The 233,886-nt window shown below is 41.5% G+C and overlaps 4 protein-coding genes and 1 long non-coding RNA gene across 11 annotated transcripts; 3 read left to right on the forward strand and 2 right to left on the reverse strand.

The window, feature by feature from the left end:
• The first annotated feature begins 55,757 nt into the window (after positions 1 to 55,757).
• On the forward strand, positions 55,758 to 65,662 carry msantd2 (Myb/SANT DNA binding domain containing 2). Its single transcript, XM_028595298.1, has 4 exons — positions 55,758 to 56,226; positions 63,008 to 63,263; positions 63,357 to 63,420; positions 64,675 to 65,662. The coding sequence occupies exons 1-4, from the start codon at positions 55,795 to 55,797 to the stop codon at positions 65,597 to 65,599; spliced, it is 1,677 nt and encodes a 558-aa protein (XP_028451099.1). The 5' UTR covers positions 55,758 to 55,794; the 3' UTR covers positions 65,600 to 65,662.
• Positions 65,663 to 76,411: 10,749 nt separating this feature from the next.
• Positions 76,412 to 147,612, forward strand: esama (endothelial cell adhesion molecule a). The gene is made up of 7 exons (XM_028596381.1): positions 76,412 to 76,916; positions 138,979 to 139,130; positions 141,255 to 141,456; positions 142,132 to 142,287; positions 143,451 to 143,573; positions 144,242 to 144,374; positions 145,157 to 147,612. The coding sequence occupies exons 1-7, from the start codon at positions 76,850 to 76,852 to the stop codon at positions 145,698 to 145,700; spliced, it is 1,377 nt and encodes a 458-aa protein (XP_028452182.1). The 5' UTR covers positions 76,412 to 76,849; the 3' UTR covers positions 145,701 to 147,612.
• Positions 147,613 to 149,125: 1,513 nt separating this feature from the next.
• Positions 149,126 to 172,666, forward strand: LOC114566431 (uncharacterized). 4 transcript variants are annotated; one of them, XR_003694060.1, is made up of 4 exons: positions 149,126 to 149,371; positions 153,954 to 154,287; positions 163,359 to 163,486; positions 172,399 to 172,666. It is a non-coding gene; the product is annotated as an uncharacterized LOC114566431 (long non-coding RNA). The 4 variants fall into 4 exon arrangements; XR_003694061.1 differs by lacking the exon at positions 149,126 to 149,371 and adding an exon at positions 149,869 to 150,116; XR_003694062.1 differs by lacking the exon at positions 149,126 to 149,371 and adding an exon at positions 151,950 to 151,987.
• On the reverse strand, positions 164,699 to 203,812 carry fez1 (fasciculation and elongation protein zeta 1 (zygin I)). Of its 4 annotated transcripts, none has more exons than XM_028594897.1 (11): positions 203,567 to 203,812; positions 203,377 to 203,459; positions 183,755 to 184,081; positions 178,864 to 178,951; positions 177,243 to 177,329; positions 175,631 to 175,796; positions 173,358 to 173,671; positions 171,999 to 172,079; positions 167,486 to 167,561; positions 167,318 to 167,383; positions 164,699 to 164,797 (listed from the first exon to the last, which is right to left on the reverse strand). In XM_028594897.1, exons 2-11 carry the CDS (start codon positions 203,436 to 203,438, stop codon positions 164,781 to 164,783), a joined length of 1,284 nt encoding a protein of 427 aa, XP_028450698.1. In that variant the 5' UTR covers positions 203,439 to 203,459; positions 203,567 to 203,812; the 3' UTR covers positions 164,699 to 164,780. The 4 variants fall into 4 exon arrangements, with proteins under 4 accessions (XP_028450698.1, XP_028450701.1, XP_028450700.1 ...); XM_028594900.1 differs by lacking the exon at positions 203,567 to 203,812 and adding an exon at positions 189,907 to 190,029; XM_028594899.1 differs by lacking the exons at positions 203,377 to 203,459; positions 203,567 to 203,812 and adding an exon at positions 189,907 to 190,962.
• A 2,263-nt stretch (positions 203,813 to 206,075) lies between these two features.
• Positions 206,076 to 230,629, reverse strand: cfap58 (cilia and flagella associated protein 58). Its single transcript, XM_028596486.1, has 18 exons — positions 230,548 to 230,629; positions 229,238 to 229,507; positions 228,341 to 228,489; positions 228,092 to 228,242; positions 227,079 to 227,273; positions 221,800 to 221,937; positions 220,851 to 221,010; positions 219,048 to 219,130; positions 218,672 to 218,863; positions 216,895 to 217,056; positions 213,560 to 213,706; positions 213,100 to 213,240; positions 211,824 to 212,047; positions 211,129 to 211,237; positions 210,826 to 210,930; positions 209,544 to 209,663; positions 208,880 to 209,004; positions 206,076 to 207,426 (listed from the first exon to the last, which is right to left on the reverse strand). Exons 1-18 carry the CDS (start codon positions 230,551 to 230,553, stop codon positions 207,315 to 207,317), a joined length of 2,589 nt encoding a protein of 862 aa, XP_028452287.1. The 5' UTR covers positions 230,554 to 230,629; the 3' UTR covers positions 206,076 to 207,314.
• Between the last annotated feature and the right edge of the window lie 3,257 nt (positions 230,630 to 233,886).

Genomic DNA, 233,886 nt, shown 5'->3' on the forward strand with positions numbered 1-233,886 from the left:
GGGGCACAGGACGCATCATTTAGAGAATAGGGAAAGAAAAATGTTCTAGGAGAATAAAAAGACAAAGAGAAGAAAAATGGCGAGAAAATTGAATGTTGATTTTCCAGCTTTTGTGAAATGGCAAGTACAAAATGAGTTGAAGACACCCCAGTCAGCTTCTTTGTCAGGTGGAACGGTTCCATCTCTGAAGTGAAAAGGACACAATTCTCATTCCCTCCAATAACTCTGTCAACTGCATTCCCCCCAACTCCAGGAACAAAGCTGCATTATCATACTCTCATCTCCGTGGCTTATCACAACTCTTCCTCCCACAAACAGTCTGGAAATTCACCAGCCACACTGACAATTATAATTCCAGGGAGTTATTGTCCCCCCTGATCCACGCTTCTTTTGCAAATACAAGACACTAATCCCTGCCCCCTTACTGCACCTTATGAGTAAATCTATCCACTGTCTAATATCTTCATCACCATCCAATCTGCCCGTGCTCCACACCTGGAAAAGTCCCCGCCGTGGTGGAGGAAGTTATCCGAGCCGCTATTAGCATATGCAGAACTCTCTCCTGCTTACAAAGTAGCATCTTTTGCCCTTCTCTTTCTGTCCTCCCTCTCGTCAGTGTTCATCTTCACCACAGATGCTGCCTAATTTCCATTCCTGCTCTGTTATGTACATAATTCTGCATATTATCTCAGACACAGCGGGCTAAGCATGGAACACACTGCAAAAGAATGTCCATCTCAACAGGTCTGAAATTATTTTTTTTTAGCTTGGAATGACAGCAGAATAACGTTTGTCTTTTTAATGCTGAAGCTTTGTTGTCATGACAAATGAGTGCTTTTGGCAATGAAACAATCCAAATGTATCTACATATAATTTGTAGAAAAAAATTTCATATCCAAATTTAATCTTATATTTATAATGAAACTAAAATTAATGATTACAAAAATCAGGTGATACTTATATTTGGATGGAAATGAAATGGGCTGAAAACACGCCGAGATGATCTGACAATAATTGGGCTCCTAGCTGGACTGCTGAGCCGCCTGATGTTATTCATCCGCTACTGGAAGAGACTGAGGAGGTTTCTTAATGGGAAAGATGGGTGGCACAGATGGAGGGATAAGGTGAAGGAGCACAGAATGGGTGGAGAAGGTGAAGAGGCGAATACGCAGTGACTCAGATCCATCATTAACAAGATGCTGTCATACACAAATACACACGCACACACACACATAGAACTTTAAAAGGCATTCACTAGCTTTTTCTGTTTCACACAGTGTGGCAATGCTGTCTCAGCTAGGCGATAAATCAAAGTGAATTGGAACAAAATTGAGAGTGAGATAGAGGGGGTGGGCAAATATAGAGTGAGATAGAGGGAGGACAACAGCATCCAGGATGAATGACAGAAAGATAAAAACAGATGAGGTTTGGCACAGGAGATGAAAAAGAGAGGAGAGAGCAACAGACACAGGAGAGGATTTCTGAAAGTGTCCAATAAGAACAGCAGGATTTAACTGAGAATCTGAGTGAGGGTTTACTTCCTGCTTCAATTTTACTTTGATTTATTTATTTTACTGTTGGTTGTTTTCCTGATGATGATGATGATGATGATGATGATGATGATGATGACCAGGTTAGAGTGGAGCCATCTTTTTACCTAGCACGCAATTCATCCCTTCATTTAGCTTGGCATAATTGCTCCTTCTGCTGTGAGGAGCAACAGGTCAGACTGCAGACTATAATATAAAAATGATTAGTCTCTATGTTTTGGTGAAAGACATCGAGGCCAACAGGGACTAGGGGTGTAATGCAAAGCTAAGCTACTATCTGTATCTGTTTCTGTCACAGACATATCTGAACTCAGATTCATGCAGAAAATAAAGCTGTCTATATGACAAGACTGTCTAAATCTAATCTGAGGCTTCAATAAAGCTGTCCAACTGTTACTGGCTGGGCTGGAAAAGAGTGAAAAAGAAAGGGTGGTTTAAACAGCGGGGGGGGGGGGGACATGTAATTAAGAAATGTAGCGAATAGCAATAAACCCACTATTAATTACATTATCTTAATGCAGTGTAACTACTTCATCATGTAAATAATGCACCTCAAATACAAATGCGAGCTAGCAGGTGAAGAATACAAACAATGAAAATCACCAGTTAACTTAATTTAAACGTACAAGACCAGGCTTAAATGAACTGACAACAGAAATTATACCACTTACAGTTCTCAAGGACGTACACACACACCATCTCAACTGGCTTATCATCCGGACGGCGTCTATTTTTCCTTTCTCCCTTTTTCTGCCGAGTGACCGCGCTTTTCTCCGACATGCACTCTAACAATGCAGCCCTATTTCTGATACCGTGGGGGGCAGAAATGTTGCTGTGGGGGGCCACCACGGTCAAATCAACATAGAGGAAACAATGGTAATGTGTGTGCAATGGGAGGAGGTTCAGACGTACAGTAAATAAGGTTGGTGTGAAATGTCTTTATTGTCTGATGGAAGTATAAATAACAGCTGTGCAACATCAGTAAAGCTGCATCCTGCACCGCACAACACATCTGGTGAAAAGTGATGAGGACGAGTATTGCTGAATGTCTTATTATTGAACATAAAGTACACCTCTGTGTTTTTTCAGCCATTTACAATAAATCTAATGTACAGTACAAGCTTCACTGTTACAGATTCAATTTGTATGCTGCAAATAACCTGCCATACTGTATAACTACAGTGTGAAAGTTAACCTTTCCACAATGTTCATTCAGTAGCTGTGCCAACAGGATTGCATTTGACTGAGAGAAGCGTTTGTAGCCACATGTTGACTGATAACCAGTTTGAGTATTCTGGACCATGTCATGCTGATAGTTTACATCAGGTAGTTCCCATTCATATCAGGCATTAAAAACAGAAATATAAGTTATTTATTCATTCCCTCTTTTTGTCTGTCACCATCAGGTTTATTTTACATTCAACAGCAACAACATTGGTAAATGTGTTAAAGGTCCTATGACATGCTGCTTTTTGGATGCTTTTATATAGGCCTTAGTGGTCCCCTAATACTGTATCTGAATTCTCTTTTATATAGACCTTAGTGGTCCCCTAATACTGTATCTGAAGTCTCTTTTATATAGACCTTAGTGGTCCCCTAATACTGTATCTGAAGTCTCTTTTATATAGACCTTAGTGGTCCTCTAATACTGTATCTGAAGTCTCTTTTATATAGACCTTAGTGGTCCCCTAATACTGTATCTGAAGTCTCTTTTATATAGACCTTAGTGGTCCCCTAATACTGTATCTGAAGTCTCTTTTATATAGACCTTAGTGGTCCCCTAATACTGTATCTGTATGTGGCCTTGACCAGCTTGCGGCCACGGTTGTAGCTCTATTTCCTCATGGGCGGGCCAAATTCACTGGGCAGCTGTGGGCGGCGGGCAAAGCAGAGAAAGGGGAGGTAACCTTGCTCCTTATGACCTCATAAGGAAAATATTCCAGATCGGTCCATCTGAGCTTTCATTTTCTCAAAGGCAGAGCAGGATACCCAGGGCTCGGTTTACACCTATCACCATTTCTAGCCACTGGGGGGACAGGCTGGGGGAACTCATATTAATGTTAAAAAACCTCATAAAGTGACATTTTTATGCCATGGGACCTTTAAATGTGAACTTCATTCAACAATGTTTGCAACAAAAAAAGGTTCATTTTTTAGTGTCACAGACGAGTGCATTGCCAGGCTTGTGTGTGAACAGTCCTGCCCCTCCCCTAGCAGAATAATGGCTTGGATTTGGCTGGGTGCCATCATTGCGGGCGGTTCAAATCCCTCCACCTCCTGCTCTTCCACCATAGTTTGTCTATGGCCGCTGCTGAGGCCTCCCCGGTCATCAGACATTCTCTTTCTAGCCGACTACAAAGTCCCAGGCGCGGCCACACCGCCAGCATCAGCAGCAGCGCTCCAAAAAGGTCACATCTAATGATCCAGACGTCACGCTGGAGCTGGAACCAGCTTTGACAGGAAGTACGGGGTCCAGAGGTGAAAACAGGGTTTGTGTCTGCATTCCTAGTGACTTTGAATTAGTGTGCATCTCAGAGCATGTGTGCATCCACACTTTACGTGTTGGATAATGGTTGGCTTTCGGCAATGGCAGAGTCAAGCTGGGTTGAGTAGGAAGGGAGACAACTGGTGGTTTCCTAGCACTTGGCTCAGGCTATGAATAAAGATGTCCCAAATGCTGCCTAGAAATGTATTAATAATGTATCTCTACCAGCCGGCTATTCCCAGTGAATACAGCAGCAGGGATGTAATGGATCTAGTGGGAAGCAATGCAAACTGTGGTTCCCATTTTTTCCTGTCCTGTCTCTTGATTCTCCATCTATACATTTTGTGCTGTAGGTCCAGAGCCCTCTGCAGGTACTGGCTGGTAATGGTGGAATGTAACTGAGTACATTTAACCCTAACCCCACTTAACTACAAATTTGTACTTAAGTATTGTACTTAAGTACAAATGTTGAGGTACTTGTACTTTGGTTGAGTCTTTTCTTTTCATGCCACTTTCTACTTTTTACTCCACTACATTACTCTGACAGCTTTAATTAGGGCCCGAGCGCCGACAGCGGTGAAGGCCCTATTGAAACTGAAGGAATTATTATTATTTTCCCGTCAAATGAATTGGCTTTTTGAGGGGCTTAATATATTCAAAAACTCACCAAATTTGGTGGTCGCATCAAGTCTGGTGAAAATGTACGTATTTTAAGGGTTTCGGGAATAGGCGCACAAAAATGGCTCGCTAGCGCCCCCTAGAAAGTTAAGAAAATTGAGCCCCTGCAGTGCGTTTAACGTAGACTCACGAAACTTGGTACACATATGTATCATGTCAAGATGTACAAAAAACTTAATTAGAGCCATACCCTAAACCCAACAGGAAGTCCGCCATTTTTAATTAAATGTTCGAAATTAGTGCTATTTTGGCCATTTCCACATGTCGTACTTTAACGAACTCCTCCTAGAGATTTCATCCGATCAACTTCAAACTCGGTCTGTACCATCTTAAGATGTTAAAGATGAAAATTTGTTAAAAGAAAAACTTTTCGTCATAGGGCGTGGCCGTGGCAGGGCGGCCATTTTGTGCGTTTCACCGCCGAAACAGGAAGTGGGTGTAACTCGAGTGTACATTGTCCGATTACCTCGAAACTTTTCAGGATTCATAAGAGTCCAACCCTGAGGACAAATAAAGGCCGATATTTACTTAAAGTCATAGCGCCCCCTAGAGGCAACAGGAAGTAGGCCTAAAAGTCAAGGTGCTATACTTTAACGAACTCCTCCTAGAGATTTCATCCGATGGACTTCAAACTTGGTCTGTACCATCCCAACACCTTAACGATGAAAAGTTATTAAAAGAAAAACTTTTCGTCAGACGGTGTGGGCGTGGCGTGGCGGCCATTTTGAGTGTTTAGCGATGAACAAAGAAGTTGTTGTAACTTGAGTGTACTTTGTCGTATCTGCCCGAAATTTCTCAATTGACAAGGGTCCAGGCCTGAGGACACCTACAGGCCAAAATTGACTTTTGGTCATAGCGCCCCCCGCTGGCAACAGGAAATCTGCCTTATATGACAAACATCATCCGATTTGCATGAAACTCAGAATGTGTTGTCTACGTGTGATACTGAGCCGCCCCCTATAATATGACCACGCCCACTTACTCAGGCCACGCCCCCCTTTCATACCATTTGAACCGTTTAATGTATACCCTTGTGTGAGGTATCATTGAACTCAGCAGAGACTTCCTCTTTCATTGGTGATGGTTTGGCCCGCCTCCTATGTTTAAGCCACGCCCCATTTCATACATGCTGACCCATTTAAGGTAGAGTCTTGTGTGAGGTTTTCATCTCAGCAGAGGCTTCTTTTTTAATTGGTGATGGTTGGACCCGCCCCCTATGCTTTAGCCACGCCCCCTTTCACAGCTAATGAACCGTATGACGTAGAGTCTTGTGTGAGGTATCGTTGAACTCGGCCGCGCAAATGCACGGTCGCAAGGAGCGGCGTCTGCTGGTAACCCCGACACGCACAGAGGCGTGAGGGCCCGGCCATTGCTGCTCGCAGCTTTAATTACTAGTTACTTTTTACAAATTAAGATTTTTGTACACAAAACACATTAGTAGTTTATAAAATATGATTTATTATTTTTGAAACTACCCAACAATATACAGACCTACAACTCCAGATGAAATGATTAGACCATTAAACGTTGTTTTTTTGCATTATTGAGTACTTTTAATACTTTAACTATATTCCTGATGATACTTACATTCTTTTACTTAAGTCCTGCATTGAAAATGTTACTTAACAGACAGTAACAGATTATGTTTACAGTGTGGGACTTCTTCCACCGCTGCTGGCTGGATACACACAGCTCCAGATTGACAGCACCATCAGCACCAAACAGGAAACACACTTAACAAACCACCACAGGGTGTTAAGGAAGTTTAACCCTCCTATCAGAGCTCCTGGTGGGCATCAGGGCACCATGGTGGTTGCCTTCCGTCTGTAGTTCCAAGAGTCTCTTTTTGAATTCTGTGTGTGTGTGTCTCCGGCAGTGTGCAAATTGAACAGGCTTGATTGTACCAAATGCTGATTTGCACTGATAGAAATTCTGCAGGCAGCTCTGCCTTTGCACAAATAAATAAAATGGAGTCATGGATGTTGTGTGTGTGTGTTGTGTGTGTGTGTGGGGGGGGGGGGGACTTTCATGGGATTTGCATATTGAAATATTTAGAAGTTATTAGTGAGGAAATATGTACACACACACATAGACACACACACAGACAGCGTTAATGACTCCCTGGCAGATTTATGGTGAATAGAGCAAAGGGGAGCCTACTTGACCTCCATGAAGGGACAAATGGCTGCATTAGCAACCATAAATTACAATATACTCACTCACTCACACACACACACACACACACACACACACACACACACACACACACACACACACACACACACACACACACAGCACAGCAGCAGACATCCCGATCTCAAGCTGCCTCAATGCAAAGATGCCTATATGTATGTGTACACAACACACACACACACATACACATACCACAACTTGGGTTTATAGCATCAGAACCACAAGTTAATCCGAAAATCCCCTCACACACACTTCATATGCAACACTATGGAATGGTGACAACAGCTTTTAATAGTTGTCTCTCTCCTTGATTCCATCCTGAGAATCATAAAGGCGGACTTGACCTGAAGTGTTGTTGATTACACAGTAGCCACTCTAATGAGGGCTTTTACATCGTTATAGCAACTCGGAAAAAGGAGCTTGTTCCATGCTTCTGTTTGTGGCATGACTCCTGAGTGCTTCTATTAAAGTGTTTGATATATCTATTCCCAAGCCAAATATCTGGCTGCATATTCTGGCGAGCACACCTGTTCCCATGGGGCGCATGTCTCACAGTAACATGTATTGATTCTGCAGTCTCTTATGGATTATGAATGTATCTCAACAGTAAGAAGTTGCATCCAGAGCACAAATGAGTGTGTGAGAGGAGGATGTGTGTGGGGAGATAGAGAAGCTAATTAAGCTGTAATTTCTGCTGCTGTATTCAAAGTGCTTTTCAAATCACACAACAGAAATTTAAGTCGAAGCATTTCACTTACTAAATTGCATCATTTTTTATAATGCTATTAAATAATTATTATATTAAAGCTATTGTTTTTTGTCTTCTTTCTAGGAAGTAATGATGTCAACTAACAGACAGTCAGTGTCTATAACTGGGGAAATGAAAGCTGTGAAGAAGTTCAGTCCATAGACAGAAATGATACAAATGTAATAGATAGTGAATAGAAGCACACACCATACAGCATACTTACACTTCATTTCTTTAAATTTGAAGAATTAAAAAGAAATCACTTCATTGTATCTTTCCATGATTCAGGCCCCATAAATAAACATTCATTTGTGACTGACTTGACTGTCATTCAGGTAATAGTCAGCACCCGGTGCATCAGTCTCAGCACACGGATCCTCAAAGAAACTGTCACTAGAGAAAACAGAGATGGTGCGATAAAGGAAAAAGAAGAGGTTGAACAACTGAGAGTACTAATAGATAAAGTTGCCAGGCTCCCAACAGTCCACTATAGTGCTGTGTTTGAGTGAATTGTCCATTATTTCCCAAATTGGTTATTGGGCCGCATTGATTTTCCCATTGAGCCTCCCTGTGAGCTCCAGGTCGACCCACACTAGCTGTCCGCCCACTGCCTCGCTATTGAGCTCCTCGCCTGGATACCCCCCCCCGATGAATCAGCACATAATGGCCGGCCAAATGCATCTCTATTACAGAGAAAAAAATATATATATGTTGGGTATTATTTCAATCCAAATCTGTGCAAAGATGACAAAGGACCTTTGTGTATAAGTAAAATAGCTGCATATACCTTTTTGTCAAGAAAAAGAAAAAGTGATATTGATTTGTGTAGCAGGTGGACATTTAGATACCAGTGTTCTCTCCATGTGGTCGATTTGTTTCCTTCCACACAGTTTAAAATGCAGAAAGCTTATATTCTTTATCTCATTGATCACTGATTAGCAGCACTATTACATCTGTCTTCATTTCAACTCCTGGAATATATCGATGCCACCTAAAGATTGTAGGGAGGAGATTGAGTTTGTGGGAGCTCTAGGGAAAGATCTCACACAATATGAAGCCAGATGCACACGAGGCACGTCTGCCTATCAGCCTATCGCTCTATGTTGCTCTGCAGCAGATAGATTCCTCTCAATAGATTCATTGTTCCTCCCTGCCTCTCATGCTTACTTTCTCATCGGGCTGCTATAGAACTTCAGAGTGAACCGCACGCTCAATCTACACTCCATTAGAGCTTGTGAATGGGAGGGGGGGATGAAAAAGAGAAAGAAATAGAAGTGTGAGGGCAATAAAAGAGAAGCTATAAACTCCTAATTGTTGATACAGGCAACATCGCCGCTGCTGGAAGGTACGCGGAGGGATGGGGCTCAGAAGCAAATCTACCCTTCACACCCATGTCCACTCATCAAAAGGCAAAGCTCACTCCCCTCTGGGACCACATTATACACGGCCACACAATAACCCTCTCACTGGCTCTTAACCAGCAGTCCATGCACACAAGCTGGGAAGCAGCTGGATATTTTAGAAACCAGCTCGCAATTCAAAAGGAAAAGAAAGAAAGAAAGAAGAGATTGAGAAAGGAAAAAAGAACGAAAGAAATTAGGTGCCATTATAAACCAAGTATGTCAAGAATATGTTACATATTCTATACATTCGACACAAACATTCTTCTGTGTGTGTGTGTGTGTGTGTGTGTGTGTGTGTGTGTGTGTGTGTGTGTGTGTGTGTGTGTGTGTGTGTGTCTGAATGCAGCTTTCATTGGTATGCACTGACATGGAGACAAAGCTTGGGTGCTCATTATAGCAGACATCAAGGTGATCTGTTGACTTAACTCTACCCTATACACACACACACACACACACACACACACACACACACACTTATATGTACACTAATATACAGCCCTGCCATTAGAGCAGAGCACTGCAGGGACATCTCATTACACCATGTTAATAAACCTGTGCAGACACACAGTAAAAAACAAATTCCCTCCACAACCATAAAAACAAGGCTTGTATGAATTCCTTAAAGCAAAACAGAGACAAGCACTGTGAAATTGAGCTCCATCGTTGACAGAGAGCCCAGTGGCAAAAGTTAAGACGATGTGACAGCTCGGGTCCATTGTGGCTGACAGCAGACAGCTTCATTTAACAGAGTGAGCAGGATGCCGCTCATGCGTCTGCAAAGTAGACCGCGTTGTTTGGGTAACACGGTCTCTCTGGCACTTTTACTCACAGCCCTCAAAGCACTCTGACAGGCGTGTGATCCCAGCGAGCAACGATCATCCATTCACCCCCTTTTTTTGGGACTATTTTCTGACTGAAATCTTCAGAAATACTTAGTCTGAGGCAAGTATTGATTCAGTATTTTGCCCGAGGACACAAGTCGTGGCTGTACATGGATATGAGGATCTGATTCAGTTCATCCAATGGTTAGATTGCCCTGCCCAATTAAAAAGTGCTCGTCTTAGTCTCAGTTGAAGGTTTGTTTTCAAAAGAGATTTGAGGAATTTCAAAAAGCCACCATCAACGTTTCAGCCTTAGCACCATATGATCTCTTCACACGTTGCTCTAGAAACAACATGGGCGTCACTATACAGAAAGTACCTTAAAAAGGTCAATTTAAGAAGATATTTGAAAATGCCCTTAGACCTCACAGGGTGAATTCAACTAAACTTACTCATCCTTTTTTGTAAATTGTGAAATCAGGAAGCATGGGACTTTCCTTATGATGACTTTTGTCATCATAAGTTCTTGGATACTCGTGATGCATGTCATATCTGGTCTGAGAGCAGCAGATCGGTATACATTTCAAATGATAATCTATCACATCATCAGGTCTCAAACACCCGTTCGTCTCCAATCCCCGCACATGAGATTTACTCTCATTACAACTCCTTCCTGCTTTCCCTTTTCGACTCCCTCTCTCCGGCACAACTCTGCATTACCATCACAAAAGACACCCCCTTGTAAGTGTTTTTCAGCCTTTTCTCAAGGAGCCCCTAATGTGTGCTCTTGCATCAGGCTGTCAGGAAAGAGAGGGCGAAGATGAACCAAAGAGAGGTTAAACAGGGGAGAGCGGAGGAGGAGGAGGAGGAGGAAAGCGAATTCCCTGCGCTTACCGTTGAAGCCGGTGAAGTTCCCCCAGTCAAGCAGGGAGCCGTTGAAGGAGGGCAGGGAGCCGTTGAAGAACAGATCGCTGCCGTTGGACGGGTTCCGGATGTTGTCGGTGAACAAGTTCATCTGCAGCAGGGTCTTGATCAGATAGCGCAGCATCTTGCCACGGAGAGAGGGACCCCCACTTGCCTGTCACTCTGTCTATCTGTCCTTTTCAAAGTGGGAGTCTGTCCACTGCTTAATCTCCTTTTGCCTCCTTACTTGGCGTTAAGAAGAGTTAAAGAGATGTCCTTTGGATTGGTTGATTCAAAATTAAAAATAAAAAGGATAAATCTTGATGAAAAAGTGGATTAAAGGAAATCAAGTTGAGTTGTTTAGTGTGCTGTGGATGTCAGAGTGGGTTTCGAGGGGGGCCCCCTCGCTCTGATTCCCTCCAGTTCCTTCCCAGCATCGGATTGTTCCTTCCTCCTTGTTTCTTTTGTTCTGGGATCACATAACTTCACACGCTGTCTGCCACCACACACAAAAACAGCCTCTCGCCGGTGTAAAAGAATCCAGCAATGTGATGATGACCCCTTCGGATTTGCTGCTCTCCGCTCTCCAACCCCTCCCTCTGGCTCCTCCTGTGTCCCTCCCTCCCTCCCTCTCTCCCTCCCTCTCCTGCTCTCCTCTCTCCCTCTCTGTGATGGGGTCCCGGGGGATCCACAGGAGAGAGAAAGAGCAGGTGCTGTTGGCAATAAATGTTTAATTATTAGATTAATAATCATCCCAGGAGGCTCTGAATTGGGACGGTGGGGAAAAGGGGAGAATAGACTTACTGTCACTGTCTTACCCATAAACTACACACACTCATATACATAAATGCAGTGTTAGGTAAACAAACATGGGGCAAGCCAAACTCCTGCTGTGTGATTTGTACGGTCACACTTCCTGAAAACACATTGCATTTCAGCATCTGCATGGAAAAAGGGTTCCAGATTCTCCTCCATCAGTCCTCAAAACAGACCTGAGTCGATTTGTCTATAGAAAAAGCGACATGTACTGTAGCGTAGTGCGTGCAAGTATAAGTCGGGTCCGTAGCTTTGTGCCAGAAAATAGTTTGATAATGCTGCATTCTGCAAAAAGAAATCTTAACCTTTCTCTCCTGGCTTTCCCAGCAAAAAAAGTTGGTTTTAGACTAAGCAAAAACATGGAATGACTTCAAAAAGGTCAAAAAAATGGTTGCTTTATAAAGCCATGGTACTAATTTCACACAAGCAAAATAGCAGACACATACAAGAACACAGTAGATCTGCAGTAAGCATTCATTTGCTGTATGGTTCGGTCCACTCATCATTATGAGCTTATTAAACTACCAGGACTGCTGGGCTGCTGTGTTGTAACGTGTTAGTCAACTTTCACATGTGTGTGTGTGTGTGTGTGTGTGTGTGTGTGTGTGTGTGTGTGTGTGCATATGGACGGAACACATTTACCGCATACCTTCAATCATGCTCAAGCATGCTACAGCCATAATGCCTAGTCTACATATCATCATTGACATGCACGTGCGGTCATAGCAGTATGGGCGCATGTGGCGCCCGGACGCCCCGCTGACAGCCTCAGTGTGACTCTTATTAACGATTCCCGTCCCCCATCAGGACCCTGTCCTCCCGCTTCATCACTGTGACAATGGGAGCCAGCCCGCCGACAAAGTTGCCGTGACGACCCCTGTCCCGTGCCCTATTCCCGGAGTCCTTTCCGGTCCCCCCTCATTTCAGAGGGTCTTCCATTCATGGGGCATCTGTGCCAGCTACCCCCCCCACACACACACACATACACAGCGCTAATGGGCGTACAATATAGGCATGGTATGGAAGGAGGGCGTAGTTGTATATGATCAATATCTGCTCACGGACTAGATTGTGTGTGGTAGTCTTTTTTTTATCTTGTCTGATCCAGCCATTCCTAGGGCTGGGTATCATTCAAAAATGTTTGATACCGGTACCGATACCAGTACCTTGACTTCAATACCGGTTCCTGAACGATACTTTTTTCGATACCAATTTCATGAAATAAAAAGAAATTACAACATTACACATTAGGGCCCAAATATTTGTATTGATTGATTATTGTCTAACGTAAAGTTTTTCCCACATGCCTCTACGATGTGTAACGCTAGACAGCCAATCACAAACATTATTAGATCTTGGTAGAAGCATGCTGCGTGCTTATTGGCTCACTGACGCTAATGAGATTAACGCTTTAGGTATTAAAATGTTTTATTGCAGACTGATCTCATGAAGTGGACAGAATCCCAATGAAAATTGACACGGCAATTTGTATGCCATTATTTTGGCGTAGAAAAGCCATTATCACAGATGTCAAGCGGTTTTTATAGTTGGTGACAATACATTTCGGCAGGGATGTTGGCCCTCTCCTCCTGCAGACAGCCTTTTCAGGTTCGAGGTGGTGGTGCAAGTGTTTATCGACGAACCTTGATGTGCTTCTTCTTCAGCCACTCTTTTGTTGTTTGGCCTCCATTGACGTCCATCCTCCCGTCAATACGATGGAGTTGTCCCGTCCCCTTGTGAAAAGTATGAAATGGTTGCCACCAAATCCGCCTGGGGGGAGTTTGCTCGGGTTGGAGGATTTTGGGTCAAACACAGGACTTTCACCCAGGAGACTGGGGATTGTGTCCAGGGGACCTTTGCGTGTGTGATGATTTTCCATTTTGTGTCCGTTTCTTTTGTAACTGTGGTGATGTTTGATTTTCCCCGTTTGTTCTTTTCAGAGGTGTCAAAAGTATTCACATTCATTACCCAAGTAGGAGGTATAGATACTGTGGGTTTCTTCCAGAAAAGTTGATCTTTTCTTTTTTAGATTCTCTTGTTGAAGTATCAACTCAAGCTTTTGGTCTTAATGTTGGAAAAGTGTAAAAAGGTGTACTGGTTTCAAAATTACTTAAAGTAAATAAAAGTAAAAGTAATGTAAGGCAGAGATCTGTTTGTCAGGGGGTCTTCTTGTTTTTCCTCATCAGATGCATTTTAATCCAAATTATTGTACATTTTTTTGAGTCTTTAAAAAATAAAAAAAATAAAATGATTCAACATAGATTTTCCAACATATTATTAGCAAATATAAATTCCCAACTGATGAAAGGCTTATTTCCCCCCTGTATAGGTAAGGTAGTCACTAAAATATCAGCCCACAAATACAGTTAATCCTAGATTAATTGTGCCACATATGTAATATTAAAATATGATTTATAAAATCACGCCAACAATTAATATTTTAATAGCTTATGAAAAAAGGGTATGTAAGAAGGCTTTAGGTTGCCCTAACAGTTATTGTAGGCCCAGTTTAATATGCAACTTAATTTCATACAATATGTTGTAGGGGGTCCCCGCTACATCTCACTTTAAGTAAAGGGGTCCTTGGTTTAAAAAACATTGAAGACCCCTGATGTAAGGGGGAAACAATGCCATTAAGGACAAAAACGTAACCCCAAAACGTGGGGACAAAACCATATGACTATTATAATGTTATATTAAAATCGTACCTGCAAACTCAGGGCTGAAAAAAGTGACACTTCTCTTCTGTGTTTTTCAGACAACGGCAGCTGCAGGCTGGTGTTACAATCCTCTCCAGTGAAATACAAACACACTTTACACCGTTTAGCTCTCAGTATTTTCAGTATTTTCCAGCTGCCAGCTGCTAATGTTACCTGCTGCCAACTGTAGTGTTAAGGCTAACGCTAACGTTACCTGCTGCCAACTGTAGTGTTAACTAGCATCCCGTGCGGCGATGTTTCAGTTCCCTCTAACGTCCGTTTTCGGAGCATCAGAGAGAAGCGCAGTCATTTAAGTGTCACCTAAATAAGGCAACGAAATCTGTGTTGCGCTTCGGTGCGGTAGATAACGGTCGTTAAATCACCGGTCGCGTATTAGCACCGGGTCTGTACAGGTGTTATGGATCGCGTACAAACCAATAGGGTGTCGGAATAGCTACGTTTATACTTCTCATCCAACCACAATCAAAGTCACTCTCTCCGGATGGAGCGATCTGGATAGGTTTTTTTGTGTGTGTTTTTGAACGATGACGAGCCGGAATGAAAATAAGCCAAACTGAAATATGAGTAACGAGGCTATTTTTAAAATGTAAAGAATAGAAAGTACAGATAATTGCGTGAAAATGTAAGGAGTAGAAGTAAAAACTCTGCTGTAAAATAATGACTCCAGTAAAGTATAGATACCCAAAATTTCTACTTAAGTAAGGTAACGAAGTATTTGTACTTTGTTACTTGACACCTCTGTTCTTTTCCTAAACCCAACCCGGTTCTTCTTTTCCTAAACCCAACCCGCGTGTGACATTTCCTAAACCCAACCGTAGCCACATGGCTTTAGAAAGTGGCGTGTACGTTAACGCTGTGACGTTGCAGACTGCCGTCCGCTGTAACAGCGTAGACATATGTACGCGGATAGGTCAAACTGCGTACAGATAACACGTCACTTGGCTTTAGGAAAGTGGCATGTATGTTTACACGAAGTCATGATGTCATGTTTTTAGGTACTTGATACTTTAGAGGCAATATGGTCGGTGTCTAGAAAGTATTGAATTCGGTACCCAGCCCTGGTCATTTCACACAAATGTGCTTGAGTGTTGATATGTCCCATATAGACGGAAAGTTGTTTAAAACGGCATGACTGCAGCACTTCTGGTGAGCCGTACTTCTTCAGTGACTCAAAGACTCTCACACACACATGCACACTCACACTTGCAGTAATTCCTCATGCAATCTTGTCAAGAGCAGACTCTCCACCTCCACAGCCAGGTCTTCAGCAGGGTGATGAACAGTGTAAGAGAGGAACGCCTAGCTCCTCAATCTCCCCATTTAAAGTCAGCCTTCATTGTGTGGGAAGGGTTTATGTGTATTACAGGTTAGACACAATAAGGTACAGCTAGACAACCCCTGTGTTTTGCACTTTACTTCCCTTTGTTTTCAGTTTTTCTGCACAGACCAAGACCTGAAACAGGAAAGTGCATGAAAGAAAATCATGAATATTCACAGCAATATGTTGGAAGGAAGCACAGAAACAGGAAAGAGCAAATCAGAACTTGCACAGGATGATAATGTAGTTGCAGTTACCTTCAACACCAAATTGTCTTTTTTTATTTCAGTCATAAACTAGCCATAATGAGGCAGCTCTGAAGGGCCACTACAATATGTGTATGATTGCATGCTCCCTGGTTCCTCTGCTCAGCCACTCAATCCTCAGTAAAGACTCTCCTCGGCCATGTAATGTGCCATCATGACCATTGTGTTCTTGGAGAAAACACGGTCAAATCTGCTGAGTAAACATGGTACATTTGAAAAGATCTATTTCAAATAGATAAATAAATAGATTTTAAAAGTCCTGGCTTTTTGGCTTCTTTTTTCTGATTTAGTTTTTCTTTGAAGTTGTTTGTACTATCACTATGAAGTTGTTTGTACTAGCACGTGTTCTCTAGTCACATTATACCTACACCTGTGCACAGAACCATTTCCAACACCAAGTTGGTATGGTGCAGCATAGTCTCCCAACTCCCATGTGCGACTCCCAACAAAGATAGAACAGAAGTGAGATGTCTCACTCTGTAGCTAAAACGGAAAGCTCAACACAGGGTGAAAAGAGGAGCTGCAGCAATGTGCAGTACAACAGAAATATGTTTTTTTGAAAATTAAACCACATAAACCTCTAAATACAATTATGAATCTGAAAATGAGCATAATATGAGCATTTTAAGATCAGAGGATGTTGAGTGGATCACAGACTGGTATTTGTCAAAGTTTAGTCAGGATACTGTTTTGAAACCATTTAAACAATTATTTTTTTTAATTCTCCCCAAGACTAAGCTCAGCACCATGGGTGATCGGGCTTTCTGTTCTGCTGCTACTCGGATCTGGAATGCCCTCCCCGACCATCTGAGGGCACCTCAAACTACTAAAAACATGCTAATTACTGCCACCTCCTTTCCTGATGGCAGTTGTGTATCAGTGTATCAGATGTATCAGTGCAGGAGGCAAAGGAGGAGAACTTATGAGTTTTAACTAACCCTGCAAGTCGTTGAACTGTCTATTTGTATTTTATATTGATGTTTTTACCATGCTTTTATGATCATAACTGTAGCACTTTGAGATTTGCTCCAAATGTAAAGTGCATTACAAATAAAATCCATTATTATTATTATTATTACACTCGCTTTTTTTCCATGTGTAACTTTATAGCTCGAAAGTTGTTGTTGTTTCCCGAAAAGAACAGAGTTTTGCAAGGCGGGGGATATCCGGCAGGCTGGCGATTATCCGGTAAATTAATTGATGGGATCTAGTTGCAGTATAACAGTGAGTATAATAGTATTAGTTAGTAAAAATCAATGTTGAATATTAATTATTTTAATAAGTAGTCATTTCCTAATTGAGTGTGTGTCCATGTAGAATAGCGGGTAGCTGCATGGTGACCTTTTTGTTTGGTAAGAGGTGCTTTTGTCAGTGACATTAGGATCGCTGTTTGAAGCATGAAACCAAATTTCATGCAGATCCATCAAACAGAGGGATGAATAGAGGCACACTGAGTGGCCTTTTATACAAATGTTAATGCAGAGATGGATGCAGATGGGTCACTAATGTCAACATCCTGTTGGAGACATTTCTTTGTGTCGCTATGACAATCATTACGAGTTCAAATCCTTTTAACATTCCCACACAGGTCAAAAACTGAAATTCTTCCATATTAGTGTGATTAATGGAATCGCTACTTGTACCTATTTTTTTTTTGTGGCTGGGGTGGATGAGGGAAACTTGGTACAAAAGTAACACTTTTCAGATGAACGTCATTTAAAAAGATAACGTTACAGACAGGAACTCATTTTTGTTGTGATCACTCACACTGTGAACAGTTTTTACTTTTGACCCTGTTGGTTGGGACGAAAGTAGTCTATATCCACGACGTTCCACTTCCGGGATTGCTCCGTTGCCGCTGGATATTCCGCCGGATGCCCCTCATTTCGGCAAGGTATCCGTCCCCTTCCTCTTTCTTTGTGTTGGCGTTCTAACCTCCGGTGGATTTGTGAGGACTATGGTTAACTGCTCCTCAGATCTCTGCAGGGTAAATCCAGACAGCTAGCTAGACTATCTGTCCAATCATAGTTTTCTGTTGCACGACTAAAACTACTTTTGTGTTGTGGTTTCTGAGTTTACGCCTTGCAGGCTATTATGGTTTCTGTATTTTGCCTTGTGTTTTGTGCAGTTTCCTGTTTTTGTTATTCTCACTTGTGTGTATTTTGGTAATTCCGGTGTTCTCTGTTCTCCCTTGTGTTTAGTGTTGTGTCAAGCTTCTGTGTTTCCCTGTTTATGTTCTGCTTCCTGTTTTATTTTGATCGTCGGTTTTCTGTCTTGTCTTGTCCATTTTACTTCCTGTGTTTTCCCTCCTTTGTGATTGTCCTGCCCCGCCCTGATGTGCTTCACCTGTTGTCTCACCTGTTTCTGATTTGCCTGTCACCTTATGTATTTAGCCTCTGTGTTCCCTTTGTCTCTTGTTGGTTCGTCTTGTGTCCTTCTCCATGTTTGGTGTTTGTTCCTTCGTGTGTTCTGTTTGCTCCTGCCATCAGTTTTTGATTTCATGTGTTTCCAGTCCTTGTACTGCTGCCTTTTGTTATATTAAATATCTCAGTTTGACCACTTTCTGCCTGCCTGCCTCCTCTCTGCGTTTGGGTCCAAATTCCCTGCTCCCTCGTCACACTTTTGTACACGTTCGTACACGTTCCACCAAAACAAGTTCCTTCCTGAGGCTATTTTGCAGAGGCGCCGTCCAATGCTTAGCACCGCCCAAGACGATTGTAATTGGTTTAAAGAAATGCCAAAAAAACAGACCACGGAATGCTGCGTGGACTAATCCCACCCTCCTCCGGAGCGCTGTGGAGGAAGATCTGGTGATGGGAGGCTAACTGTTCCCTAAATGATTTGGATGCAGTGTTAGAAGGTAAAACTAGCTGATCAGAAACAACAGAAAGGTACTGACCCTCCTTTGGGTCAATACATCCCAACATCCTGAGCTGGGAAACAGCTCATGCAGGGTGGATATGAGGCCATCTGTTTCTCATAGGTGAGAAACCGTTTTGAGAACATTGTAATAATTCAACTCTCATTATCCACTTTCCTTTCCCACAGGCTTCTGGCAATAAGTCATTCTCCATTAAATGAGAAGCACACAGCCCAAATCTAGCTGCAAGACAAGAGTATAGATTATCTTTTCTTTTCTGTGCAAGCTGAACAATTTTACAGTTTCCAGGAAGCGCCATGGCTTACAGAGATGGATCTGCTCTACAACAACGAGGGAGCTGAGCAGCCCCATGTATTTTCTGTCTGCAGCAATTGCTTACATTTTTCTAGAACAGTTTCATCACACATGCATAAGTATAAATATATTGATACCTCGAAGCTGCCCAGTTCAACCATAGCTTTCTGTGAACAACTGGACATTTTTGCAGTTTCAAGGTTATTAACTTCTTTGCCTGGAGGCACCCCAACATAACTGCTAGTTAACGAAGCCCCATTTGATTATGAACTTTAGGAAAATGTGTTAAATTTACTGTTCACACAGGGACAACATTGCAGGGATAAAAGTGATTATTTTTGAAACTTTTAATTAATTAATTAATTTTAATTAAACTTGTATTACAACAAACTCCCCGGCCCATGCATGTTTTATGAATGTCACTGTTTTCTGCTCATTTTGAACAAAAAAAAACTTTTTTCTAAGAAACCACAAACATGCATTGGTTTAAAAGGGAATATTTTTTTGCTACTTTTACATTTCCGAGCCCCTAAAATGGAGTCATTTGGAAACACTGCTACCCCGTTTTGGTTTAAAAACTCTGGGGTTGTTTTGTAGTCTGGACAGACACAAACAGAGACTTTTGGAAAGGTTGATGCACGTCCGTCAGTCTCATCGGTTAGGTAGCTTACAAACCTTTCAGTAACAGTTCCACCTCGTCCTCGCTCCAAGATAATAAATCCCTGCTCTTACTTTTCACCGTTGTGGCTCTTTCTCCAAAGTATTTTCTGTCTTTTAAACCTCTACATCCATGATTTTCAACCGCAAAGTAATGTCAGATAATCTGTTTCCTGTTTCCACCGGCACGCACATGCCCAGTGTGTGTGAATGGTCGTGTGATGCGTGTTGTCAGGCGTGTTAATATGGACACAGATTAGTTCTGCTGCTGGAGCTAAAGCTCTTTTGTGGACGGAGATAATCTTTGTCTCAAAACGACGCTTAAAAATGTAAACGTAGTAGTGTAGATGTAGCCTAAGGGGGTCCTGATTCTGAAGGTAATGTTCAAAGAAAACTCTGGCCTCACTGCAGCAGCTCATTGTCATGTGAGCTGCTTTGTCTGTCAGAGTAATGACAGGCTGTGAGTCCTATTCCCCTGGATGAGTGTCAGCTGAGATGAAGTATGGTTAATGTCTGACTTGTCCTGAGCAGCGAGACGTGCTTTGTGCCAGCACCTGCAGTCAGACGGGCATCAGAAAGGTAGCGGTGTGCCACTAGACGCCACACAGCACCAGGGTGGAACATCTGTGCCCGGGTCTGGTGCTGTGCACTTCTGGGGTCTGCTGCTGCAGTTTGGCCCCTCGGGAACCTCTGAGCTGGGGTAAAAGACAGCCGGATGCATCCCCCACCCCTCTCTCCCAGCTGGATATCGGAGGTCTAAGAGCAGGCAAGCAGCCAGATCCAGCATCCCATCCAGGCTGCAGGTGTATGATACCACCCCCCGAAGTCTTTGCCTCCTGCACTGATACATCTGATACACTGATACACAACTGACATCAGGAAAGGAGGTGGCAGTAATTAGGATTTTTTTTTTTGGCAATAACCATCATGTGTCACTAACCTGGAGCAGTTGGCACAGTCCATCAACAGAGCTGGGTGCTCGCCACTGCCCATATGCCAAAGTGCCATAATTGGTGCTTCTGTCCTATACATTTAGTGTGCAGGCCAGAAGGACAGGCCCCATGAGCAAAATGGCCACTGTCTCCCTCTGGGGCGCTGTGTCCAATCATGCCTCTCACAAACTGGCTCTCCAGGAAGCCCTGTGGCCCATTTCCTCATTTCCTCCAATTGCCTCATAACTTCAAAGCCCACTTCAAAGCGCTCGGACTGCTCGCTATCGTGGCTGAAACCTAGACAACCCTGGCTTTTAAACAGCAAGAGGAATCTTTGTGCATCATCTATATTTATTTCTTCTTATGGGCAGTCACATAGCAGGCAGCCTAACTGCGAGTGACAGAGCCAATATGCTTTAGTCAAGGGATTATCCAATCTCCAGAGGCCTAAGTTACATGCGGCGCCACGAGGGGAGGAAGTTAAACAAAGCACTGGCCGCACCCCACAGCCCGACTATCTAAACCCTGAGCAAACTCTGGGTAATTGCACAACAAAAGCACAATTAGCCGCGACCCCACGGATATTAAGTAGGAAAAGATGGACCTGTCATTTATCCTATCACACATTTGCATCTCATGAATTCCCCTCCACACACCTTTACATATCAATGTTATTCAATTCTTACTTTCATACTATTTTATTTTCAGATGAATGCAGATAAATGCAAAGTAGTCATTTAAATATGCATTAGTATTATAGCCGGCCCCACCTTCCCAAATCTAAGGTGGTAATTTTAGCGAGGCCCAGACCATTAGGCAGCACAGTGGCTCAGTGGTTAGCACTTCTGCCTCACAGCAAGAAGGTTCTGGGTTTGAGTCCAGGTTGTTCTGGCCCTTTCTGTGTGGAGTTTGTATGTTCTCCCCGTGTTTGCGTGGGTTTGCTATACTAGGACTACAGGTCGTTGTTGCAAATGAGAATTTGTTTTCAATCAACTTACCTGGATAAATAAAGGTTTATTATTATTATTATTATTCTGCTCCCTCGGGTTGGACTCCACCAGTCCGACGGCGGAGCGCTCCCATTTTCAAGTGCTTCTCTGAGACTGACCCTGTGCACCGCGCTGCAGCAAGACTTGGATGTGACTTGCTTGGGGAAAAAAAGACCTTAAAGCCATTTAACAAGATTGGTTCACATTCTCACAATCAGTGTAGTGGACCTTGGAAACACTGGAGTTCATTCCAATCAGAGTCGGAGAGAGAAAATATTACGGTGCGAGAGTGAAGAGGTCTGCGTCTTATTGATTGGAGCTAAAACAGATGAGTTATTTGTCAGCCTCAGAATTTTTAAGGAGGAGAAAACTTTTGAGCTTGATTGCTTTCCCACAATGCTGTGCGCAGAGGACAGCCAGCTTCAAAGCTTTGAAAAACGCTTTCCAGGGGAAAATCAATGGCATGCTGCAGTCACAGCTTAATAAGTGCTTTGACCAGGACTCACCTGGACAGATTTAGCCACCTTTGTTGTCATTCTCGACAGCATGTTATCTGATCCATCTGACATCTTATTCCATGCATTAAAAACCATAAAAATGATACAGTACTCAAAAAATCTAAACAAATTCTCCATTCTCTCACACTGACCATTCATCTTGCCAATCAGAATAAAGTGAAGCTAGAATAGATTAGACAGTGTTTGCAAATAATATTAGATACATATAGTGTACTATGATTTAAAGGTCCCATGGCATGAAAATGTCACTTTATGAGTTTTTTTTCCTTCCTCTGCTTTGCCCGCCCAGAGAATTTGGCCCACCCATGAGAGAGAGAGAAACATCATGGCTTTCAAACGAGCAAAGTGGCAGTTGGTCAAGGCCTATATAAAAGAGACTTCAGATACAGTATTATGGGACCACTAAGGTCTATATAAAAGAGACTTCAGATACAGTATTAGGGGACCACTAAGGTCTATATAAAAGAGACTTCAGATACAGTATTATGGGACCACTAAGGTCTATATAAAAGAGACTTCAGATACAGTATTAGGGGACCACTAAGGTCTATATAAAAGAGACTTCAGATACAGTATTAGGGGACCACTAAGGTCTATATAAAAGAGACTTCAGATACAGAATTAGGGGACCACTAAGGCCTATATAAAAGAGACTTCAGATACAGTATTAGGGGACCACTAAGTTCTATATAAAAGAGACTTCAGATACAATATTAGGGGACCACTAAGGTCTATATAAAAGAGACTTCAGATACAGTATTAGGGACCACTAAGGTCTATATAAAAGAGACTTCAGATACAGTATTAGGGGACCACTAAGGTCTATATAAAAGAGACTTCAGATACAGTATTAGGGGACCACTAAGGTCTATATAAAGAGACTTCAGATAAAGTATTAGGGGACCACTAAGGTCTATATAAAAGAGACTTCAGATACAGTATTAGGGGACCACTAAGGTCTATATAAAAGATACTTCAGATACAGTATTAGGGGACCACTAAGGCCTATATAAAAGAGACTTCAGATACAATATTAAGGGACCACTAAGGTCTATATAAAAGACACTTCAGATACAGTATTAAGGGACCACTAAGGTCTATATAAAAGAGACTTCAGATACAGTATTAGGGGACCACTAAGGTCTATATAAAAGAGACTTCAGATACAGTATTAAGGGACCACTAAGGCCTATATAAAAGCATCCAAAGAGCACCATGTCATGGGACCTTTAATGATTTCAGCCTTCCTGAGAGGGGCATTTTAGCAAGTTAAACAAATGTGGGCACACTAGAGATTGAAAACCTAAGTACTTTTACATGCATTACCTATTGAGGTGTGTCTTGCCTAAAATGCCCTCGAGGCTTCTAAAACAACTGCATCACACACCAATGGCTGCCGCCCTGCCTCTTCTCTAAGTGCCAGTGCAGACCAGCCAGCTGGGCCCCCCCCGCCTCTCCCTGTCTGTGAGGCTGATGAGCCAGGCACTGTAACAGGTAGACTCCCCAGGTGCTGGGACGTCCTCCCAGCTCGCTAAGCAATTGAGCCCAGGCTCGACAAAGCTGAGCTTAATTAACCACGGGGGTGGGCTACTACTGGCCAATAATGAGCCATGGTGAGAGTAATGTCTTAGCATGAAAGGATGTCGAAGTGGGGGTCCAATGGTCTTTTTTATTTATTTATTTTTTTGGCAGTGAATTATGGATTTGAACCATCTGGCCATGCAGGAGGGGCGAGGAGAGGAAAATGATATGCCTGACAGACGACTTTAACAAAGACGTGGCAAGAGAGAGGGGCGTGGCTGAGATCACAAGCTGAATTATAGCAAGCGTGACTGGGCTATTGTTTGGTGTGATGGGTTGGTTATTCACAGCTGGGGCAGCCCAAATTGTTCTTTTATATTCTTTTATTCTCCTTTATTGAAGCCAGAGGGGCTGGGAAATGATTAACAGACAGCACAACAAGACAGACCCTTTGTCAACCTTTCCCTCTCAATTTAGTCCCCGTCCATTTATTTTCACCACTGTCTCTGTGATGCAAATGCAAAGGCTTGCTTGGTTAACTGTGCCATCACTGGTCAGGCCCGGGAAAATTGGTTGTAATAACACAGCGGGTGCAGCGGGTGTGCCAAAATCAAGGTTTGTTTATGCTTCTGTTTTCATACCAAACTTCATAATGTGGCTGGAAACTTTTTGGGAAGAAAAGTTTTGCCTGGATTTTTACAAAACTCTCTCAGCGGGGGGTTTACAAAGCAGACTTCTTTATATCCGCATTCATCTCAGATAATACTTTGACATATGCCAATACAACACAGAACAACAAGGCTCATGCAGCCAGCCAAGTGGCCCACCATGGTCCATGCTGAACCCCCCTCCTGCTCTGCTTCTCTGTTATGCTTCTTCCATCTGGTGTCCATTTTGGACCACTTCTGGCCCTTGGGGGGGGGGTCGGGAGCAAGAGGAAACAAGGCCAGCTTAACAAAACCTCTCTCAGTTCACCCGTCCCTCCTGCCACTCCATAAACACAACTAGATTGAGTTTTCATGGCAATTAGAGTGGAGGGATGAGTGGCTCTTTTCCAGGCACCCACTGGTCTTCCTCTGCCACTGGTACCAACACTCTCACATCTTTCACACTGAGGCCATTAGCACGGCTGGCCCGCTGGCAAGGACTAATTGTTGGCCTCTCAGGAAATGACAGTGGCTCTAATGGCCATGTCGTCATTTAGAGGCTCCTGAGATCAGAGACACTTAGTTTACAATGACCGCAGGCGTTTAAGTCACAGCGGACATTCTTTTTTACTGGACAAGTTTCAGATGCCATCACTGGATATTTGTGTCTGTAAGAGCCAATTAGTGCCCTTGGTCAATCTTTGGTTCCTCGGGTGCAAACCGGAAGCACATACAGTTTTTGACCACACGCACAGACCAATACCACAACACTACATAGGCATACAAGCAGTGATTTGTCTGGAAACCAAACTAAGGGAACTCATGGAAAACGGTTTTAAGTTTTAAGTTTAAGTCGAGTTTGACTGGCGTTGTCCTCTCATGGACAGAACAGAAATTCTGTCACGGAACGAAAATTTCAAAAGGAGAAAATACTGGCATTAGCATTGTTGTCAGGAAAAAACAGTATTTCAACTTAGCATGTTTTTTTAATATCCGATGAACCATTGGGGTCATTTTTGGATTTATTACAGTAAATATATTACATATTGGACCTTTAAGGGCTTTTCAGACTGTATGTGATACTTTGCGTACTCCCTTGGATCCACGGGTTCTCACTGCACTCCTCATCCACATAGACTGGCGAGCAAGACTGGGATGTTTTCGCGGGCTGGAGTCCATTTGCCTGCTCACCTCTCATTGAAAATGAATTACTAGGCGCGTCAACCACTCAAATAGTTTAACAAGTTTTCAAAGTTTACGAAAAGCCCAAATCTTTCATTTTAAAAATACAAAATACAAAGAAATATAGATATAAATATAAGCAAAATTGTTTTCGCCTTAATAACATTCCAGATTTGCAAAATCCTGTGACTGAGAACTATATTTCCTTTAAATTCACAGATCCGTTACTTAAACTGGACTTGTCTCGTCAGTAACTGAATCAACACGTCCGCTAAGGAGTGTACAGTATACAGTAGGGCTCTCAGGATGGCAATGTCATCACCATGTGTGCACCACGAGGGGTCTGTTTACCTCGTAAAGATCCGACAGCTCGCCGACATTATGTCTTTCAGAGGCTGTAGGCTCAGTTTCAGAGTGATATGAGATGACGTAAGGACTCCATAGGTACCGAGAAGGACATGCTAGCATGTCGGGAAGGTAAGCTGAATTTTATTTTATAAAAAAAGTTGGCCCCTTGCAAATATTTCACAGCAACCAACAGAACTACAACGTCAACTGAATGGCCTCTAGGGGCCGCTAAGTAGGGTTTTTAGTTTATTGAAGATACAGCGCTAAGCAACAAGCTCACACCACAGAACATGATGGATTGGCCAGTTGACGAAAAAGTGAAAAAGCAACTTACTTTAACCACAGTCTTCCTTATATCACTTTAGATCATCTAAATCATAACACCTTCAGTCTTTTATTTGATCTCATGTTCAAGAGTTCAAGACACACACTAAAGGCATTTGCTAAATGTATTAGAATACAAATAAAATCCAGATTTGATCTCTATGGAGACCCTGCCCCCAAGTGACGCCCCACAACCCAACCCCCAGCCCTCAGTTCCCCCACGCACACACACACACACACATGCCAACTCTCTCTGGCACAATGCACAGCACATCATCTAATTAAGTCACTGAGCGTTTCATTGAGATCATTAGGAGAGTCTTGTTAAGATTTGATGCTTGATCAGCTCTAAAGCTACAGCCTGGTGCTGTCAGCCTCCGTGTAAACGTACAATATGGCAAATATGTTTCAGTATACTGTATACTAGCACTGCACAGCAAGAACTATACATATTGTATGCATGTGTTTGGGCAAAAAAAGGCTGCTTTCTGGTTGAATTCTGGTGTAGAACTCTTGGTTGACCATGACTCTGTCTCAGTGTGTATTAAATCACATGGCACATCTGAGCTTCAAGCACAAAAATATGATTGTGAAAAAGTATGAATTAGTCATTAGTGGCAAAGTATGTGCTAGCTTTTGTTCCTCATCAGGCACTGACTGAAGTGCTATTAAATGCCATTGGGATGTCTGCTCCCTTCTGCCTTTTTTATTCCATTGTTCATTCTTTTTAACATGCAAATGGCCGCACAATGACAGCAGCACAAACATCACTGTATGAGTAAAGCCTATTTTATTCATAAATCACAGCAGGTCCTACCCAAACAGACAAAACTCACACATTCATTTAGGATGACTCATCAGTGAGACTCACACATTAAAATACAAAGTTTGTTTTCTTGAGGAAATTGATAGATTATTTGCATTGCACTGTTAGCAATGTCGGCATTTGAACCAGATAACAAGGCAGACCTCAGTTCACTGCTGAACCAGCAGCGTGGCACTGGCACGATATTGGCCCAGTTATGTCCACAATGCTCCAGACATTGTTAGAATCTTAATTCTTACAGATGAATAATTTGCTCCATCTGATATTTGATACAACTGAATCTGTAAAGCTCTTAAATTGTTCATGTTCATGTTTTTCTTAGCAGCAGAGAGGATGACACTGTCAATGAACACGCTCCTTTGTTTTTTTAAATAAGCCTATATAAAAGCTAAATGTTCAATGCTGATTGACTCATAAGACTGCTTTCAGTTTGGGGTATAAAAAAAACATTTATTATGTAATCGAAATTCACTTTGAAAGAAAGCTAAGAGGCACAGTCACAACATGTGCACTGAATGCATGAACTATTATTTCTCGAGGTTTTAGACTGTCCCATATCAGGCTGTTCTCATGAACAATTTGTACATATCGCTACGAAAAGTAATGAACTGTAATTCGTATGTATTCCACGTAGTTATTAGTGTATGCACCACATTGACTGCTGCTGTATAAGACCGTGAAGATCTTTCTTGGGAGGAGGTCGGGGGGGGGGTGTTTAGGTCCTAAACCACAGGGCTTTAAAGCCGGGGGAGCAGAGTTCATGTCCTGGAAGAAGTTAAGAGGAAAACACAAGACTTTCACCCAGGAAACAGGTGTTAGTGTCCCGGGAGTACTACTTAAGGGGGCTGGTGTTCCAACCTAAACCACGATCTTTTTTCTAATCCTAACTAGTGGTTTTGGTGTCTGAATGTAACTGTTGTCGCCGGTCATCTTTTGCCGGCTAAACTCAACTGCAACCGCTGAACCAACAGTAATGCCACGGTGCTCTGTACCTTGTGTGGGCTAAATTTAACCGTAATTTTGTGTGATATTAAGCAAATTGTTGTGCATACATTTTTGTAGAAAATCATACGAACCCGTTTATGAGAATGCGTTGCAGCCCATTTTTACCGTAAACACTTGTGTTGTGTTCCATTTGACCGTGTACTTGTCGTCCTGAAAATCAACCCTTTTTCTGACATTTTCGTCTTTTTTTTACGTTTAACGCTTCTTTTCACTACCATGTATAAACACCACTAACACCAACTTATTACCAGTTTTACACTCATTTTTGGAATTCATGATCAATAAAAAAACTAATTTAAAGGAAATTATAAAAACTAAATTGAGTTAAAAAAGCAGAAATTGGTCGCCCAGATAGCTCAGTTGGTAGAGCGGGCGCGGGTTTGACTCCGACCTGCGGCCCTTTGCTGCACGTCATTCCCCCCCTCTCTCCTTTCATGTCCTCAACTGTCCTGTCGAATAAAGGCCCAAAAATATAAATATAATGCCCCAAAAGATAATCTTCAAAAAAAGATTTTGAAACTTTTTCAAAACCAGCAAATTCTTTTTTTATAAAACACCCAAAAGTCAGTGACAGTAGAGATCCAATCTTTTGTTGTACTTGCGAAGAGCGATGTATGTAATCATCCAAATTAGGTAGTTAAAAAGAAACCCATATTTCTGATATAGACATTTTGAAAAACGGGTCAAATTTGACCCGAAGACAACACAAGGGTTAAAGTTAAAAGTCTTTAAGTCTCAAAGCCACTTCTCTTTATCTACATTGTCTTCTTTGTGATACATATAGCTGAGAGCAGTATAGTAAGAACAATGGATGTTACCTAAATTCACATAATCAGGGTACTTCATTCTCAGCGTGCAGAGCCCCTGTAATTGTCCCCCCACACAGATGTAAGAAACTTTTTCATACCAAAAGAAAGCTTTGGTCAACCTCTTGTCAACCTAACACTAATGCGTGTGTGTTAGCTCTTTAAACTCTCTTCCCCCGTTTGTTCAGCCACAGAAAGCTCATGTGTTTGTCTACCCAAAGCTGTGAGTGATGACTGTTCATTGGAAGGGGCAGCGCTTTAATTAGTCAGGGGTCTCTGGGGAGCCATTACCACGGGGGAATCTTGCCCCTCTTTATTAGCCCATTTTAATATTGACTAAAAAGAGATACACAGGGTGGGGCAATTTGGTTTCCTCAGACGGGACACCAGCTCATGTGAATATGCATGCTGGGATGTGGGCTGCGGAGTAGTTGGGGGGGGGTGTGGTGACAGGGGTGACGGATGACCCGGGTCGGGCATCATCTGGGGTCCCTCACACCGTTACAAAAGGGTTTGCAAGTTCCATTGGACTTAATAAAGAGACTGTGGAAATGTAGGGGGAAATGAGAGGTGTAGGAACCATTTCTGATGAAAGGGAGGTAAAGGGTTAGGAAACATCTGGAGCTTGAGGCTCAAAGTGAGATAGAAGAGCCTCCCTGATACAAAATTACCTCAGCAAACTCTTATCCGCGGAATTACAACCAAATGACGGCATTAGAGTAAACTGTGATAGTCAGAATCATTTCTTCCGAAAATGAAGTAATTCCTGTCAAAGTCACCCTTTTCTCTGGTACCAAAGTTACAGAAGGGTGAACCATCAATGTGCAGACACTAATTCCTGCCAAGGACAGACTTGATCTCTTCCAATTTCATCGCTACACCTCCTTGAAAGCTGCTTTAATTAAAAGTCAGAGTGGAAAATGAACACATTTCACTCCACAACTCTCTCTGTCTCTTTTCTCTCTCTCTCTCTCTCTCTCTCTCTCTCTCCTTGACTCAGTTTTCATACGTCTACCATTGTCGCCTGCCTCAGCTGCTCTTTTCCAATGCTATCAAACCAAGTGGTGCATCAAAGGGGCTGACTAATTACCAGCCCTGATGCGTGTATTTTAGCCATCTTGTTTGGGAATAAAGAGATTAAGGAATTGAGAGACATATGTTGTCAAGCACCAACCTTGGAGGGACCTGAGATCATCTTTGCATCTTTCACTGCTAAAGTGGCTTCAGTGTTGCATCAAGCCAGAAACCTCCCGTATGCAATTACAGCGTGGGGGATTATGTCCCTTATTCCACACTGGGATAAACTCAAATTGGCCACAGTGTGTGTTTAAGTGTGTGTTGTTTTTTTTGCGCATGTGGAAGTAGAAGGGTTTTTTATTGGCAGCTGATCCCCCCTCAAGGCCTCTGTTTCATCATGCAGGACTGGCATTGTGTTTCGGGCTGGAGCAGCCCAGTAAACAGACCATAAGGAGTCAAAAAGACTTCCATATTCTGTTTTGAGTGATCAGTCAGGGTGTGTCTGATGTTTATGAGAAAAATAAAAGTATTCAGGTACCTGCTGCATGGCAGAACAGCACACCCTCTTCCCACTTTGGTGGTGTCAGAGAATGAAAGGATTATTTAAAAAACACAACTGGATGTCACTGAGGAGATGTCTGCAGAGTCTATAAACTTAGAGAAAAACATTTGAAATATGTCATTGTAATCCAGAAATACAGATCTGAAAATGCATTATTTTATATCAAGAAAACAACTTGAAAAGAGTTGACTTGATCTGGATCAGATTCAATATAAAAACAACGATGTGGGGTGAACCAACAGTGCAGTCGTCATGTATAGATCATTTGGAGACATGCAATGTGGAGACTTCATCCAGCTAAAAAAAGCATCATACAACTTTTTCACATTTTCAGTAGTACTGCACTTCACAACACCTTTACACACACTCACACAGTAGTGTTCCCTTTTAAGCTCAGATGTCCTCAGGCTCATCTCCTCCGTCTCTCTGTGTGTTGGCTGTTCACAACCTTCGAGCTAGCGAGCTACACGCTGAAAATGGCATGTTTTGAAGAAAATGTGGATGGTGCAACAAGGCAGGCCTGCTTGGTTCTTTAAGGGAATGATTGTAAAGATTTACAAAGAATATGTTCAGGGCATTTCCTCTCTAACTGGGAGGTTTTGGGACCGATTGGTGGGATTGCTGTGGACGAAGTACACACGGAGATACACTGGTAAGAGGTAATGAGGTTTAACCATGTATCAGCTAATTTAAATAGCTCACGCTACTGTATTGTGTCAACAGTTAACTTCATGTAATATTGTATGTGGTGATTTCTTTTGCGGTGTGAAAATATTCCACTGAAACAAGTTCCTTCCTGAGACTTTTTAGCAGAGCCACCGTCGCTGAGTCCGGAGCATAGACGATTGTGATTGGTTTAAAGAAATGCAAACAACCCAGAGAGGTTTTTTCTCCTTTCCCAGAATGCATCTGTGGTGTAGCCAGACCTTGCTCCACGGCACTGTGGAGATAGAGCTGGCAGTGAGAGACTAGTTTCCATGTGGTCTGTAAAGTAGTCACAAGCTCTCTTTGGGTTGAGTACAAATAATCTGACAGATCTGCATATCATTTTTTGGAGAGCAAATAAAAAAAGAGTGAGAATGAGCTATGGTCAGTCAGCTGGCGGTTGTTTTTCTCTGTTAGTTTCCTCTCCTCCTCTTAGCCACAGAGGGGTCCCATGTGCGGCAGAGATTGAGGGGCATTAGTGCTCCGTGGTAATCAAAGGCAGAGGATAGAGAGGGAGGGTAGCAGGGATATAAAGGGACTCGGTTGGGCGCCAAAGCAGCCCCTCTGCACCCAGTGCCTTTTAATTAGGCTCACAGCAGGGGCCATGCGCAGACACACACACACACACACACACACACACACACACACACACACACATAGCTCATCACTCACAGATGCATGCACGTAGGCTACTCATATAAACTGACAGTCACATACCTTTTTCTGCTTCATTATTCAGTATGTGTCATCTCCATTTTCTGTTAAATTGGGGGTTTGCTGTCCTGGAGTTGTCAGTGGAGCAACGAGGGTGTTCTGATGTTCTGTGACCCTTTTCTTTCAGGTAATCCTGCTATGTCACGGGCTTTTTGTCTAACAAAGGGATTATAGGTGTCGGGTATGTTCAGCAGCATTGATTCATAACCTCTAAAACCCCTGTCTCTAATGTCTTCCTCCAAAATATACAAATCCACGTTTTAATGAAATTGCACAGAAGTGACATGATTCATATATTTCTATGTCTAAGGTTCGATCAGTTACACCGTTTTCAACTGGACATGTTGTTTGGTTTAATATCTAAATTAATTTTTGGAAAGGTATGCTTTACAATATGCCTTTTCATTAAAAAATAACAGATCGGGGCGGCCTCTAGCTCCCCCAGTAAGAGCGTGTGCCCCATGTAGGCTGAGTCCTTTGCAGCGGCCCGGGTTTGAATCCGACCCGCAGCCCTTTGCTGCGTGTCATCCCCTCTCTCTCCCCCCTATCCTGTCTATCTGCTGTCAATATCTAATCAAGTGAAAAGCCCCTTTCCTCCCCCTCCCCTCCAAAAAATGACAGATCAAATCTTGACTCACTTCAGCAATAATTCCTAATTTTTTCCAATACTTTTCTAAAATCCACAACAACTGAAGCTGTAATCCTACATCTGGGAATTGACCCATACATGTTCCTCGGCCTTAATTAAACTATCACAGCTGCATAGTTTCAAGCATAAACTTTAGTATCCCAAGGCATGAGATTTATTGACAAGATAAATCTAATTTGAAGCCGAGGCACTGAAACACAGTTCGCCATCTGTCTGTACTCCTCTGTTTGCTGACATTTGGTCAGCGACCTTTAACCTGACAGGAAATGTCATGACACCAAAAGTCACCCTAATATACTGACCCTTAAAAAAACCATTCAAACTGGCAGGGTAGTGTTGAATCCTAATGTGTTACACAAAAACAGCCATCTTCAAATCATTCCTACCTCAGAGAAAAGTAATTTAATGACCAAGAACAGGCATAGTCGGATCTTGGATGGTTTTTAACTGGGACTAGTAAATTAGGGCGGTGCTATGGTTTTTACACGCCAGGTGCACACTTCATTTGAGTTCATATCAATAGAGGAGCGCTGACAGCGCAGGAGGGAGGGAGGAGGGTCTCTGATACATGAAGGTCAAAAGCGATACACTCTTATCCGTTTCATTTTAGTCACATTAAAGAGGGCTTTAGAATGGATGTTCAGGATATAATCAAACTTTTTCATCCAGTGCTGTGTCTAAAAATAGTCCTTATAGGGGGAATATCAATTTTGAAAGTGTAAAACAATATTAGCTTATCTGTGCAATTCTTCAGCAAGGCTAATTAAAGGCCATGCCAGTTACTCAGTGATTGCATCTCTTTGTACTTGCAAGTGTAGAGCCAGTGTGTGGTGCACAACTAGTCTCTGAACTGTTAAAGAATGCTAATATTTGGACTTTTTAGAATTCACTTAATCAACCAGAGATGTTCTTGTCCTTCCTCTGTACTTTGACAGCTTTAAACAAAAGCTTAGTTCAATGATATATAAAACAAGGGCAAAGATATGGCCAAAGGGGGGAGTTATCACTTATTATCAGTGATGTATAGCAACCGGTAATTGTCCTCACAAGTAGCCCTTTATACAGGTTTTGCTTTGACATGTTGCACTGGAGACATTTTATGTCACATTTAAGTTTAAACAGTGCCTGAATAGCGGAACACTTCATGCAGTGAATGCCGGAAAATCGTGTCTGTGTCTACACTAATAAATTTTTTTTTATTTGATTTGATTTATTTTGGATTTGACAAACAACATAATCCAAAGGATAGCATGTTAAAGTGTGAACACTTATTTCCAACATGGTCCTTGGTGTTAAAACATGCAACACATAACGAAGACCTATTTCAGGTCAAAGACAATAACATGTAATACAGATCATACAAGGTTTCAAAGCGTTCTAAAATAAAAAAAAATCATAAATCACATAAAATAATCAATCTACTATAATTAAAAAATATTGGCTACTCTATTCCATAAAAATGCCTTAACCTTGTGTCTAAAAGCCCCTCTGGTATTTATTATTCCATAAAGTTATACCTGTATAAAAAAAAGAACTTCTAGCTACATTATTGACTCTGGGCACTTTACAAGAACAGACACTGGCCCTAGTATTGTGATTATGCTGTGTATGAACCATTTTTATATGGGAATGTAGATATTATATATAGATAACATATATATATATATATATATATATATATATATATATATATCATATATAGATAACATTTTGTGATTATTTCACAAACTGCCATGAGACTGGGTTGAAATATACGCTAATTGCAACAAAATTTCAGCTATAAACAATTTAAATACAAAATGTGTGATATTAGTGTAAAAGACACAGAGGCAAAGTTGCAGTTGCTTGATTTTTCCTGATTCCATTTCAACTGATTTCAGGGCTTAAATTCGACAGGATCTTTAAGCAGCAAGCACAGATGAACTCAGAACATTTAGGCTACGCTCAGACTGCAGGCAAATCCAGTTTGTTTCTCAAATCAGATTTTTAGACTGTGTTATTTGCAAGTGATCATATCAGATTTCTGTGTCCAGACACCGCCAACCTATCCGCAGGAGTTGCCGTGGTAACGATGTAGGCGTCAGGAACTACATAGCTATGCTGGTGATGCGTCTTTCCAACAGCTAGGTAACTAGCCAGCTAGCTGTCCGGCCGCTAAATGAGTAAAATGAAACAACTCAATGCTTCATGCACACACTCTTGTCACAGTGTAGGAAAGCACATTGCTACGTCAGTTGAGTGACAACTTTGTTTGCTCATTTTTCTGTAACGTTAACCAGTGTAGCATAACAGCATGGCGGAATTAGCAAGTTAGTTAACTAGCAAGCTGTCCGCTAGTTAGCTAGCCAGGTTGCTAATTCCACCATCCTTTTACGCTACACTGGTTACAGAACATCAGCCCAGCGGCTCCTTCCCAGCCGGTAGGAGAATACAGACTACTAGCTGCCGTGCGCTCTCCTCCCAGCGAAGTAATCCGCCAGCAGATAGAGAGTGATGCGGAGCGATCATGGGCTGCGCTAGCTAGCTAATTCTTGTCTCATTTGTGGTCAATTAAACAGTGAATGGCAGGCTCTGTAGCCGGCATCAAATCTGATATGAGCAGCCAGAGCACCCGGACTAAGGCAAATCTGTAGAAATACGATTTGAATCGCATTTCAAATCACCTTCAAATGTGCTTTGGATCCGATTTGCAATAAACACATGGCAAGCGTTTTTTTTTTTGCTGTCCAGACTTTCTAAAAATCAATCTGGATTAAATCTGGATACCCCAAAAAATTTGGGCTGGCAGTCTGAACAAGGTCTTAGTCTCAACACCTATGAATTGTACGCTTAGCCTACCTGTAGACAAATTAGACAAAAGTAATTAGTTAATAAATCTGAAGTGAACTGATTGAACTCCCCTTCCGCTTTGATTATTTACTTGATGAAGGTCTGAGACTGAAACATTGTATTTTTCTTCTAAATAAATTATTGCTTGCGTAATGGTCAGTGTGCAGGACTTTCTCCAAACTTTTTGATCTGCCACTCTTGATCATATCCTACACACCTGCCCAACAAAAGAGGTGTGCAAAAAAGCTTTCCTACGTTGCTTTAATTAGTACCAAATTGTATAGTTCTTTCCAGGAAACTTCATGGAAATTATTAGGCAATCATTCAGAAATGACAGACCTCTAAAATAAAGTCTAAACCATTAACACAATTGAACAACTGATACAATACTCTATTGTCAAATATAGTGGGGACCAATTATTGTATCTTCCAGAGTGGACAGCAGATCAGGTCAGCTGCAGAGGCTAATGCTGTATTGAGCTTTGGACAGGCCGCGGGTCAAGAGGCCCGGCTGGCTCAGCTGCTCCACACCTGGGGTCCTGCAACGGTGGGCTCGGGGGGAAAGTGGGTGGGTGGGTGGCGGATCTCAGCACTCCTCTCCACTATGAAGAGGTACCATCATCCCTCATCGAGACCATCTATCCAACCTCCAACACCTCATGAATCAGCCCCCCCCCAAACCACCCTCTCTGAGGAGTCTGATGATCAACTGACAACGATGACCATTAGCAGTCCTTCGTTCATTCCTGTCAACTGTTTTCCTTTGTCTTTTCACTGATGTCTGACATTTGGGGAATTGCAAACCAACACAGTCCATCTCATATTGCTGACCGCAGGAACACCTAATAGCCCCCCTATTATGTCTGATTTGAGATAATATCAAAAGCTCTTTCTGTAATCAGGTACATCTGTTTGCCATGTTAACTCTCATAAAATCTCACAATGTGCTGTCTTACAATTAAAAAAAAACCCTGAATAACTAAAACAAAAGCACCACATTTAAGATTTTGATTGAATGAATATCATTTGTGATGACATTGCAAACTATATCATCACCGAGCAATTATTTGCTTCTTGATTTAACATTCATGAGATGTTAATGAGCTGAGAAATGTCCCTAATATCAAAAGCTGTCTCTGATATTTAGATTTAATTGGCTAATGGTACCCAGCTGCTGACCATTTTGTGTGGCATACAAAAAACGTACAGATGCACTGCTTGGTACATCATTTTCTTTTTTCCCTCCCGTCATGTAGAACTGCTTCACAAACAAGGCAACATTTGCAGACAAGGCTGATTTTCAAAGAGGCTGTGCGGATTATTTCTGGTACGCTTTGATTAACACAAATTCAAGAAGCTTAAATCGTGCAGTAAATCACAAACTAGGAGGCAAAAACCATTTGTTTAAACCCAAGTCACATAGGACTCACTCAAAAAGTATATATGGATTAGTCTGACTCATCCAAAGACAAATAACAGCTCTTCACTGTAAGTAAAGCAAGTACTGGATGATGCATTGTCACTCCCTATTCTTCTTCTTAAGTGCTTGAACTTAAGGATTCCCTCACTCCGCCCCCCCTCCCTTCAGATGCAGGGAGGCGTGACATGACTTTGGCCCTGACCCTGGGACCTACCTGGATGTTTTGTTTGGAGCGGGTGGAGATCAGATGTTTTTGGCCATTACACCGCCTCTCATTATGTCTCACGTCTCTTCCAAATAAACCTAATGAGACAGTCTTTAATGTCCAGAGTCCCTCTCTGCCCTGATGTAAGGAGGGTGGGTGCGTGTGTGTGTGTGTGTGTTAGGGTGCGTCGAGCCAAATTACCCGGACGTCTCGTTCAGTGATGGCACCTGGGCCCTTGTCGCTCGGGGGAGGTTAGCTCAGGGTAGGGGAATCCACTGGGGGGTTAGGCTGGACCCAGCTGGAGGAAGTTAAAGAGCTAAATGCTGATTGGGGCTGGCTTGGATAAGAGAGGCGTTTGAGTTTCGGCATTAGGAGGACGGGGCACTCATGGGGTTTCTTTTGTTTGAGGACATGTGGAAGAATCCAAAATAACTGTCCTATGGAAAATTCCAGAGTTGAAGTGAACTCTTGAGAGGTCAATACTGTATTAGTGACCTGGTTGGTGGACATGCATTGAGGCTCAAACTGATCAGCATCTTGCTGTGTGTGTGTGTGTGTGTGTGGTAATGTGCCAATAAAAAGAGACATCAAACACATATATGCTTGTACCCACTTCACATGTGCTAAAGATAACAGCACTGATAATAGAAACTACAGCATTTGGATTATCAATTCATATATTGATATAAATGATATGCAACAACATAATGCCAGAAGGTTTGAGTGTTGCAGTATGTTGCTTCAGTTTGCCTATAGGTCCAGACTTATACATGGCTAGCTTTCAAGTTTTTGAGTATTCCATTTCTTCCAGGCCATAAGCGTGCAGCGCACACTAACAGGACTTTCAGGTATCGAGTGGAAGTGCAATTTTGCCTCATTATCCCTTCACACATAAAGCGGATAACTTATGAAATCAATTATCACTTACTGTTATAAGTGGTAATACTATGCATGTGATTTTACAGTAGCCCTAGACTAAAACAAAAATCCACCAACTTATATATATATATATGTTATATCATGAAATAAAATCCAAGCAGTTGTTGTTTTATTAAAGCCCAGTAGGTGGGACTGGGAAAGGGCACAGTTAAAACGGGCTTTACAGTAAGCGCAGCCGAGCTGGCGCGTGCATATGTGATGTCATGAAATCTCCGTGACTATTTATACCTGCGTGTGGTGGTCGTGACACTAGTTGCAGTTTTCTCCTGAACAGCGGTGGCGCTATTGAGCAAAGGCTCCCGACGCGGCTCTTTCTACGGACTAGAAGAAGAAGAAAAAGATAAACAACGGCAGAGCTGGCAGCAGCATTGCCGTCAATGAGCTTGCGATTTGATTCAATGACCTACTTTGTTGGATCGAGCCTTTCATTCGCCATAAAAGAGCTCATCTTAACCCGGTAAGTTTACCAGACGGACTTGCAGTCACTCTGAGAGTCCTGGCATCCGCTTTGTCGCGTGCCGCTGAAAAAAAAAGAGCCGTGCGCGACCTGGGCTCGCGCGCCATAAATCGGACGCGCCAGCCGGATATTACATCATTTTGACATCACGATGTCGCGCGCCACCTTGGATGCGTCTAGTCTAAAAAACCCTTTAGTGTGCAAGCGTACGGCTATTTTCTGAAGCCAGTAGCCTATAGTAGCCTACCAGTTCAGAACCGGCACAAACTCGCTAAAGATTGAATTACTTCATAAAATGAGTGGTACGTTTGCTAGCACTACAAGAAAGATCCCTGCCCATAACTGCATCTGGAGATGTATGAGTCTAGTTTAGTTGAGTTTGTTGAGATAGGGTTTATTGTATTAAACCTCACGGCCACCAGGGTATGTGCTGGTTTTTTTAGTCTAAAGCTGCTTACACATATAGCCGACGGCCGACCATTGACAGAAAAGCCAGTCAAAATGATCAGTCTCCCCGTGTTGGTCCAAAAAACTGCCACAGAACACACCAAAAAGACGAGACGAGACGAGACGATTTATAGAGTTATCTCTATAACAGCAGGCGGCGCTAATCTGTATCGTTGCCCAAGAAATGAAAACCGGCAACTGATTGGACGAACGTGGGTTTGTTTTCTCCCGAAATTCAAAGCCAGACTGTCATGGCGGCCGTTCAGAATACGATCTCATATTGTACTAAAATAGTTCACTGAAACGTGTTTCTGAAAACATTTTAAGTGAGAAATAGGCCGTGCAGTTCCTGAATCTGTCTTCATTTCAGATCAACAAAGGTCAGTTTAAAAGATTTTGGTCAGATTTTGAGAGACTCTAGTCACGCTCATTCCGCTCGCCATTTCCGGGTGAGTGCCGACTGCCCTGCCGGCACATGAACATGTCAGGTCGGCCAAAATGAACGCCGACAGCCCCCAAGACTGACAACGGCGTGGGACACGCCGAACAGATTCGAGTCACCGACCTCGCCAGACTGTCCAACGGCCGATAATTACCTTGGTGTGTCAGCACCTTTAGTAGGACATTACATGTTAAAGCAAAACTGTAAAGTTCAAAACCACAAAGTGCTCACTCTTCAACTGCTTTCTTTCCAATGGATAGACTTCTCAGACCTTTCTCTGTGTGATTTTCTCGCCTGCTGCTGTAAAAATGCAGGGTGGAGGGAGGGGGGCGCAAAGACATGATTTCCACCATGACTGCTCTTTTTCAGCCTGGTGTACTTAAGATGACACGTCTAGTGCAATCAGTATCAAGGAAGCAGCCAAGGTAATGGTCATTTCACACCTATCTGGTAATGATCCAATAAGGAGCACCGTGATGATCGGAATGAGAGGACATCGGAACTGATGGAAGATGTGAAAAGCCTTCTCTAAAACACATGGCTCATTGTCAAAGACTTGATGAAAAGAGTGAGGGGGGGGAAAGTCTAAAAGACTGAATATGGATTAGCAATTATATTATTTTACTGCATAATCAATGACCATTTTTGATGCTGGATGATTGTTTGAATGTGAATGTGATGATACAAGAGCACATTGGGCTTTAAGGCCAATCGACAGATGACGCTGGGAGTTAGCTGAATGGATCAGTCAATTGATCAGTTAATCAATAAATCAAAGTGCACAATCTGTCCTCTTTACTAACAATTAGGTAGGTCGTTATTTTATGTAATGTCCATAGCATGTTGCATTCAAGATACAGGATCCATTATGGATCAGTGTGCCTGACACAACTCCTTAAATGCAGTAAAAAACAGTCAGTCCTAGCTACCTTGAAGCTATTTGATATCTGAGAACTTTTAATAATTTAGTCAGGCATGCACAGTATTTCATGTTGCATCAATTCATTGCCAAGTGCAGTCTGAGCTGAATCCTTATAGAGACACATTGAAATGCAAAAAGGCTCATATGATGAGTGAAGCTGTTTAGCCATTACATGAATATTACATTCCTGTAGAGTGCTAAAAGGGCCATGTTGGACCGCTGCAGTTTTACAAATCATTCCATATTGAATCTTTTGAGTATGTATGAGAACTGGCTGCTGCATCAAATTTTATTTTAATGTGTCTGTTAGGCCTGCAACAATTATTACATAATTGTCTAATCACAATTGTTTTACATAATCTGCGTTTACTTTGTTTAACCCCAATGAATTGCTAACGTTAGCTAAGGTCTTAAAGGGGATGACTGTTGATGGTAATTGTCAGTTTTATGTTCATTTAAGAAAAAAATACAATGTTTTATGATAATAAAGAGACGTGGTGTACTTCATAGGCTGTGTTACTACATTATCTGGCACATAACAGCAAGGGCGTTAACTTTGGTTTCAACATTGTGGAGGGGGGGTTTGAGATTTTCACTTTTGGGAAAAATTTGAATTTTGAACGTCAAACACTTCATTTTCAGCATTCTGGTGAATATCTCTGCAACAATTTGTGCCTTTTCTGCATCAATGTATGGTGCAAATGTCTTTATTTATGTAAAGGAAATTAAAATAAGGGGGGGGGGGGTTTGCACTGGCCAGTTTTTATTATTATTGGGGGGGTTGTAACTCCCCTATCCCCCTGTAAATTACAGCTATGCATAACAGTGATATAGACAAGATGTATCCTGGGATTCATTCAAAACTTTAATTTGTTTGAAAAAATGAAAGAGACAATTATATTGTTCATCGCAATTATTTCTTTGACAGTTAATTGCACAGCAACATTTGGAATTGTTGCAGCTCTAGTGTAACTTTTGCCACTTTGAACCAACAAAAGACCTGCAGGTGCTTACCTTATCACCTCAATGGGTGAACACACCACATCACATTTAAGCTGACAGGCCGCACTTTACTTCATAATCATCGTGTCACTTCATGCGTGTAAAGTAATGAGTTTGGAGCCATAAGTAGGACTTCACTCCGATACGCTTAACAAAAACACTTGAGGGCATTTCTGGCACTGTCATTAATACTGAGGCTCATGGGTAACAGATGTGGCCCAATCAAAGATGAGCATGGAGACAAAAATAAATCCATCACCCGACTGAAAGGGAAAATTAATCTTGCAGCCTTCAGCAATACAAAGGTTGATTTTTAGACCTTCTTTTGCAAAAACCTTTTTGGAAGATTGTTTTTTCTTCATCTGCAAGCCAATAGCCATTATTTTATGACAATTGTAGCCAGCTGTTTCAGGTCAATGCCATTGCATTGGTGAGGTAAATTGCAATTTCAAATGTTCAGGTGCAGAAAATGAAAAGCATCCTTCACATATGAAAGTAGGCAACACAACAACACTATTAAATATACACTCCACCAAGAGAAAATCAGCATTCAGCCAAACAGAACTTTCACACTGACATCCTCCCTCCCTCTCTGTCAAATTCAATCTCACCAATCAATTACAGATTGAAAAAGCCATTCATCCCATCGATGATAAGGCCAGGGTTTTGATCATAACCATTCTCTAATTTAGAAAAGAAGCTATTCTCAAACTTCAAATTCATGAGGCGTCAGCAAAGCTGGTGGAACTAAAAGGTGAAGCCAGTGTCCACAGTGTGAACATGCAAATAAAGTCCCATCTCATTAACTTTAAGTTATGTCTCTACATGTCCCCAGAATATAATAGCCGTCTCTTGATGGTACATAGATTAACACAGATCCTCACTATTTTGTTCAGATGTGCTCCCAGGAATATTAAAACACAAATGAGGCCACAGAAGACTTGACCTTACTGATTCTGAATGTGCCAGTGGCAAATCCAGGCAAGGCCCACTTTTCTAACATGTTCAGCGTTTCTCATCGAGATCTCAGCCAATTTTGCAGACCAATAAGCCATTTTAAAGAGGTGATTGGATGGATCAAATGAAATTATTTTTACTTGACAGGAGAGCGCACAGGGCCACCAGTGATCTTCAGACGAGTTATAAGCAGTCCACAGTTAAATTGATCTCCATTGCTTATTTGGTAGTTAAGTAAACTTTCTTTGACTTACTTTACAACTCACTTTGATGTGAAAAACAAACTGTTAACTAACATTTGCTTGATAAGAACTACCTTAAATGACAGAAACGATCTTTGGGAAAAAAAAATTATTCAATGTGTACTTTGATTTTTTTTTATTTGGCCCCTGTCCCATATGCTAACACAGAGGGGGCGGGGTTTAGGACCGATACTGCAGTAACTACTGCTAGTGTGTAGACTGGGTAAACCAGGCTGGAAACCTGTCCGTTTATCTATCCTAGAGAAGCGAAGGCAAGCAGCTTTTTCTTTACATTCAACATGGCGGCCACCGAAGCGCAGCAACCCGTTGATGCCGCTGTCGCTGCTGTTTTAAAAGATTCCAAAGGCAAGTTTTCTCTGAAAACAGAACAGAAAGTTGCCCTGGAACAATTCCTACAAAAGAAGGATGTGTTTGCCTTACTACTGACCGGCTTTTATTTATTTATTTTTTTTACTACCGACCGGCTTTCGCTCTACCTCGCTCTGCAAAGTACGTCACCCTGATCGTTGGTCTGATTGGTTGAAGGACTATCCAGTTGTGTACAGAGTCATTTGAACTATGCCCGCTGACCACGCCTCTTGTGCAGTAGAAAATAGAGAGCAGACTCCCCAGACTAATGCCGGTTACACACTGCCGCGTGGCGTGTCCGTTTATATTTCGGCTCCCATGTTAACAGGTTAGAGCTTACACACTACCGGCGTGAGATGCGCGTGCCTGCTAGAAATAGAACTGACGCCTATTTTTCACGCGTTTCCAGGCAAAATAGAATAGGAAAATACGTGTATATGTCATTTAGACACAAATGCACATTAATAAATGACATCTTGATGTTTGAAAGTCTAGGTTTTGACATCAATGTAGATATAAATGTAATACTTTACAGCTACACAAAGTTGTTATAAACAGACAGCCCACTTACCCATTTTTCAGAGTTTGAATCTGTCGGCATTATCTCCCGAGATCAGCCCTCCCTGTATCTAGCAGCAGGAGCAGCGCCGTGTCAGACACGCTTCTGGTGTGTAGGACTCAGAAAAATCCACACAGCTGACACGCAGCTGAGATGCAGCTGAGACGCAACAGAAATGCCACGCTCGCGCGACGCGTGCAGTGTGCAACCGGCCTAATGTTCAATCTTAAAAGATTGAGCTTGGTCTGCTGATAGCCAGACTAGTTAGTGTGGCTAGTAAAGGCTAAATAATTGAAATAACAGCTGAACATTGTAGTGGATTTGTTAGGGACTCAGTGGCAGAGTAATAGACATTTGGTACACTGGCGAGCATTTACAGCAGCAGGAGGTTGTATGTGGGATTGACTGAAAATAAACTACAATGTTTGTGTTCATGGTAATGAAGGAACACGTCACCCAGTGAACAGTGTGACTCATTGACAATGGAGCTCTATAGCACAGAGGAAGAATATATATCAGGCTTTGATACACACACACACACACACACACACACACACACACACACACACACAATACTAGTTAATAGATACATTCATTGCTGGTTTGGGACTTGTTAGTGCACTCTGACATTAATGAAAATATAGGATATTACCAGAATTATCATTTCATTTCAATCCAAATATGCACCGCACACTCCAGAAAAGTTTATTAAGTCCGAAAACGTAATTGTAAATTGTACAAGGTATTTCAGGGCATTTCCTGACAGAAGACATGACAGCTCATTGACAGCTGCAGTTTTGACATGTAAAGGTTAGACTGTCCACTGTTTCCTGTCTCTGACCTATATTGGACAGCTAGTGTGTACACCTCATCCACAAAGGATCTAACTGTCCCTTTGGCCAGGTCAGGACCTCTCTGACCACACACACACACACACACACACACACTGGACAGATGGCAGAGCCGGCTGGAATGACTTGTAGTCCCTGAGGGAAGCCAATCAAACATTGTCATGGAAAAGATTAAGTAAACAATGACACAATCCATCAATCGGGCCATCAAATGACCAATTATACACTCCAAAATCAATAAGAGGTCTCTCATTCACTGCCCAGTGAAGAAGGTGACTTGTTGGACAACATATCACTGAGTGTTACAGATTATACTCTTTTAAAGAAATACTGTCAATGGGTATGGAGTTATATTCCTATCTTTATTCAAGAGCGCATTCTTTCAATTTGAGAGCATTTCTCACAGATATTACGTTCAGATTTTGTAATAATTTCCCTCAAAACCTTGCTCTCACACTCAAATGGTCATGCTCGCGCTTGGATTTGCTCTGCTTGTGCTCAAACTTTGTGCTCGGACTCAGATATGTTGTTCTGTGGACAGATTTCCTGCTCTCAGCTTTGAATCTTCTCCTCGCACTCAGCCTGATTCTGCGCGCTTGCAAATCTGCTGCTCTCGGATCTCTCCTGCGCGCTTGGATTTTTCTGTGTTACAACACTATCAAAATTCCACAACCAATAGAATGCCAGGTGTAGTGTTGACCAATGAAATGATCCCTGCCCCGTTGAGGGTGCGTTCGTTTTATGTGAGAACATCCGTTGCGGCCGGCTCCTCTGTAACCATGGGTCTGTAACCCAAGTTTATTTAACCACGCCGTCCATCGCTTTATTATTAGTATATGTCAATAATGTGCACAGAATGGTCGACGGTCTTTCACCTGCACCCATCAGGAAACGGGAGAAAGCTTTGAAGTGGGACATATCAAGTTACGTAGCTACACAACTATGAGGGTGAGTAACATAAATTAAGCACATAGCATATGGCGCTAGCCTAGCTTGATGTCTGTAAACAAATAGCTTTTCTTTAAATCAGTAGTTTAGCTAGCTAGATTGAACGACATATGACGGACAGTATGTGTGTATTTACAACTGGTATTTAATGACCCCACTTTGTAATTTGTCCTCGTTTGGTTAACCATGTTCCTGAGGATTTGGCTAATTTCAGACATGTTAGAGGCAATTGTAAAACCTAAACTGTAATATAACTGAAAAACAAAAGAAACTGGATTGTTTGTATCAGTTTTTACATCACTGTTGCATGTTTTTCAGATGTTCTAAATTCTTATAACATTATTTTAACAATAACATTCATATATATATCTGTATAGAAAGTTGTAAGTACAATTCCACTCCTATAATAAAACAAATAGCAGTTATTTATTTTTACCCTTATCAAATCAATACAAAGCAAATTGAACAGAAAAAAGTATAGTAGATATATATATATATATATATATATAGTAGAAACAAGTATTTTGTTTCAGTTTCCTTTCTTCCAGGTGGGGCTGAAGTACCCCTGTTGAGCTGCACCGTGTGCATGGACCAGTGTTGTACAACCACACTACTGTGTTGCTCCAGTCAGTACATTACTCCAAAGGCAAAATCCCATTGGTTCCCCCTGTACTCACCTGTGTGCAGAGGGCAGGCATTAGAGGCACAAACCAAGTACGTTGGCAAGTCTGATAATAATTTAATTGTAAAATCATGTTACATACACTTATCATTTCTTTCTTGCTTAAATTCACAGGTTGACAACAAGGCCCAAGAGAGACAATTACTGTGATGTCCACAAATCCAAAGCAGAGAAGAGAAGGTAAGGTAAGATAGTAATGATGTTAAAGAAAGCTATGTACACCTAATACCTTATGTGTTGATGTCTATGAATTTGTTTTAAATAGGAGCACACTATACAAAGACAACAGTGGAGAGTTGCTGGATCGGTCTGTCCTCAAAGTGCCAGAGATCTACAAGGACTTCACCCGTTTCTGCACCATCACCTGCATAATCCAAGTGATAAAAGAGAGAACAAACTATTTTGTTCTCTGCTTACATGAATAGGTGCCTGTAATGTCTGCACACATAAACAATCAATTAATAAATGTTAAGTATCACTGATATTTCTTAAATCATTGTGGTTTTTCAGAGCAATAAGATTATTAAAGCCATATTCATACTTGCAACAAACTAAAACCCTTATCAAGGCAAATAGGTTTTTCATTTTCTGTAATCTAAATCTAAAAACAGTATAATTAAATTTACCAGAGTGGACACTTGCAGGTTGTTAAACAGCTTTAATTTACCTTGTCAAAACAATAAGTAATTCATAACCAACTGCACAATATTTGACACAAAACCTAAAAAGCGTATGGTTCATACTCCTGTGAAGCAGTACACTGCCTGTAGGATTTACTGTAGCAGGAACATTGATATTGGCAAACTGATGACCCAGGTACAGGTGAGTTTGTGAGCAGGGTTATGATATGAACTAAAATAAAGATAAGATAAGCTTAGTGTTCACAAGAGGGATAATTCAGGTATTGCAACACAAGTTATAGAATAATCACAAGCCCCCGGCTGAGCGCCGCTACGTTGGAGTTTACCCCGGTGGACGAGAGGGTCGCCTCCCTACGCCTGCGGGTTGTGGGAGGGAAAACTCTGACTGTTGTTTGTGCATATGCACCAAACAGGAGTTCGGAGTATTCGGCCTTCTTGGAGACCTTGAGTGGAGTCCTGCATGGGGCTCCAGTGGGGGACTCCATTGTTCTGCTGGGGGACTTCAACGCACACGTGGGCAATGATGGAGACACCTGGAGAGGTGTGATTGGGAGGAACGGCCTCCCTGATCTAAACCAGAGTGGTTGTTTGTTGTTGGACTTCTGTGCTAGTCATGGATTGTCTATAACGAACACCATGTTCGAACATAGGGATGCTCATAAGTGTACTTGGTACCAGAGCGCCCTAGGCCGAAGGTCAATGATCGATTTCATAATCGTTTCATCTGATCTGAGTCCGTATGTTTTGGACACTCGGGTGAAGAGAGGGGCAGAGCTGTCAACCGATTACCATCTGGTGGTGAGTTGGGTCCGGGGGTGGGGGAAGACTCTGGACAGACCTGGTAAGCCCAAACGTGTAGTGCGGGTAAATTGGGAACGTCTGGAGGAGGCCCCTTTCCGACAGACTTTCAACTCACACCTCCGGCGGAGCTTTTCGTGCATCCCTGTGGAGGCTGGGGGCATTGAACCCTAGTGGACAATGTTCAAAGTTTCCATTGCTGAAGCTGCGGCGAGGAGCTGTGGTCTTAGGGTCTTAGGTGCCTCAAGGGGCGGTAACCCACGAACACTGTGGTGGACACCGGTGGTCAGGGAAGCCGTCCGACTGAAGAAGGAGTCTTTCCGGGATATGTTATCCCGGAGGTCTCCGGAGGCAGTTGCAGGGTACCGAAGGGCCCGAAGGGCTGCAGCCTCTGCCGTGAAAGAGGCAAAGCAGCGGGTGTGGGAGAAGTTTGGAGAAGACATGGAGAAGGACTTTCGGTCGGCACCAAAGTGCTTCTGGAAAACTGTTCGCCACCTCAGGAGGGGGAAGCGGGGAACCATCCAAGCTGTGTACAGTAAGGATGGGACACTGTTGACCTCAACTGAGGAGGTAATAGGGCGGTGGAAGGAGCACTTTGAGGAACTCCTGAATCCGACTAATACGCCCTCTATGGTAGAGGCAGAGCTGGAGGATAAAGGGGGATTGTCGTCGATTTCCCAGGCGGAAGTCACTGATGTAGTCAAACAACTCCACAGTGGCAAAGCCCCGGGGATTGATGAGATCCGTCCAGAAATGCTCAAGGCTCTGGGTGTGGAGGGGCTGTCCTGGTTGACACGCCTCTTCAGCATTGCGAGTCTGGGACGGTGCCAAAGGAGTGGCAGACTGGGGTGGTGGTTCCCCTTTTTAAAAAGGGGGACCAGAGGGTGTGTGCCAATTACAGGGGTATCACACTTCTCAGCCTCCCTGGTAAAGTCTACTCCAAGGTGCTGGAAAGGAGGGTTTGGCCGATAGTCGAACCTCGGGTTGAGGAGGAACAATGCGGATTCCGTCCTGGTCGTGGAACAACGGACCAGCTCTTCACTCTCGCAAGGATCCTGGAGGGAGCCTGGGAGTATGCCCAACCGGTCTACATGTGTTTTGTGGATTTGGAGAAGGCGTATGACCGGGTCCCCCGGGAGATACTGTGGGAGGTGCTGTGGGAGTATGGGGTGAGGGGGTCTCTACTCAGGGCCATCCAATCTCTGTACGACCAAAGTGAGAGCTGTGTCCGGGTTCTCGGCAGAAAGTCGGACTCGTTTCAGGTGAGGGTTGGCCTCCGCCAGGGCTGCGCTTTGTCACCAATCCTGTTTGTAATATTTATGGACAGGATATCGAGGCGTAGTCGGGGTGGGGAGGGGTTGCAGTTTGGTGGGCTGGGGATCTCATCGCTGCTCTTTGCAGATGATGTGGTCCTGATGGCATCATCGGCCTGTGACCTTCAGCACTCACTGGATCGGTTCGCAACCGAGTGTGAAGCGGTTGGGATGAGGATTAGCACCTCTGAATCGGAGGCCATGGTTCTCAGCAGGAAACCGATGGAGTGCCTACTCCAGGTAGGGAATGAGTCCTTACCCCAAGTGAAGGAGTTCAAGTACCTTGGGGTTTTGTTCGCGAGTGAGGGGACAATGGAGCGGGAGATTGGTCGGAGAATCGGCGCAGCGGGTGCGGTATTACATTCAATCTATCGCACCGTTGTGACGAAAAGAGAGCTGAGCCAGAAGGCAAAGCTCTCGATCTACCGGTCAGTTTTCGTTCCTACCCTCACCTATGGTCATGAAGGCTGGGTCATGACCGAAAGAACGAGATCCAGGGTACAAGCGGCCGAAATGGGTTTCTTCAGGAGGGTGGCTGGCGTCTCCCTTAGAGATAGGGTGAGAAGCTCAGTCATCCGTGAGGAGCTCGGAGTAGAGACGCTGCTCCTTTGCGTCAAAAGGAGCCAGTTGAGGTGGTTCGGGCATCTGGTAAGGATGGCCCCTGGGCGCCTCCCTAGGGAGGTGTTCCAGGCACGTCCAGCTGGGAGGAGGCCTCGGGGAAGACCCAGGACTAGGTGGAGGGATTATATCTCCAACCTGGCCTGGGAACGCCTGGGATCCCCCAGTCGGAGCTGGTTAATGTTGCTCGGGAAAGGGAAGTTTGGGGTCCCCTGCTGGAGCTGCTGCCCCCGCGACCTGACACCGGATAAGCGGACGAAGATGGATGGATGGATGGCAAAAAAAAAGATCCTAATTGGCCCATAAGAAAAATTTATTTTTTAATTGGCCCATTGTTTTTTCAATTGACTCTGGGCTGGCCAAAAAACACTTTAGTCAAAAATATCACATAGACAATTTTTTTCCATACACCCCTTACTTTCAAATTGAAATGGACTATTCCATAACGGTGCGAAAGATGAACACAGTGACAGGAGAGCGTGGAGAGACGAAGCAAGATGAGTCTAAAAAAAGAAAAAAGACGCCGATAAGTATTTGGCAACGCTGCCAAAGATGACAAACTTTTTTTACGATTACTGTTGGGGATACAGACATGAAGAACAACAGTCCAAAGCGATGAATATGCCGCTACAGCAGCAGCTAGCTATGAAGTGGCGCTAGGTGAGGATAACGTTAACCAAGACAATGAAGAGGACGTCATATCTTTAAACAGCACCCTCTTTGGGATTTCTGCCTGCATGCAGTTTCGGGTGTGCATCTGCCAGGCTACAACAGTAATAGAGATCATGGAGAAGAAACGTAAAGGAGGTGCTGAGAAGCTGCGTGAGAAAAAAAATGCTGCCAAATGGAGAGACATGTTTTGGCCAGTAGCAGGACCTTCATCAGCTCCCGTGGCTGATGATAGTGGTGCTGGTGTCGGCTACAGTGACATGCACAGTGAGGAGGAGACTCAGGAGGAGAGGGACAGAGATGAGGGAGTGAGCTACAACCGGCTGCGGTAAACACAACTCCCCTTAAAACACTTTGCCCCTTGATAAAACTGAGTGGTGGACAAACTGTTGATGATAACACTACAACAATAAAAGAAATAGGCATGCTATACTGTATCATTGCATTAGTTTGACTACGTGGGCGGGTATCTGAGTCTTGACTGATCATTTTCTCACCGTTTTATTATTATTAGGCTATATTAGCCTACCTTTCATTCAACAAAGTAGCCTACATCTTAATAATGAGCAAAACACCACCTTAAGGTTCATCAAACCTTAAGCTTGTGCTTGTGCATTTGTGTCCTTAAAGTAGCCAAGATAAACGTTGCACATCATGCAAGCTTTCTTAATGAGAATTGTAGCTTTTCTATCTGCATTGGCAGACAAAAACTCATGCTAGACCTCTTGAAATTAAAGCACAGGGCCTCTTCAGTCGTGAAATGATAATAAAAAATATATATATATATATATATATATATATATTGTGATGCCGTGAGAGGTGTGTCTTTGCAGCAGGTGGGGTGTAGGGCAGAGACCAGCCAAAAAGTAGTTGCAGACAAACAGAGGTTTTATTGTACCTCTGTTTGTATTGCAGTCGTTTCAGAAAAATTGTCCAACGAAAAACAGTAATTTAACTCAAAATAGTACTGAGAGTAACACCACTAGGTTTAGCAGAGACCCAGTAGCTTCAGTTCTTTCCCCAAGAACTCTGTTCCTCTTTCCTTTGCCTCTGCTCTCTTTGGCCCTCATTTATGAAACGTGCGTACAACCTAAAACAGGCGTACGACGGGCGTACGCCGATTCCTACGCAAAGCTCGGCATTTATCAATTTGGACGTGAGCGTAGGCTGCGATCAAATCTCACGTCTGGTCTGAACTCGTGTACGCAAGTTCTCGAGTCAGTGTGGACTTGAGGTGCAGCATATAATCAGTTTAACAGGAGAAGGAGAAGTCATCAGTTGATCACTTATCAGTAATGGCAGATCTGGCTCTTTTAGAAGACCTCTATGCGCCGGTCTGCAACATTGTTTTAGCCTGTGGGGTTCTGCACAACATCGCACAGGAAGACACGGTGCCATAAATGTAGCGATGGAGCCAGATGACCCGATGCCCAGAGAGCAGTGTCCAGAACAGCCACCAACTGAGGGCTATATGAAGGAGACAGGATATTATTCCTCACTTTTAAAAGGTAGCCTATAGTGGTATGTTTGGCAATGATATTCAATACAGGAAACATGACGATGCACAACATTTTTATTTATTCTTCAGGTTTTTGTTTCTCTTTCAAGTGAATGATTTATTTCTGCCATTGACCAAGTTATTTTGGCTTGTTTTTCCAGCCCCTCTGCTGTCAGGAGACAGGGTCCAGCACGGGGGGGCGGAGGACACGCGCTCTCCCTCAGCTGTTGCCTCGTTCCGACGAACACGGGTAAAATAAAAGACACTGCTTAAACTCCGCTACCGTGTGTTTATTTAATTATAGGTACACCTACATGTAGGCCTAATAGATTGCAATAGAAGCCTGTATATTACTATTAGGACTATAGAAAATGTGTCAAGGATGTATAAATTTAATAGGCTAAACTTCAGCTGGAGTCCGATTTACTACGGCAACACTGTTGACCGCATCAGTGATCTCTTTTCATCCCGCATTCTTTCTACAGCCTTTAATACCAGTTTTCAGGCTGCCAAATAGTACACACGTTAGTGCAAATGAACCTGAGAAATCAGGGTTTCAATCTCCACCTCTGAAAAGTGTTGCTTCTCAGCCGGATTACGTCTCGCCATGTCGTAAATTGTAGGGGCGAGGCCTCAAAATCCAGAATATATTGGGGCGTGATATTTAAATGACGATCGTTTCCAGCCGCCGCATTTATCAATGTACGACCATTCTTACGCTCGGATTGGTGTGATACGAACTTTTCATGAATCCCACGTGAAGCCTGTCGTAAGATGATTTCTGCGCTCATATCTGCGCTGGTTTCTACGTTAGGTTGATAAATGAGGGCCTTTGTCTTTTTCAGTGCATGAGCACCTGCAGTAATCAACAGGCTGGGCATTTGCACCTCCCTGTGCAGTGCATGCTGGGACTTGTAGTGTGGGTGGTGGCCATTTTGCCCTTGGGTAGCCACTGCTGCAGAGGAAAATAGCGTCCCTCTACCACACGTCCCCTTGTGATGCCACAATATATATATATTGTTTTTTGATTCACGAGGAGTATACCGTTTTATTATATTAATAAATGGCACTTTTTTGTATTTAATGTGTCAACTCTCAATGATTCTTGCTTACCCCTTACATTGCGTTAATATTTTTAAGGAGTAGGAGTTGCTATACACATTCAGGGGAGAGCAAGGACGGGGGGTATTTGTGATCTTATGTGGTGTGGTCTGGGCCAAAATGCCAGGGCCAATTTTTGGTCCCAGTCCGTCCCTGCTGCTACCTATAACTCGGATCCTGCATCTGAATTCTAAAAAAAAATTCTAAAGGCGTGATGATTATGCAACAATATGTAGCCTACATGTTGTGCTGCTGTTTCATTATTGTTGTTAATAACAGTGTTATGTGCTGCTGCTGCTGTTTTTTTATTTTTATTTTATTCACAGTTTAGTGTATTGCACAGTGGTTTGTGTCTCAGGAATGATCAGTGGTGGAATGTAACTAAGTACATGTACTCTAGTACTGTACTTGAGTCCAAATGTTGAGGTACTTGAGTCTTTTCTTTTCATGCCGCTTTCTACTTCTACTCCGCTACATTTCAGAGAGAAATATTGTACTTTTTACTCCACTACATTCATCTGGTACAGCTTTAGTTACTAGTTACGTTAGTTACTCCACTACATTGATCTGTTACAGCTTTAGTTACTAGTTACTTTAGTTACTCCACTACATTCATCTGTTACAGCTTTAGTTACTAGTTACTTTAGTTACTCCACTACATTCATCTGTTACAGCTTTAGTTACTAGTTACTTTACACGTTAAGATTTCTGCACACAAAACACATGTAATTTATAAAATGTGATGTTTGATTCTAAACTAAACTAGCCAACAATATAACGGCCTACAAGTCAGCTGAGATGAATAGACCATTAAACACTAGTTGATTGACAGTACTGTTTGGTTTGTTTAAAAAATATGAGGATTTTTCGACATTCATGGCTTTCACTTTTAATATTTCAAGTACATTTTCCTGATGATACTTACATACTTTTACTTAAGTAACATTTTCAATGCAGGACAGTATGGTATTAGTACTTTTACTGAAGTAAAAGATCTGAATACTTCTTCCACCACTGGTAATGATGTTGTGATTTTGCCTGAGTAAAGCTGGGTATTCTGCACTGCTGCAGATGCTGTAGCCTACCTGTTGGTTTAGAAAGCTAAAAGTGATTACCAGCTTGCTGTTGAACTGTGAATCCATGGAATTCTGCTGCTTTGCTGTTTAGTTACATTTTCATTGTAATTGTTTTGGTGCTGTGGTGGCAGAGGATAATATCTGGTATTCTTTCCACTTACATCTCTGTTGATGTTAGTTTTATGATGTAGTTTTCTCATTTTACCTATGTGGTGTGGTGGGTTGTGTGTGTGTGTGTGTGTGTGTGTGTGTGTGTGTGTGTGTGTGTGTGTGTGTGTGTGTGTGTGTGTGTGTGTGTGTGTGTGTCAGTTAAAATTATTATTATTATTATTATTTGCATGTGGACCATGTATGGCACTAAATACATTTTCCCAGTAAAGCACAATGATTAAGGGGGGGCCTCACACAAAGAGCAGCCTAGGGGCCCCTGACCACCTTAATCCGCCCCTGGATGCAGCATTGGTCGAGCCCTTCATTCTCAACTTGAAGGAAAGAAAAGAAAAGAAAAGAAAATGCTTGTTTTTTCTGTTCAGTTTGCTTTGTATTCATTAAAAAAAACTGCTATTTAAGGAGCAAATTATTCTAGATCTGTTTTTATTATAGTGATAACACTGTACTTAACATTACAACGTTTTATACAGACTGATATGAATCCATCATTTTCAAACTAATGTTATATGAAGAAATGAAGACTAAATTCTGATGAACAACACACAACAGTGATGCAAAAACGAACACAAACAATCCAGTTTCTGGTGTTCTTTCAGTTATATTACAGTTTAGGTTTTACTATTGGCTCTAACATTAAATTAGCAAAATCTCCAGGAACAAGGTTAACCAAACGAGGAAAAATACGTTATAATATATAATATATAAAATATGTTGTTCAATCTAGCTAATGCATGCATCTAATAAATCATTCAGCAAACCACAGCTACACAGTCTGTGTATTAACATTATGGCCTAGTCCCCAGCTACATGGGTATTTTTGTAAGTGTTGCTTTATTTATTGTGGCCTTTCAGCCACACATAGACGGAGTTTCAGGTGCCTGAAAACTGATCTTTTGAAAAAAATACTGGCCAGGGTGAAGATTTTCAGAAACTGTATTTTCCGTGTTGTCGTGTATATATAGGGAAAACTGAGTATTGGGCTTGTAACATCAGAGTGTGTGCCGTTATCTCCTTTATGAGGCCTACCAAATGACATTTCATGCAATGGTGGACGTGGCCAAAATAGTGCTGGTTCTAACCTTGCTACAAGGACTTTTTACATAGATGTATAGTTAGTCCACTATATTGAGGTACTGAGGCTTCCAAGTGTGCTACGGAGCAATCGATGCGCCATTGCCAGGTAGCGATATTACAAATCCCACTATGGCCACGCCAAGACCCGCCCTTCAACAGCATTTTTTGGCCAGGCGTCCATGAGAACGCAAGATAACTGTAACCACATTTGTTCAGGTCCTATCCCCTGACCAATCGGCAACCCTAACCTTAACCACTCAAGGTTAAATGCCTAACCCCAACCAATCAAGCTGCTTCGTAGGGCGGGTCTTGGCGTGGCCATAGTGGGATTCGTAATTTTGCTGCCAGGTAGCCTTCCAGTTGTTGCTATTTTTCCAACATCTTCTTCGTCAACATGGCTTTTCATACTAACTGTGTCAGCAGCGTCATTGTGAGCATGCTACTGTAGCATTTTGACGTTAGCATTTAGCTCAAAGCACCACCGTGCAGAATGTTCAGATACGGAAGAGGATTAGGGCCACTAGGGAAAAATCTATTTGAGTTCTGACGTAATTCTCAGAATTCTGAGTTTAAAGTCAGAATTCTGAGAATAAAGTAAGAATTCTGAGTGAGAATTAAGTCAGAACTCAAATACATTTTTCACTAGTGGCCCTATTCAGAACGGTATAAGGCTAATGTTTTATTATAAAAAAAGAAGTCCATTCTTCCATGGTTGTCTGTCACCCTGACAACCTATTCTGCATAACATCTGACTTTTATATGGGTTCATGTCTGTAGCACTAGCAGGTCTTCATTTCATTAGGATTAACGTTTATCTTTTATTTTATTTTATAAAGGAGGCGGAGGAGACATTCTCTGAGGCGCCCCCGTGTCACAGTTAGGGCCATAGACTATGGTTAGGGCGCAAAAAGGACTGGTCGAGAGGCGTTTGCTGTTAGTTTTCTTACCTGAGAGCCAAAGTCTTCCAGGACGCCCGTACCTTTGCGCCTCCCCTCGGATCCGCGCCGTGTTTTCCGTCATGCCTTCTAGCGTAAAGCCCTGAACGTCACCCTCCCTCTCCCCCCTCCCCTTAGCAACAGAGGCAACATGGCGGCGTCCAGTACCGCGGAGCATTCTCCAGAGATATCGACGCCGTTAAAGATACCCAAAACCGAGGTGCCATCCCCCGAGTCGGAAGACCTGAGTGACAGTAATCAATACCACTCCAATCCCTCGACACCTAACCGCTTCTCGCCTTTGAACGTGGGCTCAGGGACCGCGGGCCGGACGGCGGCCTCATCCTCCTCCAACAGCTTCACGGCTTGCCGAGGGATGTCGTGGACCCCGTCCGAAACAAACGCCCTCATCGCGGTCTGGGGCAACGAGAGGCTGACGGAGGCGAGGATGCAGCAGCTGGAGGTCGCAGGCACCGTCTTCTCCGGTAAGGCCCCCGGCCCTGCCATGTACGAGCGGGTGTCCAGAGCCTTGTCGGAGCTGGGATACGAGAGGACCCCGTCCCAGTGCAGGGAGAGGATGAAGGTAAATATAAGGTTATTATGAGAACACACAGACACATAACGTTCCATGGCCATATCCTCCATCACCAGGAGCTCTGCTGCAGCTGTAGCTTGGAGACCGAGCTGGATCTGGGGCTTGCAATGTTCCACATGTAGGGCCAGGAGAGAGAATCAGTCAGTCAGTCACAGGTTGTTGACCTGACATACAGCTAGAACCAGGGATGGACATTAGCACCAGGCATCAGCTAAATGCTGGTAAAATATTATAGGGTTGCACAATATTGACAAAATGTGATATTGCGATATTGATTATGAATATTGCGATATCAATATTAATTTAGATATTTTTAAACATATGAAAAATTACAAAAGTTATGGGAAAATAGATTCATAACAAATACAACCCAAGGTTTATTTCAACTGACTGTCATATTGGACTCGTACAACATGAATAAATAAATAAATAAAAAAGGACCATGTCTACAGAACAGGACATGTTCTACTGGTTGGACAGTATAAAATATATAAAAAAGGACCATGTCTACAGAACAGGACATGTTCTACTGGTTGGACAGTGTAAAATATATAAATAAGGACCATGTCTACAGGACAGGACATGTTCTACTGGTTGGACAGTGTAAAATAAATAAACCGAACAGGACACAACTTTTCTTTTGCTTCTCTGATTCATTCCATTTGGTTGTCTCTTTCTATTTCTCTGTTGAAATATGCCCACACGTGGTACACTCCATAGGGTTTGTCACATAGTGGACCCGTGCGCTGACGTGCACTAACATGTGCACGTGGCACGGTAACTGGCCAATGGAAACATGATCATTACAGCGTTTCTAGCTCTAAATCAAACACAACTCAGCCACGCAGCCAACTGACGGGACGCAGCGCTCCACAATATAAACTAATTATTGCATACTTACCGTGACACTTTCGATATAGTATTGCACATCGTGATACTGCGATAACGATGATGAGTTGATAATCATGCACCCCTATAAAATATGCAAGTGGCTGCTAGATGTGCTTCACTCACTAGCCCAAAAAAAACAATCGTAATCTATTGTGTACTATTCAGTACACAGTACAATACATGGCCCCTATTTAATATATAGGGGTCATGCATTGTAATGGATACTAAGTACAATGGATACTACATGTACACTTAATTTACAGTGGAAAACTGCACCAGTTCTGATACTCCGATCCAATACCATTGCGCTCATTTTCCCAATCTATGTTTCCTCGCTGCATGGAACTCATTCTTATGCAAGTTAACATGAGGCTGTAGCTGGAAAAAACATGCCCTCTGAATTGTTAGTGGACAAACCATCAAGTTCAACTTGTCCATATGTTTTACATGTAGGGCGCCTGGTGCTGTGAACAGATACAGAGCTGACAAATGGTACTGAGGTGCCGGGATAAACCGCTGTCCTCTATGTCCTCAGGACAGCTGAGGAAGAGTCCTCCCCCACTCAAACTTCTGTTTTGCTTCTTGTTCCTTGACTGTTTTACATACAGTATCTGTTGTAGAGAGTATGGTAACTTTAACACCACTATGGAACTATGGAATGGTATGAAGTCTATTACTGGATATGGGTCCAGTAAACCCAGTTTATGTAATTTGGGTGTACAGGCTAACGATGCCAATACTTTTTTTGCAAGGTTTGATGAATCCGACTTCTCTACACTTCATGAGAATGTTCTTTTTAATCTTAGGCAGAGCAGCTCTGAGGACTGTAGCCCTGCTATTATTCTAAACACTGAGGGGGTTCGTCAGCAGTTAAGGCGTATTAAATCAAATAAGGCAGCAGGCCCTGATGGTGTGCACCCACGTACCCTAAAAGTGTGTGCTGACCAGCTGTGCTCCGTTCTCCACTCACTGTTTTCTTTGTCTTTGTCTTCTGCTAAAATCCCGGTTATGTGGAAAACCTCCTGTCTGGTCCCTATTCTCAAAAAAGCTAAGGTGTCTAACAGTCTTTCAAATCTGAGGCCTATAGCTCTGACCTCGCACATTATGAAGTGTTTCGAGAGGGTTGTACTAGATCATCTGACTATGCAGGTGTCTGCCTTTCAGGATCCTTTGCAGTTCGCATATAGGAAAGGTGTGGGGGTAGATGATGCACTATTATATATGGTTCACAATATTTACAGTCATCTGGAAACTACTGCAAGTTCCGTTAGGATAATGTTTTTTGACTTTTCGAGTGCTTTTAATACTATACAGCCACATATTTTAGCTAGTAAATTAATCGATTTTAAATTGCATAATACCACTATTGCCTGGATTTTAGATTACCTTTTAGCACGACCACAGTTTGTTAGGATTGGTAACAAACATTCTGATACCATTCTAACTAATACTGGAGCACATCAGGGCACAGTTTTATCTCCCTTTTTATTTTCACTTTATACTGCTGACTACAGGCATAGTCCGCCATCTTGTTGGGTACAAAAATTCTCGGATGACACTGCTTTAGTGGGTCTACTTAATCAGGGTGATGATCTTGCCTACAGAAGAGAGGTGCAGTCTTTTTATACCTGGTGTGAGTCTAACTTTATGAAACTGAACGTAGGAAAGACCAAAGAACTTCTTATTGATTTTAGGAAGAAAAAAGAGAAGGTCCTTCCAGTTATAATTAATGGGCAGTTAATTGAAATTGTGCAGTCATATAAATTCTTAGGTACAGTATATACCTGGACGAAAAATTAAACTGGAAGGAGAATACGAATGTCCTAATGAAGAAGGCTCAGTCGAGGTTGTTCTTTTTGAGAAAACTTAGATAATTCAACATCAGCACAAAGCTCTTAAATGTTTTTTATCAAGGGATTTTGGCTAGTGTTCTTTTTTATGCTGTACTGTGCTGGGAAGGCAGTATATCTGTTGAGGACAACATAGGATAAACAAGTTAATCAAGAGAGCTGGTTCAGTTATTGGTCTTAACCCGGATGTACTGGAGGTTATTGTAGAGAAGAGGATTAGTTCAAAACTAAAAATTGTCCTGCTTTTTGAAGGCCATCCATTACACCCACTGTTCAAAGGACTCCGAAGCTCTTTCAGTGAGCGATTGGTAATGCCTCGGTGCTCTAGTGAGCGCATGAGAAGGTCTTTTGTTCCCGCTGCGGTTAGATATTTTAACCTACACTGTTAACCGTTGGATATTATTCTTGTGTGAAATTGTGTCTCCTTATTAGGGTCTATTGGTCTACTAGTCCAGAATTATTTGTTTGTTTATTTGTCTGTTAGTTGTGTATTGTGTTCGATTGCTGTATGGTTGGTGGCAAACCAGTTTCCCTATCGGGATTAATAAAGTTTTTTCAATTCAATTCAAATATCGTATCCACATTGTCATCACACTTTGGTTTGGTAGTCTGACTACTGCTGAAACTAATACATAGAAAATAGTAAAGACCACATCTAAAATTGCACATCATCATTTAACAGTAGTTGAAAAAAATAGTTTATGATTGTCTTTGTAATAGTTTTTTTAAGCCAAGGACCCCTTAGCTGAAAGAGAGATGGAGCAGGGACCCCCTACTACATATTTTATAAATTTAAGTTGCATACAATTTGGCCTACGATAACCTTTAGGGCGACATATACCTTTTTAATGCATAGAATACTAAGCTAATAAGCTATAATATGTTGGATTCATGTTAAGACATTTTACATTTTGAAAAACCTTATAATTACCATAATTTGGTGGCCCCCGTGCAGTAACTCTGAGGACTCCCTAGGGGTCTTAGACCCCCTATTGAAGATCTCTGATTTATAGTATTTAGCTATTTTTCTCAATTTTTAGATTATTTGCCTTCTCAATTGCAAACCTTGCATTTAAATGTATATTGTTTTTAGCTTACAGTATAGGCCAAAAGTTTGGACACACCTTCTCATTCAATGTGTTTCTTTATTTTCATGACTATTTACATTGTAGATTCTCACTGAAGGCATCACAACTATGAATGAACACATATGGAATTATGTACTTAACAAAAAAGTGTGAAATAACTGAAAACATGTCTTATATTTTAGATTCCTCAAAGTAGCCACCCTTTGCTTTTTTGATAACTCTGCAAACCCTTGGTGTTCTCTCAATGAGCTTCATGAGGTAGTCACCTGAAATGGTTTTACCTTCACAGGTGTGCTTTGTCAGGGTTCATTAGTGGAATTTGTTCCCTTATTAATAAAAAAAGCAAAGGGTGGCTACTTTGAGGAATCTAAAATATAAGACATGTTTTCAGTTATTTCACACTTTTTTGTTAAGTACATAATTCCATATGTGTTTATTCATAGTTTTGATGCCTTCAGTGAGAATCTACAATGTAAATAGTCATGAAAATAAAAAGGAAACGCATTGAATGAGGTGTGTCCAAACTTTTGTACTGTACTGTATCTTTCTGATACTTTGTGTATTTAAATATGTCCTTATGTAGCCTATATGATGGTGTATTATTAGTATGTTGTGTTGATGAAGTAGTTCACCAAGGCAAATTCCTAACAATGTTTGTTGTAATAGCAGGACCGTTAATTCCACTCAAAGTATTTGTAAAGTATGTCTATTGGGGATTTTTGAAAGTCAGTCCTTGTTTTCCGAGCCTCTCTCCTTTTTATGAGCTTTGTTAAACACGTCATAGACCTTGATGCAACTTCGACCTTGCATTTTTTTCCAATCAAATTCCTGTGTGTGAAGTGCAGAAAATCCGAGCAGAGCTGGGCGATATGGAGAAAATCAAACATGATATTTTTAACCAGATACATCATTATCGATATTGCAGTAATATTGTAGGGTTGACGTCTGGTGCTGTCACAAAATATTTACACAATGAGAGTTTTAATAATCAGTAATGTGGATATAATGATTAAGTGGGTAACGGCAAATAATATAACAGCTAGAACAGTCTGGTGAGTTCAGAAAAAAAAACACCATATTTTTGTTGTTCTGCACATTGCTGCAGCTCCTCTTTTCACCCTGTGTGTTGAGCTCTCCTTTTTAGCTACAGAGTGAGACATCTCACTTCTGTTCCATCTTTGTTGGGAGTCGCACATGCGCAGTAGCTAGGTAAGGACTACTAGCCAGTCAGAAGCAGAGTATGAGGGCGTGCCCTGACAGTACCTAGGTAAGGACTACTAGCCAGTCAGAAGCAGAGTATGAGGGCGTGCCCTGACAGTACCTAGGTAAGGACTACTAGCCAGTCAGAAGCAGAGTATGAGGGCGTGCCCTGACAGTACCTAGGTAAGGACTACTAGCCAGTCAGAAGCAGAGTATGAGGGCGTGCCCTGACAGTACCTAGGTAAGGACTACTAGCCAGTCAGAAGCAGAGTATGAGGGCGTGCCCTGACAGTACCTAGGTAAGGACTACTAGCCAGTCAGAAGCAGAGTATGAGGGCGTGCCCTGACAGTAGCTATGTAAGGACTACTAGCCAGTCAGAAGCAGAGTATGAGGGCGTGCCATGCTAGCAGCTAGGCTAGCATTATAACGTGTGTTACAAAGTGACCACGTTTGTCTCTGAGGTAAAGGCTGGACTACAATAGAGCTGTTTGGAGCAGTTGGTGAACAGTGTTTTCTGTGTTAGATGGTAAGTCCCTTTGGGGGGGACTTTGGGCTTTTTCACTTTGTAAACCTATAACGTGCACAAAAAAGATATATAACACAATAATGGAAAGGGGAAAAGCCAAAAAGCATAATATGAGCACTTTAATAAGGTCCGTCTCGGGGCCGATGCCTATACCTCTCCATGGGATCAGAACGTTGCATCCCGACTGAAAAACATACTGCAGTCCACAGCCAGACAAATGTAATTCCTGTTAAACCTGTAGGTATCCTGCTTACGTTACTATTGGAGTGTGAGGGGAGAGCTCAGATATCGTCAGACTGGCTGACAAAATCTCCCTGGAGTACCAGCTCCTGCCCTCCAGGGGGGGCTATAAGATCAAATTTAAACATTAATTTGTACCCTGAATCAGCACAGGAGGGCAAATAAGTGACAGTTTTCCTGCATATATTTATATATTTATGACTATTTATGACCACTCTTGCAAGGCTTGGCCCCGTTTATAATCAGGGTTTTCGCTGCAATTTTAAGTCTCAGATGTAGCACCCGAGCCGTTTTTGGCAGCGCCGAAGCCCAATGAATGTGAAATGTGGCAAAAAAGGCACCCAAAACAGCGAAAACTTAGACTTCTAGAGATCTAAATAGTGTAGTTGGAATTCTTTAGCAAGTTTTGACTTTAAGTTTTTAGAGTGTTATCTATTATCTGCTCTAGCTTTTCCAACATTCTAGACACAGACATGGTGATTATAATGTGTTTTTTTAAATTGTAAAACATCAAATTCTTTTTAACCCCCACCAAATATGCGCACCTAAGTCTTTCACAAAGCTAGGAAAGACACTGATACTAATGACTTATGTTTTTAATGATTCCTGCTATGTTTTTAACTTTTTTTCTTCATGTTGTTGTCTTCTTAATTGTTGGAGCTTGTATTGCAAGACAGATTTCCATGCCTACGGACAATAAAGTGTTATCATATCTTGTTATCTTATCTCTCCTCTGTGAGTCACTGTACTGTAGAGCTGTCCCAACAAAGTTCAATTCAATTTTATTTATAGTATCAAATCCTAACAAGAATCCTCTCAAGACACTTTACAGATAGAGTAGGTCTAGATCACACTCTGTAATTTACAAAGACCCAACAATTCCAGTAATTCTTGTTGAAATGGAAAAAAAGCTGACCGTTAGCGGGAACCACCAGCTGAGTGAATGCTTGATTTCTCCTCTCACCACATCCAGACGCTGCGGCGCTGCTACAGCCGCGTGAAGGAGCACGGCATCGGCAAACGGAAGAGCAGCTACACTATAGAGCAGCTGGAGAAGGTGTTTGGTCAGGGAGGCTGGGACTCCCAGAGTTGTGCCCCGGTGCTGATCAACAGCAGCGGGCTGTATCAGGAGATGGAGTCTGATGGCAGCACCCTGGAAGACTTTTCCCAGGAGGACTGGTGCAACCAGGTGCTGGACTCGGCCTTCCAGGAGGGAGACATGGAGACTGGTGAGTGTCTTGGCAAGGAGTGGACAGATGGCAATAAAAGACACGGAAATTATGAGGTTTGTTTTTAACTAAATACCTTTGTCTTCTCTCTAGAAGAAACCCAGGTGCCTAAAAACCGAGCTCTGCAGATTCAAATAGAGCTGACCGAACAAATCCAGTAAGTGAACTAGAACAAGGGCTGACTTCACTTGTCAATTGAATATGTTTGATATAAAGCGTTGTGTTGTAAGTTGTGAATTAGCCTAATCTTTACAAATGGCTATTGAAAAGCCACCACTGTAATTTGTCTGACATTACCCCCCACTCCCCCCCCTCCCAAAGCATCTTAAGGTTAAGATGATCTTAGTCCATAAACAAACAATGGAACAAAGATGATCTTAGCTTTAAAATGTTTATAGGAAATGGGTTAGACTTTTTTTTTTTTTCTCAACTATTTATTTTAAATTTTCACACCAAATGACATACAACAGAGGCCATGGCGAACGAAACATTGTCAACACAGTATGTCAATTGGAAATGGATTTGACTTAAGTCATTTTCAAATCTGTATTCATGTGCAGTGCTGTCTGCCAAAATGTCTTTTTTTGATTTTTCAAACCCTATACATATGTTTTTATGGGTTTTAAGGAATCTCCACATCACATGTTCTTTTTTCTTTTTTTAAATGGTACTTTAGGCCCTATATTCTGAATCCAAGGAATCACAAGAGACCAAGAGACTATTTGAACGTTCCCCTTTTTTTTTTTTACATAAGCGAATATGACTTCTGTGGAGATATTGATGCATAACATAGACTGTTATAAAGATGACTTCCTCCCACTGTACAAAGTGAAGCCAAAATATCCTGGATACGGGTGCTGCCATCTTGTAATGTTGGAGCCAGAGTCTGCGCAGTAGTGATCGGGCGGTGGAGCCGCAGTATCAAAGTCCCGCCCATAGACCCCGCCCGACCAATCGCAAGTCTCTCTCATGATCGCTCTCAATCATGATGTTTCACTAGCCAATAAAAAGAACCCAAACTTATTCTTAGACAAACATCATCATCATAAGAACTACCTAAAATGAGAGAAACCATCTTTGGGAAATAATTATTTGACCTGTACTCTGATCTTTTTAGTTTGGCTCATGTCCCATCCGCTTACATTAAGGGGGTGGGGTTTATGATCTATATCGCAGCCAGCCACCATGGGCCGATCCAGATGTTTTAGCTTCACTTATACATTCCATGCATCATCCCCTGATGCATAAAGGCAAAGGTAACAGACATATCTTAAGCTACAGTAGCTACCGTAACCAGGCTAACAAGGTGGTATTTATTTTGTCTGACAGGTCACTGCTTGTTTAGCACTTTATAAAATGGAAAACGTGTTTCATTACTGCGTCATCATTATGTATCTTGGCTTCTCTGCAGAAAAAGGGACACGATGCAGACTGTGACGCGTATCCTTGAGTCGGTGCAGCTGCAATGGGAGCCCTTCCAGACATGGACCGAGTTCTCCCGGCTGCACCTCTCCAACAAACTGGCCATCTTTGGCGTGGGCTACAACACGCGCTGGCGCGAGGACGTGCGCTACCACTACGCCGAAATCAGCTCGCAGGTGCCGCTGGGCAAGAGGCTCCGCGAGTACTTCAACCCAGAGAAGCCAGAAGGCCGCATCATCATGACCAAAGTTCAGAAGATGAACTGGAAGAACGTCTACTACAAGTTCCTGGACATTACCATCAGTGAGGCGCGCTGCCTGGAGCTGCACATGGAGGTGGACTGGATCCCGGTGTCCCAGTCCAGGGCAGCCGGCTGCAGCAAGGGCACATCCCACTACCTCCTCCCTGGGGACCTTCCCAAGGCGTATGGACTCTACGCTATTGGCTACGAGGCAGTGGCATCCCCTAACAACACGGCTCACGTCTTTCCCCAGGGGGATGGTGAAGACCACAGTTCACCTCAGTGCTCTGAGAACGGGGAACAAAGTCAGGCTGATGGAGAAGGGGCAGAGAGATGTGACAGGACCGGGGCTAAAGTCACGTACTGCTACCTAGGCATAGCGGAGGACAGGACCATACAGCAGAGTCTCTTCCAGCACTTCCAGGGCTACGGCAAACACTATGTCCACCACGGGGTACCCTCCGCCATCACGCGTTTCCTGCAGGAGAACTGCCACGGCGACGTCACACATGTCCAGAATGGGGAGGGAGGCGAGGACTCATCTCAACGTTTTGCTATTTTCATAAAATACATTGAGGTGGAGCTGGACTTCCTTTCAGCAGGCTCCCTGGTGGAGTGCCTCGAAACTGCTGCAGGTTATTCCTTGAAATACAACAACAAAGAAACGTCGTAACTACACTCCCAGCGTTTTCAGATTTGTGTTTACTAAAGATATAATTAACAAGTCTTACAGCCCGCAAGGCAACATGAAAGGTGACCAATTCTGTCTGTTATAAAGCATGGATGTGTGCAAGAGTCTGGCATATTTGTGCAGCCTTTTCAGCTCTATTGAACTGACTTTTCATTTGACTGTTAAGTCTTAAAAGATTGACGGTGCACAATATGGTAAATTGTGTAAAAATATGGGAGCATAGCTTAAGTATTACAAAGCTGCAACATACAAGAAGTAAACTTATTTATTATTTTAGGCTAATGTGCACTACAAAGGTTTCTGCTGCTTGTTTAGTGTAGATAAATATTGCCTCATCAGGGAACGTGGGTTGGCAAGGTGACTACTGCAGTATGCATCTGTCTACCTCAGTAGGATGTAGCGAACAAGGCAGCGACGGGACCATGGCGTGTATTTATTTTAAAACTGCCTGTCAAACAGTGTTTGACTGTTGCGGCCTGGACCTGAATTCAGAAAGCATTAAAGAGTAACGGCTGATTCATGCCTTATGTTTTGAAAGTGTAACTCTGCTGCAGCTAGGGATGCTTCCATGCAAATTAGGGAGAAAAAAAGCAAGGGATTGGTATTGACCAAGTTTATCCAGCAGTGTAAACACTCAGCCGGCCGGTTGGGGCGTGGCTTCCACTCCCATTTCAATTCAGACCAATGAACGACAACATTCCCCATTATGTCAACCTGTAACGCAGGTAAACCTAATACAACATGTATTTACATTGATGTAAATAATACAGACACCGCTTACCATGGCTGAATCCAAATGGGATAGGTTGTGTACCGTGTCTGCAACACTTAGAAGCTGTAAAAATCATTGCATATCACAGCACCTCTGCCACCGGCCGCTGTCTTGCTGTCAGCGGAGAGAGATTCAGTGTCATACCTGCTGCCTGCAGGTCATGGCCATTGCCGTTAGCGACCAAATGGAGCACATATTTTAAGTCTTATTATCTGTTCAGTCTTCTTGCTGACTTTGTTGGATGGTGTCTTATAGCTCTAATGCACATTCAGATGTAGGGCTGGGTATCGCCCATGATTTTCCCAATCGATTCGATTCCGATTCACAAGGTCCCGCTGTCATTATATTTCAGATTGGATTCGATATCAGTTAGGTCAGGGACGTTACAGTTACAGTACCAGTTTTGCTTGGATATAAAAGAGATTCACAGAGAACTTCTGCTGTAAATTGGAAGAGCATAAAGTAACCCTCAAATATTATTTATAATGCACCAGGTAAATTGACCCCAAAAAGGGGGTTAATTCAGCACATGCATGGTGAAAAGGCATACATTAAAGGATGGATTTGGGGATTTTGTTTAGCGATATTGGATCACTCAAAAGAAATTATCAAAATTGATTGGAGAATGGACTATTTTAACCCCACCCTATTCAAATGCTTGACCTGGTCGGTGAAGCAACATCTGTTACACAACATTAAATGTTGTCTTTGCTATAGATATTCAGAAACACTGCCAGATCAGTACAGGCATTGTCCATTTACTCCTTGTGTGTGTGTGTGTTGTGCCATGGTATGAGCTGAAATGACAAATCCCTGATATCACACAGGAGTGTGTAGAAGTATACAGTAAGCCTGTAAGTCTGTATTGGTAGGCTGGTACTTTGGAGCATCTCTAGCTGCAGCTGTGGGGGTAATGGGAATCAGTAGAGCAACTTGACAGAAGCTGTGTCGATGAGTTACTAGCACCTCCCACATACTGGTATTTGAAATCCACCAGTCTTTCAGATAACACACAATCGTGCTTATGGCTAGGGTTGGGCATCGCTTTGATTTGAACACTTTTGATTCCAATCCCGATTCTTCCTTTCGATTCCGGTTCTTACTGATTCTCAATTCCGATTCTTTGAGGGGTGGAGCTGAAGGGGCTCACATGCTTATATCACAAATAAGAAAAATAACATTTTATTTTGATTCTATGGTGGTTTACAATTTTACCAGGCTTTTTTTCAACATCAAATAAAGCCACACTTTAAGGGCCTGACACACCAACCCGATTATTGGACAGTCTGGCGAGGTCGGTGACTGGAGTCTGTTCGGTGTGTTCCGTGCTGTCGTCAGTCTGAAGAACCGTCGGCCTTCATTTGGGCCGATTTGACTTGTTGAATCAGAAGGCGGGCAGTCTGACTCAATGACCCATCTGATTGGTGGAGCGCTAACCCGGAAATGACGAGCGGGATGAGTGTGACAAACGCCTCCTCAAAATCTGACGAAAATCTTTCAAAGTGACCTTTGTTGATCTGAAATGAAGACCGATTCAGCAACTGCACGGCCTATTTTGCTCTTAAAATGTTTTCAGAAACGCGTTTCGGTGAACTATTTTTGGAATAATACAAGATCGTATTCCAAACTAGCCGCCATTATGGTCGGGGAGAAGCCAGAACCACATGACGCATTTGTCCAATCAGCTGCCGGTTTTCATTTTTTGGGCGACAATACAGATTAGCGCCGCCTGCTGTTATGGAGACGTATTACATCTTGTGCACGCGCAGAACGTACGCTCAAGTCGGCGTCTCTTCGGCGTCTTCAGAGGAACTTTTTGGACCGACGGGGAGGCAGTCAGTCCGACTGGCTTTCCTGCCGACGGCCGGCCGTCTTTTTGGTGTGTCAGAGCTTACCGTGCTCCATGGCTGCAACACAACAAGGCCATACTGGAAGTACGGTGGTGGTCGCCACTGAAACCAAAACTTGCGCATGTTAAATTTGGAACCGATGATCAGATTCAAAACCCAAATTCTTCCAAACGATTCTAATAAAAAAAGATTTCCATTGGAATGGTAATTTTTGAAACCATTCCAAGTTGGAAGCGGTTCTCGATGCCCAATCGTACTCCTGAGTGCCGAGCGCTGACCTACGACTTCTAGTCAGGTTTGGACTATAAGCTGCAGGGGTTAACTCATCCTCGACCAAGAATTCAGTTCTTTATGAACATGATTCCTGAGGTTATGTGCAATGTGCCAGGAAAGAACTGTAGACGGGTCAAATGGCGGAGAAGTCCATATTGAATCTATGTATATGAAATCTACCTTATATATATCTATAATATATATTTAAAAAAAAAGAATTGATGTTTTTGAGCATTCCAGCTTTTGCAATCTTGCAATGTTCATTTGTTTGGGGTATACAGTATATAAAGATGAATATGATATTTTCTATTTTATTGGTTGACACCATGTCTTGTATGTGATTGTTTTCGAGTCACCGTCTTGTATGTTTACATGTTTGAAAAACCAATAAATGGGGCACTCACTGTCATTTGCCACACAGTGAAAGCGGGCTTGTGCGTGTCTGTTGGAGCTCACATGTGCGCTTTAGAATCGGCTTTATTTACAGATCAATCATGTCGTCCTCAATCCTCTATTTTTTATTTTTATTTCATGTTTATTTTAAAATGGACAGATGCCAAGGCATAGATATTTGTGCAACAAATCTCCAATGTACAGCATTTATAGCTATTGCTAATTTCCAATTCCCGTCGGCTTTGCCTTTAAAAAATTTATTTTATTTTATTTACACATGAATCATGCCGTCCTCAATAATCTAATACAAATAAAATGTATACATTCAACTAAAAAACTGTAGTGGCACAAAACCAACGTCCAGTTAACCGAGTTGACAGACTGTGTAGAGATAATGTCTGTCGGAAGAAGAACAGCCAAATAATCCCCTCTTTTGGGTTCATTTTATCTACAATATATACTGTAGGCTGACAAACCTGCTGATGTGTCGACTCCCCTGTGATCAACGCTTGAGGTGATAGTTTTTTTTTCTTTCAAGCTTGGCCTTTGGGATGGCCGTGTCGGTCCCCTGACCCTTCTCTAGCGCCAGCTGCACGGTGAAATGTGTGGCTTTCAGTCAAATGGACGGATTGGCCATGAAATTGGGTGCAGATGTTCAGGATGAACTGTAATGACTTTGGTGATCCTCTGATATTTCATCTAGCGCCTTCATCAGGTCAGCTTGTCAGTGGTTTATGGGCGAATACCTGCAAAACTTATGTCCCATCAGCCTCAGCTGGACTCTGTGTTTAGTGCTAATTCTCAAATGTTAGCATGCTGACACGCTAAACCAAAGATGGTAAAAACTAAACATGGTCAATCATCAGGACTGTGCCTATATAGCCTTGGCACAGAATAAATTAGTCTATATATAGAGATCAGGTTGGCTCTTCTGAATTTAAGAAATTTAAATGGCTGACAGTTGAAAACAGGGTGAGACAGTTGAAACTAAGATTAACAAGAAAGATTTTGTATAAGAATGAGCCAAGGTATTTTAAAGATTATTTTAAGTTTATTAGAAACTCTCATCGTTGTTTTAATCGAGCATGTGGTGAATGGTTGTTAAATGCTAATTAGATTTGATTTTTATGTAGTCTTAAATGACTATTTATTATTCCGATGTATAGATTTGTATTTATTTGTATGGTTGAGTGTACACAAGGTACCTTTTAGTCAGCTGTAGCTTGCCTGGACATCTTTATCAGACTACAACGAGGAAATAATGGAAATAAGTTGTAAATTTCTTGTGTTATCCTCGACAGTTCTGTTAAATGTGAATGTCACTGTTATGGCATCTTGTTATGCATTTATTTCTGTTACTGTCTAATAAATCAAATAAAAAAAAAAAAAAAAGCCTTAGAGCTATAGAGAGCCTTAGAGAGACTTTTTTTTGGGGGGGGGGGTGGAGGTTATTTTATTATGTTATATTATGTTATTTTTATTTGTTTTATTTATTATTTTTTGTTTGCTTTGAGGCAGAGTGATGCCTAACTGCAGGAACACAGGGTGCACAGGCTAGATTTCAGGGTGTGTGTGTGTGTGTGTGTGTGTGTGTGTGTGTGTGTGTGTGTGTGTGTGTGTGTGTGTGTGTGTGTGTGTGTGTGTGTGTGTGTGTGTGTGTGTGTGTGTGTGTGTGTGTGTGTGTGTGTGTGTGTGTGTGTGTGTGTGTGTGTGTGTGTGTGTGTGTGTGTGTGTGTGTGTGTGTGTGTGTGTGTGTGTTTAACTGTATTCGTGGGGTCCAAAAGCCAGGAGTCTAGTATACTTCTGGGGTCCCGACAGCTTTGTGGGGCCAAAATGCTGGATCCCACAAGTTTAAAGGGCTGTTTGAGGGTTAAGACTTGGTTTTAGGATTAGAGTTAGAATTAGGTTATGGTTAGGGTGAGGGTAAGGGTTAAGGTTAGGCATTTAGTTGTGATGGTTAAGGATAGGATAAGGGGCTAGGGAATGCATTATGTCAATGACTGGTCCCCACAAAGATAGTGCCACAAACTTGTGCGTGTGCGTGTGCATGTGTGTGTCCCACAATATTTGAAAGAGGTAGATTTGTCCCCTTTAAAATAATATGAAAAACAACCCACTCCACAAAAGAGGTAAAAAAAAGGGTTAAAGAACACAACAGGAAGTGAAAAATAAAGAGATTTAGCTGGTACTGGGATCCACGTTGCCTTGCCTTGCCTATGTGGGATCCCAGCACCCTCAGGCTTGGACCCCTAATTAATAATAATAAAAATAATAATAATTTCCTTAATGTAGATGAAGACATTTGCACCATATATGGATTCAGAAAAGGCACAAATTGTTGCATGACAATTCACCAGAATGCAGGAAATACAAGTGTTTTGACGCTCAAAATGTTATGCAGGACGACCCCCAGACCCCCCCAGTTATGATGTGTTTAAGTTAAGTTTATTTATTTCAAAAAGGGACCGTGTATATTAGTGAACATTTCGTAGGATGTAAATATACAGGATTATAGCCAAAGACTAATTTCCATCCTTAGTCCCTGACAGGTTGATGGTTAAATAAATAAAACAAATTGTAAATAGTAAAATATCACAATAAAAAAATTATATAAATTACAGATCAACAACAGAGGACAAATTACAGATTATCCCAGCTAATCACAACAGGTTTGATTTTGCAGTAGCCACTACTGTTTGGAAAACAATATTGAAGAAAAAAAACAACCTACCCCCTCAACAGGATGAGCTCTTTGTAGAAATAATAACTTATTTTGACCGGGTGGACCATTAATCATTGTGTGATTGTGTGATTTTGAGTGGCTGTAGTTGCATTAGCTGAATGAATGTGTGGAGACCTGGAAGATGTAATTCAGCCATGTGGCCAGGAGATGGCCATAGATAGCTATTGCTAAAACTCCCCACATGGTCGAGTGGAAATGACTTGAATTCCTTGTCACTGTGAAATCCAATCTTTGGCTTTGAAAGGCATTGATACCTCATTTAAAAAGAAAAGGAGACAGGGTGACAGATGTGGAGGGCTGACTCATAATGCAAAGGTGAGACAATGTGTGGCTGCCACTGAGCTTTTAGGAACTAGCCTTTGGAACTGGAACACATATCTTTTAGACATCCAAAAACTAACTTGCCACGTATTTTAACGAATATGTGGCATTTTAACGAGAGAACCCAATGAACGAAACTATTTCTAGATGTTACACAGTTCATTTACTCAGACACCTAAACTAAGAGAAAGGTGTTTGTTACACTGCCCTTTTGTTATGAATCAAATGTCTGGCTCGGTCAGTTAGTTAATAATTAATGTTGCATTGTGCCATTCCCTGTTTTAATTAGATTTTAGGTGCTGAAAATTTCTGACTCAGTGACAGAAATTACACAACATAATGTAAATAAATATTACATTACACCTTGCTGTTGTATATTTGATAGGCCTGTTTGTTCTTGGTCACAATGAATGTGTTCCATTCATGCAGAATACTATACAGGAGTCTTCGCCAAATGCACATTTTAACATCATTAGTGTGTCATCATCAAACTTATGCTGTGCTGCTATATGAGAGTTATATGAATGACTGGTTTTCTAGTGCAGACTGTAGAGGTGAACCCCCTGAAATATGAAAACATGAAGCCAAATCAAAGAAAGACTAGTCTCGCATTACCGGACATTCCTCCACAGCGCTGCGGAGGAAGGTCTGGCGAGTCTGGCATTTCTTTAAACCAATCACAATTGGGTTGGGCTGACAGAGCAACGGTGCCTCTGCAAAATAGCCTCAGGAAGAAACTTGTTTTGGTGGAACATGTGTACGTTCAAAAGTAGTTTTAGTCGTGCGAGAGAAACCTCAGATTGGACAGATAGTCTAGCTAGCTGTCTGGATTTACCCTGCAGAGATCTGAGGAGCAGTTAACCATAGTCCTCACAAATCCACCGGAGGTTAGAACTCCCAACACAAAGGAAGAGGAAGGGGACGGACATCCAGTGTCGGAACAAACCGGGAAATGAAACGTGGTGGATATGGACGAATAATGCCTGACCTGATCAAAGTGTCCTCTGTATCTATACAGTTTGTCCAGACGGAGGACAGGCCTTTGATCAGTAAGCCCGTCTCTGCTCTTTAAACCAGTATCTAGGCCAGTGATGATAACTTCCGTATAAGCCAGTGATGTGTAGATTTAACACTGACATTATTGAGTAATCTGAGATAATCTGATCATAAAAAAACAAGATTAGATTAGATTCATACATTGTAGGTTTTTTTATCATCTGCTTTATTCTTATATTTCAAACCTCCGCCAACTGCTCAGGTGTCCAGCAGTCACAGCCCCCTCACTCTGACATCTCTCCATTAGTGTGTGTGTGTGTGTGTGTATTTTCAGGCCTGTGTATAGTGTGTTCTAACAACAGAGTGAAAATAAATTGTAATTTCCCCCCTGGGGGATCAATAAAGTATAAATTATTATTAAAAAACGAAAAGAAAAGAAGAGAAAACGACAAAGAGGGGCTTTACACAAGTTTCTCTTAGGCCCTTCAAATAAGCCTCAATCAGATGCATTAAAATACCTAAATAAATAAATTAGCATAATAATCATGTGGCAGTTAAAAGTAATCTTTTTTATTCACCAAATAACAAAGTATCCATTTGGAGGGGTCCCGAAAAACGCAGTATGCCTCGTGTTACCTTTCCATTTAATCAGGCTCTGCATGGATGTAATAAACCAGCTCCAAAGATGATTCTATGGTGCGCTGCAGACACTTTTAGAAAATATTTGTAATGTTTAATGTTAAATATTAGGGTACTGTTCCCAAGGTGTATAATGAATGTTAATGCTCACAATGTGTTTGTGTGTGTATGCGTGTAGATATCTGTGTGTGTATGTAATGCACTACAGTATGTGAGTGTAAATCCATAAACTTATTTTAACATTATAATTATATGACATTGGCTTGATTTATTTTCAAATCTATGTTTTATGATGATGACAGTGATGGCAACAGTAATAACCCCTTTTTGTAGAATTTTGTTTCTTCATTATATAATGTATGATTATTATTTCATTTGGTGTATTTTTGGGGGGTTGGGCATGTATTTGATAGTTGGGAATTTTGCCAAGACAAAGCATAACACGTGTGAGACAATATGGAGTTACACAATATATACGCAAAATATAAACACACAAAATACAGTAAAGAATCTAACAAAACACAGATCAAATCAAGAGTCAATATACTTTCTTTTGCGCAAGGTAATGTCTAAGTGGTATGGCAATAACACAAAACTAATACAATAGTCCAAGTAAAACTACTGAATGTAGTACAGAGTCTATATACAGTTTGTGCAAATGGAATAGTGCAAAAGAGCATTGTAAGATGTTCCTGTACATACTGTAGAGCAGGGGTCTTCAACCTTTTTTAAGCCAAGGACCCCTTAACTGAGAGAGAGACGGATCAGGGACCACCTACTACATATATTGTATAAAATTAAGTGGAATATTAAACTGGGCCTACAATAACGTGTAGGGCAGCCTAAAGCCTTTATACCTTATGGCATATGATACTAAGTTATTAAAGCTATTCAAATAGCCCAATAATTGTTGGCATGATTTTATAAATCATGTTTTAATGTTAAACATACATATAGCACAGTGAATCCTTAGTATTACCTGTATCTGTGGATGGCCTTAGTGACTACCTTACCTATAGGCCAGTAGGCAGTGGGGATTTATGTTTTCTAATAATATGTTGGATTCATGTTAAGATTTTTTAATTTTTGAAAAAACTTTCAGAAATTAACAATAATTTATCCGTCTATCACCAACATAGGTGGTTTATCTAATCAACTAACCAGTATTTCCGCCCCTTCCCAAAAGTTCTCCAACGGAAAGTTCCCAGATGGATATGCCGAGCAAATGCGAAGCGATCCATCTGGCGGAGTCAGGTTAGGGCCCCAGACCCCCTGTTGAAGATCCCTGCTGTAGATGATTAATTGGGACAAGCGCTATGTTTGGCCTCCAGGTGTCAGGTTTGCTCATCATTTGACCGGACTAGTCTGTTTGGATTAGCAGTCTATAGTCCAGGACCCAGTGTTAGCCTCTCTGCCCTATACTAAAAGGATTTTTTGCAGCAAAATAAAAACCGGTCTGTTTTGACAGCTTTCCACCTGAATGCCGTTGTAGATTTCAGCCGGAGGCCAAGATGCAATTTACAACAACACAACGACATCTAATCCCCATGAGGCTTGGACCCTGCTTCTTTGGATTTAATCACATGCATAACCCTTGGTCACCTCTCATAATTGAGCAGTCCTCCTGCATTAGCATCCCCCTTGTTGCTGAGGCACGTGGGCAACCTTAGAAAAATGTAATAAAGAGGTCTGACCAACTCGGAAAGCACAGGTCAGTCCATATTTTTTACGTCAGGGGTTGAGCTCACCTCGAGAATTCACGTCAAGCTGAGTCCAGTGTGTTTCTGTGCTTTCAGACCCACACCTCTTCACACATGATAGGACAGGAGTTGAGGATCTTCACGGGGAGACTGGGGGGGGTGAAGGATGGAGCTTTGGGAGGATTGGGAAATAGGGTTATTGCTGAAAAAGCTTGAACCAGAGTAGGCCTATTTGATATTGGCACATTACCTGGAATTACTGAAACGCCGTGTTTGCCCTTTATCTTTTTTAGAGACAAATTCAGCTCATAACATTTGAGTGGTGAGACATTTTCACTAACTTTTTTTATAGAACTTGAGGTTATTATGTCATAATCAATTTATCTTTTTTGTATCTCATGACAAGTATTTTCGAGAAAACAATGGGCTTGACTGAGACCTTCACAATGACTTTACTCACACATCTTTTCACAAAGAAACGTAATTATTGGTTTAATACTCCCGCTGCCACTATGTTTTACATTGTTTTTCCATTCATGTTAATGTTTTTGAGGAATATTGCATAATAGCCTACACCAGAATCTTTTTTCAACCATGTAATAATATTTCTTATTTTACAGTTTTGTGCTCGTGACATTTTGAAAAATTTATTTAGAATTAGGCTACATATTTATTCATATTTCAAATATTACAGAAAATTCAAAGTTTCAAAGTTTTTTCATTGTCATATGCACAGTAAGGAAACATTGTACAGTTTCCCTGTACAATGAAATTCTTCCTTGGCTGTCCACAGAATGCCAAACAATGTAATAATAAAATTGTGCATAGAAATATATAATCACAAAATGGTCATTATACCATCTTGTAATTGAACATGAAAAGTAGCTTTTGCACCTGCACATACTGTAGGCTTACAGTAACGCTGCGAAAGAGGACAGGTGTACCTGCGTCAAAGTGGCGCGAAATAACCGGATGTCAGTTAACTTTGTTTTCAAAATAAGAGCGGACTGTCACGCAAAGCATTCACCAAAACCGTGTACGTAAATAGTAGGTTTTATTTTGAAGCTCAAAGCCGGAACTTGTCACTATTACTCAGGACAACTTGATGCCAGCAAGGTGGTAGGCTCTCCCCCCCCTGTCTCTGGGTGATAGAGGACGATAACTTGCGGAGTTGTAGCCACTCGCTGCCGCCTCGTTGGAGGGAACAGCAGGTCAGAGAGAGTCGCGAAGGGCTTCAGTGTCGGGGGCGCTGATCCAGTTTACGCTTCACTTTCTTACCAGCTCACCGCGAAGTCAGAGCAGAGGATCCGCGGGTCTGTGGGATAAGACGGCTTCCACCTTTCCTCTCCCCGCCCCCACCCCCACCCCCACCCCAAGAAGTGTCCCTCACCTTCCCCGGCTCGCTGCGTCTGCGCCGCCGGGAGACTGAAGGGAAAGCCCTTGACAGGCTGGAAGAGTTTCGCCTGAGGCGAGACTCAGCTCCCATATAAAGCCGGGTGAAGGACATTAACACACCGACCAGCGGGAACTGTGGCCGCAGCAGCCATGGAGCTCCATACTACATCCAGGAAACTTACTTTGCTCTTATTCACCTTTCTGTGGGGGCTCTCAGGTCAGTAAAGAGCTTATTTTCCTAATTTATTTAAGTGTGTATTTATGTTTTTGCTTTTTTTCATACACTTCACATACTACCACATATATCAGATTTGTGATATAATGCCAATAGTGGACCTATACACTTGGACTAATGATGGTTCCAAAGGTGACATCCATTCAACACACATTTTGGCATTTTCATCCACTGTGCCAGCAAATCAAAGCAGAAGCATATCTTGAGTCATGTGTCAGCACACCTAAAAAAAAAAATATATAATCTCCACATTCCATTCTGAAATATGTGAAGTGTATTTCTCAGATGAATGGTATTGAAACATGATTCACCCTCGCCTAACAACTAATAAGGACATAACAGAAGATGCTCTGTTCCTGCATGGGGCTTCTCTCCTGGATGTGTGTCAGAGGATGGACGGGCTGGGTTTAAAAAGCCGAAAACACCTGTTTGTTTCTGACAGGATTTGAAACAAGTGTGTTACACATGATTATGTCTTCCAGGGGGAAAATAATCCCTTTATAGCTGCTGCTACATTGGCTCAGACGTCACTCTCTCTAGCAATGTATTAAACTCCTACTTCCACTAGCTGTACAGTGCAAAGCAGCCTACTTTCCCCCTGCCGCCTCTTGGATTTACAAATTGGGACATGGTGCAGCCGAACGGGTATTTTGCAAATATTTTAAAGGAGTGAGAAGTTCTAAATGATTCATCAGGTAAAAATATGAACAGCGAGAGGAGCATAATTTGACACTTTTACAGGAGACCATTATTGCCGTTTGTCATGATTTTTCAAAAGATATAGGTTAGTGAGATAGTTGTTCTCTTGCGAGAAGTGTGTGGCAGAAACCAAGCTCAGTAAAGGCCCATGCTTCTGATTTGACAGAATAACATCCTTAAATAGCAACAAGACATTGCTGTGTAGATAGATAGATAGATAGATAGATAGATAGATAGAGATACTTTATTAATCCCAAAGGAAATTAAGGTGTCCAATAGTACACACACATAGGCACACATATGACATCCACGTACACATACATAGTACAAAAATACAAAGGAAGATATCAATAGTGTGCCCTTACAGTAAAATTAGATTGTAGCAAAAAAATGCAGAAAGGTGCAATGGTAACGTAGTGTAAGAGAGTTTCAGTGCAAGTACATTGTCAGTGAAAGTTCTCTATCTACTCAAGTACAACAGGCTACACAATAGAATAATCATTACTTAACTGGTCATGCATTTTCATATCCTCATTTTATCATTCCTCTTGTCTTAACTTTGAGCATCAATAGAAACTACTGTTTTAATGGCAGTTTCGATACTCTAAATAGTTCAGAGTATCTGTTGATATTGTGTAGTGTTTTTTTTCAATAACTAGTTCATAAACCTTGGTTTGACTGGTTTATTGCTGAACCCAGCCATCACGCGCCATGCCGTCACATCCTGCGCCACACACCACCACGAGTCAATTCTCAACCTGTGGGAAAGACCGTGAGAATGCGTCGAACACTCAGTTTGAACTCAGACTTCTCCCACTGAGCATCCTGCTCTCATATGTGAAAACCAGGAGATATCCATTTAAGATAGGGAAAGTCTGTGCTTCAGGTGAGTGCCTATTAACTCCAACAGACAGGCCCGTGGTGACAGTCATTTGGCCTGTGAGACATGAAAGCGAGCAGGAGCTTCGCATTTTGCCTGAATTTGATCTCAGCTGCCCAAAGCCTGGGTGTGCTTTTCGGCGCTGTTGCCAAAACAATTCCGTGCGCTGACACTGGCAATCCCAGGCTTACTTGTTACACCCAGAGGGAGCCGTGTTACCTGAAAAATGCTACCGTTCTACCACACAGACCTCTGTGATGACATTTCGAGCTGCAAAGATGGATTGATTAGTTGTCAACTATTAAATTAATTGCCAACTGTTTTGATAAGATCCAGCTTGTTAAAGCCTCTGAAAAACACACACACACACACACACACACACACACACACACACACATACAGCTGATTTCAGGCTGACTAGACCTCTGCTTAAGTTGAAGTGGGCCAGAGCTTAGATGGGAACTTATTAAGTCACAAATCTTTTCTACCAATAAGAATGGTAAAGCTGCCATTTGTCCCACCCTAACTGGTGCAACAAAGCTAACAAGTGACTCAGGAAGATGTCAGTAAATCAGTGTATACGCACCCACACAGTCCTGGGAAGAGGTCTAATCAGCCAGGTTAACTCAAAACACCTGTGTGGTTGTTCAGGGCCTTTAAAGGTGATGTAGGTAGGATTGGGAATATCCAGGACTTAGCCATGTGAAATGTGAACATCAACAACTTCTCAATCCCTCCCCCCTTTCTGCTAAAGCCCAAAATGGTCTGCTAAGCCCCACCCCCCACAAGGGAGAATGAATGCGTGTGCATGAGCAGTGATTGACACGCAGCTAGACACCCCCATGGCCCTGATTGGTGCATCTGAACAGGGAGCTGTGGATTTTAGCAAATCCCACTACAGGCTGTAGGTGGTGCCAGAGGAGCCATATTTTTTTTTAATGACCTGCTTCATGTAGTTCTACTGGAACATAGGGTCAGTTTCAGCTAATATGACAGAAAGTTAGTTTTATCAGTCTTACTAGAGGTTTAAGAAAAAATCAATACACTTGAGTATTGCGATATTTTATTTTGCAATACTGTATCGATTTTCAAAAAGGAAATATCGATTTATTTTAAAAGAATTTTTTTAAACATTAAAAAATATCCATGTAAGACAGTGGTTCACATTTATGTTGTGTTTAAACCCCCTACCGCTAGATGGCTATGCTGAGACACACCACTAGTGTCCTTGCTTAACAGTGCCTAACAGTGCCTAACAGTGCCTAGCAGTGCCTGACTTTTTGCTAGAAGCTAACAACGTAGCTACTGTATGGCTGAACTTTGGCCTACTTTAGCATATAAACATTAGCTCACTAAGAACCTGTGAACCACAATCCCAAACTGTCAGTATGATTTTCTGTGTACATCATGTCTTTTTTTTAAGTATTAGTTTTTCTAAAATTATACTTTAAAAAAATCCCAATATATCGCCTTACGCACAGTATCGAAATATATTGCAATATATTGAATTGTGTCCCATGTATCATGATACGTATCGTATCGCCAGATTCTTGCAAATACACAGCCCTAAGTCTTACCTACTGTACCTTTTTAAATGTGAATATTTTCTAGTTTCTTGACTTCTCTGTGACAGTAAACTGAATATCTTTAAGACATTTAAGGACGTCAAATTGGGCTTTGGGAAACGCTGTAGGGCAAAAATTATAAAACGATTATTAAACACAATTACTCATTAACTTTTGGAAACTTTTGGAAACAAATCAACAGTGGAAACACCTTGAACTGCAAAATTGCCCTTTTATACTTATCCCGTTTTTTTTTATTACTCTGTTCTTGTGATCGCTAGGAGCCAAGATCGTAATCACGATTACAAATTTGATTAATAGCACAGCCCTAGACCACTGATGGATTTTTTTTCACCCTTTTCTGACCGATAGACCGAACAACAAATGGATTACTTGAGGACGTAATGATACGTAATGGTTCAGACACCTTTAAGGCATTCCGAGCAGGGATTAGTGAGGGGATGTGGAGTTCTAGCAGCAGGCTGTGATTCATTGTCACAGTACATGGGAACAATACAAACCACAGCGGCTGACCTCACCCTCCACATTGGACTCACCATCAATCGCCCTGCAGGTGTGTCCTGAAAACATGGAGTAGTTAAGATAAAGACAGGAAGTGGTCATGAATAGCAGCCTGCGGCAACAGGAAAGCCGAGCGCTCCCTGAGTCCATGATGCAGGCGAGTGTATTGGAGCAGGAAGTGGGCGAACATCCTCCCAACCAACAACAAAGATAAGAGCTCAGTCGGTGTTTCAGTCCAAAATCACAGCAGTGGAGAACGCAAGCCCACGTCAGAAGAGAGCAATGAGTGATTGTGGTCACGTCAAGACCAAAAGTCATATTTTGATCCGTTTGATTCACTCGACCACAGGGCTGAACGATGAATCGCTTTCAAATCGAAATCGAGATTTGAAAGGTTGCGATTAGCTAAGCGTGAAGGCAAGCGATTAATCAAATGTGCAATATTCAGTTAAATGTTTGGTGTAACATTTGGCTTAACATTTTTATTTTATTTACTGTTTTTTTTTAAACAGAAAAAACTGTTTTTTTTAAATGCTGGAATAATGTTACATATCAGTGGATTTTTTTATTTACTTTTTATGACTTTATTTAACATGATGGTAGAGGGTGCAATATATAGATGCTGCTGTTGTTGTCAGACATCTCAGTTCACAGGAAAGTACTGATATTGTTTTTTATTATTATAACTTTAGCGTTGTGATAAATGTAGAAAAGAAAAAGACTCATTGCTGGCAATTCATATCTATGTTCTCATCCCTGCATAAGAATATAGAGCAGTTTAGATGGTGTCTCGTGTTATAACGCTCCATGATATGTTACACAGTGAATATTGAACTTTAGCTAAACTTGCAAATCGAACTGTAATCACAATAAAAGGTTCAGCCCTACTCGACTGAATACTCAGTTTCTGAGAAGAGTTTTGGCCATATGTGTGTTTGTGTGTGTACCGCTTTGGTCATTTTTTAAGCAAAATTACCAAACATTTGATCATTAGGTTTACAAATGTGAGAATCTGTTGCATTCCCCTGTCTTACATTATGGTAAATTGAATGTTTTGGGGGTTTGTATGACGTGGCGTATCGCGACCACTGTAGGTAACAAAACAAATGGAGGAGTCGGTGAGCGGGGGTAATATACTGAGAAAAAACTCAGAAATATACCAGATGAAAGTCTTAAATTTACAAAAATAATTGTTATTCTCTGAGATGATGAAGTCCTGATGCACAAATGCTATCACTTTATCCAAACCATGTTGTTTTCTCCTGACTAGGCCTCATTCACGGCTAGGGTTGGGCATCGTTTGGATTTTATCAATTCTGATTCCAATTCCGATTCGTCCTTTCGATTCCAGTTCTTATCGATTCTCGATTCCGATTCTTTGAGGGCTGGAGTTGAAGCGTGTCCCATGCCTATTTTCACAAATAAGAGGAAAGTTTTATTTTGATTCAATGGTGTTTTGCAGTTTTACCGGCAGTTTTATTTTTCAACGTAAAATAAAGCCACCCTAGAGTCCCGCTTACTGTGCTCCAAGGCTGCAACACAACAAACGCCTGGCTGCTTCGGAAACCAAAACTTGCGCATATTATATTGGGAAGCGATGATCGGATTTGAAACCAAAAATAAAGAAACAATTCTACTGGAATCGTAATTTTTGAAACAATTCCAAGTAGAAATTGGTTCTCGATGCTCAATCCTATTCACGGCAGTGTACCTTCAGAGTCCGGATGCTTATGATGATGTGGTGATTGTGTCATTAAGATGACAGATTAGGTGATAAAGTCATCTGTACAGTAGTGAGGGTTAGGGTTATTGGTGGAAGTGTCAGGAAAACTCATTCATGTTATATGGAACGCCTGATTAGGAACACAGAACTATTCAGTCACAACTCCGAGCCAAGCCAAATTGTGAGTAAGCTGGTATGTTTGCCAGGGCAATAGTAGAATAGTTTAAGCAATTGCCTCGACACTTGGTCCCCCAAGTGGAAATCTGGACAACCCAAATGTGTACTATTTTTAGATGTTCCCAGCTCCAATAGGATGGACAGTGGGCAGTGGAAACATCTAGATTTTTATTTTTATTCTTGGCATTAGCACTGTGTTTAGTTAGTTAGTGTGTGTGTGTGTGTGTGTGTGTGTGTGTGTGTGTGTGTGTGTGTGTGTGTGTGTGTGTGTGTGTGTGTGTGTGTGTGATCTTGAAGCTGGGCCAGTTGTCCATGAACAACGGCGTGTAAGCCATGCCTTATCTCTTGACCAACAGTTGTACAATTACTCTTCTATTCTGGACACACCATCTGGCAAAAGAACATCTTCATTTGTTTTCCAGGTGGGTCCCACATTGGACTTTACTTATTTAACAAGGTCAATCCGTACAGGCTTCAAAGGCTCCATTGGGATGGGGGGAGAAGAAGAAAGCTGTGCTGCCACTGCTGATTTTCTGTGGCAACTCTCCATGATTTAAAGAAGGGAATGAGAGGGTTGCGAGCATTATTTTTAGCTTCATGTATTATTTTAACACGGGGGCCAGTTTGGGCCTTGATCCTTCCCCCATTATAACATAACATGCCTTAAAGCTTGGCATACTGACATACTATGTATATATATGACAATGTGACAACATTGGTTTGTTTCCTGTTTCCCTCCCTATTGTTACCCTGACGACACTTCATCCCGAAATACATTTCATGCCCCCTGAGACTGCCGAATGGAGGGCCATGGAATGCAGTTTGCCCAACTTACAACTATAGCCTTATCTCTAATTGCCTATTTCTTAGAATAATACCAAATGGAAGTGCAGCAAAGCCCCTTTCCACTTTGAGTCGGGATTACAGCGGTCTGAAGCCTGCCGTCCTCACGTACTTGTACCCAGCAACTGGTGCAATTTTGATTTGAGGAAGAAGATTGAGGGATTTATCGGTACATGCATAATGACACAGAAATACAACAGTGCACTTTTTTCCTCTCGGGCGAGTCAGTTTGCTGTCCAAACCGTCAGTCCGTGCAAGTGTGCCAATGCCTCTTGTAATCCCAAGGATTTATTCTGTGTACCGAGGCCCCTGGAGAACAAGAACCTGAAGGGAGATTAGATTTGTCTCTCTTCGTGTCTTTTAGCATCCCTCTGTAGTCATTTTGTGTTTCTGTGTCAATCTGCGTATTGTTGTAGTCTTTTTGTCTCTTTGTAGCCATTTTGTGTTCTTTGGTAGTTATTTTGCATCTCCTTGCGGCCGTTTGCTACTGTTTGTGTTGTTTGGCATCTCTGTGGGGTCATTGTGCGTAGGGCTGCACGATATGAGTAAATTATCTAATTGCGATTATTTTTACTGACATTGCGATTGCAATATGATTCACGATATTGGAGGGAATTATAATTTTTCTATCATTATTTCCATTTTTGTTGAATGATCATAGTGTGATTTCTGCGAGGATCTGTACCAAACAAAGGTGTTTTCTGTAGTCTGTAGGATAGGATCTGTAGGCTGGGACGTCTCTACAGTACCACAATACTTCAGTCAGAATGCGTTGACACATTGTTCGCTTTAACAAATATTGCGCCCCCTTTGTGATATGGATATTGCACTAGTCCATATTGTGATTTCGATAAAATAGCGATTAATTGTACAGCCCTAATTGTGAGTCTTTTGTGGTCATTTTGTATCTGTTTCTGGTTGTTTGATTACATTTCCAATAGGGAACATTAAAGGTGCAGTAAGTGATGCTGCGCAAAGATTGTTGATATTTGATCTCAATTACCAAACAAATACAACCCCCTCTTCAGAAGCTCCACCCCCCCAGATTCACGGACAGATAACTGCTGGCCAGCCAGCACATTCACATGCTGCCCCCCCCCCCAATCAACTGTCGCTGCCTGTTGCTGATTGGCTGGAATAGTGTTTTGTGTCTTGTGCGCTTCTTTCCGTTTGTTTTCCATTTCCATTTTTATTAACACCGGATTTTATTTTCAGCGCACATAGAAAATAGAGAGCAAGGTGACCGTGAGGAGATATTTGCTGAATTTGATATAAAAAAGTGTATTGGATTAACATCACTTACTATACCTTCAACAGTCACTTCATACAGAGGCGCTGGCATCTACATTGATACCTCAATCTTAGCTTGATTCCAAAACTACTGCAATTAGGCCTGGGGTCGGGTAAACACCTTCATCTAATTATATTACCTTAATTAAAGTCACATTCGCAGGATTAATGCTGTGATTAAAAAATGTGGAGCACTGCAGAATTAGCAGCGTATTTTAAAGTCTGCTTTGACCCGTGAAGAGCATGTTCAGGGCAGGCTAACCATTAGGGGTTTGACAAGTTGCAACTCCTGCCCCACATTCACCGAGTCATTTTCAAATGTGGGAATGAGGCCTTGCAGTACCAGAACTAGTAGCTGCTTTCAGATGTGTTGATGTGTCGTTGTCACTCGGGAATTGAAATGGAAATAAGGATTTGTGAATTCTCCTCCCAGTGAGAGCAGCGACTAGATCTTCTGCGTGCAGGCAAAGATAGACAGGGAGAAGCAGTGTCTCGGTGCGAGGTCGTCCATTTCCTGTTCCATTGCCTGTCTCTGCTGTCCCATCTCCAGCCGTGGACACAGAAGGAAGAAGGTCTCGTCTCAGGGGTCATGAGAAAGGCACTGGGCGACTTTCCCAACGTTCGACCCTGGCCTGAGGACTCTTAAAGGCACAGACACACACACACACACACACACACTTTATTACTTCATCTTTTTCTTCCTCTTCCCTCTGTCTCTCTTTCTGTCCCTCCCCATCCTCCCAACACCCTACACACATGGGCGTAGTGGCCTACCCCGAGTGATTGATGGCTGCAACTTGATAGGAATCTCTGGTGGACAGTAAAACATGGTTTTGTGTGTTGTTTTGCATATGGGCTGCATTACACGGAGTTATTCCCAGCTGATGTTTGCTTGTAGCCCTTTAAGTGTTTCCCTCAGCCAGGCGTTATGTTTATTATATAAATAAATACAAGCCATATAGTATATTCATAGAGGCATTATCATGATTTCGGTCTGCTTTGCCCCAAGTCATAATAATGGCATGTGCTGCTGAATTGCACACACAATACAAGACTGCGGAGTCAGCCTCAAAGCCAACACTTAATTTGGGGTTGCCTGTGTACTGTAGCCGGGCTTTGACAGTACACTGGCTAATGACTATTTACAGCCAAGAGAGCCACAGGACGCTTCTCAGGGGGCTCTTAAGGCCAGTCTCAAAAATGATTTAATTGATATGTTATTATAAAAGGTTATTATAGGGCATCAGGCACATGGGAACAATCCCAACTACTGTACTTTGTAAAATTGAAGCTGGAAAAGCGGTTGGAAGGTTTTCTGAAATGTGCACTTGTGAGGAGAAGTTACCTGAGATGTTGTGTTGTATGGTGGACAGTCTTTCAGCACTTTATTTCAAGGCACCACAGAGGGCATCAAGCTTACTGAAACAAAGCATACTTAGAGTTGTTCTTGCGTTAATGTTCTCTGTAACTTCCCAAGGAAAGTCCAGAATGAAAAAGAGAGAACACCAATATTTCTTAAAATACACAAAATGATTATACACAAAATAGCCAGGCGTAAACACACCTACCTGCAAACGTAGAGACAGAAAACAGCCACAGGGTTTCTCTTGCATAATGCTCTCTGTGCCTGTGTAACACCATGGACAGAGGCACTAAATGGTAACGCCAACATGGCCTCAACAGTACACTCTAGTAAAGCTCAAACAATTAGCTGACTGGAGAACCTAGTACATGTTTTTTGATGGTGGGGGGGGGAACCAGAGCACCCAGGGGAAACTGACGCAAACATGGGGAGAACATACAAACTCCACACAGAAAGGCCCAGAACGACCTGGATTTGAACCCAGAACCTTCTTGCTGCGAGGACACAGTGCTAACCATCGGGCCACCACGCTGCCCTATTGCAACATTCAACGTTATTGCATATTTTCCTCATATTGTGCAGCCCTAGCGTGTAATGTGAAAGGAGTCCGAGTTAGTGATGAGCCTACAGAGAATGACAGCTAAATAGTGCGCTTCAGTCACTGTCATAGTGCCGTTTTTGGCCACAGCAGGCAGCTGCTTTCAGTGAAAAAGATCTACTATGCACTACCTGCTCAGCAGCAACCAGCAGACAGACAGTTAGAAACGAGCTGTAAACACTGTGGAGCATGACAGAGATTTCCCTCAGGAGTTGGTGGAGACCGAATACAGAACGAAAAGAGAGTGAATTTACATTCATCAGGCTCCACAAACACGCCAACACACCTTTCAAAATAAAGGTCTTAGCATAATTCATCAAGTTTACAGGAATGCATAATGCTCTGTTCATATTTTAGCACTACAACAGAGCCATTACTACAATGAGATGAGTCATTTAGAAGCAGAAGCCATCCGTTCTTTTTCTCCCCCATCTACTACAAAAACAACATGCTCAATGCACATTTGATTACATTACATTTGATACACATTACAGTCATTTAGCAGACATTTCCTTTTCTTTAGTATGCCACTCAATCAGAAACTGGTTTTGTGCTTGGTTCAGGGTCCATGTTGTTATGGATGTTTTATTTAGTTTACAACTGATTTCAGTAACCTCCGAAGGGAGCTTGTTTGTTGAAAGCTGTGTAATTTCGAAATGTCTGCTGTGAAAAAAAATCCCCCGTTGCTGTTAACTAATGAGTTTTGAAAGGGTCTCCTAAGGTCAGGGTTTGTACGGGGTCCACAGTTACCAAAACTGGGAATATAAGATTGCTGAAGGCTACGGCACACGGCAGTCTTGCCTTGCCGTTGGCCAGGACCAAACCACTGCTGGGAGCCAACACAGCTTGCTCCCGGTGCCGCTGACAGATGTTGCAAGCAGCGGTAAACAACAACAGCAGCCACACATCCTTCTAAACCTGTCCTTCAAAAAAAAAAAAGTTAATAAAGCTGTGGACAGACGGGAATTGAGGGCATGGGCTTAGACAAGATAGGCTGTGTTATATTATTCTTACTTGGAGGTACTTAGGTGGGGGTGGGGGCTGGAGCCTGATGCACTTATGACTTCAGGGACATTGGCATAATCCGGGTTTTCTTCTTGAAGTGTTTGAGAAGCTCATAATCACACTCCGCCAATCATCTCTCCATTTGGGAGCCGCGGTTTTGTTTTCTTCCCATTTCCCCTCCTTTTAAAGGAGCTGTTCTTTGAGACGAGATCATTGATATGCCATGGACTTATTAACCTTAAAGGGACAATTCGGGTTGCACGATATACACTACCGGTCAAAAGTTTGGGGTCACTTAGAAATTTCCATTCCACTCCATTCCAGACACAATACCTGCTGAGATCAGTGGCATTGTTTTTTTAATCAGAACAGCAGTTTTCAGATTACATTATGTGCTTACATAATTGCTAAAGGGTTCTCAACTGTTGTAGAAAGAAGTGGCTGAAGAAATGCTTGAAATCCATGTTTTTTGGTCTAAACGTCATACTCAAATTAAAAGTAGTACAGCTCCCATATACTTTGACACTCAGGGGTGTGCCTGATATCATTGGAAAGGAAACATTCTCAAGTTTTTGTTACAAGTGTCAGGGCGATTCTAGGCCTTACTGACACAGAGTTACAGAGGCTAGAATGGAGGTGTTTTATTTCCGTCCAAGTCATACATCTGTAAAGTGATTAGAATACACTGCTGTAAACACATTTGACAGGTGACAGACGCCACAGGGCATTAGCCACATGTCTCAGCTTACTACAGAAACAATCCAGACACCAAAAGACTCAAAAAATGGATTTTATATGATTTCTTTCTACAAATATGTCTGTGCGTTTTTTTATTTCCATTTGAAAAGTGCAAAGAAAAAAGCCCAAAAACTACAAAATACAACAATTCTCAAATACACAAACACACCCACATCAATCACCTTTCCAATGATATCAGGCACACCCCTGAGTGTCAAAGTATATGGGAGCTGTACCACTTTTAATTTGGGTATGACGTTTAGACCAAAAAACATGGATTTCAAGCATTTCTTCAGCCACTTCTTTCTACAACAGTTGAGAACCCTTTAGCAATTATGTAAGCACATAATGTAATCTGAAAACTGCTGTTCTGATTAAAAAAACAATGCAACTGATCTCAGCTGGTATTGTGTCTGGAATGGAGTGGAATGGAAATTTCTAAGTGACCCCAAACTTTTGACCGGTAGTGTATAGTTTTTTTTTTTTTCTGTCATCGTGATATCAACTGCCACAATAAAGGCATTGTGAAAGGATAGGTATCTCGAAAAGACAAAATATGATTAGAAAACTTTAAAATGTAACTTTCATTCCCACCACTTTGTGAAATGATAGCTTTTTGTCCCCATCACATTTTTAAAAGCAAATTTGTTAAATATGTTCTGAAAAATATAACACAGAAAGTATACATATACAGTATGTGGAATATGTTTTGAATGTGTAGAACATTTTGAACATGAGCAGAAATCTTGCTGAAACACACTTCAAGCTTTTTCAATGCATTAATGTATCATTGATGTGAACAGGCACATTTTAAGAGGTCCCTTCCCCAAACATAAGACCCAAAAGAAGAGAGGAGGGGAGGGTAAATCATGCCTACATGTGTGTTGACTCAGAGAGCTACAGTATATATAGATAATATTAAATGAGAAAAGTTGATCTACAGGAGAATATTTGAAAGCAATACAGAATGCCTGAGAGCCTTACTGCATTATATTCCATTATACTTTTATATTTTGAAATGTCAACCGCTGCGTGAATTAAGTGTATTTCTTTACATAAATGAAGACGTTTCCACCATACATTTTAGCATTTCTGCTGCCGTAGACGTTGGTCATTTTAGCTGGCGCTGAGCGCAGATTTTGCCGGCTAAAATGAAAATGTACAGATTTGCTACCGTCTGAGCATAGTGAATCCATGTATTTTACCAATCCGAGCGTCAGAACTCCGCTCACACCGGTGCCCCCAAATCATTTTTCATAATAACACTTCCACTGTAGAGCCCTGGCGTCATAAAGGGAAGAAGCTTCGCAACAGCAGGCTGAGTTGGACAAAACACATCAGAGATCTGATTTATTTTAGCAGAAACCAGTCCGTTAAAATATCCCCGATCGGCCTCAACGCTGATAATTAGGATTGACTTGGGACATCTGTGCTGATGCTCGTTTTCCCTGCAGCTTAATAAGCCTAATATTATATTTCATAAAAAAGTTGAGGTTACTTCTTTAGTTAGTAACCAATGTGAGGATAAGGGTTATATTTGGTGAAAAAACATTTACACTGGTTGCAATGTCTCACAATGAGCACGACTCGTGGTCATATACAATACTGGGTATGTAATACAGGATGTCTGCATGCACACACATACTATGTGAACCTACACAGAGCCAAGCAGTCTTTCTGTCATAGCATGTTTTCTCATATGAACTCCAGACTATGTCTGAGGAATCAGGTCCCGACATAGTCCGGAGTTTCCCTTTCTCACATGTAGCTCAGAACAGGAGATTGTTCATATCAGATGCGTTCTCACTAGGGCTCGGCGATATGGTTGAAAACTGTATCACGATATAAGTTTTTCATATCGGTCGATATCGATAATTATTGATATTTTTTATGACCTATTTAAAATAAGGACCAGGAGAAAAATATATTAAATTTAAACATTTTTATTTTAAACTTAACCCTGCTCTGATTAGAATCCCTTCAGTTATAAAATCATAAATGTCAACACAACCATGGAAAACACTCAAATAATTAAAATGTAAACAGGTCTAAAATCACAATGAACACTTAACAATTATCTCTTAACATTAAGGTGCAATATTAAAGAATAAGTAAGAAATGCTTAATAAAGTGTCATAAAATAGTGCAAAGTGTTAGCTAAATATAAGAAACCTGAGAAGGAACTATTTTCTGCAGGTTTAGTGCTAGGTTGGTAACCTGGCTTCTGGACAGTGCTCAGCATGTCTGCCTCCGTTATTTCTTTGTAGTGTTTAGTAAGGCGCTGATGATGCAGAGTACCTCTCCATGGTGGTCTGCTGCTTGTAGTGTTTAGTAAGGTGCTGATGCAGAGTACCTCTCCATGGTGATCTACTGCTTGTAGTGTTTAGTAAGGTGCTGATGCAGAGTACCTCTCCATGGTGGTCTGCTGTTTGTAGTGTATAGTAAGGTGCTGATGCAGAGTACCTCTCCATGGTGGTCTGCTGCTTGTAGTGTTTAGTAAGGTGCTGATGCAGAGTACCTCTCCATGGTGGTCTGCTGCTTGTAGTGTTTAGTAAGGTGCTGATGCAGAGTACCTCTCCATGGTGGTCTGCTGCTTGTAGCGTTTAGTAAGGCGCTGATGCAGAGTACCTCTCCATGGTGGTCTGCTGCTTGTAGTGTTTAGTAAGGTGCTGATGCAGAGTACCTTTCCATGGTGGTCTGCTGCTTGTAGTGTTTAGTAAGGCGCTGATGCAGAGTACCTCTCCATGGTGGTCTGCTGCTTGTAGCGTTTAGTAAGGCACTGATGCAGAGTACCTCTCCATGGCGGTCTGCTGCTTGTAGTTTTTAGTAAGGTGCTGATGCAGAGTACCTCTCCATGGTGGTCTGCTGCTTGTAGCGTTTAGTAAGGTGCTGATGCAGAGTACCTCTCCATGGTGGTCTGCTGCTTGTAGTGTTTAGTAAGGCGCTGATGCAGAGTACCTCTCCATGGTGGTCTGCTGCTTGTAGCGTTTAGTAAGGTGCTGATGCAGAGTACCTCTCCATGGTGGTCTGCTGCTTGTAGTGTTTAGTAAGGTGCTGATGCAGAGTACCTCTCCATGGTGGTCTGCTGCTTGTAGTTTTTAGTAAGGTGCTGATGCAGAGTACCTCTCCATGGTGGTCTGCTGCTTGTAGTGTTTAGTAAGGCGCTGATGCAGAGTACCTCTCCATGGTGGTCTGCTGCTTGTAGTGTTTAGTAAGGTGCAGATGTTGTTGGATGTTGATGGCGGATACGGCTGTGCTCCAAAGTGTGAGCGCGGCTAAAGTGGTAAAACAAGTTTATGGTATTACCAGTGTTGGTCTGACAACATTGGTCTGACTAAGGTCAGACTTATAAAATCCCCAAAACTGCCATACTGACTTTTCCTGTTTTATCAACGATTTCCTCGCTCGCTGCGGCACTCACTTTCCACTCTACGCCGGTTCTGTTATTGAAGAACACGAGACAGCGATGTGGCACAACCAAACATGATACTGTTACATGATTGGCTGTTAGAGTGTCACTCCCCACGTTGCTAGGTTGCCAGAGAGTGAGGGCCTTTGTTCATGCAACCAAACTTGATTCACAACCTCTGGTTTCTTCTGATGAAGAAAAACAAGTTATCGAACGTTTTATCGACCGAATTTTCTATTGATATTGATTATGTGTCTATCGCGATACATATTGTTATCGTTTTATCGCCCAGCCCTAGTTCTCACGTACCGGAAATACCTTGTTTGGTTTAGGCAAGGCTGGCAATGGGTAGAGCGTGCAGTAGACGAGACATGATGGAGATTACGCTGCGACCTAGCCAGTTCGTAATGTGGTCATAGACAGAAAGTCTCTTGCCGTTCCTTGAATTTTTGGCGTTTCCCCTTACCGAAATCTCGTTGTCTCTCCAGTTAGACATTTTTGTTACCAACTTCATATAAATCACCCTCTGATGTATGTTTTCTTCCGGTTTCGCGCCAGCCGCATGATAGAAACGCCATCAATATACTTGCTCGCTGTGGATTCTCCGTACAATGCCCGGCCAAATCGGGCATTACACATGATGATATCATTTATATAATTTATCATCAATAAACTCCTATGCAGGGAAGCATTTTGGATACATACACTCGACACTCTAGAACACGTGTCAAACTCAAGGCCCATGGGCCAAACCCGGCCCATTGCAGATTTAGATCTGGGCCGTATATCAGTTTGGGTTCACAATAAATTTTGGCCCTCCTAATTGTGCGCCAAACCAAAAACACAGGAAAGTGTTTTTTAAACTGCAATTACCTGACATTCAAAGCAGACATATGACAGATTTGTCGACTCTGAGACTCAGAAATTCCCCCAGAAGCAGCAACGAGTTTTCATATTCAAGCTGTGAAACAGGTTGTTGTTAAAAAAAATTTATCATTGTTTTGCTTGATTTGCTAAATTCTATGGCTAAGGAACTCTTTTGATGACTTTTGTAGGGCTTCATGTCAACAGAAATGCGACAAAAAGCGTACAAAAATGTCGGAAAAAGCAACAAATTTACAAAAAGGTGACAAATGTCTGAGAAAGCAACAAAAAAGTCGCAACAAAAACAAAACAAAGTGAGGAAAAAAGCTACCAAAATGTTAAAAAATGTTAAACTCTCCATGTCTGGCCCTTGTGTGATTCTCTTTTTCCAGTGTGGCCCTTAGTGAAAATGAGTTTGACCCCCCTGCTCTAGAACCTCTAGGTTTAAATGAAGAATTCAATTTAACTTGCTTTCTTTAATGTCAAAGTATAGTATTTAAGATGAATATACCTTTATTCCTATTGTATTGTGAACATTTTATGCTTGTTTCTTATCAACGTTGTTTTTAATCTCTGACATCTTCTTATGAAGATGTCACTGTTATGCACCTTAAAAAATAAAAAAACTGTAAAGTAAGAAGACATCTGTGTTGCACCGGCGATTCTTTTTTACTGGACACACACTTTGTACTCGGGAGCTGGCAGGGTAAAGTCCGATTAATGTTGCGTTTCTCACATACAGCTCCTCCAGGTAGATCCAGGTTTGCGGTGCATGTGTTAAAGGGGCTGTAGACATGGCAACTGACACCTGTGTGCTGAGAACAATGTCTTTGACATTAGCTAAGGTATAATTACAGTGGCCCGATGAAAGCCAGATGGAGTAATTGTGTATGAGGTGACACTGGCAGCAGGCAGCTATGCGGAAAAAGGCATTATAGTCACACTATTAAGCAGAGGCCTTTAGGGCATCGGAGCTGTATCCTCAGCGAGTGAAGAAGTGCCATTAGAAAGACAGTAGGAGGCATAAGTAAGGTTTATACCACTTGTCTCCTTTAGACAACACAGAGGAGAAACAAACCTCCCTGAATAATATGACACTGAAATGTCATTCATCTGCATGTCTTCTACATCCAGTGCTCTCCAGGAGGTATGTTTAATGGAGCGTTGAAGCTCCACTATGGTAGACTGACCTTTCTTAATCCTCCCTCGACCACGTGTTGATTTCCTCCATCTCCCAGAATTCAATAGCTCAACCCCAAGGAACAGCAGTGGGCTCGTTGCGTTTAGATAACTCCTACACACTAGAGTTGTGCAATTCACAGAATTTCGATCATCGCGGATTGATTTCGGCGATCACAAAAGTAATGTTATTGAGAAAAAACGATGATTCTGCAAATTCAGTTATGCAAGTAAACCCCCCTAAACTCACTCAGCCAATAGTCAGCAAGGTGTTTGTGGTATCTGGTGGCATGTCAACATCCGCACGAGTGAAGATGGCGGAGGGAGAGAAGCAACGTTTGGTGAGCAAGAAGCAAGGACTTTTTTAAGTTCAATAAATGCAACATCTTTAAGTCATGGGTAATTGTGTTAAATAATCGTGCAATATTTGCCAAACCTATTGTGATTATGATTTTTTTTCCCATAATCATGCAGCCCAACTACACACATATTTCCGTACACCCATGAGAAAGAGATATGCATTTAGGTAGCATGTAGAGACGCTCAGTGTTGCTGAATGTCACACACTATAATGTGACTCTCTAAAGGGCAGTTTGATCAGAGTGGTGGGTAAGGGGAGGGAACTGTAGACGCCACTTTCACACTGTGGATGCTGGCATGTTCATTAGGCACACACCTACAGTACGCCCGTTAACTGCTCTGAAAGTGGAAGGAAAAGGTGCATTAAGGAGGATGTCAGTAATGATCAAGCAGTACAGTGTCACAATTTGGTGTTGAGGATGTCTGAGATTTGCCCTGCTGCTCAGGAAAGGCCAAACAGATCAAGGATTAGACAATTCAAATCTATTTTTGGTGGTTTTCAAGCATAAAGATTACATTCAAAAGCTCAGCAATACGTTTTTTGATACGTCTGTAAATTACACTTTGGAGAGAAGCGTCTGAACCGTCTGGTCTGTGCAAACGCTATGTTCCTGTATAAGCTTTCAGTCAATCTTTCTTTTTTTTTTTATTTGCCTTGGTGAAAGGTGCATACATAAACAAAACAAACATATTAAACATGAATATGAAATAACAATAAATACAGAAAAACAGACTTATCTGTTAAGAATGTTTTTTCCTTTTCATTCATTATCATACAGTAGACCTCCTCTTCTGCCCCTCTTTAGTGCTCTTCTCTGCCCACAAACATCTCGATGTCTTTCATCAGAAATTACTACATCTCTCCCTCCCCCTTTCTCTTCCTCCTTGCCCTCTTCCTCTTCATCTTGTCGTCCAACCCTGCTTCTCTTCCTCCTCCTCTTTCTCTATTTCATCCCATCTCTCCTGAGGGCTGCAGCTCCAGCATCTCATCAGCATCAGTGTGTTGGGTCAGCCAGGAGGGTTAGAGCAAGGGGGCTTTGTTACACCAGCGTGTGTGTGTGGGTGTGTGCGTGTGTGTGTGTGTGTGTGTGTGTGTGTGTGTGTGTGTGTGTGTGTGTGTGTATGTATTTCATTGCTTCCAAATTATTTCTCCCTCCATCTCTCCGTCTATCTCTCTTCTCTTCTCACTGCTCCTCTCCTCCCTGGGTGGTGTATGTAATTATAAGCGCTTATCTATTTTTCTGTCACACACAACTACACTCCGGAGAGAGCTCAGTTGATGTCATTATCTCCGATAATGGCTCAGAGGTACATCCCCCCCCAACTCTCCCTCCCCCATCTTCACCACGCTCCGTCATATACAGTATAATTGCTATTTATTGAAAATATCTCCCACATTGCCCGCCCTCCCCTGTACTCTCCTCTGGCTAATGCTCCCTCACAGACCGTCATGAGAGTGGATATGTTTTAATACGCTGCTAATATGCTCCTTTTTTTCAATGTGGAGGGGGATCTCTGCCAACACTGTAATAATTGGATTTATTTTTCTTCATTTTCAGTCCAAGTGACAACATCCCTTAGAGAAAACATGTGTGCGTCATCAGATTAAGTGCCAAAGTGCTTTCTTTCTATCTGTCTATCTATCAAAATGATAGTCATTGGACAGTCATTTGCACACAAATGTCCTTCAAATGAAATGACACAATATGTAATTTTCCCATGCCCTCTAGAAAGACTCATAGAAATGTTTTCTGATCTGATGACCCCATCGGCAGGGCGACACCATTTCTAAGTAAGCAAGTAAAGTTTTATATATATATATATATATATATATATATATATATATAGCACTTATGACTGACAGAGTCACTAAGTACTTCACAGGCCAGATAAATGAATACACACTGTATATACTCAGTCGAAGTGTCCGGGACAGCTGGGTTTACTTAACATGTAATGGTTGCAAACTTATCAGCATTATCAGGGCTTTGTCACTTGAAAATTTGTCTGGATCGACGACAATTCATTTACCGGATAATGGCCGGAACATCCGTCGACGCAAGATCTTCCGCCGGATGTCCCTCGCTTTGCAAAACTCTGTTTGGTTTCGAAAAACAACAACAAACTTCGAGCTAGCAAGCTATTTGCTGAATATGGCAAGATTTGAAGAAAATTAGAATTGTGCAACAAGACAGGCCTGCTTGGTTCTCTCAGGGAATGATTGTAAAGATTTACAAAGAATACCTATGTTTAGGGCATTTCCTCTCTAACTGGGAGGTTTTGGGACTGATTGGTGGGATTGCTGTGGATGAAATACACACAGAGATACACTGGTAAGAGCCAATGAGGTTTAACCATGTATCAGCTAATTTAAATAGCTCACGTTACTGTATTGTGTCAACAGTTAACTTCATGTAATATTGTATGCGACATACAGTACATTTGCAAATGCAAATGTTCCACCTAAACAAGTTCCTTCCTGAGACTATTTAGCAGAGCCACCGTCACTGAGTCCGGAGCTTAGCGCCGCCCAAGACGATTGTGATTGGTTTAGAGAAATGCAAACAACCCAGAGAGGTTTTTTCTCCGATCCAGAAATATATGTGTGGAGGGGCCAGACCTTACGCCACAGCGTTGTGGAGATAGAGCTGGCAATGCGGGACTACTTGCACATAAACAAATATAATTTTGGGCACTTGCTGAAATCACTGATTCTGTTGTACCTCTTTAAACCGGGAGTTTCATTTGGGTTGTATTTCTGTCCATTTAGGGACACTTCAACACACTTGCAGTAAATCCTTTCACAAGGCTTCCAGCTGTCCTCACATGCAACCATTGTTAATTGTGGAAGTCACCATGAATCTGTATCCACGGAAAGGCCAGATAATTTTTTTCCTTGCAGTGAATGTCAGACGCAAGCTCTATTTTCTGACTCCCCAGCCAACAACAATGGCATATAAACTGTCATGTAACTACATGACAGAAAAGAACAAAGGAAATACTAACTTTGACAGAATGCTATGTGCTGTGCTGAATGCTGGCCTCCTCTTAAATGTCACTGTTGCCTTCGCTGTGTCCCCTGCTGCCAGGAAAACTCATTTCTCCTCCTTCATTCATCTCTCCTCTCATGTATCTGTACGCAGCAGCACTACCGTACATGTGCTCTGAAGTACAGTACATCTGAGGCACCGAAAGCCCCCATAATCTCCCCTCACGTGTTTGAAGAGGTGGAAGTCTCTCAACTGAATGCAAAACAGGATCTATTAGGATTAAGTCCGGGTTTGAGGCAGTTTAGCTTATTGCTGACTCGTTTTCAGGACTGGGAATTTGGAAATGCTCGCTGGAACAACACAGCGACAGAGTTCTCTCACCCAGAGTCTCTGACATACATGGGCCTTTTGTTTTAGAGTTCCCTAACAGACAGAAAGCTTTTCAGTTGAGTATCATCATTGATGTTTTGAGAGTTCATTAGTGACTGGTCATTACGTTCACTGATTTTCTGAGGCCAACCATCTGTGAGAGCCCATTAACCCCAGACATTAAGAGTAATTAGACAAAGTGCTCACTTTCTGTGCAGATATTTTTACTCGGGAGATTGTTTATGCAGATGCAGGCATGATGTCCTCAAGGCAATTGGCAATCTACATGAGGTAGGACATTGACCTCTTGGCGCTCTATTTCTGTCTCCCCAAGGAACTTGAATTCCTATATGCAGTGATGTAGATTTGACTCATTAAAGGAAAGGATATTAACGGGGAAAAGGGTGAACCATCAGTGGTTGTGGTAGTGCTTGGAGGGATCCTGTCAGAGAGTGTAGGCTACACTCACATATGCTCTACATGTACATACATACATACATGCACACAAAGGCCTTATTAAATGCCTCCATCACGCTGTCATATGAAATGAACATCCTCATTTAGATGCAACATGTTTTTTGTCCCTCTTGGAGACCCAGCGCTGCGGTGACTTCATTCTCCCTTACTCTTGGCGTACACCCCCACACCAATTTCGAGATATTCCCTCTATGGGAACACTTTAATCATGATGGCAGATCCATATACTGTATCTCTACCCCCTGCATCCGTGTTTGCACGCACAGACTCACTCATTTTAACACGCATCCTCTGGGAGGACGAAAGGCAAGCCTAGTCTTGATCTGTAATCTCTCTCTCTTAAGTGTCCCCTCCTCCCCCAGCACACCTCCTCCACTTTCAAGATCATCGGGAAACTAACGTTACAGGTTCCGTTTAATAACAGCGTTGGCATGCACACGGAACCCGCAGAGGAATACTAGTTTCTGTGTCATCTCCCCCCCCGACACTACCTTTCAGTGAGCAAGACATCACACGGCGAGGTGCAGGAGAAACGATCAGAACTCCCGTTAACCGCCGAAACTTGTCACTCATCTGTCTTTTACCTCCTCCCCGCGTTAAAAATAGACCCAAGCTGTCAAATGCCAACCGCAATTTTTTTTCCTGTCTTCCTCCCCCCCCTCTCTCTCCCTCTTTTACTCACTTTCTTCAGCTATTCATAATTCGCTGGCTGCTGCAGATTCCTTCATCATTACAAGCCACGTGACAGAACCGTGTTCTGTGTCCAAGTGACAACATCCCTTGTTTTTATGTGAACGGGAACTCATGTCAGTATCAGAATGTGTGTAGCTTTCTGCCAATAGTGGACTTGAATTACTTCAGTAAATTGTGTTTTAATTTAGCCATTATAGGTTTATAGACAGATCAGTAAGAGCACTTTAAAGAGATTCATTTTTCTCAACTGCAGCTTCAGTTTCTATTGATTTGGAGTGGATTGAGCTCAACTGTGGTATAGGTGCAGCTCCTCAGGAATACAGAGCTGAGATTCAAAGTGAGGACGGAATGTCCGCTGCTTTCATGAGGACAGATGGCGATTAGGCTGTTGTCCTTCATCAAACTTTTTTGTTTCTCCATCAAAGTTTAGAAGAGGAATTATGCAATCATTTCCTGGTACAAGCAACATGCATCGCGTGTGATAAGACTGGAGACGCGTTCGCTCTGGCGTACTTGTAAAACCTCTATGTACCCCTAGTGTACTGATACAACACACACACACACACACACACACACACACACACACACACACACACACACACACACAAATTTTAATGTTTGATTCTTATTACTAATGGACAGCTCATTTATCTTCCCTTCAGTGTTTGATGAATGGCTTATGTAAATGGTTGGTATAGTGCACGTCGGTATGAGTGTGATTCACTTTAACATGGCGTCTGAAATCAAACCAATAATACAAAATCCAGCTTCAGAATAGCAATTGCACTCAGTTACAATCAGTTATCAAAGCTTTGAACTCTGCCTGGGAGACAGAATCATTAAGTCGTACTACTCGTAGGGCCCTATTTTAACGATCTAAGCGCACGGCGTTAAGCGTATGGCGCAGGTGCGTTTATGGCGTGTCCAAATCCACTTTTTCTAGTTTGACGGTGGAAAAAAGGCTCTGTGCGCCGGGCGCCTGGTTCAAAAGGGTTGTACTTAATGTATTCATTAAGTGTGTATTAAAGCGTAACTCTCGCCAAAATGCAACCTAGGGTCTTTTTGTGAATGTACCCGAGTCAAACTTTAAACTTTAAGGTTTACTGTATTTTCGTTTTTCGGTCAAATGGCCTTTTGAATAGGAGTGATAGGGGCACTTTTATGCTAGCCTCAAAATAGCTATTTTTAAGACACTAAGAAGGCTCAACACAACATGAAACTATGCCCGAAGTATCACCAAAAAACGAAAGCGTTGACAACATTGTTTGTGTACCCAGAGTTTACTAAAAAGAAAGGTTTTGAACAACTCACCGTAGCTGTTGTTGTTTCCACATAATATGTCCAAATATGTAACTTAGGTGTAGTCGTTTTTTTTGAAATTTTAATGCAGAAATATTAATATCTAATAAAAAAATCATCACAATCTATTTCTGCAATTTACAAATTAGTAAAATTACTCTAAATATGTAAACACATTCAAAACACATAATCAGGGATCAAATTCAGAGAAAAAGTAGCTGACTAAATGCGAGTGGAATGACACTGAGTGCACTGAGGTTGATTTGTCCCGGCCTAGTTTAACTTCTTAGTGGGCGTGATGTCAGCCCGAGGTTATGCACACTGAGGTGGTGCGTGACACCACCCAATGCTTTTCAATAAATCATAAACCTGCAGAGAAGAAAGAGGATGGTGTTGTGATGTAAGAAACAAGCTTACAGTGTATGGAATATTACAGTGGGGGTGATTGGGGGACAAGAGAAGAGGTGAAACACAGTGAATGGTTCAAGTTTGGGTCTCTTGATCCGGCCCATTGACTTCCAGTTGGAGGCAGGTCATTGTAATGCTCCGTGCTGCACTTCAGAAACCAATCCACCTGTAGCCCACAGCTGCGGTTGCTCATGCATAAATTGCTTCACATTGGAGAACAGGATTCTCCACGAGCCACGCTCAAGGTCAAAACGTTAGGTACGAGTCCTGAATTCTCGTTTTGACTAAACAAGATCCATTGATCCATGCCCTCCAGCTATAGTGCGTTGTTTCGGTCTCCCCCATGAGGAATTCTACGTAATGACAACAACACTGTTGTTGCATCCACATGACGCAAGCCTAGCGCGAGGTAATTATCTTCACTCGCGTTTCTGAGCGCAAAAGTCGCCGGACTGTACCATTTAGTAAACCTACTGCCATACTGAGAAATCCAGAGAGAGTTGTGTGGAGCTGATAGTCATTAGCTTTGTAGCAACTCATTTGGCAACGGCTTGAATGTAACGGACCTTCAATAATATAAAATAGTTGCACACTAGTATAGCATTAATCACGTCCAGAGTTGACTACTGCTATATCATTCTTTATATGTTTGGTTCAGGAGATATGATGCATAATACATAATTTGGATATGGCGGAAAGTAAAATGGCCACCTTGGCCACCACAAGGCCTTTTTACACTGGCTCCATTTCAGAAAATGTTCATCATCCCAAACTGTGCAAGTGTACCACATTTCATGCTTTTCACCTCAAATTTGGGACATATCGCCTGGACTATTACAATACATCATCCAAAGTCCTAAACAAACTCCAGTACATCCACAACTCTACTGCTAGTCTGCTCACCCATTCACGCCCCCCATGATCCCATCACCCCTGTCCTCCAGAACCTCCACTGGCTCCCCTGTCCCACAACAGATCCAATTCAACGTCCCTCTCCTCACTCACAGAGCCCTCCATAGCCTCACTGCCTACCTAACTGACCTGCTCCATCACCACACTCCTTCCCACAGCCTCCGCTCCTCTGATGCCATCCTCCTGTCTCCTTCACTCAGGACAAAGCGCCAGACCTGGGTTGACAGAGCCTTCTCCATAGCTGACCCCCCCCCCCCCACCCCTCTGGAACTCTCTGTCCTCTAACACATCCGCAACCAATCTGTCCATGTTCAAACCAGCAGTCGAAACTCACCTTTTTAGAGCAGCTTCTAATGTTTGGTTATTGTGTATGCATTTTAGTGTGTGGATTTCTGTTTGCACTCTGTAAATTGTCTTGACTATCGCGATCACGGAAGGCTTGTATCATGTGGACGCGCCGACAGTGTTGTTGTCATTACTTAAAATTCCTCATGGGGAGACAGAAACTACGTACTATAGCTTTAAGTTTCAATTTGACCTTAGTATGATAACAGGTGTCATACAAGAGGGAGGTGGTGTAAGACATCTTTAACTTTCGATGTTAAATGTCCCATGGATGTTTTATATTAACTGGATACCGGATCCCAAAATGGTGCCTATTCAGTTCAATGGAGTTGCTTTCCCAGTAGCATACGGCAAAAAGGTTTCTAAGCTTCCAGGTTTACTTGCGTGATATGCAGCCCGCTGAATATATGCAGTAGTGTTTCTCCCGCTGGCCCAGTGACTTTACATTGTGGTGACGTCACATGTTTTTAAATCGCTTTTCTCGGCTAGGGCGAAGTTTTTCAAATACAAAAAGTCAATGGATTAAAAGCCCTGATTAGAAGATTGTTTGCAATCCAAGGTGTCCTGGGGATTTTTTCGTTTCCCCAAGTGTCCACCAAAACAAGTTCTTCATGAGGCCATTTTACAGAGGCACTGTTGCTAAACCCCGCCCATGACAATTGTGATTGGTTTAAAGAAATACCAGTAAACCAGAGCCCATTTTTCTCCCATCCCAGAATGCTATGTTGACTAGCCAGACCTTCCTCCGCTGCGCTGTGGAGGAAGGTCTGGTAATGCCAGACTAATGATGTGCCAACGCTATGGTTAAGGCTTAGTTGGGTTCAGGCACAAAAATGCTCGCTTAGGTTGAGGAAATAGCATGGTTTGGATTAAAATACGCTAAATTAAGGTTATGGGACCTTCATCATCATCATGGTTACAATAATGACCACGTGGTCAAGGTTACACTAGTGGTCATGGTTTTTAAAGAAAACAGACCCATCCATCCATCCCAGCCTCGTTCCTACACCGACTTTATCACCCTATAAAAATATCACTTTGCTTCTGACGTGCTGGAGTCATAATTCCCTTGACTGCTGGAGGTTCTTCGTCACTTGAATGTAAACATATGTTGTTTTGGGGGCACTCGCTTGTCATTTATCTGGGGAGGACAGTTTTATTGGGGGAAGGCAGATTCTTTATATTCAAAGGTGTGAACAAGACGCGTGTGTGTGCGTGTGTGTGTGTGTGTGTGTGTGTGTGTGTGTGTGTGTGTGTGTGTGTGTGTGGTCACTAGTTTTGATCTGAACACTAGTGGTACAAAGAGCTCTTCCTGAGTACACCAGAATGAACATGCTACCAGTCACATGTTACTGCTTCTATCATTAATCTATCATTATCATTAATCACTCGTGTTTCAACTGCGATGGGGAAAATCTTTGTCTCTTTCTTGACTGCATGGCTGAGATGTTTTTTTTAAATATTTTTTCGAGGAGACATGACTCACTAAACTCATTGAAAGTCTAAGCTCCAAGAGCTATGCAGTGGGATTTTTCTTAAGGAAGTTTTTTGAAAAAAAGAAGAAATTGAAAATCTACTTATTCCTATGTGCTGAACAACTTCCATTAAAGTAGGGCTTTATAAAAAATAAAAATAAAAAAATTGGACCAACATGGAACTTAAAACTGCTCAACCAAAAAGAGATATTACTTAGAATGTAGAAAGAGCTGGGGCTTATTAAGAGTTTTGGACCTAGTTTTCTAAAGGTATCTGAAGCACCTCTGAAGTGGCCCTTATGGACCAGCTGCTGAAACCCACTTCACCTTTTTATCTGAGCCAGAAGACAGATGCAACAGAAGCATCTGGGGGACGCTGAGACAAAAGACACGGACAGAGAGGCTGAAAGAGAAGGAGGCAGACGACGCAAAGAAGATAAAGAAGATTTAGTTGAGAGTCGAGAGGTGGAGGGGAGGCCAAGCTAGTGAGAGAGAAAGGAAGGGCAGGGAGAAAGTGGAGTACAAATGAAGAGTGCGGCAGATAGAGCCAGATACTGAGCTGGAGATTTGTCTGTTTAATCGAGTCGGTGAGGATTAGAGCCGGATTATGCAGGAATTGCGACAAAGCAGCAAATTAGCCCGGTAGCTTTAATCTGAGAGGCGGACAAAGCCAAAGCCAAAGCACTAGCCCAGACAGCAGTGTACGTGTACGTGTGCGTGCGTGCGTGCGTGCGTGCGTGCGTGCGTGCGTGTGTGTGTTATATGTAAATAATGAGGTGACAGTTTATGATATCCGTTAAAATGCACTGACTCACACACACACACACACACACACACACACACACACACACACACACACGCACACGCGCGCGCACACACACACACACACACACACACACACACACACGCAAACTGATCCAGTCCTCTATTGCTGTATTGGAAAAATAGCAGGGTAGTCATAACATTACAGCTTTTTCATTGTTTATGTTTTATTTTTTGCACTCAGTAACCCGTACAAAAGAGATTTCAAAATAAAATCTTCTTTTTTTTATACTTTTAGGCTCCACTTTCCATTTTGACTCTGGATAAGAGCTGCAGCAGTTAATCCATCAGTCGATCGAAAGAACATTAATCTGCAACTAATTTGATTATTGATTAATGGTTAAAAAAAATATATTTTTCAAGCAAAAAAAAGTCAAACTGTGCAGTTGGTCAGACAAAATAAGTTATTTCATGATGTCACGGTGCTCTAGGACACCGTGATTGGTATTCTACAGTTTTCTGCCTTTTTATGGACCAGAGGATTCATATAGAAAATAATAGGCGGATTAATCAATAATGAAAATAATTGTCAATTGCAGCCCTCTGGATAACAATGTATAAGTGATTAAAAAGCATCTTATAGTGCAATGATAAGAGTAAAGATGTTACACATATAGCGTCTTGAGTCTTGATTTTGGAATTAGGAGTTTCTGCAATACACTCACTCCTAAAAGAACTGCTTTTTTAGCTGTAAAAGCACTGGGGCAGCAGGAGTTATCAGCCAGAAGAGAGCTGAACTGAAGCAAACAGCTCCAGTCCTGTGAGCAGTCCAGCCTGGATGAAACCCGATCAGAGCCGGGAGGTCAGGCCCCCACCAAGGCACAGAACAGTCCAGTGAGTCCTCCGCACACCGTGTAATCAGCGGTGACATGGCACACGCTGCATGCGCATCGCTCGCAACAACTCACACCTGAGTGTGTCGCACAGGAAACGCTCTTTTTGTGACACACACACACACCCACACACACACACACTACCTGCCACTCACCTCAGCCTAACACATTCTGCACCTCTGTTAATGAGGATAGATAGGGTGTAGAGGAGTTATGACTTATTAATCTCTCAAAGATACTGTGTGTGTGTGTGTGTGTGTGTGTGTGTGTGTGTGTGTGTGTGTGTGTGTGTGTGTGTGTGTGTGTGTGTGTGTGTGTGTGTGTGTGTGTGTGTGTGTGTGTGTGGATTATACACGACAGGATGAAGTTGGTTACATAAGAGCTCATTTTCCAGCCTACAGTAGCACCTTGGACAGTTTCCCCGTTCTCCGTGTAGTCCCTGGCAGCCCCTGGAGTGGCGGCCGCCGCGTGTCTATGTGAATCAGAGTCCGTTCACTAGGACCTGGCGTGTTGGTTTCCCCCGCCGCCGCGCTCGGCAGGACTCGCTAACAGGCTGCAGACATCGTCTCGTATTTGCACACGCCACGCCACACACACTTCACCACGGGGCTTGTGGGTATTTGTTTTCTCCAGACCACGCCAGCGCGACTTATTCACTGCTAGACAAATGCTTGTGTTTGTTTGCTGCTCTTCTAACCCATTTTTCATCTTCTTTGGCGAGTCGGGAACTGACAGAAGAAATTGGGAAAGCTAGGAGGAGCAGCTCTGTGTTAGGCTCCCTTTGGGCTCTGCTCGTTCCCACTGTGTGAGGAAACACTGAGGATGTCAGCTCATGGTGTGATGGAGGCTCTGCCCTGAACACAAATACTATTACGGTTTAATTCAATTACTTCTCTCTACGTCAAACAAGAAATGATTCCATTTTCATGTATCCAGTGATGTTTTTCTGAATGTTTTTGCATGAGGCAATTATCCTGTCGTTGATCCAGACTACCAATATCCTAACTCAATGAGCTTAATGCCTAATATTACAATAACAATAGTGGATGGAAATATACATTCATTCCGTTGTTGATTATCTGAAAGAATTGTCCAACATCTACTACTAAACTATATCACTATATCGTGTGCTTTTCCTTGAATTAAACCGTAAGCCATGGTTTCCCTTATTGCACGTTCCGCTGAAAATGGTCGCGTACACTGATGCTGAACAGAAGCCCACTTATATCTGGCCTCATAGCAACATATCTTACCTTGACTGAGACCCTGACAAGCTAACAGTAAGACTAACTGCATGGATTCAATGAACACCTTTTTGATGGGATTTTTTGGCTTTTTCTGACACTTTTTCTGATGTGTTTATCCCTTTCTTTGACACTTTTGATGCTTTTTTCAATGTTTCTGCCGCTTTTGTCTACGTTTTCTATGCATTTCTTTACCCCGCCACCAGTATATACGCCAATAACACCAACTTATCACAACTAGGTTTACACTTATTTTTGGAATTTATGGACATTTTGAAAACGGGGTCAAATTCGACCCGAGGACAACATGAAGGTTGAGATTGTCATTCTTTTGGAAATGTTAATAAAGGGTTTTCCGACTGACCAACTGCGACCCATGAGCTAAATGTCAGGAGCCGTTTCATATGAGAGGCGGGTTAGCTTGTGGTTTTGATTTGATACATTTATGAATAATGCCCTTCAAGACTTGAATCAAGATGAGTCATTAATAGGTCTTTTACAATAGTGTTGGACAAGACCACAATATTTGGTTGTGATCGATACCAAGTAAATACAAAGGCTAGAATCACTGATATCATACAGACATCTATTATTAAAAACTAGGGTTCTCAATTGACTACATTTTTGAATCACGATTAAATACATGAGAGTGCTAGGGAACTCGCGATTAATTGCACAGTTTTGATCTGTTCTAAATGTACTTTAAAAGGGATATTTTTCACGTTTTGAATGCTCAAGTGGTATTGAAGACTCGACTATGAAGTTGGTAACTCAGTTCACGTCGACAGTACATGTAAATAACTTTAGTCAGGTGGAGAGAAGCATCTGGAAGGGCTTTGAAACTTAACTTGCCATTTGTAAGACCCTTTTCTTCATCCATTTCTGCTCAAGGAGCTTTGTTTCTGCTAGCCATCCACTCCCGCTCATGGATGTATTATAAGACCCGTAAGTCCTGCCCCCCATTTCCTCTCGGTAGTGTTGATACTTTAGATATGGATCTGCCAACCCCTATTTTAAAGGAGGAGATTGTAAATGTCACATTGACATTGACAATTAACACTATTTTGAGTACGCAGTTTCAAAGCAAAGGATCCTATCTCCTGGCTGCGTTGGCCAGGCCTCCACATCATGTCTTTCCTCTCTGCTCATTTGTTTGTTTAAGAGTTTAATTCCTGCCACCCTTGGGACCCACTGGGCAGATCAAGTGCAAACAACTCACTTCAGAGGCTAGAGCAGGATATCACTATCACCACTGCCCATCACATAATTACAACCCCTTCTCCCAAAGGATGCTCGCTGCCGTTGTCATTGGGGAGAGATGTACAAACTAAGAAGCCCCCAATGGATGGCTTTTAGGAGGGACAGCGAGGTCCTGGAGAGTCCCGAGTGTTTGGTTCAGTGGAAGGAGAGTGTCATGCATTATGCATGGCCGTTGTTATTTTCATCACACGGTGCTGTCAGTTGTCATTGTCGGCCCTGCCCCGTCAGCACAAATTGTAGTGTGTTCACAGATTGCTCTTTTGGTGTCCACTTTAACCCTCTCCCCACCTCTTACTCTCTCCATTTTTTCCCCCTCTTTACTATATTTCACTGCGGTATGGAAATGGGGTTAGAACAGCCAGTGGGTTCCATTAACTGGTCCTGTCTCCAGAGCGGTGGGGATCCTGGTTTGAGCAGGACTTTGAGTCGAGCTGCTTGTTGTGACAAAGCCGGCCCCAGCTCTGAGGCCACTCAGGAGAGCGAGAGGGAGAAAGTGGCTCTGGAGCCCATGCATTATTTCACACAGCAAGTGACAGCCCAGCACGCAGGCACAAATGCCAACAGACGCCGGGGTGTCAGCTAGAGGTGTGTGTGTGTGTGTGTGTGTGTGTGTGTGTGTGTGTGTGTGTGTGTGTGTGTGTGTGTGTGTGTGTGTGTGTGTGTGTGTGTGTGTGTGTGTGTGTGTGTGTGTGTGTGTGTGTGTGCGTGCGTGCTTCCGGCTTTATGCCACTGCTACTGTGAAAGCTTGCAGCAAACAGTATCCTTCACAGCCAAATAACCTAGATTAGGGCTGGACAGGATTTCGTCAAGTTGTTATATCTGATAAAAGATGCGTTACAAAAAGAGCTGTTTCCAGGTCTTAAAGCACTGTTTAACACGGTTTAGATTAGCTAAAAACACAAGACGAGATGCAAGCTAAAGTTAGTCTTTTAACTCTCATCCAAATCCAGCCACTCGCGATACACTTGATCTGTTTTTCTGCCGTTTGTTGAGTTGTTTATTTTCTGTAAGGGGCATTTTAATGAATGACCTTGGTACTGCATCCATAAAGGTCCATTTCCTGGAGGAGTTACTCATTCATTTGAAATGAGAATATGATGATCATTATGTTGTGGCTGCTCTCCATTAACACTAGGGATGGCGAAAACTAAAAATGTTCTTGACCGGTCACCGAGCCTCATTAACCGGTTGAAACCGGTTAAACGTTTAGTTTAAAATATGCTACGCTATTTGAAATAACAGCCATTTCGAGCCGCACCTGCAATTTCTCAACTCTGTCGCATCTCTCTCACACACACACACACACACACACACACACACACACACACACACACACACACACACACACAGCCCGGCACCGCCCTTCCACTCACGTCACGTTTTTGAAATCCCCTACAGCGCGAAACAAGTCAAACAACAAATTGTTTGGTTCCGGTTTCCGACCGACCCTGTCAATTAATGTGCGACCCAAATTTATTTTATGAGCTTGGGGAAGAAATGATACTAATTAAACAAATACATAAATAAAAAGTTTAAGGCGAACTATAATTACATTTTTGTACAGCACTCTTGCGATGCAAGATGCCCTGGAAGAGGACCCGATGTCGCCGCAGCGGCACTTAACGTTGCCGTGTCCAGTTTTAGGGCAGCAGCAGCAGCGCTACTGCGCCGCCGGGGAGCTTCAACACGTTAAACAGGGCAGATGAAACCACTCATGAACTATATGTTGTGTTTAATGTCGTTCAAGAGGATGGCAACGTAGCAAGCAAACACGATCAAATGAAAGGTAAACCCCCTTTAGAGTGCTCTAACGTTACAGCAAGTCTCTGTGGCTCATTGGAGGTGGCTAGCAGCAGTGAAGCTAATGACAACTTCACAACACTATTCATTTGGATACAAGCGTTGCATTATGGAAGATAGATGGGATTCTGAACAGCGATGCACGCGCGCGCACACACACACACGCACAACGATAGCAGAAACGATAGCTACAGCTTATACATTATTTACTTCCGCGGGCGCAGATGAACTAACGGTACACTCGTTAACTGTAAGAAGCCTACAATAAACCCTCCATGATTAAAGAGTCAATATTTATCAATACCCACCTACCTGTTCTACAGGCAAATTTAAACATGTAGAAACCGATATTTCAGTCTGCTCTTCATGCGCTGTCCACTCTTGTTCACCGCACGGTGCAAACAAAGCTCTACACTTTACAAACAAGCTAAAATGAAAGATGTCAGTTTGTAGTCTGTTTCTTAGTTTGCAACGAATCTTGATTTTTGGACAAACTCTTGTAAACGTAGCTGCTGTCTAAACGAACCATCTTCTCCGTTGGAGCGGTAAACCTGTGGCTGTATTATAAGACCAAAACAAATACACGTGGCTACTTAATATGCACGTGAATTACATGTTTTCAATTTATTAAGCGACAACTGTACATGTAGTAACAGGTAGGCTATGTTATGAAAATATTGAGTATCCATCGCTACTGTAAAGGCAAAAATAAAATCCTACTTATCCTTTGCTGCCACTGGGAAAAAAATAAAAATAAAAAATAAAATAAATTCCCTATCAACCCATGACCTCAACAGACAACAAACCAGAACCAAACAATTTTTTTTTATGCCTTATGAAAAATTTTGCGTGAGGGATTATTTCACTTCACAAAAAAAAATATTGGAATGAGATGGCTTACTGTAGTAGCGTTTATTCCAATATCTATAATTGCCTAATTTAGAGATCACTTTTTTTTTTTTTTTAACCGACTAACAATAATTTTCACCTGTTAACGTTGAAACGGTCAACCACCGGTCAAACGGTCATCGGTTAACATCCCTAATTAACACTATGATCGAGGAACAAACGGTAATGTTAGATCCTGGTTAAATGGCTCACTAAAACAACTGTGACAAAGTGCAATAGAAACAGGCATGAAACAAACCATATAAATGGCATAATTCCATCACATTTTTCACCGCTTGAGGTTTGACTGATACTCTTTTAATAACATCTCGTTGCCAATGGCCTAGTCTCTCCTTGCCAGCTCTATCTAAGGTCTGGCTACTCCACAGATGCATTCTGGGATAGGAAAAAAAAACACTCTGGGTTGTTTGTATTTCTTTAAACCAATCACAATCGTCTTGGGCAGCGAAAAGCTCTGAATTCAGTGACGGTGGCTCTGCTAAATAGTCTCAGGAAGGAACTTGTTTTGGTGGAACATTTGCACCCCGCAAAAGAAATCGCCACATACAGTATTAATTAAAGTTAACTGTTGACAAAATACAGTAAGGTGATCTATTTAAAGGTATTGTGGAGGATTTTCCCAAATTTTAGAAAAGAACCACCCTCTGTACTTTTTGAAAAAATGCACATGCGCAACACTCTGCCTGCTCCCGAGAGGGAACGCCTATTAAACGTGTGCACGAGAGTGCACTGTTTACAAGTTGCTGTCGGCATGGCTCATACAAGCCTACTCTCCAAAAGAAGATTTGCACTTTTTCACAAATTGAGATGTTTACCGTGTATGCGCGGTGCGTGACTTGTGCCAGGGCTAGCATCGCTAATCATAGCTTACATCAACTTTTACTAGCAGTGATTTTAAATGGATTTCTCCAAATAGCCAAACTTTACCTGTGGAGTAGAAACTTCACGACTGAGGCATCAGTGGGAAGCCCAACCTGTGCTTTTAGCGCACGCCAGCGTGTGAAATATTCTCCCAAAAGCTTCAATGCTTCAATGAATGGCTGAAACCGTAGCTCAAGCTCACCACACATATACACCTGAAAGCTCGGGACGTGCACGTACGACGGCTTACGTAAACATATCACCAGAATGATTGACAACCAGGAGGACCAATAGTCTTGATGATCCACCCGGAAAAAGAAAATTCTCCACTATACCTTTAAATTAGCTGGATACATGGTTAAATGTTGAGAACGGCAACACACAGAGAGCGGAAGGAGAGTGACATCATACGGGACGTGGTGGAAATGTACTGTCATTGATCCACACTACCAATATCCTAACTCACTGAGCTTAATGCCTTATATTTGAATAACACTGGTGGATGGAAATACACATTAATTCCTATTTTCTTTTTTTATTAACTGAGAAATTTGAAAAAAGTTGCCCGACATCTACTACTAAACTATACCATACACTTTTCCTTTGGACAAATGAAAGAAATAGCCATGTCAAAACATGTAATGGGTGTAATGAATGCTTGACATAAGGACATTCTGTCAACCAAACAGCCTCCCTTGGTTTGATATTCACAAGACCTTGACAACCATAATGCTGCAATTTCCCTATTTGTCCCTCCCGTTCAATTTATTCTGTCTACAACCTGCTGATAAAGATGCAGGGTAATAGGAAGAGAGAGCGGAGGGAGAAAAGAATTGGGGGACCGAAGAAAAAAACCTGAAATCACAGGGACAGTAGAGAGACGGGAGGTGTCTATCTCTCTAGCATTGCCGATTAGGCCGGAAAGGCTACGTGCTTGTGTGTGTGTGTATGCTCGCTTGGATGTGTGTATATCTGTGCTCTCCTGACTCTGTGTGTGTGTTTGTGCGTTACATTCTAGTCTACTTCCTCTTTCCCCTCCTGACATTCCACTTCCCGTCGCAGCGGCCTGGCTCTCCCAGATAAGGCCTTCCAGTACATTCCTCCATCCTGTCGTCGCTCTCCCCTCCATCCAGCACCAATTCCAGCCCACAGCGATCAATCCCACCGATAACGGTTAAATAAATACATTCTGTCTTCTCCGCATTTCAATACAAAAGGCGCGAGTCTGTTGGTGAATAACAGCCTCTATTGTGGTGGCAGGGTGGAGAAAACCCCAACCTATCCTGGGGATTTGGTGAGGGGGTGGAGTCTGCTGCTTGGGTCCAGACCTCAGCAAACACAAATCAATCTTTTTTTAAACTTTTGTGGGTGATGGGTATAATAAGCTGTATGAAGGCTTTTGCACTGGACTTGATTTTGTCTTCAATGCAGGGGAGATTCCAAAGTTTTTTAAGTAGGGTGGCACAGAGTAAAGCACAATAATCAGTCAGGGTGGAGGGGGGAGGGGGAATTTATCAGAATACAGCATAGAAAATCTGCTTAGAAATATAGGAAATATTGGATAGGATAGAACAACAAAATGTAATTGTGCGAAACACAACATCACATTCCTTAATAGTTTCACTTGTTTTCATTTTAGGCAGATTGGATATCAGAAAACAATACATATTTTCTATAGGCTCAGACTGCCACCAGTGCTGGTCCCATGGTATCAGAATTTTGGATAGACGTCATGGAAACATTACGAACATTACAAACGATGCCACCCCGTGCCCTCCTTCTAGCCTGTTAGTTTGGCCAGTGTGACGGCGACACCACGCCCTGCAACTGGATCACTGCAGGTGAAAAGGCAGAGGAGCTCTGAAAGCATGGGGAGAGTGTGTGTGACCTGTCTCCTGTTTCTGCTTATGGGCACCGGTGTACAGGTGCTTGGTAACTGGAGTCAGACCCCTTTGTCCATTGTCCTAAAGGGATTCTGGGTAGTGAAGCAGGCTGTGGCGCATACAATGACTCGATTTACAGAAAGGGAAGGCTCTTACCTGGAAAGGAAGAGTATTGAGGTCTTTACTCGGGCTCCGGCACCAGATCAAACACCAGCTGCTAATAAAGATCTCTTTTTAGCAGAGAAGTGAAGGGATTGTTACTGTGTGAGGAAGCAACTTGTGTGATAGCCTGTTACTTTAAAGAAGAAAGAGATGATCTTTATCTAGCACACTACTGAAATGGATGGGGGGTTTGGTTCACTTGGCTCATTATCTTCATGTAGCACAACATTTCGAGCCATGGGAAATACCTGCCTGACATTTAACTTAAATTGACATTTTATTTTCCTTCATTATTTTTTTTCACAAATGGCGTGGGGAGCTTCTAATGGCTCATTAAATGGATGTTATGTTATTTGAGCAGGAATCGGATTCTTTTGAGTGAGGAATTACAGAATGTTGGAGTTTGTCACATATATATTAATCGCTACATTAAATGAAATAAAGACAACCTAAATGATAACTTTATACTGAAGAGTAAGTATGAAGTCTTCTTTTTCCTTGCTTTTTTTATGCCTTTATTGGACAGTTGACAGTTAAGCGGCAGACAGGAAACATGGGGAGAGAGAGGTTCAGATGTTCTTTTTCCAGAGACACATTTGCTCCTCCTACAAAGCATAATTATGCTTTTCAATGAAAAAAAATATATATATATATATATATATATATATATATATATATATATATATATATATATATATATATATATATATATATATATATATATATATATATCTATATATATATTAAATATATATATATATATATATTTTTTTTTCATTGAAAAGCATAATTAAGTGCTAAAAATGACTGAGCTGCCAGAAATATATAATAAATTCAATATTTTACTATGAAGCTGACCTATTGCATGATGTTAAGGTAGAGACCCTTGTACAGTCTTGTTTCATTCAAAAACGACCCTTCTCCAGCAGCGATGTGGGGAACGGCGCTCACATTTAGCCTCTTACAGCTCTCTGTTCCTGCCTCAGTCTTTGTGTTCAGGACACAGCAGCTAGGACGTCTGCTCATGCTGACAGAACAAATCACATCACAGCCACATCCCTAACCTCATGGGTTACCTGTTGGTCTTAGGATTTTTCAAGCACAGGTTTTTATCGCTGACCTTTTAACCCTTTAAGCCAAAGTGTAACCGTGGATACCTACCTTTGCAGAAATGCTTCCCTGCAGGGAAAATCATTAGCAGCATCCACATTACTTCATAAGGCCTACTTCAACAGACACTTTTTCAATGTAATGTTTTTTTTCCCAATGGTGGTTTTGTCTTATGTCCTCTTTTGTGTGCAACCTTGTTTCTGTTCTTTGATTTGAAGCACGTTGTACCTCTACAAATGTCATACAAAAATACTTACGATGGTCATAATGTTGCTGACTGATGTAAGGATCACACAAGGACGGTGTTTAGAGTCTGAGATCAAACTTCATTTATACTCCAGTTGATAGTATCTCTGGTGCATGGGGTACACAGTGTTTCCTCTATGCTGACCCTGCAGTGGCGGCCCGCCACGGCAAAACCTCCGCCGCCACGGGACCAGAAACAGGGCAGACGCACAACGCAGTCGCGGCTGTGGTTGTAAGAGCACAGACAGTTCACTAAAAAGATAGTTTAGAAAGACAGCACCGCCCATCCCCCCAATAAACTGTCTGTACACTTACAAAGCTCTCAATGCTTTGGCCAACATGCAGGGACCCTCACCATGCCACAGTGGAAGCGCGGCGGCGGCGCCACTCCGAGCCCCGTCAGCAGCACAGAAAAAGCGTCCTCCCCCCAATTTACCCGCGCCCTGACGACCAGCGCCACAAGCCTCATCAGCGGTTTGGGCTACAACTCTTGGGCTCTTGGGCTACCCCGAGATACAACTGGGCTACAATTCTAGTGCTAACACACTACGGTGGTTAACATGGTGAACATTAGGCTATCTGCTAAACATTAGCATGTTAGTATTGTCAATGTGGGCATGTTAGCATGCTGATAAACAGATATCTGCTTTTGAGTGCAGAATCTGTAGGCAACAGGAAAAGATTTTGGTATCGGAAGAGTTCTGGTTTCCGTTTTCGGTCCAAGTAGTATTGACCAATCATGTTTGAGTGGGCTTTGGTTGCATGTAGGTGAACAGTCCATGTGGAGGGGAAAAGACGTGGGACGCATTGGCTGAAACGCAATTGCTAAACCCATAAGCTATCGTTTGACTGCCATTTATCTTTTTATTAGCTTTATTTAACTACCTGCATTCGTATGCAGAAGTATCAGCTCAGACTGTAAACAATGATCAACACACGGAAGAGGAAGAGGACGGACTGCTGGCTGCACCGAAACCGAAATATTGCCCCCAGAGGCTAAATCGTGGTCAGACCGATAACTGATGGGTTCTAAATTTGTTATGCTAATTTCAGCATTTAGCTCAAAGCAGTGCTATGCTACAGCCTCACAGCGCTGTTAGCTTGGCTGCAGACTCCTAGTCTTGGTCCCATATTAAATGGTAGTGACAACAATCTGTTTCTTTGAGGGTGTAGCGCTGAAATACACAAAACTCAATTCATTTCAACTCCTGTGAGCTCATTAAAAGCACATTTCCTGACTGCTAGCTGGATGATTAATAGCGCTTGACATCACTTCGTCGTCACTGTGGCAGTAGCAGCTAATATTTCTCACCGTGGGTTTGATTTCCATCAGTGACATGTTTACTGTCACTCACTTTTATTTATAGCTGGCAGCAAGGTTTCATCAGTTCCATGTGTTAGCAGGTGGATGTCAGTGCACAGTTCAGAGTGTCTGAGTCCCAGTCCGTCTGCTGCTCCCATCCCTCCACCCCGGCAGATGTGCTTGTCTCTTCAGGGAGCCTTACCTTTAGCTCTGCCTTTGAACACTGATAGGATTAGGAGTGTTGAGGCTTAGCACAGAGTCCTCGCCGCTTCGCCATCTAACCCAATCAACTCTGAGTGCAGCGGAGATGAGAGGAAGAGCTACCATGCCAACACCTTTGTCCACACGCTTTTGTGCTGTATTCACGCACATACACAAAAAATATGATATGCGTTCACACTCGGCATGCTCAGAGCACATTGGAGTGTTTTTCTCTGTGAAATAAAGGTTTTGCTTCATCTACGTAGACATAATGATGTTGATGATGTTTGATTCACAAAGCCAATGCCAATATACTGTTATTTGTTATTTGATATACATGCTCATGTGGCATAAAAACAGCGTTAGATGATTTGGATTTGAATAGTGGAATGGCGTTTTTCCATTGCATGGTACCTGCTCGACTCAACTCTACTTGCCTTTTCTGTTTTTTCCATTATGAAAACAAGTCCCTGGTACCTGCCAACAGCTGCTTTTTTTTCTTTGCAGCTGTAGTGTGAAGATTTCCATGCATTCAGAGCAGCAAGAGGATCAAATCGGACAGTGTTGATGCTGTAGTGTGATCAATGTCACTAATTGTGCATATTGCCGTTAGTGTCGTAACTTCTGGTTGTATGTCAGTGACAGGGGGTGTAGTAGGATAATTATATTCTCTCCAGCAGCAACAATAATTACAGCATAAAGATAGGTGCATTCTATTACTGTTTTCACATGATATAGCCATCTGACCCAAACGCCTCTGCAGGCCACACCAACTACTTGCAACCACATAATTACGTGGCACAATTGCTATTATTATACAGTAATACATATTTCATACAATATGCCCAGGGACTTTCATCATTGCATTCAGTATGAGCCACGCCTCGCTCCTGAACACAGTCCCTGGAGAACAAACTGTGTTCTGGCTCCTCATTCCAGACACTGTACAGTCAACACATACAGTCACTTTATGTTTATCGCCCAAATTATTCATGACAACCACAAAATCCACTGGACACGGTGATACCATCAGTTAACAGAAGAGCCAGAGAGCATTGATAGTGTGTTGTGATTTTTATGAGTGTGATTGACTGGAGAAGAAAAAGACTGGAAAGTTAAACGTGGTATCATCAAATATGTTGTACTTGTCTAGCTATAATATGCTTCGTATCACTTTCTCAAGTGACCGTATCATTGCCACACTGTAAAAAAATACTCTATGAGAGTAAAAGTCCTGCATTCCAAATTTTACTTACATAGTATCAGCAAAATGTACATAAAGTCTCAGAAGTGTAAGTCATTGTTAGAGTGTAATGTTATTGATTGTTATTAGTTGCATTTTCTGTGTTTGATTGTGTTTCTTTTTTTTCCGCAGCGTTTCAGTTCTGTATTTGGTTGTAGTACCTTGAGTTTTACGTATTGTAAGTACTGTACGTAAATAAATGTAGGCTACTTCGTCACTTAACACCACTGTTAAGCTATTACTCCACCTTCCTTTTTTTCAACTTTTTGTATTTGACTTTTGAACATAGTGAACAAAGTGAACATAGCATGGTGGAACTGATATGTCACTTCCCCTCAAGTCCCCTACCCGACAAACAACACAGACCCATGCACACTGAGAAACACACACAACATCCACAAGATAAACAAATCAAAAGAGATAAAGAGGAGAGCTGGCGTCAAGAGATGGCGTCAAATGCAGCAGTCCAGAAGGAGCTCAGTCCTCCAAGTCAGGAAGCAAGCCGAGGGAGTTAACGAGTTCTAGGAAAGGGCTCCACGTCACCAGGAATGTGGAGATAGAGCCTTTCAAAGGAGATCCAAGCCTCTCAAGCTCCAAACTGTCAAGCACCTCCTCGACCCAACGGTCGCGTGCAGGGGGGGCAGGAAAGCCCCCAGCTGAGCAAGATCAGTCCCGGAGCCAGCAGAGATGCAAATGCTAGGGCCCAGCCCCAGTGCAACAGGGAGGTCAGCGCCAGGGGAAACTCCAAAAATGGCTGACAAAGGGCCAGGGGGGGGACAATGTGCTCATAGGCTCCACCCATGGTGTCAAAAATGCTTGTCAAAAAAGCTGTTAATCAAGGGCAAGACCAGAACACACGAGTGTCTACCTTCCTTTTTTACATGACATTACATGTCATTTAGCTGACGCTGTTATCCAAAGCAACTTCCCATTTTTAACTTTTTATCTGGTGATTAAAATGTACTGGTCATAACACCTGCACTGCAGTCACTAGTGTATACAATGGAGTATAGTGAACTTTATACTTGTGGCCTTAAGGTGAAATTGGTACAACATCCTCTGAGTGTCAGGTCAGGTTTTCTTTTTGAGCACTTGATGCGTCTGCTCATAGAATAAAGGCTTCTAACTGTCACTTCCAATGCCACAGTTCCATGAACATGCAGATAAACAGCACTTTTATCCCACATAAAACACAATACAAAAAGAAGTTCAAAAAACAGTGGAACCGTAAACCTGTATCCAAGCTGCAATCTAAAAGCATGATGTCATGAGACTCTTCTATGATATAGACCGTCTGACATTTCTATCTTTGGTCTAAGTCGTTACTCCTGGCCCTCTGCCAGCACAGAGCTGACACCGAGCAAATTGGCATTTTTTTCCGTAAACAATGCCTCACAGTTCGGAGATTTAGCTTTATCAGAGACGGACGTCCCTCTGATTAATCCGTCCACAATAGCTCTTTGATTGCTTGTCATGAATACCCAAGGGACTGTTTCTCCTCTGTTTTCTCACTGTCTCTTGAGGCCTATACTCAAAGCAAATATCCCCGACACTCTAATTTAATAGTTCGATCCTGGGTGGGTTTCTTTTTTTCTCAGTTACTGTAGATCCACTGTGGACAATAAAAGGGGCATTTCTATTGCACTGAGGCTGGAGGGGATATCGGAGACCAAAGAGCAAAATACCCATTTCCTCTGGGGACAGTGAACTTTGCTTGTCACTTCCCGCCTCCGAGAGCTCTTTTGTGTGTTTTTGAAACCCCCACGCCCACATGCTCTCTCTGGGATCGCTAATTAGGATATGCAGTGTCTTCTGTAAGAAGGAAAGACAGGATGTTATTAGAGGATGCTGAGAGCGCCCCAGTACGTTATGGTGATGTGATTGATGTTCGCTTGAACAACTGATTGAATGTTTATCAGTCAAGCTCATTACGCTGTGTGTTTGTCACGAGGCTGCAGCAACACATACAGTATCTCACAAAAGTGAGTACACCCCTCACATTTTAGTAAATATTTCAACACTGAAGAAATGACACTTTGCTACAATGTATTAGTATATATAATAGTATTAAGTGTACAGCTTGTATAACAGTGTAAATGTGCTGTCCCCTCAAAATAACTCAACATACAGCCATTAATGTCTAAACCGCTGGCAACAAAAGTCAGCACACCCCTATGTTAAATTCCCATAGAGGCAGGCAGATTTTTATTATTAAAGGCCAGTTATTTCATGGATCCAGGATACTATGCATCCTGATAAAGTTCCCTTGGCCTTTGGAATTAAAATAGCCCCCCCACATCATAACATGCCCTTCACCATACCTAGAGATTGGCATGGGGTAGATTCCATAAAATCATGTCTCAATGCAAATCAAACTAGCTATTAGGCTAACTGACATAAAACCATGCCAATCTCTAGATATGGTGAAGGGGATGTGATGATGTGGGGCTATTTTAATTCCAAAGACCAAGGGAACTTTATCAGGATACATAGTATCCTGGATACTATGCATCCTGATAAAGAGATGATAGAGAGATGATTTTATGGAATCTACCCCATGCCAATCTCTAGGTATGGTGAAGGGGATGACGTTTTGCCTGCCCGACTCGCACATTTTGTTGTTTTGGTCATTTCTTTCCTTGATATTTGTGCTGCTACCGTAAAAGTAGCTATTCTACATAGTTTAATGGTTTCTTCCATTTAGACCAGTCATGAATGACACGGATCGTGTCTCACTTTCTGCAAAAAATGCCCATTTTCCAAAATTACTGAGCGGCACCATAAGACCTCATAGGACAGTTACTTCTCCATTAATTAATGACCAATATTTCAAACCTAATTGTTGCAAGATTTCGACAGCATACTGTATTTGTACTCCAGAATTCACTGGTAATCCTCTTTACTAGGCTTGATCCTTGTGTAAGGATTACCGTTAGTGTGTGTGTGTGTGTGTGTGTGTGTGTGTGTGTGTGTGTGTGTGTGTGTGTGCGTGCGTGTGTGCATGCAAGTTTGTGTATGTGTGTGTGTGTGTGTGTAATTGTGCGTGTGTGTGTGTGTTTGTGTGTGTGTGTGTGTGTGTGTGTGTAATTGTGCGTGTGTGTGTGTGTGTGTGTGTGTGTGTGTGTGTGTGTGTGTGTGTGTGTGTGTGTGTGTTTTATGTGAATGTGGCAACATATTGACTAAAGAGCATCACTAAATTGTTGTGACACAGTGTGTGGGAAAGCCACTACACCTTCTGAGAAAACTGTAATCCGGCCTGTCTGACGCTCTGTGTCATGGTCATTTTACAACCCGTCCGTTTTTTTAGGGCTCATCATCATTGTCTCCATGTGCAGTCCACCAGTGATGATGTAATCCAGAAAATACACTGCCGCGTGTCTCTTGAATCACAGCAACATGCGATCACATTTCCAAATCACATTTTTCCCTCCCAAATTAGCATTGTCCGGCATCTTCATTAATACACAGCAGATAACCCCTCCCTACCAATCTCTATATACGTTATCAGTCTTTGTGTCACAACAAGATGAATGCTTCTCCCTCTCTCCCTGCACAGCTCTTATCTTTGATTCCAAGCATCGTCCTCCTCTCTCCTTCCTCGCCTTCTTCAAGGGTGCGCAAGACCAGGCTCTTAATTATGGAGAAACCCATTTTCAACACCAAAGACTTCCATCTTGAAAGATGTGTAACACCTAATAAAGCACTTAGAAGAAGGCCGAAGCTATAAATCTCAATAAGAGGAAGCTGTCAGAAACTAAATAAGCAATCAAACGTGTTAGAACCCGACAAGGATGATGAAAGTGTGTCTCTACTGTACACTGTCACACCTGATTCCTGACTCCCTAATAAGACACGTGGATTAATTAGACACACTGGAGCTTAGCATCCAAACATCAACATCTGCTCTCGCTGGTTCTGAGCGAGAGGAGGCGGACCGAATGCAGCGTGTGCATTGCACCATGGGAGGACCAAATGGCGTCATTATGGACCTTGTCCGCTCCATCAGTGTCAGACAAACTGCTTTCATCTCCCCAAAAAACCAAGTCCTTGTTCTGCTCTTGTGTCGTCGTCCCGAGGCTCGCTTGACTTCCTGCGCCTCTCTATACTTTTTTGCGATGAAAGCGTTTTGTCAGAGAATCGGTTGAGTTGAAAATGAGAGTTAATGTAATGATCGCCACATCTAATCAGTTTAACCTCAGCCTAGCTTTGCGTTTCTCGCTCTCAGAGCTCTGTGCTCGGCTGGCAGCAACACACATGCATTATGGATCGAGTGTGATGCCAGGATAACAACTAAACACATACACAACATGTGATACATTATATTAGAAATTAAGGGCATAGGTTTTGTTTAAACTTTGGGGTGGACAGTGGAACTGGGAGGGTCTGGGGATCCTCCCAAATAACATTTAGAGCATTAAACACATAATTTACGGCGTTGTGGTGAATTTGTATGTAACAATTTGTGCCTTTTCTGCACAAATGTATTTATTTACGTTACAGGGAATTAATTATTATTATTCTCCTGCATTGTTCACTTCATAGTTGTATTGAATGGTTATTTTTTTAGGGGGACAAATCTACCTTTTCTAAATATCGGGGGGGCATATCCCCTGCATCCCACCCGACATCTACGCCTGTGTTAGAAATACCCAACATCTCAAAGTACACACGGTTGTTCAGTCATCCATTCACTTAGCTTTTATACACAGTGATCACATAGCTGTCCTTACTTCACTCATGTGCAACACAATCCCATCTCTCCTGGTTTCACTTAAGCGCCTGTCAACCTCCAACCATGAGAGCACATCTCTTTAATGGCATCCACACACACACACACACACACACACACACACCATCAGCCACTGGAGACAGCGCATCTCCGTCCATCTTCTTTGACATGACAGAGTCACGTCATAACCATAATGTTTGCCGTCGTTTGATTAAAGTGGAGAAATGATACCCTGATTCCCAGATTGAAGCCTGGTGGGTTTATATGTCAACACATTCCGTGTGTGTGTGTGTGTGTGTGTGTGTGTGTGTGTGTGTGTGTGTGTGTGTGTGTATGTGTATGTGTGTATGTGTGTTTTAACACCAGGAAATACTTTACCCTGAGTAAACAACCAAGCAATACAAGAGTTACAGTGTGTGTGTGTGTGTGTGTGTGTGTGTGTGTGTGTGTGTGTGTGTGTGTGTGTGTGTGTGTGTGTGTGTGTGTGCACGCACGCCACTGTAGTAGTAGTTGTAGTAGTAGGAGGGGCGTATGGTGCAATAACCCTGGGCTGAAGACCCAATGACCCAACAGTGTCCTGAGCTGATCATGTCACCTGTCATCTGTCCGTATCGTCCAGATTGATGTCCACAGCTGTCCGTGGCTCCCTGGACAAATCAAATGCCTTTACTGTCTCCTTGTGCTTTCTGTGTGCTCATGACAGTTCTGTGTCCCGCTGTCTGGATTTTGAATAAACGCAGGAAATGTTGCCTCACGCTTGTGCGTTTTTTTTTCCAAGTGACACGCATTAACCCAAGGTGGCATTATTCATCACTGATTGGTCCACATGGCAGCTTTGGTGGCGGATGATATGTTGGACCTTGCTTTGTTATTACTGTATGGATTCTGAATGGATTTGTGGAACCTCTTCATAGCATGTCAATAGATTTGTTAGACTTGTTTGAGGTTGTGGTATAAATATATCCCTGCATGCATTTCATATCAACCAGAGCCGATTGCGAGGGGAACTTAAGCTTGACTTGCAACTGTCACTGTATTTCTTGTACCACCAAAACAAGATGTGAGATATTTCGTAGGTAAGAAATGAACGGTTATGATTTGAAATTTGAAGATGTGGTTAATGTATCAAAATGATGTGTACTTGAAAAATGTGCTACCACAAGCCATGTAGAGTTTTAAACAACAACTTTTGTAAGATAACAGTAGGTCAAAAACGGGATATGCCTCATAACCGGAATATTCATGTCCATGTTGACACACATGAATCGACAACATGCTAGCTCCGTCCGTGGGTTAAACGATAGTCAGATACCAGTTTATCTACAGATCGAGTCATGAAAATGAACACTGTGATTTGGCTGATAGTGGATGGGTTGTTGGTAAAATAAGGTAGAACTAATGAGAAAAGGAATGCTGTGAACAGAGCAGAGAGCAGGACAGAGCTGCTGTCAGCTGCTGCTCTTGAGAGCAGTCACGCATAGTTATCATTCATGTCTCACAGAAAACAAAATGACGCACAGTGCGCACAGGGTTACGGCTGCGGGCGCCACTGTACACCATAACTCATGGCTCAATTCAGCATACAGCATACAGGATTACATAATTATTTGTCTCTCCCCGTTCAGTACAGTACATCTTTTTTTCCTAAATAAGGTCCCATGGTGGTCCACCATAAGGGGACCGACTTCACCTCTCTATTGCATTTGTTAAAAATTAGCAAGTATAATAAATAATTGTTTGTTTTTCGGACAGTAAGTTTACTTGCTGTCTTTTTATCCGTTGTAATGTTTGGTAATAATATTACTACCAGTAAGTGAGGTCAGTGAGCCAGTATTCAAATGTGGGAGTAGTCAGCCAGTGGGGAGTGTGTTAAAGGCTGCTGGTGTCTCTGTGGGGGCTACTTCCTGTCTGACCCCGACTACTAGACTTCACTTTAACACTACCTACCAAGACAAACTATCGATAGCTAATCCTGGAAGAAAGCTCCGTCACAGCGCTATCAGCAGGCCCAGCTTTTTCCTGCCTGCCATCATCCACACAATGCAGAGGAAGTGTGTGTGTGTGTGTGTGTGTGTGTGTGTGTGTGTGTGTGTGTGTGTGTGTGTGTGTGTGTGTGTGTGTGTGTGTGTGTGTGTGTGTGTGTGTGTGTGTGTGTGTGTGTGTGTGTGTGTGTGTGTGTGTACATTGAGTCTGTCTTTAATTTTTTTGTAGACGATGTGAACTTTTGCTTCTTTTTTTTGCATAAAGATTGTCCCATCCCACTTCTAAACCACTTCTAGTAGTAAGAGGGCTGCAACAACTTGGGATGGCCAAAAAGAGGGCTAAACAGCCTGCAAAGTACTGTGCCATATCTGCTATCATTGGGAGGTGCCACATATGGCAGACTGTGTGTCGGAGTTCAGCGCCGGTGCTGCCTGTGTAGCTGCCTCGCCGCCCGGCCTGCCTTCCTTTACACACCCTGGCCTGCTCTGAGCTCGATTGAGCTCCGTTACGGCTTGCAGCCCACAGCACTCCATACCCGCGCAAAGTCACCATTTTTTGGCAAATGGACTACTACACGCCGGTGCTCTGACAGAGTTCCAGGCCCTGCAGCTCCCCTCTTCCTGCTAAATGCCCGGTGTGTGTGAGTAAGAGCGCGGTCAGCGAGCTTGTTGCACCAGCAGTCTGTTACCACAGCTTTCAGTTAATCTTTTAATGTGTGTAATTATAATGTGTTGAGTTATTTAAACAAACGATTGGGGAAATAAACGCCGCTTGTTCGCGAGGCTCATTGATAGAGCCTGCGGCTGGATGTAGCTCTATCAATGAGAGCTAGCTCCTCCTAGAATTCCTCTGAAATTCACAAATATTCATTAACTTGAAATTGGACACCGTTGTTAGCTTTATAAGACATTTAGGGAGATGTTGTATAAGTGGCGTGACGAAATTCAAACTGTAAATATACACACATTATGCGGTAAATGCAGCTAACTATCCCTGATTTGTAGCTAGCTACACATAGCTAGGATTGAAGGGACAGTCATAGCTAACAAAACCCCCACTGTTCACAAAAAATCATTAACTTGAAATTGGACACCGTTGTTAGCTTTATAAGACCTTTAGGGAGATGTTGTATAAGTGGCGTGATGGAATTCAATCTGTAAATATACAGAAATTACGCCAAAAATGAAGCTAACTATCTGTGATTTGTAGCTAGCCACACATAGCTAGGATTGAAGGCAAAATTCAAAATTCAAACTGTAAATATAGCTAGTTATGCTGACAGCCAGCCAAGATTAACTGGAACTGTTGTAAGAGATTGCTGGTGTAACAAGCTCGCTGACCGCGCTATCACTCTCACACACGGGCCATTTAGCTAGCAGGAAGAGGGGAGCTGCAGGCCCTGGAGCTCTGTTAGCGCAGCAGCGTTTGGTCCATTAACCCCAAAACGGTGACTTTGCGCGGGTATCGAGTGCTGTGGGCTGCCAGGCGTGACGGAGCTCCAGCTACCTCACAACAGGCCGGGGTCTGTGGAGGAAGGCAGGCCGTGCAGCGAGGCAGCAACACAGGCAGCACCGGCAGCTGAACTCCGACACACAGTCTTACCAAATTTGCATTAAGCCATCAATTTTCGTAAAACGTCCCATATTTGAGCTTTATATATTTGATTTCTCGCTTAAAAAAGTCTCAGAAGTGAATTTAATAACGTAATAGCCCGACAAACAATGTATAACTTTGCAATGAGACCTGCTGTCGAGTCTCCCATGTGTTTCTATGTAGTTTGTTCAAACCAATCAGTGCGTAGCTCATTCTGAATATTCATGAGCATACCATATTTGGAAGAAAAGCTCTTGTTCCAAATAGAGCCATATTCACAGGGTAGTTAAGGGCCTAATAAAATAGCATTCGGGCAATTTTCAGCCCAACCAATGTTACATACCCCATTAGGAGACCTTAAGGAACAGTGTAAAATACCCTATATAATCATTCTATCACCCCTTTAAGTGATATTGTGAAGACCTGCTGCATGCCACTGGTCCATGAGTTTGCGTATGTATTGTACCGCATCCGTAATATTTGTGTCCCTGTATCATTTTCTTCATGTGGACATAAATAAATGGTTAAAATGTGTGTGTGCGTGTGCGTGTGCGTGTACGTGTGCGTGTGCGTGTACGTGTGCGTGTGCGTGTGTGTGTGTGGTGAAGCGGTCTTTAATTTTTTTTGTAGACGATGTGAACTTTTGCTTTTTTTTTTTTTTTTTGGCATAAAGATTGTCCGGTCCCACTTCTAATCAACGAAAGCAGAACAGTTTTAGACTTTTGCTGTTAAGTTCGAGCCGTGGCCGCGGGCATGACTTCTTCTTTTTTGTGTGTCTAAAGCTGGATTTGATTTGAGGTGCCATTGTTTCCGTCAGCTGATAAGACCGATCGTGTTGGATGGACGGAGTTGGCTTTTTATCAGCAGCATGTGCTCAATTAGAGCCTCAAGCTCTGTCGATTGACAGATCTTCAATCATTGTGTCTCTCCAGCAGTTCCCATGGTGTCTGGATCAGATGGAAGGCAGCTCCAATTAACCAAGACGCTCTCCGTTCTTGCTAAAGGCTCAGCTGCTATCAGTAACCTGTACATCACACTGGCACATGGAACACTGCTGCATAAGAACATGGGAACAGAGAAACTGCAGGAATATGCAGGAATGTGTCTGTTTGTTTGTCTGTTACAGCAGACATCATTGTAATGTAATAATGACAAAATTACAAGTCAAGACATGGTTCATGTTAACACTATAATATGATTATGGTTTGTGTGATTTATGAGTATATCTCCATGAGCAAATGATGTGTTTATGTGTCACACTCCCTTGTGTGTGGTACACACGCTCAGATAACATTTGTATATTAGCTTTGTGTTTATGCTTGCCTTTGGTTTTGCTTTTAGAAACAGGCCAATTAAGGAGTGAGGAGGTTGGTATTTTTTCAGCTCATACCCTCATTCTAACACCTTTAATCCTGCGTTGGCGACAAATAATTATTACGTTTATTGTTAGCTGTAAGTTTTTGCTGGATGGTATGTTTGGTAGGTCACTAATTAAAAAGTGTTGCCTGTAGGATTATTATACTGTACACACTAATCCCATTACTCAGTAGAGTATGAGAGCCTTAAAACGATTTAAAACATTGTTTATAAGAATGGCCAATACTAATAATGAAGGGGTCAGCCCTATGTTCCCACAGCCCTGTGTTCCCACAGCCCTATGTTTCCACATTTCTAAGATTTTTCTTAAAATTAGGCCCTATGTTAGGGTTAGGGTTACATTCCATCTGTAGTCCATTGCTACTGGATAATAGGTTGGATGTAATTGTTTACCAAATTGGGAGAAAGGGGGAACAAATCTGATACAAATTCATGAAAAAGGAAAAAAAGGAAATTCATGTGGGAACATAAGGCTGTGGGAACATAGGCACGCTCCCGTAATGAATGTGGTCTTCAAGTTCAACTTAATTTCTCCTTAATGGGAAACTGATTTTGCCTCATGAACTATAAATAATTAATTTATAAGCAGGTGAGTCATGTTCAACACATTGACAGTGTAGCTCAACCACAGTCCTTCGGAATTATTTGAGCTAAATGCTCATTTCAGGGAGCTGACATGCTCACAGTGACAATGCCAACATGGTGATGTCAGATATAATACCATGCTCACCATCTTCAAAACCAACTAACTTCACTACTATACAACTAACTATCAAACCGTGAGGCGCGTCTCCCCCGGGGGCTGAGATCTCAGGTAGAGATACTGTGGGAGGTCAAAGGAACGGTGCATGCTGGTGTTGCAGGAAATTAGTTATTATAGCCTGGTCTTTTCTATTATGGTCTGCTGATTAAGCCTGCTTACCAACAGTGTTAGCCGATGCAGCAGCAGCAGCTGTGACACATGGAACAAAGGAAACTGACTCACTGTCAGACTTTGAAAACCACTTGAGCAGAATAGGGCTGCATGCACGATATGAGAAAAATATCTAATTACGATTATTTAGACTGATGTTGTGATTGCGATATGGTTCACGTTAGAGGAGGGAATTAACCTTTTTGTTTCATTATTCTCATTTTCATTGAGAAATACTAACATTTAAAAAAGTTTAAATGATTATAGTGTGATTTTTGCGAGGATCTGTTCTAAAGAAATATGTTTTCTGTAGGATAGGATTTGTAGGCCGGGACGTCTCTGCAGCACCAAAATACTTCAGTCAGAATGGTTTAACACATATTTTGCCTTTAACCAATATTGCGCCCCACCCCACCTGCGATTTGGATATTGCACTATTCCATATTGCGACTGATAAAATTGGGATTAGTTGTGCAGCCCTACTACAGAGTCAGGGCATCATCAAAGTCATTAGGATTCATCATCCTGGAACCATCAATGTTGTGTGCCAATCCATCTAGTTAGCAGATGTTGAGATATTGCACTGGATAAGGGGAAATCCTGACCTCCTGTACGGGTGGCAGTGGCACTAGAGGACAAGTCAGGGATCAGAGTCATTAGGATCGATCCACCAAACGCCCCAAAAGTCCCATCAACATCAAGATTTTTCAGTCTGTGCCAAAGTTGGGGGCAGACCTGCTGCAGCACCAACCAAAGAGAAGCTGAAGCCTGTGAAGTGCTGCAGTGAGCCTCTGATCCATTTTTCATTTGCCCGGCAGAATTATTGTTTAATGAAATAAAAAAAATCACATCAGATGGGAAACATGGAAGAACAGACGTCTGATTGACCAATGGCCCGTGGTGATGAAAACTTCATCCATGGTCAGTTTTCCCTCCCTGACAAACACGCTGAGCATCTGCACCGCAGCCATGTTTCCCCACTCGCTCACTTCTGGTGACTTTAAACACAATCCTGTATTTTATAAACTAGTTCAACGTGTATACAGCTTAATACAATGAATATAAATCTAATGGAATTCTCAATATTAGTGTATGCCACAGGTACTGTAAGCAGTAATAAAGGCCACACATTGCATCGCTATATTAATATGTGTATGTGAACATGGTGACCTAGATAAATGCTGCACACACTGTCACACTATATGCATGGACAGCAGGACCTTCCACACAGTGACGGTGACTGTAGACTGTAAATATTCTAGGGCTGCAACAAACGATTATTTTCATTGTTGAATCATCTGTCGATTCATTGTTTGGTCTATAAAATGTCAAAAAAAAAATGACGAGAAGTGTCTCCCAAAGCCCAACATGACGTCCTCAAATGTCTTGTTTTATCTCAAAAAAACAGAGACTTGAGTGAAGAAACTACAATATATTCACATTTAAGAAGCTGGAATCAGAGATTTTTTGGGGTCTCAAACTTAATCAATTATCAAAAAAGTTGGGCGATTGATTTAATGGTTGAATCTTTGCAGTTCTACATATGACTCTGTACATGTTCAGTGTGCAGGGTGAATTCAGACAGGAAAGCTTTGTATAAGCTGTCGAGGGACCAAGTCCAGCGTTGGAGACGTGTACATGTGTGTGTATTGCAGGAAGATGGAAAGCCATAAAAATAAACTTGGGCATGAACACACAGACTTCCATGGCTACAAACACACACACACACACACACACACACACACACACTGTTGACCCTCCTGGCCTCACACTATCTCTGTTCCCCCAATTAGGCAGATGCTTCCCTCTTCCTCTTGTCTCTCTCTCTCTCAGTGTATCCAGCTGATGAGTGGCTGGTAGTTTTGCAGCTCGAGGACAGAGACGACACACTCTTCTCTCTGAGAGTCCCACCGCTGTGTCTCTCCTTTAATTATACTGGAGAGAACGGCTATCGCACAGTTATCAGATGATGAGCTCTGCTCAGTCTCTTGCCCTGAGCCCCCTGTGTGAACGAGAAGCTGCACTTGTGTCTGTGTGTGTGTGTGTGTGTGTGTGTTGGAAGACTCTTGTGCTTCTATGTTCGTGAGGACCAACTTTCTTAACATTAGTAGGATTCAGAAAAAAAACATTAAAAGTGAGCACTCTTTGGATTCTCACTGTAATGGGATTACTTTTGCATTATTTCTGTGTATGTGAAAAGTGAGTGGAGCATAACTATTGTTTGGGAGGAGAGGAGGGTCACCAACTGGGAACTCATCTCAGTCCTGCCCCAGGGCCCCCTAGTTGTTTAATCCAAGCATGGTCCATAAATAGTTTGCATTCTCAAAGTTTTTTTTTCCTTTTCAATATTTATCCTTCATTTCCTTTTAAAGAGTGTCAGTATCAGACAGAGGTAGATATAAATGCGTCTGCATAAAGTGGGATTTCGGAGCTCTGAATGATTTTAAAGCTTTAAAGCAACTCTATTTAGGCTTAATTTTGGCTTGTTACCAAGTTAAGATGTTATCAACATACAGTATTGCCACCTGGGTGTTGGAGGTGGATATGTTTGGATTGTTTTCTCTTTGTTTTTTTAATGGATCTATAGTAGATAGACAATCCTGTATGTATGTATGACAATGCAGAATCGTCCAGGGCTGCATTGATGCAATGATTAAATTCAACACCTACTATATTGGCAGTGCTTGTGGGTTACTCTGTTCTGAATGTGTGTTATTAAATATGCACACACTGTATGTGCATCAAGGTAAAAGCATTGTCTTCCTGTGTTATAGCTGTGAATGTGTGATGTTAGGTGTGACTAAATAATTTAGTGCTTAATATAAAAAAAAATCTTTTTTGAACACTAACTAACTAATGTACTTAGTGGTTGGAAAGGTGTGCAGTAAAACAAAGAGAGAAATTAGTACTACTGTTCTTTGAAGTTATATGGCCGGAAAATGGCGTGTTTAACAATATGTTGTCAAGTCATAATTGTCTAAAAGGTTACATAATTTGGAGATAAATGAGTCACTTAACACTTGGTTGGTCTAGTGGGAGGGGCTTCTGGCCACCAAAGCATGGGGTTTTTCAGTCTGAGGGTGGCTTCAAGCTATTGTTCAACCACGTTTTTTGTAAATAAAAGCACCTTCCCGTTTTGCAACTCAAGCCATCGTGTTATCTCATTTTAGTCAGATTCCCAATGCTTTCTTAATCAGTTTTTACCACATTAGTTGTGCGGTGCGGGATCAAGCCCAGTTCCTTGTGTGACTGGCCAGTAGAGGGGAACCGAAGAGCTGAAGTCAGGGACTTTGTAGTCTGTAGCCACAATGTTCCACTTTCGGATTGCTCCCGTGCCGCTGGATGTGCGTCTTTTCACCTATGTCCCTTTCCTTCTGCTTCCTTTGTGTTCTAGTTCTAACCTCCGGTGGATTTGTGAGGACTATGGTTAACTGCTCCTCAGATCTCTGCAGGGTAAATCCAGACAGCTAGCTAGACTATTTGTCCAATCTGAGTTTTCTGTTGCACGACTAAAACTACTTTTGAACGTACACATGTTCCACCAAAACAAGTTCCTTCCTGAGACTATTTTGCAGCGGCTATATCCGGCCGTGTGGACTAGCCAGACCCTCCTCCTCAGCGCTGTGGAGGAAGGTCTGGCAAAGCGACACTAGGGACTTTGGGTCGTCTTAAACGTGCAATACAAAACGGTCAAGACTACTACTATTTTTTTTAATCATAAACCAACTTTACATTCACATTAATGTTCCCACTGTTATAACCTCCTGTTCTATTTCTGCTCTTAGACTTAGTTTAGACTCACTTTTATCATTTTTTTTAAGGTTCAAATCAAAACCATGCTTTGTTTGATAAATTTAGGTGTATGGTTCAAATATGTTATAATAATAGTTTAACTATATTTTGTGAGCAGTTATACTAAGAACTATTGAGGGTAGAAATGGTAGTAGAAAACAATTTAACACCGGGAAAAGATATTTTTGCAACAAAAAGATAGTAGCTTTGTGTTACAGCCCTCACATAGCACCCACATAACTAGTAGTCAGTGTCCTCATATTACATTTACTTTACATATACAAACGTAGTAACAGTACATGCACGTCTGACACATCCTGCGACCCTTCCAAGGAAGGAAGTAGAGCCACAGTTTACTGACGAGGCAAACAAGCACGCTAACCTGTCAGTGAGAAATAATTCTCAAAATGTATTCCTGAGACTTTTCCATCTGCCTCAAAGCTTCTAGAACACCTCAGTGTTGTCAGCTTCTTGGTGTATGGGTAAACATGGAACAGGTTTATCTAGACAACCATCAAATTATTAACATCGCAGCATGCGTTTATTTGATCTCACTCCTGTTTGTCTTTCCTCCCACTTTGATGACAGAAGAACCACCAACCCAGATCAGATGTGGTGAAATGATATGCCCGTCCCGTGAGCTGGTTCAGTACTTTATCTCCATGAGAGAGCAAGGCATCACATCTCCACCCAGCCTCCAGGGACAGGACTCACTCGTCCTCCATGGGGACATCTTTGCGACACTGAACTAATTCTCCCTGCTGATCATCCAGATTATAACATCTCGTCCTCGTCTCTCGGCCTTTTATCGCTCTTGTTCTCATCCTGTCCTCTCTTTCTTACATAAGGCTGTTCTGGAGTTTGATTTATGTAGAAAGAACACGTCCTACCTATGACATTCTCATTCTCCATCTATTCCCCCCAATCGCTTTAGCAGTTTACTCAAAGTGGCTGATATCGCTCTGAGAGGAAGCGACCGACCCACTCCACCCATCTTTTTAGCATGAAAGACGCTCGTCGAGGTCACAGTCATCAAAGTCTGCTCGGCTACTGCTTTATCTACAGTGAGGCCTGTGGAAGTAAACAGGCTCAATCTCAAGTGTTTCCTGTAATTACAAGATTTGCACATACAGAAACACACACACACAAAGCAAACTATGTTCATCAGTGGAAAGAACTGGCTCTGTTGTGCCTCCATAGAGCTCAAAGGAGCGCCAACCAACTCATGTGTACAATATACACTTGGCTCTGAGGCTCATACGCTCAACCCATGAATTTTTTTTTTCAACACTGATATGTTGCCTGGAGTCCTATCCATACAATTGAGTCCATAACTACATTATAACTGTACACATGATTGAGCTGTGCTTTTTTTTCAGAACACTGAATTGAACACTGATGCATGAATAATGTGTGGCCAAAGAAACAGCATAATTTTACTGTCGCTGTCAATAGTAATGAAAGAGTGTGTGTGTGTGTGTGTGTGTGTGTGTGTGTGTGTGTGTGTGTGTGTGTGTGTGTGTGTGTGTGTGTGTGTGTGTGTGTGTGTGTGTGTCTGTCTGTCATTTCCTGGCCTGTCAAACTGAAATGTTTTGGATACATTTTTTTCCTCCAACAGCTTTCAGAAAATTAGAATACTGGAAACCTACTGTAGTACATAGCTCTAGTATGTCCATACAGCAGTGACACGGCTACTATTGTTTTAACTTTTATCTTACCTACTTATTCTTTGATTTTGATTTTTTTCCATACTTTATTGTGCCAATACATATCGTTAGCCCGTTTGATGTTTGAAACATGTTTTTAAACCTTTTACATTTAGTTTCAATTACTAAAACAGAAAACACAGTGCACGCATAAAAAATAAAGTACCAGCACAGATGTTACTATCATAGTGGGCTTATACATATATATACAAAAACATGCACATAATCAAGAAGAGAAAAAGAAAATATGTATATATGTACACATACATACATTCATAGATTCATGCATACACGCATAAATGATATACACATTTAGCTAATGACATGACAACTCACGGTTGCCGGTTACGTAACACAACACGTTTTAGGGCTTTGGTTTGTTCAAACCAATAAGCACCTGCGTACATATATGCGTATTATTATTATATATTATACTGTTTTTTTTTTCATAAAATAAGTTTGGAAAGCACTGCTTTAAAACCTACTGTTTCCAAATATCCGCTTCCGTACTGTAAGTCCTGCTACAAGTGCACACTTCTGAAGGTAGAATGATGAATAAAAGCCACCTAACCATGAAACACCTAGTTAAATCCAACTTAGTGAAATTCACCCATTATCTTTCAGTGAGACCATCCAGACCTCATTACTCCCTTCATTCTCTCTATAGTGAGCCAGCTCGCTCCCATCTGCCCTGCCATCAGTCACCATGGAATATTTAAAGCCAATCGCCATGAAGCCTGCAGAGTGCATTTCAGAACTGCCACGCTGGGAAAGATTAAGCCTCACTGACCAAATTAAGAGTGAAGAGTGAATGTTAGGAGTGTGATTTGTGCGCCCTTGTTCAACTCTCTATTTTATCCCTCTACTTTCTATCTCTCCATACATTCATTCATCTTTTTCTTCTGGTGGGGTGCACTCACATCGGAATCAGGGAGGATTTCTGTCAGGAAATCTTTTTAAAGCAGCACTTGGCAAGATTTGTATGGAGAAAAACACACCCGTCTAATCAGGCTAAATCCCGAAGAGAGGCCCATCTACACTAATGAGGAGCTGAAGATTTGGCCCATTTTCCAAAAATGAAATGTTGGTGTCTAGGTGATCCCTGCTGGGAAGTCTTGTTTGTACACTACAGGTCACAAATTGCAGATTTAGAACAAAATGCCACATTGTCTTTTCCACAATAGTGAGTAAGCACCAAATCCATGCAAAGCTGGACTCATCAGCAACAACTGAACCTCTTAAAGGGATAGTTCGGATATTTTGAAGTGGGGTTGTTTGAGGTACTTCTCCACACTCAGTGTGGTAGCTACAGTAGATGGTGGTCTGCACGCCCCCAGTTTGGAGAAACAGGTAGGAGCATAGAAACGGAAGCTAATAAGCATTGCATTCATTCTAATTACACAAGTCCAAAAATGTAAACCCCTGTTGCTTTAAGAATACAAGTCTATGATTGTGCTGTGTTGTCTTTCTTATAATCGTCCTTGTCCCAGAGATTGTCATTTTATGTCGGTGCGTCCATTCCTCCATCCTTTCTCATCCTTCTCTCCGACACTTCCAGCAGCCACTCGGCGGAGTCTGTTACAGGCGATCATCGGAGAGCTGCTCCACCTTGACTCATTGCATTTATGCTTTACTCTTTCTGTCATCTCTGCATGTGCACTGATCCTAGCATCCATCCATCAGTCAACATCTCTCCATACAAGAGGTCTGTTCTCACTGCTACAGCAAGTCTTCTTAGGGTCTATGACACATCGATCGAATGACACAATGTATCTCTTCATCATCTCTTGGCCTTCCTTTCTCTTCCGTTTAGGCATCTTTCCTTCTTCCATTGTCCATCTTTTTTCATCCATCCATCTCATTTCATTTTTTGCTTCATTGGCATGCCTCTTTATTAGAAATAAAGTTCCCAAAGGAGAATAGCCTACAATAGTCTCATCACTGACACGTATCGGTTCCATCCGTCTCCTCAGCGACAGAGAAACTGATACCTACACCTACTCTCTGCTGAGATCTCTTTACCCGGGACATTGTTGCAGTTCTAAATTCAGCGGTGCTGAGAAAGCATCAGAGGTGTCCATTAGAAATAACATCCATTTAAAATTGAATCTTACAGCTAGATTTTTTAAGGAGATAAACCGTGATTGTAATCTTATTTCTTATATCTTAGTTTTTGTCTGGAATAACAATGTACCAAATGACTATGAAAGTAATGTGAATGGTGTCTCCCCTCAGCTTTATGTAGCTTTAGAAAGAGTTTCAGCTCATTGTTCAGTTGTGGGGCTGCAATTGTACTGTGTTGGTTCAATCTCAGCGCTCTCATAGAAGCAGCAGGCAGCTGTTTTCAGCGGAAAAAGCTCTGAAAACCCACCGTACACTACCTGCTCACAGCTAACAGCAGACAGGCAGAGTTAGCAACTAGCTGGTGAGCATGGTGGAGCATTTAGCAGCTAACGAGACAGGTATTTCCCTCCAGGAGTTGGTGGAGACCAAAAACAGAGCAAAAAGACAGTGAATATCAGACTTTGATTCATCAGGTGGACACAAACGTGACTCCAAATGACTCCAATGTTCCTCCATAACTGCTCGATGTGTGTAAACTAGAGCTGCCCCCACTTAGTCGATTAGTCAACTAATCGGTCATTTTGGTCTTAGTCAACTAAGATTTCTTTGGTTAATTAGTCATTTTGAATGCTTTTTCATGCTGAATGACTTATTTCCAAGAAACTAATGCGCACATCTCTGGAAAACACAATAAAAAAGGGTGCTTTTGCATGATTCTTTGTAACAGAAACTCAGTTTTACAGATCTGTCGATTAACTCAAATTATTGATTAGTCGACAAAAGCGTATGAGTGTTGGTCGACTAAGTGGACTACTTAATTTGAGGACAGCCCGAGTATAAAGCGACAGTTTGCCAACAATTCACCGTATCAACTTACGTAATAGGTTGCATTCACATCTTGTTTCCACAGCCCACAAGTTCAAATGCACCTATTGGAGGTTGGAATATGAAAAGAAATGCCTAAAAGAAATGTTTTGTTCTGTAACAGGAGCTGTATATAAAAACTCAAATCAACAAAAGCTTAAACAAGTTGTTTTGACAGTTGCACCACACCACATCAATCTGTCTTTCTCTCTTTAGCTGATAGCTGGTTCACCGTGTTCCATGTTACCACCCTGATCTGCTAGAGTAAGCAAGCAGGACACTTCTTTCACTTGCATTGGGATTTTAAAGCAGTGCTAGGGAAATTTGCAAGTTGGTGGCCCCAAATGGCAGCAAGCATGAGGCAACTATTTGAATACTGAGGACTTCAATACCCAGAAGTCATGTACCATGACATTAGTCGACTACGTTTCTTCTTTGTAGTGTCTAGCTGGTGGAGATATAGTGAAGAGGTTCAGCTATGGCTGATGAGTCTGCTTCACACTTTAGGATTGGACTTTGCACTTACATTTGATTGCATCACTTCCTGTGCATGGAGAAATGTTCTTGTTAGTGGCAATTGTGGCACCCAAACAATGGCACCAATTAGGGTGAGTAGGATAGAATGTCTTTCTACATTCCCTGCTGCAGTACAGTGAAGACGGTTAATACAGTATGCATGGTGCATGTGGTTTTAAAATCACTCTTTGTAGAGTGCCGTGTAGTGGAACAAGAGTATGTGCATGTAAGTGGATGTCATTAGCTTGATTCCAATCTGTTTTTATTAGCATTCACACACAGGTCATGTCAATCACACACAACAGAACACACAGAAATCCCATACATTTTTTTTTTTAAATGTGCCACATTTCTGCATTGCATGCTCTCTGAGGAACACACACCTACACACTGAGAGCTGGCAGCTCTGTGAGACTGATCAGAATTGACTCAGGTACACATTCTCTCAATGTGGGAATCATTAAAAGGAATATTTGAGGAGAAAAGTCTGGAAGAAAAAGAGAAACCCTGCCTAGAGGAGAGGTCGGAAGGTTAGAGATGAGAGAAAGAAAAGACCAGGGGAGAGGCTGTGTGTATGTGTGTGTGTCTCTTCTTTATGCTATCGCTGTCCGATTATTATCTCTGTTATGGTTGGGACAGACAGAGAATTAAAAGGCAGATGTACACTTTGTTCTTATTCACAGCGTGATTCAAAGCGAAATCATGTTTTACCAAAGGAGGGAATGGCATCCACTGTCAACACCCTTAATTACTGTAAGCAAAAAAAAATAATTAATCCATAAATTAAGCACAGTGATCTTAACTGAGCAACACAACAAACACTGTCTCAGTCACATATGTGCTTAAATACTTGAATGAATGTAGGTCATTTCCCTGACAGGTGACAGATTAAATATGTAACAGATGGTATCCACCTATAAAATGATTTTCAACAGGAAAAGGTGAATATAAGCATGCAGAAAATGCATTCCAAATAAGTTTCTGTGAGTAGCAGATGGCCTTTGGCTCTCTGCTGCCCCTCTCTGGCCACACGTCTTTGTTACATTTTACTCTGACAATGAGCCCCTGAGTAGTTCATTTCAGGCTGCTCCAGATAAATGAACTGTCTTCTAGCTGTTCCCACTTAACAGCCTTAGGTGGATTCACACCATTGCTCTTTCTAGTTCATTAAGCTCATCGTTGACCATGACATAATGAATGTAGTTATCAACTAAACATGCAAGTTATTAGAGATACTTGTGCTTTGCAATAAAGACATGAATCCGAGTAAAACACGTTATTTCTTATTTGTTTCCCTTGTGATGAACCACAAATTTACTAGTGAGAAATATAGCATCAAGAAGATGATACGAATATTACTCCGCGCGCAATTATGTATTTGAAAGACATCTAATAGCCGTCTTTACGTAAACCTGACGTCTAGGGAATTATCTAATATAAAATTGTTGTTCATTGTCCTTCATTATGTTGTGTGCTAGCATGCCTCCTGAGAAATGACTACTCTTAAGGTAATTTCTTAGCCTGGCTGACACCAGACCCTTCTCAGTTGTAACTGAGAGTGGGTTCGCCAGACTGACTTGCAGAGAAAATCTCAAATTTGCCGGAAGTTCGTCAGGGTTTACCCAGGCTAGTCATTTCTACTGTTCCTGCAATGTTTTTTCCCCAGGGAATCTCTGCACTACTGCAGCATTTTTTTTTTTTTTTTTTTTTGCTCTCGTATCAACGTTACATGTCAACGTCACATAAAGTCCCATAGAAATCCATGAGAGCCAATCTTTTTAGAAATGTAGCATCCAGCTACACTTCTTGCAGTGGCCTGTTAGAAATGGAGCTTGTGTCAGTTGTTCTGCGTTTCTGCTGCTCAGTAGCCTGATGACAAACACAAGATGTGTATTGTAGAGTTTTCACCTCCACAAGGGATCCCCTGCATGGATATTCACCCAGCTGTGGTTGGTAGGAACAGCATTTGGAATGATTTCCAGGATGACGGATAGACTTGCCGATAGACACCCTTACTAATGCGTATTTTCATCAGCGTATTTTACCGTTTGGTATGTTCTTACTGCATAGACTTTCCGGATGCTTAGTAGGACATTGTGTTTAGACATGGATGATGTTATTATCATTTATGGTATGTCAAATCCCTTCCACAGTCCATGTTTAGTCTTTGTAATGAATAATGTGGGATCAGATAATAACTTGTGCTTGTGACATTTTTACATGACATATGAAGTGTTTAGTTTCATTGAAAGCCGCAGCTGAATGAGTAATGATAATATGGAATTAAGAACATGTTTTCTACTGTGTCAGCTTTGCAAGTAAACTTTTCAATGCTGTTATGAATACGGATTCATTCATCTTACAATGAGTGTGGATGGAAACCTGGCCAGCTTTGCAGATGGCTCACACTGACAGTTTTCCTTTCTCTTCCCTTCCCCTCCATCCAGGCATATGGGCCCAGATCCAGATGCCCCAACCCAGTATGGATGTGACCAAGGGCCAGAAGGTGGTGCTGAAGGCCTCGTACAGCGCAGCGCCAGGCAGTGACCCCAGCACCAACACCATCCTGTGGAACTTTGTCTCTAACAGCACCCAGCTGGTAAGGAAGCGAATGGGAGACCCTACAAACAGTCAAATATGGAGAACAGCTCCATATCCAATATACTGCAGTCTCGACAGCCCAGCAGGGACATCTTTGACTTTGCCTTCTGGGGCTATAATATCTGGGATTACAGTTATAACGGACGTTTGCCTGTTCTTATGTGTCTTATGCTTTTAATCTGGCAAAGCTCTTCCTTTGTAAACCCTTAGAAATGAATCCAAGACAAAAAAGGCTTAACGCTTTCATACGAACACTGTGGTTTTTCTTTACCGCTTTAATACACCGTACTGTAGGTTTTCTGCGTTAGTAAATTAAGATTAAGATTATTTATGAAATCATTGCTGCAATAAAACATGACATAAAGCAGAGGGGGTTTTGCGTAACAAGCCCATCCGACTCAACCCTGTATTGTTTTTGACACATTATCTAGAGACCTGGCCGTGGCTCAGCTTACATATCTGTCTCGGTCAGATGATTGGGCTGTACAGATGGACGGCCCAAAAGAGGATCACAATCAAAAAGGAAAACAGGGGAAAAGAGAACTCAGAGAGCTGGAAAAGAAACAGTTGATTAAAAGTGAGGCTTTTGTTTTCATGTGCCTGTACAGCCATCCAGTGTCTCACTCTGCTCCACTGTCATTAGTAGCCAAAAAGATGAATCAAAAGAACACACTCTCACTACCTTCAAAGCCAAACCTAGAGGCCACAGTCTCTGTAGAGAGTTGTATGTGTATGGTATGCACAGCCATCCCTATGGGACGCAGTCTAGCAGCTCATTTGAGGTCATCACTGTGACAAACTAACTAAGCTGAACAAAAAAAAAAAAAAAGTTCAGTCTTGTTCTTTTCCAAACTAAACCATTTTCTGATTCTTCTGATTCTACAGGAGGAAATCATAGGCTTTTCCTAGTCTCACATTGCCAGCTCTATCTCCACAGCACTGTGGAGGAAGGTCTGGCTACTCCATACTTACATTCTGGGATAGGAGAAAAAAAACGCTCTGTGTTGTTTGCATTTCTTTAAACCGATCACAATCATCTTGGGCGGCACTAAGCTCTGGACTCAGCGACGGTGGCTCTGCTAAACAGTCTCAGGAAGGAACTGGTTTTGCATCCAGCAAAAGAAAACGCCACATATAATATTAAATGAAGTTAACTGTTGACACAATACAGTAACGTGAGCTATTTAAATTAGCTGTTAAACCTCATTGGCTCTTACCAGTGTATCTCCGTGTGTACTTCGTCCACAGCAATCCCACCAATCAGTCCCAAAATGTCCCAGTTGTAAACATAGGGATTTTTGCAAGGCAATTCCATCGGAATCGTTTCTCGTTATCGTTTCTTTATTAAAATCATTTGGAGGATTTGGTTTCAAATCTGATCATGGGTTCCAAATTTAACAGGCACTTGTTGTGTTGCAGCCATGGAGCACAGTAAGCGACGCTCTAGCGTGGCTTTATTTTACATTGAAAAAGCCCTGTAAAACTGCAAACCACCATTGAATCAAAATAAAACTTTCCTCGTATTTGTGAAATAAGCATGTGACCCGTTTCAACTCCACCCCTCAAAGAATCTGAATCGAGAATCGATAAGAACCGGAATCGAAAGGAAGAATCGCAATTGGAATCAGAATTGTTAAAATCCAAACGATGCCCAACCCTAGTCTCCCCCATTTGAAAAATGTGGCTGCTGGTAACTATTGCAGTGTGTACTACGGTAACAATTCAAATTCAGAAATATGAACTAGTTTGGATTTATCCTCTGCCTGTACAGTTCATGCCTTGTGTTCCAGCTCCACAAGGGTTAGGTTGATGGAAACGGGCCACAGATGTGCAGTACATGATTCTTTCTATAAGACACTGTTATCAGTACAATTTGTGTTCCATGTTTTCTCTGTAATGCATTCAACCAAAATACCCCCAAAAAAATTGTCCAGGAGATGTTAGGATTAAAAAGCCTTCTAATTCTTTTGACCCAGGATAACCGCCAAGCGTAATCATATCGACATGGATGTCAATGAAACTGGTTCCTCCGTCGGAATATGGACAATTACTTCCCGAACACAAGCCTCTTTTATTTCCTGTTTCTCTACGTCTAACATGTGCTCTCTGTTCTCTGGTCCAGATCATCTCCTACACCAAAGGCTCCATGAGCGTGGGCAGCTCCCAGTTTAAGGGCCGCGTTGGTTTTAACGCCAACATGCCCTCCAGCGACGTGTCGCTGTACATCAACAACACACAGGAGTCGGACTCAGGACGCTACCTCTGCCAGGTCATCATGCCTGATAACCCTGGCCTCACTGCTGAGCTCAGTCTGGACGTGAAGGGTAAGAGCCACAGAAATGTTCATTTATATTAGGGCTGGGCTGTCTGGAATGTGAGACAAAGGAACCCAAGAGCACAACTCACAAGGCAAAAGGTAGAAGCAAAATGCCTTTTACTAGAAGCAATATCCAGGCAGGCCAAGGTACAAACGGGTTAAGGCTGAGGCGAAGTCCGATGGAAGTGGCAGGTACTGAAATGACAGCAGAGTCAGACACAGGCATAATTAAACAAACAGGAGGACTTTAACATTCTAAACCATGACATGGGCAATATATCAATATTGATATATGAGACTAGATATTGTCTTCAATTTTGGATATTGTTATATGACATAAGTGTTGTCTTTTCCTGGTTTTAAAGGCTGCATAACAGTAAAGTGATGTCATTTTCTGAACTCACCAGACTGTTCTAGCTGTTCTGTTATTTGCTTTTACCCACTTAGTCATTATATTCACATTACTGGTGATTATTAATCCAAAAAGTCATCGTGTAAATATTTTGTGAAAGCACTGATCAACCCTAAAATATCGCCGCAATATCGACATTGATGTATTTGGTAAAAAAATATAGTAAATTAGATTTTTTTTCCATATCAGTAAGCTCTGATTTATGTGTCTTACATTGAAAACTCGACTAGAAAGATAGAAAGTAACCATTTTGTACCCGTCTGGTGCCAGTCCCTCCTGCGGTGCCTAAGTGCTCTCTATCAGGGAAGCCGGTGCTGAAGGGAAACGTGACTCTGAGCTGCTCATCCAGCGCTGGGAAGCCCATTCCTCTGTACAAGTGGAAGAAAACCAGTCCCACCTCGGAGGTCTTCTTCTCACCCATGCTCAGTGAGTGGAGTCAGCACACTAACTCATTATTATTATTATTATTCACAAGGAAGTAAGATTTATCTACCGGCTCCTGTTGCTGTCCTACAAACTTTTTATTATTTCAGATTTTTGTTTTGTGTTTTTGTAACCTTGGGATTTAAAAGCAACTTTGGACATTAAAGCTAATTTAATGTGTAGATTAGATAGATAGACCTGTGTGTAGATTTTTTTTCTATGTTATTATAACTTTTAGAGTCACTTTTAGATGGCATAAGCAACAGTACATTTTTATAGTCACCACACTCAGAAATATTTACATTTCAGGAAGCTCACTGCAACAGTTTTTTTATGTTAGATGAAATGATGATGGTGGTGCTGTTATATTAGGAGATGTTTGTTTTTCTGATTTGTTGCATTTATCTCCAAGGAATAGTTCAACATTTCTATGACAATAAGCTTGTTTGCTTTCTTTCTTTTCAGTCAGATGAGTGTATTATTGTTTTCCCACCTGCTTCCGGTCTTAATGCTAAGCTAACTATAGCTGGCTATAGCTTCAAATTGAGCGCACAGATATGGGAGTGGTATCGATCTTCTCATCTAACGCTCTGCAAGAACGTCAATAAGCATATTTCCCCAAAACACATTTGATGTTTCATTACTTACTATCTTTTTTTTAACGTAGTGGTTAGTAATTAAGTCATAAACGCATCTCCTGCAGCGCTCATGAAATATAGTTGTCATAATCAATTAGAATGGTTATATTTAAGTTTATTTTCATGCACACAGACTATTTAAGCAATATCTCATGACAGGCCGCCGTATACTTTGCGTCAGGCTGGAAAACGCTCACTTAGCTGGTATAATATTAATAGATATATATATTTAAATAAACTGAGTTTTTTTGGATGACATCATAATCATTCATTTTCAATGGAAGCTTCTCTCAGCTGCTAGGAGAGGGGGGATGACATATTCCCTGCATCCCCCCTGAAATCTACACCTATGATCTGAAGAGAACAAGTCTGGATAATAACATAAAGCATATTCATAATGCCTAAAGTCTAATGTGTCAAAGGAATGGATGCATCTGCAGTCGGATTGCGTGCTGTCATGTGTGAGCTTGTATGTCCACGACCATACGTACCTAACCCATGGAACCATGTGTCTGCATGCTGCTTTAGATGAGAAGACGGGCACTCTGAAGCTGACCAACCTGAGCAGTAACATGTCAGGGAAGTACGTGTGCACGGCCAGCAACTCGGCCGGAGCCGAGAGCTGCTTCATCAACCTGGAGATCGTCACCTGTACGTATAGCACCCGACAAGTAGCTTACCAGAAAATGGACTTTGGTAGAAGTTAAAGTCACCTTTTAGAACATTACTTGAGTAAAAGTCTACTGTACTGTATCAAAAGTAAAAGTAAGGAAAAACTTGGATTATGAACTTTATTGTGATTTCCTTACAGTATAGTGTGATGTTCAGGGTTTCCACTCCTTCTTAAACATCAAATTCAAAGTCGGACATCAACAGAGAGAAAAACAGAATTTTTACATTTTTTTATGAGGAAGAATCTTTCACTCCAAGAAACGAGTAACGAAGAAGCTTAGGGTAAAGGTAGTGGAGGAAAAGTCTCCATTTTATTTAGGAAAAGTAGTGGAGGAAAAGGGAAAGTTTCCAGAAATATAAATAACAAAGTAAAGTACAGACACCTGAAAATTCCTCTTCAGTACAGTAACAAAGTATTTGTTACATTACAACATTGCCAACAAGAAATGATACAAGTTGGAATCAGACCTGTTTGTGGTTAAGCTAGTGTTTGCATACTTATAATGTGACGATTCCTATCTTACACACTCATCTGAGACATTTGTTTAACAGAAAAAAAACATTCCCAAAAACATATATGTATGCTACGTAGACATATGTGCTTTGGTGACATGTAATTACTGTGTGTCCCCTGATTCTTCCTGTAGCCACTAATGTGGGGATGATTGTTGGCGCCACGGTGGGCTCAGTGGTTTGCTTCATCTTCCTCCTCCTCATCTGCCTCATTTTCCTGATGAAGAGGCGGCGTGACAACGAGGACGACATGGCCAATGAAATCAAGTGAGTTCATGTGGCTTCCCTCCAAGCCTTTATCACTGGCCACGTATCCTTTACACCAGGGATCTTCAACACGGGGTCCTCACAGTCAATGATCCTAAGTCAAGACATTCTATTACTGCATTTAAACCATCCTAAGTATTAGGAGCAGTGGACATGAATCCAACATATTATTAAGCATATATAAATCCCCACTGCCTACTGGCCTATGTGTAAGTTAGTCACAAAGGCCATCCACAGATACAGGTAATACTAAGGAGTCACTGTTCCACATGTAACATGTAAAATATGATTTATAAAAGCATGCCAACAATTAATAGCTTGGTATTTGAGGCATTAAAAATGTATGTGTAAAGGCTTTAGGCTGCCCTACATGTTATTGTAGTTCCAGTTTAATATGCATCTTCATTTATACAATATATGTAGTAGAGGGTCCCTGTACCTGGAGTCCTTGGCTTTAAAAATGTTAAAGACCCCTGCTTCACACAATATTTTCTAATGACAAATACATTTCTCATAATGGAATGTTCCAAAACAGTAATTAAGTAAGTAAAGTAAGTAAAGTAGAGTTTATTTATAACTTATTTAGCACTTTTCACAGATACAAATCACAAAGTGCTTTACAATAAAGTGAAATACAATAAATTAAAGACATGAGAATAAAGAGAAAACAAATCACCGTCATGGGACAATAAATATCTATCTAAAAATAAAGATCCAAAAATACAAAATTGCTCATCACTAGTGTAAACAGTGAGCTGACTGTGTGTCCTGTCCCCGTCCAGGGAGGACGCTCAGGCTCCCAAGCACGTGTCCTGGGCTAAGGGGGGCCTTGGTTCAGATACCATCTCCAAGAATGGCACCCTGTCCTCCATCGCCTCCAGCCCCCACCATAAAGAACCCTCCCACCACCACCACAACCACCACCACCTGCAGCAGTACCCGCAGCGCCCCCCTTCAGACACCGCCTCCATCATCACCGCCACGGGCAGCATGGCCGGCTACCGCCCGTCCCGACACCATGGAGCCTCCACCCCCACCCCCAGCCACTACAGCTACAACAACAACACCGCCCTGCCCCGTGGCCAGGCCGTCCCCCCCGAGGCCAGCACCGATGGGAGCTCCCTGCCCAGACCGGAGCGCTACACCCAGCTGCCCCAGGCCCAGCTGCTGCCCCACGCCGCCTACAGCCAGCCGCAGCCGCCACTCCAGGCGGCTCCCTCCCCGCCACCGCTGCCCACCTCCACCGTCACAGCCTCCAACATCACCCGCATGGGAGGGGTGCCCATCATGGTGCCTGCACAGAACCAGGCCGGATCGCTGGTCTAACGCCTGCTGCCTGCGCTGACAAAACAGTGCTTTTGACAAAAAACGGTGGAACACTGGCCCTTTCCACTCTCTCTGGTTTTCATTTCTAAAGGGAACACGTTAACTACTATTTAGCAAAGAATTACAGTAGATGAAAAGGTCAAACTCATGTTTTGACGCTTTGCTTTCGCGCTAACAAGCTTGATTACTGCAGACTGTTTACTTGCTTTAAGTATACTTACGTAAGTCTTTAATATTCTGTAGGGCCTATGCACTGTATAGGCTACATTGCAAACTATGTATAGATATGATTTTCATACATTTGTCCAGTATCCTCTTTTGTACTTAATCGTTGCATTTCTAATATTTTATTTGCTGTATTTAGTTATTTTCAAATGTAGCTTTTTAAATGTCATGTTATGTATTGTTTCCTGCTGCCACCCTAGTTCCACAGAGCGAGCAGCGTATGGATCATCATGTGCGTGCGAGTGTCACAAATGAATATACAGATGAAACAAGAAGAGGGTTACGCAGGTCTGCGCTACTCCGTCCATCATCTTTACTCAAAAACTACCCAAAGGAGGAATTACAAGACCAAAATAGGTTTAAGCACAAAATATCAGTACTGTTCAGAGGAGAGAAAGTTGCTCAAAGTGAAGTTAGTGAGTACTGGGTGTAATATATAAAGATCTATGTATTATTAATGAATCTTTTTTTTTTCAGAGCAAGACAAGAGAAAGATAATGTTATAAATATGATAAAGTTTGACATTGAAAAGTATCCTAATCCTTTTTTTGGGGGGCTTTACTTCTGTCAGTGGTTCAGCTTATAAAATGCTCTTAGACTCAATTCTTTAAACACAGATTAGCAAAATCTTCTTATAATATTGAGCACTATTCAGAACTGCAGTACGGTGACTTTGCTAGTGCACGAGTCCACACTTGTCCTAATTTCAACTTGCCTGCAGAATGGAAATTGTAAATAGGATATTTATTTTCTGATACATGTGCGACATACGGCATAGCGTAGTGTTGGCCACAGCCTGAATGGAACATATAGGACAGGTTGTATGTCTGCCTGCAACACTGGAGCCTGAACCAAAGATATACAGTATGTAACGCTTCGTTATTTCAACACGCTCTCTTTATATGTTGTAGTTTATTTTCCAGTGTAGGTCAGTGGAAGAAGAATCGGTTTATATCTATATAAAAGGGAGGGATTTGTATTCACAAAAGCCCCCCCCCAAAATACATGTTTTCCGAGGATATTTAATCGTGGCTTTTTTCTTTCTTACTCTGGCCACTTTCAAGTCACACCAATGCCTGTTGAAATATCATTTGGATTTGGAAAAGAAAAGCAAAACAGATGTATGTATAACAAAAGTGATCCTACATGATCAACATCTATCCTGCTGTATGCTGTCGTTACACTGGAGCACATTTTTGTGCACAGGATGTCAAAATAACAACACAGTTCTCAAATGAACCGTTTGGAACGTGACGATGTTGAAGAGAAAGCTATTTTCCAGATGATTTCTGAACGTTGTTCTCTGTTTGACCCAGGCTGGACAGGACAGTGGTAGTTGTGTCTTGAAGCTTTGGCAGTGTAGTTGAGGTTTGTATTGTTTTTAATACATGGACGCAAAAAACGGAAAGAGTTCACGTGGGAAGTTGTGAGGAAACGTCGATGGGACAGCTACGGGGTTTTAACTTGTGAATGGGTCGTTTAAAAAAAAAAGTGTACATTGTGGACATTACAATGTATTCGAGACAAGCCTTTATTTTTATACAGTGATGTATAAGAGCTAGAGATGTGCTCTGTGTCAGTGAGTTATAAACCATGATGGATTGTATAACTGTGCTCATGTATGCAGTAGGCTTCATGGAAAACGCTTTGTATAAAATTTTCAATTAAAAGACAAATTATGTGTTCAGTGTGTGTGTGTGTGTGTGTGTGTGTGCGTGTGTTTCCACCAAGTTTCCACAATGGCCTTTTTTTAAGATTTTAACCGTATTTTCAAGCTTACAACATGGAGGTGCACTGACTACATTCCACTGCTAAGTAAATGTACTCAAATACTGTACTAAAGTACAAATGTTGAGGTACTTGTACTATACTTGAGTCTTTTCATTCCATTTTCTACTTCTACTCTGCTACATCTCAGAGAGAAATATTGGACTTTTTACTCCACTACATTCATCTGTTACAGCTTTAGTTACTAGTTACTTTAGTTACTCCACTACATTCATCTGTTACAGCTTTAGTTACTAGTTACTTTACACATTCAGATTCCTGCTCACAGAACCCATGTAGTTTATAAAATCTGATGTTTGATTCTAAAGTAAACTAGCCGACAATATAACGGCTACAAGTCCAGCTGAGATGATGAGACCATTAAACACACAGCTGGTTGGATCCTTTACTCTTTCTACAATGGGAGGAGAGTTCTGCAGAACCAGAAACACATTAAATGGCTTCTGGAGTGTATAGTGTGTGTGTAGTGTGTTTATTAATCAGAAATGTAGCTGCAGTGCAGCCATGTCATCATCTGCCCTCCATTGGCCATGAAGGGCCAGTACAGGAGGGACATGTATCAAAAATGACCCATTTATATTTCCTGTAACATCATTTCAGAAACAATTTGTATATCCACAACATGCATTTACTAATAATGCACAATCTCATCAATAGTGATATAATTTAATCTTTAGTAGCGTTTAAGTGGTTACACGCACTATTTGAAGTAAAGTAACTATCCTAATTCATTTTAAATTCTTATAGTAGGATGTATTTCGGTTACTATTTGTTGCACATTTCTAGAGGTCATCCTGAGATTTAAAGTGAACCACCAGAGGACAGCAAGTTAACTCAGTTTGGGAGATACAGGAGAAGTTGGAAAGGAAACCTCCATTTCAACTTTAATAAACTTAACCCTTTTCTGCACATCATATCCCAAGGTAACAGGGAGGACCTCCTATTTGTAGACATTTTTAATTTGTACACATTGTAATATTTGCAGTCCTGTTTCTGATGAATCAAATGAGGAGTGAACAGTTTAATTTCTTGTCTATTAATTATTTTTATTTGAAGATGCTTATACAGTATGTAGTTAACAGCTAAAAAGACTAAATCTAAATCATCATCTAAATCTGTTGAAAATGTTTATAACTCTTGACAGTTTAGATGGTTTCATCTGCTGAGCTAATGGCATTGAGTTTCACTTAACAGTAATTACTTCTCCTGCAGTCATTAAATGTATACAAGTGAAGGAAGGAATGTTTAAAAGAGACAGTTTGAATGCCTTTTGGTGACTGATTGAATCATTCAAGAATAGATCCATAATATGTCTATTGCTGTTTATTGTGTAAAATGTCAGGTGACGTTTTATTTTTGAAAGTGGGAGAGGGTGTGGCGCCAGGTTTATGGCCCCCCCTACAGTTTAGTTTCTTGTCTATTCCTTATATACTGTCTATGGTCTATTCATTATTTTTATTTGAAGATGCTTATACAGTATGTAGTTAACAGCTAAAAAGACAGTCCTAGTGGTGTAAAAGTAATTTGCACTCCCGCCACTAGGCGGAGACATTGACCAGTGAACGGCACAGTGAACTCTAAACTTTCTGTTTATGTCGGCAGCCATTACGCTAGTAGAAACTACAGTGCAACAAATGGCTTTCTTCTGTTAATTACAGGTAAATAAGCATTATGAATCGAAACATGATAATACGTTCGTGTCTTCACTTTATTGAATATTGTTCCTGACGCGTGTTTTTAGTTTTTGTTTAGTACGTTAATAGCATCACACACGCTAGCCCTGCAGTTAGCTTGTTAGCTAAGTCTTCGGCTAACGTGGTGTGTGAACTGTGATGATTTGGTTTATTTTTGTTATTCACAGCCAGAAGTAATTTGGGTTTTATGTTATCCCTTGTGTTATATGAATCTGTGTTGCATAGCTATCGTGTTTTTATAGTTTAATAATACATTAATAGCATCACCCATGCTAGCACTGCAGTTAGCTAAACCTGGGTTGTAGCCGGTGGCGACTGGTCATTGCGGCACCTCTTGTCAACAGAAAAGAAATGCAAACAAAAGTTTTGTTATTTTTAATTAATTCAAGATAATTATCATCTATAACTTATTGTCTTCTATGTATATAACATTTTTAAACCGCATATTATTTGTGGTAGGATTTTATTTCACATTCTGCCTTGCTGCTTCAGACGTTTTCCCGTGTTCGCGCTAGCTAGACTAACTACGGCAGCCTGAACCCTTTGGAGGAGAAACTGTAATTAAAACACCTTGGTGCCCACCAGCCTCGGGATATTGTCATCACTCAAACTGCTGGTAAAAGTAACTGTGGCTTAACGTGGAGTGGTTAGCTTACAAAATAAGTCAAGTTTGCCCGTCGCCTTTTTTCTTTGAGAGCCCTCAGCCTTGGTGAGTGAAAACACATTTTTATCATCCTGCCTTTGTGGTGCTGGTCCGTATGTTGATCATGTTGTGTTGGATCGATTGATATTACGTTAGATGGTGACGAGTGTGTACATATTGGTTGCCGCATGACGTTAACTTTTTCTGGCTAAACTCTAACGTTACTACCGTGGCCCCTGTAGCCGGGCTTGCAGCCACCTATTGACGGCTAAACAACTGGCGCTGGTAGCCACATCGCACTAACTGTGTTAACGTTACAATGCTGTCTGTATACCTGCCTGGTTCATGTTCCGCGATGTGGAGTTTTATATGATGGAATGTGTGATCATGTTCTACTATTAAACATGCCGAAAGTATGTCGTCGTGTCCCCCCACCCCCCTCGTTTTATTATGGTTAAAAGTACCGTTTAGTTTGCTCTAAGGTTGTTAGCTTTAATTATCTACTGTTAGCAATAGCTCTAATATTAATTTAGGCTTAGGGTACATCAATTCAGTAATGATGATATATAAAATTACTTAACGTTTACTTTAAAAGCATCACTCATATCCCAGCAACAGAACGGACGAGGGAAACGTGCATGTTACGTGCCTTTTTATTTGGTTAACTCTAGTTGGCATATTTCTGTTATTGATTCGTCAAACTGGCTAGTGGTGAGCATAGTCATACAAATATATGTTTAATTATACAGTCCATGGTGCCGGTGAAATCTGACTGGACCCTCTATTACAGAAAGAAGTGCAGTCCTTTTTTGGCATGGTATGACCTCTACTAAAAGTCCTGAAAAGTTTGTCTTTGTCAGCCTTTACAATCCTGAGTTAGTGGTTGCAGTCCTTTTTGGCATGGGTTCATATGGAGCCTGCCAAAATGTGACTGCATAAAATGTGACTAATATTAAGTGTAGCTTAATATTACAAGAATAAAATCACAATATTTCAATAAAAAATCCGCCGGAGCTGACCCCTCTTGAAGTGGGACAGGTACGGCGTGGTTTGTCAGAGTGCTCCTCTGTAACGCTGGGCCCAAAACGGCACAGGGACCCAACAGGACAGCTCGAGGAAGACACTACTGACAGTTCTGCGCAAGGAGCATGTCATTTGTAAAATGTTCTATTGCACCTTTCACAATGGTTAAAACATGCTTTAGACCTACAATAAAAACAAACATTTAAATAAAAAATAAATGATCTAAAAAAATTAACACTGTATAAAACACTGTGACACTGTATATGATGACCATATTAAAACGATGTGCTCCGCCAGACGGAGGCATCGGAAACAGCATCAGTGTATACGTTATTTGTCCTGTTTATTGTATTATTCATGAGAATAAATTTCATAACATGCCAATATAATTACAGAACATTTTAGTTTTTTTCCCAATAGGGGTGGGCGATATGGACAAAAAATAATATCTCGATATTTTTTCAGATTTTGACGATAACGATAATTAGACTATCCTTTAAAAATGTGTTTTTAAAAGTGTGAGTTACTTAATCACTGAGGATCATAATGGGCACAATGTTGAATGAAAACAGTTCTTATTTTCTTTAAAATGTAAGTATTCAAGTAAAAACAATTCAAAGACAAAATACTAATACTATACTAATACTAACTGAACTAGTGTAGGAGCATTGAACTCTGAGTACACATTCAGTTGTACACCTCTGATGTAATGTAAATTATGCAGCATACAAGCAAGATGAAATCATAATAATAAACAAAGGGCTCTGTTCTGTAACATGTTGCACACACCCATGTCCTTATTGGAAGCAGTCCTGGAGCTGGGACACGGCCGGGTCAGACTAGGTTCTGATAGTCCTTCTGACTGGGATTTATGCTGGGATCAGGAGTACTTGGATGTGATCTGACTGGCCCAGGTGAGGGAGAGGTGCAGTTCTGTGTGCTTTTTTGATGTTAGAGTATACATGGTCTAGTGTGTTCTTCACTCTAGTAACACAATCTACATGCTGGGAAAAAGCTGGGGAGTACAGACTTTAAGGACACCTTGTTAAAGTCCCCTGTATCCCCTCCAGGTGATCGCGCTGCAGTTTGTTCACTATGGTTAGCAGTGAGCCAAACTTGTGCTGACGTTAGCATCGGGGGCTATGTAGACGGCAGTGTGCTGTTTTCATAGTAAATAAAAAAATAAAAAAATAAATAAAATGGCCTGTATATTACCGACAGGGCTCCAGGTCAGGTGAGCTGTGCTGGGCAACGATCCTGCGGTTGGTATTCCATTCATTATGCACAAAAATGCAGTCCTCCGCTCCTCCTCTGTTATTTTCTCATCCTGCCGGTAGCTAGCTCGACGTGCTAGCGCCGACAACAACCTGGAGCGCCCGGTCTGGCTATGTCCTCCGGGATGTTATGAGCCGCCTGGAAGGCTCTTGTAACGGCTGTGTTGTATCGTAGTCCTGTATTGATTAGTTCAGTGTGGCTGTACTTGTATAAATATACACCGACAGGAGAGCTAGTAGCCGCTGCACAATAGCGCGTCGCTGCCATCTTTGTTGACATTAGTGAATGTGTAGCGTTCCAATCGGTTCCAATGCGTGTTTTGAAGTGTTTTTTTCTAAGTAATTTATATACTCAATACTGTCAATTTGCACATCGTTAACACAACAATGACAATATTATCATAAACAATATATATCGCCCACCCCTATTTCCCAAATATATCTTCATTTGAATTTACGATATTATCTTTATTTTGTCTGTTTTTCACCACAGATGGATCAAACAGGTGTTTGTGTAGGATATTAATTGTAAGAATGGCTTTGTGAATTCTTCACATTATCAATGAGAGGCAATATTTCGATTTATTTTACACAATGGTCTCAGTTTCACGTGTCTTATCCATCTGCCGTTGGTGTCGCCGCTTCTCATTTCACCCGTTTCTGTGCGATGCCTGGGTCGGAGTGTCCGTGGAGGACCGCACATTTTAATTGTAAATCCCATTTCTTGCGTAGAGAGTCTTCTTTTGTGCGTACGCCACATTTATGAATGAGGCCCCTGGTCTCTGAATGAGACAAATTAACTGAAGCTGCTACTGACCAGCCAGGCTGCTCATCTTTATTTTTACAGAGCGGAAAGAAAGCGACCCACGGTCTGCTCCAGAGCTCCATGTGTTTGAGCCTGAACCATAGACTGTTAACATCACGTCACAGGAACTTGAACTTTGTGTTGCCTGTGTTGTCTACAACAACTACAACTACAACAACTAGGCCAATGGCATTCAGGGCTACTATAAAAACATTCAGGGCTGAAGTCCTGCAAAAATGACCTGGTGGTAATATTGGTACACATAACTACTTAGACTGACCAACATTGCCCTCTAGTGGCTTGCAGTTGTATTTCGGCAGGCAGTCTTTTTTCGGCACAACACCGGCAGTAACGTTATAGGCATCCATGGAATAAACTACTACAGTAGCGAATTAAGCCAACAATAGCCATGTTAGCTCTAATACTTTGGGTACATCTACTAGAATATATGAAATTACTTGTTTGTCACTGACCGTTGCCCAAAGTCCACCTGCCGTTAAACAGTGTGCCGGTGTAGTGAGGGTATCGGTTCATGCCACTGTACCATTATGTACCACAGTGGCATATATGCCATCAGTCACCGGCACATGCTGCTGTAATGAGTGGCATGTGCTGCCAGGGCATCGGCAAATGCCTATGTACCACAGTGGCTGACCATCAGCCACTTTTCGATCTCGGCGTCACTCCTGTATATTCTGTGACTGAGGCAGTTGAAATGAGGCAGTGTAGTATTTTGTTGTTTAGAAGAAAATATGCTGAAAGACTAAAACTAACTAAATGTATTTCTTCTTTTCATTACAGATGAAGTTTTTCTAATTGAAATATGTGGCTCCAGATGACCTCTTCTGTCATCAGTCTGCACCTGCTACATATTTTTGGAGTGCCAGCCAGGAGGGACTGAAGGAACAGAAGAGTGTCCCAGTCCTTACTTCGAACACAGTCCAGAAAGTCCAGATCAGTGTGATTAAGTCCAAAGAGGAAACAGGGAGCAGCTCCAGGATGAAGTCAGCTCAGTGCTGTGGACACTGGGAAAGCCTGAACTCATAAAGGGCGCGTCATCAACTAAAGTGTAGTGAACCATCATGGGAAGGTTTCCAAGGCTTATCCTGTCGTGCCCCGAGCCGTCTGGCATCAGGTGAGAAAAGAGACAGTCTTCCTGCTACAACACAGTCAGATAATAGTCAGCCAACCTGTGACATCCTACTGGTTATGTTCCCTGCCAGTGCCAAGCGGAGCTCATGAATCTCCTTGGGGAGCCGTGTTTCCCACAGGTTGAGAATGTACTTGGTGGGGTGGTGGGTGGCGCAGGATGTGACGGTGATGTAATAAACTAGTCAAACAAAGGTGAAAACAATGACTACATAACATTATCAGATCATTTAGAAATAAACTATTTACGAGTTAAACAAATTAGACTAAAAGATGATACAGATGAAAATATTGCGGCACTATGCTGCATCTGACACAATTTCAGGGTAGTTATTAGGGCTGCACGATATGAGGAAAATATGCGAAATGCCCTAACATTTTATTAACGTAATATTGCGACAATAAATATTACTTGAGATAAACCGATATTGAACTGCACTCAGTTCTGCCTTTCTGCTGCCTTCAGTATTCTGCTAAAATACTATGGAGGATATATCTATTCATAATTAAAATTGAAAGTCCAAAGAGAAAACAAACAGGGATCAAATTAAAAATATTACTTTTATTTATTTATTTATTTCTAGACTGCTAGAAATAATCAGCCCTAATTGAATTTAAAAAAGAAAAAGGACATTGAAAAAGCAAAGTTGAAATGTAAAGTGATAATTTGAAAATGTAAAGTGGCGATGAAAAAGTCAAATTTTAAAATACAAAGCTTAAATCTAAATGCTCAAACTGAAATCTCAAATTTGAAGATGACATTGAAAATGGAAATAAGAAAAGAGAAACATCAAATGTGAAACTCAAAATAGGAAATGGAAATACTTCAATTGAAATCTCACAGAAAAAATTGATTACATTTTTTTTATAATTTTCCATTTGGCATTTTAAATTCACCTTTGATTTATCGCTGGGCGTTTCAAAGGTCTATGTAAATGAGGGGTCGTGGCCCAAAGGCTGGTGGGAGGGTCTGAAACGGAGGGGGTGCAGAGGCACCTTAGGGACAGCAGGGGGAGCTGACTGCTGGGGAGCACACTGTCTACAACTCCTGGAAAACAGAGAGACGAGCAAGTTGAGGGAGCAGGGGTCTCATTTATAAAACTGTGCGTAGGATCCTTACTATAAGTGTACGTGCGCCCAAAAGCCCAAATTGGCGTACACCGAAAAAAAATCAGATTTATAAAACCGTGCGTACGCACACCTGTAAGCAATGTTCCCTTTATAAATCACAGATTGACTACAAGTGTGCGTACGTGGATCAGCCTCTTATCCCACCCTGTACCATTTTCAACCATAAATAGTCAATGTAAAGCACCTTGTGAATGCTGATCAGTGTGTTAATGACACTGGCAGTTGTTCTTCGTTAAAACGAAACATGCTGAATCATGACGACTGGCGGAGAAAACAAACAAACAAAAAAAAAACTCTCAGACGCTCGGGAATTGCTGCCAATTGAATTATAATATCGGCCTGTTGTCGCACAGCGTATGGAAACCAGATCTATAGACTACCTTTATTAATAAAATCTTCCAAATCAGCAGGCATTACGGATACAAATCGCCATATGAGCCAGTCATCGTCATGGTCTCTGAAGTCTCTTTTTCTCCTGATTCTTCCATTCCAGTCCTCCTGCAGGGCCAGCAGGGCAATCATGCAGCATTACGCACGGGGTCACCGCACTATTTATATGTTTAGTCTACAACAATTTGTGATTGTTAACACCTTGCTAAAATCACAGCAACAACTAGTGGTATACCCCACCCCGAGATACAATTTGAAATCAAAATGTAATAGGCAAACGCACTTTTCTTCATGCAGGGTTTGTTGTAAACAGTATTACATTTTAGACTGATAACGAGGATATAGAGTAACGATTGCGCGAGAGCTTAACGGCTGTATTTCCAGACTTTGACATTTGATGATATATGCACAGTTTTAAAGACAGATATTTAGTTATTTACACTGTGTTGTGCAGTTATCTAATGCTAGGGTATTTGATGCTATCCTGTATTCCATGCAGTCGGGCCATCTCCTCCTCCTGCGCTCCGTAGCGGACAATGTGACGGTGAGACAGCACTGATTAAATATTAAGAATGAGTTTTTATTTAAGATTTGAGTTTGAGGTGTTTATGGAACAATTATCACTCAGTACAAGCGCAAATAACACTACTGGATTTAATCTTCATATGGTGTGAAGAAATGTGCGTGAGGCATTCTTTTTTAATACTTAAACATATTAAGAGTAGCCTAACCCTTATTCCCACATGTACTTTCTGCAGTCTGACTTCAGTTCACCACCTCACCATCTGCTTCGCCAATTCCTATTTTGTCTCCAAAATGTGCGTACGCATGGGTCAGAGTTTGCGTGGAGGACCGCACATTCTCCCGTCAAGTTTGTTTTTTATAAATCACAACCTTTGCGTGGGAAGTGGCGTACGCACGTTTTCAGTCCCGTTTTGTGCGTACGCCACGTTTATAAATGAGTCCCCTGGGCTGTAGGGAGGACTGTTATTTAACTAGGTCAAAGTGTTCTTCCATGTCTGTACATGGAAGAACATGCAGCACTAACATGGAGCACTAGCACTAACAACTCCAGCACACTTCCCTCTCCCAACATTTCCTGATTGCGCTGCATCTTATTAAAAGCATCTAAACAACAAAATAACGTGACTTTTGTGAAGACTTTAATGAAAATAAGTTTTCAGCAACTGCTTTGCTTTTTCCAAATCCCTTTTTTCTTTTCTAAATTCAGTTATGGCTGATTATTCCCAGCAGTGTAGAAAAATAATATATTTAATTTGATCTCTTTTTGTTTACTTTTTGGACTTTCAATTTGAATTATGAATAAACATATCCTCCATTAAATACAACAAATTGTCTGTTGAATTTAAAACAAATGACAGGAAAGTGATGATGCGCTTTGTCAATTAAATCTTTTTTTTTTTCTTTGTGCCAAAAGTTAACAGTTCAGCAGATAAAATACATAGTATATAATGGGTCTGTGTACTTTTTTGTTCATTTGATTTTCATTTCATAAACAGGTATTAAAAAACAAAAAACGATGGTTATTTGATTTTCGTTTTAAAATACAACATTTGAAATTGAAATACAATGCGTTTTTTCCTTTTCATGGTCAAAAGGGGATGGGAGAAATTTTAAATATGCTGTGATTTTCATTTTCTATTTCATATAACAAAAATAAAATCACTCGGAAATAGATATGAAAAAAGGTTTTGTTTTTTTATATTCAGAGACCGGATGTTGTCATTTCCAAGGCAAGGCCCCAAGAGAGTTGAACCAGCTGACTGAGGAAACAGGCTGTAACGTTATCGTTATGCCACCGTTACCAATCCCAGCAAACTTTCTGTTGCTGCCGTTAAACTTGCTGATCTGGCAGAGAGTCACCGGGGGTTCGGGATCAGATCATGGGGACCTGGGGACCTCCGGTGCTGGGTCTAATATTCTAATATTAGCTGCTGCAGCTAGCTAGCAGCCCTGTGACCTCGGTCCCCGCGTTTCGCTCCCCGGTGCTGACTGACTCTGGTCCGTCTGCAGAGCTGCGTTACCCGCTAACTGAGCTGGGAATCCACCGCGCTCGTGATTTATTCATATTTTATTTTCTTTGCAGATAGTGATATGCTATGATGCACTGATGCCAGGCAGGCCTGCTAGTTGCTTTTAGTCTGAGTCTGTGTGATAACAACATTTCCTTTGAATATAATGTGCACATAAATAGACGGAATAAATAAAACTCCCCAGAAATAAATAAAAGTAAAACATATGTATTTAGGCTATTGAACTATGCCTAATGCCTATGTTCATATGTATTGCCTCATTTATGTATTTCATGATCAATTTCAAAGCCATATTTATGTAAAGGAGGGCAAAAAACGGATAATCAGTCGCTCAGGAAGTTATAGGCTACAGTTTCCCTCAACTGCAGCCGGGACATTCTAAAACACTTAATGTGAAAAAGCTTAACGTGGTTTAATGTACCTAAACAATGATCAATCAGATATCATTCAGTTATCAATCAGATAACGTCCATAATAATTGGACTTTGGGTTAGATTTTTTGACAGTTTTCAGTGGTCATGAGGAGCAATATGAGAGAGAAATTTGGTGATCATTGTTAAGGTACATTAAACCACATTAAGCTTTTTTTCACGTTAAGCATTTAAGAATATCCCGGCTGCAGTTGAGGGAAACTGTAACCTTCCTGAGTGACTGATCATCCGTTTTTTGCCCCCCTTTACATAAATATGGCTATGAAATAGATCATAAAATACATAAATGAGGCAATACATATGAACATAGGCATTAGTTATTATAGTTCAATAGCCTAAATACATATGTTTTACTTTTATTTATTTCCGGGGACTTTTATTTATTCCGTCTATTTATATGCACGTTATATTCAAAGGAAGTTTTGCTATCTCACAGACTCCGACTAAAAGCAACTAGCAGGCATGATCAGTGCATCATACAGGGTTCATACGTTTTGAAAAAACCTAGAAAATTTATGGAATTTGAAAAATGCAAATTCCAGGCCTGGGAAGGTTTTGGAAAAGTCTAATTGTTTTTAACACAGCATAATAATATGTCATTAATAAATGTATTTTCACGTCGTCTTAACCTCAACGTTCTATTCGGGGAGCGATATGATGAATCCCACTATGAACCACATACATTGTCATTAATTTTATAGTTAAACCTCTGAGGGGGGAAACTTTAACACAGATTTGTATTCTTATTGTATAATGTCGACTGACATTTTCAGGAACACATAGTCATGGAAATTTGCAGAAAAAGTCACGGAAAAGTATTGGTTAAAATGCGTATGAACCCTGATCATAGCATATCACTATATCTGCAAAGAAAATAAAATATGAATAAATCACGAGCGCGGCGGATTCCCAGCTCAGAGCGGGTAACGGACCAGAGTCAGTCAGCACCGGGGAGCGAACCGCGGGGACCGAGGTCACAGGGCTGCTAGCTAGCTGCAGCAGCTAATATTAGAATATTAGACCCAGCACCGGAGGTCCCCAGGTCCCCATGATCTGATCCCGAACCCCCGGTGACACTCTGCCAGATCAGCAAGTTTAACGGCAGCAACAGAAAGTTTGCTGGGATTGGTAACGGTGGTGTAACGGTAACGTTACAGCCGTGAACCGAAATTCTGTTTCCTCAGTCAGCTGGTTCAACTCTCTTGGGGCGAAGTTGTCTCCGGCAGGTAGAGACAGAGAGGCAGAGGGAGAGAGGGTAATAATAAATAATAATAATAAATAAATGTGACATTATGAAATAAAACTCACCCCAAGCATTATCAAGAGTATAGGTTTCCAAAGTAATTTAAGCCTGGGCTGAAAGCAACACTGGTAGGCTAGGCTGGCGCATGGCTAGGCTGGTGCATGGCTCTGCTGGGGCTGTTGCCTTGGAAATGACAACATCCGGTCTCTGAATATAAAAAAACAAGCCTTTTTTCATATTGTGGTGGAAGTTTTCCTTGAAGCAGCAGTATTAGTGATATTCATGATAAAATCAAAACGAATAACGACCGTTTGAGAATTAAACCAAAGTTTGGTCTTTGAGTATTTATTTACATTTTCAAATGGAGAAAACTGTTTCAAAGGTACACGCAGCACAACTGAAAATGTCTTTCTAACCTAAAGTCTAAACATCCAAACATCATATAGTGAAGAAACTCCGTTAAGCCACCCTTCTAAATGTATCTTTTAGCATGGCCATAGTTGAAAAGAGGACATCATTAACAGTCACACCATTGTCTCACCTTCCCCTCGGCTCCTGTTCTTTTCATTAGCCTAAACAACAGTTTATCTCAGGAGGCAGAAGGAGACACGGTTTGTGGCCTTCTCCACTTCGTCTGCTAAAAAGTCAACAATGTGAGAAGGTTCAAACTAGTAAAACTAAATAATTCTACTGGGCTATAGTTTACGGTTGCCAACTATTTCACTTGGAGCCTTTTGAATCTACACATGAAGAAGCAAAATCTTGTGGCGTTATAAAACAATCATTAAACCAATGGTTAATATCATTAAACAAATGGTTAAAATAACATTTTTGCCACCACAATATCTATTTCCGAGTGATTTTATTTTTGTTATATGAAATAGAAAATGAAAGTCACAGCATATTTTAAATTTCTCCCATCCCCTTTTGACCATGAAAAGGAAAAAACGCTTTGTATTTCAATTTCAAATGTTGTATTTTATATTGAAAATCAAATAACCATTCATTTTTGTTTTTTTAATACCCGTTTTATGAAATGAAAATCGAATGAACGAAAAAGTACACGGACCATAATACTATACTATGATCCATACGGTCAGTTACGTTATTTTAAATCTCAACAATGTTTCCTCCTATGTCCTGTTAAATCATATAGTACTAGGGCTATCTAAAGTAAATTCTTGTTAATTTTGTTGGTTAGATCATTGTTCATTTGTTGAAGCGTTTTAATCCGTGTTTTGGGAATCCTAAACACTGTTCTGTACCATACATGTCCTCATTTAGATCTGAGCAAATATCTGTCATTCAAACAATCCTGAGTTATAGTTTAAAACTGGCAAGACCACCAGCAGCATGCTACTACTACTACTACCAACGTTACTACTAACCATAGCCTCTGAGTCTGAAGTGGTTGTTGACGCTGTCGTGCACGCGGACTTCAGGAGGGGGAGGGGCTGGGGGCTGCTGGTCTTTGTGCGCTGTAGAAAATACATCGTCGTTTGGAAAGAAAAAATAATTTGGATTTTATCTACCTGGCCGATTTACAATGTACTCAGTTCTGCATTTCTGCTGCTTTTAGTATTCTGCTAAAATACAACTACTTGCTTGTTGAATTTTAAAATAATAAAAGGAAATTATTTATAACATTTTTATTGAACAAATTGAACATTGAATTGAATATAAAAGGCAGCACTAAAAAAGATTGAAGGTTACATTTTGAAGTGCAGATTTCTACTGATATTTTCTTTCAACACAAAAAAATCTCTTGATTGTCTTTCGCGATATGTTGCAGCCTTTTGCGATGTGTATATTGCACCAGTTGATATTGCGATGTTGATTTTAATAATAAAAAAAAAAACTATATTGTGCAGCCCTAGTGTCATCCAGACAATGTGGCGACTGAGGCTCTGTGGGACACTGGAGCTCAGGCAAGCTTAGTCAATGATAAGTGGAGAAAGCAACACCTTCCATAGAGCACAGGCTGGCCACTGTTGTCAAAGCTATTGGTTGCATTAGCAGCAAATCAAACTTTTGATGGCTGCGTGGAGATAGAGTTTTACTTAGACTGTGACCAACACCCAGACTAGATACTGCTGGTCCCTTTATAGTGTCTAGTGACCCCAGCGTGGCTGTACAACCAATCATTGGATTCAATGTGATTGAATAAGTAGTGAAAAAATTAAATATGCGCCGATCAAAACCACAAACCATCCAAAGAATCAGTCAGGTTTTCTCTGTGACAATGAACACAGCTAGGGCTATGCTCAAAATACTGCAGACTCCATATGGTGATGAGAAGGTGGGGACAGTACAAGCAGGTAAAAGAGGAGCCGGTCTTTCTTTATCCTCTATATCTCTGTTCTTGAATGTGCTGTAGAGACCAGAGCCTTAACAGACTGGTATGCTACCTGGCTAACTAGCAGCTATGATGTTACCCATCATGCCGTTTGGCGGTGTTATATTGTTACACCGCCGAATCCCTGATCCCACTTTTAGTAACAATCTGAGCCTGTCAGTAGCACAAAAAAACCACAAACACATTGGACACAAATCAAGGCTGCACAATTGCCCCATTAGGTCACATTGTAGCTCGGTTCGCGCCAGCTTGTTTCTGCAATCTCGCTCAATGCTGGACCAAAGATCAAAGATTTTTGGTCACATCAGTCTATTGGACACAAACTGACTTATGACACAATGGGTCAACCCACCATCAGGGAGACAGGTCTAGACAGTATTGAGGTACAGACACCATCACTTTGTTCTCGGAGGCCTTGGACTCTCACAAATGTAGGGACAATGTCAAAGACACTGGTGTTGGAGACATTTTATTAAAAAGAAAGAAATGCTGTCATACATGTCTGAACACACTGAAAAGACGGAATTGCACTGATACCGTGTTGAAAATCAGTATACTAATGTAAAGACATTGATGGACGTATAATTCATGGTGTCTAACAAGCAAAGAGTTTAGGTGTGACAGACGATAAGATAGTGTTGGCCGTTAATGAGAGTCCGTTACGGATGAGGATTCATCTAAATCTGTTGAAAATGTTTATAACTCTTGACAATTTAGATGGTTTCATCTGCTGAGGTAATGGCATTGAGTTTCAGTTAAACAATATTTACTTCTCCTGCAATCATTAAATGTTAAATAAATGTTTAAAAGAGACAGTTTGAATGCCTTTTGGTGACAACCATTGAATCATTCAAGAATAGATCCATAATATGTCTATTGCTGTTTATTGTGTAAAATGTCAGGTGACGTTTTATTTTCAAAAGTGGGAGAGGGTGTGGCGCCAGGTTTATGAGATTAATATATTATGTTAATATTGAAATATATGTTATCTCACCCCCCCCACCCGCCACCCACAGTTTAGTTTCTTGTCTATTCATTTTTTTTTTTGAAAATGCTTATATGTAGTTAACAGCTAAGACAGCCTCTAGTGGTGTAAAAGTCATTTGCACTCCTCGCCACTAGGCGGCGACATTGACCAGTGAACGGCACAGTGAACTCTCAGCAGAACTAGATTTTTATTATTATTATACTACTTATTCAAATAGCTGTGGTAGTATTTAGCATTTTCTAAAGACATTAGCAAAACATTAGTTTTATTTGTTTTGTGTTCAAAGTCATATTTCCGGTGTAAAGGTCATAGTCACTAAATGTCAGGGTGTCCTTCCACTAGGGTTAGCTGTAAGCTTCCAGAAGCAGCAGTAACAGTAGCCAGTCGTTGTGTTAATTATGTCGGCAGCCATTACGCTAGTAGAAACTACTAGCAACGGAATGTCTTTTTTCTTTTAATTACAGATGGAGCTTTTCTAGTTGAAATATGTGACACCAGATGACCTCTTCTGTCACCAATCTGCACCTGCTACAACAGCAACTCGTACTGGACCATTCATTAGCAGATACCTGATAAGGAAGTCTCAAACAAGGTAAGGAAATTAACTATTAGTCTTAATTAGTATCCACAAAATAACTGATAGATATGCATTTCTAGTAAATTAATATTATAGCTAGGATACCACAGGAGCTCATATAATTAGATATTCCTGAAACCAAGAATGAGGCCTGGTGTTTGTTTGAGACAATGAAAGATGATCTTGTGGTGAATTCTTATCATAGTCAAATATGTTGAGTTAAGCCCGTCTACATCTCCATGTAAAGCTAGTCTTCTAACAGCTCATCAGCGTTGCTCATGTTACCTGGGAGTCAAAAGGTAAAGATAGAAGGAAGCAGATTCAGTCACCGCAAGGGTAGAATGTTTATTAGAATTTGCAATTAGCAATGTGACATTCACCTACATGGCGCAAAGGAAGTCATAAATATGCTAATATGCACGTCTTTATTGAAATGAGCCCATCTCATCAGGGGATGATATAGTTTATCCAATTTAAACTCAGTGATACACCTCCACAGGGCTGAACAGGGTGGAATGCACTGAAGCCTTTCACTCAAATAACACAATAAATAAAAGTAGAAAAAAAATCAGCAACAGTGTTTATATCAAATATTCCGATACAAAGTCAAATAAATTTCAAAAAAGTCAGAAGAGCACTGGATATTCAGATAGTGAAGCAAAAAAGAAAAGATGAAAAAAAGCTTGATAATGCACTGCACCCGTAATAGTGGTTCTTTTCATCCAGGTGGAGCTACAGTACTAAGTTGGCAGAAAAAGGTGCATGGCTTATGTTTCATCGGAAACAATACAGGGAGATGATCACTTGTAGATGTAGTATGGCATTTCATGTATTTTACAGTGTAGTTAGTTCTTAGAAATCAAGGAATACAACAGTCAACAGAACCCAGTGATTAACAGGTCAGTTTATGAATAGAAGTGTCACAACTTGGCATCATTGAGATTCTGTTAGAGGAACAAAAGGAAAGCAACGGTAATGTATCCCTGTACCAAAGTGGTGTTGTGATATTTAATAGCATGTCATGCTCCATTAGTGAAGTCCCTTTAAAAGTGGGATAGGCTGTCCCACTTGCTTAACTATTCAGATGGTGGGCATTTTGGGTCTGGCCTGAGCTTAATGTGCAGGATGGGAGAAGGTGAGCTCAGTGAAAGGCAGTAGTCCTAGTTGAGTCGAGTACAATGATGTCGATGGTGAGGATCCATGGTTGATAATGGTTAGAGATGGGGGGTCGGGGGGTCATGCAGCTCGGGCCAGAGGAGGTTTGGAAAGATCCTCCAACACACTGTGGCCTCCGGCCTAGGGGGGAGCTTTAGGTAGGACACAGGACTAGGGAGGAAAAACAGTGGACAACAGTTAAAGGATATAATACAGTTACATTATTCAAGGTTTCCCACCAGAAAGTTGTTAAGCCCGGTGGCGAGTGTCTGTTTGTAATTTTTATTATGAGTGCCCGGATGGGGCCAGTCCCAGGCTGATGACAACATTAAAGGACAATTCCAGCGCAAAATGAACCTAGGGATTAATAACACATGGGTACAGAGTTGACTGCTGTGTGACCAGTTGTAGCGCAAACGGCTAATTAGCTTATAACGCTAGTCGTTGGGGCACGGGTAAAGTAAAAAAATCACTATTTCTATACCACTAACAAGGCTCCCTACATGTAAACCCAAGCATTGACAACTTTGGAAGTGTACAGACAGTTTCACAGTTCACGTATACAGGCAGGCGCCATCTTGTTAACTGGAGATGTGAAAATATGACTCATGTTATATCTAAGTTTCCCATCCAGCCGCCCCACTGTAACTGTAGTTTTAAAAAATGTCTTAAAGTGCTCATGTCATGTTTTTTTTTGGCTTTTCCCCTTTCCTTTATTGTGTTATATATCTTTTTTTGTGCATGTTGTAGGTTTACAAAGTGAAAAAGCCCAAAGTCCCCCCCAAAGGGACTTACCATCTAACACAGAAAACACTGTTCACAAACTGCTCCAAACAGCTCTATTGTAGTCCAGCCTTTACTTGGGTCTGCTAGCATGGCACGCCCTCATACTCTGCTTTTGACTGGCTAGTAGTCCTTACCTAGCTACTGCTCATGTGCGACTCCCAACAAAGATGGAACAGAAGTGAGATGTCTCAGAGCTCAACATAGGGTGAAAAGAGGAGCTGCAGCAATGTGCAGTACAACAAAAATATGGTGTTTTTTTTTGAAAATTAAACCTGTAAACCTATTATGAACCTAAAAATGAGCATAATATGAGCACTTTAAAATACATTCATAATTCCCAGTGGCTTGCCTGTTACTGTAGTGATTCTTGTAGCAAAATGAGAAAGTTCAATTGCGCAGTAACTGCATTTACCAGACAATGGGCCTCATTCACCAACCGTTCTTACGAAGAAATGTGTTCTTAAACCCTTCTTACGCACTTTTTACGAAGATTCTGGCATTCACTAATGTTTTCTTAACTTGGATTTGTTCTTAGCTAAGAACAAAATCTAGGAACACTGAAAAGCACTCTTACGCACATTTGAGTGATGACAATTTGCTCCAAATGATTGGTTACTGCATTTTATTTAATTCTACAGTCGTTTACAATGATAGTATTGTAATGTATTTCTGATCATTTGTTGAAAAAAAAATCATATTATGCAAAAAAACACTAACACTGCAATTTACATCAGCAATTTAACTGATTAAATCTTGCGTTATTTGGTGATTGATCGCTATTTATAGGGCCAAAATGCAGTGGTAGAATGAAACAAAGTACAAATTCTTCGTAACTGTACTTAAGAACATTTTTCACGTATCTGTACTTAACTTAAGTAGACTCAATAGTGCATATAGCCTACTTTTGACTTTTACTTTGTTACATTTTGCAGCAATTACATTTTCTGATCAGTTTTCCCCCTGCCAAAACGTCTTCCTGACCGTCCCACATTTTCTCACCAGTAAAGTTTGGTTGCCGTAGATACTGTATATATGGGGCACCGCTGATCCAAGCCGGCTCCGGTGCTGCAGAGCCCGGGCGCAACGCCGCTGACCCTCGGTAATACAGCCTCCGGTAAAAGTGAAAATTAAAACGTTTGTTTTTTATTAGCGTTTCTAAATTATAGTTGCCATTTCTCTCTACAGCGTCGTTTACTCCTCCGCCAGGCTGCGTTCATATCTTATTTATATGGCTGGACTTCTTCACATCGCCCCATGTCCGCTGCTTCACACACTTTATTTGCTTACTTGCACGGTTAAAGAAAATAAAAATACATCCATGAATAAAACCAACCGCATTCCGATTCTAACGACACATTTCCGTTTTACGCTGGTTAGAATATAAACTTCTTATAAAAGCCAGGCCTTGTTTGTTGTAGTGGACACCTTCTACTTTTACTAAAGTAAATATGTCTCTGGTTATTTGTAGGCTACTTTTATGTAAGTACTGAGATTCAGTACTTCCTCCACCGCGGCTCCAACAACCTGTCTCCCAAGAGGTGCACAGGAAGTGTCATATCCTTTATATGGGAATTTGCGGGGCGTTTTTTTATGCTAATTAGGAACAACAGGCACGCGCTTTCAGTTAGGCAGACGTGGGATTCATCAATCCTAAGAACACAGGTGCGAACAATTCTGCTGTTTAAGAACACGTCATGAATCCGACGTAGACTTTTCTTAGAAACTTTAAGAACATATTTAAGAGAAAACTTAGGAAGATATTCGTGAATGAGGCCCAATGTTCGTATCAGGGAACGTACTCTTGTTGATTATAAGTTTGTTCTTTTGTGTAGTAAGCTATCAATAGATGAATAGGTCTTTATCGAGCAAATACAGAAGTATTTCAACTTATGTTATGGTGTTTACCTTTCAATATGTAGTCAGTTAGCAGTGTAGGCACCTTCTCACTGTCCTCCTTCATGGCATAAAGAACTACAGGGAAGAAATAGAGCGTTATCAACTCTGGGTATACACTTTCTTCCTGTCAGTAATTTTTATTTGCCTATGATACAAATGTTCTGGGCTCTACTCACTTTTTTGTGAGCATCTGCAGGTCGTCAACAGATGGAGGGGTGCCTTTCTTCTCATATGGAATAACTGTGTTTAGATACTGAAAACAGAGAGATTCAGTGTTCAGAGAAGTCAATACAGTGCTTAACCTGAGAAGCAATAGTTGAACCTTTTAGGAAATATGCATAATCTCTTTATTGCCAAGAGTTAGATTAAAAAAAAAGATTGATACTACTCTCTAGGGCTGTGCTCGATTGAAGAAATGCTTAGTCGACAAACACTCATTCAATTGTACCGACTAATCGATAAGTTGATTTAATCGACAGATCTGTAAATCTGAGTTTCTCCACTAAGAGTCATGCAAAAGCACAACTTTAATTCTTGTGTTTACCAGAGATGTGCTCGTACGTTTCTTGGAAATAAGTCATTCAGCATGAAAAAAGCATAAAACATGACTAATCGACTAAAGAAATCTAAGTTGACCAAGACCAAAACGATCGATTAGTCGACTAATCGACTAAGAGGGAGCAGCCCTACTACTCTCATGTATGTCTATTAAATATGGAACTGCAGCCGTGAGATAGTTTGGATAACTTACCTTAGCTTTGAAACTGGGGAAACAGTTTCTTTTTTGAGGTTAAGTCTCTAGAAATCCCACCTATAATTTGCGTTTAGGAGTGTGTCTTGGAGGTTTAGTACCAGGCACAGTCCCCTTATCCCCAGTCTTTATGCTAAGCTATACTAACCCGCTTCATGGTTGTAGCAGGCTCTTGGCAATAGGTGTATTTCCTGAACAATTCCTTTAAAAGTCAATGGACTGTCAGTTTGTACACTGCAAACACTTTTTAACACTGACTGAGAGGTTAAAGGCACAACCTGTGATCTAAATGTTTACAAGGGTACCCCTCACCAAAATTCTAAACACAAGGGGGCAAGGGGGGGTGGCCTTGACCAACTGCCACTTTGCTCGTTTGAAAGCTCTCTCTCATGGGCGGACCAAATTCTCTGGGCGGGCAAAGCAGAGAAAGGGGAGGTAACCTTGCTCCTTATGACCTCATAAGGAGAAGATTCCAGATCGGTCCATCTGAGCTTTCATTTTCTCAAAGGCAGAGCAGGATACCCAGGGCTCGGTTTACATCTATCACCATTTCTAGCCACTGGGGGACCATAGGCAGGCTAAGGGAACGCATATTAATGTTAAAAAACCTCAGAAAGTGAAATTTTCATGCCATGGGACCTTTAATACACAGACGTAATACTAAATGTAAGTTATAAATATTATCTGATGCTGAAAAAGGTTTGTTTACATCCAATAATGCCTGCAATACCTGGGGCAAAACAGACATACAGTACATTTTCAGCCATGATCAGCTGAAAAACACAAAATCAAATGTTTCATTCATGTATGTGTAGGGTGCATAATTAACCTTTTTGACCAAATGGCTAGTTAATGTTCAGATGTTACCAGCCACTCAATATATGGAGTGAATCAAATCTACCAGCCACATGCATATTATTTAACCAGCATTTGTTTTGGTAATTTTGTACCCTGTATATGTGCAGGCGACTGTAATTTATATGGACAAAAATGGGGACATTTCTTGCAGTGTACTATGGCATATTTACAGTGGCCGGCAGGGGCAAACGCACTGGAACTTAATGAAACACCCGCAAATAGACAAAACACAAGCAAATTAAGAAACCATCTGCGCAGCCATCCATCCATCCATCTTCGTCCGCTTATCCGGTGTCGGGTCGCGGGGGGAGCAGCTCCAGCAGGGGACCCCAAACTTCCCTTTCCCGAGCAACATTAACCAGCTCCGACTGGGGATCGGCGTTCCCAGGCCAGGTTGGAGATATAATCCCTCCACCTAGTCCTGGGTCTTCCCCGAGGCCTCCTCCCAGCTGGACGTGCCTGGAACACCTCCCTAGGGAGGCGCCCAGGGGGCATCCTTACCAGATGCCCGAACCACCTCAACTGGCTCCTTTTGACGCAAAGGAGCAGCGGCTCTACTCCGAGCTCCTCACGGATGACTGAGCTTCTCACCCTATCTCTAAGGGAGACGCCAGCCACCCTCCTGAGGAAACCCATTTCGCCGCTTGTACCCTGGATCTCGTTCTTTCGGTCATGACCCAGCCTTCATGACCATAGGTGAGGGTAGGAACGAAAACTGACCCGGTAGATCGAGAGCTTTGCCTTCTGGCTCAGCTCTCTTTTTCGTCACAACGGTGCGATAGATTGAATGCAATACCGCACCCGCTGCGCCCGATTCTCCGACCAATCTCCCGCTCCATTGTCCCCTCACTCGCGAACAAAACCCCAAGGTACTTGAACTCCTTCACTTGGGGTAAGGACTCATTCCCTACCTGGAGAAGGCACTCCATCGGTTTCCTGCTGAGAACCATGGCCTCCGATTTAGAGGTGCTGATCCTCATCCCAACCGCTTCACACTCGGTTGCGAACCGATCCAGTGAGTGCTGAAGGTCGCAGGCCGATGATGCCATCAGGACCACATCATCTGCAAAGAGCAGCGATGAGATCCCCAGCCCACCAAACTGCAACCCCTCCCCACCCCGACTACGCCTCGATATCCTGTCCATAAATATTACAAACAGGATTGGTGACAAAGCGCAGCCCTGGCGGAGGCCAACCCTCACCTGAAACGAGTCCGACTTACTACCGAGAACCCGGACACAGCTCTCACTTTGGTCATACAGAGATTGGATGGCCCTGAGTAGAGACCCCCTCACCCCATACTCCCGCAGCACCTCCCACAGTATCTCCCGGGGGACCCGGTCATACGCCTTCTCCAAATCCACAACCATCTGCGCAGCATTTAGCAAATACACACAACACAACCAAATACACAAACGGGCTGCAAATAATGCAAAAAGAAAAGCACACAACCCAAAAAACAGAAATGATGCAAAAGAGAAGCACACAATCCCCGAAAACAAATTCAACAAAACAAAATGCTGCATATTACACAACAGAAGTTCTCCAGGCCTCTAGGGGGAGCGCTGAGTGGAACAGCTGGATTTTCGACCCCACAGGGAGAGAGTGCTCTGCCTTGTTTACGTCTCTGCTGATTGGGTATCACCTGTGACCTGAGCCAGTAAACTAGAGACACACCCACCAAACAAGAGAAAACATATCTCAAACATAGACTTACTATTTACAGTCTATGATCTCAAAGCAGTTGTACACCAATCTGAGAGTGAACGTGCCCCGGCTTGCTTGCTCGCTCTCTCTCCCTCTCTCTGTGGGGTCGAAAATCCGAAATTATGATATTCGAACGAATATTAGGCAGCTCTTAATATTCAAATCTGTTATGGGCATTATTTTTTGTAAATGTGTTTGCTTGTAAACGTTTTCAGTTCAGATTACGAGGCTTTTTCACGCATTTCAAAATGTAACTACACGTCGCGGCGATGCGCGTCTCTCGGCCGTGGCTCAGTAGCGTTGCATTCCCCCCTAATTCTCAAAAAAGGCTGCCAGCTCAGCGGCGTCTTTCTCCCGTCGCGTACTGCTATCTTCCTACCTACACCAGCCCCGCACCCTGTCCCTTCTCCCCTTCCTACCTGCCTGCTCAGTGCTGCTGCACATGAGGAGAGAGCACAGAGTCACACAACAGAAGAGAGAGGTGACTGTTTGGGCAGCCACAGGAGAGAAATACCTCGCGTGCTGGACAATACTGGTTACTCTTTGTTTTTTGTTTTTTTACAGAAAGTCGCTGTCTTTTCTACAGAAAGTCACCAGATTTACCGCTAGTCGCTTTTGTGAAAAAAAAGTCACTAAGGGGGTCTGAAAAGTCGCCAAGTTGGCAACACTGCCCACACATACACGCCGACTCGACGAACACACCAGCACACAAGTATAAACATCAGACCACTTACGTAGGCTACGGTGAACGCTCCGAACTTCCTGTGGAAAGCATACCGTTTGTGTTTAATCCAGGGTCTGACTTTTAATAAAAACTTAAGTTTGATACCAGTATAGGTCTTACTGAAGGAATTTAATGGTCAAAATAGTATTAAAAAATATTCGAATATATTTGAATAAAACGAACTTCGAATATGATTTTTGGGCAAAAGTCAAAGCCCTAGAACACACTGTAAAAAACGCGGTCTCTGTAAACAGCCCAGGCTCCACATACAGCAACAAAAACAAAGTGCATGCATACATACACAGTGTTCAGCCAATAACTGACAACAAGGATTTGGGGGGGGGTTAGTGCGCTGAAGCACAGAAGGGAGGGGGAGGGGGGGGGAGGAGTGAGCTAGTCTTTGTTTTGTTTGAAAATACTTTGATCGTCAACCAGAAGTAAGCTTAGAGCAACTTTTAAGTTGCAGTCCTTTGCCCCTGTCAGCCACCGTACATATTGCCAACACTATCAACAGGGATCAAATTACATACAGTAGGCCAATCATCCCTGTGTATGTCCTTTAAGTGTGCAGTGGACTAGGGTGGTGTACATATAGTAAATAGTTATGTCACACTTGAAGCTTTTTTTAAACATTTGAACTTTGACCTTACCTGTTTCTCATTCCCTGTGCTTCCAAATGTCTGCCTGATGCCGGTCTGCAGGATGTTAGACAGTCCCTCCATGCTGAAACGCTGCAGTGTACACACACACACACACACACACACACACACACACACACACACACAAAACAAACACACACAGTTACAAGATACTGACCATCACTTCCTTGATCAAGCTGACAGAGTATTTCTTTTGTCAAAGTACAGAACAGACCTTTCAGCATCTCACATAAACATCACATTACTAATGTGAGATACTAATGAAGCTCAGCATAAATTGAACGTGGGCATTTACTCTTTCAGTTAAACCAACCAGATTTGCCACAAATCTCCATGAGCTATCGCGTTGTTGCATTCAAACTTTAAATCTGTTAATCTGCTGTCATTTCAGGCAGAATCGATGCAACCCTCCTCCGCCCCATTCACCTCCTGTTGTCATCAATCCCGGCTCCCAGGGTTCCTCCTCCATCAGAAGCCCAGCTTCACATCCCATCCATCCAGATCTTTGGGCTTCCTTTATCCCTTCATCACCCCCCCTACCAGTGTCTAGACTCCATCGGGGGGATATTCCTATATATCAACGGCTTCTATACCCCTTATAAATTAACATTGCGATGGAGTCTAATCGCCAAAGACTAACATTTTAAACTACATTTCAAACACCACATTCATTAAACTTATTTCACTCTGAAATAAAGTCTCTCCTGATTGAATTAGCTCTACTGTTCATATTGCATCTGCATCATTAATATTACTTTAGCAATGCAGCCTCAGGTACCCAGCAGTCCCCACATAAAACACTGCTGCTGCATTGCATGGAGGGAAAATCCATTAAGTTGTTTCCCTGTTACAGGACAGGACTGGGCTGTTACTGTATGAGGACGACTGGTCACTTTAGGATCTTTCCTGGAAGATACTTACAGGCTAATGGGCCTAAGATCCATTATGTTAACAGTCAGAGGGAGGGAAGTGGGAGAGTTGTCAGACACTGTGTGCTTTCACCATATTCTAATTTAACTCAATGAAAACCACAATGCACATAGGCACGCCATTTTCTTAGTAAATCAGGTGGTGGGCCGAGTTTTGCATCCAGGTTGCAGGCAGCAACAATACTTTCTGCCGAATAATGCACCCCCTTAACACTCAAAAGCTTTAGTTTTCCCTTGGGGATGCAATACTTGGAAGGGATGCAAAACTAGGCACATCACTGGCCCATTGTGGCCTAATTAGTCTCGCATTGTCAGACACACAGAGAGCAGCATGTAAGGGAGAATCCTGTGTCAAATATTACACACACACACACACACACACACACACACCTACCTAAAAGGTGTGTATAGGGCCTCTCACCTTGACAGGCATGCTCCCTGTCTTCTCCGTGTGGCCCGTGGAGGCTGTGTTCCCTCCGTTCACAGGTGGCGTCGCCCCCCCCTGCAGGCTCAGGGCCTTGTCCCGGCGGCGGCGTTTGCTGCTGTCCCGTTGCTCCTTCTGCCTGTTCTGCACCTCCATCAGGGCCGTGATGAACGTGTTCTTCACCTCTTTCTCAAACTCTAGCTCCTCCCGCCGAGCCAGCTGGCTGACCAGCTCCTCTGAGTACTGGCGGATGGCCGCCTCCACCCGGTCCAGCAGCTCCACCAGAGCAGAGCTGGGCATCAGGCTCAGGCCTGCAGGCAAGATGAAGGGGGAGAGGATAGTTGAGTTTTATTTTGTGCTAAAGTATTTTTTATTACCCATAGGTTTAGACATAAAGCTAAACAATGGCATGCACTGTATATATATATATATATAAAAAAAAAATCTTAATTTTACAATAAATAACTAATTAAAATAAATAATTATAATAAACTTTTTTATATTTAGCTATATACAGACAATTGCTGTAGTTGTACATTTATTTGTAATTTAATACATTGTAATCTAATGGTTTATTAAGGTTATGAAAAAGAAATATATATTTCTTAGTATAGTACATTAAATTCTACATATGCATGTGTACTTTCACTTTCAATTTCTTTAAAAAAAGTAACCGTAAAAACATAAGTTTGAGCAAAAGTGAGAGATAGATTCAAGCAGGACTTATCGACAAAAACTGTATCTTTAACAGTATTTAGTCTCTGTGACACTGTGGCAATACCATTCATTAACAAAGTAAAGTCATCAAGAAAAGGTGATCTGACCCCTTTAAGCTTTTTCACATTATCAGGGGTGCCCAACTCTTTGTTGCTTTAGCCATTTCAGTAGGAGAAGCATTTTCAATCACAGGGTAATTGTACCTTCGCACATTTTTTCTTAGAGGCCTAAGGAGTAAATGTATAAAGTGTTTCATAAGGAAAAGGAAAAGATTCTAGAAAAAGATACATCATTTTGTGTAGCAACCCATTCTGAGTCATCTCATGACCCCTTTGGAGGATCCCAGTCCCCAGGTTGAAAACAACAATTCACGCAAATTCAACCAATCACCGGGAATTCGGCGTGACTCGCAACTTTGCCACAAATTTGACCAATAACCAGAGTTTCCCGCGACTTCAACCAATCCCAGCAGTCCCATGTGCCAGACTTTGTATCAGTATGTGACTCTGGGACACACTGAGCAAGCGGGAGTGAGAACGGGTTGACGTAACACGCGCATGTCGCCAAATTCATTTCCTTGTTTCGGATATGAAGACGAGACGTATGGGACTCAAACATCTCACATTTACCAACAAAAGTACAGACAAAGAGCGTGCAAAACATTTCAGACCGTCCCGCCAACCTGTACGTCCACATCAATGTACTCGTAACGTTTTTTTCACTCCAAAGTCGCTGAAAGCTGCTCCTGTTTCAATCCTGTCGGCTCTCTGCAGCGGGCGGGGCTGCTGCTCAGCAATTTTCACCGTCTCTCGCAACTTCATTGCAACAAAAAAAACAAAAGACATCGCAACTTTTATCGCATTTCTTTACAAAAGCTCCTGCAAATTCAGGCATTTTGGGCTGCAACTATCTCAAAAAAAGGCCTCAAAATCCTGGAGAGACGGTTTAGATGTGCATTAATCCACAGCCATTGATGGACACCAGTCATCAGACTTAAAAAAACAATTATACATTTAATAAATATCAATCGTGTTGGAATGAAAACTATGTATTTGTATATGTATATTTTCTAGTCCTATCGACTACTCAAAGCGTTTTAACATAGTACAGGAACCATTCACCATTCATACACTGGTTGGTGAGGCTGCCATACAAGGTGCCACCTGCTCATCAGATAAACATTCACCGATGGCGCAGCATCAGGAGCAACTCGGGGTTCAGTGTCTTGCCCAAGGACACTTCGATATTGAACTGCAGGGCCAGGGATCGAACCAACGGCGTTCTGATTGGTAGACGACTGCTCTACTACCTCAGCCAATGCAACTCCGATAGAAGAACCACATGGATCTCGCCTTTGGTATGATTTTGATGTTTAGCGACATGCTTCGAAGAGAGAAATGAATTGTAACCTAACTGCCATTAGAAAGACTGATCAACCTGCTGGCAAGTATACCAGGAACACTGCTTTGACAGGAATGTAGCCGGTTCACATCCTAGACCAGCTGAGAAAATGAACTAATGACTTTTGGTTGATTGATAATTTTGATTTTTACCTTCGTAGGAGCAGTTGTTGTTGGAGGCCTGCGACAGCTGCCTGATCTCCTCCAGCAGGGAGGGGTTGGCCATGGAGCAAGGGCTGCTCTCCTCTTCATCCTCCTCCTCCTCCGTTTCGCCGGGATCTGGAGAGTTCTCCATCATCTCGACTATCTCCTCAATGACCTTGGGGGGAGAAAGAGAGAGAGAGCGAGAGAGATTGAAGGAGAGACAGGTGAATTGACAGGAAAGAGATTAGGAGACAGGGGTAAGTACACTCACATCCATAACCATCCATTTGTTAGTAGAGTGTGGCCACTAAAAGGCCAGAAGCCTCCTGTGGAAGTGTACATATCATATTTAAATCCATTATTGATGTCTACACAGGCTGCAGCAGTGTGCTGCAGAAGCAGACTTGGACTTAGGCAAGCACCTGTCTAAACTCCTGTACTAAATGTTCCAAACCTTTTTTTTTCTCTGAACTTGCGTTTCGGCCAATACTGGTGATCTGACACCATTGGTTTTAAAATATATATACATATATTATTATTATTTAACAGCTGTATACTACTAACTAAAATGTATGGATGTGATTTGATTTCTATCTTTGTTGTTTGGCCTGAAAACTGCAAATGCATACAGAGAATGAATGCCATAGAACTTTATTTCATTAGTTTGACAGTCTGTCGTGAGAAAAAAAAGGAGATAAACAAACGACTTTAAAGTATATGTTTTTTCCAGCTCAATTACATGGTATCAGATTGGTGCATACACTCTCACGCTGATACCAGCATTTTCCGGCAGTATTGGAGGCATTTCCATTGCTGGTATTGGAACAACTCTATGAAAGGGCAGTCAAACCCTCCACGCTGTCCAAGGGACACAAGTACTTTAACTGGACATGATAAAGAGCCTCTCCATCAAAAGAATGTAAGCAAAACATAAAAAAATCTAAATGGGAATGCCACATCTAGCAATGCAAAGATTATGTCTGGGGTTCCTCAGGGGTCTGTTCTTGGTTCTTTACTTTCTCCCTATGTTATGCTGATGATATATTTTGTTGCAGGAGCATTGCCACTGTTAGATCATTTCTTTTATTCTGTGATGGACAAACCCCTATACATGCCTTGGTCTCCAGCCATCTACATTACCAGAACTCCTTATCGCTGTCTTGCCCCAGAAATCAATGAACTGCCTCCAGCTTGTGTACAGCGGCTCTCACAAAACCTGGAAATTTGAGCACATTCCCACCATTCTGGCGTCCCTGCACTGGTTCCCTGTGGCGTTTGGAATTCATTTTAAAATATTACTGTCACAGCTTGACTTTGACTCATTCTATAGTGTTGACCTTTTTCACTCCATAAACCCCCAACAACCACAACAAAAATCGGAATGGACAAGGCACAAGTTGCTTAAAGAACATTATGTCAATCCCAGCAAACACATATTACTGTAAACAGAAATGCATGATGGTGAAAAAAGGCAGGTGAAAGATGAAATGGACCCGCGCACCAATCTAAGACAAGCCTCATGCTACACCCTGCTACCTTTTTCTCACGATCAAAAGCAGGACACAGAAAACTGCTGTTTGATCTCACACACACACACACACACACACACACACACACACACCTGATCAGCTGTGATGAGAGGCTCGTCCTTCAGGCAGTTGGCGTTGTCATTCTTCTCATTCATCTCCTCATCCTCTTTTTCGTGGATCTGCAGATTGTGAGATGAAACATGAGGACAAACAAATGGCAGGGTGTTTTATAAAGAAAACGAGGCTAACAAGAATCAAAAACGATCAATCAGCACTGGAATAATGAACCTAACCATCCACAGTCATTTTCCAAAAGAACTTTGCCTGGGATGGAGAGATAAGTCACACTCATTTGAAAATCTAATGCTTATATATTTGAAAAGGTTTTACATTATTTTGTATCGCTTTTTAAAAAGCAATTTACTCCATTGCATTTGTAAAAGTGTTTGAATAGTTTATACCTAAAATGTGATGTCCTACAGTTGATAGTGAAGTTAATTGTAACGTGAAGAAATCTGTGACATGTGTGCTTTTGTTTGAAATAACCCATTAACTTGCCCTGAAATTTGGTTTAAACATTCATGTTACAAAATTTGAAATTGTCCAATACTTAACTGGTTTATGAACAAATTCCTGCAAAAATGACATTCCCATCATGCTAAACTAAGATAGTCAACAGCATACGGTAACCATTATAGGCTGCCTGCATGTAAAAACTGTCATTATAGGCATGCTGATGTTAGCATTTAGCTCAAAGCACTGCTGTGCTCTCACAGAGCTGCTGACGTGGCTGTAAAAATGAAGTCTCATCATATGAATGTCCACAGGGGTTGTCTCCAGGCTACTGCTAATTATTGATACAGCATAACAGTGAGACACTTCATTGAAGATTTGACATTTAATATTTGCTGTAATAAAACACAGCACACAGCAAGCAGATGTCTTTTGTGGTTATGTCTGGAATAAATAAGAAAGATACATGCACCTGCACTGTAGCAGACATAATAAAAATTTCCTAAGAAAAAATTTACAATTGTCCTTTGCAACATTTCCTGCTGGCCTGTCTTAGTATACACGTTTTGACATAGAGGGAATCTCAGCAACTCATCTGACAGCAGGCTCCAGCTTAATATCAGCACTATGATGCATTTCCACAACAACCCTCTCCGTCTGGGGCTAAAATGTCTGCTCTGGCCCTGACCAGCCCAAACATGGCCTAGCCTGCTAAGTGCCTGCTGTCAAGTTGGATGTGAGAGCCAATTAAGGGAGGGAGGAGAGGGAGGGAGGAGAGGGAGGGAGGGAGGAGAGGGAGGGAGGGAGGGAGGGAGGGAGGAGGGAGGGGGGGGGGGACAGAGCAGTCAAGCCAACCTTGACTGCAAGCATATCTTCAAGTGTCAGCATGAGGATAAGCCTCAGAGAGAATGAAGCAGTTTGGCACCTCACTGTGAAAACTAATAACACATTGGGTTGCTACTACATTCATTTACAAATATCAAGCCAGAAAACAGAATCATGTTCACCTTATAAACTAGTTGAACTAACCATAGTTAACGTTGTCATTTCTAATAAGTTACCTTTTGTCAAGAAATGTGGCTAAAAGGTAATAGAAACCCAATTAAATCTTCATCTTTCCAAAATAAATAAAAAATAGTTTCTTTATTATTTGGCCTAATAGCACATTTTTAAACCAAATAGAAAGTGAGTGACATTTACCTCCTGGTCAGAAAGATTGCCGTTGAGTCCCTCTGAGTCGGTGCCGTCCCAGGTGGAGATGTAGTTGTCAGTTAGAGCATCCCACACACTGCAACACAACACACACACATGCAGACATGTCAGCAAGCATCATTAGCCCTAAAGGCTGTTTACCATTTTAAGCTGGTGGATCCACAGCCGCTGTAGTTAGACAGTTATATAACAGCATTAGACCAGAGTTCGCTGTGTTGTTTTATCTTGCTGGTTATAAGGAAGTCTACTCAGCCCTATCTTCAGCATCCTGCAACTCAGTCAATATTTCATTGTGGCAAGTCAATAATGTTGTTCAATACGCAGCGCTGGAGGCTGCAGAGGAACAATGCACAACAGAAAGAAACAGCTTACTGCTCAGTAAAAAGGTATCCTTAGCAGAGATTTAGATAAAGCTTCTCACATCATTGTGCCAGGGGTCCCTGACTGCAACCCGGAGCCAGCGTCTGTCTGAGGAGGAATGACATTAAACTGGGAGAGAAGTCCCCTTTGTGTTTTTTTTCCTCCTCCACTAAGAGGTTGGCTCAGGCCTGCTGCCCTGCTCCCAGTGGCACTGCCCACCCCCCAGGACACACAATGGACCCCATTCAGCCAGCAGCTTACCTCACCAGCCATGCCTGCATGCCATCACTGGATGCACCAGCACATCAACATCACTATGATGAAAACTAAGCAATAACAAGTGGTGTACAGAATTGAAATATACATACACAACATACATGCGTAACATACTATAACTACACTTATACATAGCCATATTTTACTGCTCTTCATACTATTCATCCTGCACATACACTTATTCTCACTACTCTTATGTTACTGTTTCTGCACAACAATGGTACTGTTACCACACTGCACATATCTGTACATATCTGTCTATATGGTTCATACTGAATATCCATATTTATTCAGTTTCTTATAATACACTGCATATATTTATATTATTTTTACTACTATTATAAAGTTACTGCTGCTATATTGCACATATCTGTACATGTTCTTCATATTACATAGCCATATTTATTCTGCTCTTATAAAGGTAACTGCTAATACACTGCACACATTTATATTTAATTTATATTATTCCAAACCACTTTCTGTTAACCAACTGTACACTACTGTCTATGATGCACTATATCTCTTGTCCTGTCTATACCTGAATATCACATTGTACATTTCTGCTCTTTCTGCACTTCTGGTTGGACGCAAACTGCATTTTGTTGTCTGTGTACTTGTACTCTACACAATGACAATAAAGTCGAATCTACAAAAAATAAATTTCCCCTTCAGAGAATTCATATTTTGTTAATTTAATAAAACATTAAAACTAAAGTGGAAAAAAGAAAATGTGTGGTTTTCCAGGGGATTATCCAAGACTATTTCCCAGCAGGGAGCAGTGTTGGTAAGCAGATATTTTACAAATCTTTGGACAGAGCCAGGCTAGCTAACAGCTAACAGGCGGCTGGCTTACTGCTTAACCCAAGTTGGCACCTATGCACAGTTTGCTTCATTGAGCATGGCTTTCTCTTTCTCAAAACAGCCTAATTAAGCCTAAAAATCTATTTTGTACATATACGAGACATTATCTTGTACATATGAGATAAACATTGCCCGCATATATATATTTTTTTCACCTCATCTTTCAGGGCTTCCGTAAAACTCACCTCATTTAAAAGATGTTTAAAAAAAAACTAATCTGTAATCACCACGACACACAACATTAACAGCCCATACTGAATGCATAACAAAGGGATGTGTCCAGATCATCTGGCCAGCAGGAATGGAAACTCCACATTTCAAAGCTGTCCTGCTGGATTTGTTGGCCACTGAAGAGAAATCTGTTCTGTTTAATATTCTAGTTCTCCATCAGCTTGTCAGAAATGACTCATATCTGTGGTTCTAATCGGGCAACTGCAGGGATTAGGCCAAAATGTGCAACACACTGTTTTCAACCAAACAGCAGACTTACATGGCTGACGATTATTTCTGTGTCTCTAAGACTCTCCGGTTTTAAATGGGTCCCTTTAAATCAGACTGCACCCTCCACTGAAAAGATAGTTTTCTATATGTCATAACACAACACAATATCCTCAGCATTATGAGAATCAGGGCTGTCTTTTAATAGCTTCTTAAAAGTGAATAAATATAGTAAATGAGGCTCACTTGATCAGCTGATTGTTACTTGCAAGAATTGTTATGAAAGGGGAGGAACAATGGGACATTGTTATTGGCAAAATCTCCGGTGGAGGCTGGAACAGTTGTTAGGTTTGACTGGAATATATCTGTACTGGTTTCCTTATCTGTGCCACAACAAGTCAGAGTAAAGCATTAGGTTTGTGTGTCAGTCCTAACGTGCAGATTAGTGTAATACTGTAGGACTCACATCCGCCCACAGCCCTGTGTTCTGAGCTCAGTATCCGTCCACTTTATTCATCAAAGTGTGTATGTGTGAATATATTTTGTCTTTTGTATTTTCCGTATATTTGTCTTAAGGACCCCCTCGAAAATGTAATGATTCATCTCAAGGGGGTTTATATTTCTAATAAATACTCTGAAATCAACACAAACTCATTTTAACAGCAATTTAACAGTGTTTGAAAATGTGATTCCTTTCCAAAGACTCTGCTCTTACACCTCCAGTCAGGCTATTTTTAGCACGATTCATATCCACACAGTGGGAGGACGTGTGTTTCCGCCTCAGCGCCTGTGGGCTGAAGGAGGGTCTGGCAGTCGGCTGGTGGAGAGACGGAGACAGAGACACACCAACAGAGCCAAAGCTAACTGAGGCGTGCAACACTGCACGTTGAATAATTCAGCACGCAGCCCGGCTGTGGAGCTGGGGAGGGGGGGGGCTCATGCTGCTGATTGACTGCTTGTTTTGGATGTTGCAGCCTGTGTCTGGAAATATTTGGGATTTTGACATGTGCGGCATGCTGAGCCACTGTTTTGGTCTTGAGAGTGTGTTGTGTTTGTGTGTGGTATTAATGGCATAAACAACATAATTACTATGCTAGAGTGTAATTAAAGGGCTGGAGGAGTAGTCCGTCTGTGGAACTATTATGTCACTGTGGTAATTTCAAGCACTTTATTATGTTGCTAATGATAAAAGTAGGGTGAATCACAAAAACGCATTCTCTTGAAGGGGTTCGTATGATATGGATATATGATATGCTAACCTACGAAATTACAGTGACTGCCGACCAGTCACGTGACAAAGTTTAGCCGACCGGTGACATGACTGTTCTTCAGTGGTCTCTACAGTTAGATTTAGCTGACAAAAGATGACTGTGAGTCAGGTACAGAACACTGAAGAGACAGTCGTTTCAGCGACAGTTGAGTTTAGTCGACAAAAGGTGACTGTCCTGCAGAGACGACAGTTAAGCTTAGGCACTAAAATGACTAGTTAAGATTAGAAAAATTATTGTAGTTTCGGTTAAAACACCGGGCCCCTTAAGTAGTACACCCCAGACACAAAACACCCGTTTCCTGGGTTAAAGTCTTGTGTTTTCTCCTGAACTTCTTCCTGGGGGGTATTGCACAAAAGTATAATTTATAAATCCAGGATAAACAATAAAGCGAGGCTTGACCTAGTCTAATCTGTGCAGCCAGGCTTGGGGCGTTTCAAGAAGGCCAAGCCAGGCTGAGGAGCGACTAGGTCGAGCCAGGCTGAAGTAATTTGGATTCACGGCTTTCCTTAATAGACCACGAGGTCGATCACAGATTTACTGATGCTAAAATAGAGAATATGTATTGTGCATATACTTTACACAGAGTGAGCAGCAGCTTCTTATGAAAGTATGACAACGTGAAACACATTATTTGTAAAAAGAAAAGAAGAATGTGCGCTGTAATGAAACGGCGAGAGAAAGCGTGGCAGACCACCGCGGACCGCCTGAACATGTAAGCAGCCTAAACATATACATTAACTGACCATTGCTCTGAATTGAAACCATCATAATCATATCATTCAAGGAGTTAGGCTAATTATTTATTATATATATGGTTTCATTTAAGAGCAGTAGTTCGTAAATGTATATTTAGTGCTATTATCTGCCCCACTTTTTCTCACGTTTTTTTTTGTTTTGTTTAAAGAGGCAGAGTTTTCTTCTTCAATATGATATGCTTTGCTTCCTTGTATATATGGACATAGAAAAGAAAGACTGAAGAAATTGGACTCTGAAATCTAGAAACTATAAAGATAATTAAGTGATAAATATAATATACATTGATTGTAACAGTGATATTCATCAGTTATTAGGTGCCTCTGCTTTTGTGCAAACAAGTCAAGGCTAAATTGATCCAGGATAACTGGAATATCCCGGCTTAATCCCTTATCCTGGTTTTGTGCGATACCCCTCTGGACATGAACTCCGCTCCCCGGCTTGAAAGCTGTGTGTATAGCGGCAGTCAACATGGGGCATACAGTAACAAATAAGTGGAATACATACAAAAATACATTGCATTAGTTCATGTAGCTATATGTACGAATGGTTCATGTTGGCCCAAATGTTGGCATTTTGCTGAAAAGTTCAAATATAAATAGGCCTACAGTAAACAAAATGTAACAAGGCTAAGGATTATGCTCCTGAACAATCGAAACTGATTTGAGATACTTTATGTATATTTACATTGCTACTACTGGATACCATTTGTAATGTCAAGTTATTTACATGTTGAAGCTAAAAATACCGATGCAAACTCTTTTCGATACACTACGGTGCTATACAGTAAATGTCAGTTGGGTAAGACTGAACTGTAATCAGATCCATTTAGGCCTCAGACCTATGACAGATAAATACCACAGTAAGTGGACCGTGTGGTATGAATATTTCACCAGAATGATATTAACTTGGTCACTCACTCTTCGTCCTGCAGCCTCTCCTCTTCCTCCTGGCTGTGGGACTGGTTGCGTATGGGCGCCAGGCCCTCCGTCTTGGTGTTGTAATTATGGAAGCAAACGTTGAGCTTCTCGTCAAACTCGTTGACCAGGTCCTCCATCGACTTGAAGCTCATCATCTCGGAGAAGTTCTCCAGCTCAGAGAAGTCCTCGCGGGTGATGGAGGCCAGGGGGGCGGTGGTGGTGGAGTAAGAGTGTTTGAGCACTGGGTGGTCCAGCTCATCTATGCGGCAGGGCCGGAGGTCCTCAAACTCCTCATCCAAACACACAAGAGGGGCTTCCATGGTATACCTGCACAAACAGAGAGTGGTCACACAGTGTTTAACTATTATCAGACCGGTGCTCGCGGCCTCGAAACACTACCGGCCCACCGGGAAAAGTCCCGACTCCACCTCTGAACGTAAGTATATGATTATTAATGAAATGGTGAGCAAGTCTGTACTGTTTATTAACTCTTGATGTTAAACATAAATATATACTGATATGATTACAGCAAAGACAACATCGGCAGTATTGACGGCGAAATAGGCTACAGGATATTTTGTTCTGTATTGACAGGTGCAATATTTGAAAATCGATAATTATTCATTATTTTTTTAAATTACATTTATATCTGCATTTATGTCTTTTTTTATTTGGTAACATTTAAGTTATTCATATTGTTTATTGCACAGGTGACATTTTATGTTTTGGCCCTTCAGCTGAGTTCAAAATGAAATGGACGAAATAACACTTTTTTTTTTTTAAATTAGTCGTTAAGATTATTCAACTAATCGAAAAATTTGTCGAAAGATTAATCGTTAGAAAATTCGTCATTAGTGGCAGCACTAATTTGGAGTGAAATGTGTTTTTTTTTTGTACTTTATATATCTATTACATACACAAACAATGAAAATAAAAAAAGCATAATAGGGGCTTGTTTAATCAGCATTGTGTTTAAAAAGGAAATACCAGATTAGACAAAGCACAAACATCTATCTGTCCTCATCTGTTAGATAACCAATATCCCAGAAGGATTCATCTGGCGTCTCCTAAATCATGCGTGCCTCACCTCATGTGGAATGGCACCATGCTGTCTAGACAAAGAGGAGATGGAGGTAGATGTGCCAGAAGGGGACCAGGTCCCAAAGGGGACCCAACCAGTTGGCTTTACTGGTAAACCGCAGTTAATTAAGTACACCTTCTGGGATTTAACTGATGAAGTATCCAAGATTCTGGGACATGAAAGTATAGGAACTGTCATAGTATAGAACATATCACAATAAGGTCATTTCTAGAGTAGGCCAAGGGTTTCTTTAAGGGGTTTGACGAATATACTGTATGGGTCTGATGAATTGATAATGGTAATATTGCTCTGTAAATGACAATGTACATTTTTACAGCACAGCGATACCCCTTAAAGCACTTTTGTGGTTCTAGGACAGAAAATTACTTAATAATGTATTTGAAAAGGGACAAAGAGACAGACATTAGGAGCTCCAAATTTCTTTAGTTTATTTTAATATGTCCTGTGTTTTTGGTTAAATGTGTCAAATAAGTCAAAGAATATAGTTAAGCCTTGGCACAAGATCTGGTACGTTCAAATGTTCCCTTTCAAAATCATTCAAGCTAAATTTGGTGCAATTGTGTCTAATTTACTCTGAGTTGGTTCTGTCCCAGAAAGATATGAAGTCCTGACAAAGATATTCTCAGTTGGTACTGTTCAATAATTATACTTAATTAGCTGGTGGGAATACCTTTTTCTTTCCCTCGGAGTTCAAACACTCTCAGAAATGTACTGAGGAAAACTCGGTACTTTCCAAGATATAAAAAATATTTACATTTTCCCGATTCTTCCTTTTTTTCTATAACAATTAAGGTCTTCGCTGAGTATATATGTTGTCCCATGGCAGATGGAATTACCAGGAACACAAATATACATCTTTGTGTGCTGAACTCTTTCAAACATGTCACACTTGGCACGGTTTGGGGAAGGAGGTACTTACTGCCTTTGAATTCTACTGTCTCCCAGAAACACTGATCACCATTATAAATATGTTCACAGAGCATACTCTACCCCAAACGGAGTTGTTGGCATCTCCACAGTGTGAGTTGTGCTCCAGTGGCTCTACTGGCACTTATTATCACATGAAGACTTTATGTCTGGACAGTGGTAGGCATATCATGGGTCAGAATATTATTATTTCTTTAAGTTTCTAAACTTCCCTATTCTTAAATAATGATTCTTAAGGTTGTTATACTTAGTTAAGCTTCCTTAGGCCAATTACCAAAATGGAATACAAGAGAAGGCAGCTCACAGTAACTGTAGAAAATTATGCTGATGGTCATTTTTGACTGTAGGCCTGCACGATTCAGGGAAAAACATGAATCACGATTTTTTAGCTTAGAATTGATATCACAATTCTCTGCCACGATTTTTTTCTCACAAAGTGTAATGTTTATTGCACACATGAACCATGATAAAACAAAACAAATTGGCAGTACCAAACAGATTTTATTTTTGCACCTATAGCACATTGCGCATCACCACAAGCCTGTAAACATAGAGGCTTTAATGAATAAAGAAAAAAATAAAGTATACTGGCCATTTAAGTACAGTAGGCTACCACAAATAGTGACATATAACACACTGAACTAAATATGGCCCTGAACATGGCTGTAAATAGGCTAATTGAAACGTCTTTCCGACCTCTTGCCTTGTATGGCTTCATCATATTGCACTTTGTGGTGACGTTTGAGGTGCTGGTAAAGATTTGTGGTGTTACTTTGCGGTGCTGCAACGAGGGCAAAGCATGCCTCGCAAATTACATCAGACTGACCCTCGTCGTCTTGAATCCAAAATACTTCCACACCACCGAATGAGAGCCTTTTTCCACTAGTACCTGGGTTTTCATCAATGTCCATTTGGTTTATTTCCAAACTACTGCGCTCGCTCGATGAGTGAAACACGTGACTAAAAGGTGCTTTGTCATTGGCTGAGGGTGAAGCCCTGAACTTTTTTTATTATTTTACTATATCTCAGATCTCTTTAAATATTGTTTTCTACTACTATGGGCTAACAGTTAACATAGAAACGATCAGACATACATTTTAATGCCCTCTGCAAATGCTGCCCTGCTAGTAGGGGCAGTTTTTTACAACTTGACCTACTTTCACTTAACTACGGTGCAGTAAAGTCAATCAGATGTTCGTGATCTGCGTAACGTCAGTACCGTGGGACTTTTGCCTTCAACAGAGCGACAGTAATGACTTAATATACCATCATTACTGAGATTAAACTACATCCTCGGTTATGTTTGCACTGAATAACGCATTCAATAAACAGAAACATAACTCTTGCAGCTCACATGAACAGATACGCAATATTAGCTTGCACATAAAATAGCACCCTCATCAGTTAGCCTACTGTTGCTAACGTACGTTCATACATTTTACGGGTTTAGTAAATAAAGTGTTTGACTGGGGGACGACCCACACATCCCCCGGTTCTAATGTGTCCCCCCCAATGTTGTAACCAAACCTTACGCCTTTGGATAGAATAATGTCCTGAAACACTTCCTTGGAGCTCCTAGGTAGTGTAAAAATGAAATGTATTTGGGTGTAAAGCTGCAAAAAGAAGGAGCAGTCATTGTTGTGGAGGACTTGATGCTGCAGTCAGACCTTTAAGAGAAGTTGTACATCGGTCACGTTGTCTGACGCAGTGTAATTACAGTAGTGAGTTCTAAATTTCATCCTTTGTGCTTTGACCGTGGCCTGGCCTAAGTGGGTGAGTACAGAGGAGCCCATTTAAAAACAAGCTTGTGCAAGCCTCTTCCTCCTCATCACAGCACTCAGCAAAGTGCTGCTCCGTCAACAAACAGCCAGACAGATATGTCTCTACAGCTCTCTCTTCTCTGTACTGCTGTATTTCTCTTTTTTTAATTGCATCTGCTCTGTCTTAACATTTATTTCTAATTAATTTGCTGAGAAAATGACTTCATGTGGACTAAATCCTGTCAGCAGAGTGATGAATCACTACTAGGTGACAGTGACTGACAACTTGCGTCCATCAATAGATCCAATAAAGGTTATTAGGTCTACTCTAATAAGGAACATTAGTATCTGACTCTAAGCTTGCCACAATAACTCTTTGCAGGAGGCACTGATGCACTGCTTGAAAATTTGGCAGGGTAAATAATCTGAAATTGAATTTTCTAATAGCACTTTCCTGTCATGCTGTGGCCTTTCTACTTACTGCCAGCTGAGTCGACTCTGGACTATTTTTGTTCTAGCTAAGAAGATGTACAGTAGGAGACTAAATGCAGTTATATGAGTTTGTTGATCAGCATGCAATAATTTAGGTTCATATATAGTAAAACTATATGCAACAAGTTCATTGTTTATACTTTGCACTTAAAGTAGCTATTTGTAACTTTCAGTTTGTGTTGATTTTAGCGGCCACTTTGGACTAAAGTGGTAGTGTTTTACCACACCTGCTGTCCTAAAGCTCTTTTCTTTACGGTGCTGTACTGCCCACTGTAGTTTATGGCTGGGTATCGTTCAAAATCTTTCGATCCGGTGCCAATTTCACACACACGGAGAGGTGCGGACGGAGTAAACTGTCTGCCGTGTTGTTGAAGTCACAGAGAGTCACGGTTGGTTTCAAGTGTGGTTACAGTTTTTTAAAACTTCACACAGACAGTGTTTGCTGTGATGTGATATTAATGGCGAGGTGATATTAATGGCGAGGTGATATTAATGGCCAGCTGAAAGCGGTCGCGGTGCTGTTAACGTTACACTTCCTCTTAGACAAGCAGCCACAACGGTGGTTTCTCTGCCCTGATGACTGACTGACAGGCTGAGCTTGTAAGGCAAGGCACTCTGAGTGAGCAGTTTTACCAGAATTTTTTAATTTTGATAACTGTTTTGATTCACAATTAAGGTGAAAAATAAAAGCTTTGGGTTTAATGTATTTTTGTTGATGTTGAAATGGATTTTAAAACATATGGTATCGAAAAAAGTATCAAAATTGGCACCGGATCGAAAGATTTTGAACGATACCCAGCCCTACGGTCGGAGCGCCGCTCTGTGTCAATATGCAGAGAGGACAGATAAGCTTGCACTTATGTCCTCTGACGTTTTTGGAACCGAAATTTGGCACAATTTTTTTCGGTGCCATAAAAGTATCGACGTTCGGTACCCAGCCCTACTGTAGTTAGCATTACCGGGAGGTCATATAGTCACGATGAATATTTTGCTCAGTCAGAAAATCCTTCATTTACAATAAGAGAATACCTTGATACAGTGTTTGACCTCTCTCTTTCTCTGTACTAATTTTCTTGTGTATAAGTGAATAGTTCAACTTTTACAGGTGCGGATTGAGACGAAGGGATTCGGTAGAGCGTCGAGCTGCGGCTTCATTCAGTGGAAACCTACAGGAGAGGTATGACATCACAGCCTCCACACTGTAGCTGACAGCAGTCGGGATGCTGTGGAGGCGTTTGAGATGTGCAGGTATTGGATGTCTGCATACAGTGTGTTTGGGATGTGTGTCAGCCTTTTTCTCTATGCGACCTTCACAGAGAGTGGTCTCAGGTGCTCCACAAAGATGCAGGTGTGAAAAGAGCCAATCACAGGAGCTCATCAGAGCTCATTTAATGCAATGGAGCCAAAACTGCCCGTTTTACAGTGAGAGGGGATGACCAAACATCAAGGCAAACACCTATTCCACTGCAGGTTTTCGAAAGCATTGATGACACTATCATGCTCGTAATATGCAGAAAGTCCATTTCTTACATGTCGGTTATTCAGACAACTATTATTTTGTATAAGAACAATTCCAACACATGACAAGTGCTATTTAAAATCAAAACGTGAGCCATTCATAATTCTTAGTGATGTTGATTCGACTTCAAACCAATATTCAGGCAGCAATGGCAGAAATGGAAATCACGCAAGTGCATGTCATCGGCTCATCAGAGGGAGAAAAAAAGACAGAGTGGGGGAGGGAGAGAAGAGAAGAGCAGCGAGGAGAGAGGAAGGAGAGATGGAGGAAACCATGGTTACAAGACGAGGATGGGGGGGGGAAGATGAGGCCAGGGCTGGGAGAATGAACAGCAGGACGTTAGGCCGATTACCTGCAGTAGACGTGCCGCTGTTGTTATGGCTCAGTGTGTAGGACGGATCTTCTCAGACGAGGAAGAGTCTGTGCCTAAGCCTCCCTCTGCTGCGAAAGCCACCGATGAGCCGCAGCCGTCACACTCATTCCAGGGGGAAAGAGAGAAAAACAGAATCAGGGAGGTGAAGATGGCAGCGTGCTTTGCGCTCTGGTCTGTGTCCCTTCCCTCACCCGTTAGCCCACAGCCGCCCGACTCCGTCCTCCCACAGCCCGTTGTTTTCCAATCAATAGGCAGCCAGCCCAGCTCGCACAGAGCCTGCGCACTGCCAGGCCTCTGACGACAGCAGCTCACTACCCTCTCTTTCTGCCTTTGTCCCTGCCTCCTCCCTCCCTCCCTCTCTCTCTCCCACCGCGCATTAATTCCCCAATATTCATGAGGACAGAAGGGGGAGGAGTAGGAGGTATGGGGGAAGGAGATGTTTCTGTAAGGTAGCACATTGTTTATCCGTCTACCTTGGACATTAAATTACATCGCCAGCTTTCCTCCTATTGTCTACTCTACCTTTCTGCCACAGATCTGAGCAGACTGACATATCCAGAAGAGAACGGACTGTTTTGAGCCTGTATATGTGCGCAGAAAAACTGCAAGGTGATAAAAATGAACAAAAACCACACTATACAGTGTTAATGCTGTGAAAATTGAGTGCCACAAAAAAAAATACATTTAAAGTGTGTACATATGAAATGAAATTTGTATTTGCTTTTAAAACCAATGTTAATATTTTTTTTTTTTTTTTAAACAAAGCAGCCTAAAAATTGCTTTGCATATAATGCTGTTCCAGCATGTGTACATATGGTATTTGAAATCAGACAAAAAACTATTCCATTCCTATCATCCCAGCCAACTATCACAGAACAAAAAGACCATTAAAGAAAAACAAGGGGCGTTCGCCCCATGTTGGCGGAGTCCTGCAGTGGCACGGGTTTGAATCCGACCTGCTGCCCTTTGCTGCATGTTGTCCCCCAGCACTCTACCCCTTTCATGTCTATACACGGTCACTGTATAATAAAAGGGAATAGCCCCCCAAAAAATAATTATAAAATAATATAATTTTATATATATATATATATATATATATATATATATATATAAATAAAAAATAAATGTTTCCTGTAAGAGAAAATGCTTCACAGCTGAATACATTTTCATGCCAAGAAACTTCTCAATCTCGGTTTGAACAGAAGACCGATATGTTATTATCAATGGAAATGACAGGATGGGAGTAAAAAGTGCTCTGGTTTATTGGCATGTATTTAAACCAATCACAAATCGTCTTGGGCGGCACCAAGCACCGCATGGAGGAATGGTGCCTCTGCAAAATAGTCTCATAAATCCAGAGTTTAGAACGCCAACACAAAGGAAGTGGAAGGTAACTGACATCCGGCAGAAAAGTTCATACAGCGAAGTGTCCGGCGTCACCGGAGCAATCCCAGAAGTGAAACGTCTTGGATATGGAGTATTGATGAGGCAGAAGCATGTTTCAAAGTACACCAAAAGGTTTTTATTTCTAATAACAAAAAAAATCAAAACAGGTGGGGCTTGAACTGCTGAAAAGAAAAAGGTTAAACAACTTCCTAAAATGGTGGGGTGGATAAAATTATTCTTTATTACAATTAATTTAAAATGACAGCCTTGATAGAAATGTTAAAACATGTTTAATACAACAATCCAGTCCAAAATAAACAAACCAAGCAGAGGCCACTTGTGGAGAGGCAGATTGCACTGAGTGTTCAGGTGTGCCACCACTACTCCCTAAAGCCTGTGAGTGGCCTGTGTGGCCTGATGTTTATACTTGTGCGCTGGTGTGTGTGTGCGTGCGTGCGTGCGTGTGTGTGTGTGTGTGTGTGTGTGTGTGTGGAGAGTGGGTGTTAGAGCTTGGGAGAAGTGAGAGAGTGATGGTGATTAGCTTCGGAGCGAGTAGTGACTCTAGAGTCCTAGTGAGAGAACCAAAGAGTCTCCCCTGTTCTTTCTGACCACGGTGGGAGATCTGGAGCAGGAAAAGTTAACCCTGTCCTTGATTCCATGTTGTTTATGGAGAAGGAGAACCAGGAAATGAGTCAGGGGGGAAAATGCTACGCTCCCGAGCCACGGCCGAGAGACCTGCGACGTGTAGTTACATTTTTCGAGAGGTGCACGTCAGGCTACGGCGTAGGGTCCGGCGTAGACGCAGAGGGGTCTGCGGGTGAACGCCGTCGATTCAACGCAGAAGCATAAAAAAAGGCCTTAAAGTGCAACACAGCAAATCACACAGCAAGGGGGGTGCCCAGCCTCCAAACAAGATGGCACCCTGCTCTGAAAGAAATAAACCAATTTTAAAAGTAAATCAGAAACACATACACGCTACAGTTAGTTAAATAAGCAAAGAAAACTGACAACAATAAAGGGGCAGTACAGTTAATGCAAATCAAACCTAAACTAAATGAACACAAGCTAAAGACAAAAAGATAACCAAAGGCCAAACTAGACCAAAACAAATAGACCCAATTAGGCCAAAACAGAACTAAACCAATTATCCAAACTAAGAAATGGTCAAAACAGTAGTCATTAAAGGCAAGAGGAACCTGGAAAGAAGGGGAAAGTACTATTAACTACCGTGAATTTACCACCACTGAGATGAGACATGAAAGGGAACAAAATCCTCTTCCCGGGGCAGGAGAGGCAACCAGAGTCTCTGGCAGCACATTAAACAAAAAGGTCTCAACAACCTTGTTTGTAGACCTTGTTTAACTTGGAAAAATATATATGAAATGTGCCTTTCACATACCACAAACACAGCGAAAAAACACAACAAAGGAGCACAGATGTCTAATGTAGCCTAGCCCTGATTAGGGGGTTGGCCATGGGAGGGGTCAGGCCAAGGCTGCATTCAGGCCCACTACACATTTACGTGCACTAGGGGAAGCCTTCCCCAACACAGTAAGAATTATTGGAAATATGCACTAAGAGTCAATTATAATTGAATATTAAATGTATGGTATAAAGATACATCATAAAGGTTTCCCCAGAGAATCCCCTGTACTGATCTCTTTGCACTACCTTTCACAGACAGTGGTCCAAGTGAAATCGTACACAAACACATCTAAACTGCAGCCAACATTGAAAATTAAAAACCACAGTAAAACGATACATTAATATAAAAATAGATGCTAATGAAAAATCCCAAATTATGCCAAACTTGGAACTCCTTTACAGCATGTGCTTCAAAATCTGCATAATCCCTGGTTTCAGTCTGTGGCCTGGGTTTAGACCTCCTGTCCGGAAGCATCGGCTGTACGAGCATAAACACATGCACTGCATACCAGTTCACCTGTTATTAGAAAATAAGCAGTGTGTAGCATGATGCACATATACTTTAACTGATTTCAAACAGAGATGGTGATGATGCATTTTGGACGTTTTCCTGCAGCCTTTAAACTGTGACTCTAGATAAAAATACTATGATTTTCAAGTCAAGTCAACTTTACTGACAATACTGCAATATATGCCAGACATACAGAGCAATTGAAAATACGTTTTTCTCTGACACACGGTGCAATAAGGACACGTACAACAAGTATGTTAAAAAGATAAGTAATACAAATAAAGATTAAAAAAATATGTATTATGTACAATTAAAACTATAGTGCGTAGTTTCTGTCTCCCCCATGAGGAATTCTAAGTAATGACAACACTGTCGGCGCGTCCACATGATACAAGCCTTTTGTGAATGCGTCCCCCCCCCCCCACACACACACACACAGTTACTAGTAGCCAAGGAGGACACGGAGGATTAAAAACACATGATGGACTCTTCAGAAGAGGTTATTATCTTCACTCGAGTTTCTGCGCGGGAAAGTCACCGGACGACACAATCTTCTGAACATAGTCCTACTGAGAGATCCAGAGAGAGTTGTGTGGAGCTGATAGTCTTCATTAGCTTTGTAGCAACTCTTTTGGCAACGGCTTGAATGTAACAGATGTTCAATAATATCAAAAAGTTATGCACTAAAGCTTTAAAAAAAGTAATATGTTCAATACAGCAATACATGTTAAAAATGTAAAGATATTGAAAATGTGTCCAATATAAAAGAGTGTATATTCCAAAATGGTGATTAGGACACAAATTGTCAGTGAAAAATATAATTTGAATATAATTGATAATTTATCCTCCCAACACCATAATCTTATTATTAGAGATTGGCATGCAGATACACCAGGCAAAGACAAGGAGAGAAGCTGCAAACTGATTGGCTGGCTGAACACATGATGTCAGTACACAGGAGGTGCTGTGCCTCCCTGCTCCGTTAGAGATGCTGTACACTTACGTCACAGCACATTCACTACACCTACATATCTATGAATGCAAAGTATGCCGGTTAAGCACACAATATGCAGTACATACCTTGTGTGTACACACGTCATCAACATTAGTGTGAAACCAAGCAGCCAACAAACACCCACTGCATTAGAGTCTGGAAGCAGCTGCTGCTTCCCCACACAAAGGGAGAGAGAAGGAGAAAAGGAGTGCCGGCCTGTCAGAGGCCCCCCATGACTACGGCAACATAGGTCACATAGCCCAGCATTGCAGACGCTGGTTGCCATGGTTTTACCGTAATTGCACTGGCAAAAGGAATTACTCCCCAAGCAGCAGAGGGGAATAAGAAGCCCTTTTCAACAACACACTACTAGAAAACACCACTAGAGTTTGTTGTAAATGCACTGGTTTTCTGTGAGGAGATGGGAAACATACAGTATTATATGGCGTTGTTTTTTTAATTATCATTTTAGCTTAAAAAAGCAAATTATACATACGCACTGTAAATATATATAGAAATCAGCATTAAAATGCTTTGCACATCCTGCACTAAACCATAGGGGTGTGAAAAAAAAAAAAAAAAAAAAAAGTAATTGATTCACATTCGTATCACGATTCAAGCTCTAAACTCGCACCCAACTCTGAACCAAAAGCTCTTTTTATTTAACAAGTTTTATTTTATACTTTAATTAATGTGTTTGAAAGCTGGCCAAAGCTTGGCACTTGGCAGTTTTTAGTTGCAAAAGTTTTATAACATAAACTATATTTAATTTGTTGTGTTTCTTTTCTTTTAAATTGTATGTCTACTGCAGTCACATGAGAAAATTAACTACATTTACATACTGTGAATTGTTTTTTGAAGTGAGAATTGTTTCTGAATCGAAAATCGATTTTGAATCATGCACCCCTACTAAACCATTCAGCCTTTTTATGTTGAAAAGTTATGTTGTATATATTTGTTTCTGTATTTATTGTTTATTTCATATGTTTATGTATGCACCAACCACCACGGCAAAATAATTTTAAGTGTTACTTAGTTTGCGATTAATTCCTTTTCTGATTTTTGTGTATTTGTACCAGCATGGTTGGTATGGAAATAGCTACAGTACTACACTTTGACAGACAGAAAGTAGCTGCATATTCCTCTGTGTATTCGCAGTGGCATGTTGATAGTAAATCTCAGCCTCTTAGTGTTAAATTGGCTGTGGTGAACATCTATCCAATCAAACAACAACTGAAGTGGTAGTCATTACACAATGACAGCTGTTAGAAAGCGATGCAAACAGATTCCACTCAAACACTCCAGCAGCTGACTCCACTGATTAGCAGCCCACCTTCTATATGCTAATGAGCTTTAACCAGGCCTGAACAATGGGGACCCAGCAACGCTGTTTGCCCTGAATTCAGCCTGTACAGAGGATCTTACCCTGCAGACACAGTACATCCAACGCTTGGATTGGAAAACAGACAGCCTCCAACTATGCTTATAGATACCAAAAACAAAAGGGCAAAAAATGTCCTTTTTTGGTATGGAGGCCTCATAACTTGTCAAAGGGAGACGGTAAGAGAACTGAAACAAGGCCTGTAACAATTATTACACAATTGTCTTTTTTTTTCACGGTTTCTTTGTTTTGTTCAGCAATTAATTGCTAACATTAGCTAAGGTCTTAAATCTGTATGACTGGCAATTGTTGATTTCGTTGAGATATGCAACATTTTAATTATAGAAGTGATTAAATAGGTCGGACTATATATTTTAATTATTATTTTAATTGTTAGTTGTTGGCACTTGACCCTAAACACACTCATACCAACAAAAATGATAAGGGGGGATACTTACAACAAAAGTTTTATTATAATAAAGAGGCGTAGTTTACTTCATAGGCTGTGTACCTGTGTTATTACATCATCAGGGTCACATGACTGTGACATCATAGCAGCAGCACGCTGCAGCTGTCAGGAGTCCCGAGATCACCGGGAGTTACAGTGCACTGGTCAACATGTAGCCTGCTGAACTGAGACCCACACAAGACATATGGCTGTTTTCAAAACCGCATAATATACTAGCGTTGCGTACTGATTTGGCCAAAATGTAGCATGAAGTAGAAAACCTGCAGTATGCCAAAAATACCCGGATGTTGTACTGATTCGGAAAAAATCTTCAGTATGCCTCAGACCAGTCTATCTCGCCTACTATATCCCACAATGCAAAGCGCCGAAACAATCACAACAACGGCGGCTTGCTGTTGTGGCCAACAACTGGAAACTTTTTACAATGTTCGTCTGCTATTTCATCACTATATTCACTTCTGAGACATTTTTATGCGAGAAATCAACTGTGTAGAGTTCGAATGTGGGCAGTTTTACAAAAATGTATGGCCAATTGCAACTTTGCTCCGACGTTGTCGACGTGACAGCCAACTGGTGCCTGCCAGGTTCGCTGACTGGCCGCCCGGCCTGTCCACCATCAGCTGGCTGGAGCTCTCCGAAGAGACTCAAGGACAAAAGGCGTTTATTTTCCTAATCATTTGTTTTAATAACACAACACAAATATCCATTATAAGATTAACGTGAACCTGTGGTTATCTGCGGTTGTCTTCCTTTTCGTAGTTAAAAATCTCCACAAGCGATTGCAGGCGTAACGTTAAGCTTGCTGGCTGACTGTCTCTCTCACTCATACCGGCCACGGAGCAGGCGGAGGCGAGGGAGAGCAGCGTCTGACAGGACAGGGAGACCCGTCTCTCTTTGCAGACATAAAGACATTTGTATAAGTATAACCTATACATTAGATTTCATATTTCAGTTCATAATTATTGATTGTTGTATTGCTTATTTCACCTACAGATTTAAGAATTAAGTTTCAGTTTGTATGGTAGATAAATCAACAGTTGCAGCAACATAAAGTGTTAACATGTTATGGCATAAATTAGGCAGACTTCACTGTTCATGCAACTCAAAAGGTATGAGCAAATGTTAGTAGTTTAAATGGGAGAGCTAAACCACACAGCATTTTATAAAGTAAACAAACATTGGTTATTAGGCATGTAACAATTATTAAATAATTGTCTAACCGCAATTTTTTTTACATAATCACAGTTATTTTGTATAACCGCAATTAAAGCATTAGAGCATTTTTGTTATGAGATTGGTCATAATATTGTTTAGATCTATCAAACGTCAATCTTGGCGTAGCATCAGCTAACAGTAACGTTAGCTAGCCTATGATGCTATGGTTTCCTATGAGTGATTATTGGTCGGACTGTTTAGCTAAAGCTATGCTAGGGGCAGCTGTCACTTGTTGCCATAGCGACTCCAAACATCCTGGGCTATAGCCAACTAAGGCCAGAGAAATTAAACACGCTCGGTCTTTTGTTAATGATTGATGCTTAGTTTTTAACTGACTAGTTTTAGTAACTAACTTGATGGGAATAAATGTTCTATTTTTAATTTTTTGTTAATTTAAGAAAAAAATACAATGTTTTATGATAATAAAGAGGCGTGGTTTACTTCGTAGGCTGTGAATCTGTGTATCTGGGTTATATAACAGTGATATATAACAAAAGATGTATCCTGGGATTCATTTAAACTTTAATTTGTTTGAAAAAGTAATAAATAAATAAAAAATGTATTATTTCACTAAAAAACAATGATATTGTTAATCACAATTATTTCTTTGTTTTTCAAGATTATTTTTGGGCATTTAAGGCCTTTATTTCCACAGGACAGATGAAGACATGAAAGGGGAGAAAGAGGGGGAATGACATGCAGCAAAGGGCCGCAGGTCGGAGTCGAACCCGCGGCCGCTGTGTCGAGGAGTAAACCTCTATATGTGTGCGCCTGCTCTACCAACTGAGCCAACCCAGCCACAATCGCAGTTATTTCTAAAGCAATTAATTTTTCGGCAACATTTGGAACTGGTACAGGCCTATTGGTCATACACAAAAAATTCAAAGCTCAATAAATGGTGTGAGTTCATTTTTTGTCCAGAGCTTTAAGAACTTGTTCTAAAGGCTCAGCCTGGCCTAGCATACTGCGGAATACATCGATTTATCTGTTTCATGCTGCACGCTATTGATGAAAGTGGTATACTGTCTGCATTCATCTCTAGTATGAAGTAGGCGGTTTCGAAAACGGACAATAACTCCTTTGGGGTTCGTTTATTTTTATTATTATTTTTGTAATATTGAGGACTTGGTGCAGTTTGACAGAAGGCCAAACAAAAAAAAAATTAAAACCACAAAATCCTCCAAAACATACAGCAGTGGGCTGAGGACACGGACATAGAAAACAAACAATATAAACAAACCTTCACAGTAGGGCTGGGCGATATGGAGAAAATCAGATATCACGATATTCTTGTCCTAATACCTCGATGTCAATATTGTGCCGATATTATAGGGTTGACAATTGGTGCTTTAACAAAATATCTTCACAATGAGATTTAAGATAAATAATCTTCAGTAATGTAGATATAATGACAAAGTGGGTAAAGTTAAAACTAATAGAAGAGCTAGAACAGTCTAGTAACACAGAAAATTACATCACTTTGCAGCCTTTAAAACCAGGAAAAGACAACACTTAAGCCATTTACGATATTACGATTTCCAAAATCTAAGACGATATCTAGTCTCATATCACGATATCAATATAATATCAATATATTGCCCAGCCCTACTTCACAGTGAATTCAAGCTCATTCTGAAATGTACAGTTTAACTTCGAAAAAACATCCACATTCCACAGCCTCCAAAAACGTGCTCCACCAGGGAGCGCATAACTTCAGACAGGCCAGCTGACAGTCTTGCCTGGGCCCGGGACGAGATCTTAGATGCCCCCCCCCCCCCTCCCCCTCGCGGCCAGATCTCTCCTTTTCCCTTGCTCTTCCTCTCCTCACATCTCTCACTGAAATTAAGTGTGTAATCAGTCTCTGATCCATCCTGCTCAGACTCTCCGACAGGGCAGCGAGCCCCTCCCTCATCACTCTCTCTATCTCTCTCTCTCTCTTCTCTCTCACGGGTAGCCTGACTCTGTCCCTCCGTTGCGGGGCAGCGGGCCCCTCCCGCATCACTCTCTCCAGAACCGGCCCGAGGCATAAGCGAACTAAGCGGCTGCTTGGGGCCTACAGGGGGCCCCCAATCGAGTGTTGTTTTTTTCTCCTTAACATTCGCCGACGGTCCCATCTGGGCTCCCGTAGTTCAGAATGGGCCCAGCCCTCCCCCCGCGCGTTTGCCATGGAGATACACAAACAACATGGCAGCGACAGCGGCTAATATTAGTTATTTTCTTAACTAGTCGTTTCATTAATTACTTAACCGTAATCTCCGCCGAAATGACCGGCAACACATGGTGCTCTTTACCCGGCTCAAAGTCACCTATTCTCGAATAACTGAACCATGAACTACCGCTGACCTGACGGAGCGAGTATTGGACGGAGCACCATGGAGCACCGTCAGCTGTTGAGGAACTCGGTTGCAGCTCAACACATCTACTAGAACGCGCCATTAACCCGCTGATACGACCGAGCTGTGACGGAGGTCTGTAGCGGCTTAAACAACTAGCAATTGCCGCTTTATAGCACAGAGCTCCTCTTCAATTTTTTTTTTTTTTTTTTACAGCTAGTTACTACGATGGAGCTTGCTACAGGCAGGGCTCGACATTAAGGCTTGTCCGCTTGTCCGGGACAAGTGGATTTTTTGTGGGACAAGTGGAAGAGAAATTTACTTGCCCCACTGGACAAGTTAAAACTCAAACAAAACAAAATGCCACTCATTTCGTCAATGTTACAGAATTGAAACAAATACATATTTTACCCCACAATCCCGGGCAGCGGGTCGGCGGCCGCTAACGTTAGACCCAGCCCGCTGTTAAGCGCATTCTCCGAAAGCGAAGCAGCATGAAAGCACAGCGAGCTAGCCGGTGTTAGCTTGCTAACTCCACCTTAACGTTACCTCCTCGCCACATCGTTCACAGAAAACAAGCTGAAAACAGAAGTCACTCGTGGCGATAGCAATGTGCTTTGTGTGGATGAAGCATTATATACGTTATTATGTGCCACTCATTCCGTTTATGTTACAGATTTTACTTTACCGATTTGAAACAAATACATTAACTAACGTTAGACCCAGCAGCAGCGGGAGAGCGGACCGCTGACGTTAGACCCAGCCCACTGTTCAGCTCCTTCTCTGTAAGCGATACAGCATGAAAGCACCGCGGAACCAGCAAGCCAGGCAGCCGGTGTTAGTTAGCTACCGTTAGCATGCTAACTACGCTTTAACGTTACCCCGTCCCCACATCGTTCACAGAAAACGAGCCGAATAAAGCTGTCACTCGTGGCGATAGAAGTGTGCTTTGTGCGGATGAAGCATGAAGTTAATTTGACTCTTGCCGGCTGGCTCTCTGCCTCGTAACGTTACTAGCTACTCCGCTACTCGTTTGTAGCGGATTAAATATCAGGTAATAATCAACTGTATAGTAGCTACACCTTTTTAAAGGATCCCTTGGTAAGTGAAATTGTAGAAAAAAAAAAAAAAAAAAAAACACGCGGACACCAACATTTAGTGGCAAAATCCATTGTTATGTCTACAAAATTATTTTAGATATAGTATAAGTTCAAGTCACCACTACCTCTGGTCAAAATATTGAATTAGTATCTCAATATATTGACTCAGTATCTCAGAATATAAACAAAGAATATCAAAGTAATGAGAAACTATAAAATATTGACTTAATCTCAATATATTGGCTTAGTATCGTAATATTGACTTAGTAACTCAACATATTGGTTCAGTATCTCAATATATTGACTTAGTAACTCAGAATATCTCAATATATTGACATAGTAACTTAGAATATTGACTAGGAATCTGAAAGTAATGAGAAACTTTAAAATATTCACTTAGAATCTCAATATATTAACTTCTGCACACCGGCGTGCAAAGTATAACTTTGTATTATGAGTCTGGAGATCCTTTTTTCTTGTTGAAGGGGAAATCTATTCTTGGGACACATTTGTTTCTACGGTTTAAACTGAATTGTATTAATGTTGATAGTGTTTGGATGCTTTCAATGGTTTCTTCAAATTCTGCATTAGCAAAACACAAAAAAAAATTATAAAATGATGAATCTTTACCCGGACAAGTGACTTTTGTTCATGGACAAGTGAAACGTAAATGTACTTGTCCGAAGGACAAGTGCCTCAAAAAGTTAATGTCAAGCCCTGCTACAGGTATGCTACACTCATGAGACCATGGCATGTTAATGTACGTTACTCAGCAACAGGTGAAAACAGGAGCAAATCAAACTACTAAACAACTAAAGTCAAAATGAATTGAACTTTTACTGAGGAACGAGAAGTGAATTACCTGTATGTGTGAAAACAGATTTATCTCATGCATCCGTTTAGTTGTTGTTGATAGCATAATTATATAATTTGTTGAATACATAGCATATGATTTTGTCACTCTTTTACGGAGAGCGCCCCCCCCAATACAATGGTAGGGAAAACACTCAAATGAATTTGCATAAAATTGGCATGAATAATCATAATGGTATACATGTCCCGTGTGTGTGTGTGTGTGTGTGTGTGTGTGTGTGTATGTGTGTGTGTGATCTTGTAATTTATTTGTCATCTGCAGATTGATTTTAAGTAGGGGGGAAGAATCGATTTAAATCATGAATCAGATTTTTTGTGAAAGAAATCAGGGATTTTTTTTGAGGGCATATCGCCTAGCCCTACTTCCTACTAACACAGTGTATGTCCGGCAAACCCACAGCTGACAACCACGCAGCTAAACTAATTGATGTGGTTGCTAACTCTCCCAGAAGGGTGGACTTGGACTTAGTCGGCTGATTGTTAACGGTTAATAAGCGGTTAACACGGGCGGGCTATCGGTCAGGACAAAAAATCTAAATATGCATCCCTATCAGGATAAATAGAGAACATGAAGTCCTGTGGGATTGAACGTGTTGTTTGGCCCTGAAGCCCAAGTAGTTGTGTGAAGTCACTACCTTATTAAGTCAAAAAGCAAAAGGCTATGAATCTGAACAAATTTAGTTATTGCCCTTTCTGAAGCTGACCATCGCAAAAATGCACCAGAATACAGGAAATCACATCTATCACATTCAAAATTTTCTGGGGGAGCACCCACAGACCCCCCCCTCACGGTTTGCACCCACTTTTGCACAAATAGAGTAGGTGGGGAGGGTCCTTAAGCATCTGTGCCAATGGGGACAGTAGTTCATAAACCGTCACTGTATTAATATATAACCTCACTGTATTAATTTATAATGTAACATTATAGTGTGTATTTGTGTCAATAATCGTCAAGCACAGGTGACTCCGCGTGGTGGGAGGGGGGCCCCCAAAAGGCTCGGGCCGGCACTGACTCTCTCTGTCACCTGACTGCATCTGGATCTCTCTCTGTCTCATCCTTACTGACGGAGCTACCAAACTCAACTGTTTCTGTCAAAGTTACCCTGTTGTGTCAGGCTTTTATACAAGCTAATGGACGTTAACATTAGAGCTGGCCTGTTAAGTTACGTTACAAGGCTCGTAAACGTTGGCTGCGCTGTTTCTTACCTTGCTCTACGTTGACAGTTCCAGCTTCACCGTCACCACCTTTTTTTAAATATTTGTTTAGAAAATCTCTAAGGCCTCTATTTTCTTCTTCTCTTTTCTTTCCCTTTCCGAGCTCCGGACTCGTGCTGACCGAACATTTTGAGCGTACTGAACTTCAAATCAAGTGACAACATCAAATTTTGATCAGTGGCCAAACCATTTTTATGTTGGGGGTGGGGGTGGGGTTCTTGACCACCATTTCCAGGACAATTAGGAAGAAAACAAATAAAAAGCTTTTATGTAATTCAAATATTATGCTAAATATTTTTTTCCACAAATAGGCCTATTTAAAAAAAGATTTTTAATTATTCCATAATGTAATGAGGGCAAAGTTCTGCCCCCCCTACTGTGGGCCCGGGACAACAGACCCGTTTGTCCCCCCCTATCGGCGGGCGTGACTTCAGACACTTGTCACTCTGTTGTCTAAATACAATATAAATACATAAACAGTCGTTGTATTTTACCAATAACCACATAACACGTAGCATAGGTAAGGCTTTATGAATGCTAACCATACCTTGCTAATAACACATGGAAACACTGGCTTCGGCCGCTACACACGAATCCGTCGACGTCCATCAAAGTCAGTGTCACAGTCACCTACAACATATCATCCAGTTACGAGATGGAAACAGATATAACTTTAACCCTTTGTACATACATGTTTTAACCACTGACTGGTTTTAACCAGTTTATGCAATATTTACCTATTTGTTTGACATGTACATTCTCCACCTTGTCGCTTCCCTGTTCCGCCCGAAAGAAAAAGAGAGCGACCAAGAGGCACCGGGCTACTACCTGGCGCGTGACGCTGCCAACTAGTGGCTGAAATAACGATCTGAGAAAAGGACCTTCTGCCAGCTAGTCCGGGATGGTAGGTTGGTATCGTGACCAGGCAACACAGCATTCCAGGCATGCAGTAGTACGAATACTACTATGGCCACGCCAAGACCCCACCCTTCAATAGCATTTATTGGCCAGGCGTCCATGCTTACAGGTCCTATCCCCTGATCAATCGGCTATCCTAACCTTAACCACTCGAGGTCAAGTGCCTAACCCCAACCAATCGAGCTGCTTTGTAGGGCGGGTCTTGGTGTGTTTATTGGCATTTCTTTAAACTAATCACAATCGTCATGGGCGGCTCTAAGCCTGGACAGAGACGTGGTAAATTAGCCTCGGGAAGGAACTTGTTTTGGTGGAACATGTGTACGTTCAAAAGTAGTTTTAGTCGTGCAACAGAAAACTCAGATTGGACAGCTAGTCTAGCTAGCTGTCTGGATTTACCCTGCAGAGATCTGAGGAGCAGTTAACCATAGTCCTCACAAATCCACTGGAGGTTAGAACAACAACACAAAGACAGAGGAAGGTGACGGACATCCAGCCGAAATGAGTGTCATACGGTGGGGCTTCCAGAAGCAAGGAGCAATCCCAGAAGTACAACATTGTGGATATAGACTGCCAGCAAACAAACAAACGTATGCACATTTCTTTCATGAATTACATATTAAGAACACAAAATACATGCTGCAGGTAACCAGAAATAGATGTGATGGGGGTGTTACATCAAATTCATCACCCGACTACAGTACAAACAGAATGAGACGTTGATAATAATCAGATTCTGCAGCTGATGCATATCCTTTAAGTGCATTGCATTTAAATTTCTCATGCTGAAAATACATACATACATACATGTAACACAAAATAAATAATACATGGCTGTAGCCTCCTTTTTTTAGATAACAAAAATGTAAAAATACATCTTTTCATCCATGTATTTCAAAAGTATGCTATGCCAGCAGATGGAATATATTTTTGTCTTGTCTAGTCCATCTTTATTTTGCTGACATCTAGTGGTGATACATGGACCCCATGTTAATTATCTACTCAAGAAACAGAGAGGGGGATATAACTATTGCCATATAACTCATTTTATATATGTTAGGGAAATTTTGATACATACTTTCCATCTTGTTATTATTAAACTGTTTGCATAGAATGATAATGATTGCACATTCACAAGATACCATGGAGCCATCGTCTGTCACAGGATGTTTCTGAGGGCAGAGCAGGCAGAGGAGATGCCCAGCTGAAGATAAACTGATGACATTGACTCTTTGTTATGAATATAGACTTTGTATTGCATTCCACCTTGTGTTACAAAAGCTGTTGTAAGAGAGCGTTAAGTTGGTCACTTTTCTGTACTCACAAAATGAGTGCTGTAAGCTGCCTCCTTGTTGGGTTCTCAAGTAAAATGAACTTTATTATAACTTCAGTTCTCTGTCTATTCTTGATAATGAAAGTATCCTAACAATATAATATGATATTATTATCAGAAGTGACACAGGAAATTAAACACTGACCCTTGACCCCTGGGTGCTCTCACTGTCCTATAGGCCTGTGACTCAACAATAGAGGGAACCGCTGTGTGCTGTTTGAATGTAAAGATCACGTTCAAGCCCTGCATACAATATGAACCCACTATGGCTCTAAATGGAAAAAAAGTCATTATGAGCGTCTATTATTATACCTGGCGGTGCTCCATCACTGAAGTGTCATGGGACGTATTGTTTTCTGGGTAGTATGTCCGAGTGGTTCCTCCATACTTGAAATAATTATGCATTTTAGCCATAACTTGTAACAAATGAAAGATTTAAGTGACAGATATAAAGTTTTCTATTTAGAAATGGCTCGTCTTGGGCACCTAGATAGCTCAGTTTTACTCTTCGACGCAGAGGCATTGGGTTTGACTCCAACCGGCGGCCCTTTGCTCCATGTCATTCCCCCTCTCTCTCCCCTTTCAAATAATCTTTGAAAAAAAGAAATGGCTCATCTGTTAACTAAACCTGATTTTTCCAAATTCCTTCAGAGCAGCCTGCTAATAGACTCATTACTTCCATAATGATCGTAACTATTATTAAAGTTCTTCAATAAGTCAGAGAACTGCTGGTTTCCCCTAATGCTATCTAAATTAGGGATGTCCCGATCAGCTTTTTTAGCCCCTGATACGATTTTTAAAATATTAAATATCTGCCGATACACACTGTTTTTTTCTCAGTTAAGAAATTACCATATCAGCTCTGATCCGATACTTACCGATCCGATCGGGGCATCCCTAATCTAAATTGTATGCGGTTTAGACTGGATGGATTTTATTATAACAAACGACATTTTGAATACACTTGTTGTTTAAAAAGGAAAGTTTATTCACACAGCACCTCTCTGATCCTCTCAAAGTGCTTTACAAGTCGATAAAAATAGAGAAACAAACTTTACTATACAGTACAACTGAAAACACATAAGTGACCGGCCTGTCCAACCAAACGTCTAGTCCAAACCCTAATAAAATGGTGTCAAACATAATGAATGGAACCTTCAGCCTCTGAACTGCTATTCTCAACAACAATTCAACATATATATTCACAATCAATCAGTGGTGGGAGTCAAGAAGGAATCAGCAGCATAAAAACCTTGCCTTTACTCTTTGAGCAGACTCAGTAGTTGACTGGGTCAGTAAACTGGGCATGAGACGGTGCAGTATGTACAGCATGTGCCTCCCATGGTGATTCCTCTCTGCAGGTGTACTGAATTTTTACATTTTTCATAAAACGATTGGTTGGTCAGGCCCCCCTTCCCCCCATTTAGAGCCAATCATAAGCTAAAGATGGCTATTTATACATTCTCCCTGTACCATGACTGAAAACACATTTAATACATGCACTTAACAGAAGGTAGCTACAAATATTCAGTTAAATTAGAAAATTCTAATTTAATAATATTGTCATATATTTGTTATAGTATATTTTCATCTACTATATATTCATGTAAGCTTACTCCATTTTATTTTTATTTTAATCTTGCCATACTTTTTTCAACTTATTTTCACTTACTATGTTTATTGTATGCACCAATACACCAAAGTTAATTTCTTGTATAGTGAGAACCTACTGTACTTGGCAATAAACCGGATTCAGATTCTGATAAAAACATGGTTTGCATTTTCCTTCTTTGCTTGACCTCTCATGGATTGTGATATAGAGTTACTGTAATCTACTCAGGATGAGAGAAAATTATGAATAACTGATTGCTGAACATAGTTAAAGTCTTATTTTAAAAATGTACTAAGCAAGAAAGAAGAAGAACATAATAGGGACTTGATGTGTTGCTCAAGATATATTGATTAAAAATGTATCCTAAGAACATGATTTATTATAGAGTGAAAGCTATTTCCTTCTTGATTGCCCAACGGAAATTAGCAGCATTTTTGTGTTATTAAATAATCAGTATTGCAGTCATAATTCAATACTACGTATCTACATTGTAAAAGTCTTTTTTTTCAGAGAGGATGATAAATGGTAAAATGCAGGGTGTTTGAAAACATAATGTCATGTGATGTGGTAATAGATCTTTTTAAAGATGTCAGCTGGCTTCTAAAATATTCCCTAATAAAGGCCATTATCTTCTCACAGGGTTTTCAATCCTGAAGCCCCCCCCAGTGAAGTGAGGTTTGCTGCTCAGCTGGGGCAGGGGTTCCAGCTGCTCCACCTTGGTCTTGGTCCTCTGCTCACTGGTGAGACACAAAACTACAGCATCAATAAATGGTTCCCTGCGTAAAATAAACTATGATTTATTTTTACAAGTCAATAATTCATTTCAAACTTTATTTAAAACTCGGGGCCCATTGAGGGAGACCCTCATTTTCAATGGGACCGAGTGTACAGCTAGGCATTTCGGCAAATTACATAATAATAATAATGACAATAACATTTAAAGCAACACTATGTAACTTTTCCCACTTTGGTCCCCCTACAGGTTGTCTCATTGGAACTACAGCTCACGCTACTCGCCGCTTCGGTCCCCCTACAGGTTGTCTGAGACAAGCCTGTTGGGGGACCGAAGAGGGAAAAGTTACGTAGTGTTGCTTTAAATTACAACAGATAAAAAGTTTAAACAATCAGGTAAGACAAACACAAGAAGATAGATACAGGTCATTTATCTAAGCCTTAAATTAACTGATAGATGCATAGACAGTTAAATAAATGCCAACAGATCCCGTTGCTCTGGACGGAGACCACTGAAGAATATTAGAAGCACTTTTCCGGTGATGGCTGAGCGTTACTGAGCAGCCTCCAACTGAGCTTGAAGACGTAGATGTGATGTGAGCAACGTGTCTGAAAGTGTGAAGTCTTCTGGTAGCTGTGCCGAGAGAAATCTCAATCATTCCCAATCTTACAGAGACGGAGAGCGTAGGTATATGTAAGGAGATAACATGGGCACAGGCTAATTATTGCTATCTAAAATGCTAGTTAACATTAGTAATTAAACTTAAACAGCTAATATAAGTCCAAACTGCCTGTGAGCTTCTCCTGTACTATACGGTAATTCCTCTACTATGCGACAGTAAGTTGCGTGGTTATGACACAATCGTTAGCTTATTTTTATAAAAACGTCTGCTACGGAGCCATAATGTGAGATACAAGGTAATGGAGCCTTTTATACATTGTTGTGTTTCTTTAGACATAAACAATGGACAAATAGAGTCTTTAAACGCTTCAGACGTTAAGTTATTCGCTGTCAAAGTGAGGTCAAAATGAATGGCAAAAATGGCGCCATAGGAGGTACGCGTTGTGGAGAGAGGCTTACCCCCTTGGATAGATGGGGGAGAGACCAATTTTAAGGTGATTTTTGCCGCATTCCAGGAATGTGGAGCCGTAAACGAAAAAGCAGTCTTACCAAGCTCAGTCCGGCTGTGAGAGACATCAAGTAAAGCCATTCATTGGACCGAGTGGAAAATGGATTTACATATAGAGTTAACAAGCTGGAAATGTAATGGGGTAGTTTACTCTGTAATAATAGTCTGTGTTAAAATAAAGATTTTTCTTTCTTTTGTATGTTCTGTTACTTGTTCTGCCTTTATGTAAAGCATCATTGAGTCACTTAAAAAAGCACTATAAAAATCCAAGCTATTAATTAAAAAAAATGTATGTTAAGATGTAAAGCAGAGAAAAGATCAACCTCACCTGTGAAGCTTTTTCTCGCTGAGGTACTTCTTCTTAATGTTTGCTAGCTCATTAGCTAATCGTTGGTTCTCACTCTTGTACTCATTCATCTTTGAGTCGAGCATTCTCAGCTCTGCTATCAACACCTGTGGAATCAGAGAAAAATAACATAATTTAGTCACAGAACGCAGAGAAGCAAACAGGTACCATGTTTTACTTGAAATCAGACGCTATATCTGTTATGATAATGTGTGTGTTATTTATAAAATACAAGTTTTTAGATACACATGGACTGTTATATAGTGGGGTGACTTATCTGACACAGTATCAACTGACAGGTCTTTATATCACAGTGTACACAGATCTGATGAAGTTTGGCACATACTGTACTTTATTTAGGCAACTTGTTCTTCATAATTAAAATCATTCCACCCTCCAACATTTCATGAAAAGCCTTCATCAAATCAATATATATTGAGGATTACACTCTGACGAAGGCCTTCGTTGAACAAAACTTTAACGGAATAATTTAACAAATACATATTGTACAGTCAAGTTTTTAAAGGACAGGCTTGTGAAGGACAGAGAAAGAAATAGTTGACTTAGAAAAACCAGATTCTGATGGGGTCAAATAGTAAAAATAAGCAAACATGATGAGTGGGATACAATAACAAAAAAAAACAACCTTGAGCTTTTTGGTTCTCTCTCTGATGGTCCACTGGCACTGCTGGAGCTGCTCAGCTGCCTCTGGACCGGGCTGCCGGGCCAGAATGTGCTTCAGCTCCACATACAACTTCTCCTTTTCCTTGATGGGGAAGCAAGGACAATTCAAGAGTGAGTGAGTGAGTGAGTGAGTGAGTGAGTGAGTGAGTGAGTGAGTGAGTGAGTGAGTGAGTGAGTGAGTGAGTGATTCTTGACAGAATTAACTTGGGTGATACATTTTTATTATTGTAAACTAATCCCATGTAAAGATCAACATCAACAATGCATTTATCCTCTGCAATTATGGTGTGTGTATCCAAAACCTGATATATCTTATTTATATGTGCCATAGAGCTCCATTGTTGTCCAAACACATGAATGAGTCACACTTGCTGGGTTTCAATTTACTGTCATTATCAAGCCAATTTTAAGCAAAGCTTTGAAATGTCGCAAAAAATAAATGCAAATTAGGCGTGTTTCCATCAACTGGTTTCGGAGTGAATAAACTCGGTTACAGCTTAGTTTGGTCAGAAGTTGGTGCTTGGCTACACATGGCTGTAATGCTCCAGTAAACAGATGAAGTAGAGGTTGCTAACCGGAAACAAAAAAAGTTGCCTTGGTCGTCTAACCCTGGCATCTACGAGAGAAAAATAGAGAGGAGGACTTTTAATGGTTCTTTCATGTCCACTAGTATGAGGAGACCTTATGGGAATATCCTGGAATACACCAACAGCAGGAAACCGCTGATCAGTCCTGTGAGTTAAACGTTCACTACGTCAGAATTTATTCGACAAAGGCTTTTCGAATCCCATTTAACGCATCAACTCTTTCTCGACATAGGAAAAAACCACCTCAAGCAAGCATAAAAATGGCTTTGAGGAAGTTTTTTAAATTTTGCCTTTTCCATCCAGCTTTTCTAATGCGATACTTACCTATATATTACCATGAACACACACCATTTATTTTGACTCAATCCCACACACACCTTCCTGTTGTCCCAAATACTCTTTAGATCACCAAATGTGTATTAATCCGCTACTGAAAATAGTCTCCATCAAATGAACTTTCCGCCTGTTTCCAGTTTGTTTGCTGAAAACTACAGTGGCCAGTGGTTTTAGGATATTAATGAGCTTTGTTTTTTTTAATACATATTCGTGACCCGAATATATACTTTCACGTACTAATGTTTAGTTGGTTTGGAATATTACAAGCCTTATACTTTAATCCCGAACAGTAGGTGTACACACTGAGGAGAGAGTTTTGACCTGTAATAGGAGTTCATGCTCCTCAAGCTCTTGGGTCTTGGCAATCAGTCGTTTTTGTAAGGACTGAATCTTCTGGATGAGTTCGTATTTGCCCGGGTCACTGCCCTGCAGGGGAGAGTCATTTACAAAATGTTAATGGACGGATCTTTTCCTCTCTGAAAAAATGCTTGAAGGGTGTGAGTGGCCCCATAAACTAGGAATAAAAACATTCATGTCACTGTGAGGCAGAGAAAAATAGATACAGTTTAGGGTTGTGATGGCTTCAAGCTAATCCACACAGACAGTATTAAAAGAGTGCTTCACCTCCAGTCGCCTCCATCGGTGAATATTTATGGGCTTCAGCTGCTCCTCGAGGACGCTGTTCCTCGTCCTCTCTCTGAGCAGCTCCCTCTGCAGGTGAAACAGCTCTCGCCTGCGACATGACAACTCAATGTTATTTTGCACAGTTTTCACATACATTATGTTAACAATTAATACAGTACATTTTCCCCATAGTTCACCGGAAGGTCATTTTAATCCAATGTAGAAAAACAGAGACATAAGGAAATATAAGCAATAACAACTTCTCACCCTTTGCCTGGTTAGGTAACAATCATAATGCAATGATAAGCTTTATTGGAATATAAATAATACAATTTAGGAAATGAAGCAATGAAGTGACATGTTAAGTGGAATCTTAAAGGTATTGAAAGCTTTACTTTGAAAATGCTGCAGTTTTAATAGAAAAGTTTCCTATAGTATTGGAAGTTAAAAGGAAGTCATTCCTACCTCTGACTCTGGATCTCTCTCCAACTTGCTCTATCTTTCTTTGAATGGTATGCTTCTACTCTAAACACTGCTCTTTGTGGGTCACCTCATTCTTTCTCCATCCTGTCCTCCTTCTCTACTCCAAATTCTTCTCTTAGAGCACTTCAACGCTGACTGTCTTTGTTCATAGTCCTTCACTTCATTTTCTCTTTATCCTGTTCAGGCCCTCTCTCTCTCTCTCTCTCTTTTACCTCAGGTCCTCTGTGTTGGGCACAGTCTTGTCCAGGATGCTCTTCTTGCGCTGGAGCCTCTTGATCTCCAGCTTGAGCAGGCGGATGTCATCCATCCGCTGGTTGTAGTGGAAGTCCCCCTTGCTCAGGATTGATTGCTGGATCCTGATCTTCTCATACAGCAGTGCACGCTCATCGTTGCGGTGCAGCAGCTGTTTGCCCAGGTTGTCTCGCTCTCTGATCACCTTGAGAGAAGTTTTGCCAACAAATAATCAGATACAAGTCTCCAGTGGAGTAACGCATTACAAAAGTAACGCAATTACAGTAATGTATTCCTTTTTGCTGTAAGGCAGTAATATAACGCATTACTAATAACATTTTGGTAATATTAAAACCGTTACAATCTCAGTAACGCGAATTACAACGCATTTTAACCCAACATTTAGTGGTGTTTCGTTTTTTTAAGAATTCACCAACACCACGAAACATTTTGGCACAGAAAAAAAAAGTCTGTGAGTGTTATTTCTTGTTGCTGGATTCAATGGTTGAGATGACGGCAGAGACAGATACATTTGCAAGATGGACATTATTTTCAGGAGTTTTTTACGCTGTGTTTCAACAAGCTGTCCCGTCTCTGTTCCAGTGGTCAGAGCCAGAACCAGAGACAGTACGGACAACACGTGTGTCCTGACAGGTAATGGTACTTGAGCATGGACAGCAGTGTGTCTGAGCAGCTTACAGATATAAACATGTCGGGAATTAATGTTGAGGCTTGTATTATCATTGTAATATCATTACATTTTATCGGCGGTAGAAAGTAACTATACCGTAAGGAACTTTTAATAGAGTATTTTTATTTTCTCCTACTTTTTACTTCTAGTCCAACACAACTCAGAGTCAAGTAGGCTATTGTACATTTTACTTCACTATTTATTTCATAGCATATGTTACTTTGCAAAGTCAGTTTGATAATACAACATAATATGAATAAATGATGATGTATTAAAGTGGATAAAGATGAGATTTTATTGATATTGTGGTGAAATTCACAAGCTATCCGCCAAGTCATTCTTCCGCTGTTATTTTAGGGAAAGTAACTCAAAAGTCACGCAAACGTAGTGTAAAGCATCACAATTCAGAGACAGTTATATTGTAATATAATGAATTAATCTCAAATGGCAGTAACTAGTAATCTATAATGTATTACATTTTAGAAGTAACTTGCCCAACACTGCAAGTCTCTGTTTGTCATTCTCCTTCTCTAGTTCTTCTTGTCTAGCTCCTTTTCTTTCTTTACCTGTTCAAGTTGTTTCTTCTGTTGGACCTGTTCAGCGTCAGCATCGGCTATAATCTTCTGCAGTTTTTGCTGTTCTGCTTTCTGGCTGTCAACACTCTGCTTTGTTTCTTCAAGCTGGAGCTTCTTCAACTGCAGCTCCCCCTGTAGGACACAGAGATGGGTGCACACATGTATACAGATTAGGCATAAAAGGTTCTGGCAATGTACAGTGAAGATAGCCCTAAAAAGTGAAAACCACTCATGGTTAATGGCTATCTTAAGCTTTGGAAGTTGGTCAATAGTTCATAATGCAATTTTCAACAAATGAAATATACTTAATTCATATATAATTAATACATGGGAGCAAATTTACATTAACATGTATTCATTTGGCCAAGGTTTTTGTCCAAGTGCAATTTAAATGTTGATGAGGAACTCAAAACCATACCCCACTATGAAACAATGAGGCAGGCTGCATTACCTTGAGAGCCTCGTTATCCTTCTCCAAACGCTTGTGTTCCTGCTGATCCTTGGCGATGGCAAGCTCCTTTCCAGTGATCTCATCTCTCAGTCGGGTGACCTGGTTGTTCATGGTCTTCATCTTCCTCTTCATCTCTGCAATCTCTTCCTGAGGCAGAAAGGCAGGCCATGGAAGGAAGGAAAGGAAGAATGGAAGGTAGAAAAAAATTATATGGAACAATATATTATATACTGTACATATAAAATAAAAAACTGCAACCAGTAGTTGAAAAGTTAACAGAAGTTGTGAAAAAGTTGCCTAGCCTAGATCCGTTTTACTGGGGCACCTGCCCCAATGTTGATCTGCTGTGCCGCAGTAAAATCTCATGTGTAAAAGCCGGCATATTTTTCACATCTAATGCGGTAAATTAATGATTTATGTTGACCATAAACCAGAGGTGAGCTAATAAACTTTATTTACTGTAAGGCAGCACAATCGTGCTTTTCTAGCTAAATAACGGTACTAACAGCTAACGTTAGCACAAGCAAAGATCGTCTATACTAAAGGTAGCGCATTTCAAGCAGCGCCAATAGTATGAAACTGTACACACTTCCTGTCTTCTAAAAGGGTGTGGCCTCGTTTAAACGTGTAGTGAACGTCATGTGGATGGATGAAAATGGATGAATAATTTATTTATATGTTCCTTTGCTAACGTTAGATATTTACACAGCTAAAAGACATATTTCATCACGGAGATTAGTTAGGGCGTTCACGAATGTTAGCTGACGTTAGCTTCTTTGTGTTGCTAGATCTCGCGATGATGAATTTAACAGAAACAGGGCTCGAACAAAGTTAATTTTCTCGTGAGGCGTCCGTTAGTGTCAGAATGTTCTGGAGATATGTGGCTTGTGAGAAAAGGCGCCAATATATACTTTGGTGACTATGGGGCGAAAGGATCGCTCATAATCTATGTTCACGTTCACTTATCCCATTGGAATCAATGCACTTGGACCTGCCGCTAGTCTCCTAAAGAGGCGTGGCCGTGGCGGAGCATACGTGACAGATACAGGAAACTACTGTTGGGGTGACTCGGTTCTAAACTGTCTCTGGCTGAGGTAACATGGAGATGCGTTCATGGTCTATTCCGTAAAAATTACTATTGGGCGAAGTTAAATTACTACATGATGTGTTCAAATGTAATCTTGTGAAATGTAGTTTTGGGCTAGAAAATTAAATAAATACAGTTATTCAAGGAGATTAGGAGATGTTTTATAATAATAATAATAAATAGAGGTAATTATGACCATTACAAAAGCTGCATTTGTTGCCAATTTCTGAAAATGTATTGAAATATAAATTTGTTGGAAATATATATTGTGTATTTTGATATGTACTTCTTTAAGCTTGTTCGTTATACAAAAGTTCTGTGCAATAACTAGGTCCTCTGTCAGTCGGTGTCCGAAATGGCTTTCCCTCTTGGAGATATTTTCCTTGCATCATAGTGCATTTCGTACATGTTTGTTATTGCATTTTGGGTTCATTATTATTATTGCAGAATAAGCCCAGTTGTTTCAATTTCAGGAGCAGAATATAAATGGCAGTATTAGTGGGCTAAGCAAGGGCAGTAGGTATAGCACAGCATATAGCAGACTTTTTGTGCCCCAGTAGAGCTTTATGTCTAGCAACGCCCTGTCAGCCCAGGTTTACCACCCGAAAAATGTGGGCATATGTAGCCTCAGCCATCTTATCACACTGGGAAATACAGAACATAAACTAGCTGGCTGACTCCTTAACTGGATAATTAACTAACAAATGAAAGATGTCAAATAGACTGCACTTCTAAGGTAAATGGACTACAGATTTTTCTACCTTAACAGGGTAATGCATTACAATTGGCCTTCATTCACAATCACACACTGATGGCGACCGAGCTCACATGCAAGGCTTTGGCCTGCCCATTGGGAGTCTTTGTCACTTTGACATAGGGCTGGGCGATATGGACCAAAAGTCATATCCTGATATATTTTGGCTGAATATCGATATACGATATATATCCCGATATTTTTTTCCGCAAAGTGAGAGCAAATGTTCAGTCAAAGCCAAAATCAAATATGACATGTCACAAGTAGTTTCATAGAGACAGTTGCAAAATCAAATAAATAATAAACCGGTTTCTTCACCTGGTTCATGATTAAATGCTCAGCTGTTCAAATAACAATAAAATGTAAACCTAAATACTGTATAACAGGAGTACCTTTTTTGAAATCAAAGCTCCATATTTGTGATTCGTTCCAAAGGTCAATTAAGCTTTTGATATTAATATAATCTACTTTGTTCAAAATGTAATGCCTCATGCCTGTAAGCCTAGGTTTATAGTCCCATTCTTCCACTTGATACTGCTTCCACTTAAGTAAACTAAAAGATGAACTATCGACTACAAAACAAAGAAACTAATTAATGTGTTAATACAAAGAATATTTATTATGATCGGTTCACAGATCTGAGTCCAAACGGAAACTTCACCCTTCTGAACTAAGAGTTTCTGCTTCAAGGTGAAGTTTAAAACAGACTGAAATGTCCAGGCTCATTCCTCCACTATTTATTTCTGTATGTATTTATGCGTTACGTGTCATTTTAACGGGCACTGAGCTCCAGATCCTGTAGCCGCAGACGGTCTCTGCTGCCCCGCTGTAGCTTCTCTCCGTCCGCCGGCAAACTTAGTGGAACTTTCCGCCGATATCGACATACAGGTCGTCCTGGACTACGTGTAAGATCCTACCGATCACCACTCTGTCTTTGGCTGGTCCGATCTGGATCAGCGGGGACCGGCGCAGCAGCGAGGCAAAGCTGTGTTTTTCCCGGGGGAAGAGACGCTGCGGCCGGCCACGGAGCTCTCCGCCTCCCGCTGCCGCCGGAGCTCAGGTTGCTGGTCGAAGGCGGCATACATAATCATAAAACACATTGTCACCTGTTAAATGTTATTCATTGCTGTTTGTTCTTTTCATTTCCTCTATCGAACATAATTAAGCAGTACAAAAGTCCGGCATCTTTAGCGTTGATCTGAATGCTTCGCACCCCTGTTCCAAGATGGCGGCGGTTTTGACGTATGTTTAGAACCTCAAGGCGACATCTGTGTATATATCTATGGGAGCAAGGATCACATTTGAACTATATCGATATATGCGATATGGTCTAATTCCATATCTCATTTAAAAATATATCGATATATTTTTAATATCGATATATCGCCCAGCCCTACTTTGACATGTGGACAGGAGGAGCCAGGGATCGTACCACTAACCCTGTGATTAGTGGACGACCTGCTCTACCTCCTGCGAACAGCTGTGCATTGGTACCTGAGCCTCAATGAGGTTTTTGCTGTAGAGGTTCCTTTCAGACACAACAGACTCCAGCAGGTTTTCTTGCTGTTTGAGCTGGCACTCTGCCTCAGTGACCTTCTTCCTCCAATCAAATATCTCCGTCTCTCGCACTTCAACGTCATTCACTTTCTGTTGCACCTGTGGAACAGAGCAAAGTTGTTTTTTTGTTTCTGTTAATGGATATTGTTCATGTATACAGTTAATGTTTCTACTAAGTTGTCTGTTTTAAAATTATTTTTCCACTATTATTTAGCACTTTTGGACTTTATTCTGATTCATTCTCTATTTTCCTATGGTTTTAAGTATAATGACACTTACGGTCTTTGTTCTATATATTTCCGGTTTGAAGCTCACTTCTGGTTAGTCACCCTGAAGAAGCCCTGTGTGCCACAACGCGTTGCTGCGTATTTTTTTTTTAACCTTTTGTTAAATATTAGCCGCATAAATAAAGGCTTTTTAATATTTTCCTTCGAGACTGCCCTGCTGTTCCCTTCAGACACGCTAAGGTTGATGGCAACTTTCCCAACCTTGTGATAAGAAATAGCTTTGTGTAATATTAAATATTAAAAAATAATCCAAATCAGGGACGTGCACAGGTACGGGCTATTGTTGCCCGGGCAACTGCCCATTTGCCCTGATTGGCTTAGCTGCCCCTCTGGTGAAAGAGCCTGAATAAACTTTTCTTTCTTTTTTTTCTTTTTTTTTGCTTTGATGACTGCATTATTACAATAATATGCCAATCATTACTAAAGTTAAATCAAATTAAATCACTATATCATCTAATCTTGCCCTCAGCAATATATATATATTATTAATGGTGCCAAATCATAATTTTAGTTATCGCAACCAGAATCATTGAGTGCAGCCACTGTCTAAAGGTCAACTGGCAACACTAGTGTCAGTGTTCAGTTTTTTAGAAGTGAAACGTACAGTATACTTTTCATTTTATATATTATATTATATTCAGATTCTAATAATTGTATTCAAGATGAGGCCTAGCACAAGGCTCCAGACCAGAGAGGGAGGGAGAGCATGCGGCGCATCACTCAACAATTCAGACAGCTAGGCTACATAATGAGAGTGGTGAGTGTTCCTATAAAAGGGCCACGTCAGTAAAAGCGCGATAAGGAAAAAGATAGATGCTACGGCCAATAGTATTCTTAACTTACATTATACTGTATATAGAACTTATTCAGAATTATAATGTTTCCTTTGGAGAAATCTCCATCTTTGAAGGCTGAACGGGGGGGGGGGGGTTAGAGCCATGTCTACGGTTAGAGCAATGGCCCCTCCAAATGTCCGTGCACTAGGGCTGTCAACGAATATTCTAAATTCGAATAGTTTTTAAAAAACGAATTTCGAAAGTGAAAATTAATATTCGAATTAAAATAAAAAAATAAAAAAGTGGAAAAAAACGCTTGCGGTAGCAGAGGCTGTCTGGCTGTCTGCTTTGCTAGCGCTCCTGAAAGCCGTTACATACTGGACGCAGCCCAGCTGGCGCATACAAATGTGACATCATGAGATCGCCGTGACTATTTATACGTGCGCGACCTGGGCTCGAGCGCCATAAATCGGACGCACCGGTCTATGCCTTGGATGCATGCGCAACCAGATGTTCGAATAGTTCGAATATTCTGTGTTTTTTTAGAAGGAATATTCGAACGTCATTTTTGAGCAATTTTGACAGCCCTACCGTGCACGTCCCTGATCCAAATAATGAAATGCAATAAGCTAGCTTTTCTGCATAACTTGCCTTCTGCATGAGGTTGCTGGTCTCGTTGATGTAGCGGTCTCGTTCTTTCTCCAGCTGTTGGATGATCTTGCGCTGCTTCTGGGCCTCGTGGCGGTAGCCACTGATCTCGTGTTCCAAGGTCTTCTTGTCCTGCTCCAGGAGCTTCACAATGTTCTGCTGTTTCTCCGTTGACAGTGCAGCTTTGATCATGTTCTATTGAATGGGATCATACACACAAATGCATAAACACGAGTAAATGATGAGGAAAACTGTAGATAACAGGATAACTACTCTGTGTGTCATTGATCCACTGTCCATGAACATTTTAATGAAATAATATTGTGCATCACACAACGTCCTCTGTTTGCAAGAACCTATGGTACTCTACAACGCATACCTTATTTAAGATGTCTCTCTCTCGGATAAGCTCTTCTATGGCTTTTCTGTCAGTTTCAACTTGCTTTTGGGAAGATTCAAGATCTGTGGAGGGAGAAAAATTAGGACAGTTTGTATTGATGGTCAAAACCAATAGTGTTATATACATATAAAATATGGGTATTTTCATATTAACTAGTTCAGGGGTCTTCAACGTTTGTAGGACAAGGAACCCTCAGCTGAAAAAGAGACGGAGCAAAGACCCCTTAGGCTACTATATATAATGCATAAAATTGAGCTGCATATTAAACTGGGCCTACAATAACGTAAAGGGCGGCCTAAAGCCTCCAGATATACCTTTTTATGGTAAATACAATACTAAGCTATTAAAATAATAATTTCTTGACATATTCATATATTTCAAATGTTAAATGTGGAACAGTGAATCATTAAGCTTAACTGTATCTGTGGATGGCTACCTCACCTACAGGCCAGTAAGCCTATCATCAATGTTGTATAAATTTAAAAAAAGATTTATCTTTTCAACTAATATGTTGGATTCATGTTGATGTATATTTTCATATATATATATATATATATATATATATTTTTAAACTATTAAAAAATAATTTGGTGCCCCCCCTGCAGCAACTCTGAGGACCCCCCTAGGGGTCCCCCTGTTGAAGATCTCTTTCATGAGTATGCCACTATGTCATTTTTAAGTCATTTAGCAGGTCTTAAGGCTTTAGTGAAGTCTGCTAAGAAGAAGATATATATATCAATGAAAATGCTCACAGTGCAGAATCTAGTACAAAATGAAGTACATACAAGAATTGTAAAGGAGAAACAAGAAAATGCCAAGAAATATCAGAGACTTATCAGAATAGGGTGTGGGTGTGAGACACAATAAATACAAGAAAATCAAAAAAACAAAAACAAAACATCACTGTGTTAGTGCATACAGAAACAAATATATGGGCTGTGATTAGAAATGGTCATTGCTTGTTTTCCTCTTAATTACCACATACAGCTGTTGACCACCCTGCCAGTCCCGACTCTATCCATCACCCCTGAGACCTTTTTTAATGTAATGTATGTATGCATTTTAAGCACTTCCATCTCAACTTCCACTCTGATTATAGCATTTAGAGAACTAGATGTTAGTGTTAAGAAACAGGATCAGCAGCTGCTATTTCAGCTCCATTTGGACAGTTTCCAAGAGATAGGCTCTGATACGTCCTCCAGACAAATTCAAGTTATAACACTGATACTATAAAAATACTACTAAAATGTTAGTTATATTGATATATTGTTTACCTTTTTTGTTGTCTCTTTCCACTCATCTAGTTGTTCCCTTCTTCCAAGGCCTCCGGATAAACAGGACATGCACACATGCAGAAACTTGTGTCTATGTGTTTTGGGAATCATATGTAATATATTGTTTTGTATTGTATTGTAAATGCAGGGTCTTTTTTTGAGCATGTGCAGATGCAAGCATATCTGAATGCATCTGTGCATGCATATGTGGGTTACTTACCACAGTGACTTATATGGATTTGGATTGTGTTTGCATGTGGACAAATCTGTATTTATGTAGGGAAGATACACATATTTTCATGTGCTCATCTTGTACTCTTGTAGGATAAACGTAAGGGTTTCATTATCTCATGTCAGACTTCAGAACTTCTCACAGCTCACAGGGACCAAGACAGGGCAGCACTGAGGGATGGAAAGACTGGGCAACATACTGTAGAGAGGATGATGGTTCATGGAACTCTCCAAGTGTATGTGTGTGTCGCTGATAAAGCATGGCAAGCTCCCGTACCTTTCTCCAGACCGGCGATCTGAGCTTTCAGTGTCTCCCTCTGCACATCCACATCAGCTTTCTGATCCTCCATCTGGTGGAACTTCTTCTGGATGGCTTCTCTCATCTTTGTCTGTTTGGCAATCTCCTGACGCATCTGATTCACCTCCTCTTCTCTCATCTGACAGGCGGGAAGGTGTGTGAAGTATTCACAGAAGTAGCAAGGAGTAAACAGGAGAGTGGAGAGGGCTATAAGTCAAATGTGGTCTGTCTCTATGACCACAGCCCTCACATAACTATTTCAAAGTAGTTAAGACAAAAAGAATAACCCTTTTTCTCTTCTTTCTGTCTGATACAGTTCAAAACACAGTACACCTGTTTCTGACTGGCTCGTTACATGATGTACTGTCGGAGCAGTGCCCCCTTGTGGTTCAATAGGACAGAATCACATCATCTAATATCAGGTATCCTCCACCACCATGGACGGACTGACAATTTGTGTGTTCTGGAAAAGTCCAGAACGGCCGTCCAACCAACGGCCATCAGCACAAAAAAAAAGTCTAATGAAGCGATATTAACAGCCAACAGCAGGGGGCGCTAATACGATCATTTACTGTATATGCTACGTGTAAAAGAAACTGAGGAAGAAAACTAGGCCTACTAGTCTGGCAATCACCAATCCACAGCCTGGTCATGATGAGGGACAGGCAGCAGAGTTAATTTCAGATCAGCAAGAGGTACTGGTAAGTGCCAGGAGCAGGGCACTTTATAATAAGGTTGCCTTTATCCCTATCTTAGGGAATTACATAGTCAGCTATCAACATGGGTGTGTATCATGATTATGAAAATTGTCGTGCCATTTAGTGCTGTTGAACTTAAAGTGTTAAATAATTTCTGTTAGGTTGACTGACAATTTGTGCGTTCTGGAAAAGTCCAGTGTGTTTGTGTGTGTCAGTGGACCAATGTGTACCTTGAGCTCATTTGCGTTCTGCTGATTTTCCAAAGAGAGATGTTCTTTGACTGATGAGAGCTGCTCACACTCCTGCAGCAGCTTGTTGTTCTTCACTTGCATCTGCTCCAGGTCCTTGGTGGATCGCTCATTCAAAATCTGTCACAGTCAGGGAAGAGATCCAGGTGTCAGATGTCATTATATTATATATGTATGTACTGTATACATGTTTGTGTGTGTGTGTATATATATATATATATATATATATATATATATATATATATATATATACATATACACACATATACATATTTACAATGTTATGGTTACATTTAATCAGAGGTGGAAAGTAACCGTACTTTTAATTGAGTATTTTCATTTTCTCCTACTTGCCTATTATATGTTTTACCTCTCTATTTTATAGCTTTAATTACTTTGCATATTCACATTCATTGTACAAAATATTATGAATAAACTATGATGTATTAAAGTAGATAAAGAAGAGACTTTATTGATCCCATGGTGTAATTCACAAGCTACCTGCCAAGTCATACTTCTCCTGTTATTTTGGTGAAAGTAACTCAAAAGTAAAGCAAAAGTAGTGTAAAGCATTACAAATCAGAGAAAGTAATATTGTTATATAACTAATTAATCTTAAATGGCAGTAACTAGTAATCTATAATGTATTACAGGTTGGAAGTAACTTGCCCAACACTGATAACACACTACATACACACTATGAAGCATTACTTATTACTTAATTAATCATCATTAAGCATTGTTCCTACATTATTACACATTGGTATTCATAAACACAGTTCTACATGTTTTATTCTTGATTAATAAGCTCAACTATAATGTGTTTAATGATTGTATTTTCATACTATAGGTTTAACATAAATTACAAAACAGCTATTTATGGGTTGTCAATGGTTCACGAGATCGTTAAGAAAGTGTGAGTAAAGGATTACCAAACTATTTAGATGTACATGTATGCATGCATTTACACATATGAGGATTTAGACATGCACTAATGGTCATACAGTGTGTTAATATGTTTTATAAACACTTATCAATACTGCAATTCATGATTAATTCAGGTAGTTAGAAAGCATTTACTCATTGTTTTGTGTGAGCTGATCTAAAGTGAGGACTATCTATGCCTCACAAAGCATTTAAAAAATGAGATTAAAGGGCACTTTCCAAAATCTTGTGAACCATTAACAACTCGTAAATAACTGGTTTTAAAATGATAAATGGTAATACTTCATTTAGAAATGGTGAATCCATTGATCATAAAGTATGGAAGTACATTAATTAAACACATTATAGTTAGGGGTTATTAATCAAGAATAAAACATGTAAAACTGTGTTGATGAATTACATACTAACGTTTAATAATGATGAATAAATCTAATCTAATCTAATCTAATTTCTTATATGTTTGCTCTGTAAAGCATTTTGGTCTGTCTAGCGGCTGTTTAAATGTGTTATATATAAAAAAATGAACTTGAACTTAACTAATGCTTCATAGTGTGTAATTTTATAATAATTAATTTATACTATTTATTGATCCCCTCTCGGGGAACCTTCACCTTATCGTGGTGGAGAGGTTTGTGTGTCCCTATGAACCTGAGGGCTGTGTTGTCTGGAGCTGCGTGCTCCTGGTAGGGTCTCCCAAGGCAAAGTGGTCTCAGGTGAGGGGCCAGACAAAGAATGGTTCAAAAACCCTATGAGCCAACGAGGAAGAGGTGAAGTTACCCTGCCCGGAGGAAGCCCGGGGCCCCCGTCTGGAGCCAGGCCCAGATGGCGGGCTCGTCAGCGAGCGCCTGGTGGCCGGGTTTGCCACGGAGCCCGGTCGGGCACAGCCCGAAGAAGCAACGTGGCAACTCCCTCTCCATCCCATGGGCCCACCACCTGTGGGAGGAACCGCTGGGGTCGGGTGCGCTGCCACACGGGTGGCAGTGAAGGTCAGGGGCCTCGACGGACCAGACCCGGGCAGCAGACGCTGGCTCTGGGGACGTGGAATGTCACCTCTCTGTGGGGGAAGGAGCCGGAGGTTGTGCGGGAGGTGGAGCGCTACCGGTTAGATTTGGTGGGGCTTACCTCTACGTACAGTCTCGGTTCTGGAACCATACCTCTGGATAGGGGTTGGACTCTTTTCTTCTCTGGAGTTGCCCAGGGTGTGAGGCGGGAGTGGGGATACTCACAAGCCCCCGGCTGAGCGCCGCTATGTTGGAGTTTACCCCGGTGGACGAGAGGGTCGCCTCCCTACGCCTGCGGGTTGTGGGGGGGAAAACTCTGACTGTTGTTTGTGCATATGCACCAAACAAGAGTTCAGAGTATTCGGCCTTCTTGGAGACCTTGAGTGGAGTCCTGTATGGGGCGCCAGTGGGGGACTCCATAGTTCTGCTTGGGGACTTCAACGCACACGTGGGCAATGATGGAGACACATGGAGAGGCGTGATTGGGAGGAACGGCCTCCCTGATCTAAACCAGAGTGGTTGTTTGTTGTTGGACTTCTGTGCTAGTCATGAATTGTCTATAACGAACACCATGTTCGAACATAGGGATGCTCATAAGTGTACTTGGTACCAGAGCGCCCTAGGCCAAAGGTCAATGATCGATTTCATAATCGTTTCATCTGATCTGAGGCCATGTGTTTTGGTCACTCGGGTGAAGAGAGGGGCGGAGCTGTCAACTGATCACCATCTGGTGGTGAGTTGGGTCAGGGGGTGGGGGAAGACTCTGGACAGACCTGGTAAGCCCAAACTGGTAGTGCGGGTAAATTGGGAACGTCTGGAGGAGGCCCCTGTCCGACAGACTTTCAACTCACACCTCCGGCGGAGCTTTTCATGCATCCCTGTGTAAGCTGGGGGCATTGAACCCTAGTGGACAATGTTCAAAGTTTCCATTGCTGAAGCCGCGGCTAGGAGCTGTGGTCTTAGGGTCTTAGGTGCCTCAAGGGGCGGTAACCCACGAACACCGTGGTGGACACCGGTGGTCAGGGAAGCTGTCCGACTGAAGGAGTCTTTTCGGGATATGTTATCCCAGAGGACTCCGGAGGCAGTTGCAAGGTACCGAGGGGCCCGAAGGGCTGCAGCCTCTGCCATGAAAGAGGCAAAGCAGCGGGTGTGGGAGAAGTTTGGAGAAGACATTGAGAAGGACTTTCGGTCGGCACCAAGGTGCTTCTGGAAAACCGCTCGCCACCTCAGGAGGGGGAAGCGGGGAACAATCCAAGCTGTGTACAGTAAGGATGGGACGATGTTGACCTCAACTGAGGAGGTAATAGGGCGGTGGAAGGAGCACTTTGAGGAACTCCTAAATCCGACTAATACGCCCTCTATGGTAGAGGCAGAGCTGGAGGATGATGGGGGATTGTCGTCAATTTCCCTGGTGGAAGTTGCTGAGGTAGTTAAACAACTCCACAGTGGCAAAGCCCCAGGGATTGATGAGATCAGTCCAGAAATGCTTAAGGCTCTGGGTGTGGAGGGGCTGTCTTGGTTGACACGCCTCTTCAACATTGCGTGGAAGTCTGGGACGGTGCCTAAGGAGTGGCAGACCGGGGTGGTGGTTCCCCTTTTTAAAAAGGGGGACCAGAGGGTGTGTGCCAATTATAGGGGTATCACACTTCTCAGCTTCCCCGGTAAAGTCTACTCCAAGGTGCTGGAAAGGAGGGTTCGGTCGATAGTCGAACCTCGGGTTGAGGAGGAACAATGCAGATTCCGTCCTGGTCGTGGAACAACGGACCAGATCTTTACTCTCGCAAGGATCCTGGAGGGAGCCTGGGAGTATGCCCAACCAGTCTACATGTGTTTTGTGGATCTGGAGAAGGTGTATGACCGGGTCCCCCGGGAGATACTGTGGGAGGTGCTGCGGGAGTATGGGGTGAGGGGGGTCCCTTCTCAGGGCCATCCAATCTCTGTACAACCAAAGCGAGAGCTGTGTCCGGGTTCTCGGCAGAAAGTCGGACTCGTTTCAGGTGAGGGTTGGCCTCCGCCAGGGCTGCGCTTTGTCACCAATCCTGTTTGTAGTATTTATGGACAGGATATCGAGGCGTAGTCGGGGTGGAGAGGGGTTGTAGTTCGGTGGGCTGGGGATCTCATCGCTGCTTTTTGCAGATGATGTGGTCCTGATGTCATCATCGGCCTGTGACCTTCAGCACTCACTGGATCGGTTCGCAGCCGAGTGTGAAGCGGTTGGGATGAGGATCAGCACCTCTAAATCGGAGGCCATGGTTCTCAGCAGGAAACCAATGGAGTGCCTTCTCCAGGTAGGGAATGAGTCCTTACCCCAAGTGAAGGAGTTTAAGTACCTTGGTGTCTTGTTCGCGAGTGAGGGGACAATGGAGCGGGAGATTGGTCGGAGAATCGGAGCAGCGGGTGTGGTATTACATTCAATTTATCGCACCGTTGTGATGAAAAGAGTGCTGAGCCAGAAGGCAAAGCTCTCAATCTACCGGTCAGTTTTCGTTCCTACCCTCTCCTATGGTCATGAAGGCTGGGTCATGACCAAAAGAACGAGATCCAGGGTGCAAGCGGCCGAAATGGGTTTCCTCAGGAGGGTGGCTGGCGTCTCCCTTAGAGATAGGGTGAGAAGCTCAGTCATCCGTGAGGAGCTCGGAGTAGAGCCGCTGCTCCTTTGCGTCGAAAGGAGCCAGTTGAGGTGGTTTGGGCATCTGGTAAGGATGCCCCCTGGGCGGTGTTTCAGGCACGTCCAGCTGGGAGGAGGCCTCGGGGAAGACCCAGGACTAGGTGGAGGGATTATATCTCCAACCTGGCCTGGCAACGCCTCGGGATCCCCCAGTCGGAGCTGGTTAATGTGGCTCGGGAAAGGGAAGTTTGGGGTCCCCTGCTGGAGCTGCTACCCCCGCGACCCGATACCGGATAAGTGGACAAAGATGGATAGATGGATGTTTATTGATCCCCAGTGGGGAAATTACAATTTACACTCTGTTTTTTTTAACAGGCCTGAAATACACACACAAATTCATTTATTCATGCACAAATGGAGAGATGTCAGAGTGAGTGGGTTGTGGGGGTATGGTGCATTGCTCAAGAGCACCTGGCAGTGCCCAGGGGGTGAACTGGCATCTCTCCAGCTACCAATCCACACTCTGAACTTTAGTCCGTACTGGGACTTGAACCAGCAACACTCCAGTTCCCAACCAAGCTCCCTACGGACAGAGCTACTGCCACCCCATGTAGTTATTATAAAGAGGAAGGATCTATAATTTGAAAGACGATGATAAATATTATAGCGGTAGGTTTGAAGAATATGCTTGCCACTCCATTGCTGACCTTTATCTCTTTGAGCTGCTGCTCCAGTCTCTGCTGCTCCTCTTTGGCCCTTTGGGCCTGCACATTCACAGCTTTCATTTCCCCCATCCTGGCCTCCATGTCGACGTGCAGCTGCTTCACCTCCTTATCCAGCTTTTCCTTCAACCTCATCTCACGTGAAATCTCATTCTGTTGGACCTGGAGCTCCTGCTGGAGCTAGATTTAGACACAGAGCAGCAACAAGTTGTCATCAGAGCTAGATTGAACTGAGTTTTATTTGTAAGCATCCCCAATGGCTTCAGCAAAGCAATTTCTGGTCCTCCTACATATGTTCATCAGCAGACATATTGATGTGGGAAAAGAATATTGTAAAACATAAGTAACGTTACTATAATATATATAACTATATAATATATATGGGCCTGTCACAATTATTACATAAGTCTTATTGCAATTTCTTTTTACATAATCGCTGTTTCTTTGTTTAACTGCAATGAACTCCTAACATTAGCTAAGGTCCTGAAGGAGATGACTGTTGATGGTAATTGGCAGTTATATGTTCATTTAAGAAAATGTTTTATGATAATAAAGAGGCATGGTTTACTTCATAGGCTGTGTAGCTGTGTTACTACAATATATGGGTCACATGACAGAGATATAACCAAAATATTTGTTTTGGGATTCCTTCAAAACTTTAATTTGTTAGAAAAAGTAACACATAAATGAATAGTTTTTTAATTTGACTGAAACGCAATTATTTTGGAGACAATTAATTGGACAGCAAAATTTGGAATTGTTACAGCTCTAAATATATATAATGTGTACACAAATCCAATTTCCTTCTACAGTACCTCTCTGTTTGGCTGATGCAAACTCTGGCAGTATTGGCAATCTTCCCATGAATGAAAGCCTCCTAACAAAATTTTAATCGGTGTTACAATAACTTCTTGTGTCTTCTTGTACCACTGATGTGAAAATCTAACAAAATCAGAAGTACATTACAGGTCATCCTACAGAATTTGCCACTTATTTACCTGAGAAATATTTTCTGAGGCACTATCTCGCTGGGCCTCTATCTCCTGCTGGGTGGCGATGGCCTTGTTTAGTTTGTCTCTCAGAGCCTCCACAGTTGTCAGCAGATCATCCCTCTCTTTAGTCAACTCCTGATTCATTTTTAGTAGATCACTGAAAAGAAACAGATTATAGATGGTTTCATCCAGTTTTCCAACAGCGTCCACACAATAAATGACTGAGAGCACGGGTGATGGTGACAAATGGGTCACCTCTGCTCTTGGTCCGTAGAGAAGCCAGTTTGTTGTTCAGCCATTTTCATTAGGTTGGCAACTTCTTCTTTTAAAGTCCTGATGGCCTCTTTGTCCCTCTTCTCTTTATCGTGTGCAGCATCAACCATTTTCCAAGCTTTGTCCAGCTCCTACAGTGTAGGCAAAGGAACATGTTAGCAAACTATTGTAGAGTTAATAGATTCTGAGGAGTCCAGAGGAGAAAAATGATTAAAAAAAAGTCACCCAAATGATATAATAAAATACAACTGTTAATACTAAACACCAGATTTCTGGTAATTTATTTTATAAAATATGAGTAACATAACCTCCATGTTGGAAATCATGTCAAAACCTTTATAAACAAACAAAAAAGAAATAACGTGCTACACTATACTGTGGCCCCCAGGTGTCAAACTCAAGGCCCGTGGGCCAAATCCGGCCCCTCACAAATTCTGATCTGGCTGGCAAACCAAAAAGACGGGAAACACTTTTCAAACTGCAATCACGCAACACGTTGGCAGATTTGCTGACTTTGAGACTCAGAAATTTCCCCAGAAGCAGAGTTTTCATATTCAGGCTGTGAAATAGGTTGCTGTGAGTCGGCTGTGTGGTAGCCTGCTTTTAAAAAATCTTTGATTTGATTGATTTGCTAAATTCTATGATGGCTAAGGAACTTTTTTGCTGACTTTGTTAAAGGCTTTATGTCGACCAAACTGTAGGTGAGAAGACTATATGACACATTGAATAATACAGTCAAAGATATTTGATTTTTTTTGTTAAATAAAAGCAATAAACTACATGTCTGGCTCTTGATGTGATTCTCATTTTCCAGTGTGGCCCTTAGTGAAACTGAGTTTGACACCCCTCAGTGTAGCCCCTCATGTTCTGGCAGTATACCCTCTTTAGTGAAGTTATGGTTGTCTCATCATCCTGGGACAGTTTCAGGGCAGCTGCCACTTTAGTTGAGGTGGACACAACTTCTGCATTCAGCTCCCTGCATTTGGACATGAGCCTCTTCTCATTCTCTCGGGACTTCTTCAGCGCATGGATGAGCTTCTCATACTCCACCCGGACCTTGTCCATGCTCTTGTCCCCAGCCAGCTCATTGAGGATCATGTGGAACTCCTCCAAGGACTCAAACATGTCCTCTCCTACCGGCCTTGTCTCCTGGAAACACAGCAGAGCCACAGACTGTATGTGAACATGTATGAAGGTTGGCAGTCAGAATGAGCCTTTAAATGTATTTCAACAGGTAAGACGTTCTGGGCTATGATCTGTCAGATATAACCCTCATGCATTAAATCATAAGTCATTTTGAGGCAGAAACAACCTTCCAGTGACAAAGTAGAAGCTGCAATCACTTTTAAGCAAGTGCAAAAGTGCATTTCATGGGTTGTAGGCCTATTGCTAATTTAAAAAGGTATTTCTACAGGTAAAAAGTTATGGGTGGGATATAACCTGTCAGATATAAATACAATCAAGTCATTTTGAGGCAGAAACAACCTTTCAGTTACAAGGGAAAGACTGCCATCACTTTTTGGCACAACACCGATCTTGTGCTTTCTATCGAGATGTGCTTCTGCACTCGTGTAGGAGCATTGTTTATGCTACCCCTACCTCTAAATATAATTTATAATAGAGTATCAAAATATGCTACCCACATTCTTACCGTACACTTTAGCCGGTTTGTAATCAAAAACATAAAGTACTGACGAAAATACACAAAAACACATAATTCATTTTTAGACAAGGAAGTAGGCCCTACACCGGCTGCTTTTTCTGTCCTAATGAAAGGCTCTTTCCACAGATAAATAACAGGTAACGTTAATGTTATGTGAAATATATTATTACACGAAGTTACTTAACCTACTTAATGTTTATACCCTATAAATAGCCATTTTCAAGTTTGTACTAACCTACTGTAAGTCAAGTGTTCAAGTCAAATGTTCAAATATATTTGAACATTTGACTTACAGTAGGTTTAGCTAAGTTTATACAGACAGGGTGGTGAAATTAACGTTAGCAAACATGCTAACGGTTCACTTTCCACGCGGTCTAATAGACGTCATATTAGCCAAATTTAACGTTACAGTAACTTTGTGTTGACAATTCCTTGCGACACTTAGCTAACCATGTTAAATGTTTAACGTTACGTTAATACTCAATGAACATAGCTAGCTAAACGTTAAGTTAAGAAGAGCACTTACCTCCATTATACGAATGGAAAAGTCAGTATACAATTCGTGAATTCTTAAAGTTATAGTTGTACTGGTGTTAGTTACATCAATCGAGCTGTTGACGTCAGTTGCTAAGCAACCGCAGATGTCGCGAGAGTAAGAGCCGCTGGTTTGCTGTGTTGAACAATGTATTCTACATTGTAACATGTACTAGCAGTGCATGTTGTTGTTACACATTAGATTCTAATGAGAATATAATATATAACAATGTACTGTAAACTTGTTGTCTTTGTAATTTGTCTCATTGTAAATGAGGGCCTGCCTTGAGCATAAAAAAAGGTTGAATGAATTTAAGGATAAAGTGAACATTTACACTAGCACAGGGGTTTTGATGTCAGTGTCCACATGTGCAGGTATACCCACATATTTTAGGGAGTCTAAAAGAATACATAATAATACATAAATAATAATACAAATATATTTAAGAGGTAACTGGGTCAGATCAGTTCAGACCAAACAGATTAGAGGTGTGTAATTTACCAATATAGTCTCATGATAACTACATAGTGCTAAGTGAGACTTTTCCATCACAATATCATGATATGGCTTAAATCACTGTGTTCATGGTCTTAAAGGCCATATAAGCATTTTAACTGCAGCTAAATTGGCTTGCCATAGTAGGTAAAGCACAGGTGTGATATGTACACAACTATAACAATAGCTCCACTCCATGCCTGTGAGCCAGAATATCATGTCATTCCAAAAGGCCCCTGTGGATATGCCAGTATATTATTTTAGTGAAAGATGGGCATCATGGTATATTTTGCATGGGGCCCACATTTCCTAGTTATGCTCTTTTTGTACAGTAACTCTGTGAAAGCTGACTGTACTGTACAAAAACATAGAGCAGTCTACATAGTGTACAATTTACACTTCTGAATAATTCATATTTTAATGATGGAATGCATGCATTTCTTCTTTATAATAACCAGCTAAATGTTTACCTGTGATACCAGTACAATACAACTCCAAGTTAAAAACAACAGCCAGTGGCTCTGAGAGGCTTAAGGTATGAACAGCTGTTCTGTGAGCTAAATGCTAATGTCAGCATGCTAACATGCTCACAGTGACAATGGCAACATGCTGATTGTTCACCAGGCACTAAATACAAACATACAGCTGAGGCTCATGGGAATGTCCTGGGTTTTGCAGGTATTTTATCATAAACCAAAGTGCTGAAAGTGATGATGACCTGATGATGGCGCCAGAATAAAAGTCAGAAATCCATGTAAACATAACAATACTAGGAGTTGACTTTTGTTCTCTTTTCATTTTTCACTAATCAAATGTTGATGTTAATTGCTTTGAGGACCATAGCAGTGGTTTTGAATGCTTTGCCACATTTACTATAAATCAGATTCATCACACAACTTTGCAGAACTTGTATATTTTTCCTATTTTACCTTCCACTGGATACATATCCATTGGTGTGTATAATAATTAATGGATTGATGCTTGAAACTTTTTGCCATAGTTACATTAGTCCTAAGAGACAATGCAGACTGCTAATTTATTTTTTATTTTTAGAAAAATCAGAAAAACGCTGATATGGCCCTTTAACGCAATGCAGAGAAAATACCTCTATATCTACACAATGTGCATCAAATGATACCACTTTGCTCAATAACATGAAAAGTCATCTTAGAAAATTTAAACATTTTAATAAATAAAAACTGATGTAATATACACCATTATGAATATACAACTACAACAAGCATACCAAGACATTTGAAATACAAAAAACTGACAGTTTGCTTTAAAAGCTTAAATTTTAGGAAGAGTGGGAGTGAGCAGGAATTACAATAGCCATACATTCTTGTTAGTGTTTGTGCCAACACATATAAAAAGCATCATGAGTACTGACTTCTCAGAGATGGTGAACATAAAAAAAGTGAATAGTTACATATCTGGACTAAATATTTCCATGTAGAGACATTTTGAGGTACTGAGTTGTCTACGCCTGTAACTAACAGTGAACACACTCACACGTTTTTGTAGTTCTCCAGAGGGTCATGATAACAAAAACCCCATTAAAAAATGAAGTCTATAACTCAGTTCAACACGTCTCAGGAAGACCGAACAATTAATAGGAGACAACTTCAGTTTGTTCTTCTTCCACTTGTATTGCATTTTGTGATGAAACAAAAAGAAGAGCTAATCCGTGTCATGTAACTTGTACATAAAGATACAGTTTTCATGTATAGAGGCTCCAAAGAGTGTTAACTAGTTTTAAACAGCATCTTTATAAGACAATATTTCAATGCTTTCTTCGGTCTTCAAACATATTAACAATACAGGTCCTCTATAAGCAACAACCTCCATCTAGTGGTGGCTTTTGGAGTAGCTCGGTTGCAGAACGAGTCCTAATGACTTGAAGGTAGAGATGTTCCGATACCAATAACAGTGTCGGAAAAGCCTCTGATACCGCCTACAATTCTGGTAATTACGATACCACATAATTTAGCCGCAAAGAAAATCTACTTGAAAGTAGTTAATTTGTGTTCTTTTTCCATTATGACTGGCTGTCAAACTGGATAAAAATGAACGCCACATAACTTACTTTTGTTTGTGTTAGTTCATGTTTCACAAAAAGTTTAACCTGAGCCAGACCGTACAACAAAGATAGAAATCAAATCACAACCATACAGGGATAGTACTATACAGCTGTTAAAACATAATAAAATATATGACACACTGGTCGGATCAGTACTCGGGATCGGCCGATACGTCAGTTCAGGTACCGGAATCGGACCATCTCTACCAGAAGGTGAGTAAAAGTCCCTCCTGTCATCATGTTGCTTAAACTGTACAATAAAAGGGCACCTGCAGGTGGAGTTAGTATGTTAACCTGACCTGATAGAAAGACTTGGGAGGGATCTGAATGTCTAAGATGAATACCGTATCAAAAGTCATGGTGAGCATATCTGTTCACTCAGCACCGAACACAATGTGTGGATACTATTTGCAACCACCAATACGTGACATCGAAGCACTGTGAGACCAAAATGAAGAAGAACAAGTTTTCAAACTCAATCCCAAGATAAATCATGATGACACGTGTATTCAAATGAATGTCCTATTCAATTTCCTTGCTTTCAAATTTGCCACTCAAAATGTTAGTCCTATCTGATCTGTGTATTCCCTGAAACAACAGCAGTCAAAGTGAACCATGTACACACATGAACCGACCCAGATCAAATGTTGACCGACTGGCCAAACAGCATCCTACAGTACAGTACAGGATTGTGGAGCTACATTTTGTCTGAAGCAAGGAAATATCTAACTTAAAAATAAAGCACCACAGATGTG

This window comes from Perca flavescens, chromosome 13 (genome assembly GCF_004354835.1).
Source record: "Perca flavescens isolate YP-PL-M2 chromosome 13, PFLA_1.0, whole genome shotgun sequence".
Classification (NCBI taxonomy): domain Eukaryota; kingdom Metazoa; phylum Chordata; class Actinopteri; order Perciformes; family Percidae; genus Perca; species Perca flavescens.

What these genes read in the sequence shown, in the direction of transcription:
- msantd2 (XM_028595298.1), top strand. Translation starts at nt 55,795, where the DNA reads ATGGCGGCGTCCAGTACCGCGGAGCATTCTCCAGAGATATCGACGCCG. An exon ending in AGTGCAGGGAGAGGATGAAG is followed by an intron (nt 56,227 to 63,007) that starts GTAAATATAAGG and finishes CACCACATCCAG; the next exon opens with ACGCTGCGGCGCTGCTACAG. An exon ending in GGAGGGAGACATGGAGACTG is followed by an intron (nt 63,264 to 63,356) that starts GTGAGTGTCTTG and finishes TCTTCTCTCTAG; the next exon opens with AAGAAACCCAGGTGCCTAAA.
- esama (XM_028596381.1), top strand. Translation starts at nt 76,850, where the DNA reads ATGGAGCTCCATACTACATCCAGGAAACTTACTTTGCTCTTATTCACC. An exon ending in CTTTCTGTGGGGGCTCTCAG is followed by an intron (nt 76,917 to 138,978) that starts GTCAGTAAAGAG and finishes CCCTCCATCCAG; the next exon opens with GCATATGGGCCCAGATCCAG. An exon ending in CTTCTTCTCACCCATGCTCA is followed by an intron (nt 142,288 to 143,450) that starts GTGAGTGGAGTC and finishes ATGCTGCTTTAG; the next exon opens with ATGAGAAGACGGGCACTCTG.
- fez1 (XM_028594897.1), bottom strand. Translation starts at nt 203,438, where the DNA reads ATGGACGTCGACGGATTCGTGTGTAGCGGCCGAAGCCAGTGTTTCCAT. An exon ending in GCACAGGGAATGAGAAACAG is followed by an intron (nt 167,562 to 171,998) that starts GTAAGGTCAAAG and finishes CTCTGTTTTCAG; the next exon opens with TATCTAAACACAGTTATTCC. An exon ending in CCTGCAGATGCTCACAAAAA is followed by an intron (nt 167,384 to 167,485) that starts AGTGAGTAGAGC and finishes TCTTCCCTGTAG; the next exon opens with TTCTTTATGCCATGAAGGAG.
- cfap58 (XM_028596486.1), bottom strand. An exon ending in TCTACGGACCAAGAGCAGAG is followed by an intron (nt 228,243 to 228,340) that starts GTGACCCATTTG and finishes GTTTCTTTTCAG; the next exon opens with TGATCTACTAAAAATGAATC. An exon ending in AGAGAGACATCTTAAATAAG is followed by an intron (nt 218,864 to 219,047) that starts GTATGCGTTGTA and finishes CCCATTCAATAG; the next exon opens with AACATGATCAAAGCTGCACT.